The 241,916-nt window shown below is 37.2% G+C and overlaps 2 protein-coding genes across 2 annotated transcripts; both read right to left on the minus strand.

Moving 5' to 3' along the window:
- Window positions 1-44,517: 44,517 nt before the first annotated feature.
- On the minus strand, window positions 44,518-91,920 carry LOC309815975 (transmembrane protease serine 11D-like; the record flags this gene model as incomplete). The annotated part of the gene is made up of 10 exons (XM_082643089.1): window positions 44,518-44,679; window positions 48,476-48,614; window positions 49,734-49,997; window positions 52,354-52,531; window positions 55,165-55,203; window positions 58,498-58,655; window positions 71,874-71,941; window positions 89,393-89,511; window positions 91,395-91,516; window positions 91,910-91,920. The coding sequence occupies 10 exons, from the start codon at window positions 91,918-91,920 to the stop codon at window positions 44,518-44,520; spliced, it is 1,260 nt and encodes a 419-aa protein (XP_082499215.1).
- A 43,688-nt stretch (window positions 91,921-135,608) lies between these two features.
- TMPRSS11A (transmembrane serine protease 11A) lies at window positions 135,609-213,634 on the minus strand. The gene is made up of 10 exons (XM_082629509.1): window positions 213,383-213,634; window positions 186,982-187,100; window positions 184,848-184,966; window positions 160,970-161,037; window positions 158,555-158,715; window positions 154,194-154,232; window positions 151,878-152,049; window positions 148,796-149,055; window positions 144,643-144,785; window positions 135,609-135,782 (listed from the first exon to the last, which is right to left on the minus strand). Exons 1-10 carry the CDS (start codon window positions 213,391-213,393, stop codon window positions 135,621-135,623), a joined length of 1,254 nt encoding a protein of 417 aa, XP_082485635.1. The 5' UTR covers window positions 213,394-213,634; the 3' UTR covers window positions 135,609-135,620.
- Window positions 213,635-241,916: the final 28,282 nt, after the last annotated feature.

Here is a 241,916-nt window from a genome sequence, read left to right on the forward strand (position 1 = left end):
AAACACACCACCAGACATGGACCTGTCCACCAGAAAGACAAGATCCATCCTCATCCACAAGAACACAGGCACTAGTCCCCTCCAACAGGAAGCCTACACAACCCAATTAACAAACACCAAACACTGGGGACAGACACCAAAACAACGGGAAATACGAACCTGCAGCCTGAGAAAAGGAGACTGCAAAAACAGTAAGATAAGCAAAATGAGAAGACAGAAAAACACACAGCAGATGAAGGAGCAAGGTAAAAACCTCCCAGACCTAATAAATGAAGAGGAAATAGGCAGTTTACCTGAAAAATAATTTAGAATAATGATAGTAAAGATGATCCAAAATCTTGGAAATAGAATAGAGAAAATGCAAGAAACATTTAACAAGGACCTAGGAAAACTAAAGAGGAAGCAAGCAATGATGAAAAACAAAATAAATGAAATTAAAAATACTCCAGAAGGGATCAATAGCAGAATAACTGAGGAAGAAGAATGGATAAGTTACCTGGAAGATAAAATAGTGGAAATAACTACTGCAGAGCAGAATAAAGAAAAAAGAATGAAAAGAACTGAGGACAGTCTCAGAGACCTCTGGGACAACATTAAATGCACCAACATCGAATTATAGGGGTCCCAGAAGAAGAAGAGAAAAAGAAAGGGACTGAGAAAATATTTGAAGAGATTATAGTTGGAAACTTCCCTAATATGGGAAAGGAAATACTTAATCAAGCCCAGGAAGCACAGAGAGTCCCATACAGGAGAAATCCAAGGAGAAACACACCAAGACACATATTAATCAAACTATCAAAAATTAAATACAAAGAAAACATATTAAAAGCAGCAAGGGAAAAACAACAAGTAACACAAAAGGGAATCCCTATAAGGTTAACAGCTGATCTTTCAGCAGAAACTCTGCAAGCCAGAAGGGAGTGGCAGGACATATTTAAAGTGATTAAGGAGAAAAACATACAACCAAGATTACTCTACCCAGCAAGGACCTCATTCAGATTTGATGGGGAAATTAAAACGTTTACAGACAAGCAAAAGCTGAGAGAGTTCAGCACCACCAAACCAGCTTTACAACAAATGCTAAAGGAACTTCTCTAGGCAAGAAACACAACAGAAGGAAAAGACCTACAATAATAAACCCAAAACAATTAAGAAAATGGGAATAGGAACATACATATCGATAATTACCTTAAATGCTTCCAGCAAAAGACACAGACTGGCTGAATGGATACAAAAACACGACCCGTATACATGCTGTCTACAAGAGACCCACTTCAGACCTAGGGGCGCATACAGACTGAAAGTGAGGGGATGGAAAAAGATATTCCATGCAAATGGAAATCAAAAGAAAGCTGGAGTAGCAATTCTCATATCAGACAAAATAGACTTTAAAATAAAGACTATTACAAGAAACAAAGAAGGACACTACATAATGATCAAAGGATCGATCCAAGAAGAAGATATAACAATTATAAATATTTATGCACCCAACGTAGGAGCATCTCAATACATAAGGCAAATACTAACAGCCATAAAAGGCGAATTCAACAGTAACACAATCATAGTAGGGGACTTTAACACCCTACATTCACCAATGGACAGATCATCCAAAATGAAAGTGAATAAGGAAACAGAAGCTTTAAATGATACATTAAACAAGATGGACTTAATTGATATTTATAGGACATTCCATCCAAAAACTACAGAATACACTTTTTTCTCAAGTGCTCATGGAACATTCTCCAGGATAGATCATATCTTGGGTCACAAATCAAGCCTTGGTAAATTTAAGGGAATTGAAGTCATATCAAGTACCTTTTCTGACCACTACACTATGAGACTAGAGATCAATTACAGGAAAAGATCTGTGAAAAATACAAACACATGGAGGCTAAACAATACACTACTTAATAACCAAGAGATCACTGAAGAAATCAAAGAGGAAATCAAAAAATATCTAGAAAGGAATGACAATGAAAACACGATGACCCAAAATCTATGGGATGCAGCAAAAGCAGTTCTAAGAGGGAAGATTATAGCAATACAATCCTACCTTAAGAAACAGGAAACATCTAAAATAAATAACCTAAACTTGCAAAGCAATTAGAGAAAGAAGAACAAAAAACCCCCAAAGTTAGCAGAAGGAAAGAAATCATAAACATCAGGTCAGAAATACATGAAAAAGAAATGAAGGAAATGATAACAAAGATCAATAAAACAAAAAGCTGGTTCCTTGAGAAGATAAAGAAAATTGATAAACCATTAGCCAGGCTCATCAAGAAAAAATGGAGAAGACTCACATCAACAGAATTAGAAATGAAAAAGGAGAAGTAACAACTAACAATGCAAAAATACAAAGGATCATGAGAGATTACTACAAGCAACTCTATGCCAATAAAATGGACAACCTGGAAGAAATGGACAAATTCTTAGAAAAGCACAACCTTCCAAGACTGAACCAGGGAGAAATAGAAAATATAAACAGACCAATCACAAGCACTGAAATTGAAACTGTGATTTAAAATCTTCCAACAAACAAAAGCCCAGGATGAGATGGATTCACAGGCAAATTCTATCAAACATTTGGAGAAGAGTTAACACCTATTGTTCTCAAACTCTTCTAAAATATAGCAGAGGGAGGAACAATCCAAAACTTATTCTATGAGGCCACCATCACCCTGAATCCAAAACCAGACAAAGATGTTACAAAAAAAGAAAACTACAGGCCAATATCACTGATGAACATAGATGTAGAAATCCTTAAGAAAATACTAGGAAAGAGAATCCAGCAGCACATTAAATGGATCATACACCATGATCAAGTGGGGTCTATTCCTGGAATGAAAGGATTCTTCAATATATGCAAATCAATCAATGTGATACACCATATTAAATTGAAGGATAAAAATCATATGATCATCTCAATAGGTGCAGAGAAAGCTTTCAACAAATTTCAACACCCATTTATGATAAAAACCCTCCAGAAAGTAGGCATAGAGGGAACTTACCTCAACGTAATAAAGGCCATATATGACAAACCCACAGCCAACATCGTTCTCAATGGTGAAAAACAGAAGCCATTTCCACTAAGATCAGGAACAAGACAAGGTTGCCCACTCTCACCACTATTATTCAACATAGTTTTGGAAGTTTTAGCCACAGCAGTCAAAGAATAAAAAGAAATAAAAGGAATCCAAATCAGAAGAGAAGAAGTAAAACTGTCACTGTTTTCAGATGACCTGATACTATACATAGGGAATCCCAAAGATGCTACCAGAAAACTACTAGAGCTAATCAATGAATTTGTTAAAGTAGCAGGATACAAAATTAATGCACAGAAATCTTTTCCATTCATATATAGTAATGGTGAAAAATCTGAAAGAGAAATTAAGGAAACACTCCCATTTACCACTGCAACCAAAAGAATAAAATACCTTGGAATAAACCTACCTAAGGAAACAAAAGACCTATATGCAGAAAAGTATAAGATGCTGATGAAATAAATTAAGGATGATACATACAGATGGAGAGATATACCATGTTCTTGGATTGGAAGAATCAACATTGTGAAAATGACTATACTACCCAAAGCAATCTACAGATTCAGTGCCATCCTTATGAAACTACCAATGGCATTTTTCACAGAACTGGAACAAAAAATTTCACAATTTGTATGGAAACACAAAAGACCCTGAATAACCAAAGAAATATTGAGAAAGAAAAAGGGAGCTAGAGGAATTCAGCTGCCAGAATTTAGACTATACTACAAAGCTACAGTAGTCAAGACAGTGTGGTACTGGCACCAAAACAGAAAAATAGATCATTGGAGCAGGATAGAAAACCCAGAGATAAACCCATGCACATATGGTCACCTTGTCTTTGATAAAGGAGGCAAGAATATACAATGGAGAAAAGACAGCCTCTTCAATAAGTGGTGCTGGGAAACCTGGATGGCTACATGTAAAAAAATGACATTAGAACACTCCCTAACACCATACACAAAAATAAATTCAAAATGGATTAAAGATCTAAATGTAATGCCAGAAAGTATAAAACTCTTAGAGGAAAATATAGGCAGAACACTCTATGACATAAATCACAGCAAGATCCTTTTTTACCCACCTCCTAGAGAAATGGAAATAAAAACAAAATAAACAAATGGGGTCTAATGAAACTTAAAAGCTTTTGTACAGCAAAGGAAACCATAAACAGGATGAAAAGACAGCCCTCAGAATGGGAGAAAATATTTGCAAATGAAGCAACTGACAAAGGATTAATATTCAAAATATACAAGCAGCTTACGCAGCTCAATTTAAAAACAAACAACCCAATCAAAAAATGGGCAGAAGACTTAAATAGACATTTCTCCAAAGAAGACATACTGATTGCCAACAAACACATGAAAGAATGCTCAACATCACTAATCATTAGAGAAATGCAAATCAAAACTACAATGAGAAAAACAAACAAAGCTACAATGAGGTATCACCTCACACTGGTCAGAATGGCCATCATCAAAATATCTACAAACAATAAATGCTGGACAGGGTGTGGTGAAAAGGGAACCCTCTTGCTCTGTTGCTGGGAATGTAAATTGATACAGCCACTATGGAAAACAGTATGGTGGTTCCTTAAAAAACTAAAAATAGAGCCACCACATGACCCCGCAATCTCACTACTGGGCATATACGCTGAGAAAACCATAATTTGAAAAGTGTCATGTACCACAATGTTCACTGCAGCACTGTTTACAATAGCCAGGACATAGAAGCAATCTGAATGTTCATTGACAGATGAATGGATAAAGAAGATATGGCACATATATACAATGAAATATTACTCAGCCATAAAAAGAAACAAAATTGAGTTATTTGTAGTGAGGTGGATGGACCTAGACTCTGTCACACAGAGTGAAGTTAGTGAGAAAGAGAAAAACAAATACCATATGCTAACACATATATATGGAATTTAAAAAAAAATGGTCTTGAAGAACCTAGGGTTAGGACAGGAATAAAGAAGCAGACATAGAGAATGGACTTGAGGACATGGGGAAGGGTAAGTGTAAGCTGAGATGAAGCGAGAGAGTGGCATGGACATATATACATTACCAAATGTAAAATAGATAGCTAGTGGGAAGCAGCAGCATAGCACAGGGAAAGAGCTCTGTGCTTTGTGCCCACCTAGAGGGGTGGGGATAAGAAGAGTGGGAGGGAGATGCAAGAGGGAGGGCATATGGGGATATATGTGTATGTATAGCTGATTCACTTTGTTATACAGCAGGAACTAACACAACAATGTAAAGCAATTAGACCTCAATAAAGATTAAAAAAATGATAGTAAGAAGAATAGGACAGAGAACTTGGCATATACAGCTCTTTTTAAGAAAAATCAATCTGAGAACCCCAGAATTTTTCTATTGTATGGAAAAAATATATAAAAGTTTTTACTGACCTTTTAAATTTTATTTCTCAATAATAGGGAATATTCTACATTTTAATAAGAATTTTATCAGAAGAAAACTTTGTATAGAGAAAAAATTATAGGCTTTGGAAGAAGAAAGCTTAGAATCCCATATTATAGACTTTTAATATTTGTTAACTCATTGATTATCTCTTCAGATAGTTATAAGTTTATCTAAGGTAGGGAGAATGACTACTTGCTTCACTAATATTTTCCAAGAACCTAAATCTTTACCAGGAATTTAAAAAAGAGCACACTAAATCTTTGGGTTTAGAGTGCCCTAAACCAAAGTTTGCTAAAGAACAATCTTGTTAAATGTTATTAACTGTAAGAAATTTTCTCTGCCTAATAATATTGTCTGACTGCTTCTCTTCCCTCATTCTCAAAATTCCTAATTTTCCCAATAATGGAACCAATATTTCTGTGTGATTAGAAAGACATATTGAGTACTCAGCATAAGTGACAAAATAAACAATGAGTCTGAAGACTACTATGGTGATGACCATCATTAAGATACACAGGGTAATCTTTCCACAACTTGTGATTTTCATTTTTGTGTTTGAATCTTTTCTTTTGAGCAGAAAGGACAGGGAAGCAAGTGTTAATATGACCAAAATATAGGATACTCTCAGAAATACATATGGACTTGATGTTAAGTGTAGAAGTATATTTTGTTTTACATTAATTATGGACTCAGTGGACTGCTTAGCTTGTAGAACAACATGCAGAAGTAGTGAATTAATATTTGACTTGCTTATTTTTCAGCATGTATGAATAATATAATACTAAAATCAAACTTCATTCATTCAGCATATTTTTATAGATGACCTACTAGGCATAGTTGTGGAATAAAAATCTCTTTTGTTATGGAGATTACATTTTACTGAGGGGAGATAGACAACAAATGAAGTATAATTAATAAATAAAATACATAACTGGTAAAAAGGTAATAAGTGCTGTAGGAAAAGTAGAGCTAGGTAAAGAAGATCAGGAATGTGGGGTGTGTGTGAGAGATGGTGGTGGTGGTGGCAGGATGCAATATTAAACAGAGTGGTCAGATTAGACCTATTGAGAAGGTAAAATCTGAGCAGACTTGAAACAGGCAATGGTGTTAGCCATACAGGTATCTGGGATGTTCCAGGCAGAGTGAATGACCCTACGAAGGCCCTGAAGGAGGGGCATATTAGGAGGGCAGTGTGAATGAGGAGTAATGTAGTAAGAGTACTTCTTGGTGGTATGAGGGCCCAGATCATATAGGGACGTGTGGGTCATTGTAATAACTTTGTTTTTTTCCCTCTGAGTTAAATGTGAGCTTTGGAAGTCTTTGAGTGTAAGACTATGATGATTTGGCCTAATTTCTTAATGGGATCCCTCTGACTGCTTTTTGGAAAGTAAATTATACAGTACAAGGGTGGAAGCAGAGTGACAAGATAAGAATTGATTCTAATCATTGAAGCACAAGATGATGTTGGCTTGAACCAGAGTGGTGAAGGTGGAGGAAATGAAAAGTGTTTGAAGTTTGGATATATTTGAATACAGAGTTGATAGGAGTTCCTGATGAATTGGTGGAATGTGAATGGAAATGAGGTGTCAAAGATGGTTTCCAGTTCTTTAGCTTGAGAACTTGAGGGAGGAAGTTGTCTTCATTTGAGATGGGAAGGCTGCTGATACAGCAGGTTTTGAGGGGATGATTATTATTACAGTTTTATGTTTTAGATGTTCACTAGTCATCCAAGTGAAGATGCAGATTGGATATACAAGTCTGGAATTTTGGATAGAGGTCTGGGCTGGTGATGTACATTTGGCATTCTTCAACATAGAGATTATGCTATGGGACTAGATGAGATTACCAAGGGAGTAAGTGTAGCTAGAGAAGAAGACAAAGAGATGATCACTGGAACACTCCCATATTAAGAGATCAGGGAGAAGAGGAAGACCAAGCAACGGACACTGAGAGGAAGCAACCAGTGAGGGCAGGAGGAAAACCAAGAAAAAGTAGTGTCCTGGGAGCCCATAGATGTGTACCAAGATTTGTGAAGGGGATCAGCTGTGTCAGATGTTGCTGATGGCTCATAAACAAGATGAGCAAATGAGCACTGAAAATTGATCATTGGATTAGCATTTTGGAGGTAACTGGTGACCTTGATGCAAGAAATTTTAGGAGTGGAAGGGGCATGAGAATGGTTAGAGATGGTTTGAAAGAGAATGGAAGTAGAGGAGCTAGAGACAGTGACCACTGACCACTCCTTCAAAGATTTTGCTGAAAAGGGGTATAAAGAAATGGGAATATATACATGGTGAAGGAAATGGGATCAAGATAAATTTTATTTTATTATGGAAAGTTTTAAATATACATAAAAGTAGAGAAAATAGCATAATAAACTTTTGTTTATCAATCACATAGATTTAAAAGTTGAACATTTTGCAAGATTTCATCTATTTTTCTGAAGCATTTAAAAATAGTTACAGGAAAATAATTGCCTTATGATATTCACAATGGAAAAATCATTTTAGATTTTTTCCATCTAAAAAATAAGGACATTTAAAAAATGATCATCTCTAATGAAATTAGCAATAATTCTTTAATATACTCTAATACCAAGTTCATATTCAAACATCTCTTTTTGTCCTTAAAATGTCCTCAAAATGTCTTTTACAATTTTTTGTTGTTGTTGTTGAACACAAATCAGATCAAAACCCTCACATTGCATTTGGTTATTATTTCTCTTATGTCTCTTTTAATCTAGAATACCTTTCATACTCTGCTTTCCTTTATAAATTTTTTGTGACATTGACTTATTGAAAGTACTGGGTCAGTTGTGTTATAGAATGTTCTACAAAGAGAAGTTTGTATATTTTTCAAATATTTTAAATTAAAATGTTGTGGACTTCCCTGGTGGCGCAGTGGTTAAGAATCCGCCTGCCATTGCAGGGGACATCGGTTTGATCTCTGGTCTGGGAAGATCCCACATGCTGCAGAGCAACTAAGCCTGTGTGCCACAACTACTGAGCCTGCACGCTAGATCCTGCAAGCCACAACTACTGAAGCCTGCGTGCCTAGAGCCCATGCTCTGCAACAAGAGAGGCCACCGCAACAAGCCCTCACACTGCAATGAAGAGTAGCCCCTGCTTGCTGCACCTAGAGAAAGCCTGTGTGCAGCAGCGAAGACCCAACACAGCCAAAAATAAATTAATTAATTTAAAAAAATAAATTAACATTTTGTGACAATTAGACTCTCATGCAGTTTTAAGAAATAATACAGAGAGATCCCTCATATATTTTACCCAGTTTCCCCCAATGGTAACAAATTGCAAAACTATATACAATATCATAACCAGGATATTTACATTGATACAGCCAAGAAAACTAACCAAGAAACTAAGATACCAAGATTTCCATCACAAGCGTTCTTCATGTTGCCCTTTTTTGTAGTCACACTCACTTGCCTCCAGTACCATTGCCCTCCTTAACCCTGGTAACCACTAATTTATTCTCCTTTTTTATAATTTCATTTCAAGAATGTTATATAAATATGAAACCTTTTTGGATTTTGCTTTTTCACTCAGCAAAATTCTTTGTCAATTCATTCAGGTTGTTGCATGTATCAATAGTTCTTTTTTAAAACAGTTATATTAAGAAGTAAGTCATAGTATAGACGTAATATAGTTTGTTTAATCATTTACTCACTGAAGGACATCTGGACTATCTCCACTTCTTGGCTGTTAGGAATAAAGTTGCTATATACATAGATGTTTTTGCACAAACATGTCATAATTTGTTTGGAATAAATGTCTGGAGGTGTAATTGCTGAGACATATGGTAGTTGTATGTTTGAATTTTAAGAAACTGCCAAACTGTTTTCCAGAGTGGATGCAACATTTTATATTTCCATCAGCAATGCATAAGTGATCCAGTTCCTCTGCATTCATGTCAACATTTATCATGATTTTTTATTTTAACAATTTTGATAGATATAGAGAGGTACCCTGTAGTTTTAATTTGAATTGATTAATGGTGTTGAACATCTTTACATGTGTGCTAATTTGTTATATGTCTGTCCTCTGAAATGTCTGTTTATATCTTTTGTCTGTTTAATAATTGGATTTTCTTTTTAACTGTTGAGTTTTGAGAATTCTTTATATATTCTAGATACTAGTCCTTTGTAGAATTTGTGTTTTGCAAATAATTTTCCCCCAGTGTGTAGCTTGTCTTTTCACCTTCCTAACAGTCTTTTCACAAAGCAAAAGTGTTTAATTTTGATGAAGGTCAATTTCTCAAATTTTTCTCTCATGGACCACACTTTTGGTGTCAAATCTAAGAGCTCTGCCTTGACCTAGATTGTCTTATATTTTTTAATAAAAATTTTGTACATTTTATGCTATGATCCATTTAGAATTAATTTTTCCATGAGGTAAGAAACTTAGGTTGAGGTTAATTTGTTTCTTTGGATTGCTAGTTGCTCCAGCCCCATTAGCTGAAAAGTCTATCTTTCCTCCATTGAATTGCTTTTGTATTCTTGTCAAAAAATCAGTTGGGCATATTTATATGGGGCTATTTCTGAGTTCTCTTCTGTTCCATTGATCTATGTGTCTTTTTTTCCTCCATTACCACACAATCTCCATTACTGTAGTTATATAGTAAGTCAACATCAGGTAGAACTATTCCTCCCACACTATCTTCTTTGTGAATTTTTTTTTAGCTTTCTAGTTTCTTTGCTTTTCCACATAAACTTTAGATAATCTTGTGTATATCTAAATAAAAATCTTGCTTTGATTTTGATAGGCTTTGCTGTAAAACACTACATCAATTTGGAGATAATTAACATCTTTACTATGCTGAGTCTTCTAATCCACGTAGCATGTCTTTCCATTTAATTAGCTCGTCTTTGATTTCTTTCATCAGTGTTGTGCAGTTTTAAGCATACAAATCCTATAAGTATTTTGTTAGATTTACACTTATGTTCTTTCTCTCTCTTTTTTTTTAGCAATTGTAAATAGTATTATGTTTTGATTTAGAAGTCCATTGTTCATTGTTATTATATAGAAATATAATTAATTTTTGCAGTTTATCTTGCATCCTGTGACTTGTTGGGCTCACTTTTTAGTTCTAGGAAGTTGCTTTTTATTTTTTTTTCAGATTCCTTGGGATTTTCTATGTAGACAATCATGACCTATTGGTCCTATTGGCAAATAGGCTCAGTTTTATTTCTTATTATCCAATCTGTAAGCTTTTTATTTTCTTTACTTATCTGATTGCTCTGACCGGAACTTCACCACTATGTTAAATAAGAATCATGGGCTTCCCTGGTGGCGCAGTGGTTGAGAGTCTGCCTGCCGATGCAGGGGACATGGGTTCTTGCCCCGGTCCGGGAAGATCCCACATGCCACGGAGCGTCTGGGCCTGTGAGCCATGGCCGCTGAGGCTGTGCATCCGGAGCCTGTGCTCTGCAATGGGAGACGCCACAGCAGTGAGAGGCCTGTGTACCGCAAAAAAAAAAAAAAAAAAAAAAAGAGTCAGGAGAGTGGACACTTTTGTCTTGTGCCTGATATTAGTGGGATAGCATTTAGTCTTTCATCATTAAGTTTTTTGTAGATTTTTTTTCAAGTTGAGAGTTTCTCTCTATTCCTATTTTCCCTAGAGTTTTTGTCATGAAACAGTGTTGAATCTTGTCAAATACCTTTTTACATCCAATGATATGTAACGTTTCTACTTTAGTTTGTTAATATGGTGGATTATATTGTTTTTTAAAAAAATATTGAACCAGCCTTGCACCTCTGGCATAAACCTCACTGGATTTTTTTTGTGTGTGTGTGTTTAAATTGCAATTGCAATTTCCTTAATAACTATGAGTCTATTCCAAATATTTATTTCATATTGAGTTGGGATAGTTTGTGTTTTTCAAAGAATTGGTCCATTTTGTCTAAATTGTCAAATTTATGTGTGTAGAGTTGTTGGTAGTATTCCCTTATCCTTTTGATGTCTACATGTACCTATATCCCGTTTCATTCCTGATATTGGTCATTTGTGTTTTTTCTCTTTTTTTCCTTTGCTAGTTTTCCAGAGACTTGTTAATTTTATTGATTATTTTCTAAGAACCATTGTTTTTTTTTTTTCTTTTTCTTTTTTCATCTCATTAATTTCTATGCTTATCTTTGTTATTTCCATCTTTCTGCTTGCTTTGGGTTTCTTTACTCTTCTTTTTCTAAGTTCTTGCAGTGGGAGCTTAAATTATTATTATTAAAAAATTATTTATTTTGTTTATTTTTGGCTGCTTTGGGTCTTCATTGCTGCACACGGGCTTTCTCTAGTTGCGCTGTGTGGGCTTCTCATTGTGGTGGCTTCTCTTGTGGAGCATGGGCTCTAGGTGTGCAGGCTTCAGTAGCTGCAGCATGTCCGCTCAGTAGTTGTGGCTCATGGGCTCTAGAGCGCAGGTTCAGTAGTTGTGGTGCATGGGCTTAGTTGCTCCGTGGCATGTGGGATCTTCCTGGACAAGGGCTCAGACCCGTGTCCCCTGCATTGGCAGGTGGATTGTTAAACAATGCATCACCAGGGAAGCTCCCTGGGAGCCTAAATTATTGATTTGAGACTTTTTCTCTTTTCTAATGCATGATTTCAATGCTATAAATTTCCATCTCACCACTGTTTTAGCTGTGTCTTACAAATTTCATGTGTTTTATTTTCATTTTCATTCCATGTATTTTTAAAACACCCTTTGAGAATTTCTCTTTGAGTTCTGGATTACTTAGAAATGTGTTGTTGAGTTTCCAAGTGTTTTGAGATACTCTTTTTCCTTATTGACTTCTAATTGAACTCCACTGTGGTTGAAAGACACACTATATATGAGTCTTTAATTCTTTTAGATTTGTTGAGGTTTGTTTTATGGCACTGAATATATCTTGGCATATGTTCTATGGGTCCTTAAAAAGAATGTGTCCTGCTGTTGTTGGAGTTTTCTATGAACATTGACTAGGTCCTGTTGATGTTGGCATTGTTTATTCTATATCTTGTTTTTCTGCATAGATATTCAACAGTTGAGAGAGAGGTGTTGAAGTCTATAACTGTAATTTTGACTTTTGAATTTCTCCTTTCAGTTTCTTTTCTTCACATATTTTGCTTCTCTGTTTGGTACATACACTTTTAGGGTTGGTATGTCGTCTTGGTTGATTGACTCTTTTATCATTATACAATGTCCCATTCTGGTAATTTTCTTTGCTCTGAAGTCTACTTCTTTATCTGATATTAATTTAGCCACTCCTGCTTTCCTTTGAGTAATGTTTTAAATAATATTATATGATAGGTCTTTTTGCCATTCTTTTACAGTTAATCTGCCTATGTTGTTATATTTGAAGTAAGTTTCTTGTAGACAACATATGACTGGATTATGTTTTTCAATCCATTCTGTTAATATATGTCTTTTACTGGTATATTTAGGCTATTTAGCTTTAAAGTAACTGAGTATTTTAGGACTCATCTGTCTTTTTAATGCCTTAATCAAAACAGCCTTCAGAAGTCATCTGGAGGCTAGAAGTCTGAGATCAAGGTTTCAGCAGGTTTGGTTTCTTCTGAGGTCTCTCTCTTTGGCTTATAGATGAATTTTTCTCCTTGTGTCTACACATAGTCTTCTCTTTATACATATCTGTGTCCTAATTTCCTCTTCTTATAAAGACACCAGTCACATTGGATTAGGGCCCACCTAATGACCTCCTAATAACCTAAGGTCTCTTAGGAGACCCTATATCCAAATACAATCACATTTTGAAGTATTAGGTCAGGACTTCAATATATGAATTTTGAGGGGACACAGTTCAGTCCAGTACATATTTTTGTATTTTATGTTTGCTTTATATATATTAATATAAATATTTCATATTTATATTACTAACATAATATACACATTTTATTTATATTATATATTTTATATAGTATATACCCATACATACAATATTCCAGGTATGCTTGTATGTTTGTGTGTGTGAAAAATGTATCTATCAACATTCATTGAAATGACTATGCTAAATGTTGATTGGTTTAAAAACACTTATGTTTGTTTGATTTTTATTTGCAAACAGAGTGAAATATCTATCAGAAAATTTATTTTTTAGTTAACAGTCATTCCCTGAAAGGTAATATTCCCTGAAGAAATATTTACTAGATCCCCAGAGCAGATACATTTCCAAATCTTAAGCTTTTTAGAAATTTCCTTTTACTTAAAAAGAAAACTGACTTTGACTATTTAAATATTGTTTGTCAAAGTTATATTTTCATCCTGCACATAAAAATTAATATCTCAATATTTCCATAGAAGTATGATGTTCATGAACTCTTTTGATCTATAATAAAATAAAACCCCCTAAAGGACACCTCACTATGTAAAAGTTTAGAGGAAAACAGTTTTCAATTAGACCAATTCACCTACTGAATCTAGAACAATGTATAACATAAAGTTTTTGGAAAAAGAAAAGACTAGATGATATGGTAAGACCTTCATGACTTAAATTCTTGTTGATTAGTATATTATACTAAAGCATCCTCTTCCATATCCAAAGGTATATGTCTCTATGTTTTCTTCAATACAGCTTGCCATGGAATAAGCTTCAATGAAAATGTGATAAATGGGGTGTGAAATTTGATGTGGCAAATACTTGGAGTATATTTTCTATTTATCTAAACTGTGTTTTTCTAACAGATTGAGCTATATAAAGATGCTGCTTTTGTAGATAAAAAAAATTGAATATTGTCAATTTTACAACAGTTTAACCTATAGATTCAGATACATTTAATTTATTGCTTCTCCTTATTTGTCTATAAGGTGACAAAAAAGTGATTCTTGTAAACAACAACTTGTTTACTAGGGAGATTGTTTGACTTCAAACTTCTCTTAAGTGTAAATTTCCTAAAATGAGAGATGCATGGCCTTTTGGAGATGGCAGGTATTTTGCAAATCACCCATTCCTGTTTCCTTATTTTAAAAAAGTGGAAATTGTAGGACAATACTTTCTCTTTAGAACCTTTCAAATCTAGGGAAGACAAACATTCTAGGTAGAGATTTCTCCTTTGGTTATCAGCAGCATATTTAGGGTTAGGGTTTGAATTTGGATTAGGACTCTTTCCTGATCTCCTGAAGGAAAAGTAAATCATATAGGGCACTCTAACTTGCAACTCTTACTTATCTTACAGCCAAAATCTAAGATCACTACAGTGACTTAACTATCTTGATTCACAAATGCAAAATTATGGTTAGTGAATAAAAATTAATTCTAAAGGCAAATGAACTAAGTGTGTATTTCTGTCATTTTCACCTGAGTTTTCAAAGATGCAGATGTTCTTCCTACTTACAAAGGATTTTATTGATTTGGAAAGTAGTTATCCTCTGTGTGAGTGTGGTGTGTGTGTGTGTATGTGTGTGTGTATGTATCCCTAAATTCAAAAGAAAAATTAAACTTTGTAAACATCCAGATTCTTTATTCTTTAAGAACAATGTGAGACATTTAAATTCCACTTTCTCAAAGTGTTATTATGTGAATTGTCAGTTGAAAAATAGACTACTTATTCAACAGAAATTGGGTCTTAGGTGGGAGTTGACATGAGGAATAGAAAAACTTGTTTTGATTTCTGCAACATGCCTTAATTTTCCAAAGTTTTATTTATTCACCAAGTGTATCTTGAAGCCATTCAGGTGTGATAAAGGTAAGATGTAATATTGGTAAGGTGTAATAATGATATTGAGATTGATTTAGCAGTTTTAGAAAGTGTGGCTTGCTGATGAGTTTTACATAAAAATTATTTCCTTGAAAGTATGAAATCAGGGTCTGTCTATACATTATTTCTCATATATCATTTATGAAGCCTAATGAACTGAGCAAGTTGACGTGGAAATAAAACACATTAATTAGAGACAAGGCCAAACATTTTTTACTAGAGTTTTTGTTAATTAAATCATAAGGATTAACAGTCACTATTTAATGGAAAAGATTTCAGGGGTACTCTTATAGTTAAGTTAAATATTTATGTGAATGTATAAAGTGACTGATTATTGAATAAGTTATATTCTGCCCAATATTAAACTGTTCACCTAGAATCTAGATGCTGGCAAGATCAAAACCAGAAAAGTTGTTTAAAAATTGTTAAAAACATGAGTCGGGTCCAATGTGTTTATCAAGGTGTGCATTTTGGAGTGACAGGAAGGACTGTAATTTGTACATGAACATTTATTTTTGTGTGCTAATTTGATTAGCTTAAGAATCAAAAATTATTTGTCCATCTGTGTGCTATGGAACCAGTCAGCACATTTCTTTAACTTTCAGGCAGTTGCTATCTAAGCATGTGGCACTGCTAATGGAAAGAAATAAAATGTTTTTGTTCTTGTTTCCAACTGAAATATTAAATTACACCAGTAAAAATGTATAGCAGTGAAACAGTGTGATGTTTCAATGATTAACATTAAGACCTAAACTTTTATGTACCACTTTCTATAGGTAAAATAGCATATTATAAACATAAATATTAATGTCTCTGTAACAACACACATCAAGAATAGATACATAGGACTTCCGGGTAAGATGGCGGAAGAGTAAGACGCGGAGATCACCTTCCTCCCCACGGATACACCAGAAATACAGCTACACGTGGAACAACTCCTACAGAACACCTACTGAACGCTGGCAGAAGACCCCAGACCTCCCAAAAGGCAAGAAACTCCCCACATACCTGGGTAGGGCAAAGCGGAGAGATCCGCACACAGAGGATCGGTGCCGAGCGGCACTCACCAGCCCGAGAGGCTTGTCTGCTCGCCCGCCGGGGCACGCAGCGCTGGAAGCTGAGGCTCGGGCTTCGGTCAGAGCGCAGGGAGAGGACTGGGGCTGGTGGCGAGAACTCAGCCTGAAGGGGGCTAATGTGCCACAGCTAGCCGGGAGGGAGTCCGGGAAAACTCTGGAGCTGCCGAAGAGGCAAGAGACTTTTTCTTCCCTCTTGGTTACCTGGTGCGCGAGGAGAGGGGATTAAGAGCGCTGCTTAAAGGGGCTCCACAGACGGGCGCGAGTCGCGACTGAAAGCGCGGAGCCCAGTGACAGGAGTGGGACGCTGGGGCTGCTGCTGCCGCCGCCAAGAAGCCTGTGTGCGAGCGCAGGTCACTGCCCACACCGCCCTTCCGGGAGCCTGTGCAGCCCGCCACTGCCGGGGTCCCGGGATCCAGGGGCGGCTTCCCTGGGAGAACGCACGGCGCGCCTCGGGCTGGTGCAACGTCACGCCGACCTCTGCCACTGCAGGCTCGCCCCGCACTCCGTGCCCCTCCCTCCCTCCCGGCCTGAGTGAGCCAGAGTCCCCGAAGAGGCTGCTCCTTTAACCCTGTCCTATCTGAGCGAAGAACAGACGCCCTCCGGCGACCTACACGCAGAGGCGGGGCCAAATCCAAAGCTGAGACCTAGGAGCTGTGAGAACAAAGAAGAGAAAGGGAAACCTCTCCCAGCAGCCTCAGAAGCAGCGGATTAAAGCTCCACAATCAACTTGATGTACCCTGCATCTGCGGAATACATGAATAGACAACACATCATCCCAAACTGAGGAGCCCGGAGTCAGTGCTGTGCCTCTGAGGTGGGAGAGCCAACTTCAGGACACTGGTCCACAAGAGACCTCCCAGCTCCACATAATATCAAACGGCGAAAATCTTCCAGAGATCTCCATCTCAACACCAGCACCCAGCTTCACTCAACGACCAGCAGGCTACAGTGCTGGACACCCTGAGCCAAACAACTAGCAAGACAGGAACACAACGCCACCCATTAGCAGAGAGGTGGCCTAAAATCATAAAAAGTCCACAGACACCCCAAAACACACCACCAGACGTGGACCTGCCCACCAGAAAGACAAGATCCAGCCTCATCCACCAGAACACAGGCACTAGTCCCCTCCACCAGGAAGCCTACACAACCCACTAAACCAACCTTAGCCACTGGGGACAGACACCAAAAACAACAGGAACTACGAACCTGCAGCCTGCAAAAAGGAGACCCCAAACACAGTAACATAAGCAAAATGAGAAGACAGAAAAACACACAGCAGGAGAAGGAGCAAGATAAAAACCCACCAGACCTAACAAATGAAGAGGTAATAGGCAGTCTACCTGAAAAAGAATTCAGAATAATGATGGTAAAGATGATCCAAGATTCTATTTCCCAGATCCAAAATCTTGGAAATAGAATAGACAAAATGCAAGAAACAGTTAACAAGGACCTAGAAGAACTAAAGATGAATCAAACATCGATTAAAAACACAATACATGAAATAAAAAATACTCTAGATGGGATCAATAGCAGAATAACTGAGGCAGAAGAACGGATAAGTGAGGTGGAAGATAAAATAGTGGAAATAACTGCTGCAGAGCAAAATAAAGAAAAAAGAATGAAAAGAACAGAGGACAGTCTCAGAGACCTCTGGGACAACATTAAACGCACCAACATTCGAATTATAGGGGTTCCAGAAGAAGAAGAGAAAAAGAAAGGGACTGAGAAAATATTTGAAGAGATTATAGTTGAAAACTTCCCTAATATGGGAAAAGAAATAGTTAATCAAGTCCAGGAGGCACAGAGAGTCCCATACAGAATAAATCCAAGGAGAAATACGCCAAGACACATATTAATCAAACTGTCAAAAATTAAACACAAAGAAATCATATTAAAAGCAGCAAAGCAAAAACAACAAATAACACACAAGGGAATCCCCATCAGGATAACAGCTGATCTCTCAGCAGAAACTCTACAAGCCAGAAGGGAGTGGCAGGACATACTTAAAGTGATGAAGGAGAAAAACCTGCAACCATGATTACTCTACCCAGCAAGGATCTCATTCAGATTTGATGGAGAAATTAAAACGTTTACAGACAAGCAAAAGCTGAGAGAGTTCAGCACCACCAAACCAGCTTTACAACAAATGCTAAAGGAACTTCTCTAGGCAAGAAACACAACAGAAGTAAAAGACCTACAATAATGAACCCAAAACAATTAAGAAAATGGGAATAGGAACATACATATCGATAATTACCTTAAATGTAAATGGACTAAATGCTCCCACCAAAAGACACAGAGTGGCTGAATGGATACAAAAACAAGACCCATCTATATGCTGTCTACAAGAGACCCACTTCAGACCTAGAGACACATACAGACTGAAAGTAAGGGGATGGAAAAAGATATTCCATGCAAATGGAAACCAAAAGAAAGCTGGAGTAGCAATTCTCATATCAGACAAAATAGACTTTAAAATAAGGATTACTAGAAGAGACAAAGAAGGACACTACATAATGATCAAGGGATCGATCCAAGAAGAAGATATAACAATTGTAAATATTTATGCACCCAACATAGGAGCACCTCAATACATAAGGCAAATACTAACAGCCATAAAAGGAGAAATCGACAGTAACACAATCATAGTAGGGGACTTTAACACCCCACTTTCACCAATGGACAGATCATCCAAAATGAAAATAAATAAGGAAACACAAGCTTTAAATGATACATTAAACAAGATGGACTTAATTGATATTTATAGGACATTCCATCCAAAAACAACAGAATACACATTTTTCTCAAGTGCTCATGGAACATTCTCCAGGATAGATCATATCTTGGGTCACAAATCAAGCCTTGGTAAATTTAAGAAAATTGAAATTGTATCAAGTATCTTTTCCGACCACAATGCTATGAGACTAGATATCAATTACAGGAAAAGAGCTGTAAAAAATACAAACACATGGAGGCTAAACAATACACTACTTAATAACGAAGTGATCACTGAAGAAATCAAAGAGGAAATTAAAAAATACCTAGAAACAAATGACAATGGAGACACGACGACCCAAAACCTATGGGATGCAGCAAAAGCAGTTATAAGAGGGAAGTTTATAGCAATACAATCCCACCTTAAGAAACAGGAAACATCTCGAATAAACAACCTAACCTTGCACCTAAAGCAATTAGAGAAAGAAGAACAAAAACATCCCAAAGTTAGCAGAAGGAAAGAAATCATAAAAATCAGATCAGAAATAAATGAAAAAGAAATGAAGGAAACGATAGCAAAGATCAATAAAACTAAAAGCTGGTTCTTTGAGAAGATAAACAAAATTGATAAACCATTAGCCAGACTCATCAAGAAAAAAAGGGAGAAGACTCAAATCAATAGAATTAGAAATGAAAAAGGAGAAGTAACAACTGACACTACAGAAATACAAAAGATCATGAGAGATTACTATAAGCAACTCTATGCCAATAAAATGGACAACCTGGAAGAAATGGACAAATTCTTAGAAATGCACAACCTGCCGAGACTGAATCAGGAAGAAATAGAAAATATGAACAGACCAATCACAAGCACTGAAATTGAAACTGTGATAAAAAATCTTCCAACAAACAAAAGCCCAGGACCAGATGGCTTCACAGGCGAATTCTATCAAACATTTAGAGAAGAGCTAACACCTATCCTTCTGAAACTCTTCCAAAATATAGCAGAGGGAGGAACACTCCCAAACTCATTCTACGAGGCCACCATCACCTTGATACCAAAACCAGGCAAGGATGTCACAAAGAAAGAAAACTACAGGCCAATATCACTGATGAACATAGATGCAAAAATCCTCAACAAAATACTAGCAAACAGAATCCAACAGCACATTAAAAGGATCATACACCATGATCAAGTGGGGTTTATTCCAGGAATGCAAGGATTCTTCAATATACGCAAATCAATCAACGTGATACACCATATTAACAAATTGAAGGAGAAAAACCATATGATCATCTCAATAGATGCAGAGAAAGCTTTCGACAAAATTCAACACCCATTTATGATAAAAACCCTGCAGAAAGTAGGCATAGAGGGAACTTTCCTCAACATAATAAAGGCCATATATGACAAACCCACAGCCAGCATCGTCCTCAATGGTGAAAAACTGAAACCATTTCCACTAAGATCAGGAACTAGACAAGGTTGCCCACTTTCACCACTCTTATTCAACCTAGTTTTGGAAGTTTTAGCCACAGCAATCAGAGAAGAAAAGGAAATAAAAGGAATCCAAATTGGAAAAGAAGAAGTAAAGCTGTCACTGTTTGCAGATGACATGATACTATACATAGAGAATCCTAAAGATGCTACCAGAAAACTACTAGAGTTAATCAATGAATTTGGTAAAGTTGCAGGATACAAAATTAATGCACAGAAATCTCTGGCATTCCTATATACTGATGATGAAAAATCTGAAAGTGAAATCAAGGAAACACTCCCATTTACCATTGCAACAAAAAGAATAAAATATCTAGGAATAAACCTACCTAAGGAGACAAAAGACCTGTATGCAGAAAATTATAAGACACTGATGAAAGAAATTAAAGATGATACAAATAGATGGAGAGATGTACCATGTTCTTGGATTGGAAGAATCAACATTGTGAAAATGACTCTACTACCCAAAGCAATCTACAGGTTCAATGCAATCCCTATCAAACTACCACTGGCATTTTTCACAGAACTAGAACAAAAAATTTCACAATTTGTATGGAAACACAAAAGACCCCGAATAGCCAAAGCAATCTTGAGAACGAAAAATGGAGCTGGAGGAATCAGGCTCCCTGACTTCAGACTATACTACAAAGCTACAGTAATCAAGACAGTATGGTACTGGCACAAAAACAGAAAGATAGATCAATGGAACAGGATAGAAAGCCCAGAGTTAAACCCACGGACATATGGTCACCTTATCTTTGATAAAGGAGGCAGGAATGTACAGTGGAGAAAGGACAGCCTCTTCAATAAGTGGTGCTGGGAAAACTGGACAGGGACATGTAAAAGTATGAGATTAGATCACTCCCTAACACCATACACAAAAATAAGCTCAAAATGGATTAAAGACCTAAATGTAAGGCCAGACACTATCAAACTCTTAGAGGAAAACATAGGCAGAACACTCTATGACATAAATCACAGCAAGATCCTTTTTGACCCTCCTCCTAGAGAAATGGAAATAAAGACAAAAATAAACACATGGGACCTAATGAAACTTAAAAGCTTTTGCACAGCAAAGGAAACCATAAACAAGACCAAAAGACAACCCTCAGAATGGGAGAAAATATTTGCAAATGAAGCAACTGACAAAGGATTAATCTCCAAAATTTATAAGCAGCTCATGCAGCTCAATAACAAAAAACCAAACAACCCAATCCAAAAATGGGCAGAAGACCTAAATAGACATTTCTCCACAGAAGATATACAGACTGCCAACAAACACATGAAAGGATGCTCAACATCTTTACTCATTAGAGAAATGCAAATCAAAACTACAATGAGATATCATCTCACACCAGTCAGAATGGCCATCATCAAAAAATCTAGAAACAATAAATGCTGGAGAGGGTGTGGAAAAAAGGGAACACTCTTGCACTGCTGGTGGGAATGTGAATTGGTACAGCCGCTATGGAGAACGGTATGGAGGTTCCTTAAAAAACTACAAATAGAACTACCATATGACCCAGCAATCCCAGTACTGGGCATATACCCTGAGAAAACCATAATTCAAAAAGAGACATGTACCAAAATGTTCATAGCAGCTCTATTTACAATAGCCCGGAGATGGAAACAACCTAAGTGTCCATCATCGGATGAATGGATAAAGAAGATGTGGCACATATATACAATGGAATATTACTCAGCCATAAAAAGAAATGAAATTGAGCTATTTGTAATGAGGTGGATAGACCTAGAGTCTGTCATACAGAGTGAAGTAAGTCAGAAAGAGAAAGACAAATACTGTATGCTAACACATATATATGGAATTTAAGAAAAAAAAATGTCATGAAGAACATAGGGGTAAGACAGGAATAAAGACACAGACCTACTAGAGAATGGACTTGAGGATATGGGGAGGGGGAAGGGTAAGCTGTGACAAAGTGAAAGAGCGGCATGGACATATATACACTACCAAACGTGAGGTAGATAGCTAGTGGGAAGCAGCCGCATAGCACAGGGAGATCAGCTCGGTACTTTGTGACCGCCTGGAGGGGTGGGATAGGGAGGGTGGGAGGGAGACGCAAAAGGGAGGGGATATGGAAACATATGTATATGTATAACTGATTAAATTTGTTATAAAGCAAAAAAAAAAAAAATATTAATGAGGATTCAGTAGATATGCTTCTGTCGGGCACTTTCCCAGGGCAGTGCATATCACTACCACTTTGGCTGGGAAGAGTAAGCAATTACATAGTCCTTTGTCACCTGCCATGTTGCAAATCCAATTAGAAATAAACATTTGCCATCAGTGCTCATTCTTCCACATCCAAAGGAGACACAATTCACATTTTTTTTCTTGGATAATCCAAGTTTTAGGTTATCAACACTATACTGGATAGGATATTACATACAGAATTTGCCAATGCCAGATAAACATTTTAGAAAGACTTTAATATTTTTGTTTAGATATAATCTCAGATATTTTCTTCATAACGTTATTGAGAATGACATAGATGGAAATGCTTTTTTTGTTTTAATATGGTTTCATTTTGAAAGTAATAGTCAAGAATAACAGAGCAAACTCTTACTTTACCAGCAAGTGCTTAACACTTAAAAGAGAGGAATACAACAGAAAATGGAAACTTTGAATGTATAAGTACAATGTGAGTTAGAGGTGTATTTATTGAGTCTTGTCCATGGAAAAATTCCACTTTTTGTATATCATGTTCCTTAGCAAGCTGTTCTGTTTACTATGTTGTTTGTTACAGATGTTTGACAAGTTACTACAGAGTTCAGTTTTACAACTTCCATTTTGTCAGATGCTTTTGCCAAAGAATACTATAATGATCAACCATTTAAAAATTCTAGGTTTTAGACATTATTTCCATCAAAGTTTAGCTTTGGGGTATCTTAAATGACTCCAGATTATGAGGGAAAGAAAATAAAAACTACAACTCTTGAATTTTGAGAATCAAAAAAAAAAAAAAAAAAGACAGGAACACAACACCACCCATTAGCAGAGAGGTGGCCTAAAATCATAAAAAGTCCACAGACACCCCAAAACACACCACCAGACGTGGACCTGCCCACCAAAAAGACAAGATCCAGCCTCATCCACCAGAACACAGGGACTAGTCCCCTCCACCAGGAAGCCTACACAACCCACTAAACCAACCTTAGCCACTGGGGACAGACACCAAAAACAACAGGAACTACGAACCTGCAGCCTGCAAAAAGGAGACCCCAAACACAGTAACATAAGCAAAATGAGAAGACAGAAAAACACACAGCAGGAGAAGGAGCAAGATAAAAACCCACCAGACCTAACAAATGAAGAGGTAATAGGCACTCTACCTGAAAAAGAATTCAGAATAATGATGGTAAAGATGATCCAAGATTCTATTTCCCAGATCCAAAATCTTGGAAATAGAATAGACAAAATGCAAGAAACAGTTAACAAGGACCTAGAAGAACTAAAGATGAATCAAGCATCGATTAAAAACACAATACATGAAATAAAAAATACTCTAGATGGGATCAATAGCAGAATAACTGAGGCAGAAGAACGGATAAGTGAGGTGGAAGATAAAATAGTGGAAATAACTGCTGCAGAGCAAAATAAAGAAAAAAGAATGAAAAGAACAGAGGACAGTCTCAGAGACCTCTGGGACAACATTAAACGCACCAACATTCGAATTATAGGGGTTCCAGAAGAAGAAGAGAAAAAGAAAGGGACTGAGAAAATATTTGAAGAGATTATAGTTGAAAACTTCCCTAATATGGGAAAGGAAATAGTTAATCAAGTCCAGGAGGCACAGAGAGTCCCATACAGAATAAATCCAAGGAGAAATACGCCAAGACACATATTAATCAAACTGTCAAAAATTAAACACAAAGAAATCATATTAAAAGCAGCAAGGCAAAAACAACAAATAACACACAAGGGAATCCCCATCAGGATAACAGCTGATCTCTCAGCAGAAACTCTACAAGCCAGAAGGGAGTGGCAGGACATACTTAAAGTGATGAAGGAGAAAAACCTGCAACCATGATTACTCTACCCAGCAAGGATCTCATTCTGATTTGACGGAGAAATTAAAACGTTTACAGACAAGCAAAAGCTGAGAGAGTTCAGCACCACCAAACCAGCTTTACAACAAATGCTAAAGGAACTTCTCTAGGCAAGAAACACAACAGAAGTAAAAGACCTACAATAATGAACCCAAAACAATTAAGAAAATGGGAATAGGAACATACATATCGATAATTACCTTAAATGTAAATGGACTAAATGCTCCCACCAAAAGACACAGAGTGGCTGAATGGATACAAAAACAAGACCCATCTATATGCTGTCTACAAGAGACCCACTTCAGACCTAGAGACACATACAGACTGAAAGTAAGGGGATGGAAAAAGATATTCCATGCAAATGGAAACCAAAAGAAAGCTGGAGTAGCAATTCTCATATCAGACAAAATAGACTTTAAAATAAGGACTACTAGAAGAGACAAAGAAGGACACTACATAATGATCAAGGGATCGATCCAAGAAGAAGATATAACAATTGTAAATATTTATGCACCCAACATAGGAGCACCTCAATACATAAGGCAAATACTAACAGCCATAAAAGGAGAAATCGACAGTAACACACTCATAGTAGGGGACTTTAACACCCCACTTTCACCAATGGACAGATCATCCAAAATGAAAATAAATAAGGAAACACAAGCTTTAAATGATACATTAAACAAGATGGACTTAATTGATATTTATAGGACATTCCATCCAAAAACAACAGAATACACATTTTTCTCAAGTGCTCATGGAACATTCTCCAGGATAGATCATATCTTGGGTCACAAATCAAGCCTTGGTAAATTTAAGAAAATTGAAATTGTATCAAGTATCTTTTCCGACCACAATGCTATGAGACTAGATATCAATTACAGGAAAAGAGCTGTAAAAAATACAAACACATGGAGGCTAAACAATACACTACTTAATAACAAAGTGATCACTGAAGAAATCAAAGAGGAAATTAAAAAATACCTAGAAACAAATGACAATGGAGACACGATGACCCAAAACCTATGGGATGCAGCAAAAGCAGTTCTAAGAGGGAAGTTTATAGCAATACAATCCCACCTTAAGAAACAGGAAACATCTCGAATAAACAACCTAACCTTGCACCTAAAGCAATTAGAGAAAGAAGAACAAAAACATCCCAAAGTTAGCAGAAGGAAAGAAATCATAAAAATCAGATCAGAAATAAATGAAAAAGAAATGAAGGAAACGATAGCAAAGATCAATAAAACTAAAAGCTGGTTCTTTGAGAAGATAAACAAAATTGATAAACCATTAGCCAGACTCATCAAGAAAAAAAGGGAGAAGACTCAAATCAATAGAATTAGAAATGAAAAAGGAGAAGTAACAACTGACACTACAGAAATACAAAAGATCATGAGAGATTACTATAAGCAACTCTATGCCAATAAAATGGACAACCTGGAAGAAATGGACAAATTCTTAGAAATGCACAACCTGCCAAGACTGAATCAGGAAGAAATAGAAAATATGAACAGACCAATCACAAGCACTGAAATTGAAACTGTGATAAAAAATCTTCCAACAAACAAAAGCCCAGGACCAGATGGCTTCACAGGCGAATTCTATCAAGCATTTAGAGAAGAGCTAACACCTATCCTTCTGAAACTCTTCCAAAATATAGCAGAGGGAGGAACACTCCCAAACTCATTCTACGAGGCCACCATCACCTTGATACCAAAACCAGGCAAGGATGTCACAAAGAAAGAAAACTACAGGCCAATATCACTGATGAACATAGATGCAAAAATCCTCAACAAAATACTAGCAAACAGAATCCAACAGCACATTAAAAGGATCATACACCATGATCAAGTGGGGTTTATTCCAGGAATGCAAGGATTCTTCAATATACGCAAATCAATCAACGTGATACACCATATTAACAAATTGAAGGAGAAAAACCATATGATCATCTCAATAGATGCAGAGAAAGCTTTCGACAAAATTCAACACCCATTTATGATAAAAACCCTGCAGAAAGTAGGCATAGAGGGAACTTTCCTCAACATAATAAAGGCCATATATGACAAACCCACAGCCAGCATCGTCCTCAATGGTGAAAAACTGAAACCATTTCCACTAAGATCAGGAACAAGACAAGGTTGCCCACTCTCACCACTCTTAGTCAACCTAGTTTTGGAAGTTTTAGCCACAGCAATCAGAGAAGAAAAGGAAATAAAAGGAATCCAAATTGGAAAAGAAGAAGTAAAGCTGTCACTGTTTGCAGATGACATGATACTATACATAGAGAATCCTAAAGATGCTACCAGAAAACTACTAGAGTTAATCAATGAATTTGGTAAAGTTGCAGGATACAAAATTAATGCACAGAAATCTCTGGCATTCCTATATACTGATGATGAAAAATCTGAAAGTGAAATCAAGGAAACACTCCCATTTACCATTGCAACAAAAAGAATAAAATATCTAGGAATAAACCTACCTAAGGAGACAAAAGACCTGTATGCAGAAAATTATAAGACACTGATGAAAGAAATTAAAGATGATACAAATAGATGGAGAGATGTACCATGTTCTTGGATTGGAAGAATCAACATTGTGAAAATGACTCTACTACCCAAAGCAATCTACAGGTTCAATGCAATCCCTATCAAACTACCACTGGCATTTTTCACAGAACTAGAACAAAAAATTTCACAATTTGTATGGAAACACAAAAGACCCCGAATAGCCAAAGCAATCTTGAGAACGAAAAATGGAGCTGGAGGAATCAGGCTCCCTGACTTCAGACTATACTACAAAGCTACAGTAATCAAGACAGTATGGTACTGGCACAAAAACAGAAAGATAGATCAATGGAACAGGATAGAAAGCCCAGAGTTAAACCCACGGACATATGGTCACCTTATCTTTGATAAAGGAGGCAGGAATGTACAGTGGAGAAAGGACAGTCTCTTCAATAAGTGGTGCTGGGAAAACTGGATAGGGACATGTAAAAGTATGAGATTAGATCATTCCCTAACACCATACACAAAAATAAGCTCAAAATGGATTAAAGACCTAAATATAAGGCCAGACACTATCAAACTCTTAGAGGAAAACATAGGCAGAACACTCTATGACATAAATCACAGCAAGATCCTTTTTGACCCTCCTCCTAGAGAAATGGAAATAAAGACAAAAATAAACACATGGGACCTAATGAAACTTAAAAGCTTTTGTACAGCAAAGGAAACCATAAACAAGACCAAAAGACAACCCTCAGAATGGGAGAAAATATTTGCAAATGAAGCAACTGACAAAGGATTAATCTCCAAAATTTATAAGCAGCTCATGCAGCTCAATAACAAAAAACCAAACAACCCAATCCAAAAATGGGCAGAAGACCTAAATAGACATTTCTCCACAGAAGATATACAGACTGCCAACAAACACATGAAAGGATGCTCAACATCTTTACTCATTAGAGAAATGCAAATCAAAACTACAATGAGATATCATCTCACACCAGTCAGAATGGCCATCATCAAAAAATCTAGAAACAATAAATGCTGGAGAGGGTGTGGAAAAAAGGGAACACTCTTGCACTGCTGGTGGGAATGTGAATTGGTACAGCCGCTATGGAGAACGGTATGGAGGTTCCTTAAAAAACTACAAATAGAACTACCATATGACCCAGCAATCCCACTACTGGGCATATACCCTGAGAAAACCATAATTCAAAAAGAGACATGTACCAAAATGTTCATAGCAGCCCTATTTACAATAGCCCGGAGATGGAAACAACCTAAGTGTCCATCATCGGATGAATGGATAAAGAAGATGTGGCACATATATACAATGGAATATTACTCAGCCATAAAAAGAAATGAAATTGAGCTATTTGTAATGAGGTGGATAGACCTAGAGTCTGTCATACAGAGTGAAGTAAGTCAGAAAGAGAAAGACAAATACTGTATGCTAACACATATATATGGAATTTAAGAAAAAAAAATGTCATGAAGAACATAGGGGTAAGACAGGAATAAAGACACAGACGTACTAGAGAATGGACTTGAGGATATGGGGAGGGGGAAGGGTAAGCTGTGACAAAGTGAAAGAGCGGCATGGACATATATACACTACCAAACGTGAGGTAGATAGCTAGTGGGAAGCAGCCGCATAGCACAGGGAGATCAGCTCGGTACTTTGTGACCGCCTGGAGGGGTGGGATAGTTAGGGTGGGAGGGAGACGCAAAAGGGAGGGGATATGGAAACATATGTATATGTATAACTGATTAAATTTGTTATAAAGCAACAACAAAATAAAAAAATAAAAAAAAAATAAAAAAAAGAATAGATACATATAACTATCTTGTGTTCTTTCAATTTTCAAAGTGAAATTATCTTTTCAAAAATAGAATGCCCCAATTTTACTTCATAAATTTCAGCAATTTATACATATACTTCTCATGAATGTTTTAATTGTGATGGAAATATTTCTCACAAAAACTAATAAGCAAAAAAGACTCTAATGATTAAAATTTATCAATCATTCTTATTTTTCTTTTATTTAGAGTACACATTGTTTCTTCTTCCATATAAAGTTCATTTTGAGACTATAAAATACAAATGAAGCTACTTTAATGAATTTGATCACTTCATAAAATTTCCCTGAGGAGCAAGGGCAAGCCCTCCTGCTGCCCAGCCCATTAAGCCCACCTGTTCTGTGGTGGTGTCCATGCCTGCTCTCTCCACAGAGGTTGTTCCTTTGTCATCATCTCCCCAAGTGCTGTGCAGCACAGTCATTCTCCACCCATTTAGCTTACAAGATACTGTGACTTTTACGTGTTTTATGATAATGGTGTAATGATAATACTTAGCACTCATACAACTTTTCATCTTCAAAGTACTTTCTGAGCATTTCCTATTTGTACATTAGTAAAACATGAACTGTATATATGCTGTTCCATAAATAATAATCATATGACCCAAGTTAAAACTCTCAGTTGTTGCGACTGAGGAAACAATAAGGTCACGTGGTTTGAGAAGGACAGTCAGCCTTTATTTAGTTTTGTATTTTGTGAATCTAAAGAGAGCAGCTGCCCTTCTTATTCCCTAGATTGTGTCAGTTTCTTTATTGCTTTTTGGTGGAAGACCAATGGCTCTCCAAGTTCTCACCCTCCACCAGAATCTGAATGCTTTCCAACTCATAACTCTTGTCTCCTTTGACTCATATCATCCTTTCTGAATTCCTCCCTGAAATTTTTACTGCTACCCTAACACTAGCACTCATTAAAGAATTTTTCATTCCCTGATATCCAAAGGGTGTTGATTTTTTATTAAAAGTATACATGGGTTTAACCAGTAATTTTTCAAATTTTTAGATAGCATTCTTGTTCTTAGCAGCAAATTTAGATAGTGTTATGGAGACTAGATTTGACACATTCTAATGTTTACCCACTTGGAAGAAAATGAATTTGCCAGAGGCCAGGGACCAGCAGTAAGGGAAAATCCAGTTATGCTGGGAGAGAAGGCTTCCTTGGATAACAGTCTTTGTTGAAGAGATTCAAACTTATATGGTCGAGTAGAATCATTGTTCTAACCTGTGCTTCCCCTCTTTTTTTCCTCCCAAACTTGTAAAGGTAAAGGTCATCAGAGTAATGATATTTGTATCAGAAAAACCATAACGGTGGTTCTCGTATCAATTATTAATAGGACCTGGATCAGAAACATTTGCATTCTTTAACAATTTCTACTTTAATTGTATTTATTTGAGTATTCTAGGCTAGGCTTTTGTACTTTTCTTCAAAATATCTAGTATGCTCTTCTCACTCACTTGTCTATGTAAATCTATTCATCCTTTAAGATTAGGTCAGTCCCTACTTTTTCCATGTGAGCTTCTCAAAATATACTGCTTAATCATTTGAAGTTCATAAAGTCATGGGATCTTGCACCTTCCTGAGTTCTTTGTGCCATCATGGTGTTTAAGCCCTTGAATAGAGAGACTTCACAGTGTATTGAGGCAGTGAGATTCTGAGGTAGGCTTGATGAGTGTGATGGTGACTGAGAAGAGTGGGGGATAATAGTCTATTTATTCTATGCTTCTAAGCACTGTGTAGAAATGAACGTGTGAGAAAGCTGACTGACCTGTAGATTGTGCCAGTGAGGTGACAGTCTGGACAGATTATGACTGTAGATCAGCCCCCTCAACCCAGTGCTTTGACACTATGTAAGCTGGGTCACCTGGAACTTAGAGAACAGGGAGGAGTATGGTAACTTGCTTGAGAAAACCCCAGACTGCCTAAGAAAAGCCTGAATTGGCTAAATCTACCAAAAATAGAGTGTACAGCTGCAGTCATTAGGCAGAATGGGAGTTTGAAAGAGAAATAATTAAGAAAATTACTTTTCTGGGGAGTATACTTGAGTTTATGGCAAGAAAATATCATACCAGCTAAAGAAGCACGTTTGAGTATGAGCTTTAAAAGGCAGATTTTAAGTTATACAAAAAGGGGTTTTCACACTAATTTGAAAAGATTCATGCACCCCAATGTTCATAGCAGCATTATTTACAATTGTCAAGATATGGAAGCAACCTAAGTGTCCATCAGCAGATGAATGGATAAAGAAGATGTGGTATGTATATACAATGGAACAGTACTCAGCCATAAAAAAGAATGAAATTTTGCCATTTGCAACAACATGGATGGATTTGGAGGGTATTATGCTAAGTGAAATAAGTCAGACAGGGAAAGATAAATACTGTATGATATCACCTACATGTGGAATATAAAAAATACAACAAACTAGTGGATATAACAAAAAAGAATTAGACTCACAGATTAGAGAACAAACTAGTGGTTACCAACGAGGAGAGGAAAGGGGGGGGGAATTCAGGGGTAGGGGATTAAGAGGTACAAACTATTATGTGTAAAATAAGCTGCAAGGATATATTGTACAACACAGAAAATATAGCCAATATTTTATAATAACTATAAATGGAGTATAACCTTTTTAAAAATTGTGACTATGTAAAGCAACCATACTACAATAAAAATTAATTTAAAAATTGTGAATCACTATATTGTACACCTGTAACTTATATAATATTGTACAGCAACTATACTTCAATAAATTTTTTTTAAAAGCAAAAAAAGGGGGTTTTCATAAAAGTATTAGTTTTTAAGCAATGAGTATCAAGGAAAAACACAGGGTCATAGCTTTAAAAAATTATATAGAAGAAAGATTCCAGAGAAAGGGGCTATATGGAAGTTACAACTCCAAGTTTCTTTTTAAATGCCATAATTTTATGTGTTTGAAAGTGTCTTCTCTATATATCTAACATTTGTGATGATGTACACTAGAACACTTTCAAAAACTCTTTTTTTCTTATTTTCTTATTATAAATCTAAGTGTCCACTTCAAAAGCTATCATTAAAAATCAACCAATCAATCATTGGATTGAGATGAGAATCATTTAAAAACGATTTTTTAAGTAAATATTAATGGATGCATTGACATATAAAGTAAGTGAAAACCTAAAACCTTTTGATCATTATCATGAAACAGCATAAACTAATGTCAAAGATAAAATATAAAGTGAATAAGGCAGAATACAAAATTGTTCTGTATTGTTGGAGGAGGTCATGGAAAGGACATGACTGCCAGCTGACTCACAACCTGGACCTGGGCAACTGGAGGCTCCTTGCCCCTCTCCTGTCCTTGGGATGTATGTTCTTCCCACTGTTCCCATAGTGGGAGCCATTTTCAAGGACGCAGCCTTGAGAGAGCAATGTGTTGCTGAGATCATCCAGACTGTATATGTGACTGAGCTCAGTTAAGGCCTCTAAATACTGTAAACTTTAAAGATTTTGGTGGACAGGTGTGGAGATCTGCTCTTCTTGCGGCCATCCAAGACAAGCCTTGAGTGTAAGTTCTCTTGTTTACTAAAATTGCCACCTACCAGTCTGAGGTGGTCTGCCTCTTTCTTCAGTCTGTCCTTTCCTTCTGTGTACAGGGGCTAGTTTGGTAACCAAAATTATGATTACAAACTAAGTAAAATTATAAATATATTTGGATGAGAACTGGAAGAGAATATGAGAAAGTGAAAATTGATATTATTAGCAGTCACTGTTTTTTAAAGCTTTTCATTCTTTTCCATTATTATAACATTGTTTACATAATACATTCCTTTAAAGTATATATTTTTAAAAATTATGACTTATTCATGTATAGCCTTTTTTTTTTTTTTTTTTTTTTTTTTTTTTTGCGGTACACAGGCCTCTAACTGCCGTGGCCTCTCCCATTACAGAGCACAGGCTCCGGACACGCAGGCTCAGTGGCCACGGCCCAAGGGCCTAGCCACTCCATGGCATGTGGGATCTTCCTGTACTGGGGCACGAACCCGTATCCCCTGCATCGGCAGGCGGACTCTCAACCACTGCGTCACCAGGGAAGCCTTCATGTACAGCCATTTTTAACATTTCCAGTGAAATTTTAAAATGGATCTCTCTTTTTTTAAAAAAAAAAAATCTGTATTGGATTATAATTGCTTTACAATGGTGTGTTAGTTTCTGCTTTATAAAATGGATCTCTTTTAAAAATAAGTATAAAATACATGTTATGCACTTTTCTGTCTAGTTTTCAAATAGAAGACATTTAATGAAGGGAAAGTTTGAAAAATCACAAAGGATAAAACATAAAGATATTTCCATCTTTAAAAAGTACTTGGGGCTTCCCTGGTGGCACAGTGGTTGAGAGTCCAGCTGCTGATGCAGGGGACGCGGGTTTGTGCCCCGGTCCAGGGGGATCCCACGTGCTGCGGAGTGGCTGGGCCCGTGGGCCGTGGCCACTGGGCCTGCGCATCCGGAGCCTGTGCTCTGCAACGGGAGAGGCCACGGCAGTGAGAGGCCCGCGTACCGCAAAAAAAAAAAAAAAAAAAAAAAAAACTTGGGAAAGAATAAATTTTATTGGTTTTTAAATTTAATAAATAAGCCATTTCAAAGATACTGTTCTATGCAAAAATTTTTATTTAGAACACCTTAGATGAGGGCTAGTCTAAGAGGTAATCCTGGAATACATGCAATTCATGATTTGAGAAACAGTATTTTTTTTGTTTTTTTTTGTGGTACGTGGGTCTCTCACTATTGTGGCCTTTCCCGTTGCGGAGCACAGACTCTGGACGTGCAGGTTCCACAGCCTTCATTTTCTTAATGAATATATATTGTGTATACTCACTGTTGATAATTCTTATTTTAACTATTTTTGTAAAAATTGTTTAACTCATAAAAACTAATTATTCAGGGCTTCCCTGGTGGCACAGTGGTTGAGAGTCCACCTGCTGATGCGGGGGACATGGGTTCATGCCCCGGTCCGGGAAGATCCCACATGCCGTGGAGCGGCTAGGCCTTTGAGCCATGGCCACTGAGCCTGCGCGTCCAGAGCCTGTGCTCCACAATGGGAGAGGCCACAACAGTGAGAGGCCTGCGTACCACAAAAACAAAAAACAAAAAACAAAAAAACTAAGTCAAATTCTCTATTCTTATCTGAGAATACTTTCTTTGAACTTTTTGTTAATGTTCATATGATTGTGTTGCTATGAATATATATAATTCCTTTAAGTTCCATAATTGTATATGTTTGAAAGTATCTATGTCTCTGTGTCTGTATCTCTGTATGTACTTGTCTCATCCATTAGCTCTGTAACCTTTAGTAACTCAGGCTATACACTTGGGAAATTTTTGACAGAATGTTTATTAAAATTTAGAACAAATGTATTCTAGATTTTTTTTTCGAAATGTACTTTGATTTTGGAGGCCATAATAAAAAAAATGACTGCATGTAAGATAAGGTTTTTTTGTGGCTACAGTCTCCATCCACTTTGAGAAAAAAAATTAATTTTTCCTTCAATGCCATTGAATTTGAATTTTCATTCATTCATGTATACAAACATTCACTGAATGTCTATTTTCTGTTATGCATCATGATGGGATTTCTGAGATGAAAGGCAACTATGTCTTAATTTATTGAAAATTTAAATGCTGTAAGAATTTTGTGGAAAGTCTGTGTACATCTTCTGTGTGATTGTGTAAATCTCATGAGAAACCTGTGACATAAACTGGTCATAAGGTTAATTGCTATATATTTTTGTTTCCTCAGTCCCAATGATTATATCATTCACTATTATTGAGTTCCATAAGAAACCTAACCTGTAAATATACATACACACATCTTGCTTTCTTAAATGTTAAAAATTTACTTGAACAATTAAAATCCAATATGTCAAAATGTAGGATCCTATTAAACTTCTCCATATGTATGTAATTTGAAATATATACTCACATATTAGTAAATATTTTCTCTTAAGTGTTGGATATCAAGTCTGCTTGAGGCAAACATTATCCTGGAGAATATTCTCATAGACTATAGGCCCTCTAGTTCTTATTCCTCCTTTTTCTTTGTCTCATTTATGAGCCTGTTTATTTGGTCCAATTTTAAATTATTTAAAAATTTTCAATTTTAGTTTTAAAATTTAAGAGCGTATTTTATAGGAGTCTAATTAAAAAAATCTTATTTTTGAGTCAGGGTAGAAGAATCCCTTTAATTAGAGGGGTCCTTCTCTTAGAGTTATTCTAATTTTCTTAATGTTTGCCTTGAGTTGAGTCCTACAATTATATCTCTAAGCTGGCATTTATCTAACAGATTATATGAACCTACAGAGAAATGAAAGTCACACTTACATCTGGGTATCTAGAAAGGAAGTCTTCATTTCAATCTCATGCCATTGCTACTGACCCTTTGGAGTCGGGCCCCAACAAGGGTCCTCCTGACCGATGTTTTAGTCACTAATATAATGAGACCGAGTTTGGTTCAGAAGCAAAGGAAAGCGTTGTTCTAGGATCCAAGAACGGAGAGTTTCGAGCTCCAGCTGTAGCGTACACCGTTCTCCCTGACAGGCCGGCATCAGGGCTGCTTTATAAGATTCTCATAGGCTGGCAGAGTTCTCTCAGGTGGACGCAGTTCTCGCGAGGTGGGCGCAGCTGTGCTGCTCACGCCCAGATCACAGTGCCCGGCGGGCGCAGCCTCTCTGCACACGGACCTCCGCCGCCATCTTGGACTGGGGTGGTGTGTGTGGTGCTTCTGAATACAGCCGCCGAAGTGTTCGGCACAGCGTTTTTATTCTGGGAGTGCTAACCCAACGTGTTAGGTGCAAGACTTCTGCACGCAGCTTCTATAGACAAGTGAAACTAGACTAAGCACAAAAGAAGGTAAACCTTATCACCTAGGTTCCATCGAATTTTTCCCAGGGGTCCCAGAGGGCTTTGCCGGCGACACCATGGGTAAGTGTTGCCCTAAAGTTAAGGGCATTTCATTTTGCAATTGATGTTTCCTGAGCCAGGTTTGGAAAAATAATGAAGTTACAGTAGATTTATATAAGACATGCTTGACAAGTCTTCTATAGAGAAAAGTTTTAGAGAAGGGATTGTAAAAATCTTCAGAGTTTTAGAAGAAAAAAGTTTTCTTGTTCTGATAAGTGCTACAAACCAAATGGAGATTTCTTTTTTTTTAACCAGAATAATATAATTATATAGACCTTAACATCTGTAGGATAATTTTAAAGTTTTTTTTTTTTTAAATTCGTCCAAGTATGTGGTATAAACATCTTTGGAGCTAGTGTTGATGAGTTCTTTATAATCCTATTTTTATTGCTTATGATTTTGACAGTTCATTCAAATTTATATCTTTCTCATAAAATTGCTCTGTGAAAAGTAGAGAGAAGGTGATATATTTAAGGTTGAAAAGAAACAAGGTTGCATCCTAAGCCTGTTCAGGACGACAAAATGTCAGTGAAATTACCCTGCGAGGATGCATAAAATCATCACAAAAGGAGCAAAAAGCAGGTTTTTTTTCAAGTGGCCCATACGAGTATGAGAGGTATTGAGTTAGGACAGCATTAGAACTAGAAAGGAAGTTTAAAAACTCAGAAAAAGCTACAGTAGTTTAAAAACTGTAATAGAACAAACACTACTTATGGCTGACTCACTTGAAATCCAGAAGATTTTACCAGTACCTATTGTACCTTCCCTCTCAACATCTGCTTTCATTGCATTGATATGTATGGAAGCTTTAGTTTTCTTTCCTTCCATCAAGGGAGTTTTATTGGAGGCAGTGGCTAGGGGGAGTTCAGAGGATGTATCAAGTCGCTGGGGTTGTCCACTCTTATAAGAGTTAAGGCCCAAAACAGAAGCACATTTTTAGTATAATAAGGAGTTCGGTGAGATTTTAAGGAAGGGGTGTATTAGTACAAGCTGAATGAAATGTTCAAGAAATATTCTGTTTACAAACAAACAAAACACACAACCTTTTATTAAACCATTTTTATTATTTCAAGTACAGTTATTTAACCTGAATCATTTAACATGAATAATTTAACTCTGAATCATTTGATCTGGCCTCTTGTTACAAAATGGGATTTTATGTATCTTTTTATTTTACCCTCAAAAACTTACAGTTTAGGAAAATTAACTAATTGTGGAAGAAATAGAATCAGATGTTTGAATAATACCATGCACATTAGAAATGTTTAAGTATAGTAACAATGTTAACACTAATAGGCGATCCTGCTAGATGTTTAAAATTCAAATAAAAACAGGTTTTAAAAGATTAGTGTGGATCATGAACAGAAAGAAAATGCTTTTTTTCTGCTGTCATGATATATACCTTAAAAAAAGTTTTATATATTTCCTTCAAAGATTCTTTCCTGAATGACCTGAGAATTATAGATTGCTTCCCCTCACCATGTTTGGAATGCCCACAGATGTTCTGCATCAGAGATGTGAGAAACAATACACATATAGGAAAGCATGTAAAACATAAACGTACAACTTAATGGCTTGCTATAAAGTATATATCCATTGAAGTTTACTAACAAACCAGCCTTTCCCTTCGTGATTACAATTCTACCCTTCTTCTCTAAAGATAAATATTGTCTTGTATTTTTTGGTAATAAATTACTTGCTTTTTAAAAAAAAAAAGCTTTTAATGAGTAAGAATGAATCCTAAACAATGTAGACCTTTAAACAAATAGTATAGTATGCATTCTTTAGTGACTGACTTCTTTTGTTTAACTTTGTGTTTTTTTAAAGTTCAGCCTTGTTGTTAGGTATGACTCTAGTCCATTCATTTTTGTTGCTGTATTGTATTCCATTGTATGAATATAACAAGATTTATTTATCCATTTTACTGTTGATGGGCATTTGGTTGTCCCACTGTTTGGCTATGAAGAATAATGCTGCTTTGAATATTCCTGCACATGTGCACCCATTTCTAGAGTATTCACTTTGGAGTAGAATTGCTAGCTCATAGGATATGCATATGATGTCCATTATTTGATAATGCCAATTTTTTTTCCAAGTTAAAGCAATTTACACTCCTCCATCCTTACCAGTGCTTGATATCCTCAGACTTTCCATTTTTATCCATTGGTAAGTGTGTAGTTGTGATACATTACAGTGGCTTTATTTTACATTTCCTTATTTCTAATAAGCTTGAGCCCCTTGTCTTACATTTATTAGCCATTTAAATTTCTCTGTTGTTCTGATATGCCTGTTGCAATCATTTGTCCATTTTTCTATTGAGTTATCTTTTTCCTTTTGATCTGTGGTCATTCTCTACACATTCTAGATACAAGGTATTTGTCATGTGTATTGCAAATATCTTCTCACTCTGTCATTTTACCTTTTCATTCCTTAATAGTGTCTTTTGAATAGAAAGTTCTTAATTTTAATAAAATCAAATTTAACTTTCCTTTAAATCCCATTTCGTTCTGATACTAAAATCACTCTTTCATCTTCTTTAGATATCAAAATATTTCTTGATCATTAAGATATTTCCTTATATTTTCTAAAAGCTACATTTCCCACTCCCTCTTCTAGTCATCCAATATGGCTTTTGTCTTCTACTTCCCTGAAATTGTAAATGCCATCAGATAGATATTTCAGGTCTCAGTCCCTCCCCTGAGCTAAAGATGTGTGTTCATAGTTGTTTACCTCACCTTATTGCTTGCAAATTTCAAACGTAACAGATTCAGAAAGAAACTGTTATAGTTTCCCCACACCCCAAACTTGCTCCTCCCAAATTTCCTATCTCAGTGGTTCAGGCCCCAAATTTGAGTCAACCTAGATCTCTTCCTTTCCCTCAGTCCCTAAATCTAGTCTATTAGAAATTCCTATTGTTTCTCCCTACAAATATTTTCTGAATTCCACTATTTGTCACCATCTTCACTGTTAACTCCTTAATCCAAGTCAGTCCCATCTTTTCCCTGGATTACTGCATTAGTCTTCTGACTCATCTCCCTTCTTTTGTACTCTTGTAGCTCTTTCTCTTTAGGGTAGCCAGTGTTACCACACCAAGTTCATTTGCCTGATGCACAGCAAGTCAAATATCAAGACTGCAGAGGGTTGCAGCAGAGAAAGGGTGTATTTGTTGCTGAACTCAAGTTTGTGTGCCTGATGCACAGTGAGACCAAACAAGCTGACACATTGGAATTTGAGGCAGAGAAAGGTTTATTGCAAGGGCCAAGCAAGGAGTATGGGAGGCTCATGCTCAAAACACCCAAATTCCCCAATAGTCTTCTGGGAAGAATTTTTTTTTTAATTTATTTATTTTTGCTGTGTTGCGTCTTTGTTTCTGTGCGAGGGCTTTCTCTAGTTGTGGCAAGCGGGGGCCACTCTTCATCGCGGTGCGCGGGCCTCTCACTGTTGCGGCCTCTCTTGTTGTGGAACACAGGCTCCAGACACGCAGGCTCAGTAGTTGTGGCTAACGGGCCTAGTTGCTCCGCGGCATGTGGTATCCTCCCAGACCAGGGCTCGAACCTGTGTCCCCTGCATTAGTAGGCAGATTCTCAACCACTGCGCCACCAGGGGAGCCCTGGGAAGAATTTTTAAAGACAAATTTAGGGGGAGGGCTGCAGGATGCATGATTGGTTGGTGGTGAGGTAACAGGGTGGTGGTCCAGGAATCTCAGTCATCAGCCTCCTGGTTCTAACTGGTCTGGGGTCAATGTGCTTATGCTCAGCCTGAAGTTACCACCCTCCACCTGGGTGAGGGCTTTAGTTCCTGTCAAAGAACTCAAAGAAAAGTATCAGACTGTTGTGTATATACTTTGAGGAGGAACTAGTATTCTACTTTATCACTGCACAGTTTTCTCTTCACTGCTTTTCTTTGTTTCTGTATTCCCTCACCTCCCTAATTAGTAACTGTTTGAATCTGCTCTTTGGAAATCAGGGAAGGCCTATGAGCAAGAAACAGAGGGGACATGGTAAGACTTTTGTGCCTAGGAGGACCCCATAGGGTCTTTCTCAGTGTCAATCCCCCATTTTCTTTGATACTTCTCAATCTTGAGGGGGAATAGGTATGGGGCAAAAAAGGGAACAAGTTTTGGATAGAAAGGTTAATCATAAACTCAGCAGAGGAACTCAGCTTTACAGGGACTGTTTCATATTCATGAGACAGCCAAGTGAGGAGATGGGAGAACAAAATCTCAAATCGGCCTCCCCAAAGGGAGGAGGGAGAGGCTTGGGATATTTATGGGATAAAGAAGCAGGGTGGTGTGAGGTGTGGGGAGCATGGGGAAAGATGATTGGAAATAAGAAAAAGGTGAGGTAATCGTGGTGCTGCACAAGTGTAACTAAGCTACAGGCTTCTTCACAGTACTCATGGTCAGAAACTGGTGGTGTTGGCATGTTCTGAGGGTGCCAGAACACCTAGCCCTCTGACATTAAGAGGTCACCAAGTGGTCATTCAGGCATGTGCAGTTGGAGGGTCAGTGGTCCCAACCAGTCTTAATTGGCTGGAGCTTGAACTGGACACAACTTGGGCAAACATCTTATTGTTTAGGTTACATGCCACTTGGAGGGCATGCATGTTTTTGTAGTAACAATTAAAGGGAGCTTGATTAGTGAAGGCAGGTTACAGGTTTAACAGATCTAACTGATGATTAACCTTGGTTTCACCAGTTTAATCTTTAGAAAATAGATCATATAATTTCCCTTCAGAATTTTGCCTTCACATTTAGAATAAAATAAAAAGTTCTTTAGATGGCCCCCACACCTATTTCTTCAACCTCTTCTAACACTAGTCTCATATTAGTTTTGCTCTAGTCACATTGACTTCTTACTGTTCCTCAAACCCACAAACTTGTAGTCACCTCAGGACTTTTACACTTGCTTCTTCCTCTGCCTTTCTTGTTCTTTCCTTGAAGTTGACTTGGCTAGCCTACAGTAGTGCCTGGCAAATTGTCAGTGCTCAAAAGCTATTGATAAACAAATAAATGGGTTAAAAAATGAATGGTTAGATGGATGAATTTTGCAGGGAAAAAACTTTTATTAATACTATATCAACAGATTTTTATTGCATAAGTAATTTCAGTCTAAGTTGTATGATTGGAGGTAGGAAAATGCCTGAGCTCTGTCTGCTTTTTGAATTAATTTCTCATTTCATTCAGTTCTCTTTTTCTCCAGAATGGTTTTCTACTTAATTTGAATTTTGATCAGTTTGATTTCTTTGCTCTGGATGATTTGTTTCATGGTTGTGAACCAGATTAAACAAACATATCCTAATATGCTGAAATTCTTCTTTTTCTCAGATGTTATGCTCCCTCAAAACTATTTGCTTATCATGGGTAGAATCTTAGTCTGGAAATCACCATGGAAATAATCTGCTTTTAAGCCTGACCCATTGCAGAAATCTTCTAAAACATTTCTTCAGGTTATTATCCAGCTTCTGCTTAATTATCTCTCATGATAAGAAAACTGTTCCTTCAAAAGACAGCTGATTCTTACAGAAATGAATCACTGGAAATGTGGGGGAGTGGGGATGATCTGTTTCCCCCAAAGGAGATTAATTAAACTGATTAGAAGCAGAATGGACTGGATTTTGAGATTTGGATTATGTGGACATAAAAAATATAAAAAATTGTATTTTGGCTCTGTTTGAAGATTAATGTTTAGCAAATAGGAAAATAGGAATTGAATTGTATAAATTAGAGCTTGTGACATATTTAAATAAATAACCTGAGGAGTTCTTAGCTCCCTTCTCTCTGACCACACAGTAATTAGTATCATTCATGGCAAATTGATGGTCTGGAAGACTCACTTTTGATATTATTATAAGATATTTTCCCTGAGTCTTATAGAACTACCCCTTTTTTTGTTATCCTATAATAAATATCCTACTCTTTATCATTGCCTCCATTATATTATATTTCTGTTTGTCATTACAGTATATTGAGTGTCTTAAAGACAGGGACTATGTCTTGTTTATCTTACTTTCATTAGTGTATAGTAGAGAGTAGTGTAGTAGAGAGCCTGAAATATATAGGGCTCAATAAATTTGCCAAAAGAATGATCTACACTCTGTAATTAACACTTCCCAGGAGTGAAACAGTCAATTGCTGGCTATAAACTTTCTTGAATAATTCCCTTTTTATTAGTTCTGTTGACTATTTTAAACTCAGGAGTATTCAGTTTGAACATCAAATATTCACTTTGCCATTTTAAAAAATTGGTTCATCTGTGTGTTTTCTCTATGATGAAAAGGATTCTCCCTGGTATTAATAACTCTTCCTGGCACTGAATTAAGGTTCTAGAATGTTTCTTTCAGAGTTTCCAGAGTGATTTTTTAAGAACTGAAAAGATTTATGAATCACCATGCCTTCCATAAATATTCAAAATTGCTTTCATGGAGTTACTTAGCTATCAAGAAGATAGATCTCATCAGAACATTAAAAAAATCTCTTAAAATAGGTGTTCTTCTGGTGTTCAAATATCTTTTCATAAAACTATGAATATTTACTATTTTATTTTCAATAAATAATTGAATTTGCTCTATTTTCTGCTAAATAAGTACTTTCCTTTATATAGCTTTCAATGTCTAGAAATAAACGAGTATGTTTATGATTATGTGAAGGCATATGCACACACATACAAACACACCAACACACCCATGCACAAACACGCTCCCCTGAGGCTTACTGTAAATGGCCAGTTTAATATTGTCCTCACAGGGAGCAGCCAGGGAGTTTCAAGCTGGACGCTTGCCTTAGTTACAGAGCTTGATTATAAGACAGCAGAGAGTGCCAAGCCTTCAGAATCTAGTTGGCCATTCTATTTGAGAACCAGTTAAATTGTTTTGGATTGTCCTTCATAAGCCATAACTTCCGTAAATACTTAGGCAGAGAAATGATTTTAAAATAGTTTATTTGAAGTAAGGTATACCAATGATTTATTTGTACATTTCACAGAGTTGGTTAAATTTTCAACTTCTGTAAGTAAGTGACTTCAGTGTAGGTCTCTTCACAATTTTACATGAAGAAATACAAGACATTTTCATCACAATGCATGTAGTTGTTCTGATACCCAGGTGTCATAAGTTAGCTTTTAGAATGAGGAAGCTCTGACACATAGATGATCATGCGTAAGCGAACTTTAACTCTGCTAGAATTCCGTAAAAATTCAGTAACAGTCATAATTCAGACGGTATAAATTGCTGTGCCATTAAATGTTAATAAATTTTACTTGTGTTCTTTTGGTGTGTGTGTGCATGTGTGTGTGTGTGTGTGTGTTTGTGTGTTTAAGGGAGGGAGGGCAGGAGAGAGGGAGAAAGAGAAAGAAAGAAGGAGAGAGAAAAGTTTCTTCATTAAGATAATTTTATTGAAATTAAGCTATTTAACTTTTTGGGTTTTTTTTGCAAACCAACTCTTGCCATTCCCCCCGCCCCCCCCCATGGAGGTGATAAATTCTCTCATTCACATAGATAAAGAATATTTTAAATAAAAGTTATCATGAAAATTATAATTCTTTGGGTCTCTGGTGAGGAGTGAATATTCTAGCTTTGATCGTAAATGCCTGAAATTCATTGGTTAGTTCCTATGGGAGCATGTTCCTACAGGGTAATTAAGATTGCTGTAGGACTGTACAATGACTTCGTACTTGTACTTTTAGGATGTAACACTTCCTATAAAATATTAAGTAACCAAAAATGTTAAAAAATAGTATTTTTCTTTTCTTTTTACATCTTTATTGGAGTATAATTGCTTTTTACATTGTTGTGTTAGTTGCTGCTGTATAACAAAGTAAATCAGCTATACGTATACATATATCCCCATATCCCCTCACTCTTGAGTCTCCCTCCCACCCTCTCTACCTCTTCTAGGTAGACACAAGGTAACGAGCTGATCTCCCTGTGCTTTGCGGCTGCTTCCCACTAGCTATCTATTTTACATTTGATAGTGTATATATGTCCATGCCACTCTCTCACTTCTTCCCAGCTTACCATTCACCCTCCCTGTGTCCTCAAGTCCATTCTCTATGTCTGCATCTTTATTCCTGTCCTACCCCTAGTTTCTTCAGAACCATTTTTTTTTAAGATTCCCTGTATATGTGTTAGCATACAGTATTTGTTTTTCTCTTTCTGACTTACTTCACTCTGTATGACAGACTCTAGGTCCATCCACCTCACTACAAATAACTCAATTTCGTTTCTCAAAATATAGTATTTTTCTTGTCTCATACTGTTCTGTCTTAAACGTTATCTACAACTTCTTCCTTTGCAAGTTTGTATACTTTGCCCATTTATCAGCTTTGATGAGACTTCCACAGAGGAACCTCCTCTGACCTTGCAGACTTGTGCAGTTTCCTTTAGTTTCCACCCTCAGGATATCTGTTTCTCTCACTACTAGTATTTATGTTATCACAAGTATAGTATAATTGTTACCTCTGTAACTAGTTTACAGTGTTCCCCCTGGCACATTACTATGCAACATTCATATAATTTTCTTGAGAAAATATAAAACCCATAGTAACAGCTAAAAGTTAAATAGTATTTAATCTTTAGTATTTATGTAACAGAATGTTAAAATAGGACACCTTGTTTCTTTTTGCAGCTGAAAAGTTTTAGAATTTTAGACAGGCACATCTGCATTCAGACTCTGCAACAGAGATGTTGTTTATTGCACTAGATCTCAGCGTGTTGGCGTATCCAGTCACGGTAGGCTGTCACTAGAGTATACACTCCTGGCTTATCTGGCAGAGCACACTGATACCCCCAGCTTACTATCCCCACGAGGAACCAGAGCTGCCGTGCGTCTTCTTGTACGAGTGGGCCACCAGAGTCCCCCTGAAGGAAACAGAATGATTGATTATTTAAGTGTGAAAACAATGCCAAAGTATTCAGTTTACTTCTATGGCAGTAGAAGTCACATCCAGTATGACAATAAAGTTAGTCTGACATTTCCTGTTGAAATACTAAATACCAAGTCATGCGAAAATTAACAGAATCTTCCAAGTACACGTGTTGTTCCTTCAGCAACTGTGAGAAGATGAGAAGCATATTTTCCAGACTCCACCAGTCTGCTACCCATCCGAGGCTCACCTCCTTCAGGGGGCCATCCCTCACCAGCACCTTTCCTCCCCACTGTCACCGCTTCCAGCTTTGGGCTAGATTAGTTTTTCACTGCCTGCATTCCCACATCCTGTGGGTACTTTCACTGCTGCTTCATTATTTTGTACATGCACATTTGTGTGCCTGTTTGAACTTACTCCCACTGGATCAGCTCCCTTCGTTGTAGCAGCTGCACATCTCTGCAACTCTCATTGCATTTATGATACTTGTTCAGTGTCTGTTTTTCAGGCTCTACTGTAAGGTCCATAAGGGAAGGGGGCATACATATCTGGACACTGCTATATGCTAAGCCTCTAGCCCAAAGGAAATGCTAAGAAAATGTCTGTTGAATGAATAAGTTTTTAGAAATCTCACTTATCTTCCTATTCATAGCACAATGCATGGTGTTTGATATACAGTGTATCAAAAAGTATTCTTTTGGTGAATAATAGAAATTTAAATGGCAATGAGTAAAACACTCCTTATGAAATATTTACCAGCAAATTATAATAATAAGCCAACCAACTAAATATTTGTGCATGTAATAATCTATTTGGGGAGAAAAATTAGGATATCTTACATGCTGTATAATGGGTTAAGTCTGTGGGTTCTGGAGTTAGCGTAGGTTTGAATCCTCTAGTTACTAGCTATATGATTTTCAGTAAGCTACTTAATAGCCCTTTGTACCTCAGCTTCCTCATCTGTAAATAATATTTTTATTTGTTTAAATGAGTTTAACATGCGTAGCAATCTGAGTATAGCCTGGTAAATAGTACTAATAAAACTCAGCTGTTATTACCAAGTGTGCTTCTAGAATAGTTTGCTATTCATTTAATTGCTCTTAATAGTAGCTAGTTCTTCCATGCCTACTTAATTACTGGTTTAGATGGGGAGAAGGGTTAGTGTCTGAATTACCAGCTTGATGGCAAGCACTGCATGGAGGTGATTGGCATCTGCCTCCTTTAGATCTTGCACGTGTGCTCCAGTTTACCAGTTCTCAGCACTCTCCCATCATTGTGTTTTTCTTCTACTTCTTCTATAGTAAGATATTTCTTTGCATTATGTCTTACCAAGAGTGGGCAAGCAAATATTAAACTAAGTGGGACATGTAATTTTTCCTATATCTGGGCAGCTTCACTGCCTGATTGGGCAGATATCTGAGCCTGTGGTCTCTCTTCTAGACCATAGACTTGCTGAGTTCAGGTGATACTGTGTAAGCACAGAGTCTGGCACATAAAAAGTAAATAATGCAATATAAAAAAATGAATGAACAAAAACAAATAGGATCTCATAAGCTCTTATGTAAAGTGCTATTTTTTTGAGGCATAAACTCTATGCATTATATATAGTATTTCAGCTGAAAATCAGTGAGACCCAGAGTGGAACACACAGGAAAGTTTCATGGTGAGTTATGGCCTGAACTGAGCTTGGAGGAAGAGCAGAATCTGTATATGCAGAAGGTAAAGTGTATCATGAGTAAAGCATGAATAAACACCCTTTTATATCTCATGTATATCCTTAAGTCAGTTCTAATTAATGCTCTTAGTAGATCTGAAATTATCGTGTAGAGGTTTGTTGCTTACTTGATTGGTGAATTCTTTGTAAAACTACTATGAAAGTTGAGAAGTTGTTGTTACAGGGCTAACAATAGAAAATAATAAAATGGGAAGTGGAACAAGAAGCATTCCCTACCATCAAGACATCTCCACTTAAAGTGAATAAAAACCAGTGGGTAATTAACAGTGTCTTGAAAATTGATAAACAACTTCCCTCCACCCCCACACAGCTTGTAGTCAAGAAAAATGTTTCATTTTGGGGAAAGTGCTCATGGATTGGGGTCTTTGCCAAAACTATGTAAGAACTACTACTTATCCTCTTTTTCAAGAGTGTAAACACTAAATATAAAAGTGAGCAATGTTTGAGAAAAGAATAAACCTCATTTTTCTGCTTATGTAGTCAGGAAAGCAGTAGCAGATTCATCAAGAAAACAGATTGATTTTTCTTAATTCCAAAAATGTAATTTTGGATACTAAGTAGTTGTTGCTGTTACTGTATGGGGTTGGGTTTCAGACATAGGAATAAAATCTAGTAAAAAATAAAACCACATCAGTTTAGTTTAATTAAAAATTTAGTATTAAAATCTCATTCTAAGAGAAAAACAAATACCGTATGCTAACGCATATATATGGAATCTAAAAAAAAAAAAAAAAAGGTACCGGTGAACCTAGTTGCAGGGCAGGAATAAAGAGGCATATAGAATGGACTTGATGACATGGGGTGGGAGGGTGAAGCTGGGCTGAAGTGAGAGTAACATTGACATATGTACACTACCAGATGTAAAATAGTTGGCTGGTGGGAAGCAGCAGCATAGCACAGGGAGATCGGCTCGGTGTTTTGCAATGACCTAGAAGGGAGGGATAGGGAAGATGGGAGGGAGGCTGAAGAGGGAGGGGATATGGTGACATGTGTATGCATATGGCTGATTCGCTTTGTTGTGCAACAGAAACTAACATGGTATTGTGAAGCAATTATACTACAGTAAAGGTCTATTCAAAGTAAATAAATAAATAGCAACATACCTTCCAAAAATCTTATTCTAATTACATTAGAGTAAGAATTCATATTTATTGTTAGTGTTTTTATATTTGGTTGAAAAGTACAAAGTAGATCTAAATAGTTTTTTTTTTTCCTTCATTAGTGCTATTTTACAATTGTGGGAGCTATGGTGACTCAAGTAACTAAGCTCTTTGTATAAATTTTTTATCTTCAAGGTGCTGATATTCAGGTGTTATTTATACTTTTAAAATCAATTTTCTACAACTCTTAGATGAGTGATTTATTTAAGTCTTCATAGTAGAAGGTTGAGGTGAAAGTTATTGATGTCAGTGATCATGGTCTAGTAGAAATACAACAGTAGAAATAGCTGAGATAGCTGAGCTTTCTTGCTTAGTGTGTGCCTGACATATTTAATCTCCATCTAATCTTTAGTGGTACCTAAAAAGTTAGATACTATACTTATCCTGATTTTTTTTTTTTTTTTTTTTTTTTTTTGCTGTACGCGGGCCTCTCACTGCTGCGGCCTCTCCCGTTGCGGAGCACAGGCTCCGGACACACAGGCTCCGCGGCCATGGCTCGCGGGCCCAGCCGCTCCGCGGCATGTGGGATCCTCCAGGATCGGGGCACGAACCCGTGTCCCCTGCATCGGCAGGCGGACTCTCAACCACTGCGCCACCAGGGAAGCCCTTATCCTGATTTTATAGATAAAAGGATTGGTAATAGAGGTTAAGGAATTCAAACCCGAGTCTGTCTGGTTCTTGAGCTTGATAGTTAACCACTTTGCAACTTGGCTTCTCAGAATCAGTGTTTCATGATAGATCAACTTCATATAAGAATCTGTAAAATCTAGACCATACATTTTTAGAGGATCAGGGCTGTGTATTATAATGATACCTCTATGTCTATCACAATATGACATGCTAGTAAGTGCTTATAAACTTGGCTGATGACATGGATAACACTGTCTTGAACTTACCTGGCATGCATCCACTCCACCTTGAAGTAGTCCAGCACATAGCATTCCAGGCAGGATGGCTCCATTATAACTAGATGGTGCATTACATACTTTAGTACTTATTATTTTGACCCGTGCTTGTTCTAGATCTGGAACTGTGCTGCCTGTTAAGTATAAAAGCAGAATGAAAATGGACTTCAGGGTAGATACATTAATGATTCTATGGTGAATATAGGAAGGAATAATTGTACTCCAAACATTATCTCTTATTCAGCAAAGAAGGCTATTGAAATGTACTAGTAGTTTTTTCTCAGCAAAGATTTCCATAGTAGAGATGGATTACCCCTTTACATAGATCAGTGTTTTTCTTTTTTTGCTTTAGGTCTGTGATACAGTGCCCCTTAGACCTTAAGAAGGGGAAAAAATCTGCTTACTTAAAATTGACTAGTAGATTTTGAAATATCCACTGATTAACTTTGAATTAGAAAATTAAATATTGATTAACCTTTAATATAGTAACAAAAGAGAAACAAATCTTGTTTCATGGCTAAAGACTGAATTTATTTTATATTGATATTCCTTCAATATGGCACTGCCGTTTTTGTGATTGGCACAAATTTTATTTACTACACCAGATAACTTTGGGCCATGAAAACACAATGAAATATTTTCTAGGACAATTCAGCCTTTGTTTTGTTTCTTGGAGACATGATCTACAACATAGTTAGAAACCCATGGGTATTGTTAATGCTATCCTTCCACTCCCTAGCTGATACTCATTTTCCCCTTGGCTATATTTGCTCTTTCATGTCACCCTTATTTCTTTTTCTCATTTTATTTGCTTCATAAATAAGTGTGAACAATACTTATGTACACACAGAGTTTCTTGTTCTGAGGGAAGGATTTCTTTCACTTCAGAATACCTTAAAACCCTTAGAGAATACCTATCTAAACCCTCTCATAAATTTTTAAAATTTTCTTTATAGGTGAGCTATTCAAGTCTGTAGAGTCTCTGGATTATGGAAGAACTCATGTTTCTGTATCACTTGCTTTTACATTTTCCTATTACTGTGTGTGAGAATTCTGTATAGTTTCTAGGGACATTGCTTTGATTTGCTGAAGGAACTCTAGTTAGATCTTAGGATGACCAGACTGTAGCATGGTTCTGTATAGAACCATAGAACCTACCCTTCAGGTGTTCCTTAATTTAAAAAAAAATGCGTACTAGCAAGTACCAGGAGATATTGCTGTTGTTTTTGTTTTATTTTTCCTGAGATACTCACCGGTGTATCTTTGAGATCCCCATCCTGTTACATAAGCAGTGGTACCAGGTGGAATATTCTGGCTAGCGTCTGGGAGGCACACCATACGGATATTTCTGGTAAAGGTGACTTCTCTATCAAGTTGTAAAAGTGCAATATCATTTTCTTGAGTTTCAGGTTTATAATTGTAATGGATTAAAATAGTCTTTATTCCTCTTCTCTCTTTAGGAAATGTTGTGGAAATACCAAAGGTGACAGTCCATTGAAGAGTATCAGAGCGGCTAAAAATATGAAAACATGTTATTTGAATACAGAACTTGTGAGAATTTCAAATATTTGGTTTTTGTGTTTGTCCCCTCCACCCCCAATCTAGGAAGTATTCGACCAACATTTCTTTGTGATCTATTTCTGTAATTCTTTACTGGCACAATGAGTGATCATTTGTCTAAAGAAACATAGAAATATTTTAGAAGACATATCTTGGGGTGATGAACGTCCTGGTGTTCCATTATTCCAATAAGGATATACTGACACTTTGATGAACACTAGTATAACACAAAACTTTTCTTTGATTTCTCCCTTTTCTACATCCTTCCATTCAAGCAACTGAGAAGTCTGAAATAATGTTCACTTTAGTTTTAACTCTTTCCTTCCAACTGTTATTTTTTTCCTTTCCTTTAGCCAGAAGTTCCATTTAAATAGTAGTGATGATAAGGGGCTCCTTGTCTTATTAATTGATGAATGATTTTTCTGTACTAAGTGTGATGCTTCTTGAAGATTTTGGTGTGTGTGTGTGTGTATGTATTCATACACACACACACACACACACACACACACAGAGAGAGAGAGAGAGCACTAATATAAAAAAATATAAGGCATTATCTTGCTGACCTAGGAATAGGGACTTTTTAGCCAAACTCCCAAAATACAAACCATACTGTTAAGAATGGATGAATTTCATGAGATCAAAATTAAGTGTATCATATATAGAGAACAAACTAATGGTTACTAGGGGGAGAGAGAGGGGGTAGGGGCAAGATAGGTATAGGGGATTAAGAGGTACAAACTATTATATATAAAATAAATAAGCTACAAGGATATGGTACAATGCAGGGAATATAGCCAACATTTTATAATAAATGGAGTATAACCTTTATAAATTGTAAATTACTATACCGTACACTTATAATATATAATATTGTGTATCAACTATACTTCAATAAAAAGTATGTAGCATAAAAAAGAAAATCAATTAAAAGACATAAAAAACTGAAAACAAAATTAACTGTACCATAGACATATTTATCAGATGAATGAGAAAAGACTTGCAATGTTTAATATCTAAAATTTTTGTAGAATATACAGAAGTCTGTAAACCAGCAATAAATGGAGGGAAAAACCATTATACAATGAGCAAAAAATATTAATAGGTATTTCATGGGAGAAGCCCAGACAGCCTGTAGACATATGAAAAGATACTCAAACTCACTAATAAGCAGAGAAATGGAAATTATAACAATAATGAGCATCTAATGTATATTCATAAGAATGACAAAAAATTGAAAAAGAATAGTATTGTGTTGGTGAGAAAGAAGTTCGAACTCTTTTGCATTACATGTGAAGATGTAACATTCTGGAAAGCATTGTAGTGTATTTAACACACTGTATATATACTTCTGGGTATGTATGTCAGAGAAATTCTTGAAGGTTTATAGAGAGGCACATATGAAGGCATGAGAGAAAGTGTATATGTGTTGCTCTTTGTGGCAGTGGGAAGTTGTAGCAACCTAGCTGGATGAAGGGATATGGTGGATGCAGTGGTGAACCAGATTAAAATTCCCAGGATTGAGAAAAAACAGTAAGGAAATATGAGACTTATACACAATGCTACTCATATAAATTAAAGACACACACACCCACACCCCCCAAAGTTTTGCAGGTAACTGCATATTTAAAGACATGTCAAATATTTGTGTGAGGCCTATGGGGGCAGGGAAGGTAACAAGTGGAATACAGGTATGACAGGAGAAAAATAAAAGGAGAGCAAGGTCTTGTACAAACTGATGAAAATAAGGATCTATGAATTGGAAGGTTGATTAATGCAACATGCTTTTAAGGTTGAATAAAAGCAAAATGTAACCAAATAATCTGAGGGTTTTGTGGAGTTTAGATAGTGGAGTTATACAGAAAATAGAAATTATATATCCAGGAGATACTTTCATGAGGTACAGTAGCTTGCAAAAGAGTAAATGCTAGTTAAAAATTCTAAAGAAAAAATATTTGACAACAAGAAAATACATGAATTTTTTATATTAAACTTCTTTTGCCTCAGGGTCTTTATAGTGAAGATTTTAAAAGCTACTCTTCTTTCTTTCTTCCCTGTCTGCCTCCCTCCCTCCCTTCCTTTCCTTTCTTTCAGCAAATGAATAAGAGCATGGTTTTGGAACCAGTTGAATTTAGATTTGAATCTTGGCTGTGTCGCATATTGGCAGTGTTATTCAGGGCAAGTTATTTGATATCGCTAATGATCAATTTTTTATGCATAAAATGTGATGGATTGATACCCTCTAACACAGATGTAAGTATTAATTGAGACAACTAAGGTATGCCAAGATGGGTAGGTAACTGTGGTCTTACCTTGTGAAGCAGTGAGCTGCTGACAGGATCCACTTTTTACTGATCAAGACACCTCCGCAGTGGTGAAGATTACTCCACTGTAAACTGACTTGCCATGGCCAGTCTCCTTCCTTAGCTTTAGTGCCTCCTATGATTCTCTCATCAGACAATGTTGTTAGGTCTGGACGGAGCCCACATTCTAATGGGAAAAGGGAATTAATGTACTGAGAAGATCATGATTCTTACACTTGGCAGATGCTTTAAGAATTTCACCATCATTTATGACTTTTATGTCTTTTATGTATTCTTTCCCAGGACATGCTAGGCTTTCCAAAAGCATGATCAATATGTTATATTTTTAGAGTACTTATGTGACTGTTGCCTATAGACTGCATTTTAGAGAACATTGCTGAACTTAATTGGCATGGAGGTTTCAAATTCTGGAGCAGCTTCAGAGTTCTCTGGAATTCCTCATGAGTGGGGGTTAAGATAGGTCAGTGCTGGAGACACCAGTTCAGGCTACAGGTTCCCTGGGAAATTTCCATCTTCTCAGTAGCCTCGCTACTCAAAGTGTGGTCTGTGGATCTGCAGCACGGGCCTCCCCTAGGAACTTGTTAGAAATGTTGGCTCTGTGTAGAAACAACCTAAGTGTCTGTCAGTGGATAAGTGGATCAAGAAATAGTGGTATATATGTGCACATAAGCATGCACACACACACAGGAATGTTATTCAGCCTTAAAAGAGAAGGAAATCCTGTCACTTGAAACAACGTCGATGAAACTGTAGGGTATTGTGCTAAGGGAATTTGCCAGACAAAGACAAATACTGCATGGTCTCACCTATATGTGGAAATTAAAGTTGAACTCCTAGAAACAGTAGAAAGTGGTGGCCAGCGGGTCGGAGAAATAGGGAGAGTTTGGTAAAAGGGTATAAACTTTCAGCTGTAAGATGAATAAGGTCTGAGAATCTAATGTATAACATAGTGACTATAGTTGACAACAGTGTATTGTATAATTGAAATTTGCTGAGAGAGTAGCAAATTTGCTGAGTTCTCGCTAAAAAAAAAAATGAGAGGTGATAAATACGTGAGGTGATGAATGTGTTAATTAGCTGGATGAGGGGAATCTTTTCATAATGTATACATGTATAAAATCATGACATTGTACACTTTAAATATCTTGTAATTTTATTTGTCAGTTGTCCCACAGGAAAGATGAACAACAATGACAAAAAAAAATGTTGACTCTCAGAGCCACATCAGGGAACAAATCAAAAGCTGCATTTTTTTTTCCTCCAACTTTATTAAGGAATAATTGACAAATATTGATACAATGTATATATATTTAAAGCATACAGTGCGATGATTTGATATACATATACATTGTTGAATGATTACCAAGTTCAAGATAATTAACACATCTAACACCTCACATAGTTCTCTTTTGTGTGTGTGTGTGTAAGTGTGACGGGAATACTTATGATCTACTCTCAGCAACTTTCAAGTGTACAATACCATATTACTAACTCTAGTCACCAAGCTGGGCATTAGGTTCTCAGAACTTACTAGAAGCTGCATTTTAACAAGTGATTCATGTGCACAATGAAGTTGGAGGGAAACTGCTCTCATCATGAAGACTCTATAGAGGTAATTCAGGTTCACTGTGGACAGTTCAGTCCACATCTGTAACTTACTCTATCTTACCAAGTGTGCCCTGGAAAGGGAGTTACTTTAGGTCCACAGAATATTCTCGAGGGTAACTGAAGATTTCTAAGTATCTAGATGAGGTTTATTTAAATATTTTAAGAGAGTCCATGACTCTCTAATGGTCAAAGCTGAAATGGGCTGGAGTGGGCTGGATCACTCAACTCCTCTTAACTTCCACTCCCATGGTTTATTTCCTCTTGTTTAGTCTATTACTGAGAAATTAGAGATAAATCACCACCAACAGTTTCTATTGCTGGACCAGCTCTGAAGTAGTGACATTGCTTCAATAGGACACCATCCAAAGGCATTTTTTCTAACAGATCTCCCAGATAGATGAGGACTAGACTTCCATTAATATACATGGAATATAGGTTCCTTTGCTACATTCTCCAACCAAATTCTCTAGTAAATTATTTAAGCACATTTTAATGAAAAAGAAGCATGAATTAAATATATAATGAAGTTGAAAAACACCCACAGAGGAAGCATTAACTTTAACATCACTTAAGTATGTGAGATAGGCCAGCTATCAAGATATATTGAACTAATTTCTAACTACCTTTTATTAGCCAGAGAAGTAAACTGCTGTTTTCTAGGGGCTATATTTCTGCTATCCTAGCCTGAGAGTATACGTAAGGACATTGGAAAGCAGTGACTTTTCTAATATGTTATAGACATAAAACTGATACTGCTTTTTGTAATTTTTTTTTTATTATACTTTATGATTAACTTAAATCCACAACAAAGCAAGCTATTCTGGTGGTTAGGAGAAGGCATATAAATGATGCAACTAAACATAATTTGCAAGTCTACTGAAATGCTGCCATGGAACCAGAACAGGAAAAACTTCCTAAAGCTGCCAAGAAACCCTTAATGAGACCAAACTTGATACAGAGTGGTGGAATGGCATTGCTACTTCTTCCTTCTAAAAGGAGGGGAAAACTTAAACATCACTTCATAGGCCAACAGAATCAGCAATATCTTATCTCAACAACAACCCACATGAGTGAACTAAGAATAAAGATACCATCTCAATAAACACTGCCTTGGCAAAGACTACAAATCACTTGAACATTTACTCTTTTTATTTTGGTAAACCACGTTTACAAAGTAATTTAAAAGCTTACCTTGAGTTAAAATATTTTCTGTATCCTGGTCAGTCATTTCTGGTGTTAAAAAAGAGAGAGAGAGTAGGATCAATACAAAAAGGACTGTATACCATTTGACCTTAATTTCTTAACGTGTAGTCCTCAGACAACCATAATCAGAATCATTTAGAGGACTGCTAAAGTACAGACTCCTTGGCTCCATCCCAGACCTGCTGAAAGAATCTAAGTCATGGGCTTCAGAAAACTGTTTATAATATTCCCTCAATTTATTGTTTGCACACTAAAGTTTGTGCTTTAATTTCTCATCAAACACTTAAAAGATAGTTAAAAGTTATTTAAAAGATATTTCTGCTCTCAAGTCACTCAGTTTACTTGGGAAAACAGCAACATAGTCATGGAGATACAATGTAGTAAATGCTGTAAGAGAAGTTAACTTTTCATTTTTTTCTAATATATATTTATGTACATATAACTATATCTGTATTACTTTTCTGATACTATTTGTAGTACTGCAGGTATAACAAAATATAGGGGGTCTGCCATCACATAATTTATAGGTAGAAATTGATCAAGAAATCATTCAAATAAATTTAAGTGCAAAGTAGAGAGGATAAAGGAGAGAGTTACTAATGATTCTGGTTCACAGATGTTATCATGATGAAAATAACATTTGAGTTGTATTTTGAATACCTAAAAGGAGTTTTTCAGGCAGGAAAGAGGTGAAAAGGCATTCCAGATGAGAGATATAGTGGGCACAAATGCATGGAGGTGTAAGATGTTTGTGGAGCAATAAAGTCAGTAGAGCTAATACAAGTGTTGCATGTAGGGAAGTGGTGGGAGAGCACAGAAAGGAAAATATGTTGGTGCCAGATGGTGATAATTTGTATATTCCAGTTTAATGTCTGCTTATAGAACAGTTTTCTCTGCATGTCCTACAGCCATCGCAAACTCAATGTCACCAAATTTTACTCCAAATTTGCTACTTATATTTCCTCCTTTAGTAAATGACACCACTTCCACCAATAGCTAGAAATCTGAAATGGTCTCTAACTCCTTGTTTCTCATCATTTCCCACATCTTATTGCTTTCCAGATTTTGTACCTTCTACCCTCTAACCATCCTTTGCATTAGCACCATCTTCCCCCTCCCTTTGGCTGCTACTTTAGTTCATGCTTTCATCATTTGACACCTATTCCCTGCCTCCACTTTTGCCCTTTTTAATGCATCCACCTCTACTTTACCAGACTGACATTTCTAAAAATGTAGATCATGTCAGAGTATATTCTCTGCTTGAAATCTTTTAATGAGAAATCAGCTTCTTATTTCCTATAAGATAAATCTAAACCTCTCAGACAGGTGTTCACATTCTCTAAAGTCAACTTAAACAAACTTTTTTGCTGCCAGAAGTTTCACAGGGCTTGGGTATCACACCTGCTTTGTAAGTGTTAGAGGAGGCAAAACATCCTTTTGGAGAAAGGAAATAAAAAGAGCTGACCATTCCTTTTCATTCTTTGAGCAAGAAAGACTTTATTTCAATACTGGCTCCCCTACATGCTGCCTGTATGCCCTGGGCAATTATCTATCTTTTCTGAGTGTGGACGATAGAAGGATCTATAACATGTGGTTGTTGTGAGGGTTAAACAAACTGTAGTGCATGAGCATCAGCTAGTCAGGAAGGACACAGCCACCCGTGGAGCTGGATCAGTGTCTTGGAGGTCCTTGCTGTGCTAAGCATTAATGCTGTAGTTGCAAGGGGAGAAGCTGGGAGTCCAAGATAGGGATGGGAGAATTTGGAGGGGTTGGGAAGGCACCTTTGTAGGCCTGGTGCAGTGGTTATTTACCAACAGATAGGAAAGAATTTCAATATTTTAACAACTAGTAAAACTATAACAGGTATTTGCTTATTAACTACCAGTCCAATGTGGGAGCCACCAAAATCCCTTAATTGTGAGCTTATTATGAGGGGAATCATGGTTTCTTAAGCTAGCAGTACATGACAAAGTTGAAGGAGTGTCCTTAAATTGTATGCATATATTAAGTAATTCCTTCTTTTTAAAAGTCATGCAAAAATATTAATGGAGTACTTATTATGTGCTAGACACTGGGCAGCAGAAGGACAGTAGGATGAACAAGGCAGACTGGTCCTTGCCTTTAGAAAACTAACAGAGTAGGATGAAGACACAGAAATAATATTGTAGTTTCAATTGTGATAAACTCTGTGAAGGAAAATGAAGGTGTGTATGACAGAGGTAAATAATTTAGTACAGGAAGTTAGAAAAGACTTACATTAGAAAGAAATGATTCAGATGATACTTGACAGATTCAAGAGGGTGATCTAACCTGTGTTATAAGAAACTGGAATAATGTATGCAAAGGCCCTGAGGCACGGAGAGAATTTTTGCAAGCAGAGAAAGTGAAGGTGTGGCCAGATTGTGGTGAATGAGGAGGAGAATGGTATAATAAATGGCTAGAGGGGTAAGTATGAACCAGATCATACAGTGCTTTAGATGAGATCACCATATCATTTATTGTCCAAACCAGAAAACATAAAGGCTAATATTAATAATGGTGCTTGGACAATTGGCATGAACCCAGGACTGTCCTGGGTAAACCAGGAAATATGGTATTCTTCTTACATGTGGTGTTTATGTTTTGTTTTTATTTTTGTTTTGTGGGAAGCCATGGGAGCTTTTAAGCAAGATTGTATTTATATTTTAAAATATTTCCTTGATCAGTATGTGTACAATACATTGGAAAGGGCCAAGAAAGTATAGAAGCAGAGTAGCTTGAAGGCTAGTGCTGTAGTTCAAGTAAGAAATGATGTTGGCTTAGACCAGAGTGATAGCAATAGGGATGAAAAACAATGGAAAGAGATTCCATTCTAGGCAGAAGTAGAGAGGATTTTCAGACAGGAGGTAGGAATATTGTTAAATCTAATTTCCTTCTTTATTCTACAAGTATTTACCAGACACCTTCCAATTGCATGCTCTGTTCTCAGATAGATAGATCCTTAATTAAATTGTTCTCTGACCTCAAACAGCTATTTACCATTCTTATAGCATACCTACAAATTGAACATCTGACAGCAACATCCCTTACAAGGAGGGTTGAGAGGGAAAAATAATAAATAATTTTTAGCAAGTAAAACTTACTCAATGAATGCTAAATGATTCTTTAAAACTTTAGAATATTTTATATTGGAGAGCTATATATTATAGTTAGCTTCATAATACATTGTTTTCATAGTTTAATTCCAAGGGAAAAAAGTCAGTCTCTCATTAAACTGAAGCATGAATTAGGACTGGTAGAGAGATATATTGAAATGAAATGGCTAAAGAAAATGATACTTGCGTGTTAACTCCCCTGAAGTGTTCATTTCCAAGTTTTCAGAGTTATTCATAATTTGTTGTAAAACAGACTCAATTCTCCTTTTCACTGATGGTTCATTGTTATCCTTCGTGAATTTAAATTTCATGACAATATCTGCTATCACATCGCTACCACTTTGCCTGAAAAACCATAAAGATATTTTTTAAAATGTATAATTATGATAATTTTCTGTCGTTCTCTTTATATACTTTTCTTGATTAAGCATTAAAAACATTACTTAAGAAATTTAACGTTAGGACAGATTCACAAAACAGTGTTTCTGTATGTAATGATATATCACAATGCTACCCCACAAACACTAGATTTCAGTGCATAGTACACTGTACCCACCATTCAGGATAGCTTGTTTTAAAGTCAGAATGGCAGAGTTTGAACACCAGCTCTGCCATTTACTGTTGGAATTTAGGTAAGTTTTTTGTTTCTTAATCGTTCTGTACCTGTATCCTCACATTGAAATGGGTTATTATGAAGATTATATGAATTAACATATGTAAGACTTTTGGGAAGAGTACATAGCATACAGTAAGTATGCTGTAAGTATTAGCTATGGTTAGACTTCACAAATCTTCAAAAAACCCCACTCATCTCATTAAACAAACTTATAAAGAGATGAACTTCCAAGTTTATGTGACTTATAGTCTCAAGTTAATTTTCTGGTACCTACACCCCCTTATCTGGCTACAAAAGCAAATTTTAACTTCTGTAGTCATATGTTAAGATTTTTATCTCTGTTTTGATTAACTGTTGATACTTCTCACAAGAACCTTGATAATTTGGCTAAAGGTTATAATTCTCTAAAATCAAGATAATATCCATTTCCTCCCATGTAAATTACCATGTAAATCACTTCCTCCACCTAATATTGGCACTCTCCTTTTCTGAAAATGAATGTGCATTAGGCACATTTGGTTTTGATGCTCTCATACACTAGGCTGCCTCCTCTCATCTCAATTGCTAATTTTGCCATAATATTCACCCCAGATATTATAATATTTACTAGGTAAATACTAAATAAGCACCTTTTTTGTGCTGGGCATTATTCTTAGTTTCAGAAATTAGCTATGACCAAGATTCACAGTTGCCATTCTCATGAATAGGGCAGTTTAGATGAAGAAGCAGACACTGAATAAATAATTACATCTTACATTTCTAGCAACATGAAAACCTAAATAATTTTAAAAAGCTTTTCATATAAAACAACCAGAAATGCTAGCTAAAATATAATAAATTCTATTTGAAATGCAAAGTTGGGCTCCTGTGAAAATAAGGGAAATCTTAGAAGACTAAAAATAAAGAAGAATATGAATATTACATGGTAAGCATCAGAATTGCAATTGTTTTGTGTTTCAGCATTAATAGATACTGGAGATGAGGTCTTGGGCTAGTACAAAATAGGGAGACGGTTATGAGGTTTCAGAATAAGGTTAGGTTTCTCAAAGAACTAGGCATTCAGTGAAAGCATAGATTAGAAAGAAGAAGAACTCACATCATAAAAGAAAAAGAAGTTTAGTTGTCTCAGAGGTCCAGGTCTGGATGGAAAAAAGGTTCTCCTGAGAATTCATAATCATGAACCTGACTTCATGAAAGTTTTGGATTTACATTAATACCACCTGCATGGTCCCAGACACTTTAATCTAAGAAATTAACCAAAAAATGGTCCATGTGATGCCAATCCTCCTAGAGTATCTGATAGAAGCAAATGCTTTGGAGGTATGTATGTTAAATCCAGACTGCATAGGATCCCAATCACAAAGTGGGATTAAAGATAAGCATACAACCTCAGTGGTAAACAATACCTCATGAGCTAAAATCAGAATAAGAAGAGCATCCTCAAAAAGTCCACATAATAAAATTAACAGATATTCAGGTAAGTAAATTTGAAATGACAAGTGACATAAAAGGGGAATTATAAATATGAGAAAAGTATAGTACTTTTTCAAAACAGACAGGTAAACATAGTCAAACATACTTTTTAATTGAAATGAAAACTTGATGGATGAGTTACACAGAATAGTAGACAAAGCTGAAGAGAAACTGGTTAACTGAAAGAGATGAAATCACACAGAATGTAACATAGATAAAGGTGTGAAAAAGATCAAATAGAGGCTAAGAGACAGGAGACATCTCAAAGTTTACCTAGTGAAATGTTAAAGAAGAGCACAGAAAAGTAAAGGAGCAGCAGTATTACAAGAGTTAATGAGAATTATCTGGAATTAATAAAGACACTAAGCCTCAGATCGAGATGAGTCTGAAGCATACTCAGTAAAACAAAACACACACACAGATACATCATAATAAAACTCTGAACTCCAAAGGCAAATGGAAGATTTTCAAACAATAGAGAAAAAACTAGCTACCAAAGAAAGTTTTGACTGAAGGACAATTTCTTAATAACAGTGATAAAAGGCAGTATATAATTGTATTTTCAAAATGCTGAGAGAAAATTGCTATCAACTTGGAATTTTATATCCACACTAAAGTGTTATTCAAGAATGAGGCTAAAATAAGGACCTTTCACGCATCACAACAAAAACAAAGCTAAACAAAAGCGTAGTTTATTGTTCATGTACTCTTGTTAAAGAATTTATGAAGGAAGTACTTCAGTAAGAAGGAAATTGAACCCAGAAGAAAGGTGTTTGTTAGGTACAGAAAGACATAGGAAACAAAGAAAATGGTAAACTGGTAATCTAAAAAGACATTGACGGGGGTGGAGTCAAGATGGCGTACTAGGAGGACGTGGAATTTGCGTCTCGTACAACTGGGGCACCTACCAGGCACTGGTGGGGCACTGTGGACACCTAAGGGGATGGTAGGAACCCCCAGGCACTGGGTAGGACATGGGGCCTGGGGGGAGTGAAGGGGGAGGAGAAGTGGAGGCAGGGCGAAACTGGCGCCCCTGAGGGGTGGCTGGGGAAGGGGAAGGGATCCTACACCCGAAGCGGGAAATTGGGGAACCATTGGAAGGGCAGAGGATCAAAAGGGAGCATGGCCAGGTTTCCCGTGCCCACTTGGACCCCCGGGAACCTGCTGAGATCCCAAGCCTGATCCTCTGCCCACGGAGGCCCCCTTTAGCCATGTCGTCCTGAGGGAGTGGGAGGGAGGGAAGGGGGAGCAAAAGTAAAGGCCAGACCTATGGGACTGGAAGCCCTGAGGGGTGGCTGGGGGAGGGGAGGAGTTCCTACACCCAGGAGGACCCACCCATGGTTAGGGGTCCAGTGTCAATGGGGGAGACCCTGGGGGAGGGGTGTGAAGGAAGAGAAGGGAACACAGCCAGTGCTTCCCCTGTCTGCTTAGCAGCTAGGGAGCCTGTTGGGCTCCCGGGCCTAATCCTCTGCCCTCGGAGCCTCCCTCCTGCTGCACAGAGCCCAAGCCCTGCTCCTACACGCCCACCCAGGGCCCCACCTCTACACTCAGAGACCCCCTCTGAGACCCCCTCCAACGCACTGGGCCTAAACCCCACCCACACACCCTCACCCAGGGGCCTACCTCTAAACTCTGGAACCCCACACTGTGGAGGCCCTCCTTTCCACGTGCTGCTTCTCCCCTTCCACACAGGTCCTAAGCAGAGACCCCCTGTGCCCCCATGCTTGAATTTTGCCCTGCCTAGGCCCCGCCCCCAGGACTTTTTCCAGCTACGTGGGTCCTGAGCCTAGGCCCCGGCCCACTCACAAACGTCACCCCCCCACCCACCTAGGTCCTGCCCCACACTGAACCCTGCCCTTGCCTAAGTTCCACCACACCTAAACTCCGCCCCCATAGCCAAGGCTTTTTTCTTTTTTTTTCTTTATTCCTCTTTTAGATTTGGGTTCTGTTTTACCTTGTTGATTCGTTGTTGTTGATTCTTTCATATTTTTATTATTCCTAATAAATATTTTATTTTTCAAACTTTATTTTATTCTTTATATTTTGCTACTGTTCTCTCCTTCTGGCTTGTATCCCCCGCCCACTTTTTGTTTCCTTTTTTCTGTTGTGGTCTTATTTTACCTTGTTTCAGTTGTTTCCATTATAGTTTTATTTTTCCTAATATATTTTTTATCTTTCTAATTTTATTTTTTATTCTTTGATATTGTACTGCTTTTTCTCGTTTTTTTTTTTTTTTTTTACTGTGCCACAAAGCTTGTGGGAACTTGGTTCCCAGGCCAGAGGTCAGGCCCAAGCTCCTGTGGTGGTAGCACCGAGTCCAAACCGCTGGACTAACAGAGAACCTCAGACCACAGGGAATATTAATCGGAGTGAGATCTCCCAGCGTTCCTCATCTTAGCACCAACTCCGGCTGTATCCAACTGTCTGCAAACTCCAGTTCTGGAGGTCTGAGGCCAAACAACTAGAAAAACAGGAAAACAGCAACACCCATCAAAAAAAAAAAAAAAAGACAAAAAAACATGTTACAGATTAAGGAACAAGGTAAAAACCTATAGAACAAATAAATGAAGATGAAATAGGCAACCTACCTGAAAAAGGATTCAGAATAATGATAGTAAACATGATTCAAAATCTTGGAAACAGAACGGAGAAAATACAAGAAACATTTAATAAGGATCTAAAAGAACTAAGGGGCAAACAAGCAGTGATTAACAACACAATTACTGAAATTAAAAATTCTCTAGAAGGAATCAATAGCACAATAACTGAAGCAGAAGAATGGATAAGTGACCTGTAAGATAAAAGAGTGGAAATAACTGCTGCAGAGCAAAATAAAAAAAAAAAAAAAAAAGAATTGAGGACAGTCTCAGAGACCTCTGGGACAACATTAAACACACTAACATTCAAATTATAGGGGTCGCAGAAGAAGAGAAAAAGGGTCTGAGAAAATATTTGAAGAGATTATAGATAAAAACTTCCCTAACATGGGAAAGGAAATAGTCAAGTCCAGGAAGTGCAGAGTTCCCATACAGGCTAAATCCAAGGAGAAACACCCTGAAAGACATTAATCAAACTTTCAAAAATTAAATACAAAGAAAAAATATTAAGGGCAGCAAGGTTAACAGCTTATCTTTCAGAAACTCTGCAAACCAAAAGGGAGTGGCAGGACATATTTAAAGTGATGAAAGGGAAAAACAACCAAGATTACTCTCCCCAGCAAGGATCTCATTCATATCCAATGGAGAAATTAAAAACTTTACAGAGAAGCAAAAGCTAAGAGAATTCAGCACCACCAAACCAGCTTTACAACAAATGCTGAAGGAACTTCTCTAGGCAGGAAACACAAGAGAAGGAAAAGACCTACAAAAACACACCCCAAACAATTAAGAAAATGGTAATAGGAACATACATATCAATAATTACCTTAAATGCAAATGGATTAAATGCTCCAACCAAAAGAAATAGACTGGCTGAATGGATACAAAAACAAGACCCATATATATGCTGTCTACAAGAGACCCACTTAACCTACGGACACATACAGACTGAGTGTGAGGGGATGGAAAAAGATATTACATGGAAATGGAAATGAAAAGAAAGCTGGAGTAGCAATTCTCATATCAGACAAAATAGACTTTAAAATAAAGACTATTACAAGAGACAAAAAGGAACACTACATAATGATCAAGGGATCAATCCAAGAAGAAGATATAACAATTGTAAATATTTATGCACCCAACATAGGAGCAGCTCTATACATAATGTAAATGCTAACAGCCATAAAAGGGGAAATCAACAGTAACAATCATAATGGGGACTTTAACACCCCCCACTTTCACCAATGGAAAGATCATCCAAAATGAAAATAAAAACACAAGCTTTAAATGATACATTAAACAAGATGGACTTAATTGACATTTAGAGGACATTCCATCCAAAAACAACAGAATACACTTTTTTCTCAAGTACTCATGGAACATTTTCCAGGATCATATCTTGGGTCACAAATCAAGCCTTGATAAATTTAAGAAAATTGAAATTGTATCAAGTATCTTTCCCGACCACAATGCTATGAGACTAGATATCAATTACAGGAAAAAAACTATAAAAAATGCAAACACATGGAGGCTAAACAATACACTACTAAATAACCTAGAGATCACTAAGAAATTAAAGAGGAAATCAAAAAATACCTAGAAACAAATGACAATGAAAACACGACTTCCCAAAACCTATGGGATGCAGCAAAGTAGTTCAAAGATAGAAGTTTAGAGCAATACAATTGTACCTCAAGAAACAAACATCTCAAATAAACAACCTAAACTTACACTTAAAGCAGTTAGAGAAAGAAGAACAAAAAAACCCCAAAGTTAGCAGAAGGAAACAAATCATAAAGATCAAATTGGAAAAAAAATGAAAAAGAAATGAAGGAAACAGTAGCAAAGATCAGTCAAAAAGCTGGTTCTTTGAGAAGATAAAGAGTATTGGTAAACCATTAGCCAGACTCATCAAGAAAAAAAGGAAGAAGACTCAAATCAACAGAATTAGAAATGAAAAAGGAGAAGTAACAACTGACACTGCAGAAATACAAAGGATCATGAGAGATTACTACAAGCAACTGTATGCCAATAAAATGGACAACCAGGAAGAAATGGACAAATTCTTAGAAAAGCACAACCTTCCAAGACTGAACCAGGTAGAAATAGAAAATATAAACAGACCAATCACAAGCACTGAAATTGAAATTCTGATTAAAAATCTTCCAAGAAACAAAAGCCCAGTACCAGATGGCTTCACAGGCAAATTCTATCAAACATTTAGAGAAGAGCTAACACCTATCCTTCTCAAACTCTTCAAAATATAGCAGAAGGAGGAACACTACCAAACTCATTCTACGAGGCCATTACCCTGATACCAAAACCAGACAAAGATGTCACAAAAAAAGAAAATTCCAGGCCAGTATCTCTGATGAACATTATATGCAAAAATCCTCAACAAAATACTAGCAAAAAGAATCCAACAGCACATTAAATGGATCATACACCATGATCAAGTGGGGTTTATCCCCGGAATGCAAGGATTCTTCAATATATGCAAATCAATGTGATACACCATCTTAACAAATTGAAGTATATAAACCATATGATAATCTCAATATATGCAGATAAAGCTTTTCGCAAAATTCAACACCTATTTATGATAAAAACTCTCCAGAAAGTGGGCATAGAGGGAACTTACCTCAACATAATAAAGGCCATATAGGACAAACCCACATCAACATCATTATCAAAGGTGAAAAACTGAAACCATTTCTTCAAAGATCAGGAACAAGACAAGGTTGCCCACTCTCACTACTGTTATTCAACATAGTTTTGGAAGTTTTAGCCACAGCAATCAGAGAAGAAAAAGAAAAGGAATCCAAATCGGAAAAGAAGAAGTAAAATCGTCACTGTTTGCAGATGACATGATACTATGCATAGAGAATCCTAAAGATGCTACCAGAAAACTACTAGAGCTAATCAATGAATTTGGTAGAGTAGCAGGATATAAAAGTAATGCACAGAAATTTCTTGCATTCCTATACACTAATGATGAAATATCTGAAAGAGAAATTAAGGAAACACTCCCATTTACCATTGCAACAAAAAGAATAAAATACCTAGGAATAAACCTACCCAAGGAGACAAAAGATCTGTATGCAGAAAACTGTAAGACACTGATGAAAAAAGGATGATACAAACAGATGGAGAGATATACCATGTTCTTGGATTGGAAGAATCAACATTGTGAAAATGACTATGCTACCAAAAGCAATCTACAGATTCAATGCAATCCCTATCAAACTACCAATGGCATTCTTCACAGAACTACAACAAAAAATTTCACAATTTGTATGGAAACACAAAAGACCCCGAAAAGCCAAAGCAATCTTTAGAAAGAAAAAAGGAGCTGGAGGAATAAGGCTCCTGGACTGCATACTATACTACAAAGCTACAGTAATCAATCATACAATACTACAGTATGGTACTGGAACAAAAACAGAAATATAGATCAGTGGAGCAGGATAGAAAGCCCAGAGATAAACCCACGCACATATGCTCACCTTATTTTTGATAAAGGAGGCAAAAATATGCAATGGAGAAAAGACAGCCTCTTCAATAAGTGGTGCTGGGAAAACTGGACAGCTACATGTAAAGGAATGAAATTAGAACACTTCCTAACACCGTACACAAAAATAAACTCAAAATGGATTAAAGACCTAAATGTAAGGCCAGACTCTATTAAACTCTTAGAGGAAAACATAGGGAGAACACTCTTTGTCATAAATCATAGCAAGATCCTTTTTGACCCCACTGCTAGAGAAATGGAAATAAAAACAAAAATAAACAAGTGGGACCTAATGAAACTTAAAAGCTTTTACACAGCAAAGGAAACAATAAAGGAGATGAAAAGACAGCCCTCAGAATGGGAGAAGATACTTGAAAATGAAGCAACTGACAAAGGATTAATCTCCAAAATATACAAGCAGCTCATGCAGCTCAATGTCAAAAAAAGACAACCCAATCCAAAAATGGGCAGAAGACCTAAATAGAAATTTCTCCAAAGAAGATATATAGATTACCAGCAAAGACATGAAAAGATGTTCAACGCCACTAATCATTAGAGAAATGCAAATCAAAACTACAATGAGGTATCACCTCACACTGGTCAGAATGGTATCATCAAAAAGTTTGTAAACAATATATGGTGGAGAGGGTGTGGAGAAAAAGGAACACTCTTGCTCTGTTCGTGGTAATGTAAATTGATACAGCCTCTGTGGAGAACAGTATGGAAGTTCCTTAAAAAAGTAAAAACAGAACTACCATGTGACCCAGTAATCCCACTACTGGGCATATACCCTGAGAAAAACATAATTCAAACAGTGTCATGTACCACAGTGTTCATTGCAGCACGACTTACAATAGCCAGGACATGGAAGCAACCTAGGTGTCTATCGACAGATGAATGGATAAAGAAGATGTGGCACATATGTACAATGGAATATTACTCAGCCATAAAAAGAAACAAAATTGGGTTATTTGTAGTGAGATGGATGGACCCAGTCTGTCATACAGAGTGAAGTAAGTCAGAAAGAGGAAAACAAATACCGTATGCTAATACATATATATGGAATCTAAAAAAAAAAAAAAAAAAAAAAAAACGCAAAAGTTCTGAAGAACCTAGGGGCAGGACAGGAATAAAGACACAGACATAGAAAATGGACTTGAGGACATGGGGAGGGGGAAGGGTAAGCTGAGACGAAGTGAGAGAGTAACATTGACCTATATACACTACCAAATGTAAAATAGATAGCTAGTGGGAAGCAGCTGCATAACACAGGGAGATCAGGTTTGTGCTTTGTGACCAGCTACAGGGTTGGGATAGGGAGGGTGGTATGGAGATGCAAGAGGGAGGAGATATGGGGATATATGTATGCCTATAGCTGATTCGCTTTGTTATGCAGCAGAAACTAACACACCAGTGTAAAGCAATTATACTGCAATAAAAATGTTAAAAAAAAAACACCCTAAATGTAATGTGGTATATATATTGAGTTGGATCCTGAAATGGAAAAAAAGGACATTAGTGGAAGAACTGGTGAAAACGAAATAAATCAGAGTCTAATAATGTATCAATGTTAATCTCTTAGTTTTGACAAAAGTACCATAGTTATGTGAGATGTTAACATTAGGGGAAGCTAGGTGAAGTGTATGTAGAAACGTTCTGTACTGTCTTTGGAACCTTTTTGTAAACTTAACATTATTCCAAAATAAAATGTTTACTTAAAAAATTAATAAAATGAGATTGACAGTATAATTACAGTGATTTATTTGCAGGTGTTACAAATAAGGTGGAACTAATACATCAGTAATACGTGAATAACAGTTCCAAGTTTCCTGTATTATTTGGAAGAAGGGTAGTGGGTTAAACCAGCTCTCCTTGTTTGTAATAATTTTTAAGAATAATCACTAAAATAAGATAAATGTAATGTAGAACTTGTAAATTAGTAAACGGAAAAAAGAAAATGAAGAAAATACAATCATACAAGAGAAGGCAAGATAGTAGAAAAAAGCATTAGAAAAACCAGGATGAAGAACATAAGATAATATGGAGGAAATAAAGCCAAATGTAACTGTCATCACAATAAATTGAAACTGACAACTCTCTAGTTAAAAGCAAAGATGGTCAGAATGCATTTGAAAATGTAATCTAGCTGTCTTCTTGTTTTAGGAGAAAAATTTAACCTGTAAGGATATATGAATGTTGAAAATGAAGATAAGGTCTGTTGAAAAAAGAACCATAAGATAGTCAGTGTAGCATAATAGTATCAGATATAAGAGATTTTAAGATTGAAAGACATTAATTAGTGATAAAAAGGATTAATACCTTGTTAAAAGAAATAGTTCATGAGGCAGATATAAGAATTCTAAACATATAGGTGCTTGATAATATGTACTCAAAATATATTGAACAAGGAGAAATAGGCAAATCCATAGTGCTAGGTTTTATTTGAATGACATAATTACTGAGCTTAATTGGAAGGAACAGAATTCCTATAATTAAGTCTAATAGGAATCCAGAAACAGACTCATAGACATATGTAAACAATATACTATAGAAGTGGTATCACAAATCTGAAGGAAAATAACTCATGTAAAAAATTAAAAATCTTCCTCATGTCACACACAAACAAAACACTTGAATAGGAACAGCAAAAATTTAAAATTTATAGTCAAATACAGGAGATTTTCTTTATATACAAGAGGAGAAAGGATTTCTTAAGAGACATTTTGCAACTGATTTTCTACAACAAAAGATGCACATACAAAGTGTTAAGCTAATGCTATAGACAGGGAGAACATATTTGCAACTCAAAGTAACAAATGTTTGGTACCTCCTATAGACACAGAACTACAGATCAATAAGAAAAAGACAAATCATAGAAAAAAAACAGAAAAGATGAATATGCAATTCAAAGAAGAGGTATCTTTAGTGAAAGATAAACATGTAAATAGATACTCAAACAGGACTGTGTTTTATACTTCATTTATTTGATCTTCATAACAACTCTATCAAAGAGCCATGTACCTTCCTCTTGGGAACTGTGAGTAACAAACTCTCTTTCCAAAAGTCATCATCTCCTGATTTGTTGGCTTTACTGTACCTCAAATTTTCTATTGTTGCAGTATATTTTAAAACAGAAGGGGAAGGGAAAAAAGTGGTGTGTGTGTGTGTGTGTGGATGTGTATTTCAGACAGAGGGAATAGCTTATATAAGAAGATCTTGAGGTTAGAGACAGTGAAGAACTGAAAACAGGCTAATGGGACTTGTGAGTAAAGAACCAAGTAGAGAGTAGTAAAAGACTACCCCAGAAATAGAAATGGTAGGAGAAAACCCTATATAGGAAGGTTTAGTCAACTTTGTTTTATATATATATATATATATATATATATATATATATATATATATATATACACACATATATATATATATATATACATATATATATATATATATATATAGAGAGAGAGAGAGAGAGAGAGGGAGGGAGGGAGAGAGAGATATCAAGAATACATATATCTGATGCACATATACATGTTTATATATGATATTTGACATAAGGGTAAGGAATGGCAGTTAGAACTTTAAGCAAATACTATGTTTAGCATTTCATTTCAAAAAATCTTTCTGGTTGCTGTGTAGAATGTGGAGTGGAGCAAGACTGCAGGAAAGGAGACTCATTAGGAGGCTGTTCATAGACAAGGAGAGAGATGGTTGAGGGCAGTGTGTTTGAAGTTATGGATCTTAAACATAATTAAGAAATAGAATTGTGAAGGTTAGATGGATGGATGTGTGGGTTGAGGGAGAGATAGGAATTTAGAGAGATAACTGATATTTCTTTCTTGAGCATCTGGGTTGAAGGTGACACCATTGACAGAGGTAGGCAATACTAGAAGAGTAACATATTTGGTGGGGGAGAAATGATAGATTCTGGTCTGGACTTATTAAAGTTGAGTTGTCCAAGATAGCCATATGATGATATCAAGTACATGGCTGTGTATATTCACATCTCAAGATGAGAAGAGAGGACTGGCCCAGAGATACAACTTTAATAATAATTAGCATATAGGGGCAATGTAGCCCCTAAAAGGAGTTTCTGTGTGAACTGAGAAGATGAGAGGCTTACAGCACAGTCTGACAACATTTGAGGAAGAGAAGGAATAAGAACTAACAAAGAAAATTGAGAAGGAATAACTTGAGAGATAAAAGGAAAATCAGGGGTGTATAGGGTCATAGAAACCAAGGGATGGTACTATTTCAAAATGGATTGAAAGATCCAAGAAGAGGACTGATATAATTTCTTTGGAGTTTGTGATTCAGATGTCATTTTTGAACGTGGCAAGAACAACTACTATTTTGTGGTGAGGTCAGAAGCCAGACAGCAGTGAAATGAGTAGTAAGTGGGAAGTGAACAAAAGGAGAAAAAAATGCAGATTCAGTCCTACAAGTATTGCAAGCTAGTGGCTGGTACAGAGAATTTCTCAAGAAAGTACTAAGGTGAATGTGCACTGAACTGACTGAAATGCATTTTGGAAAATGCTCTTCCTATGGATTCTTCTTACTTTTTGAACTCCTCAGCAAAACTTAACTGACCAGAGCTCTATGCTTCTGAGTACTTAACTAGGTGACTCTTCCGAGAATAAGAAAAATTAATTTTCTTGTGGTATTAGTATTTGAGAAAGACTTGGTATAATTTCTCACCCTTCTGAAGAGCTTTTGTATATTATTTGAAGGATTGAGCAATATGGACATTTGAGACATTTATGGTAGGGTCAGTAAGGGTGACTATTTTAGTTGATAGGGATATCACATCACATCACAAGGTTAAGTCCATATTCAACTAAGGTAAGAATGGCAAATAACTAGCTTGTGTGCTTCTACTTCTCCTATTATTAATTTATAGCAGACACGTCTGTATTTGGCCACAACATCCTTTATATTATAGCATTCCAGGCAGACAAAACCCAAAAAGCCACTTTTGGTGTTGGTTTAGTGTTCCAATCGTGCCCAGGACCACAGCATTGCACACCTCCACAAGACATTGTTTGCTACATAGACTGAATTGTGAATAGTATCCCCTGGAGTTATATAATAGAATAACCCTGTTGCTGTACCTTTACCCAACTCTCTCTCTACCCTTTCTTCCTTTTCTCACCAAGAACTGAAGTAATATGGTTATTTACATTAGTAAGTAGATCGTATGTGACATGTTTTGTTTTTTGGCATTGGTTTTTAAACTGCCCATGATACTGTTTTCATAATATTGCAACACATTGTGTGAACGTCTCATTCATTATCTATGCTGTGAACAAAATCAAATGCACCAAGTTGTATCTATGCTTATAGATATGTTTTGTTGTAGTTCCACTCACCTCAGGCTGATAACATGAGCTCTGATGAACTGTTTTCTTAAATTTGACTCTTTGAATCCTCTAGTAATCTGTAGAAAGAAAGGAAAAAACAACCTCTCTGTAATTACCGTTCTTTCTCTGTTTCCTCTTTCTGCCCAAACTTGCAACATGGTTGTTAATGGGGAGTTGACTATGTTAATGAGGAATAGAGAGTTCAGTTTAGTTTAGTTCCATCTCAGAACACATGGGAACGATTTAGGCAGGTTAATAACCTTCTGATGCAGTGCCTGTTTCTTCATCTATTACACAAAGATGATAATCGACAGGATGCATCTTCACTAGAAGCCATTCTAAACATAGCAGATGTTTTGCTCAATGAGAGCCCACGTTACGTGATTTGGTGGCTATTGCAAAAGAGGTGGGCGCATGAGCCAACCCAGCACTAGGTGAGTCCACTGATAGAATTTACAGTGTGTGATCCTGCAACGACTGTTCTTAAATGGGTAAAACCAGATTAAAATGAGTAGCAATGGAGAGCTTGATGAGAAAGAGGAAAAGAAATAAAGGGCAGTCTTTTCCTTATTGTTTCTGATTAATGCCTAAGCAACATAAGTTATTTTTAGCATCAGTTGGTATTTCCTGACCTAACTTTAACTTTCCCCCTGAATCATTGCTCATTGCCAGCAAGGATGGTCCTCTTGAGGTATAAGGTTTAGCTTCACAGTAAACTAGTAGTGATTCTGTGACTGGAACAGTTCTGCCAAGATGCAGGGTGAGATGTATTGAGCTTTCATAATGGGGAGTGGATTCTATTGGCTTGTACTGTGAGGTTGGACCAAGGTGGGGATGAACATGAAAAGGTGAAGATGGGGCAATTAAGTAGCATGTTGAACATTACATTAAGCCAGGATTTGAAGCCAATTCTTCTTCAGACTAAAGTTTATGCAATCTCTATTACACTGTATTATATCTTATTTTTTCAGTATCCATTCTTTAGGCTTATATCAGACCAACCAGTTGTGAGACAAAATAACTTTTTTTTCTTTCTAGAGGCCTTGAACATTTTTAAGAGTTATGAGGCTGTTAGTTTTTCAAAATAATTTCCTTTTTAAAAAATTCAAGAAGTACTAGTAAGTGTTAAGAAGAAAGCAAAAATCACTCAAAATTCTATGATCTAGAATGACAATGCAATCATTTGGTGAGTATTCTAGTTAACTATGTAGAAGGATAGATTTTAGTGTGTTTATTAATATGGTATATTGTAGAAGGGAGTTTAATAAACTGATTTGTGTTTAATATTACTTGACTTTAACAGAAGTAAAAGGAACTGACCTAAAACTGAAGGAATTGCTAAAATTTAGATGTTTCTTTTAATTATATTTTAATTCATGATTTGGTATTGCATCAGCATGGGCTACACTGGACCAAAATGTTAAAAATATAATTTAATTATGACATTTTTGTTATGTGGAAAATATTGATGTAATTTAGTGAGGACTAAGGTAATAAGCAACATAAAGAAAGCAAGTTGATTAATTGGTTGATATCCATGTACAAGGATAAAAGAAGAGATCTATGGATAAGAATCCGTATTTCATAGAGTGGGTGAAAATTTTATAGTCTCTTTCATTAGAACTTATCAAATACTTGGTAGAAAATCAGTGAGCAGATGCCTGAAGAGGAAGCCAATAGGAGAGTGGAAAGTGTAGTAGATAGGGGACACAGAGAAAAGTTAGCTTGCTATGAGAACTTGAACGAATCTTTTAAACTTTCTTCCTCTCAGTTTCTTCATCTGTAAAAGGAAAACAGTCCAAAGTGTTTTTAAAAAATTGTTCTGTACACAGTTGACTACTGCAACTCCCAGAGGCTATGCATCTACTTTCAGTGACCTTTACATGTAACCTTTGGGCTTTTTCACTCCCTTCAAACTTATTATTGATTCTTGTTTAATGGGTCGGATGAGTTTGCTTTCATACTTCTTTGATTTTGTAACCTGTATTATTGACCCTTTTATTACAATGGACACAAAATCAAGTAAACAATGAAAAAAGAACTATTTTATATTTCCCTCCTGATAGAGGGTGACAGTACTATCTTTGTGGTTTTTTTTTAACGTCTTTATTGGAGTATAATTGCTTTACAGTGTTGTGTTAGTTTCTTCTGTGAATCAGCTATACATATACGTATATCCCCATATCTCCTCCCTCTTGTGTCTCCATCCCACCCTCCTTATCCCACCCCTCTAGGTGGTCACAAACACGGAGCTGATCTCCCTGTGTTATGCAGCTGCTTCCCACTAGCTACCTATTTTACATTTGGTAGTGTATATATGTCCATGCCACTCTCTCACTTCATCCCAGCTTACCCTTCCCCCTTCCCATGTCCTCAAGTCCATTCTCTACATCTGCGTCTTTATTCCTGTCCTGCCCCTAGGTTCTTCTGAACCTTTTTTTTTTTTTTTTTTTTTTTTTTTTAGATTCCATGTATATGTGTTAGCATACAGTAATTGTTTTTCTCTTTCTGACTTACTTCACTCTGTGTAACAGACTCTGGGTCCATCCAACTCACTACAAATAACTCAATTTCATTTCTTTTTATGGCTGAGTAATATTCTACTATACATATGTGCCACATCTTCTTTATCCATTCATCTGTTGATGGACACTTAGGTTGCTTCCGTGTCCTGGCTATTGTAAGTAGTGCTGCAATGAACATTGTGGTACATGACTCTTTTTGAATTATGGTTTTCTCAGGGTATATGCCCAGTAGTGGGATTGCTGGGTCATAAGGTAGTTCTATTTTTAGCTTTTTAAGGAACCTCCATACTGTTCTCCATGGTGGCTGTATCCATTTACATTCCCACCAACGGTGCAAGAGGGTTCCCTTTTCTCCACACCTTCTCCAACATTTACTGTGTGTAGAGTTTTCAATGATGGCCATTCTGACTGGTGTGAGGTGATACCTCATTGTAGTTTTTTTTGTTATTTTTTTTTAAGAAGATGTTGGGGGTAGGAGTTTATTGATTAATTTATTATTTTTGCTGTGTTGGGTCTTCGTTTCTGTGTGAGGGCTTTCTCTAGTTGTGGCAAGTGGGGGACACTCTTCATCGCGGTGCACAGGCCTCTCACTATCACGGCCTCTTTGTTGCAGAGCACAGGCTCCAGACGCGCAGGCTCAGTAGTTGTGGCTCACTGGCCTAGTTGCTCCACGGCATGTGGTATCCTCCCAGACCAGGGCTTGAACCCATGTCCCCTGCATTAGCAGGCAGATTCTCAACCACTGTGCCACCAGGGAAGCCCCTCATTGTAGTTTTGATTTGCATTTCTCTAATGATTAATGATGTTGAGCATCTTTTCATGTGTTTGTTGGCAATCTGTTTATCTTCTTTGGAGAAATGTCCATTTAGGTCTTCTGCCCATTTTTGTATTGGGTTGTTTTTTTCATATTGAGATGCATGAGCTGCTTGTATATTTTGGATATTAATCCTTTCTCATCTGCTTCGTTTGAAAATATTTTCTCCCATTCTGAGGGTTGTCTTTTCATCTTCTTTATGGTTTCCTTTGCTGTACAATAGCTTTTAAGTTTCACTAGGTCTTATTTGTTTATTTTTGTTTTTATTTCCATTTCTCTAGGAAGTGGGTCAAAAAGGATCTTGCTGGATTTATGTCAAAGAGTGTTCTGCCTATGTTTTCCTCAAAGAGTTTAATAGAGTCTGGCCTTACATTTAGGTCTTTAATCCATTTTGAGTTTATTTTTGGGTGTGCTGTTAGGAAGTGTTCTAATTTTATTATTTTACATGTAGCTGTCCAGTTTTCCCAGCACCACTCACTGAAGAGACTGTCTTCTCTGTTGTATATTCTTGCCTCTTCTCTCAAAGATAAGGTGACCATATGTGCATGTGCATAAAGGTTCCCTCTATGCCTACTTTCTGGGGAGCTTTTATCATAAATAGGCATTGAATTTTGTGGAAAGGTTTTTCTGCATCCATTGAGATTATCATATGGTTTATATCCTTTCATTTGTTCATGTGGCATATCACATTGATTTGCGTATTTTGAAGAATCCTTGCATTCTGGGGATAAACCCCACTTGATCATGGTGTATGATCCTTTTAATGTGCTGTTGGATTCTGTTTGCTAGTATTTTGTTAAGGATTTTTGCATCTATGTTCATCAGAGATATTAGCCTGGAGTTTTCTTTTTCTGTGAAATCTTTGTCTGGTTTTGGTATCAGGGTGATGGTGGCCTTGTAGAATGAGTTTGATAGTGTTCCTCCTTCTGCTATATTTTGGAAGAGTTTGAGAAGGTTAGGTGTTAGCTCTTTTTTAAATGTTTGATAAAATTCACCTGTGAAGCCATCCATTCCTGGGCTTTTGTTTGCTGGAAGATTTTTAATACAGTTTCAAATTCAGTGCTTGTGATTGATTTATTTATATTTTCTATTTTTCCTAGTTCAGTCTTGGATGGTTGTGCTTTTCTAAGAATTTGTCCATTTCTTCCAGGTTGTCCATTTTATTGGCATATAGTTGCTTGTATTAATCTCTCATGATCCTTTGTATTTCTGCAGTGTCAGTTGTTACTTCTCCTTTTACATTTCTAATTCTGTTGTTTGAGTCTTCTTCCTTTTTTTCTTGATGAGTCTGGCTAATGGTTTACCAATTTTCTTTATCTTCTCAAAGAACCAGCTTTTTGTTTTATTGATCTTTGCTATCGTTTCCTTCATTTCTTTTTCATTTATTTCTGATCTGATGTTTATTATTTCTTCCCTTCTGCTAATTTTGGGTTATTTTGTTCTTCTTTCCCTAATTGCTTTAGGTGTAAGTTTAGGTTGTTCTTTTGAGATTTTTCTTGTTTCTCGAGGTAGGATTTTATTGCTATAAACTTCCCTCTTAGAACTGCTTTTGCGGCGTCCCATAGGTTTTGGGCCTTTGTGTTTTCATTGTCATTTGTTTCTAGGTATTTTTTTATTTCCTCTTTGATTTCTTTAGTGATCTCTTGGTTATTTAGTAGTGTATTGTTTAGCCTCCATGTGTTTGTATTTTTTACAGCTTTTTTTCCTGTAATTGATATCTAGTCTCATAGTGTTGTGGTCAGAAAAGATACTTGATACGATTTCAATTTTCTTAAATTTACCAAGGTTTGATTTGTGACCCAAGATATGATCTATCCTGGAGAATGTTTCATGAGCACTTGAGAAAAAAGTGTATTCTGTTGTTTTTGGATGGAATGTCCTCTAAATGTCAATTAAGTCCATCTTGTTTAATGTATCATTTAAAGCTTGTGTTTCCTTATTTATTTCATTTTGGATGATCTGTCTATTGGTGAACATGGGGTGTTAAAGTCTCCTACTATGATTGTGTTACTGTCGATTTCCCCTTTTATGGCTGTTAGCATTTGCCTTATGTATTGAGGTGCCCCTATGTTGGATGCATAAATATTTACAATTGTTATATCTTCTTCTTGGATTGATCCCTTGATAATTATGTAGTGTTCTTCTTTGTCTCTTGTAATAGTCTTTATTTTAAAGTCTATTTTGTCTGATGTGAGAATTGCTGCTCCAGCTTTTTTTTTTTTTGATTTCCATTTGCATGGAATATCTTTTTCCATCCCCTCACTTTCAGTTTGTATGTGTCTCTAGGTCTGAAGTGGGTGTCTTGTAGACAGCGTATATATGGGTCTTGTTTTTGTTTCCATTCAGCCAGTCTATATCTTTTGGTTGGAGCATTTAATCCATTTCCATTTAAGGTAATTATCGATATGTACCTATTCCCATTTTCTTAATTGTTTTGGGTTTGTTATTGTAGGTCTTTTCCTTCTCTTGTGTTTCCTGCCTAGAGAAGATCCTTCAGCATTTGTTGTAAAGCTGGTTTGGTTGTGCTGAATTCTCTTAGCTTTTGCTTCTCTGTAAATGTTTTAATTTCTCCATCAAAACTGAATGAGATCCTTGCTGGGGAGAGTAATCTTGATTGTAGGTTTTTCCCTTTCATCACTTTCAATATGTCTTGCCACTCCTTCCTGTCTTGCAGAGTTTCTGCTGAAAGATCAGCTATTAACCTTATGGGGATTTCCTTGTATGGTATTTGTTGCTTTTCTCTTGCTGCTTTTAATATTTTTTCTTTGTATTTAATGTTTGAAAGTTTGATTAATATGTGTCTCAGTGTGTTTCTCCTTGGATTTATCCTGTATGGGACTCTCTGCACTTCTTGGACTTGACTGACTATTTCTTTTCCTATATTAGGGAAGTTTTCAACTCTAATTTCTTAAGATATTTTCTCAGTCCCTTTCTTTTTCTCTTCTTTTGGGACCCTTATAATTCGAATGTTGGTGCATTTGATGTTGTCCCAGAAGTCTCTGAGACTATCCTCGATTCTTTTCACTCTTTTTACTTTATTCTTCTCTGCCATAATTATTCCCACTATTTTATCTTCTGGGTCACTTATCCATTATTCTGCCTCAGTTATTCTATTGATTCCTTCCAGAGAATTTTTAGTTTCATTTTTTGTGTTGTTCATCATTGTTTGTTTGCTCTTTAGTTCTTCTAGGTCCTTGTTAAACATTTCTTGTATTTTCTCCATTCTATTTCCAAGATTTTGGATCATCTTTACTATCATTATTCTGAATTCTTTTTCAGGTAGACTGCCTATTTCCCTTTCATTCATTTGTTTAGGTCGGTTTTTACTTTGCTCCTTCATCTGCTGCATATTTCTCTGTCTTCTCATTTTGCTTAACTTACTGTGTTTGTGGTCTCCTTTTCACAGCCTGCATGTTAGTAGTCCCTTTTGTTTTTGGTGTCTGCCCCCAGTGGGTAAGGTTGGTTCAGTTGGTTTTGTAGTCTTCCTGGTGGAGGGGACTGGTGCCTGTGTTCTGGTGGATGAGGCTGGATCTTGTTTTCTGGTGGTCAGGACCTCATCCGGTGGTGTGTTTTTGGTTGTCTGTGAACTGATTATGATTTTAGGCAGCCTCTCTGCTAATGGGTGTAGTTGTGTTCCTGTCTTCCTAGTTGTTTGGCATGGGGTGTCCAACACTGGAGCTTGGTGGTCATTGAGTGAAGCTGGGTCTTAGCTTTGAGGCAGAGATATCTGGGAGAACTCTCACTGGTTGATATTATATGGGGCTGGAAGGTCTCTGGTGGTCCAATGTACTGAGCTCGGGTCTCCCACCTCAGAGGCTCAGGCCTGACACCCAGCTGAAGCACCAAGACCGTGTCAGCCATGGGGCTCAGAAAATGAGGGAGAAAAAAAAGAAATAAAGAAAAATAAAATAAAATAATATAATAAAGTTATTAAAATAAAAATTTTTTAAATTATTAAAGTAAAAAAAAAGTAATTTAAAAATAAAGAAGAGAGCAACCAAACCAATAAACAAATCCACCAGTGATAAAAAGTGCTAGAAACTATACTAAGATAAACATAAAAATTAAAGTAGTCAGTCTCATGCAGCAAACTCCAAGTCTACAGGTGCTCCCAAAATCCACCACCTCAATCTTGGGATGATCTGGTTTCTATTCCAGTGTTCCACAGATGCAGGGTACATTGAGTTGATTGTGGAGATTTAATCCACTGCTTCTGAGGCTGCACAGCGAAATTTCCCTTTCTCTTTGTTTGCACAACTCCTGGGATTCATGTTTGGATTTGGCCCTGCCTCTGCATGTAGGTTACCCTCTGGCATCTGTTCTTCGCCCAGATAAGAGTGGGTTAAAGAGCGGCTGATTAGAGGGCTCTGCCTCATTCAGGCTGGGGGGAGGGAGGGGTACAGAATGCAGGGCGGGCCTGCGGCTGCAGAGGCCCACATGACGTTGTAACAGCCTGTGGCCTGCTATGTGTTCTACCAGGGAAGTTGCCCCTGGATTACGGGGCCCTGGCAGTGGCGAGCTGCACAGGCTTCCGGGAGGGGAAGTGTGGACTGTGCTTGCACACAGGCTTCTTGGTAGCTGCAGCAGCAGCCTTAGCATCTCATGCCCATCTCTGGGGTCCGCGCTGATAGCCGCAGCTCGTGCCCGTCTCTGAAGCTCGTTTATGCAGTGTTGTGAATCTCCTCTCCTCGCACGCCCCAAAACAATGGTCTGTTGAGTCTTAGGCAGTTCCAGACTTTTTCCTGGACTCCCTCCCAGTTAGTTGTGTCACACTTGCCCCCTTCAGGCTATGTTCACGCATCCAACTCCCGTCCTCTCCCTGGGATCTGAACTTCGAAGCTTGAGCCTCAGCTCTCAGCTCTCACCCATCCCGGTGGGTGAGCAGACAAGCCTCTCAGAATGGTGAGTGCTGGTTGACACCAATCTTCTGTGCGGGAATCTGTCTGCTTTGCCCTCTGCATCCCTATTGCTGCACTCTTCTCTGTAGCTCTGAAGCTTCGCCCCCTGCCCACCCCCCTTTTCTACCAGTGAAGGGCCTTCCTAGTGTGTGGAAACTTTTCCTCCTTCACAGCTCCCTCCCACTGGTGCAGGTCCCATCCCTATTCTTTTGTCTCTGTTTTTTATTTTTTCTTTTGCCCTACCCAGGTACATGGGGAGTTTCTTGCCTTTTGGGAAGTCTGAGGGCTTCTGCCTGCGTTCAGTAGGTGTGCTGTAGGAGTTGTTCCACATGGACACGTATTTTTGATGTATTTGTGAGGAGGAAGGCGATCTCTATGTCTTACTCCTCTGCCATCTTGAAGGCCTCTTGACAATACTATCTTTGAATTCTAGAATAGTCTAGAATCCTCAAACCTCAATAATATTCCTAATTGATAAGAATTGAAGTGAGATATAGATTATTTAGGTAAATTCTAACAAAGTAACCATCATTAAACTGGTTAATAGGTGAGGTCATACAAAGGGTAAGACATTACACATAGAATGTCTATAATTTTCACATATTTTTCATCTTGAGGGAGAAAAGATCTTATTAGCTACCCCATGAAAGTAAATCACCTTCTTATTTTCAGTACCTTCTTACTTGGTAGGTATATTTTTTGTTTTGTCTTGTATTTTAGTATTTAATGATGAAATTACATGAACAACTGATGAGGTGGAAGCATCTCTCACATACCTACCTCATAACATTTATCAATAGGTACAGTTTTGTGCATAATATTCATGAGCTGAATAATAGTAATAATGCTGTTTTTGTTATTTCAGTCACCCTTCAGTTACAAACTTTCTTTTCTGTTTAATCAGAAGATCTGGAAACTCAGTTTTCAAGAAAAAGATAAAATACATGGCAATATAATCTACCTATTACGACAATACTCTTCAAATATATATATATATAGATTTTTTTTTTTGCGGTACGCAGGCCTCTCACTGTTGTGACCTCTCCCGTTGCGGAGCACAGGTTCTAGATGCGCAGGCTCAGCGGCCATGGCTCATGGGCCCAGCCGATCCACAGCATGTGAGATCTTCCCAGACTGGGACATGAACCTGTGTCCCCTGCATCAGCAGGCGGACTCTCAACCACCGCACCACCAGGGAAGCCCAGAATTTATAATTTTTGAAACACTGTGATAAAATGACCCAAAGGTATGATTCTAAGTTTAATCTAAATACTTGGTCTGAAGCACTGAAGAAGTTTCCACACAATTATGTGGCTCCAGATGCATGAAGTTCATTGGCAGAACTTAACAAATCATGACACTAAGTTGTCAGTCCCACCAATCATGCGAAGGTTTTGTTGAAGTTCAGCAAGTGACTTTCCATCTTCCCTGATTTCAATTGACTACCCTTTCAGATCAAATCAAAGGAGCTTCATTATATTTATATACATATTTTAAGAAATGTGTTCAAAATCAAATATGGTAGGTAATTTTTGTCTCCCAAATTTTTATGTGTGCATGTCTAAGCCCTTGATTTTCAGTAAAACAAAACAACTGAACTCAGTCATCTAATGCTGGACACATTGTTAAACATGTATTTCCAAAGTTATCTCTTATTTATTTAAAAAGCAGTTAATTTCTCACACTTATACCTTGAAGGTACAGGATGTGTGTGTGTGTGTGTTTAAACATCTTCTAAGAAGCATTGCTTAAACCTGGCAGTATGGCTCTAGCCAGGAATAGAAGATTGTCGGTTCTTATGTTACCTAACTGTTCATTTACTTATTCATTATTGTATATTGCATATTCATTACTGCATATGAGGGTTATCTTCAAATTGCAGGTTTTTAAATTTATTTGTGTTTTGCAGGATTCTTCTTAGTCCTCATATTAATTTTGGGGGAGGTTTAGTTTACTTTTAGAGCTAGATAATATAATTTTAAAATCTAGTGGAAACTGTGTATCATTTAAATCTATTGAAAGCCGGTAAAAGTGTACTGATGCCCAGTCAGTTCTACTGTGTTACTGCCCACCCCATCCCTCAAGATATTTTCACACACATTGTGTGGAACTACTTGACATAAAACCAAACAAAGTTGCCAGTGTCAATCCATTTGTTAAATAGTAACAAAGCTAAGTTTGTTCATTTGTTCCTTCACTCCTTCTCTTCCTATTTTCTTTTTCTTCTTGTTTAAAAATTTTTTCATAAAAGAGAAAAACACATGTAGAGTGACATTTGAGTATTTTCTTCCATGACTCCAATAAAATTATTGTGAATCCCTCCCTGGTATGACAACTCCATCTTGGAGACCATTGTGGGCTTCATCCTGACTGCAATGACATCTTTATTTTGTGTCCCTAGCACTTAGCACAGGAACCAACAGATAGAATGTGTCATTTATTCATTCATTCAACAAATATTTGAATGCCAACTATGTACCAAATTCTCTTTTAGGCATCAGGCAACAATCAGTGCTTATTAAATGGCTGTACTAAAAGCCCTGATGGTATAAGGGACATGATAAGATTAATTGCAAATTGATACTGATGTCTTTCTCTTCCTGTGCCCTAGTTTTTTTTTCATGGTAGAGTCATTAGGTATATTTTGGAAAAAATGGCAATTGTCGTTTGCAGAATCTGTTGCAATACCACCCCTGATGCCAAAGGGGAGTTTCAATGGTTCAGTTGATCCCAGGTATGAATCCTGATTGAAGTCCCTTGTTTTATTTGGAGAGGCCCATTCAGTCAGAATGCACTCATAGTTTTGATACACGTATTTTGCAAACAGTTGCTCTCATTATTTTGAAATCACCTTGTTCATTTTTTCATTCATTTAACAGTTTTTGAGCACCTCTTATGCTTCACGCTCCCTCTATCAAGCACTGGGTTACACTGGTGGAGAAAATAAGACAGTCCTTGCCATCATGGAGCTTACATCTAATGGGGGAGATAGGCACTAATCAGATTATCATCCACATTTAAGCAGAATTATAACTGTGATAAGTGCAGCAATATAGTAGAGGGATTTGATCCAGTCAGTGAGATTAGAGAGGCTTCTCAGAGGAATGCTTATGAAACTGAGATCTTCAGGAAGAATCAGAGTTAGCTGGTTGAAGAGAAAGGAAAAGCCTCACAGGTGGAGTGAATGGCACATACAAAGTCCTGAGGTAGGAACAAGCAGATTGTGTTTAAGGAATCAAAGGCCAGAACAGTTGTAGCCTAGAAAGCAAGGAGGCTAGAGTTATATAGAAAGGCCAGACCATGAAAGTCTTGTTAGTGTGTAAAGCATTTGGTCTTTACCATAATAATGGGAAGACACTGAAGTGTTTTAAATGAGAGGATAATAAAATCAGATTTGCAATTTGAGAACAATCTCTCTGGTTGCATGTGGATAAACAATTTTAGGTACAAAATAACGTAAATTAGTTATGTTACTATTTTGGCACTTCAGTGTAGAGGTCATGGCTTGGATGGTTATGGTGGTAGCAGATATGGAGAGAAATGAATGGATCTGAGAGAAATACAGGGGATAAAACCTACAGGAGTTGGTAATAGATTGGATATTTGGAATGATAGAGAGCAATATGTCAAGGATGAATTCCAGGTTTCTGGTTTGGAAAACTGAATAAATGGTATTATCATCAGTGGGGTTAGGATTATGGGAAGAAGGCTAGTATGGCATGGAGGGATCATGAGTTTGATTTAGGGACATAATATATTTGAGATGTTTTTACAACAGCCAAGTAGAGATATTAAGCTGGCAGTTGGGGGAAAAGGTCTGAAGTACAGAAGAAAAGTCGGGGCTGACGACAGCATGAGTCATTAGTATATAAGTGTTGGTAGAAGTAATGGTCATGGATGAGATCATCTAGAGATAGAAAATAATGTGAGAGGAGAGGAGTGCATAGGTCAAAGAGTTGGGGAATTTCAACATTTAATGTCAGTTTAGAGGAGGGTGAATCTATAAAAGATACAGAGGAGAAGGAGTGACCAGAGAGGCAGTATGAGAAAAACAGGTGGTTCAGTGGCATGGATATCTTGTGTGAAAATCACATAATCATAGACTTTTTGAGGTAGAATGTACTATAAAAATCATCTAGTTCAATGATTTTATTTTACTAATGAATAAACTGTGAACCAGAAAAGTGAATTGCTTAATATAATAGAAATTCTGGGATTATTCCACTGCTCATTAAGTATTAATTAACACTGCTGACTATGGAACAAGGATAATGATAGTACTCATGTTACCACTGGTAAGTGGTATGATTCTTGAACTTGAAATCAGGAGACCTTGGTTTGAATTTTTGTTCTATCACTTTCCAGTTGAATGGCCTTTGTCATGTTTCTTAATCTCTCACAGTATTCACTTACCCATCTATAAAAATTACATGCCCATTGTGAGTTGAAGGTTAGATGATATATGTAAAAGTGCTTTATGAACTATAAAGTACTATATTAGAGTATTATTCAAAGTGTTTCTACAGAAGTATGAATAAATGAGATTAACTGTAGACATCATACATCAGATGGATTTCAAGGGGAATCTTTCTCTGTCAGATGTTTAATTATAAAGCCACAGTAAATAGCTGGATACTGGTACAGGCAAAGACTAGTCAGTGAAAGAGAGGGGAGTACAGAAAAAAGAAAAGGAGGAATTTAGCATATGATAAAGATGGCACAACAAATAAATCCATTGCACTATTTAATATACTGTTTTGCTACCACCACCTAGCTCTTTTAGGGGAAAAAAGCTGGATCTCTATCTTATTAAAAAATAAATTACAGGTGAATCAAAGATAAAATTGATAATTTTGGCTACCTAAAAAATCTATATGGCAGTAAAAAAAAAACCCTAGATTATAAACAAGGTTGAAAGTGAAATCTTATTAGATAAATATATGCAAATGAATGAGAGGCACATTTTAATATTTTAACAAGGAAAGAATTTTTTCCCCCAGATTTATATAAAAACGCAAAGACTCCGGTAAGAAAATGGGCAAGGTCATGACCAGGCAATTCATAAATGAAATTATAAAAATGACCTATTACTATAGGGAGACAGATTAAATCTTACTAGTAATCAAAGAAATGCCAACCAAAATAATAGTGAGATATCACTTCTTACCTATTGAATTAGCAACAATTAATAAGATTTACAATGCATAGTGTTAATACTGTGGGGGAAATAAGCATACCTATGCATACTTATATACTGGTGGTAAGAATGTAAACTGGGGCACTTCTGGAGTGCAATCTAGAAATTAAAATAAATGTTAAAAATGCATAGATCACTATATTGATATAAACAAATGGTTGAATTAGTACATGGAGAAACTAGACAAACAGAAGAATTTCAAATATTCTTTAAATATTCAAAGCATAACTCGTTACTCCTCCACTTCTTATGTGTGGCCTGTACATAGTGTCTTTCTTCCAAAGAGTATAATATGGAAAAGGGAGGGAGTAACTTTACAGTATAGAAATCTGGCCAACACTACTTCAGCTAGGTGATCAAGGTCAACAGTGATAAGTCATGTTGGTATTATGTACCCCACTTCATATGATGTAATGAAAATGACCCTTTTCCTCTATAGTCTTCCTCCTTAAAACCCCAAACCCCAGTCTAACTGTAGGAAAAATCATCAGAAGGCCTCCAATTGTGGGACATTTCTACAAAATACCTGACTAGTATTCCTCAAAACTGTCAAGGTTATCAAAAACAAGGAAAATCTGAGCAACTCTCATAGTCTACAAGAGCCTAAGGAGACATGACAACTCTGTAATTTTCTATCCTGAATGGGATCAGGAAACGGAAAAGAACATTAAGTAAAAACAAAGAAAATCTGAATAAAATACAGAATTTGGTTAATAGCAATGTATTAATATTGGATCATTAATTGCAATAAATATACTATTGTAATATAAAACGTTAATCATAGAGGAAACTGGGTGTGATGTATATGAGAACTCTATATTATCTTTGCAACTTTTCTATAAATCTAAAATGCTTCTAAAATAAAATCTTTATAAAAATTGAAGAAGAAATTTAAAAATCTCTAGAGAGAAATAAAAGCATAAACCCTATATTCTCATAATTCTACTTCTGGGAATATGTCCCAAGAATATAATCACTCAGGTGTGCAGGGATGTATCAACAAGACTGGTCATCAGAATATTGGATATAATAGTGAAAAACTGGAAGCAATTTGAACATCTCTCAACAGAGGACTGGTTAAATAAAATATTGTCCCTTTATGCACTATAATACTATTTAGTTATTTAAAATGGTGTATTTCTTCATTGATATTTAAATGCCTCTATGACATATTTTTTGAGAAAAAGGTAGTAGTAAACAAGCATGTATAGTCTTATTCCATTGACAGAAAATTGTATGTGTTTGTGCATGGATGATTATGCAGTTTTCATGAAAAGTACTTGGAACATCAAAATATTAATAGTGGATATATGAGTATTGAGATTTTGTGTATATTTCTTTCTCTTTATATTTCTTGAATGCCTTGACTTTTCTACTCTTTTATTATCTTTACAACAAAAGACAATACTAAAATTATTTTCATTTTGATAACACTTTATACATTACAATTTACTTTATAGACCACTTTTGAGAGTAATTTAAGAATAACAAATTAGATTGTATAATTTTTTTGTCATTGGGATTGGGTTTTAAAGACTTACTGAATATCTTCCAAATGTGCTGGTAGTACTTTTGAAAAGAAACTTAGTTTATGTTTTTCACATTGCTGAATATGTACGTTGTGCTTTATGCCTTATGCCGTTTCTCTCCATATCAGTCTTCTGCAGTTTTACATATGCTCTATGAAGGATGTGCTGACCTAACATATCTGATCTGTCTGGCAGGAACTGAGTGACCTCCTTAGGGCTGAGGATGTCTCTGGCATCTTGCTTTAATGACAAATAGTTGGGTTCTAATTCCCTATAATGAAGCTGGGATTCTCAATATACACACTTACAGTTTTCTCCCTTTTATTAGACTGGGTAAATAGCTAAAACATTACATGATGTCTTTGTGTGGATGTGAGGACTTCATTATGAATAACTGTCCTCAGACTGGCCTCCTGATATGTTTGTCTCTAGTATCTTCTTCAAGAAATTTAAGAATGTCTCTTGCACTGTTAATCACAAGAAAATCTGTTCATATTTGCAGGTTGCCCTCTGCCTCAGACAAAGGTACTCACAGGCTCTTTGTATTTGTCTGTGTAGTTTGTATTTGTATTTGTGGGGTCCAGCCTCAGAGTAGTATTACTAACCCAAGCACCGATTATTGCATAAATCAGCACCTTTCAACATCTAAACTGTGTGGGCAGTCAGTCGTGAAGTAATTCATTACTAATGACAAAGTACCAAAGTTTTTAAAAACTGACATTTTTAAATAAATGTGAATAAATTTAAGGATATTCTTTAAATACTAAAAAAAAAAGTCTCTTGATTTGAAGTCTAAACAATGGGCTCTCATGATACAAATGATGTAACTAAATATTCCTATTGATTTTTTTAAGAGCAGGTTGGGAAGAGAAATTAGGAAGTTGGGAAGGTGGATTGCTTTGGTAAGCCTAAAATGGAAGTTTTATCTGCATTTCCACATTTTCTGGAATATGCCCTAATTCAAGTTTTAACCCCTTGGCTTTCTTCTGGACCACCGTAATGAGCTTCTAACTAGCCTTACTGTGTGCAGGCTCTTCTCTTTATAGTCTAATTTTTACATTCGGAACATGAATCTATCAGATCCTGTTTGTATCATTCTGCCTCTAGCTCAAGACTTTCTCTCTACAAGATAAAGCCCAAACTTTTTAGCTAAGCACATTCTCCTCTCTATGCCTTGACTCATATTTTAGCTGTGGTGTGCCCTACTCATTCTAAAAGCTAACCTGAAAAGTCATCTTTTATAAGATGCTGTCTCTGATCTCCATAATTGGATATCATTTATCCTCTTACCACAAACTTACATCTGCGTTGCTCTCATGTCACATACTCACTGCATACCTTATATTATAAATATTTGTAAGCTTGTTTAATCTCCCATGTTAGACTAACCTCCATGAGGGCAGATCCAATATCTACTCCACTTTTTGTATGCCCACAGCATTTGACAGGATTGATGTTTAATAAAATTTATTGAAGGAACAGGAGGCTCCCACTTCTGACATAATAAACTGATGTTCCCCAATATTAACCCCACCTCTGCCTCCTGGACTAGATTCTGTTCCCAGATTATTCTGATTCAGCTGTTTATTCTGATTATACATTTAAATAATATACTAACTTCCCTTGCTCTAATTTAATGCTCACCAAGCACTTTTCTCAATACTTGGCTCCCAGTGTAGTTTGCCCCTAGGGGAAAAAGGTGTTAGACAAGTAGATGATTCAGTCCCCCAGCCATGATAATTCTCATTATAGATTAACTCAGTGGTTCCCAAAGTGTGGTCCCTGGACCATAGCATCAGCATCACCTGGGAACTTGTTAGAAATGCAAATTCTAACTACTGAGTCAGAAACTCTGACACTGGGGCCTAGAACTCTATTTTTAATAAGCCTTCCAGGTGATTTTGCTAAAGTTTTAGAACGATTGGATTAATTTATAACCTTAGGAATCTTAGAAAACATAAGGGTAAGTGAGCAACCCTGAGATTGTTCAGCTCTGACTCTGCAGGGCTGAAGGCCGAACCCTGGTCTGTGATGATAAACCAGTGCTAAGGGTCTGCTTGTGAGGTTTCCTGGTAAGCAGCCTGGGGGCCTTTTCAAGTGAGAGCCCAGGCTTTCTTTGCATATTTTCTATGTCGATCATTGAACCAAAGTATGACGTTCTCCAAACTATGTTAATATGTATTTTAACACCTACTACCTGTATGTTTAGTTGGATAAGAAAAAAGGAAAGAAGGCAAAATGAAAAGGATTTAAAAAGAAAATGTCAAGGGTAGGAAAAATGCTCAAATTGCATAAACAATAGACTTCCAATCTTTGAAGTCATAATCATAAAAAAATATGTTTACTCATGACCTAAAACTTTTCACTCATGATGTAAGAAAATATGAATAAGAGCAAGTGTACAAGCAAATTGACTTGGAAAAAGCACAATGAAACACATCTTTCACCATTCGGGGAGGAGAATATGCAGAGCATCTAGGAGTTGCAAATATATCACAAAATATTAGGCTTATTATCATAATTGTTTTATGATATAATAAAGAGGAAATGCAAATATTAACTTACCGTAGACTCAACTCTTCCACTCAAAGTCCTATATTCCTGTGTAACTGTTGAACTTAGCTCATCAGTATATTGAACATTTAGGATTTGAAAGCTGCTACGGTAAAAGTAATATTTTTGCCCTGTAAAACAAAGAAAAGGCAGAATCAATCTCACATTACTAAGTACTTTAATCTGTATTTTATACAGGATTATGGGAGGCTATGTTATACAATTAAAAAAAATTTGATTTCCTTGAAAGAAAACTCTAAACTTAATATAATGTAACTCTAATAAAATTATTTTTCTTTCAGTTTTTAAAAAGATTGGCAATGCTGGAAATGTTAAAAATGCATGAAAATCAGAGCAGCATTATTTGAGAAATTGTTCAGTAGTATCATAATTTTCATTCTTACTATATTTTAGGGAGATTTGTGATTACAGATTTATTCATTCATGAAATATTAATGTCTATAATGCACTATTATTCATTTATCATTAAGGAATAAAGTAATTCTGAATAGTTTTAAAAATTATTTCAAATACTATTCTTTTTAGAGGAATTAGTGACTTATTGGTTCTCTGGATTAAGCTAGAAAATAACTGTTCTGATAAGAAAGCTAATCTGGTTGTTCAGTGTGAACTATTTCCATCAAAAAGTGTCTTCCAATGGATATGTTAAGCTATGTGAAGGAAATAAAAATTCCTAAAACATACTTGTCCTTACCTTAGAAACATTATGAACATGGACATAACCTAACCTGTCTCAGGAAAAAATTCCCTGATTCCATTTGATCATTCATATACATAATTTATGAAGAGAAATACCTCAATCAGGGAAAGCATTTGAGATCCTGGGGATAGGGTTGTGTGGTCCTTTGTGGCAGAAGGACAAGTCTTTCTAGGGCCATAAGTGGTCACTGGTATACACTTTGAAGAGGACTTATTTAAGGCCTCGCCCTTTGTGTTTAAGTGTGACAATACAGTGCTGTTAAGAGCGAAAATTCATTAGTTTAATCTGAAACTTGATGTTTGTTTTTCCTTCTTCCATAATTCACCTTGGACATATTTGTCTCTAGGTGATTTGATAGCAAAACGTAGTCAAAAGCAAAATTTAGCCACAACTTTATAATTAGATTGACTGAAAAGATTATTCCTAGTTACTGGAATAAATAAATTTGTTCTTGCTCAGTCTGCACACTCACACCTACCCATATGCCTTCACACACTGCCCCACCCTGCCCCAATTATTTAAATAATTTAACAGGATTATAGCAAAATTAAAAAAAAAACAAACTCAAAGTGTTTTTTCAGGTGAAGAAAACAGATTATAACATATATTATCTAGTGAAATTTGACACATTTTATCTACATTAAAACATCTGAAAGAATATTCACTGAAATATTAAGTTGTTTGTGAATGAGCAGGGTATATGCATTCTTTATATTATTTCTTTGTTTCCTATTTTTATGATGTAATGAAAAATTAAAGAAACTAAGAGAAACAAAAAGGAACAGAATCCTTTTTAAAGTTTGTTTTAACCTCTTTCTACTTCTTAACTTCAAATTCATCTCCTATCATAATTGTTCTGCTCCTAAGATTATTTTCGGGAGACAGGTCGTGAATTAACAAATATTTAGCTAATCCAACTTTTAGATGTTGAAACTTAAGGTCCTTTGCAAATTTTAAATGAAGAAGGAAATCATGGTATTAATGAAAAAACAAAACAAGTGAACTCTAGCATCAGAAAAATACTGAGTTTTTTCCCTTGGCTAGAATAATTCTTGTCTGGGTTTAATGTTGTTTAGTATACTAAAAGAGGCCAAAAGAAAAAGAAGAGAAAAAATACTGAATTAGAGAAAATATAGACATGAACATATATTCAGGGGTATATGAATAAAATATATAATTATGTTGTATTAAGAAATAGAAGTGGCAATAAAAGTGAGAATGCCAACTTTTAATCTGAAAGTATATTTAGTTAATTCATCTGAAAAGTGCTATATCCAATCTTCTGGTACTTACCAAAAGCTAAAAAGTAGACAAGTAGAGATGTGGTCACTGCCAGGATCACCACAACTGCGATGACAACAAAACATACTATGTATGGATTCACAGATCTTGAGGCCGATGGCACCCGTGATGGCCTTAGAACAAGGGAAAAGATCAAAGACCACTCATTTCACTCAGAGAAGCAATCATTTCAGCTCTCATGATCATTTGCTGCCTTCCAAAGTCTCTTAGCTTGCACATGGCTCTATTATAGAAAACCGATTGTTTCTTGATAGGAATAGAGTTCTGGAAATGAAATCTAACTGAACAACACTCTCCTTAATGGTTTTTCTTTCATTTTTTTTTTCAGCACTAAAATGTTGACATTTTGAGTTTGATAGAAGAATAAGGAAATCTGACCTCTGGTTTGCTATTGCTTTTCCTTCTTCTGCCAGTTGATGTAGTTCTCAAGAATAACAACTATTTCTGTTTTACTACAACTCCTTCTAAGACCCTATGTTGGACACTACTGTAGTAAGCTCCCTTACCTGGGCACCATCCTCAGGGATGTGCTGAAGAGAGATCATTTTGGGTGGGGAGAGGAGTGGAGGGAGTCAGAACAGTAGCATTTCTCACTGTAATATTCTCTGGGTTATTAAAATGGGGATATGTCTAGAGGCTGAGAGCTGAGATCCAGGAGAGGAATAAGCACCTGTAATTAATTAGAACTGTACCAGCAGCAGAGGATTTGCATAATTTTTTTCACCCATGAAATCATCAACAGCAGTGTAAGCCAATAGATTTGTACTAACAGTATCTGGTATTATATTAGGCATATAATCCAAGTACTTCCTCACGGCCTCTCTCCCTACCACACACACACTCACACTGGGGAGGTCAGCAGAAGAGCTGAATGTGAATTCCTGTTTTATCCCTTGTTTGCTTGGAGATCATATTGTCATTTATCTGAGATTTTCTTCATCTGAAAAAATGGGAATAATACTGCCTCACAAGGCTAATTTGAAGATCAGTGAGGTTATGTTCAGTGTATAAAGTATATATTTCTATTAAATAGGTTATCCACTAGACTGTGAGAACCTTGAGGATAAAGATGGTATTCATGCATATGTTTCTGACAGTTTGTAGGGTACCTGGCATATATAGGTGGTCCATAGATTTATGATATTTATAAGTATTTGTTGTATGTGTTAACTCCTAGGTGTGTTTTAGATTTAAAAGCCTTAACAGAACTGAAAAGCACTTACATTTAGCTAGAATATAGTCAGATTTCCATTTTTTCTATTTGTTTTGCTAACATTCTGGTGTAAGTGGGAAGGGAATGCTCTGAGAGTCAGTGATTCCCAGACTTTAGTTTTCACAGCAGGGTTGCCTGATATTGTTTGGGCTCTACCCAATTCACATACTGATGAAAGGACATCTCCTGGTATTTTACATTGTACCACCTGCACATTGTATGCTATGGCTATGGGACCAGTATCATTTCAGAAGATTATTGGAGGTGGACATAGACTTGCCAACTTTCAATTTTGTTGAATAAACACATTAAACATTACAAAAATTGACCACGCTCAAATATTATTTTTTAATAAAAGGGCATTTAAACTGATAAAAGTAGGAAGGACATAATCTCATAATAACAAATAAGATGAATAATTTAGCTCTAGCTTAATGATGTCTTTTTACTACATTGCTCTTATTTGTTCATTTTGCTATGGTAATCAAAACTGACTTTCAGCGACACTGGTCCACAGTCCAACATTTGGGAATGACTAACTGTAGTAATTTTCTAGTAGGATAAAGTTGGCCCATTGACATTTGCTGACTTTTTGAGCCTCAGTTTACTCTCCTGTTTCCTACTGGGTTTGTTGTGCCAGTGACATGTGGTCACAGTTACACAGTGTTTGGCATTTGTAAGTTCAGTAAATATCAGTGGGTACTCAGCAGGGGAGAGTCAAAAGAAGAGCTGGAAGCAAGCCAACCCAAATAAGTTTCATACTGATTGACCCCCTACCTCAACAACAAGGGACTGTTTCAATTTACATTCCCACCAATAGTGCAAGAGGGTTCCCTTTTCTCCACACTCTCTCCAGCATTTATTGTTTGTAGATTTTTTGATGATGGCCATTCTGACCTGTGTGAGGTGATACCTCACTGTAGTTTTTATTTTCATTTCCCTAATGATTAGTGATACTGAGCATTCTTTCATGTGTTCGTTGACTATCTGTATATCTTCTTTGGAGAAATGTCTATTTAGGTTTTCTGCCCATTTCTGGATTGGGTTGTTTGTTTTTTTTTTTTTGATATTGACCTGCATGAGCTGCTTGTAGATTTTGGACATTAATCCTTTGTCAGATGCTTCATTTGCAAATATTTTCTCCCATTCTGAGGGTTGTCTTTTTGTCTTGTTTATGTTTTCCTTTGCTGTGCAAAAGCTTTTAAGTTTCATTAGGTCCCATTTGTTTATTTTTGTTTTTATTTCCATTTCTCTAGGAGGTGGTTCAAAAAGGATCTTGCTGTGATTTATGTCATAGAGTGTTCTGTGTTTTCCTCTAAGAGTTTTATAGTGTCTGGTCTTACATTTAGGTCTTTAATCCATTTTGAGTTTATTTTTGTGTATGGTGTTAGGGAGTTTTCTAATTTCATTCTTTTACATGTAGCTGTCCAGTTTTCCCAGCACCACTTATTGAAGAGGCTGTCTTTTCTTCATTGTATATTCTTGCCTCCTTTATCAAAAATAAGGTGACAGAGTGAAGTAAGTCAGAAAGAGAAAAACAAATACCGTATGCTAACACATATATATGGAGTCTAAAAAAAATAAATAAATAAAGTGGTTCTGAAGAACCTAGGGGCAGTACAGGAATAAAGACGCAGATGTAGAGAATGGACTTGAGAACATGGGGTGGGGGGAAGGGTAGGCTGGGACGAAGTGAGAGAGTGGCATGGACTAATATATACTACCAAATGTAAAATAGATAGCTAGTGGCAAGTAGCTGCATAGCACAGGGAGACCAGCTTGGTGCTTTGTGACCACCTAGAGGGATGGGAGAGGGAGGGTGAGAGGGAGACCCAAGAGGAAGGAGATATGGGGATATATGTATATGTATAGCTGATTCACTTTGTTATAAAGCAACAACTAACACACCATTATAAAGCAATTATACTCCAATAAAGATGTTTAAAAAAACCCAAAAAAAACAAAAAACAAGGGACTGACTGTATTTCCAGAGGTGAATAGAAGTATCAAGATTTATGAGTGTAGAATGAGAAGTTACTAAAAAACAAGGCTTAAGTTGGAAGCCAAAATACCAAAAACCAAAAACCATAGGCTAGAGTCAGCATATGCTTTAGCTTGGATGAGCCTCCCATGGGAATGGCTTTAGAACTAACTTTACTTCAGTTCATGGAAAATATATTAAACCCAATGGCTAAAAAGCACCATGAGACATGTGACTCAATAAACAAAGGGTGTGGAACTCAAATTACCTTAATCTCACAAGCCAAAATTAATTACATAAGAATAGGTTGTTCTACCTTGTAGAAACTGCTGAAGAAATATCTGCTCTCTTGTTAGCAGTGCAACTTGTCATTGAACCTCTGTATGTGGCTGATTATAAAGCTTATGCCAACACACACTAAATTGTGTACAATATTTGCTTTGCAAACTATTAGAGAAAATATATTTGCAAACACTGTCTGAATTTTGACTCATATTCAGTGGAAATCTTCAAGCAAATACTTTGCTTTTAAAGCATGATCCTGATCAGTAAAATTTTTAGTGGTTGTGTTTAAACAGCAAAACAAATATGCAGTTGTGAAATATTTAACCAGCTTCCACCTCCTTCTTTCTCTCTCTCATTGACTTGGAAAATTACATGAATTTAGAAAACTTATTCTATGCTCTTATTATGAGAACCTAAGTGTAAGACTTTATACATGCTTATTGCCTATCTTCATAATAGTCTTGTAAGAAGGGTATTATGATCCCTATTTGGAAGATAGGAAAACTGAGGTTCAGAAAGTAACTAACTCAGGAATGACAGAGCTGGAAATGGAATCCAGGGTGGTTAGAATAAAAGAACATTGACTTCCTCTGATGTAGACTTCCTCCCTCACACTAAAAGAGAACGGAAAAAATTTTGGGACTCCTATCTCTTGTGACATCACTTGGAGGAAGCAAAGGGAATCAACATCTATTGAGTGCTTATTAAATTGAGTGCTAGGATTTTGTTCTTACACATAGTAAATGTGCAATAAAATAATTGTTGATTTAATTTTAATTTGAAAGTGCACCTTACATTAATATATCAGATTTATGTAGGAATACTAGTTAACTTCTGCCATTGACACATAGTTAGAAGCAATATATGGTTGTGGATTAATAGAATCACTTGGCAATAACTTTCCATTATTTGTAAGAATAGAGGAAAACAGCGACAGGGTAATTGCAAATTCAGATATACATAGTATGTCTGTAGAGGACTTTTATACAATTCTGTGTCCATTTAAATAAGATTTCAGGTATGATAGTAACAAAGATTTGGTCCACGGTTGTTTTCTCCTGATGTGTATTCTTCCTCAGTGATCCCATCCTATGCCTTGGTTTCAGCAAACATATAATCAGGTAATATTTTCTAAGATAGATCTTCAGCCCAGACTTCTGTCTTTGAGCTCTACATCATTATTTTCAATTAGGCATTGGACATCTTATGGGTGTTTTAGAACCTCCTTAAATATAACAGTTCAGTTCAAAACTGAACTTGTTATCTTTTTCTCCAGCCTGCACTCACGTCCCACTATTTCTAATATTTGTGAATGTCACTACCATCTATCTGGTACCGTTAAAGATCCAGGAATTAGCTGTACCTGTTCCCTCTTGGTAAGTTCCCACATTCGAGAGGTCATTGGTGCTTATACTTACTGCCTAAATCTTTCTGTCCATCACCTCTATCTCTTTCTTAATTCTGGCTGCTATTATTTTGTATTATGTGAAATACCTCTTAAATGTTCTCCCTTCTTCCATTATCAAGAGACATTTGGTGAGTGCCTGCAATGTTCTAGGCAAAATGTAATTTCTGGGAATACAATGAAAAGAATCATAGCACTCCTAATAATGGGGGGAGAGAAATGAGTAAGATAAATAAATAAAATAAAGGGGAAAAAAAGCAAAGGAGTAGGAAGAAGTATAAGTACGGGGTGCTTAAAATTTAGATAGAGTGGCCAGGAAAGACTTTGCTGAGGAGTTGACATTTGAGTAAAGATCAGAAGGAGGTGAGTGAGCAAGCCATGAAGATACCAGGGGGAGAATTATCTAGGCGGATAAACAGCAGTTTGAAGGCCCTGAGCAAGGAGCTCATGTGGTAAATTTGAGGACCAGCAAGAGAGACAGCTGAACTGGAGTGGAGTGAGAAAGTTAGGGGTGGCGGATACTAGAGGAAAATAAAGTCAGAAAGATAATGATCAGGCAGTCAGTGGTTTGGGGAAGATCACTTAAGGCTTTGAAAATAAGGACTTTGGTCTTTATTCTCAGTGAGACAAAGTCTTTGCGGGTTTTGAGCAAAGACTGACCTCAGATCTATTTCTTCAGTAGGATCACTCTGGGTACTTTATGGGGAATAGTGGGCCTGGATGGTGTGGGAGACCACTTAGGAGGTCATTAAATAATCGAAGTGAGAGACGATGGTAGTTTAGACAAGGGTGGTAGCAGTGGAGGTGGTAAGAGGTAGTCAGAGTGTGGATATACTTCGAATTTAGATCCTAGAGGATTTGCTGATGATTCACTTATGAGATGTGGGAAAAAGAGAAATCCAGATCGAATTCAAGATTTTTGCCTCTTTCCAATGAATTCAAGACTTCTGCCTCTTTCCAATCAACACTTTAAAATCCTTCAAGGGATTTTAAAAAATGTAGATCTTAGGGTCTGACATCCTCCCCTTCCAATACCTCATTTGAAATTTTTCTATAGCTCATGAAAATCCTCAGATGGCATTCAGATCTTCCATGGCATTTAAGGCCAATCATACCACCCCTGCAGCTTCATCATCTGCCACATCCTCACCTGCCCACTTGACCCCAGCCAGATCAAATGTCACAGCCCCTTCTTTATGTGATGTATTTTGTGTGGAAAATGTCATACCTGGTTAATTCTCATTTTATCCTTAAAATAATTTAAACGTCTTTCATTTCCCTACAGGTAGTTACCTTTTTCTCCTCATCTGATCTCATAATGCTCAATGAATTTCTCTGTTGCAGTCCCTTATCCCCTCATGTGCCTGCATCCATATCTAGGCTGTAACTCATGAAAGGTAGTGATGCATCTTGTCTGCCAGGATATGCCCCATTCCTACATAATACCCATTACAGAGTCCACACAGGCATTGCTATGGAAAAATTTATGAATAACTGTGCAAAGAGGGTTTTAAAAAATAATTTTATTGTAGTTTGGAGGGACTTTATGTAAGATTGTATGCTGTGCATTCTTATTTTAAATACTGACAAAAACATAGATCAGAGAATAATCTCTGCCATCTATTGAGTGCTTACCATGTACTGGCTGAACTTTTCTACATCACTTAATTTAATCCCTATTAAAAACCCTTGTTTACAGGTAAGAAACATAAGCTTGCTCAGCTAGTAAGAGAGCTAGAATGCAAATACAGGTCTGTCAGGCTCAAACTACAAATGGCCACTTCAGATGGGAGGAAGTTTTCTGTTAATCATCACATTGTTGTTATTAATTTCTGTCACACTTACTACCTTATTGTTGATACTAAGAAATGGAAAGTTCAAAAATATTTCTATAGCCCTTATATTACAGGATATACAAACATATATTTGAGTGTGTGTATTTACATTTTATGTTGGGGTTATGAAGAATATGAGAAATTGTTCCAAAGTAGAAGAACTTACTCTATTTTAGTCCCTTTCATTAACTTTGGATGGTGTCACGAGGCAGGCAATAGAGACTATCCAATTCAATGATTTAATTTTTTAAGTTGAGACATACTTTGTTCAAACAAGGTCTTGAAAGGCTTGGAAGCTTAATGATTAAAACAGATGAAAATGGAGTAGCTTCTCTGTTTGATTTTGAGTTATGGGAAAAGGACCCCTTCCTATTTCCAGCAAATCACTGATCTAGTACAACACTTTTATTTATTTATTTCTTAACTTTTTTTTTTTGATTAATCTTGATAACCTTAGGTGTGCTCCGAAAGAAGAGACACAGGATTATTCAGGATTGCACAACTGGATGATGGTATTATTCAGGATTGCACAACTGGATGATGGTAGAGTAAGTGCCATAGTTTTAAGACTTCTTGAATATGTTTGTTTTATTAAAACATGATGCATTCTGAAAACTCTGGGTTCATATGGAAGATAAGTTTCCTGTCCTTGAATCACAAATCCGCAACATTTTATGTGCATGTACCTTTGGAATGCACTACATTACTTTCATTTAATTCAAAGGTTTACCTTCCAACTTAACTTTATCTTGGGTAACGTTTAAATAAGTTTATATTCCTTGAGGATATACAGCACTTTATACCAGTTGAGGATACAGAGACTGTGCAAGTGGTAACGGACCTGAGCAAGCCTATACAATGCTTTTGTGAGAATTTGGAAAAGGCAACTTCTCTGGGAAACAGAGACGGTGGTGTTTCTTGGTCTGCATGCAGCTCTACTCTGGGGTAGACAGCTTGTCAGGGAGCATAGGCACCATCTAGGCTTCCAGTCTCTCCCTGAACCAGCATTTCTGTGCATTGCACAAACTGCACAGCTGTGTACAAAAGACCTGAAATGATGTGTCAAAGCTTTGGAATCTGCTGCTAGTGGGAAAAGCCAATCTAGGATTCATTTTTTTCTCATAAAGTTTGCAAATTGATATGGAAAAATGACTAATAGGTATTATGTAAGCATATGCCTATGTTTGCATGTATGTAGTAGTTGAGTTAGGGGGTTGATGATGGTTCAGGGAAACCTGCTGCCAATGAAGCTAAGAGTGTGGGCTCAATAGCTTCACAGGCTAGTTAAGTTCTTTCTTTCTTAGGACTCAGGCTGTATCCTGGAACTCAGGCTCTTTTTAACAGATCCAGGCCACAGAATCACCCCCATGAGAGAGTGTGGCTATAATAAGACAAATCCATCCTTATTGCTGGGGGAAAAATTAATTCCTTCCCTATGATGCTCTATTCATACTTTGTCTAATTGGTTCTAAACTTGAAGGAATCAATTTTTCATATACTCAAAGTTCATGGACATTCCTTTTTCTTGGAGCAGGAAAAGGTTTATTTCAGGGCCAAGCAAGGAAAATGGGCAGCTCATGTTCAAAAGCCCAGAACTCCCATGGACATTCTTTCTCCAGTTCATTATTATTATATCATTGGAATATATTTTAAGATGTTTTATAGCAATTGTTACTTGATTAAAAAAATTCACTGAGTTCTAGTGTTTGAGGATAGATCTTGGGCTGCATTAAACAATTATGGGAGAAGGGAAAAATTATAGATTATACTTCAGCGTAGTATATCAAGTTTTAATTTACTTGGACCCAGCTACATTGAAAAATAGTTCCAGTTTTGTAATACATTCTTTGTTAATAACGTTCACTTTACGTTTCTGCAATAAGTAATGAAATTAAAAATTATTTCTTTTTGAGATTTCCTTCATTCTAATATCAGTCATGTTTTTGAAATGAAAGACCTGAGATATAAAAGATTCCTTTCATTGACTTTAAACTTCTGAGCATAGTGTTTAATTCCTGCATTGTAAAAGACTTCTAAGGTGATGTAGAAAGAGAACTGGAGTTAGGAGATGTGGATTCAGGTTCTCTTTCTGTCAAATCTAAGCTATAAGGTCTCATGTAAATCATAATTTTTTCAAACTTCAGCTGTCTTATTTTAAAAATTGATAAAACAATACCTTCCCTAACCAAAGAGAACAAAATAAAATGTATGTGACAATTATTTGTAAAATTCTGAAAAAGTTTTTCAGAATATAAGGCATTATTATAGGGACAACTGAAGTATACTAGAAAGATCTCAAGAACTGAAGATTGTTATTCCAGTAACTGTTGAGTGATCTTGAATGAGTTCTTCTAACATGGTGGAGTCTCAGTTGCCCCAGCTGTACCATGGTGATAACAATACCCACCGCACAGTATTTTGTGAGAATTAAAGCAGATAATATGCATGCTATATAAACTATAAAGTGCTAAAGAAGCACAGGCACCTTTGGAGTAAGAAGAAATTGTTTTCATTAATCAATTTAATCTTATTTATTACCCTCTGTTCATATTTACTTTATACTATCAAGAGAAGAAAATGTATTTCATTTAAAATATTCAGTTTTACCTATTTACCTATTCTACTCTATCTCCACTTTTTTCAAGCTTACTTTATACACATTCTTTTTCAGAGATGACTTCTAATTTATATCTTTAGTTGTAATGTTTTTCATGAGCTCCAATTTCTTCCAACTGACACCTGGGTGTTATCACATATATACCTTAGACCAAAGGAAAAGAACATGTCCACAGCTGCCTCTACTGAAGTCCTTTTTGTAGTAGAAGAAATTTAATATTAGTTTTCTACTCTTCTTATATAGTCATTAATTCCTTTATTCAGAAATATTTATTGGTTTTACATGCCTGTTATTTTGCCAGGCATGTAAAAATGAATAAAATTCCTTAAATAACTAGAGTGATAGGTAAAAAGTGGTACATAAGCACTCCAAATGCTATAGAAATTGAGAGGTCAGAGAAGTAACTTTTGGTTAAAGGAAAGATAAATTGTTTCCAGTCTTCATGGAAGATATGGCATGTGAGCTATGCTTTGCAAGATGGGCAGGACTTCTGAGTAGATGAAGAAACAAGAACAAAAGAGATAGAAAGTGCAAAGTGTGCTTGGGGAATAGTAATTGGCCCTGTATTGTACTTATAGATTAGTAAATGGAAAATAATCTGGAAAACTAAGTCAGTCAAGATTATAGAAGACACTAAGTGTGATGGATTTGGAGTCTTTGCTTGCTTTAGGACATCACTGAGGTTTATGAAATGAGTAGTTACAGAAAAACAGTAGTGTTGTAGAAATGCTAATCTGGTGGCCTGATTGGGCCACAATGGGAGGGAGTTGGGAGGCAGGAGGTCTTACTGGGGAGACTAACTCATTAGTCTGTGAACAGGATAGGATGGGCCTAGGGCCTTGCAGAGACTGTGGGATGGAAAGGGAGGGATGGAGGGAAATATGGAAGATGGAAAACTAGGATCAGTCCCTGCTAGAGAATTCAGTGCCAGAGGCAAGAGGAGCAGCCCAAGATGAGGCTGAAGGCTCAGCCTGAGTAACTTAGGAATTAGTTATACTAGTTATATGAATAGACAATTTGAGTTTTTTCAGGTATTTTAATAATATTTAATTTTAGTAACTAGCAGTACTTGTATGATATTTCCCAGCAGTTAGCTGGAAAGGTATGTCTAACCTAAGAAAAGATCTTGGGACTGGAGGTATCCTTTCTGAAGCCATTATCTGAGAGAGAGTAATTTAAAGCTCTGAAAAAGAGAACGTGAAACAACTCATTTCACTAAATTTGGATTAAAAAAATACAATGTAAATGTCTAGGCAGATATGAATTTGATTTCATAAAGAACTTCCCAGTACTACAGCCTTAGGTATGCAGTAATAAGTGAAAGCACTTGGCATTATGAAAATCAGTATGTGTATATAATTTAGGCAGCCATCACTTAATATTTACTAAATACATATAACTACACCATTGTCCAAAGTGAAATAATTTTTACATATGAGACTAAAAATACAATGAACCATGACCCAGGGAAAATGAACTTTTATTGTGGCTTAAAAATAGAAAAGAAAGAAATACAAAATTTTGTCTGTACTTCTTTAACTAGCCTACACTTTATTTATTTAGATTTTTTGTTTTTGGCTGCACCGCATGGCATATGGGCTCTTAGTTCCCCAACCAGGGATCGAACCCACACCCCGTGCAGTGGAAGCATGGAGTCTTAACCACTGGACTGCCAGGGAAGTCCTAGCTAGTCTAAAGAGGCACGAATAGTCAAATGAATGAAACAACATAAATGACTACTCATGCTGGGTGCTTGGGTGTATGGTTATTTAAACAGTTGATTGATGGTTTAATGAAGTCGGAATTGTCCTTCAGTAGCTGATTATTTTGTGTACTTATGGCATGATATAATGAGACCAAGGTCAAAGGTTTCATCGCAGATAGATTTTCCCAACCAGTTCAGAGCTATAGGTTGAGCTTTTGTTCCTATTTGCTATTTTGCTGGTGTGTTCCTTTTGTAGTACAGAGCTGGCCCCCTCACCCCTTAAAGAGTAAGGAATTGGAGCATCTAATTAAACAAAATGGTCTTGGCACAAGCTATACCACCAAGGTGGCACATTGATCACCCCAATAAGGGCTTCATGCTGAATGCTATGTGCTTTTCTTGAGTGGGCAATACTGTTTTTGTATTTTTTAATACTTTCTTACATCTTCAAGATTAAGAATGCTGATGCTGAAATGTTTATCAGACATCCAAGATAACCCTGGATATTTATCTTGTAATATTTTGTCTCAATTTCTTGGTGCTGCATGGTGATGCTACTTCCATGTATTTCTAATGTGATTCTATGTTTCTTTATATTTTTGACCTTATCTCTTACTTCTTTCTACCTCCGTGTTGTGCTCCAAACATCCTGGCACTCTCCATCTCAAGGATTTTGTGCTTGCTGTTCCCTCTCCTTGGAACACTTTTCTTAGGTTTCCCCAGGGCTCCCTCCCTCCCTCCCTTCCTTCCTTCAAGTCTTTGCTAAATTGACACCTTCTCAGTGAGGCTTCCCTACTTAAAATTGCTCCTCCTCCCCTAGTAATCTCTACCCTCTTTTCCTGCCTTATTATTTTGCAGAGCACTTAGAGTCTTCTGATATACCATATTACTTATTTAGTTTGTTGTCTGTCTCCCCTCATTGATTTAGAAGCTCCAGGAGGGTGGGGATTTTCCCTTCCTTCCTTCCTTCCCTCCTTCCTTCTCATTAGTAATGTATTTATTTTAAGAAGGCTGGTCCCATTACTCTGGTTTCTCTATATTCAACATATTCAAGAACTGTTCCAAGAAAGACATTTACTAGAAGCAGGAATTAATTCTGATATTGAAAAGACTGTAAAGGAATGTGACATATACCAAAAACAAGAGTCTTTGTTCATGAGTCAGGCTGATTTCATAGGCCTTTTCAGGGGAAGAAATTCTTGACTGTGGAAGACTTATCCAAAGAAAATCAAAGTTCTTCCTTTTCAAATCATAGCCCTAATACAGCCTTGCGCCCATTGTTTTAAAGTAAGCATTTCCAGATACTTGTTTCTGATCTTTCTTTGATATTTATCTTATTTTAGACTAAGGCAGGAGATGGTACATCTGAATTGTCCCACTCATGCTCATTTTCCTCAAGCAGATGGTCTGGTTAAGAGAATAGAATGTACTGCTGAGGAGGGTTTGAGGAATGCTGCTGGACATAGATCAGTAAAGCTTGCCAGGTTTCGTTTACTCAGTATATACCTCCAAATTCAATAAAAGGGTTAGCCTTGCATAATTATTAATAGAGGATATTTGAAGACTCCTAACTGACATAGAGTCAGTTAAAGACTTAAAGGTATATTCTGGTTACTGCTCTGCTAAACTTAACATACACTTGCTTTTATAAGGAAGGCCAACTTTGCTGGAACTATATAGCTGCCTAAAGGTGGATCCTGATTCTGTAACTGAGATTATGGAGTCTTTTCCATGTGCAAATAGGCACAGTGGCACTATGGTACATGGTGGCACTGTCTGCAAAGGTGAACCTGCTTGGGTGATCTGAAAACTACAGAACAGTTGAAATACTTCTGGAACTTGACAATGCTGATATTTTAAGAATATTTCTTAGGAATCACCAAGTCCACAAAGTCATGGGAGCAATGCTGTCTTGACTCTACCACTGTCAAAAAATGTGTACCTGGTGTTTCAATACCAACAACTGTAACAGAGAAAGTCCTGACAGAGGTTACCTATCTCCTTGCTGATTAATGTTAGGGAGAGCTTAGCATGTACTCTAGAACAGGGGTCCCCAACCTCTCGGCTGCAGACCAGTACCGGTCTGAGGCCTGTTGGGAACTGGGCCACACAGCAGGAGGTGAGCAGTGGGCAAGCGAAGCTTCATCTGCTGCTCTCCATTGCTCTCCATTGCTTGCATTACCACCTGAACCTTCCCCTCCCCTCCACAATGTTCATGGAAAAATTGTCTTCCACAAAACCAGTCCCTGGTGCAAAAAAGGTTGGGGACTGCTGTTCTAGAGGGCACTGCTCTTCTATGTTAGTTTTCCACCTGAGTTCTAGAAAGTGTAGCTAGCTATTGACAGAACCATTGAACCCAGACTAATTTCAGAGCAAGAAATAACTATTTAGTTGAACATTTTCTTCCTTGTCTGTTTTCCTCCAAATAGTATGTTTTTCCTATATAGATTTAGTTTTCAAAAACTAAATTTTTGGGTTTTTTTTTTCAAAAACTAAAGAGATTTTTTTCCTCTTTCCTTAAAAAAATTTTTTTTAAACTAAAGATAGTATTTAACCTTTATCGGCACCAACATTATTTTGCCATCTTTCTGCACATTACAAAGGCATATTCTTGACACTATAAACATGTGATAGTTTATTGTCAAAACACTCTTTTAAAAATGTGTATTTGAAATTAATTTTTAAAATTAAATATATCTATTGGGATGATGAAAATGTTCTGAAATTAGGTTTTGGTGATGTAGAAATCTATAAAAATACTAGAAACCACTGAACTGTACACTTAAACAGGTAAACTTTATGATATATAGTTACATTTCAATAAAGCTGTTAAAATTGTTTATCTTTTAATGATTCTTAACTTACTGCAATAACAAAATTACCAAACTTTCAAAGAGTAATTGACAGTGAGGGTGGACTTGAACTCACAGAGACAGAAAAGGATTCAATAACCCATTCAGTTCAAGTTTCAGTGTCATTTCCTTAAAGCAATTCTCATCTAGGTATTGGAATACAGCGGTGTGTTATTGTTAATAACAACAACAATAGCAAACACCTTGTTACAAATAATAGTTAAAGCATCAGAGTTTTGAAATGATTTACTTCTTACACAATTTAGAGCAGATAATTCTAGCATAACATTCCTCTCACTCATTTGTATTTTCTTCCTTCCTTTTTTTTTTTTTTTTTTTTTGAGTGGAGTTACAAGGAGTGCATTAGGTATTGCTTATAAGCCTGGTTAGATCCAGGGGGGTGTGTCATACATATTACTGTTACTTGTCAGGGTGGAAAAAAATAACAAGAAGTCCTAGAGAAAGATTTATATTTAAATTTCAGCTGCTAAATGACAAGCGATTCATTTTCTGTGCATTCCTCAATTCTCTTAGGGAATTCTCAATTCCCCAATTTCTTCCTTTCTTAAGCGGCCTGACCTGCCTAGATAGCAGTGTCTCCCAAACTTATTTGAGCTCAGAAACATTTATTTCCAAAATACCTAACATTTTGAGGAGCACAGTGTTCCTGGAACTCAGGTAGGAAAATGCTCCTCTGTGAGTTGTGACTTGCCCAAGGCACTAAAGTGTTTCTGCAGGAGAGGAATGGGAAATCTATTGCACACGCAGGTTAGAGGGCATGCTCATTCATATTTAAACACACAAAGATACTTCTTGCTGTACCTCTCTCTCCATTTTGAATACTTGGGAGACTACCTTGTAGCTGTTTAGTTTAGTTGAAGTTGTTTTGTTTAGTACTTCTTATATTTTAATGTATGTATCAGTTGCCTATTATGTAAACTTAAACTTAGTGAATCTGGGGTTGGGCCCAAGATTCTGAATTTCCAACAAGCTCCCAGGTGATGCTGATGCTATTGGTCGCAGTACCACACTTTGTGGAACAAAGGTTTTGGATACATTTAAATCAGAGTAGCTCCAAGACAGAACAGAGTGATTTCTACTGAAGACATCCTAGTTTCTTCTCTGTTTCCTAAAGTCCAAGTACCGAGACAATCCTTTTCTGCTATAAGATCATTATGAAATGTCCAAAACCTTAACTTACTGCTTTGTCAAAATAAAACTAGATACATATTTGCTTTCTATAGAAAATAAATGGGTGAAATATTTGGGGGCCCTTACTCCTAGCTCATTGTGACCTGATTTGTAATACTAAATTGAAAATATCAGGATATTCCCTGTTGTACTGTTTCTACAAAGTGTGTCCCAATGAGGTGAGAAATTTGGTACATCACACTCTGGAGAAGCACAAGGCAGCATTTTTTGCCCCAAATGTGTTCATCTTCTAATATTTGATTTGATTGTTATATATAGACCCAAATATTAAAAAATTCTAACAATTACCAAGGAGACAATCCTATTTAATTTGTATAGAGAGATATATACCAGATTTTTAACATTGTTTACTTGGGGTGGGTGGGGCAGGGAAACAAGAAAGGAGGTACAATGAAAAATGGGGTTGAAGAAAGAAAAAAGAAATGTACAAGTTAAGTAAAAATGTATTAGTTAAGGGTCTAAAGCAAGAAAGACATTTCAGCACAAACTAGATGAAATGTTAGTAGGAATGATAGAATAGAGAATCTAGAAATTTACTGAACTATTCTCTCAGAGCTACTAGTTAAGGGTTATTACCAGTAACTGGGAAGAAGTGGAGACTGAAACCAGAACCCCATATGTATTTATCATGGTTAGTTCTATTTAACTATATCCAGTAAATGATGATTGTTCTCATAGAAAAAAAGTAGCTTCTAATGAATCACGGACCAAACCCAAGATTAGTTGTTTCAAATGCTCTTGAGTAACATTTAGTTGTATCAGTATATTTTTAAAAACAACATCTTGTACTCAAACCCATCTGAACTTAATCCTAGTGGCTTCTTGCCCAGATTTTCTAAAGAAGCACGGGAAAGAATTGAGATTCTCAGTATCATTTTCCCAGGATGATTTTGTGTCATAATGAAATTAGCAGAGTTCCAAGGTCTATGACACTAGTATTTTTGGAGCCTACATAATAAAATATATTCCTCAGAACTTAGTAAAAATGCTGCAGATACATCTCTCACCTTGGGAAGCAGTATACAGAATGGGGTGAAAACACTGTTGAAGAGATCAGAAAAGCTACTTGACATTAGGCAAGTCCCTTCTCTGGACTTCAGTTTTCTCCTTTTTCACTGAATGAAGAATCACTGAGTTTCCTTATCACCTTCACAGTGTTCTTTCCTTTTCCCTGCTTCACATGGATGGTTCCTTCCCTCTCCATGACCACTCTATTAGGTAGATTCTCTCATGTCTACTACACACTCTCAATTTTTGCAAACACTTTATTCCCTTAAGAATGTCTGCTTACATGTTCCTTATCTATCTCCCCATCCCCACATCACCTCTCTCCCCTCCCCAGTAGACTAAGCTCTGTGAAAGAGGCTGCGGTCGAGAACACAGATTCTAAAGTGGACTCCATGGGTTCAAGTTCCACTTTTTCCATCTACTTGCTGTGCGAACCTGGGAAGTTACCTTACTTCTCCTCATTTCCTTATCTGCAAAATAGATGTGACAATAGTACCTACCTCAAGGTTGCTGTGAGGATAAATAAATTAAAAATTTGACATTTGACCCTATATCGGTGTGTGGTCAATCAAATAAATGAAGGGAGGGACTGATTGTGATTAGTTCTCCATTGTATCTCCTGAAGTTTTTGATGGTCTGTGTGTAAGTGTATCTGCACAGAGAGAGGGTGGATTAGGTGATGGAAGTGAGACCCTGTCTACTCTGTGAGCATTGCCATGACTTCTAACATGGGCATGAAGAGCCATACATATAAGAGATTCCTTTCTGTCTCGTGAACAAATGTATCTATTTATTCAGGTTTTTTAAAAAAAATTTTTACAAGTAATATAGAAAGATAATATAGTACAATAATGACAATCACAAGTTTTGTATTCAGACAGACACAATGTGACCATGCAAGCAACAAAAGCCGTACTTTCCTTATTCATAAAATGGGGATAATCACATGCTTCAGTGGATTGTGAGAATTAAATGGGGTCCTGTTTGTAAAGTATTTAGAACTCTGGCCTGTATTCAGTAAGTGGTAAATTCTACATTCCTCTTTTAGGTAGAACCCAGCTTTGGCTGCAAATAATATCATTTTTTGTAATGGTATTTTATAAGAGTAATAACATTCTTCAGAATCACAGAATGTTAGCAGTAGAAGGGAACTTCAGGAATATCCACTCCATCTTATCCATTATCTAGATGAATCGACTGATCTAAAGAGAGATTAAGTGGTGGTACAGAGATGCCTCTTCATTTTTTTAATCTGTGGTTTTTTTCTGAAGTCTTATTTATTTATTTTTCAACCCAGGACATGGTGGGCACTGTATTAACACAGTGTTTATTGAATGAGTGGTGGAAAAATCAATAGATATTGAGTACTTATTATGCCATTCTGCTAGGCACTGGGGACTTTAAAACAATGGCCAATTGTCCTTGCTTTAAGACACTCATGACTTTCTGAGGGAAGATAAGATATAGCCTATTAACAGGATTTCACACCCTTGACCACTCCTTTTTATTGAAACACTCTCTTTCTATTAATTTCCATGATTCTACACTCTTTTTATCCTTTTGACTCTTCTTTTAAATGTCTTCTGCTGGTTGCTTCTCCTCTATTCCACCTTAAGAGTCTAGTGTTACTCCATGCTCTATCTTTGGGTGTTCACTTTTCTCTGTAGTTGATCTCATTCAGTCAACTTCAATTACCATCTAAGCTAACAGTTCTCAAGTTTTTGTGTGTGTAAAAATGAGAAGTTTGTAAAAACCATGGAACTGGATGGAATCACACAGAAAGTAAGCAGAGCTACAGAAGAAAAGAAGTTATACCTCAAATTACTTAGAATTTGGACAACAGTAAAATGAGAAGGATCCAGTAACATAAACTCAGAAAGTTTGACCAGTGGGATAGGAGAAAAATCAAGAGAGAATGATGTTTTGGAAGCTTTGTGAAGACTGTGCTTCAAGGAGGGAATGATCTGTTGTGAAGCTGTTAAGTAAAATGAACTCTGAGATCTGACCACTGGATTTTGCATGATCACTGGAGAGCTAGACAAGAGCAATTTGAGAGCTGTGGAGATGAGAATCTGTTTGTAATGGGAAAAGAGAGAATAGGTAAAGATAAACATGCATACACTCTATGGTCCAGAAAATTCATTTGCAGGAACATACACAAGAGAAACTCTTGCACATTTGTACCATTGGACCCATTCAAGAATGTTCAGAGCTGTGTTATTTGTAATGGTAAAATCCCCAAACAGTGGATATGTAGGTTATATTATACTCCTACAATGGGATATCATATAGCTGTGAACATGAATAAGTTATTACCATACATCTTATAAAACCTAATTTTGATCCCATGTAATGAATTTAAAATATAGGTAGAACTAAGCAGTATGTTCTTTAGGGAGATACACACACACACACACACATATATATATATATACACACATATATGTATACATATGTTTTTATATATATATATATATATATATATGTATCATAAAGATAATCAAGGAAATTTAGATACCACAACAGATAACAGTTACAAGGGCAGTGTTGGGAGAGGGCAGTTAGTGAACAAGATGTAATTGGGGAGGGGCCCAGAGGGTCTTCTAAAGTACAGTGATACTGTTTTTCTTAATAACTGCTGAGTACTCAGAGGTTCATTTTTAAATAAGGCTTTGTGTGTGATATATTTCATAATTAAAAAAATTTAAGTAAAAAAAGTGAATGGGAGAAGAAAACATAAATGGTGGCAGTGGGTCTAAACAAACTTTTACAAGAGTTTTGCTGTTAAGGGGAGAAGATGAGAAATGAGGCAATAGCTAGAGAAGAGTTGTGGATCAGGGAGGAATTTTTTTTTTAAACTGAAGATAGCATGGTATGTCTTTATACTGATAGGAATATTCCAGCAGAGAAGGAAACTATATGTTTTAATTTGTTTAATTCAGAATAAAAAAATATCCAGGTTAGAAAAATGTTCGATGGATCTATTTATCCACTGACTTGAAATTTGAGATCACATATCCTTTTATTAATCATTGATACACTTTTTTATACTTCTGGCACATAGATATTGAAAATATTATATTGAATCTGCCATTTCTTTCTGCTAAGTTATTCATCAGTGTAAACTTTTCCAAAGTCAGTTTTATTTTCAATGATCTTAGTTACCCAGTGAATGGTTTTAGACTTGGGATGGTACTTTAATTTTATATATCATGAGCACATGCTAAATTTAGACTTAAAGAATACTATGAAAAACTGAAATTATGGCAAGTTTTCTTTGCTCAGGAGAATGAGATCCTTCAAGCTGGAGCAATACCTTTTAAGGAATTGGATTGGGTATCTTTAGGTTCCCGTACAACAACAGATACAGATTATTGTCCTCATGACTTATTTTAGGGGTGTCAACCGTAGCAAACCCTATGGTGGCATGCAGTGGCATAAGTCAGATAAGTAACAAATTTCTGAGGAAGTAACTTGAGTTCCTTCTGGAGGACAAATTGGCAGTGGATATAAGAGAATTTGCTAGAAAATACATGATTCTAGGGGACTGATTGCAGTCACCATGTATTATAATGCCATCACCACTCCCCAGCCTGTACCAACATTAGAAAAACAGTCTGGCCAAATGGGCAACTGGTTTAGCATGTGGCTTGAGGCTTTTATGGGTAATACCTTATGCTTTAAATGTACCATTTTGGGCTCCATGACTGTAAAGGTAAGTTGGTATCCACTTGTCTAATTTCTATTAAGAAATATGTCCTTTGCCTACTGATTTACAATTTTAAGCATTTTTTTTTTTCTTTTTTGCGGTACGCGGGCCTCTCACTGTTGTGGCCTCTCCCGTTGCGGAGCATAGGCTCCGGACGCGCAGGCTCAGCGGCCATGGCTCACGGGCCCAGCCGCTCCGCGGCATGTGGGACCCTCCCGGACCGGGGCACGAACCCCCGTCCCCTGCATCGGCAGGCGGACTCTCAACCACTGCGCCACCAGGGAAGCCCGCTAAGCATGGTTTTTGAAAATTAAAATAGCAATTCATAACCCAGAATTGAAGCAACAAGAAGAATTTGGAATACATTTTTGACAGTTACATCCTTTTTTTTTTCCCATGGCATTTGATTGGCTTTGGCATGTCTCTCTGGTCAGTTAATCATATCAAGAGCACAAACAAAAAGGAAGAAAATGGAAATAAGATTTGTTATGGTGGGAGGAGTCCTGCTAAGACCTGTCTGTTCCTGAGCTGAGATATGCTCATTTGCCTTAAATCTTTCCTTAAACTACATTCTGAATTCCAGCTTTTAATCTTCATCCTGTTTTCCAAACTTCATCTCATACTTTTTATGTAATCCAGTGCAAAAGGCACTCTCTTAGAGGACCTAAGAACATCTGGAATACTTAAGGATTTGAAATGAATAATAATTATATCACGATAACAGAGCTACCCGGGTTCCTGGGTCCTCTGATAGGATTTCCCTCTTCAGAGAGGGGTGAACAGATAGGTAAAGAAAGAAACACACCATCTTTGCAAGCTTCAGGAGAAGACAACCTAAAAAAGGTCTGGAAGTTTAATTTATACATAAAAGTAATTAAACCATTCAAGAGACCCGATTCTCAACAAAAGGTATCACAGAATTACCTGGAGATTTACCTAAAATTACCTAAAAATGACATAGAATTACCTAAAAACATATTACTTTCATTTCCCTTCCCCTACCCAATTTGGATACCCTGCTCCCTCAGAGCATATGGAGGAACTGGAAAACAGTGACATTTGAGTTTTTTTCTTTTAAATTGAAGATAGTGAGGTGTGTCTTTATGCTGATGGGAATATTCAAGTAGAGTAGGAAACTATGTTTTAATTCATTTCTTGCACTATTAAACTCAGGCATGTGTCCTGTCAAAATAAAAATTTGGGACTTCCCTGGCGGTCCAGTGGTTAAGACTCTGCGCTTCCAGTGCAGGGGGCGCGGGTTTGATCCCTGGACAGGGAACTAAGATCCCACGTGCCTCGAAGTGCGGCCAAAAAATAAAAAATAAAATAAAATAAAAATTTGTCTATTTTTAAATTACGCAAGCCATTTGAGTATACTCTCCTCTTCCCACTAAAAATTCTACTCTTTACTCATGTTGACAGAAGGCATTGTTTTCTAGTCATGCGTCCTCAAATTGATGAACAAGGTCCATAAGTTATTTTCAAAATTTCACCAATTTGGCACAGTGACTCTGATTATCTTGTTCCGATAAAAATCAACCAACCAACCAACCAATGAACAAACCTAATTGTGAGTTATATATTTTTAGGTTAATAAAAAAGGAAAAACTGATTATATGTAGATGCAGCTTATTTTTAAGAGATAAAATATTTCAAAGTGTGATCCATAGAAACCAAATTGCAAAGAAGAGTTCTTTGTAATTATAAAATTTGGTTCTGATTGAGTGTAAGGATGGATCAATTTAGAAATTAGATTGATTCAAGGCATTCTGAAATTGTACATCACTTTCATTATTTCCATTATTTCCATGTTTCCCTTTATTGTCCTTTGAATGACATTTAGCTATTTATGAGATTCAATTTCTTTAAAAAAATCAGAGAAATTTCTTTGCAAAATTAAAAATGTTTCAGCAAAATACATTTCAAACTCTATTGTGTTTACTGAAACAATACCAGATTGTTATAGGAGGTTTAGGAATAATGGGAAAAGTATAATTCATAAGCTCACCACTATAATACAACAATCACGATTAGTGTTTTATATTTCTCATAGACTTTTTCACATGTATAGTTTTACAAAGTGTTAATCAATGAGTGAATAAAATTTTGTGATTTATTTTCACGTAAAATGAGAATACATAATATATAAATTATTTCATAGATTTTAACCTATTTTAATGGGTTATTAAACCTATCCTTTCTATGAATATGAAATAATTTATTTTTATTATTTTCTTATATTATTACTTGTTAATTATCATTTATTTTTGGAAAAATAGATTGCTATCCATTTTTTATTCTTTTTTTTTTATCTCATATGGGTGGAATCATACAGTATTTGTCCTTTTGTGTTTGGCTTATAGTATGTTTGTCCATTTGTGTCTGACTTATTTCACTCCTCATAATGTCTTCAGGGTTCATTCATGTGGCGTGTGTCAGAATTTCCTTCCTTTTTTTTTTTTTTTTTTTTAGTGAAATCTTTTTTTTTTTTTTTTAAGAAGATGTTGGGGGTAGGAGTTTATTAATTAATTAATTTATTTTTGCTGTGTTGGGTCTTTGTTTCTGTGCGAGGGCTTCCCCTAGTTGTGGCAAGCGGGGACCACTCTTCATCACGGTGCGCGGGCCTCTCACTCTTGTGGCCTCTCTTGTTGCGTAGCACAAGCTCCAGATGCGCAGGCTCAGTAGTTGTGGCTCACGGGCCTAGTTGCTCTGCGGCATGTGGGATCTTCCCAGACCAGGGCTCGAACCCGTGTCCCCTGCATTGGCAGGCAGATTCTCAACCACTGCGCCACCAGGGAAGCCCCATTTTTTATTCTTTTATATATATTCAAATGCACATAATTGTACATATATTTTATTAAAATTATTTGAATTTTGATTGAGTTTTCTAAAGTTCAGGAGATTTAAAATAAACACAACTACACTTAACATGGCCAATAGATTGTCCATATTTTATTTATTCCTCTTTTAAAATGACTTACCAATATCATACTTTTCTTTGTTCATGGGAAAACAAAATGAACAATATACTCATAGATGCAGACACAAACACATCAAATTATGTAATTTTGAGATTGTACCATCTAACTCTATATTGTGCTACAATTTGTTGCTTTTTTATATTAAAGTGTATGATCATAAGTAGCTATTAATTGAAAAGAAAACTAGGCAAATACTATTTTTTTCTTAAGTATCAACAAGAACTTGAAATTAATGATATCATAGTATATAATAGGTAGACAAATATAGTCTTTGCTTTCCTAAAGAGGACTTCAGGATTCACTGCATATTTACTAGCTAGTAATAATATTGCAACAGGAGTAAAAATAGAAAATCCTTAAAAAACTTTAAACAACAGAGGAATTTTTTACTGATTACATTTTAAAAGCCACACATCAGTTTTTTGAAAAATTAAATATGAGAAAACAAAAACACTTACTTATTCAAACGTTTTCATAACGCTAAGCCATCTTTTTAGGTTTATTCATTTTGTTAAAAATTCAGTCAAGCAGTCAAGCACCTTATTTAAACAATATCAAGCATGTTATCTAAACAATATCTAAGAGTTTCAATGAAGTTTTGAGAAAAGTAACTAGAAGATTGCTAGACACAGCCAAAATTTCTTAAGCTTCTGTACATTTTTCAAATGCTTTATGATCTAGTCAAAATTTCAGAACTACAGTGGCAAAAATAGGACTTACCTAAACATTTTAATCCTGAGTAATAAAGAGGTCCTTTTTTCTGCCTGTCCAACTGCTCTGAGATTTCCACTCAAATGAATGACTCTTGTGTGTTATATGTGATCTATGAAAGAACTGAAGACAAAGGAGGAAATCCCACACAATTAAAACCTAACTTGTTAAACAAGTCTGAAGGAGTCAACTTGAACCAATCATGTGACTTGTGGAATGGAATCAGAAGTAGACAGGAAATTTTACAAATCAGTAAAAATTTTATTTATACTGGTAAATTGTGATTACACATCATAACAGGTGATAGGTATTTTGTGAAAGCTTGAAACTACTCCACAGGCTGTAGTATCATAGTTTTTCATTTAAAAAGGATGTGACACTCGCCCATATTATCATGTTGTCATACAACTTGTTCTTTGCCACAGCAAGCCAAAGACTATCAGAAAATACTTTCCAGATATTAATTGGTAGTACTACCTTTGAATTCTCCCTTCTCTGTAATAAAATTCTGTTTTTCTCATAGCACTTGAAACAGAGATTCAGAGAAGTAATTGATTACATATACAAAATTGTGGGATAAGCAAGTAGAACAGTTGGAACTAAAATTCACTTTGTCTTTTTCACTATGCCTTTTTAAAAAAAATATTCTAACTCAATACTGCTAGTGGATGAGTGGACAGCAGAGTGTAGTACGAATATTCCATGTAGAATAGCATGGAAGTGAGAAAGGACATTCCTGTTTATTGTGTTGGGAAGGACAGGAGATAAATTTGGAAGGTTATGCTGAGGTTACTTTGGGAGAAATAATGAATGCTAAATAATTGGAATGTGTAACAGAATTAGGAAATTTGAATTTTGGTCTCAACTTTTTCATCAACTAGTTGCAAAGCCTAAGCAAAAAATCACTTATTACTCTATGAGTCTCATTTACTTACTGAGACAATGAGAAGGTGAATCACGAGGTTTTAGAGGACATTTTTATTTCTAAAATTCTATGACTTTATCTTGTAAATCAGTGATAGCTAATGTCTAATGGATTCACTCCAGTACTTCAACTCCAGAAGTGTTCAATTACTTATGCATTTTTTATATAATGTGCATACCATACAACAGGAAAAGGAATGCATGGGCTTCTCCCTGCCCTTCCCCCCTATATATTTTCATCATATCCTGTATCTCATGCCTGATATTCTGACCTTTTTTTTTTTTTAGTAAAAAGAATAAAACAATATATTAAAAACATTTGAACAAAGTTACCTAAACAAACCATTTTCATTTTATATGTTAACCTTTAAGTACTTTTCACATGTACAGCTCTTTTTCACACGTTATATCATAATATATAGCTTTGTATTGTGCTTTTTATTATGCTCAATGTTATTTGATAAGCATATTCTTGTGTTACTAATTTTTATTTCTAGTAGCTGTATATATTATTTCTGGTAGCTGTGTATCTGTCTAATGGCTGCATAAAAAGTATAACTTTTTATTTTGATATAATTTCAAACTTACAGAAAACTTGCAAATATAGTACCTAGATTCATCAATTATTAAGAATTTTAACAGCTGCATTTTAAAGGGTGAATCCTATCACACTGAACAGATTCATCATAAAATACTGAAACCACCTCCTAATGTGAAGTATTTTGACCACCTTCACGAATGTAGTCTTTTTTTTTTTTTAACCTGCTGCTGAATTTTTCCTTGAAATAAATGAAAAAGAAAAAATAGCGTACTGGGGCAAATTATTTAAATATTTAATGACCTGTAAAAATTTGCTTTTATTTTAATAATTTTTTTAAAGATGAGAAGTATATTGTCTTCTGGTTTTTGTTGACAGTACTTTCCCCCAACTATGTGTGCTCTTTCTTCTCCATCTTTGTATTTCCTGGAGCAATCAGCAAAGCCCTTTTTAATGAGAAGGTACTTAGCACACATTATTTGAATGTCCAGTAACTGAATGAATTAATGCAGTTCCTGGTTTTGCAACACTGTTCACAGCAGAACTTGGGAATGAGTCAGGGGAGAGGCATGGGGTAAACTGCATTCAGTCTGAAAGCAACTTCCTGCTCTCCTGTGTTGAGCTCAACACAGGAAGAGAGGTGGGGCATGAAATTATGGTTTGTGAAAGCAGAAATAGAGTCACAGATGTAGAGAACAAACTTATGGTTACCAAAGGGGAAAAGGGGGCGGGTAGGATGAATTGGGAGATTGGGATTGACATATATACACTACTATGTATAAAATAGGTAACTAATGAGAACCTGCTCTATAGCACAGGGAATCTACTCAATGCTCTGTGGTGACCTAGATGGGGAGGAAATCCAAAAAAGAGGGGATATATGTATATATGTATAGCTGCTTCAGTTTTCTGCACAGCAGAAGTTAACACATTTTAAAGCAACTATATTCCAATAAAAATTAATAAAAAACAAAAAAAAATATGGTTTGTGAGGCAAAGGAATTGCTCTTAACAAGGACTTATTCAGAAGATGTTGACTCTTAATTTTCAGATCCTCAGGGAGTGGCAGGATAGGCCTTGACCTTTTCTATTCTATAGGGGAAGCCATTGCAAGAATAAGGAATGTAGAATGACATTGTACAAAAAATATCAGAATCCTCTTCTTCCCTGCCATAGGCTTGATTTTATTCCTCCAGCTGTACATTCACAAACCAAGACAATGTGACCTAAGACTGACAGGAACAAGCTTCAGGGAAATATCAATAGAAGAGATCATTTGTTTTGATGGAGGATAAATCATGTAGTGTAAACATTATCAAGATTGGTTCTTTTGCCTGCCTAGGCTGAGTGGGGAGATCATGGTAAAGACAGTATCTCCAAATACACAAATGTCTGAAAATAGACCTAGCTTTAAAAGAAGTATGAGTCATTCAGTGGAACCCGTCACAACAATATGAGCAGAAGAAAACAACCAAAAGGCAGATGATGTAAGAAGGCGTGGGCCAGAGTGTTTTCTTTGAATTTGGAGATTGTTTAGTCATCATGTCCAGGGCAGCACTGTCGTATGGCTATGGCTGGTAATGAATTTGTCATGACCTCCTTCACAGAGTTATTATATAGATAGAAAAAGAAAGATAATGGATGTGCCCACCATTTGAAAGTTGTAAATGTTGTTTAAATAGAAATGTTTACATTTAGTATAAGTGTAAATTTAAAAGTGGGGTAGTAATTGGATTTCCTAAGTGTGGCCAAGTCTATTTTATTTTATTTCTTACTATGTGCAGGTTATTTTTTTTAAATTAATTTTTATTGGAGTATAGTTGCTTTACAATGTTGTGTTTCTGCTGTGCAGAAAAGTGAATCAGCTATACATATATACATATATCCCCTCTTTTTGGATTTCCTCCCCATTTATGTCACCACAGAGCATTGAGTAGAGTTCCCTGTGCTATACAGTAGGTTCTCATTAGTTATCTATTTTATATATGGTAGTGTATATATGTCAATCCCAATCTCCCAATTCACCCCATCCTTCTTTCCCCGCCTGGTATCCGTACACTTGTTCTCTATATCTGTGTCCCTATTTCTGGTTTGCAAATAAGTTAATCATTTTTCTAGATTCCACATATAAGCAATATTATATGATATTTGCTTTTCTCTTTCTGACTTACTTCACTCTGTATGACAGTCTCTAGTTCCATCCATGTCTCTGCAAATGGCACAGGTTCATTCCTTTTTATGCTGAATCGTATTCCATTGCATATAGGTACCACATCTTCTTTATCCATTCTTCTGTTGATGGACATTTAGGTTGCTTCCATGTCCTGGCTATTGTAAATAGTGCTGCAATGAACATTTCAAGTGTCCTTTTGCATTATGGTTTTCCCAGGGTATATGCCCAGGACTGGGATTGCTGGGTCATATGGTAGTTCTATTTTTAGTTTTTTAAGGAATCTCCATACTGTTCTCCATAGTGGCTGTATCAATTTACATTCCCACCAACAGTGCAAGAGAGTTCCCTTTTCTCCACACCCTCTCCAGCATTTATTGTTTCTAGATTTTTTGATGATGACCATTCTCACCGGTGTGAGTTGATACCTCATTGTAGTTGTGATTTGCATTTCTCTAATGGTTAGTGATGTTGAGCATTCTTTCATGTGTTTGTTGCCAATCTGTACGTCTTCTTTGGAGAAATGCCTATTTAAGTCTTCTGCCCATTTTTGGATTGGGTTGTTTGGTTTTTTGATATTGAGCTGCATGAGCTGTTTGTACAGTTTAGAGATTAATCACTTGTCAGTTGCATGATTTGCAAATATTTTCTCCCATTCTGAGTGTTGTCTTTGGTCTTGTTTATGGTTTCCTTTGCTGTCCAAAAGCTTTTAAGTTTCATTAGATCCCATTTGTTTATTTTTGTTTTTATTTTCATTATTCTAGGAGGTGGGTCAAAAAATATCTTGCTGTGATATATGTCAAAGAATGTTCTGCCTATGTTTTCCTTTAAGAGCTTAATAGTGTCCGGCCTTACATTTAGGTCTTTAATCCATTTTGAGTTTATTTTTGTGTACGGTGTTAAGGAGTGTCCTAATTTCATTATTTTACATGGAGCTGTCCAGTTTTCCCAGCACCACTTATTGAAGAGACTGTCTTTTCTCCATTGTATATTGTTGCCTCCTTTGTCATAGATTAGGTAACCAGAGGTGCGTGGGCTTATTTCTGGGCTTTCTATCCTGTTCCATTGATCTATATTTCTGTTTTTGTGCCAGTACCATATTGTCTTGATTACTGTAGCTTTGTAGTATAGTGTGAAGTCAGGGAGCCTGATCACTCCAGCTCTATTTTTCTTTCTAAAGATTAGTTTGGCTATTCAGGGTCTTTTGTGTTTCCATACAAATTGTAAAATTTTTAGTTCTAGTTCTGTGAAAAAGGCCATTGGTAGTTTGATAAGGATTGCATTGAATCTGTAGATTGCTTTGGGTAGTGTAGTCATTTTCACAATATTGATTCTTCCAATCCAAGAACATGTTATATTTCTCCATCTGTGAATGTCATCTTTGATTTCTTCTGTCAGTATCTTATAATTTTCTGCATACAGGTCTTTTGCCTCCTTAGGTAGGTTAATCCCTGGTATTTTATTCTTTTTGTTGCAGTGGCAAGTGGGATTGTTTCTTTAATTTCTCTTTCTGATCTTCATTGTTATTGTATAGGAATGTAAGAGATTTCTGTGTATTAATTTTGTATCTTGCAACTTTACCAAATTCACTGATTAGCACTAGTAGTTTCTGGTGGCATCTTTAGGATTTTCTATATATAGTATCATGTCATCTGCAAACAGTGACAGTTTTACTTCTTTTCCAATTTGGATTCCTTTTATTTATTTTTCTTCTTTGATTGCTGTGGCTAGGACTTCCAAAACTGTTGAATAATAGTGTTGAGAGTGGACATCCTTGTCTTGTTCCTGATCTTAGAGGAAATGCTTTCAGTTTTTCACCGTTGAGAATGATGTTGGCTGTGGGCTTGTCATATATGGCCTTTATCATGTTGAAGTAGGTTCCCTCTATGCCCACTTTCTGGAGAGTGTTTATCATAAATGGGTGTTGAATTTTGTCAAAAGCTTTTTCTGCATCTATTAAGATGATCATACAGTTTTTATTCTTCAGTTTGTTAATGTGGTGTATCACATTGATTGATTTGTATATATTGAAGAATCCTTGCATCCCTAGGATAAATCGCACTTGATCATGGGGTATGATCCTTTTAATGTGCTGTTGGATTCTGTTTGCTAGTATTTTGTTGAGGATTTTTGCCTCTCTGTTCATCAGTGATATTGGTCTGTAATTTTCTTTTTTTTTTTTTTTGCTATCTTTGTCTGTTTTGGTAGAATCTTTGAGCATCTTTTTATGTGTTTGTTGGCCATCTGTATATCTTCTTTGGAGAGATGTCTATTTAGGTCTTCTGCACATTTTTTTGATTGGGGTGTTCGGTTTTTTTTTATTTTGAGGTGCATGAGCTGTTTGTATATTTTGTGGATTATGACTTGTAGGCAGCGGGAGGTAAGGGAATAAGTATGTCCTACTATGTTTCAAAGGCTTTTATCTATTCAGAAGGCATGTAGTAGAAACAGTACACTCTTTGGAATTAGAATACACCTGGAATCAAATCTTGGTTCTTCTATTGGGTGCGCCAAAACGTTCATTTTTTTTTTCCATAAGATGGCTCTAGTAGCACTTAGTGTGTTTAATGTCATTCGAAACAATTTTGTTAGGTTGTATGTGACAGCTGTCATATCAACGTGCATTAAAAAAAAGACATCAAAATTGGTGAATTTTTGTGTAGCCATTTTAATATTGAAGATGAAAAAAAAACAACATTCTTGGCATATTACTCTATATTATTTCAAGAAAGGTAAAAATGCAACTGAAATGCAAAAAAAGATTTGTACAGTGTATGGATAAGGTGCTGTGACTGATAAAATGTGTCAAAAGTGGTTTGCGAAGTTTTGTGCTGGAGATTTCTCGCTGGACAGTGTTCCACGGTCAGGTAGACCAGTTGAAGTTGATAGCAATCAAATCAAAATATTAATTCAGAACAATCAATGTTATACCATGAGGGAGATAGCCTACATACTCAAAATATCCAGATCAAGCATTGAAAATCATTTGCACCAGCGGTTATGTGAATTGCTTTGATGTTTGTGTTCCACATAAGTTAAGTGAAAAAAACCTTCTTGACCTTATTTCCACATGCAATTCTCTACTGCAACGTAATGAAAACGTTCCGTTTTTAAAACAAATTGTGACGGGTGATGAAAAGTGGATACTGTACAACAATGTGGAATGGAAGAGATTGTGGGGCAAGGGAAATGAACTACCACCAACCACACCAAATGCCGGTCTTCATCCAAAGAAGGTGATGTTGTATATATGGTAGGATTGGAAGGGAGTCCTGTATTATGAGCTCCTTCCAGGAAACCAAACAATTAATTCCAACAAGTACTGCTCCCACTGAGACCACTGAAAGCAGCACCCAACGAAAAGCATCTAGAATTAGTCAACAGAATACGTATAATCTTCCATCAGGATAACGCAAGACCGCATGTTTCTTTGATGACCAGGGAAAAACTGTTAACAGCTTGGGTCAGAAGTTCTGATTCATCTGCTGTATTCACCAGACATTGCACCTTCGGATTTTCATTTATTTTGGCCTTTACAAAATTCTCTTAATGGAAAAAATTTCAATTCCCTGGAAGACTGTAAAAGGCACCTGGAACAGTTCTTTGCTCAGAAAGATAAAAAGTTTTGGGAAGATGGAATTATGAAGTTGCCTGAAAAATGGCAGAAGGTAGTGGAACAAAAGGGTGAATATGTTGTTCAATAAAGTTCTTGGTGAAAATGAAAAATGTGTCTTTTATTTTTACTTAAAAAGCCAAAGGCACTTTTTGGCCCACCCAATATTTACTACCAAGTGGGGTCCAACAAAATTGTTTATCTGTGTATGCCTCAGTTTTCTTATACATATAAATGAAGTTAAAACACTATTCTCATGGAAAAATGAAAATTCAGTCAAATCCAATCAAATGAACTAACAAATGTAAAGCACCTGGCAATGCAACAATTTATAATGTGGTCACTCTTTCAACACTGATTCTCGAGGCAGTGTGTGTGTACATGTGTAGAAGTCACAATTGCTGAGAGGTGGAAAGCACATAGAGTTTGAAAATGGCCCTGGGTGTTTCTAAAATACCCCCTCCCTAGATTCACATATGTGACCATGCTTCTCCAAAGTAATCTTATTCCTACAGCATTCCTTCAAACATGGTTTAAGAAATCCAAAGAAGGGCTTCCCTGGTGGCGCAGTGGTTGAGAGTCTGCCTGCCGATGCAGGGAGCATGGGTTCGTGCCCCGGTCTGGGAGGATCCCGCGTGCCGCGGAGCGGCTGGGCCCGTGGGCCGTGGCCACCGGGCCTGCGTGTCCGGGGCCTGTGCTCCGCAGCGGGAGGGGCCGCAGCGGTGAGAGGCCCGCGTACGGCAAAAAAAAAAAAAAAAAAAAGAAATCCAAAGAAGCTTATTACAATCTGTGATGGCTTTTATGTTGAGAGCCAACTATTTTCTTGTGCTTTCCACGTGTAAAGTTTTTTAAGCCAGTTTCTAATACTAAGAGGTCAAAGAAGCATCTTGGTTATAGATACCTTTTTATCTTGTTAGAGGAGGAAGCATGTATCCTTTACCCCTCTCCTAAGTTCTCCACATCAGTCTCCCTTGAGCTGCGTAGAGTCATTTTCTCCTATAAAGGGTAATTCCTATATACATATGAAAGTTTGACTCTTGCTCTTTTCCCTCCACATTCAGAGAGGCAATCAGGGCAAATAAATATAGTACATATTAATATACAACATAAGTCATCTGATCAATTGAAAGGTCTGGCTGGTAAACTCAAATTAAAGTTACCCAATATATCCACAAAAGGCTTTAAGTGATCTTTTATTTGGTCGATAATGAGAACAGTATGAATATACATAACTGTTGTAAGTATCTGTTTTAAGATTGATCCCATTATCAATTTATAACTGCTGGTCTTATCTGGCTCTTCACTACTGCCCAGCAATATAGTTAGGTTTCCATGGTCGGTGTTTAGTGTTTACAAAAACCGTTTCATATCTTATCTATTCTTCCCCAAATGTTTATTTTCTATCCCTTACTCTCTGCATTTGCTTTCAACAGATGACTTACAGTTCTACTGTTGGAGAAAAAGATAGAACTTTTTCTATCAACAGGTGAAGATAGAACCACCTTCAGATGGACACTCCCTCAACTACTTGTTATTGTATCTGTAAATTTTATGCATCTGCCTATATCCTTCTTATTATAGTGGAAGATGTTTTTATCCTCCCTTGGGAGGCTAATCTTTTTACTTGTTCTTTACATGCACATCTTTATGCTTCCTCTTCCTAATATGCTTCTCCAGTATTTCCTATCTCTATAAGTCACCTTCCATTCACCCAGTTTCTCACACCAGAAATCTGAGTGTCATCCTTGACTCCATCTCTTTTCTTAATGTTTTATGTGCATAAATATTTATTGAACCCATTTCCCCCTTGTCCTAATACCCACTGCCACTATATGACTCCAGGCCACTCTGAACTTCTAGCTGGATTACTGTCCCAGTCTTCTGATTAGCTTTTCTGCCCATATTTTTTTTTCCACTCTAGTCTTTTTTTCATACAACAAGAGTGATCATTACACATTGAGTTATGTCACTACCCTCTTAAAAACTCTTCAGTAGCTTCCCTTGCATTTAAGAGAGTTCACTCTCCTTAACATGGGTGGCAGAGCCCTGCAGCATCTAGACTTTGCCTACCTTTTCACCCTCCTTTCCCACCCTGCTTCTAGAACTCTACACTATACACTGAATTTCCTTTAGTTACTTGAATATACTGCCCTCTCTGTCTCCTCCAGCTCTGTTCCCTCAGCTTTCCTATTGTTTCATACCTCTTTCAACAAATTTCTCTTTAGTGTCCCAATCTGAATAGTCTTTCAGGAATGCTTATATGCTTTTCCATCCATGAGGGCTTCTTCACACTTAGGAGAGGTTGGTTCCTCTTCATTGTGATCCCACATCTGTTTGCTTCCCCTCTCATACTCATTACAGTGTTCAGCACACCTTTTGAAATTATTCTACAGTAGACCATAGGGCCCATGGGGGAAAGGACTGCTATGTTTTCAGAGCCAGTCATCCCTAACTGGTATGTGGTTAATTTAAAAAAGTAGTGAATGAAATAGTGAATAAAAATTCACTGCTTTCTGAAGTATTACAGCTATGATTGATCCACTTTAAAAAAATCGCTCCTGTAGGACACATGGAGGTAGCCTTCAGATCATCCTTCAAGACAAACTGCTCAACTTCAAAGAGTATGAGTACCTATATTTTAAAACATAGATTTCATTTTTATTTAGGTAAGGTGAGACTAGCAGATCAGGAGATGATTGCCATTGATTGAAAAGATAGTTTATTATTTACTGTTCCCAAGAAGGGGACATGTCACACCATGCAGGGTCACATGGGGAAGCAGAGTCAGGAGGCAGAGGGAAAGAGAAGGAACTATGTGCAAGAGCCTTTATTGTGATTTCCATCAGAAGGACAGATGAGTCAGGGTAAGCAGGCTGATTATTGGCTAGTTGAAATAATTTCAGTGGGCTCTGTGGCATAGGGGCTGTCGCCAGTTGTCTGGTACCTGGCCCTGGTGTGGGTACACTATAATACTGCATACACTATTCCCTGGCAGAGGAATGATGGCCCAAAGTATAAGAGCTCAAAAAAAGGAGATGGGGTGCAGGCGCCCGGTCGCTCCGGGCCTGAGCCGAGCAGCCGGCGGCCGCTTCCTTCCCCCGCATCCTCTCCCCGCGCCCCCTCCTCTCGGGACTGGATCTGCCTTCGGCCGCCCTTTAGACAATGGTCTCCTTAATCTCTGACTTGGATCCACTCAAAGACTGGAAAGTTTTAAGGCAGGAAACCCTTTTGAGTGCCGGCCCTGCCCGGGATCGAATCAGGCTCCCTCCCAGCACGTTGGCTTTGTCTTTCCTCCTCCCCGCCTCCCAACTGTCCCCTCCTGGAGCAGGAGGCAGATTTTACCTGTGGGCACCTGGCATTGGTGATGACAGACAGAAAGTGGCAGGAAGGAACAAGCGCTACGCAAGGCATCATTTGCTCAATTAATATTTCCGAAGGAAAGGAAGGGAGGGTCGTTATTTTCATTTTTGAAAGAGGGGTCACCATTCAGTAAATCAGCAGAATCACCAGTCCTCTCAATGAGCCCATTAGTTAGATGGGGATCAGAGAGAAATATTTTGCATATAAACTTCAAACACCATAAAGTAGAGAAAGAGAGAGAAAGAAGATTTGGAGCCCTTGACTCCAAGTTTCATAGCATGGGTATTTCGTCCTGGTAATTAGTTGAAGTCCCTTTTGATCATCATTTCTAATTTTTTGGCAATGTTTTTTCTTTATAAAGACTGTGAATGTTTTTTTAACTTGTCCTAACACCCTTCTCCCATGTAGATCTTTTACTTTCATTGACCCCTGCAACTGAATTTGATCTGAACTTTAACCTCCAAACTGTAAAATAAAAGTTTGAACCTAAAATTAAAAAAAAAAAAAAAAAAAAAAAAAAAAAAAAAAAAAAGGAGATGGTTGGGTTATAAATTCTGGGTTGGTTGGTTCGCATATCGAGGACATGCTCACAGTGGAGTCATTTGCCATCTCTGGGAATTAGCTGGCCCTGGAAGAGGCATTCCCTCCAGGGTCAGCAAGGCCTCAGATATCAAAGTGTCAGAGTAAAAATATATGCTTAATACAACCTGACAGACTCTAACTGTTAGCTTTGTCAAGGTTTGCCTCAGTTTTCAAGCTCAGGGCATTTTCTTCTCTGGGTAGCCCTCAGCCAATGACTGAGCAAGGTGGTGGTATAAAGGTTTAGTCATTTCCACCCAGTGTGGGTTTCTCTAACACATTATTTACTCCATAGTTCCTAGTTGGTCTGGAAGAGACTTTTGTCAGATTGGCGTTGCTGTCTGATAGCTTTCCCTGCCAGATCCTGCTTCCTCTCTTTTCCTTTAACAAGTGTTACTTCTCAATAAACCTTTGCACATTTACTTTGTTTAAGTGTCTGACACCCAGAAAGCCCAATTTGTAGTAGGTAGTAGGTAGTACTGAAAGAGCTCCAAGAAAACTGATGTCAAGATGAGATTTGGGGGCTGGATCAGTCACCACTCAGCTGGTGCTGGTAATGAGAACTTGGTGGTAGGTGGTATGCTGACAGCTTCTAGCTCAGGCAGTGGTGTGATTGTTAAAACTTTCACCACTGGCACTGGTAGTAGAGGTGAATGCACAGGTCAGTGCCAATTCATACATTTTAGGGTTAGCGGTGATAAACATAAGGACAGTGGAATTGCATGGTTGCTACTAGTTTGCAATTATGTGCAAGAGGTGGATAATGAAAAGTGGAGGGCAATTAACATAATTGAAAGCTGAGTTTGAGATCCGGAGATTATCTTTGGTAGATTATTAAAAAGCTCTCATCTCATGCAGTGGGTGAGCAGGAAAAGCTGAATACCAAACACAGGACTGGATAGAGTGGTTGAACTGCATTGATGGTTGGATGCTTAACATAGATCTGGTGATACAAAGTCAGAGCCCTAGTTGATAAAACTTGGGACCTGACACATGGGATGTGGCTATTGGGCTAGATAACTTGAAATTTTTGACTCTGCAAACTTTTTTTGTTTGAGCCTTCTGAGTTTGCAGAAGTGGGTTCTCTCTCTCCGTTGAGCTAGCATTGTGCAGGGATATTGCAGAAGCTTCTTCCCCACAAGGCAATAGCTGTCCTCTCCAGGAGCTGCATGCCTTTTCTCTCCTGGCTGCCAAGCCTATTAACAAAGTTAAATCACAATAGGGGGGAATTCACTGGAGAGCTAGGACAAGTAGGGGTGTTTTGGGAGATAAAATTACATAAAGTATTAGTATAAAACATTTTTTTCATTTTTGTTTTTAGATGCTTTAAAGGAAACAAAGCATATTTGTCTAAAACAGAATGATTAGACTATTATGAATAAGATGTAGAAAATCTCCCACCAAGGGAGGGAAGTACCTAGAAGTATTTACTGAGGTCTTTATTGCTCTGGGGATGGGTGTGTGTTTGGGGAATAAAATAAAGATAATGAAGAAATTAGTCATAAGAAACATAAGAAATAAATGGTAGAAAGAAAGGTGACAGAGTTATACCAAACATAAAACTTATGCTAATATACATGAGTAGTTTTAACAGATGGAGTAAAAGGCAAAGACTCTTTGATGGTTTTAAAAAGAAAATCCAGTTTTCAGAAGCCTGTACATTGTCAGATATACAACTAAAACAAAAAGTTAAAGAGAAGGAACAAAGATAGCAAGCAAATATACGGAGATAGTAAGGATAGAGGTCCAAAGCAATAACAGTAACCAGGATAAAGAGGGTTATTTATATTGATTAAAACACACAAATATATAATACAGCAATTTAAAAACAATAATAAGGTAACAGCTGATGTAGAAGAGATAAGAATATGTGAAACTCTACCAAAAATATTTAGTCTCAAGAAAATAAATTTCTGAAAAAAATAAAAATTATTGAAATTGACTCAAGAACTAGGAAACTTGGACAGAAAGATAACTAACTGTGGAATAAATAGAAAAGATTATATAAATTTTTTTTCCTAAAAGCATCAGGACTCATAATGTTTTCAAGAAACTGTTATTTCCTATGCTCTCTTAACTGCTCCCAAGGACAGAACATGCTGAAAACTTTTCCGTGAATTTTACACTGCTGACATTATCTTGGTTAATAAAATTCTTGATAAGACACTAAGAAATGTATCAGTCTACCCCTGAAGAATTATTAACATATTTGAATTAATAAACCCCTGGCTCTATCTTTTCTAGATAAGCTACATAGGGTTGCCTATGTAGACTACAAACCAAACACGTGTAATTTAGAGTGTTTGCCCTTATGATCTTCGATTTAGGGTGGGTATTTGAAAATCCCGTATACATTTTTGGTTTTACTTGCAATATACATGACATGTCCTACTAGATCTTCAGTTACATAGACCTTTTTTTTTTTGTAACATGTATCCGTAATAGACTTATTTATTCTATTTTATTTTTTAACATCTTTATTGGAGTATAATTGCTTTACAATGGTGTGTTAGTTTCTGCTTTATAACAAAGTGAATGAGTTATACATATACATATATCCCCATATCTCTTCCCTCTTGCATCTCCCTCCCTCCCACCCTCCCTATCCAACCCCTCTAGGTGGTCACAAAGCACCAAGCTGAACTCCCTGTGCTATGCGGCTGCTTCCCATTAGTATTTTACATCTGGTAATGTATATATGTCCATGCCACTCTCTCACTTTGTCCCAGCTTACCCTTCCCCCTCCCCGTATCCTCAAGTCCATTCTCTAGTAGGTCTGGGTCATTTTTTTTTTTACATCTTTTTTGGAGTATAATTGCTTTACAATGGTGTGTTAGTTTCTGCTTTATAACAAAGTGAATCAGTTATACATAAACATATGTTCCCATATCTCTTCCCTCTTGCATCTCCCTCCCTCCCACCCTCCCTATCCCATCCCTCTAGGTGGTCACAAAGCACCAAGCTGATCTCCCTGTGCTATGCGGCTACTTCCCACTAGCTATCTATTTTACGTTTGGTAGTGTATATATGTCCATGCCACTCTCTCACTTTTTCACAGCTTACCCTTCCCCCTCCCCATATCCTCAAGTCCATTCTCTAGTAGGTGTCTTTATTCCTGTCTTACCCCTGGGTTCTTCATGACTTTTTTTTTTTTTTTGGCGGTACATGGGCCTCTCACTGTTGTGGCCTCTTCCATTGCGGAGCACAGGCTCCGGACGCGCAGGCTCAGCAACCATGGCTCACGGGCCTAGCCGCTCCGCGGCATGTGGGATCTTCCCGGACCGGGGCACGAACCCGCCTCCCCTGCATCGGCAGGCGGACTCTCAATGACTGCGCCACCAGGGAAACCCCATGACTTTTTTTTTTCCTTAAATTCCATATATATGTGTTAGCATACGGTATTTGTCTTTCTCTTTCTGACTTACTTCACTCTGTATGACAGACTCTAGGTCCATCCACCTCATTACAAATAGCTCAATTTTGTATTTTTTATGGCTGAGTAACATTCCATTGTATATATGTGCCACATCTTCTTTATCCATTCATCCAATGATGGACACTTAGGTTGTTTCCATCTCCTGGCTATTGTAAATAGAGCTGGAATGAATATTTTGGTACATGGCTCTTTTTGAATTATGGTTTTCTCAGGGTATATGCCCAGTAGTGGGATTGCTGGGTCATATGGTAGTTCTATTTGTATTTTTAAGGAACCTTCATACTGTTCTCCATAGTGGCTGTACCAATTCAGATTCCTGCCAGCAGTGCAAGAGTGTTCCCTTTTCTCCACACCCTCTCCAGCATTTATTGTTTGTAGATTTTTTGATGATGGCCATTCTGACCGGTGTGAGATGATATCTCATTGTAGTTTTGATTTGCATTTCTCTAATGATTAATGATGTTGAGCATTCTTTCATGTGTCTGTTGGCAGTCTGTATATCTTCTTTGGAGAAATGTCTGTTTAGGTCTTCTGCCCATTTTTGGATTGGGTTATTTGTTTTTTTGTTATTGAGCAGCATGAGCTGCTTGTAAATTTTGGAGATTAATCCTTTGTCAGTTGCTTCATTTGCAAATATTTTTTTCCCATTCTGAGGGTTGTCTTTTAGTCTTGTTTAGGTTTCCTTTGCTGTGCAAAAGCTTTTAAGTTTCATTAGGTCCCATTTGTTTATTTTTGTTTTTATTTCCATTTTTCTAGGAGATGGATCAAAAAGGATCCTGCTGTGATTTATGTCATAGAGTGTTCTGCCTATGTTTTCCTCTAAGAGTTTGATAGTTTCTGGCCTTACATTTAGGTCTTTAATCCATTTTGAGCTTATTTTTTTGTATGGAGTTAGGGAGTGTTCTAATCTCATACTTTTACATGTACCTGTCCAGTTTTCCCAGCACCACTTCTTGAAGAGGCTGTCCTTTCTTCTCTGTACATTCTTGCCTCCTTTATCAAAGATAAGGTGACCATATGTGCCTGGGTTTATCTCTGGGCTTTCTATCCTGTTCCATTGATCTATATTTCTGTTTTTGTGTCAGTACCATACTGTCTTGATTACTGTAGCTTTGTAGTATAGTCTGAAGTCAGGGAGCCTGATTCCTCCAGATCTATTTTTCGTTCTCAAGATTGCTTTGGCTATTTGGGGTCTTTTTTGTTTCCATATAAATTGTGAAATTTTTTGTCCTAGTTCTGTGAAAAATGCCTGTGGTAGTTTGATAGGGATTGCATTGAATCTGTAGGTTGCTTTGGATAGTAGAGTCATTTTCACAATGTTGATTCTTCCAATCCAAGAACATGGTATATCTCTCCATCTATTTGTATCATCTGTAATTTCTTTCATCAGTGTCTTATAATTTTCTGCATACAGGTCTTTTATTTCCTTAGGTAGGTGTATTCCTAGATATCTTATTCTTTTTGTTGTAATGATAATAAATAGGAGTGTTTTCTTGATTTCACTTTCAGATTTTTCATCATTAATGTATAGGAATGCAAGGGATTTCTGTACATTAATTTTGTATCCTGCTACTTTACCAAATTCATTGATTAACTCTAGTAGTTTTCTGGTAGCATCTTTAAGATTCTCTATGTATAGTATCATGTCATCTGCAAACAGTGACAGCTTTACTTCTTTTCCTATTTGGATTCCTTTTATTTCCTTTTCTTCTCTGATTGCTGTGGCTAAAACTTCCAAAACTAGGTTGAATAAGAGTGGTGAGAGTGGGCAACTTTGTCTTGTTCCTGATCTTAGTGGAAATGCTTTCAGTTTTTCACCATTGAGGACGATGTTGGCTGTGGGTTTGTCATATATGGCCTTTATGATGTTGAGGAAAGTTCCCTCTATGCCTACTTTCTTCAGGGTTTTTATCATAAGTGGGTGTCGAATTTTGTTGAAAGCTTTCTCTGCATCTATTGAGATGACCATATGGTTTTTCTCCTCCAATTTTTTAATATGGTGTATCACATTGATTGATTTGCATATATTGAAGAATCCTTGCATTCCTGGAATAAACCCCACTTGATCATGGTGTATGATCCTTTTATTGTGCTGTTGGATTCTGTTTGCTAGTATTTTGTTGAGGATTTTTGCATCTACATTCATCAGTGATATTGGACTGTAGTTTTCTTTCAGAAAAGGGCTTTGATCAGAAAAATATAACTATGGATATCTAACAAGGCTTTTTGGAAGTACCCAGACCTATTTTGTGAGGTCCATAAAAGAAAAAGGAGGAAAGTCTTTGTAGATCAAATAAAAACAAACAAAAAAAAGGAAATGGGAGATTTGCTTTTTGGCCTTATTTCCAAATATACCTATGGGTTTGGAATGTGCTCATTTAAGGGATATAGGGAAAAGTTTTTTATTTAGAGGGGGTCCTGAAATGTCAGAGACTTGCCTTACTGTATTTTGATTGCTTCTGGTGTAGGCAGACAGCAGGAGATCTTTAGGAACATTCAAGAATGTGCGAAGCAGGACCAGCACAGATTGTAAGGCAGTGTAAAAGAAGGTGACCTTGTGGAAGGAGTTAACAACTGAGAACTGAGGTGTCTTACCTTCATCGAAATCATAATTAACCTCTATTAATTTATTCTTTCACTAAACAGAATATATACAGCATATTGTCCTAAATACTGTAGGGAATACAAAAATGAGCAAAGCAGTCTTTAATGGAACTTAAAATGTTTGCAGACATAATAAATTTACATATAAGCTGTAATACAGAGTAAAGTATGAGAAATGCTCTAGGGGAAGAACAAACACATTCAAAAAGTGTAATTTTGTCTGGGATAATAAACGTATTCTCAGTAGAGGTGATATTTGAGCTAGATCTTGTAGAGTGAAGAGAACATTGCATGCCCCACTATATATGTGTTCAGGAAATAAAGAGTAACATTCACTGTTATAAGAGCACTGAGTACAAGTGAAACAGAAATTTTATTGGTTGTTGACAGATTGTAAAGGACCTTACAAGTTATGGTGATGTGGATTTAGACTCTATTTGTCAGGCAAAGGGGAAATCAGTGAAGATTTGAGTGCATGAGAATAGCATTATTGAATAGCATTATAATCTAGCTACAATTTGCTAAATGTAGTAGAGAGAGGTTGAAGGTGGGGAACGCAGTGGGAAGAGGTGAGATCATAACAATATGGTGTTAATAATAGTGAATGATCATTCCAGAATGTGTTATAGGAACTGCAGATTCACAATCTAACTGACTTGTTATATTGTGAAATCAATTTAGTTGGTGGGGCAAGCATTTAAAAAAATGAAATAGAATAGAATAGAAATATTAGATTTTATTGTATTTCATAAGGTAGGTATTGTTTTATGAAACTTGTTTCATTTTTTCATACATAGAATTTTGTTACATATTTATGGAGCTGTGATGTAAAATATATTTCTTGCTGTGGATTGTGGTCAAGATAGAGAAACTCTACTAGAGGGTATATTCATAGAAAACCTATCTTCACAGCAGTGGTTGATGGTTCTCTATGAATATACTGTAGGCAGGAGTATGAGAGAAACGCTAGGCACATTGTGTGTGGGAAGATCACTCTGTATTTGAAATAGCCACTGACTAAAGCATCAGTCACTTATTCTGCTGTTTCTTTTAGGAACATGATAGTTAACATACAGTTTGACCAGGAGACTATAGTTTTTGAATGCTCAGTGTCATAATTTTGAGATATCGCTGGCATTTCTGAAAATAATCAAATGTCTTTGGAACAGTAGTTCTCAAAAAGGAACAAGTTCACCCCTTAGGAGACATTTGCCAATGTCTGGAGACATTTTTGGTTATCATAATTTGGGGGGAAGGAGTGTATTTCAGGCATCTAGAAGGCAGAGGTCAGGGGTGCTGCTAAAATTCTACAATGCATGGAGTAACCTCTTAAAACAAAGAACTATCCAGACCAGAAGGTCAAAAGTGCCAAAGTTGAGAAATTCTGCTTCAGAGTGACCCAAACTAGTTATTTAAAAGAAATGTAATTTTTAACAGAAGTTGAAAGAAAGACTCATGTTATTGGCCTAACACAGATTCAATGATATTATTTGTAGAATGCTCTGATCACCAACTTTATTATTAGATTTTAAACAATATATCAGTATTTGTTTACATGTGACTCAGGATTAAGTGCTTCACAAAACAGTTTAGAAATATAAAGTTATAACTCTAAGATCATTTCTTGAACCTTAACACTAGAAATCAGAATTATATCTTGCCACCATAATATTGAATAATTTATATGCCTATGTATATTTTTATATAAGAAAAAGCAGCTTTATCTTGAAGTGAGTTCAGAGAATTGGCAGCCAGCCACCTAAGTGAATCACATGGTTTAAAATTGAATTTAAAACAGATTCAATAGAACTCACTGAAATTTTTATACAGCTGATGATTCAATAAATATAGACAATCATAAAGATATTTTGTAAGAAAAGGGCCTGTGAAATTTGTACCTGGGTTTTAGTCCCCCTGGGGATACAAATTACCTACAGCTTTACAAAGTTATTTACTTTTCCTGGCTTCACTTCTCTGAACCCTAAGTGTACTGGCCCACATGACATGTAGTCTCTCCTAAGCTTTAAAATTCTGTGAGTCTAAGTTATGGATCAATTTTTATGGTGAATAAATTTTAAATCTCTTTTAGATTATTTTAGGATTTTTTTTAAAAAAATTATTTACTTTATTTATTTTTGGCTGCGTTGGGTCTTCGTTGCTTTTAGGATCATTTTTATGCCTTATTAATAGCACATGGGGGAGATTGTTATAAAATCACTCAATTTTCTAACAGTTTGGCTTATATCTGGACTGCATGAGTAAACGACGCCCCACCTATAAACCCTGATGTTTAGTCAGCATTGTCACACAGAGTAAATTTACACAAAATCTTCACTTAATTGTATCATGGAATACATGAGCCTGACTCACCTAATGTCTTCATGAGACACTTAGGGGGTTCATTTAATCACTTTGTTCGTGTGTTCTGTATGGTTGGTCCTCAAATTTTATATTAAATTAAAACAAAAACTATTGTTTCATGGTTGCAATAGTCAGGCTGTTGATGCAAGCCTTAGGAGATAATTGGCTGCAGCAATACACAGGAATAAACTTTTTCTTTCTGTGTGGAAGGATAATGCTCATTAATTCTTCAACATATTAACAAATTCTCATTTTTTCTAGGCATTTAAGCTTACAACAGTAATGTACAAAGCTGCCTCCTGGTGGTCCAAGCATGTAAACGCATCTATAAAATATCCAATTTTTGTGCCATTTTTTTCGGACTGCTCATGAAGTTACTATCACCTTCCCCCCAATTTTTGTAACAAAAATACATCTTTGATTAGCTAATTACTGTATATATTCATTAAGCAGGCTTTTTCTGGGTATATCTGAAGGTAGGGATATTCTGTGTGTGTGTGTGTGTGTGTGTGTGCATGTGTGTGTGTGTGTGTGTGTGTGTATGTTAAAGAATCACTGAAAAATTAGGGAGATTTTGCAGCAGACAAAGCTTATAAGATCTCTGGCTTGATTTATCACCATACTTTGTTTCCTAGATATAACTTTTTAAAAAATTAGGATCCCTCCAATGGATTTATAAATTGAAAGTATGGAAAATTTCTTTGGAAAATCTGTAAGAACTAGAAAAATGTATTTGTGACCTCTGGAGAAATGATAGAAATTATGTAAGGGTTTCCTAAACTCAGAGTTCAAAAAGTTTCTCACTTGAGGGAAAAAGACATTCTAAAAATCTTACAGATTATCCTCAAAAATTTGCATTGCTCCTCTTTTATACTCTAGCTTGCTGATTTAAAGAGCTCAGTATCTCTGCTGTATTTTTCAAGCCAGGCTAAACTGACCCACTACCTTATAAATTTAAATCCTTTACAAATTGGCTATGGGATTTTGATTGATTAAAGTGATTCTGAAATAAATCATATCATTTAATCTCACTTCATTGTACTACAACCACAGAATATATGGATTCTCATACATGTATGACCTGCATACAGCTCTCAATGTTTAACTTGTATAGTGAATTAGAGGCCTGTTCTTGAAGTAATCCAGTTTCGGTAATAAGCCACTTTTGTGTAGACTCCAGGTTTGTTCTTTTGCCCACAGTTATCTCCCCAGCTCACAATTCCAATGAGATACCAGGTATCTTTAAGATCCTTTCCAACTAAAGGTCCCCCAGAATCACCCTGAAAATAAAAAAAGAAAAAAGAGAAAGAAAATTAGCTAAATGTAAAACTTATTACTTAAGATATTTTGATGAACCACATATTTTATTATTAGACAGTATATGTATAGATTACCAATTCTAGGATAATTAGTTGAAACATGGGTTTCAAAAGTTATAAAAGCCTTAAAGTTCAATTTCCACATTTTATTTTTTTATTTTTTCAACTTTATAGATGTATAATTCACAAATAAACATATATATTTAAAGTGTACATCATGATAATTTGACATATATACTTTGTGAAATGATTACCACAGTCAGGTTAATTAACACATCCATCACCTCACAATACTTTGTGTGTGGGTGGATGTATGTGTGTAGTAAGAATGCTTAAGGTCTACTCTTAGCAAATTTCAAGTACACAACACAGAAAGTCAATCTGATGTTAGTTTTTTCTGACTTCAACTAAGGTGCCTGGGCTTCTGTTTTATCAGACAGATGAAGCACCTCCCAATGTACCCCAGTAGCAATCCCTGTATTCCTGCTTAGACCCCTATGCCTGAGTCACTTCCTCGATAACTTCCCCAATTTTTCTATGACTAGAGCTTTGCCTTATTATGCACTGAACAGTCATGGGGAAGGAATCTTACCTCTGCTCCCCAGTCCATGAAAGCTCTTTATGACCACCAATCTTTCCAGAGGCGTATCATTCCAGAGGCGTATCACTGATCTCACTGTTCGTCTAGATTCCCATTTTCAGTGTGTTCCTGTCACCACCTCCCACTTGCCTGTCATGGCATGAACCTCTCTTTGGCTTCCCTGAATTCTAGATGCCTCCTCCACATTCTCAGCAACCAGGGCTAGATTCTGCTCTTGCCCAGCGTATATGCTGCAAAACTCTCTGCTATTTTTCTGACAGAGGTTGTCTATGTTGTGTAATTTGTGGGACTCTGGGCAGGGCTTTCTGCCACCTGATAACAATACAATTCCCATCATTTTAGTATGTGGAATCACCTCCTTGGAGTTTTCAAGAATCTCACATTATAAAGCAACTGCCTCCAGGAAGAAACACACTTTACTCCTTTGTCCAAAAATATACATGCAGGATAGATGCTAGACAACAGAGTAGGCCACTGGAAAGGGGACTAGATATTCACACCATGGCCTAATCCACCTTCTCAGCATCAACAGCTTCTCACCTCTCATCCTCCTTAGGCTGAGACCCAACAGATTACTTGGAGTTGACTCAAATATGAATTATAATTTCACACCTTCAGAATTTTAGCTATGCTTTTTCTCTTTTCTATAATATTCTCCTCTTATTCTGTAGAGTAAGTGCTTTTATCCTTCAGGCCTCATTGAAGTATCATCTCTCTAATACTTGTTCCAGAAATGTTCCTTCAAGCTAAAAATGTTTGTTCTCCACATTTGAAACTAACACAATATTGTAAATCAACTATACTTTAATAAAAAATTTTGTTCTCTGTTATATAATTTATAACATTACATCATAGTTCATTGTTCATAATTGTTTCCTTTCTAAATGTGAGCTTTTTAAGGAAAGAGACTCTGCTTTATGAACCGGTGGATTTCTGGTATTAGAAAATTTAATTTTGTTGGTTGTTTGATAGCATCAAAGAAACTCTTTGCTTATTTTGTTTTGCTTAATAAAACATTTAAAAATATGTTTGTGGGACTTCCGGGTAAGATGGCGGAAGAGTAAGACGCGGAGATCACCTTCCTCCCCACGGATACACCAGAAATACAGCTACACGTGGAACAACTCCTACAGAACACCTACTGAACGCTGGCAGAAGACCCCAGACCTCCCAAAAGGCAAGAAACTCCCCACATACCTGGGTAGGGCAAAGCGGAGAGATCCCCACACAGAGGATCAGTGCCGAGCGGCACTCACCAGCCTGAGAGGCTTGTCTGCTCGCCCGCCGGGGCGCGCAGCGCTGGAAGCTGAGGCTCGGGCTTCGGTCAGAGCGCAGGGAGAGGACTGTGGCTGGCGGCGAGAACTCAGCCTGAAGGGGGCTAATGTGCCACAGCTAGCCGGGAGGGAGTCCGGGAAAACTCTGGAGCTGCCGAAGAGGCAAGAGACTTTTTCTTCCCTCTTGGTTTCCTGGTGCGCGAGGAGAGGGGATTAAGAGCGCTGCTTAAAAGGGCTCCACAGACGGGCGCGAGTCGCGACTGAAAGCGCAGAGCCCAGAGACGGGCGTGGGACGCTGGGGCTGCTGCTGCCGCCGCCAAGAAGCCTGTGTGCGAGCGCAGGTCACTGCCCACACCGCCCTTCCGGGAGCCTGTGCAGCCCGCCACTGCCGGGGTCCCGGGATCCAGGGGCGGCTTCCCTGGGAGAACGCACGGCGCGCCTCGGGCTGGTGCAACGTCACGCCGGCCTCTGCCGCTGCAGGCTCGCCCTGCACTCCGTGCCCCTCCCTCCTGCCCGGCCTGAGTGAGCCAGAGTCCCCGAAGAGGCTGCTCCTTTAACCCTGTCCTGCCTGAGCGAAGAACAGATGCCCTCCGGCGACCTACATGCAGAGGCGGGGCCAAATCCAAAGCTGAGACCCAGGAGCTGTGAGAACAAAGAAGAGAAAGGGAAACCTCTCCCAGCAGCCTCAGAAGCAGCGGATTAAAGCTCCACAATCAACTTGATGTACCCTGCATCTGTGGAATACATGAATAGACAACACATCATCCCAAATTGAGGAGCCCGGAGTCAGTGCTGTGCCTCTGAGGTGGGAGAGGCAACTTCAGGACACTGGTCCACAAGAGACCTCCCAGCTCCACATAATATCAAACGGCAAAAATCTTCCAGAGATCTCCATCTCAACACCAGCACCCAGCTTCACTCAACGACCAACAAGCTACAGTGCTGGACACCCTAAGCCAAACAACTAGCAAGACAGGAACACAACGCCACCCATTAGCAGAGAGGTGGCCTAAACTCATAAAAAGTCTGCAGACACCCCAAAACACACCACCAGACGTGGACCTGCCCACCAGAAAGACAAGATCCAGCCTCATCCACCAGAACACAGGCACTAATCCCCTCCACCAGGAAGCCTACACAACCCACTAAACCAACCTTAGCCACTGGGGACAGACACCAAAAACAACGGGAACTACGAACCTGCAGCCTGCAAAAAGGAGACCCCAAACACAGTAACATAAGCAAAATGAGAAGACAGAAAAACACACAGCAGGAGAAGGAGCAAGATAAAAACCCACCAGATCTAACAAATGAAGAGGTAATAGGCAGTCTACCTGAAAAAGAATTCAGAATAATGATGGTAAAGATGATCCAAGATTCTATTTCCCAGATCCAAAATCTTGGAAATAGAATAGACAAAATGCAAGAAACAGTTAACAAGGACCTAGAAGAACTAAAGATGAATCAAGCATCGATTAAAAACACAATACATGGGGCCTCCCTGGTGGCGCAGTGGTTGAGAGTCCGCCTGCCGATGCAGGGGATACGGGTTCGTGCCCCGGTCTGGGAGGATCCCATATGCCGCGGAGCGGCTGGGCCCGTGAGCCATGGCCGCTGGGCCTGCGCATCCGGAGCCTGTGCTCCGCAACGGGGGAGGCCACAACAGTGAGAGGCCCGCATACCGCAAAAAAAAAAAAAAAAAAAAAAAAAAAAAAAAAAAAACACAATACATGAAATAAAAAATACTCTAGATGGGATCAATAGCAGAATAACTGAGGCAGAAGAACGGATAAGTGAGGTGGAAGATAAAATAGTGGAAATAACTGCTGCAGAGCAAAATAAAGAAAAAAGAATGAAAAGAACAGAGGACAGTCTCAGAGACCTCTGGGACAACATTAAACGCACCAACATTCGAATTATAGGGGTTCCAGAAGAAGAAGAGAAAAAGAAAGGGACTGAGAAAATATTTGAAGAGATTATAGTTGAAAACTTCCCTAATATGGGAAAGGAAATAGTTAATCAAGTCCAGGAGGCACAGAGAGTCCCATACAGAATAAATCCAAGGAGAAATACGCCAAGACACATATTAATCAAACTGTCAAAAATTAAACACAAAGAAATCATATGAAAAGCAGCAAGGCAAAAACAACAAATAACACACAAGGGAATCCCCATCAGGATAACAGCTGACCTCTCAGCAGAAACTCTACAAGCCAGAAGGGAGTGGCAGGACATAATTAAAGTGATGAAGGAGAAAAACCTGCAACCAAGATTACTCTACCCAGCAAGGATCTCATTCAGATTTGATGGAGAAATTAAAACCTTTACAGACAAGCAAAAGCTGAGAGAGTTCAGCACCACCAAACCAGCTTTACAACAAATGCTAAAGGAACTTCTCTAGGCAAGAAACACAACAGAAGTAAAAGACCTACAATAGGGCTTCCCTGGGGGCGCAGTGGTTGAGAGTCCGCCTGCCGATGCAGGGGAAACGGGTTCGTGCCCCGGTCTGGGAAGATCCCACATGCCGCGGAGCGGCTGGACCCGTGAGCCATGGCCACTGGGCCTGTGCATCCGGAGCCTGTGCTCCGCAACGGGAGAGGCCACAACAGTGAGAGGCCCACATACCGCAAAAAAAAAAAAAAAAAAAAAAAAAAAAAGACCTACAATAATGAACCCAAAACAATTAAGAAAATGGGAACAGGAACATACATATCAATAATTACCTTAAATGTAAATGGACTAAATGCTCCCACCAAAAGACACAGATTGGCTGAATGGATACAAAAACAAGACCCATATATATGCTGTCTACAAGAGACCCACTTCAGACCTAGAGACACATACAGACTGAAAGTAAGGGGATGGAAAAACATATTCCATGCAAATGGAAACCAAAAGAAAGCTGGAGTAGCAATTCTCATATCAGACAAAATAGACTTTAAAATAAAGACTACTAGAAGAGACAAAGAAGGACACTACATAATGATCAAGGGATCGATCCAAGAAGAAGATATAACAATTGTAAATATTTATGCACCCAACATAGGAGCACCTCAATACATAAGGCAAATACTAACAGCCATAAAAGGAGAAATCGACAGTAACACACTCATAGTAGGGGACTTTAACACCCCACTTTCACCAATGGACAGATCATCCAAAATGAAAATAAATAAGGAAACACAAGCTTTAAATGATACATTAAACAAGATGGACTTAATTGATATTTATAGGACATTCCATCCAAAAACAACAGAATACACATTTTTCTCAAGTGCTCATGGAACATTCTCCAGGATAGATCATATCTTGGGTCACAAATCAAGCCTTGGTAAATTTAAGAAAATTGAAATTGTATCAAGTATCTTTTCCGACCACAGTGCTATGAGACTAGATATCAATTACAGGAAAAGAGCTGTAAAAAATACAAACACATGGAGGCTAAACAATACACTACTTAATAACGAAGTGATCACTGAAGAAATCAAAGAGGAAATTAAAAAATACCTAGAAACAAATGACAATGGAGACACGACGACCCAAAACCTATGGGATGCAGCAAAAGCAGTTCTAAGAGGGAAGTTTATAGCAATACAATCCCACCTTAAGAAACAGGAAACATCTCGAATAAACAACCTAACCTTGCACCTAAAGCAATTAGAGAAAGAAGAACAAAAACATCCCAAAGTTAGCAGAAGGAAAGAAATCATAAAAATCAGATCAGAAATAAATGAAAAAGAAATGAAGGAAACGATAGCAAAGATCAATAAAACTAAAAGCTGGTTCTTTGAGAAGATAAACAAAATTGATAAACCATTAGCCAGACTCATCAAGAAAAAAAGGGAGAAGACTCAAATCAATAGAATTAGAAATGTAAAAGGAGAAGTAACAACTGACACTGCAGAAATACAAAAGATCATGAGAGATTACTATAAGCAACTCTATGCCAATAAAATGGACAACCTGGAAGAAATGGACAAATTCTTAGAAATGCACAACCTGCCAAGACTGAATCAGGAAGAAATAGAAAATATGAACAGACCAATCACAAGCACTGAAATTGAAACTGTGATAAAAAATCTTCCAACAAACAAAAGCCCAGGACCAGATGGCTTCACAGGCGAATTCTATCAAGCATTTAGAGAAGAGCTAACACCTATCCTTCTGAAACTCTTCCAAAACATAGCAGAGGGAGGAACACTCCCAAACTCATTCTACGAGGCCACCATCACCTTGATACCAAAACCAGACAAGGATGTCACAAAGAAAGAAAACTACAGGCCAATATCACTGATGAACATAGATGCAAAAATCCTCAACAAAGTACTAGCAAACAGAATCCAACAGCACATTAAAAGGATCATACACCATGATCAAGTGGGGTTTATTCCAGGAATGCAAGGATTCTTCAATATACGCAAATCAATCAACGTGATACACCATATTAACAAATTGAAGGAGAAAAACCATATGATCATCTCAATAGATGCAGAGAAAGCTTTCGACAAAATTCAACACCCATTTATGCTAAAAACCCTGCAGAAAGTAGGCATAGAGGGAACTTTCCTCAACATAATAAAGGCCATATATGACAAACCCACAGCAAGCATCGTCCTCAATGGTGAAAAACTGAAACCATTTCCACTAAGATCAGGAACAAGACAAGGTTGCCCACTCTCACCACTCTTAGTCAACCTAGTTTTGGAAGTTTTAGCCACAGCAATCAGAGAAGAAAAGGAAATAAAAGGAATCCAAATCGGAAAAGAAGAAGTAAAGCTGTCACTGTTTGCAGATGACATGATACTATACATAGAGAATCCTAAAGATGCTACCAGAAAACTACTAGACTTAATCAATGAATTTGGTCAAGTTGCAGGATACAAAATTAATGCACAGAAATCTCTGGCATTCCTATATACTAATGATGAAAAATCTGAAAGTGAAATCAAGGAAACACTCCCATTTACCATTGCAACAAAAAGAATAAAATATCTAGGGATAAACCTACCTAAGGAGACAAAAGACCTGTATGCAGAAAATTATAAGACACTGATGAAAGAAATTAAAGATGATACAAATAGATGGAGAGATGTACCATGTTCTTGGATTGGAAGAATCAACATTGTGAAAATGACTCTACTACCCAAAGCAATCTACAGATTCAATGCAATCCCTATCAAACTACCACTGGCATTTTTCACAGAACTAGAGCAAAAAAATTCACAATTTGTATGGAAACACAAAAGACCCCGAATAGCCAAAGCAATCTTGAGAACGAAAAATGGAGCTGGAGGAATCAGGCTCCCTGACTTCAGACTATACTACAAAGCTACAGTAATCAAGACAGTATGGTACTGGCACAAAAACAGAAAGATAGATCAATGGAACAGGATAGAAAGCCCAGAGTTAAACCCACGGACATATGGTCACCTTATCTTTGATAAAGGAGGCAGGAATGTACAGTGGAGAAAGGACAGTCTCTTCAATAAGTGGTGCTGGGAAAACTGGATAGGGACATGTAAAAGTATGAGATTAGATCACTCCCTAACATCATACACAAAAATAAGCTCAAAATGGATTAAAGACCTAAATGTAAGGCCAGACACTATCAAACTCTTAGAGGAAAACATAGGCAGAACACTCTATGACATAAATCACAGCAAGATCCTTTTTGACCCACGTCCTAGAGAAATGGAAATAAAGACAAAAATAAACACATGGGACCTAATGAAACTTAAAAGCTTTTGCACAGCAAAGGAAACCATAAACAAGACCAAAAGACAACCCTCAGAATGGGAGAAAATATTTGCAAATGAAGCAACTGACAAAGGATTAATCTCCAAAATTTATAAGCAGCTCATGCAGCTCAATGACAAAAAAACAAACAACCCAATCCAAAAATGAGCAGAAGACCTAAATAGACATTTCTCCACAGAAGATATACAGACTGCCAACAAACACATGAAAGGATGCTCAACATCTTTACTCATTAGAGAAATGCAAATCAAAACTACAATGAGATATCATCTCACACCAGTCAGAATGGCCATCATCAAAAAATCTAGAAACAATAAATGCTGGAGAGGGTGTGGAAAAAAGGGAACACTCTTGCACTGCTTGTGGGAATGTGAATTGGTACAGCTGCTACGGAGAACGGTATGGAGGTTCCTTAAAAAACTACAAATAGAACTACCATATGACCCAGCAATCCCACTACTGGGCATATACCCTGAGAAAACCATAATTCAAAAAGAGACATGTACCAAAATGTTCATAGCAGCCCTATTTACAATAGCCCGGAGATGGAAACAACCTAAGTGTCCATCATCGGATGAATGGATAAAGAAGATGTGGCACATATATACAATGGAATATTACTCAGCCATAAAAAGAAATGAAATTGAGCTATTTGTAATGAGGTGGATAGACCTAGAGTCTGTCATACAGAGTGAGGTAAGTCAGAAAGAGAAAGACAAATACTGTATGCTAACACATATATATGGAATTTAAGAAAAAAAAATGTCATGAAGAACATAGGGGTAAGACAGGAATAAAGACACAGACCTACTAGAGAATGGACTTGAGGATATGGGGAGGGGGAAGGGTAAGCTGTGACAAAGTGAAAGAGCGGCATGGACATATATACACTACCAAACGTAAGGTAGATAGCTAGTGGGAAGCAGCCGCATAGCACAGGGAGATCAGCTTGGTGCTTTGTAACCGCCTGGAGGGTTGGGATAGGGAGGGTGGGAGGGAGACGCAAAAGGGAGGGGATAAAAAAAAATCAATCAATAAATAAATAAATAAAAAAATATGTTTGTGTTTGAGATTTGCATTTATAAAGTTTTGAACAGACAAGATCTCTGTATTTTACTAAAATAAAGAGCATTTTGAGCCAGATAAATTTTTTGAGTTCATGATATCAAAATAATCTCTCTCCACCTACCATACAGGCATCATAAATTCCTTCCAGATAGCCAGCACAAAGCATTCCAAATTTTATATCTCTGCCATACATATGTGGCTGCTTGCACACATCATCACTTATGATTTTCAGTCTGGCTTCTTGAAGATCATTTTGGGATTCCCCTTAAGGAAAAACAAAGTACTTTTAGTGTTTACAATAAACATCCTTAGCTAGAATGTAGTATGGACATTTTCCCGATATTTTTTTCATACTAAAATTGTTGATACAGAATGAGGTTAATGTAAGCAGTTCCTAAAGAAAAAAATTCTGTTTAATATCTGGCATATGTAAATGATAATCATCCTTATCTCATTTTTATAAATACCTATACTAGCAAGGAAAACATTTTGTTTCTTTTTCTGGAAAACCTTTGTACCTTAAAAAACAATCAGTTAATGTATTTAGAAAGACATTAAAAAAAAATAAAGTTTGTATTTGTAGATTCCAGATTGTTCCCAGAAACTTTTTAGGCCCAGTTTGCTCCCCTGGCTTGATAAAATAACTATATGCATTTATTTTATCCTTTACATTTTATGAAGAACTTTCACATACATAATGACATTTAAAGGCAATGATTTCATTACCTCTTACAATTTTGGGACTCCAGATCATAAACTAGATGCTGAGTTATAGAAACCAGTATTAATGCAGAAGACAACTATTTATGATGGAAAACAATAATATCACAAGCATTCAGGATTTCGTTATATCAACCATATGCTGATTGGGAAACTGACCATGTAGTAGACAGAATTCTACTATGATCCCCAAGATTCCTATGTGATCTCCTTTCTCTGAGGTATGGGTGGGATCTGTGAATATTATGGATGTCATTCTTATGATTAGGTTATGTTCTGTGGCACAGGAGAGGGAATTTTGAAGCTTAATTAAGATGTAGTCAGCCTGACAGTGAGTTCACACAAAGGGAGATTTTCCAAGGTGGGCCTGACCTAATCCTGTAAGCCCTTTTAAAAAGGGCTTAGGCCTTCCCTAAGTTCAGAGAGTTTTCCCTAATGGTTTTGGAGAAGCAAGATGCCATGAGCTGTGCAGCTGCAAAAATCAGTTCCATCAGCAACCAGCTTGGAAGAGAACTCAGAGCTGTAGATGAGACCACAACCCCAGCCAGCACTTTGATTGCTGTTTTGTGAGACCCTGAGAAGAGAACCCAACTAAGCTATGTCTGAACTTCTGACCCATGGAAACTGTGAGATAATAAATGTGTGCTCTTTTAAGTTGTTAAATTTGTGGTAATTTGTTACACAGCAGTAGAAAACTAATATAGACACTAATTTCTGTAGAATGCCAATTCAGGATTCATTTCTGTACAGGTGTGTTTGCTAAAATGTTTAAAAAATGCTCAAATTATTCTGTTCTTTGAATATAAATGGTGTAATTTTTTTTGCCTACTACATTATCAATTAAAAGTAATTCATGTCGGGCTTCCCTGGTGGCGCAGTGGTTGAGAGTCCGCCTGCCGATGCAGGGGACACGGGTTCGTGCCCTGGTCCAGAAAGATCCCACATGCCGTGGAGCAGCTAGGCCCGTGAGCCACGGCCACTGAGCCTGGGCGTCTGGAGCCTGTGCTCTGCAACAGGAGAGGCCACAACAGTGAGAGGCCCGAGTACCGCAAAAAATAATTAATTAATTAATTAATTAATTAATTCATGTCCAGTGCCGGGAAGGGTAAGATGAAATGCATATTGTAGGTGACAGTGTAAATTCATAAATCTTTCATAAAACTAGTTGGCAAAAACTTATAAAAAGTATAGTCTAACACAACATTGTAAATCAACTATACACCAATAAAAATTAATTAAATTAAAAAAAAACCCATAAGAAACAAACAAAAAGTATAGTCTATAAGTCCTATACATCCCTGAACTGTTTCTCAACTATTGTGGGAATGCTTAATGACATTTCTCAGAAAGTATTGATTTTTTTCAAAGAATCAGCTTTTTATTTCATTAATTTTCTCTATTTTTTGCTTTTGATTGAATTCACTTTCACTCATCTTTATTATTTCCTTCTTCCTGTTTATTTTAGGTTTATTTTGCTCTTCTAGTTTCTTGAAATGAGAACTTATGTTATTGATTTGAGACCTTTCTTGTTTTCTAATGTATGCATTTGCTATGTTTCCCTCTCTCTTTACTGTCTTAGATGCATCCTGCATGTATTGATATTTTTTCATTTTCATTTTATTCTATGTATACTTACAATTTTCTTCAAGATTTTCTCTTTGACCTATGAATTATTTAGAAGTGTATTGCTTAATTTTTAAGCATTTAGAGATTTTCCTGTTATCTGTTACTGGTATCTAGTTTGATTCCATTATCATCAGAGAACATACTATGTGTGATTTCCATTCTTTTAAGTTTGTTGAAGATTGTTTTATGGACCTAGATATAGTCTATCTTGGCGAATGTTCCATGGGTGCTTAAAAAAAGTAGGTATTCTGTTGCTCATTATAGTGTTCTACACAAGTTAGATTCTGTTGCTACTCAAAAACTATTATGGCAGGTATATTTCTACGCCAACCTCAAACTCCAGGCCAGAAGTGATTCTTTCCATCAAGCCAAAGGGAATCTGAGGTGCCCTTCCCATCAAGCAAAGAATGCAACTCTATCTTAGGAGAAAATCCATCAGAGAGAGTGAACACATGGTGGTGTCAGGCTCACAGCTCTACTAAGTTAACCCTAGGATTATTAAGCTATGGATAATAATTTCTGTGGTTGGTAATATGACCTTAAAGAAAGCAATACATATCTCAGCTTGTATAATATGGAGTGAAACCAAATGGGACATCTGGAGAAAATCTAGAGACCATCAAGCCCATTCTCAGCCACATTAGTGAAAGGTATTCCTGGTTCCTTAGTGGAGAATGTGAATTAAAGGCTTATTCTTTAGAGTTTATTGTATATAAATTGTATAGAGCTCTGTGAATGAATTTTTTCATTCTCAAAAAGTCCTTTCTTACCTTCTCAAGCCCAGAGTTAAAGAAACCCTCTCGCTGTTGTTATATGTATGCCCCTGGACCAGATTTTAGAATCCAGAGTATATCTGACTAAATATGCCCCTAAAACATTAAAACATGAAGTAATTTTTATTTCTTAGGAGATTAAGTTAGTATATCAAGTTAAATCATCTTAGAGAGGTCAATGGAAGCTTTATTATGAGAGACGACTTATCTCTATACAGTATTCTTATCCCTGATAACACCTAATTAGCCGCTTTAGTTCTGAAGCAGATTTTGCTGCAACTGAAGATCGTAGCTGAGCAAAGAAAACATTTTTGAGGTGATTGAGGAAACTGAAAAAGTGATGGAGAAAACTAAGGGGAAGAGGAGATGAAAAAAGGGAGAGGAGGCTGACAGAGGTGGGGCTCAAAGTGAAAGAGTCTTGGAGTGAAGGTGGGCATGAGGGTTATAGCATATCTAGTATATACCTGGCATTGCATAGAGAATGGTACATAGAGATAGATTTTAGTGTTGCTGAAGGAACCTTCTTTTCCTTTATCTTCCTTGAAGCTTTCCCTTTTGGAGCTGTCTTTCCCTTGTTCCATGTGATTCTGACTAGGCTGCCAATCACACACCTACCTTTCTTGCTATAGGCGTAGGAGTGAGTATTTGAGTCAGCCAGTCAATCTGGTACTCCTGGACACAAGCTGGGCCAAAAGAGACCTTTTCAGGGATTAATATAGTTCTGACAAAGAGAAGGCACATGCTCTTTCCTGGCATCGACTAGGTGAAGACGTACACCCTGAGCTGCTGTTGGCTACCTTTACCACTAGGGAGCTAGAATCCCTCTATATGAAGGTGACCTGGGGAAAACAGAACCAAGTAATGGAAAGACTCAGAGATTCAGAGCCTGATGACATCATACAAACTCCTGAATCCAACTGTATCTGAAGCCAGACTCATCTCTTGACTTCCAAATGACAAGGGCCAAATTTACCATTTTATTATTATTTTTTACTTTAGTTAATTTGAGTTGAGTGTCTGTCACTTGCAAAATAAGAGCCCTAACGAATCCAACCAAACTGTGTGGAAAAGTCTGACAGAATAGTATTGATGGACATTAAATCACACTGCCATAAATAGGGCTTAGTGCTCCATGATTCATTTTGGGATACCCACCACCATGAAAAAGTGCTCCAAATCCTGTGACATAGACAGTTGAATTTGGTTGGAGGGACACAGAGGCTTCTGGCAAACAAACTCTTCGGATCTCATCAGTAAAAGTGACACTGGATGATAATTGCACAACAGCAATGTCATATTCTCTTGCTGGGAAGTGGTACCCCTCATGGACAATAATTCTTTTGATATTTCTTTTCATTAATGGAGGGTTGATTGTTGTTCCAAAGCTAACAGTCCATTGATGTGGATTTGCTTTACTGGAAAAGGTTAGAAATGAACAGAATATATGAACTGTATTACAATAATTGCATGCAGGCTAATAAAGGAGAAAATTCCACCCTAAAACACTTGGTTGCAATGATAGTTTTATTTGGCCATATAGTCTTTTGCTACTGTTTTGAAAGATAAAATATATACAAATGGCATCTTTGAGCTGAAATTCAGTATAGAATTATTGAATTTTAGAACTGTAAAGCACATTAAATATTATTCATTTATTTCTTCAGCAAATATTTATTAAACATCTACGTGTTGAACCTTATTTGAAATGCCGGGGATAAAGTGGCAAACAAGATAGAAAGGTCCCTGCTGGTGGGTGTATTTGATTTCAGTGGAGGAAAAAGAGCAAAACAAATTAATGAATAGATAAATAATTTCCCACAGTGATAAGGACTATGAATAAAATAGGGCAATGGAATAGAGTACAAGGGGGTAGTTAGATAAGTCTCTTGAGATCATGGCATTTGGGTTGAGACATGGTTGATGAGGAGTCAGCTGTGAGAAGATGGGGTGACAAGTTTTCAGGCAAACATCTCAAGGGCTTAGACAGGCTGCAGTTCAGGACACAAGGGAATTAGGATGAGGTCGGCGAGGTAGGCAGGGGCCAGATTTTAGAGTGTCTTATAGGTCATGAATAAAGTGATTAGATTTTATTCAAGTGATATGGCAATTCACTGGATGATTTTAAGCCAAGCATAATGTAGTCTCATGTTAAAAAAAAAAAATCACGTTGGTTCTTTCCAGAGAATAGATTGTTAGAGGGCAAGAGTGAATGAGGCAAAGCTGTCGTAAGTCCTATGAGAGATGACCAAGTGTGGGTGACTTCTAGCTTATGGGCTTGAGCAGCTGGTAGATCATGGCACATACAGGGACTGGGAAGGTCATCTAGTAATGAAAGGTCCTCTAGTAAAGGCTTTGTTTTATACTTAAGGAAAAGAGGGCCTAGATGGCTTAAATTATATGCCTAGTATCACATGGCTGCTTGTCTCTCTTTGTTCTTTATAGGATACCATCTCCTACCAAAATGTATTGTTAATAATGAGATTAATGTTCCTTAACTAATTAATTGAACTAACATCATCCAAGAGGGGTAAGCAAAGAGACAGGTACTGCCGATATAGATACTTGTTTCTGAACCCAATTCTTTCTTTTTTTTTAAAAATTGAGGTATAGTTGATTTATAATGTTTCAGGTATACAGCAAAGTGATTCATTATATATATATATATATATATATATATATATATATTCTTTTTCAGATTCTTTTCCATTAGCGTTAATTACAAGATATTGATTATAGTTCCCTGTGCTATACATAGGTTCTTGTTGTTTATCTATTTTACATATAGTAGTGTGTATCTGTTAATACCAAATTCCTAGTTTATCCCTCCTCCCTTTCCCCTTTGGTAACAATAAGTTTGTTTTCTATGTCTGTGAGTCCATTTCTGTTTTGTAAATAAGTTCATTTGTTTCTTTTTTTTTAGATTCCACATATTAGTGATATAATATGATACTTGTCTTTCACTGTCTGACTTACTTAGTATGATAATCTCTAGGTCCATCCATGTTGCTGCATATGACATTATTTCATTCTTTTTTATGGCTGAGTAATAGTCCATTGTACATATATACCACATCTTCTTTATCCATTCACCTGTTGATGGACATTTAGGTTGTTTCCATGTCTTGGCTACTGTAAATAGTGCTGCTATGAACATTGGGGTGCATCTTTCCGAATTAGAGTTTTCTCTGGATATATGCCCAGGAGTGGGATTGCTGGATCATATGGTAGCTCTATTTTTAGTTTTTTAAGGAACCTCCATACTGTTTTCCATAGTGGCTGCACCAATTTACATTCCCACCAACAGTGTAGGAGGGTTCCCTTTTCTCCACACTCTGTTCAGCCACAGTTTCTTTATTTAAAACCTTAAGGACCTGATACTAGGATAATGACTACTACCCCTACTGACTTTCCAAATAAGTGTAAGTGTAACACAATTTTAGAAAAGAAACTGACTTTTTTTTCTTAAATTCCATATATATGTGTCAGCATACAGTATTTGTCTTTCTCTTTCTGACTTACTTCACTCTGTATGACAGACTCTAGGTCCATCCACCTCATTACAAATAGCTCAATTTCATTTCTTTTTATGGCTGAGTAACATTCCATTGTATATATGTGCCACATCTTCTTTACCCATTCATCTAATGATGGACACTTAGGTTGTTTCCATCTCCGGGCTATTGTAAATAGGGCTGCTATGAACATTTTGGTACATGAAAAAAAAATGTCATGAAGAACATAGGGGTAAGACAGGAATAAAGACACAGACCTACTAGAGAATGGACTTGAGGATATGGGGAGGGGGAAGGGTAAGCTGTGACAAAGTGAAAGAGCGGCATGGACATATATACGCTACCAAACGTAAGGTAGATAGCTAGTGGGAAGCAGCCACATAGCACAGGGAGATCAGCTCGGTGCTTTGTGACCGCCTGGAGGGGTGGGATAGGGAGGGTGGGAGGGAGACGCAAAAGGGAGGGAATATGGGAACATATGTATATGTATAACTGATTAAATTTGTTATAAAGCAAAAAAAATAAAAATAATAAACATCTTAAATAAAAAAAAAAGGTAAAAAAAAAAGAAAAAAGAAAGAAAAAAAAACTGAAAGAAGTTTTTCTCATTTTACCTCAGTAATATTTGGGGACATTGATTATTACTCAGAAGATAATAAAACTCAGAGGTTTTTTTTTTAAGCAGTAGTAGTAGCAGTAGTCGTAAGTTAACGTCAATCACTTACTTCCTAAAGCAGTGCGCTGCGGTAACAAGCCACGTATTACTAATCAAGGTGGCCCCACATTGATGTATGTTATTATGCTGAAGGGAAGCTTGCCAAGGCCAGTCAGACTTGCCCACAGTCTCTCCGGACATTATCCTGTTCACTATTAATGGAACAACTCGTTTACCACAACCTGAAAAAGATGAGATCATTAAGTTGTAATAAACATCTCTATAATCCCTGATACAGAGAAACAAGTAGAGTACTGCAGTGCAATATTTGCATGTCATTATATAAACATGTACAATATTAATATCCATCCTCTGTATTTCCTGATAGTTGATGTTTTGCTCACTCCCTCCCTTTATAGATGTGGATATATATTGCCTACTGAAGCTATGTAAGGCTGTAAAGTGTTGACACACCACAAAGTGTATGTCCTGAGGACCTGCAGTGTCAATTATCCAGATGTTCTGGGAGCTCCTACTAAGATTATTGTTTCCCAGTTTTAGATGTTCCCACCATGTTACTTTGACATGAAGCCCTCACCAAAAGAACTAGTCAGAGAAGTAATTGCTAATTCCTTGGAACTCCTACCCCCATACATTTTTCTGAGTGACTAATTCCTAAAGTGAGCACGGATTAATGTATCATGACCAGTCTCTTACTCTTTGGGATGGAGGGTTCTGTGTTTCCACATAAACATCACATTCACTATTGGTAGGAATAAATATGTACTTTATTATGTGCATCAGATCAGAGATTAGTTTGATGCTTAGGGTTCCTGCTAAGAATTAAGCCTGTTTAAAGCATGGTGCTCATAAAGAAAACATGGTAGGCTCAATTCTTGTTCCAACAAATTATGTATCAAAAAGGAAATTCACTTTACTGGTACTGATTACACTCCTTCTGCGGCCAGTCATTTTAGAAATCCCCATCACTCTGCCATCTCTAGTTTAGACTACCATTTTTCTCACCTGAAGGACTGCAATAGCTTGCCTGTTCATCTCCCTGCCTCCAGCTTTGCTCTTCCAGTCCGTTCTCCACACTGAAAACTGAGTGACCTTTCTGATGTGTGTAAAACCCTTCAGTGACTTCTCGTTGCCCTCCAAATAAAGTCGAAATGTTTCAGCATGGTTCTGGTCCTTGATCATTATTAATCACACCCCTTTCCCATGCCCACCCCATTCTATATTACAGCCACACTGACATTCTTCAATGACAAGAAATGACCGTGTTCTTGCTTTTCTGAAGACATTTTTACATTCTGCTCCCCCTGCCCGAGACACTCATTCCACCTGTCACTTGATTTTCTATCCTTCCTTTCTTGTCAAGGATCACTTTCTGACCCCACAAGACCAGGTTAGCTGGCTCTGATTGACTCTCATAGCACTGTGCTCTGTCTCTGTCATAGCGTTTATCACACTGTTTTAACATTTCCTGACTTATTTATGTCTTCTCCTACCTTCAAACTCCTAACTTTAGAGGAGGATCATGTCTTTTTGACACTTGTATTCACTTTCTGGCACTTGGTAGATGTTAAAAAATTATTTATTGAATGAATGAATAAAATGTATAGTGTGTTTGCAAGAAACAGATGAAAATGAAAGAACAACTTTCCTAAAATTCATCACTGCTATTATAAAATCTTTCAAAATTTAGGTCACAGTGATATAAAGTGAGTGAGTGGAGCTGCTGTCAACCATCAGGATGGGTATAATAAGTAAATTTTATAGGTCAGTCACAAATTATGGGGTCTATCTCTTTCCCATTTATCACTTTCTCATTTTATTTCTCAGTAGAAAGTGGTTTGCGAAGTTTTGTGCTGGAGATTTCATAGCAGTCAAAAAATTAGCTAGGCAAGTTCATTTACTCCAAACCAGAAATATATAATTTCTTCAAACTGCCCCCAAATTCCCACCATGTAAAATGTTTTTCTTGAACATTACAAAAAGATCGGTCTTAGGGAAAAAAAATGTTTTCATCTCTTACTCAATTGTTATTCTCTCCCAAAGAAAATGTGGGACATGGGTGGGAGATTATGAGCTAATATTTGAAGATATTATCCTCCCTGATATGGAACTTGAACTTGTTTTTATTATTATTATTTTTTTGCGATACGCGGGCCTCTCACTGCTGTGGCCTCCCCCATTGCGGAGCACAGGCTCCGGACGCGCAGGCTCAGCGGCCATGGCTCACGGGCCCAGCCGCTCCGCGGCATGTGGGACCCTCCCAGACCGGGGCACGAACCCGCGTCCCCTGCATCGGCAGGCAGACCCTCAACCACTGCGCTACCAGAGAAGCCCGAACTTGTTTTTATAAGCTAACTAGACTTACATGATTGGACAGTTAGTTTCCCTGTCGATGAGCTCATTGCTGAAAAACAAAATAGAGCAAAGAATGATAATTTGATATTCTTCTGGTTGGTCTTAATGACCAGAAATTATCAGAGGATACTGACCGCATATGGATTCTAGAAACTTGAGCATATAGATCAGTCAGGAAAATGGTTATCCGATATAACAGAATATGTGTACAGTTCTTGTAGAGATTTATAGGCAACCACTAATTAGCTGGGTAATACAAGCAGTAGGTGATTAAGGCACAAATATTGGATGATCAAAACCCACAAATCATTTGTATTAATACAGAACAGTGGTTTTCCAATGGTGCAGGATAAAGCTTCTTTGGATTTTATTTAAGGAAATAGAGAAAGTGGGGAAAGAGGGAGCAACTAGATGGTGTCTTCAGGTCAAACCCAGGCTCAACCAGAACAGGTCTGCTTTTATCTCTTCTCTTTATTTAAGATTTCACATAAGCCTTTCTTTGGTCAAAGGGTTTGGGAATGGAAAAAAAAAAACTTTGAAAACTACCACATAAACTATATTTAAAATATTTCTAAAACACGGTTCCTAAATTATTAAAATGATTTTTTTCTGAGGAATAAACTACTGTATATTCTTATCAAACACCAGCTGGATATTGGTAAAGGCCAATTATTGGACAGAATCTAAGATTAAATTCTGTCATTTCCAACAAAGTTAGGGATCTGATAAAGGAAATACAAACATTTAAACTTAAGCTGATGGATGGTTGCATGAAAACTGTGATGGTTTTCAAAATAAAAGGGCTTAATGAGTAGAATGAGGGTAGATTGGTTTTACTTATTTCTACCAATGCCATGTTTCTCAGACTCATATTCTTTGTATCTAATTTCTCATTATACACAATAAGAATGTTTCTTTCTACTTACCTTCTATAAATTTCACTTGGGAAACTAGTGATGATGAACTCTACAAAGTGGGATCTCTTGAGAATATCCAATTCAGGGATACCCTTAAAGGCATACCTAAATCATTATATGGTGAAGAATAAATTTCTCAGGTCAGATTCTCAGTATTTACTTATGAAAGGAACTCAATTTTCAGTCAAATATAGTTTTAAGGTAATAAATTTCTTATTTTATGTTTGTAAATGTAGGCATACCTTGGAGATATTGTGGGTTCGGTTCCAGACCACTGCAATAAGGTGAATATTTCAATAAAGCAAGTCACAAATTTTTTGATTTCCCAGTGCATATAAATGTTTACTTTTACACTATACTGTAGTCCATTAAGTGTGCAATACCATTATGTCTTGATAAAAACTATATATATATATACATATATATATATATATATATATATATATATATATATATAATTAAAAAATACTTCATTGCTAAAACATGCTAAAGATTATCAGACACTACATGGTTGCCACAAACCTTCAATTTATAAAAACACAACATCTCTGAAGTGCAATAAAGGGAAGTGAAATAAAAAGAGGTATTTTAATATGCCACATGTTAGTAATAAATTAAAATGGAAAATAGTATAATGTTAGACTTCTTCAGTTAAAACTTCTTCAGCTTAGTTTGAGCAAGATGCAAATCACCCCTTTCCAGGAATGATACCAGGGTGAGTATAATAGTTGGGAGTGTAATTGGATTTTTAAGGAAAGAGTTTTAGAGAGAATGATTACACCTGAAACTAAACTACCCATACACAAGTAACTAGCTGTTTCACATTTCCAGTTTTGACCAAACACTTTTACTTTCCACGTCTAGAAGTGAAAAGAAACATTAACACCTTAGTTTTGAAAGTGACCCTCTAACACACTTCTGAGTTGGGAGTAATCATATTCAGGTCAGTACATGCTACAAGTAACATGATGATAACTGGAACCCACATCAACAACATGTAGGCGGTGAGCCGCTCTTCCACAGCCACGGTGTTTGCAATTCAAAGGAGCTGATTTTAATTTTGCTGTGACACATTACATCACGTGAAAGACCCACACCACACACTTATTTGTCAAGCCAAAACACAGATTCTTGACAAATTATGGATAAATCTTGGGCTGCAGGGCTGTTTCTAGACTTGGTCTAGAATTTCTGCAGTTCTCCATTCATTTGAAGCCCACCAAATTAAGTTTTGCTGGAGAGCATTGTTTTTGTCTGTAAGAATTGCCTTGAGGATTCTACTGAGCTTTCTACTAAATGGGCCTTTGCTAAGTGCTAGTAAACACTGCTCTTTTTATATTTGGAAATTTGGAAAACTTCAAGGTTATAGCTTTTTCTACCACCAGTTACTCACATTAATGCTTTCAGGTTTCCAACATATATGCACAATTTTCTAGCTTTCTAAGAGGTAATGACCTATATGTTCCATATTCTATTTTATATTTTCTTGTGTATCTTCATGGTATTTCTGTGACTTCAGGAATAAAAAACATTATCATTGCAAGTTTATAGTTGAGAAGATGGAGGCAAAGGCATGGGCCAATTACTTGGGTGTTCCTGCAGTGACTCAGTGGAGTTAGAATTAGGTAACTCTCAAATCAGGTTCTCCAGCAGCACATCCTGCCCTTTAATCTACTATAGTCATTAAAATAAGCTGCAGGTCACAAACTGAACCTATAAGAAACAAAGAGCCCAGAAAACTGATGACCATTTCATACTTCATTTCTGGTTTCAGATAGCTCAGGCTTTTAAGTTCCTGGCAAATTAACTGGCTGTTGGAAATTACATAGAACACATCATGTAATTTATCAGAGCTTCCCCTATTTCACAACCTCGATTCATTTGTTTCCCCACAAACAAGAAAACAATGAAGGTGGATTAAGCCCTTGACAGGTTCTTCCCTCCTGGGTTGGGAGAGGTCCCCAGGTTTATTCCCTGACTAGCTGACTCTTTGTCTCATCAGCAAACTCCTGCCCATCCCATTCCTGCAGATTTTCACTTCCTGGTCAGGTTTCCTCTTAAAGGGTCAACCAGACCCTTGCAAGGGCAGGGCCTTCTGTTTCACATCTGATATTAATCACACTTACTCTGAATCTCTTCTGTGACTCTGGTGTCCCCTGGAATTTGTATGGGAAATCTGCACTTGTCTTCCAGAAATAGATGCCTGTGGAAGCAGCTTAATGTACAGGGTTAAACAGGTTTCTGTCTAGCTGGTCTCCTCAGAGTCTTTAGTATGCTAATATAAGGGATGAATTTCCAAGAGGTGAATATCATAGACTGAATTTCTGAAATGCGTTTGACCAGACCTTTTTCACAAGCTTCTCAAGAAAGTAGTAATCTAGATTTGAATGTTTGCTCCTTTGTAAAAAAAAAGTTATTTATTTATTTTTGGTTGCACTGGGTCTTCGTTGCTACACCTGGGCTTTCTCTAGTTGCAGCGAGTGGGGGTTACTCTTCGTTGTGGTGCACGGGCTTCTCATTACAGTGGCTTCTCGTTGCTGAACACGGGCTCTAGGTGCACGGGCTTCAGTAGTTGTGGCATGCGGGCTCAGTAGTTGTGGCTCGAGAGCTCTAGAGAACAGGCTCAGTAGTTTGTGGTGCACAAGCTTAGTTGCTCTGCGGCATGTGGGGCCTTCCCGGACAAGGGCTCAAACCCATGTTCCTTGCATTGGCAGGCGGATTCTTAACCACTGCACCACCACGGAAGTCCCGAATGTTTGCTCCTTTTAATTATTGGAATCCTTAGCCTTTTTTGCCCCTCTTTCACATCTATAAAGGTGAGTTTGCCTAATTCATAAGAATATAGAAATTAGATACTGCATGTAAATGATATAGAGAAGGGCCTTGATAAAGATTACTTCTCTTTTTAGAGAAGCAATAATGGTATAATTATTCCTATGATTTCTTTTCTAGTTTAGTGATTTTTAAAGCATTACTTACAAGAAGGCTTTAGTGGCTCCAAAATTGATTTACCATTTTCTCAAATGCCCATAGGAAAAAAAAGTTAACATAAACTTCATAATTTCACTGTTTACAGAAATGATTCATATTTTAAAAAGGCAACAAATGAGTTTATGTTTTAGAAACAGAAAAACTGTTTTTGCTAAACACTTGGTATTTTCACTTGCTTAGACATGGAGGAAGTGGCTGGCTCAGATTGACTATGTTAGTGGTAAAGGTTTGATTTTATTTCTGGCAGTCAATTACTACAGAAAAAATCACTTGACAACTAACTTCAGACATGCTTTCATCAGAGAATAATAACACCTTTAAAAGTCACTTTTTTAACTTGAAATTTTTTCCATCTGAATTCTTGCTATTATTTGGAATGGAAATAATGGTAAATAAGTTTATGATTAGACATAAAATGAACTTAATAGAGAACTTCACATCACATAGAAAGATACCTACTTACCATTAACTTCAACTGATGAGGCATTTATTGACAAAGCTCTGGTGTTACTTATCTTCTCATTTAAGATGCTACGGATTTTCCTTTTTCTTACTGCCCTTGACTCAGCAGAGTGGAACTGGAACACCATAATGACATGTACTGTTACACCATCTTCCTCTGGACTGCAAGAGAAAGGTACTTGTTCAAAGAATACATCCAGTATTATCTAACTCTCTTTTCTGTATTGTCTTCTTCGGAATTATGCCTCAGTTGTTGAAAGTGTCAAGAGCTAATCATCTCACATTGATAACTCATATATGTCACTTTCTGACTCAAGATCATTTCATATGTTCCCTCTTCAAGTTTTCATTATGTTCTGGGTGAATTTTCCCCATTAATTTGAAGGCTTGTTATAACATTTGAGTTAGACACCAAAATTTTATCATCAAAATTATAAACCCTGAGGATTGGAAAAAACTTTAATGGTGTCTTTGGCCAGTCCCTTGTGTGATACCTTCATCAGCTCTACAGCCTCCATGATACATGGTCATCTAACTCCAGCACAGTAATTTAAAAGATTTACTTCTCTAAAGAGGGTATTCCTCTTTGGTCGGCTCTGACTTTAAGAGAGCTCTTCACTTGGAGTTGAAATATGTCTCCCTAAAGCTTACATTCCATAGGCTTAGGTCTACCATTTGGGACATACATAAAACATCAGTTCCCTCTTCCACATAAAATATTTGAAGACAGTGATATTCTTGGTGTCTGAGTCTTCTCCAGATTACACATGTCCAGTTCCTTGAACTTTTTTTATATACACAAGTTCAAGCCCCTTCACTTGTGGGGTTGAATTTTTCCATACTCTTTAAGTAGGAAAACCAAACAATTAAAGGGCTTTAAGAAAAATGGAAACCTATGTGTTGATCTGCCATGTGTTTTATTTTTACATTTCAAAAGATCCAAGCTCTGGGCTTCCCTGGTGGCACAGTGGTTGAGAATCTGCCTGCCAATGCAGGGGACACGGGTTCGAGCCCTGGTCTGGGAGGATCCCACATGCCACGGAGCAACTAGGCCCGTGAGCCACAATTGCTGAGCCTGCGCATCTGGAGCCTGTGCTCCGCAACAAGAGAGGCCGTGATAGTGAGAGGCCCGTGCACCGCGATGAAGAGTGGCCCCCACTTGCCGCAGCTAGAGAAAGCCCTCGCACAGAAACGAAGACCAAAACACAGCCATAAATAAATAAATAAATACATTTTTAAAAAGATCCAAGCTCTAAAAAGCACTGAAGCCCTATTTTCCTGAATTCTTCGATTTAAAAAAAGAGGGAATCATATCAGTTTGAAGGCATTTTATATATTGTGGTTCATTTAGGCTTTGGAATGTGAAGATATAAATAAATAGAATTTTATGTCAAATTGGTAAATATACAATCTAGTAATTTTCCCTCTTTTTAAATCAGAGGGAAAACATTGTTTACCAAGTGGGATTTCTCTGGACCCACACAAAAGCTTACAAAATGATAGTGGCTACAAATTCAAAGGAGTTCATAAGACTATGATAATTTTGCTAGGATGCTATGGCAAGTCAGAATTTAAAAATGGAGGGCATGAAATCTAGAAAGTTTCAGCAAATACATGCTTTTTGTCTCCTAAATATTATAAAATTTATCTAATATATATTGTAAAATCCTTCTGGAGGTCACTAGTTACTTGATAAAGGTATAAGGAAATTGGGGTAAGTCTGCCAATAAAGCATGAGCCTATTGATGAGAAAACCGATTATTATTTCCTTCAGATAGATCTGACTATATTCATTTTCTTTAAGAAGATGAGTCACACAGGCCCATATGTTTGTATCTGTTATGTATATGTTCTGCTATGAGCTTTCCAAATAACACAATTGAAACCTCTGAGCAATTTCTGCAAATGACAGGAGTCTTCCCTCTCCACCACAACAAGCAGAAATTCATTAAAACAGTAACATCTTTTTGTTTGGGTATGGCTCCTGTAACTAGCTAGGCTTCATTACAGGTAAGACTTATGATCCCATTTTGTAGTCAACTTTGCCTTCTTAATACTTTTGAAATGACATGTGTATTGAAAGAATACAACTTGGTGCATGCAGTGGCATGCTGCTGGGTTTTCCCAAAGCTATAGTTTCTGGTAGTCCCAGGCCTTATAATCAGTTGATGGGATTTGAATCCTGGTTCTGTCACTTGCAGAATTTTGAACGTATCACTTAACCTCCCAGAGCCTTAGTTTTTGTGTTTACAAACTGGTGGTCAGCCCTGTATCTCGAGACTGTTGTCGAAATAATATTTATAAGAAATCCTAACCAAAAGCCAAGCTCATAGAGGCAATAGTATATGAGGGTTCCTATCTCTTTTGCCCTTTGTCACTCCAGGATGTGAATCCACCTTTGCCCAAACATACATACGTCAGTCTGACTACTTGGTTCTTGATATAATGCTTGTTCAAGGCCGAATCTATAAATATATCATCCACCTGTTATTACAATAAGAGAGAAACTATGTGTTAATATTTTATAAGAAGAATATACCCCTGATTAAATGTTAAAGCGATAGAAAAATGTTTTAACATGAGTAATATCATGATTTAAACCAGTGGTTCTCAATTCCAACTGTGCAACAGAATCATTTGCAGAATTAAAAAAAAAAAAAAAAAGACTTAAGATGCTGGGGCCCCTCTCCCAGAATTTTGTTTATAAATCGTCTGGACGGAACCTAAGCATTTGTATTTGTAAAAATCTCCCCAGGTGACTCTAATGTGCTGACATAGGTATCTGGGGTAAAGGTTATCTTCCTAAAACTCCACAGAAGGTGAAGCAGAAAGTTGCAGAGCAGAGATGGGACATGGAGGGAGGCCTTGAGAAGTGGTGGAGAGAACCACTCAGTGCTGGATTTGAAGCCTGCTTATCCTGCTGCTCATGAACTGGGTGACCTTGGAAAAGTTGCTGAACCAAGCTGAGCCTCAGTATCCTAACCTCTAAAACAAAGATATTGCTATGCTACTCATAGGGTGGTAAGGATTAAACACATATAAAATGCTGGGTATATTTTGGTAGTAGACTGCTGGTGGATCAGGTTAGCCCCCATCCTGGCATCACAGGTCTCAGATTTCTCTGCAGGTCTTTGGCTGTAAGTACAGGGAAGAGGCATTAGAGATTTAGGAATGAGCTAACAATTTTCTAATTGTTGTTGATTCTGAGCCCTAGGGTAGGCCAGGAAGGAAGACAGAGTAAGGTGGTCTTACAGGTTTAGGTCAAAGTTGTGTTCCTCAGTTTATGTCAACAGGGGAGGAGAACAAAAACTACTGTTTGGGGTCCATTTGCACAGAATTTTAATTGCCTGCCAAGACATGATGCTGTGACTTATCACACCTAGATTTTTGCTTGCAGTATCCCCCAGTGACCACTTGGTGGCAACAGTGTCATCTGAATGCAGGTACTGCATTTCATATTTGATAGTAGATGAGCCAAATGTGCTCATCTATTTAGCACAAAAATTATGTCCTAAATCCTTAAGAAAGAGACAAGAAAACCACCTCTCATTTTGAAAAACCCAAAGAATGGAAATAAAAAAGAAGACTTTCAGAGATCAAGGAACAAGTTGTGACTTCCTTAGCAGTATCAGGCATTCGTAAAAAGCTTAATTGGGAAACAAAATATATATCCCCCTTACTCCTTATAATAACTGTATGAAATAAGAATTATTTTGATTATTTCATTTGAAAAGGAAACTGACACTCGGAGACATCATGTGAATTTCCCTAGCATCATGTGGATTAATAAACTGGGACTTAAATCTAGGTCTTCTGTCTCTAGGTCCATCTCTTATCAATCACACAACCTCCTTGTTAAATATGATGTACATTTTACTTCAATTTCTTTCATAGAACATACGACAATAAGTTATAACATAAACAGTCGATTGACTTAAAGTATAAAAGTTTTAAACATATATTTGCTAATATATTTTTAAACTTTAGATCAAAGACAGTATTTAGAAAATAGAGAAATTGCTTGTATCCAGAATATACACTTACTTGTATTTAAATAAGAAAAGCTTAAATGGACTGAAGAAATGTGGGGTTTATATGTTAGAAATGAAATTATTTTGTAAGATATTTTTTTGCAAGACCAATAATTGTTTTAATCATTTCTCTTCCGACATACACAGCCAGTCCTATTACTCAGTATCTGGGGGAAATCCAAAAGAAAAGAAAAGACTAATCAAAACAAAGGGAAGAAAAATGACCAGTATTAAAAGGAAAAAGGTAAATAGTGTTTGGGTATCTAAAGAAGTTTGGTTTGTAATTATCCTCTGAAATTCTACCCGCAATAGATCCCTTGGCTGTTTGTGACTTGTTGGTGAAGGTACTGGATTAAGTTTTTGACTCTGGATGACATCATTCATAAGGCAAAATGCCTGCTGAGAAGAATATCTAGCCCCAGCATCCATGCCATCTTTGAATAGTTCAGGTGTCTGGGAAGATAGGAGCTAAAAAAATAACATAAGAAGAATCTAGGTAGAAGAAACTTTGGTAATCACAGAAATATAGAAGTCTCTTCTCTATAATTCAAATTCCAGGACCGTGTCCCTATAAAGCCTCATTGGTTGGGTCTGGGGTGAAGCCCAGGATCTTTATGTTATCCTAAAAAATGCTGGGGCACAGAAACTAGCTAACAGGGTTCCTACACTAAAGGAATTTAAAACGGGAAATCAGAGAAAACATGAACGTAAACTTTATTGCTGAATGGAGTTTATGTAAGAACTAGCTTTCTAGAGACCCCCCAAAAATGTTTCCTTTACAGATTAAGGCCTATTTCATCAGAAACATTCTGCCAGCACTTTGGCATTCTAATTCTAAATTCTCAGAAGTTTCAAAGGACACTTTTTTTAAGCTGTGTGCCAGCTTGTTCTAAGTTTATTATTTACATATCTTTTTTTTGTTGTTGTTGCTTTATAACAAATTTAATCAGTTATACATATACATATGTTTCCATATCCCTTCCCTTTTGCATCTCCCTCCCAACCTCCCTATCCCACCCCTCCAGGCGGTCACAAAGCAGCGAGCTGATCTCCCTGTGCTATGCGGCTACTTCCCACTAGCTATCTACCTTACGTTTGGTAGTGTATATATGTCCATGCCGCTCTTTCACTTTGTCACAGCTTACCCTTCCCCCTCCCCATATCCTCAAGTCCATTCTCTAGTAGGTCTGTGTCTTTATTCCTGTCTTACCCCTATGTTCTTCATGACATTTTTTTTCTTAAATTCCATATATATGTGTTAGCATACAGTATTTGTCTTTCTCTTTCTGACTTACCTCACTCTGTATGACAGACTCTAGGTCTATCCACCTCATTACAAATAGCTCAATTTCATTTCTTTTTATGGCTGAGTAATATTCCATTGTATATATGTGCCACATCTTCTTTATCCATTCATCCGATGATGGACACTTAGGTTGTTTCCATCTCCGGGCTATTGTAAATAGAGCTGCTATGAACATTTTGGTACATGTCTCTTTTTGAATTATGGTTTTCTCAGGGTATATGCCCAGTAGTGGGATTGCTGGGTCATATGGTAGTTCTATTTGTAGTTTTTTAAGGAACCTCCATACCGTTCTCCATAGCAGCTGTACCAATTCACATTCCCACCAGCAGTGCAAGAGTGTTCCCTTTTCTCCACACCCTCTCCAGCATTTATTGTTTCTAGATTTTTTCATGATGGCCATTCTGACTGGTGTGAGATGATATCTCATTGTAGTTTTGATTTGCATTTCTCTAATGAGTAAAGATGTTGAGCATCCTTTCATGTGTTTGTTGGCAGTCTGTATATCTTCTGTGGAGAAATGTCTATTTAGGTCTTCTGCCCATTTTTGGATTGGGTTGTTTGGTTTTTTGTTATTGAGCTGCATGAGCTGCTTATAAATTTTGGAGATTAATCCTTTGTCAGTTGCTTCATTTGCAAATATTTTCTCCCATTCTGAGGGTTGTCTTTTGGTCTTGTTTATGGTTTCCTTTGCTGTGCAAAAGCTTTTAAGTTTCATTAGGTCCCATGTGTTTATTTTTGTCTTTATTTCCATTTCTCTAGGACGTGGGTCAAAAAGGATCTTGCTGTGATTTATGTCATAGAGTGTTCTGCCTATGTTTTCCTCTAAGAGTTTGATAGTGTCTGGCCTTACATTTAGGTCTTTAATCCATTTTGAGCTTATTTTTGTATATGGTGTTAGGGAGTGATCTAATCTCATACTTTTACATGTCCCTATCCAGTTTTCCCAGCACCACTTATTGAAGAGACTGTCCTTTCTCCACTGTACATTCCTGCCTCCTTTATCAAAGATAAGGTGACCATATGTCCGTGGGTTTATCTCTGGGCTTTCTATCCTGTTCCATTGATCTATCTTTCTGTTTTTGTGCCAGTACCATACTGTCTTGATTACTGTAGCTTTGTAGTATAGTCTGAAGTCAGGGAGCCTGATTCCTCCAGCTCCATTTTTCGTTCTCAAGATTGCTTTGGCTATTCGGGGTCTTTTGTGTTTCCATACAAATTGTGAATTTTTTTGCTCTAGTTCTGTGAAAAATGCCAGTGGTAGTTTGATAGGGATTGCATTGAATCTGTAGATTGCTTTGGGTAGTAGAGTCATTTTCACAATGTTGATTCTTCCAATCCAAGAACATGGTACATCTCTCCATCTATTTGTATCATCTTTAATTTCTTTCATCAGTGTCTTATAATTTTCTGCATACAGGTCTTTTGTCTCCTTAGGTAGGTTTATTCCTAGATATTTTATTCTTTTTGTTGCAATGGTAAATGGGAGTGTTTCCTTGATTTCACTTTCAGATTTTTCATCATTAGTATATAGGAATGCCAGAGATTTCTGTGCATTAATTTTGTATCCTGCAACTTGACCAAATTCATTGATTAAGTCTAGTAGTTTTCTGGTAGCATCTTTAGGATTCTCTATGTATAGTATCATGTCATCTGCAAACAGTGACAGCTTTACTTCTTCTTTTCCCATTTGGATTCCTTTTATTTCCTTTTCTTCTCTGATTGCTGTGGCTAAAACTTCCAAAACTAGGTTGACTAAGAGTGGTGAGAGTGGGCAACCTTGTCTTGTTCCTGATCTTAGTGGAAATGGTTTCAGTTTTTCACCATTGAGGACGATGCTGGCTGTGGGTTTGTCATATATGGCCTTTATTATGTTGAGGAAAGTTCCCTCTATGCCTACTTTCTGCAGGGTTTTTAGCATAAATGGGTGTTGAATTTTGTCGAAAGCTTTCTCTGCATCTATTGAGATGATCATATGGTTTTTCTCCTTCAATTTGTTAATATGGTGTATCACGTTGATTGATTTGCGTATATTGAAGAATCCTTGCATTCCTGGAATAAACCCCACTTGATCATGGTGTATGATCCTTTTAATGTGCTGTTGGATTCTGTTTGCTAGTATTTTGTTGAGGATTTTTGCATCTATGTTCATCAGTGATATTGGCCTGTAGTTTTCTTTCTTTGTGACATCCTTGTTTGGTTTTGGTATCAAGGTGATGGTGGCCTCGTAGAATGAGTTTGGGAGTGTTCCTCCCTCTGCTATATTTTGGAAGAGTTTCAGAAGGATAGGTGTTAGCTCTTCTCTAAATGCTTGATAGAATTCGCCTGTGAAGCCATCTGGTCCTGGGCTTTTGTTTGTTGGAAGATTTTTTATCACAGTTTCAATTTCAGTGCTTGTGATTGGTCTATTCATATTTTCTATTTCTTCCTGATTCAGTCTTGGCAGGTTGTGCATTTCTAAGAATTTGTCCATTTCTTCCAGGTTGTCCATTTTATTGGCATAGAGTTGCTTATAGTAATCTCTCATGATCTTTTGTATTTCTGCAGTGTCAGTTGTTACTTCTCCTTTTTCATTTCTAATTCTATTGATTTGAGTCTTCTCCCTTTTTTTCTTGATGAGTCTGGCTAATGGTTTATCAATTTTGTTTATCTTCTCAAAGAACCAGCTTTTAGTTTTATTGATCTTTGCTATCGTTTCCTTCATTTCTTTTTCATTTATTTCTGATCTGATTTTTATGATTTCTTTCCTTCTGCTAACTTTGGGATGTTTTTGTTCTTCTTTCTCTAATTGCTTTAGGTGCAAGGTTAGGTTGTTTATTCGAGATGTTTCCTGTTTCTTAAGGTGGGATTGTATTGCTATAAACTTCCCTCTTAGAACTGCTTTTGCTGCATCCCATAGGTTTTGGGTCGTCGTGTCTCCATTGTCATTTGTTTCTAGGTATTTTTTAATTTCCTCTTTGATTTCTTCAGTGATCACTTCGTTATTAAGTAGTGTATTGTTTAGCCTCCATGTGTTTGTATTTTTTACAGCTCTTTTCCTGTAATTGATATCTAGTCTCATAGCATTGTGGTCGGAAAAGATACTTGATACAATTTCAATTTTCTTAAATTTACCAAGGCTTGATTTGTGACCCAAGATATGATCTATCCTGGAGAATGTTCCATGAGCACTTGAGAAAAATGTGTATTCTGTTGTTTTTGGATGGAATGTCCTATAAATATCAATTAAGTCCATCTTGTTTAATGTATCATTTAAAGCTTGTGTTTCCTTATTTATTTTCATTTTGGATGATCTGTCCATTGGTGAAAGTGGGGTGTTAAAGTCCCCTACTATGAGTGTGTTACTGTCGATTTCTCCTTTTATGGCTGTTAGTATTTGCCTTATGTATTGAGGTGCTCCTATGTTGGGTGCATAAATATTTACAATTGTTATATCTTCTTCTTGGATCGATCCCTTGATCATTATGTAGTGTTCTTCTTTGTCTCTTCTAGTAGTCTTTATTTTAAAGTCTATTTTGTCTGATATGAGAATTGCTACTCCAGCTTTCTTTTGGTTTCCATTTGCATGGAATATGTTTTTCCATCCCCTTACTTTCAGTCTGTATGTGTCTCTAGGTCTGAAGTGGGTCTCTTGTAGACAGCATATATATGGGTCTTGTTTTTGTATCCATTCAGCCAATCTGTGTCTTTTGGTGGGAGCATTTAGTCCATTTACATTTAAGGTAATTATTGATATGTATGTTCCTATTCCCATTTCCTTAATTGTTTTGGGTTCATTATTGTAGGTATTTTCCTTCTGTTGTGTTTCTTGCCTAGAGAAGTTCCTTTAGCATTTGTTGTAAAGCTGGTTTGGTGGTGCTGAACTCTCTCAGCTTTTGCTTGTCTGTAAACGTTTTAATTTCTCCATCAAATCTGAATGAGATCCTTGCTGGGTAGAGTAATCTTGGTTGCAGGTTTTTCTCCTTCATCACTTTAATTATGTCCTGTCACTCCCTTCTGGCTTGTAGAGTTTCTGCTGAGAGATCAGCTGTTATCCTGATGGGGATTCCCTTGTGTGTTATTTGTTGTTTTTGCCTTGCTGCTTTTCATATGATTTCTTTGTGTTTAATTTTTGACAGTTTGATTAATATGTGTCTTGGCGTATTTCTCCTTGGATTTATTCTGTATGGGACTCTCTCTGCCTCCTGGACTTGATTAACTATTTCCTTTCCCATATTAGGGAAGTTTTCAACTATAATCTCTTCAAATATTTTCTCAGTCCCTTTCTTTTTCTCTTCTTCTTCTGGAACCCCTATAATTCGAATGTTGGTGCGTTTAATGTTGTCCCAGAGGTCTCTGAGACTGTCCTCTGTTCTTTTCATTCTTTTTTCTTTATTTTGCTCTGCAGCAGTTATTTCCACTATTTTATCTTCCACCTCACTTATCCGTTCTTCTGCCTCAGTTATTCTGCTATTGATCCCATCTAGAGTATTTTTTATTTCTATTTACATATCTTAATAGAGTTAGTGATTTATAAATCTATCTTGCTCCCATTTGGAGCCAGTTGTAGAGTTTTGTAGTTGGAGTTAGTCCCTCATATTGAACAAAAGACCTTCTTTCAAGGTAGTACCTCTATGTTTGATGACTTTGAAATGCTGGAAGTTGCACTGAGACTAAGTTCTAAGAGGGCAATTGAAGGTTAGTTGGGTGTTTAATGGAAGAGTTAGGGAGAAGCCTTCAATTCAAACAAACAGACGGGCCCAGCCATTTAGCTCTCATTCCCAGACTACCTCTGTTCACACATGTAGCCCGCCTTTCAGTTTAGATGCTTCCCAGCTTGCTCCTCTCACAGCAGTCTTTGTACTCACATAGGGGCGTTTCAGAGCTGAGACCACTAACTTCAGAGAGATATGCCACTGAAGACTAGCCAATGGAATATGAAGGCAGTTTCTACCAACATCACACCAGATGAGTGCCTGAGAACTAAAAGTTTAGAGCCAAAACATGCCAAGAAAAAAATTCAGATCCTGTTGCTTTCTCCTAGTTATAATACGAGTGGCACACAAAGGAGGGTATAAGAGATGCTTTTTAAAAAACACACCTTTAACCTTAAATAAGGTTTAATTGAAGTTGCTCTACTCCAGGGCTGAACTCAAGGTAGAAATAGAGATTAGAGCACAATTGCATTTGAGTCTCTGGTCACAGAGTCATATGTTCAAGGGCCTCACCATCTGTCATTCATCCCCATACCCACAACCCCCATCAACAACACCATTACCTTTCATGCTTGGTAGTGCTGTTTTCAGGCATGTCCTGTTTCCCTGTGTACTTGCCCTTCTCAGGCTATTCTTTTGGTCTGTAGTCCTCTCTCTGATTCTGCTGACTCTGCTTTTCTGAATCACAACTCTCCTTCAAAGTCTATTTCAGATAAGACCTACTTTGGGTTTATTCCTTGAACCTCAGAGTAATCTTTCCTCTTCCTGTCCTAATTGTTCTTATTCCTCTTATATCTTCTACTCCTTAATATAGTTATTTATGAAAATATATTATCTCCTCTACTAAACTGCAAACCTTTTATGGACAGGGACAATCATTCTTCTTTTCATACTCTACAATATGTAAGAATTCAGCATGCTTTTTTGAATGAATTAATAAAAGGAAGTGAAAATTTATTTATCAGAAAGACTTGCATTTATCAGGAAGATTTTTATTAGTGTTTTTAATGAGATTTACATCAGATTGAGATCAGTGCTCCTAGAGAAAAAAGAAAACTGCACATGAAGTATTTGAGGGGAATTTTTTCTCCTTGTTGACATTTTCAGTAATTTGATTCCTATGGACTAAGAGCTCCTACCCACTGATACGTACAAGCAACATGTAATGGTTACCCCTCTCCAAAGGCAGCCTATATTCTTTGCCCTCTAAAACTAAAGACCATAATCTTGATCGTTCTTATTGCAATCCTTTAAAGTTGTTATTCTATCTATTTAAAATCCAGATTTTTGGCAAAACCCAAGACTTAAGAAGTCAGCTGTGGGCTTCCCTGGTGGCGCAGTGGTTGAGAGTCCGCCTGCCGATGCATGGGACACGGGTTCGTGCCCCGGTCCGGGAAGATCCCACATGCCGCCAAGCGGCTGGGCCCGTTAGCCATGGCCACTGAGCCTGCGTGTCCGGAGCCCGTGCTCCGCAATGGGAGAGGCCACAACACTGAGAGGCCCACGTACTGCAAAAAAAAAAAAAAAAAAAAAAAAAAAGAAGTCAGCTGTGAATCATTATCCTAAGCCTATGTAGAACATGACCAACCTGAGCACTGATGGTGCTCACAGGATTTTGAGGCTTACTGGACTTTTGATCTCTTTACTCCTCAAGGAACCAGAAAAAGAACAAACTAAGACCAAGGCTGGCAGAAGGAAAGAGGTAACAGAGATAAGAACAGAAATAAATGAAATAAAGATCAGAAAAACAATAGAAAAGATCAACAAAACTAAGAGCTGTGTTTTTGAAAAGATTAACAAAGTTGACAAAACTTTAGTGAGACTATCTAAAAGAAAAAGAGAGAGAAGACTCAAACAAAATCAGAAATGAAACAATAGACATTATAACACAAAAATACAAAGGATCATAAGAAACTATGAACAATTATAAACCAACAAATTGGATAATCTAGAAGAAATGGATAAATTCCTAGAAAAATACAACCTACCAAGACTGAATCATGAAGAAATAGAAAATCTGAGACCAATAATGAATAAGGAGATTAAATCAGTAATCAAAACCCTCCTCAAAAGGAAAAGCCCAGGACAAGATGGTTTCACTGGTGAATGTTACCAAACATTTAAATAAGAATTAATGCCAATCCTTCTCGAACTCTTCCAAAAAATCAAAGAAGGAATACACCCAAACTTATTTTGTGAGGCCAGCATTACCTTTATACCAAAGCCAGATAAGAACACTACAAGAAAATAAAACTTCAGACCAATATTCCTGAAGCAAAAATTCTCAACAGTGTATTAGCAAACTAAATTCAACAGCACATTAAAAGGATCATATACCATGATCAAGTGAGATTCATCTCTGGGATGCAAGGATGGTTCAACATATGCAAATCAATAAATGTGACACAACACATCAATAGGATGAAAGCTAAAAATCATATGACCATCTCAATAGATGCAGAAAAAGCATTTGACAGAATACAAGCTTCTTTCATGATAAAAACACTCAACAAATCACGTGTAGTAGGAACATACCTCAACATAATAAACTCCATATAAGACAAATGCACAGCTTACACCAAAATTCAACAGTAAAAGATTGAAATCTTTCCCTCTAAGATCAGGAACAAGATAAGAAGGGTGTCCACTCTCACCACTCCTATTCATCATGTTACTGGGAGTTCTACCTAGAGCAATCAGGCAAGAAAAAGAATAAACGGCATCAAAATCAGACAGGAAGAAGTAAAATTGGCTTTTTTTGCAGATGATATAATTTTATATATAGAAAATCTTAAATATGCCACCAAAACACTGTTAGAACTGGCCAATGAATGCAGTAAAGTTGCATACATATCAACAGAGAAATCAAACATATAGAATCAACATTCATAGTGTATAGAAATTAGTTGTGTTTCTATACAATAACAACAATATATCTGAAGAAGAAATAAAGAAAACAACCCGATTCATAATAGCATCAAAAACAATAAAATACTTTGGGATAAATTTAACTAAGGATGTGAAAGATCCTAACAATGAAACTTCAAGACTTTGGTGAAAGGAGCCCTTGTGCATGGTTGATGGGAATGTAAATTGGCATAGCCACTGTGGAGAAAGTATGGGGAGTCCTTGAAAAACTAAAACTACCATCTGAGCCAGCAATCCCACTTCTGGGTATAGGTCCACAGGAAATTAAAACAGGAGCTCAGAGAGATATCTGCACTCTCATGTTCATCACAGTATTATCTACAATAGGCAAGATACGGAAACAACCTAAGTGTCTGTCAAAAAATAAATGGATAAAGAAGATGTATATACATATATATACAGTTGACCCTTGAACAACGTCGTGGCTAGAGGTGCTGCCCCCTGTGCTGTTGAAAATCCCCATATAGCATAACATCCCTCTGTATCCACAGTTCCCATATGGTTCTCTGTATTCATGGTTCTGCATCTGTGGATTCAATCAACCATGGATCAAATCATATAATCCTACTGTATTTACTAATGAAAAAAAATCTGCATATAAGTTAACCCTTGTAATTCAAGCCCATAGTGTTCAAAGTTCAGCTGTATATTCCTCAGCCAGGAGAAAGAATGAAATTCTGCCAACATGGATGGATTTTGAGGGCATTACGCTAAGTGAAATAAGTCAGACAAAGACAAGTACTTTATTCCAGTTTTATGTGGAATCTAAAAAGTGGAATCCATAGAAACAGATAGTAGAATGGTACTTACTAAGGCTAGGGGATGGAAAAAAATGGAGAAATATTGATCAAAGAGTACAAACTTCTGGTTACAAATTAATAAGTTCCGGTATCCCATGTACATTGTAATGATTATACTTAATGACACTGTGTTATATACTTGAAAGTTGCTAAGAGAGTAGATCTTGTGTTCTCACCACACAAAAAAATAGTAATTATGTGACATGATGGAGGTGTTATAGTGGTAATCATTTTGCAACATAAGTGTATCATATCATCACATTTTACACCTTAAAATTACACAATGTTATATGTCAATTATATTTTAATAAAGCTGAAAAATTGATACAAGGAAATGTAGAAACTAAGGATGAAGACATCTTTATATAATTAGTAATGTAATCCCAATGTATTGGCTAAGTAAAAGTGGTCTGACAGAGCATATAAATTTATAATCTTTATGGATTTAAAAATTAAATGGGAGAAGAATTGATGTAGAACTGAACTTCCTATTATAGCTTAGTCCCTTCCTGACAAATAGAATAATTTAGTGGAGATAGCACCTGTTGGAGTTAACCTATATGGCTTCAAATCTCCCCTCCTTGATTTACAAACTGTGGACCTTAACTTCAGAGGCTTAGTTCTCTTATCTATTTATAAAGTGTGAATAACAATGCCTCCTTTGCAGTGTTATATTGAAGATTAGACATGAAATATACAACAGTTAGCTTTTTCTTTCAGTATTCAAATTTAACACATTGAAGGCAGAGGTTGTGATACACATTTTCCTCTTTTAGTCATACCTAATCTTCAGTTATGAAATGAATGTGAGTTTGAGCTCCCAAGTAAGAACTCAGTCACATTCTACACACAATTTTTGTAACCTCTGAACACAAAGTTTTTTGTTTGTTTGTTTTTTTAGTAATTGCTGCTTATTTTCTTCTCTAAGCTTCCAAATAAGCTTTCAAATTCATCTCTTTTCTAGGCATAGGACCATAGGCCTACACCAGGCATTGGGCCTCTTACTTCTCTTACATTATGCAACTCCAAACTTTAGGTAGTCTAATAGCTTTGCTAAGTTGTTTACCTTGACCCAGTTGCCTTTTCTCAAGAGAAGAGCTGCCTGCTTCAGAGAGCCACGTCTCTCACTGGTGTCTTCAAGGTCCTTTAGAGAGTGTTCCTAAACTACATTATCTCCTTACATCACTTCTGTTTCCAAGTCCTCTGTCTCTACAACTCTAGACATATAGTCCAAAGGATAGTTTGAGGATCATTTCAGGCACTGTTTCTGGTGTTCCTGGCACAAAGAAGATAAAATTTAGGAGTGCTTTGGGCACAGGAGAATTGGGTTTTTTTGGAGACAACACTAAGAAAATTCCTAACTGGTGCCATTGTTAATTCAGATGGTGGTCACTGGCACATGCTAATACTATACAGTATTCAATGACCATTGAACCATGTGGGGGGTTGGGTCAAAAATCTGGATATAACTTCATAGTTGGCCCTCTGTATCCCTGGTTCTGCATCTGTAAATTCAACCAACCACCAATCATGTAGTACTGTAGCACATATTTATTTATTTATAGCATGTATTTATTGAAAAGACTGCATGTAAGTGAACCTGTGCAGTTCAAACCCATGTTGTTCAATGGTCAACTGTAACTGAAAGGGAATAATGTACCAGGGATAACTACTTGATTTCTGGTGTTTTGTGGGATGGTAGATGGGAAGTAAAATCACACAGAAGATTCTTATGGATGACAAAAATGTATTAAGAAAATGTAATCTAAAACCCTAACTATATCGTTTACTAGCTGAATGATCTTGGGTAAATTACCTTGATTTTTCAATTTGTAAAATTGTGGTAATAATTATACTTACCTCATAAGTTTGTTTTTGAGGATTAACTAAAATAATACAGATACAGTGCTTAATGTGCTAAGCTAATTGAGTGCTTGGCATTCAGTATATGTTAACTAGTGTTATTGCCATAGTGTTACAAGTTTTTAACTTTCACATTTGTAATGATCCTATACTTTAAAAATATTTCTGAAATATATTTCTTCAAATAAAGTGCTCGCTCAGTCAGTGATCCTACTCAAACTTATAATAATAATAAAAATGACCTACCTATTTAGGAACATCATGGTGTCTGGTTACTGGAATATTCTCTGAAGAATGGTATGAAAGATGAGATATGTCTGTGCTACTATCTCAAGGAACTGGAATGGGTTTTAGCAGTATCTGAGCATGAACTCATTTTATTTTTGCATCTCCGTTTCCATTCAAATCAGTAAATCCCCAATTATGAGGAAGAACAGGACCTACAACTTGTATTTCTTGGCTGTCTAATTAGCACACACATAGGTCAGAGAGAAGAATCTGGTTTCACTCATTGGCATTTAGCAACAATAAAAAGGAGTGGCTCAGGATGAGGCATGAACACTTCCTGTAATTCTCCTGAAGGTAAATTGGTGGGGATTGGAGGGAAAGGGACATTGTCTCACTTAAACAGGGCTAAAATAATACACAGCCTTTCCTGACCATGTGAACCCTAGTTGATCTTCCTTTTCTTTGAAGTTCTTCTGCACTTATAGTCCTCAACATACAATTTAGTCCTTAATCATATCATGTCATGCTGTTCAGTTTCATGTGTGTTACTATCATCTCTCCAAGGAGATGGGAAACAGTTTGAAGAGATGGATCATGTTTTTTTTCTGTAAGACTCAGGGGCTAAGAAGTGTCTTAAGCTGAATAATCATACCATATATTGGTGAGACAGATTGTTTAGTTAGTTACATTGGGAAAACTGGATCATTACCTGGGTTGCTACTTAATATCACATACAAAGGTGGACTTCAGATGCATTAAAAACCTTCTGTAGAAGGTAGAAGTATAGTTTAATAGAAGAAAATACAGTAAAATAATTTTATAACTTAAAAGAGGAAATAACTTTTTTAAAAAAACTTTAAAAACACAACCATAAGGCTGAGAAAACTGATAAATATGATTACTTTAAAATTATGGATTTTTGTTTTATGAAGGACAATTTGGTCCAAATTAATAAAAGATGGAATGGATAAGTGCAATGTCTACTACCAACAAACTGTTCCTATCTAGAAATCATAAAAGTCAGAGCAGAAATAAATGAAATAGAGATGAAGAAAACAGAAAAGATCAATGAAACTAAAAACTGGTTCTTTGAAAAGATAAACAAAATTGATAAACCTTCAGCTAGACTCATCAAGAAAAAGAGGAAGAGGGCTCAAATCAATAAAATTAGAAATGGAAAAGGAGAAAATTATTATACAATGGACACCACAGAAATACAAAAGATCTTAAGAGACTACTACAAGCAACTATATACCGATAAAATAAACACCTAGAAGAAATGGACAAATTCTTAGAAAGGTATAATCGCCCAAGACTGAACTAGGAAGAAATAGAACATATGAACAGACCAATCACCAGTACTAAAATAGAAACTGATTAAAAAACTCCCAACAGACAAAAGTCCAGGACTAGATGGCTTCACAGGCAAATTCTATCAAACATTTATAGAAGAGTTAACACCTATTTTTCTGAAACTCTTCCAAAAGAATTGCAGAGGAAGGAACACTCCCAAAGTCATTCTATGAGGCCAGCGTCACCCAGGTACCAAAACCAGACAAAGATACCACAAAAAAAGAAAATTATAGGTCAATATCACTGATAAATATAGATGCAAAGATCCTCAACAAAATACTAGCAAACTGAATCCAATAATACATTGAAGGGGTCATACCCCAAGATCAAGTGGGATTTTTCCCAGGGATGCAAGAATTTTTCAGTATCTGCAAATCAGTCAGTGTGATACCCCACATTAACAAACTGAAGAATAAAAACCATATGATCATCTCAATAGATTCAGAGAAAGCTTTTCACAAAATCCAACACTGATTTATGTTACAAACCCTCCAGAAAGTGGGCATTGAGGGAACCTGCTTTAACATAATGAAGGCCATATATGAAGAGGTGCGGCCTTTGGGAGGTGATTAGGTCATGAATGGGATTAGTACCTTATAAAAAAGACCCCAGAGAGCTCTTTAGCTCCCTGCTCTCCACCATGTAAGGATACACAAAGAAGTCTGAAGTCTGCAACATGAAAGAAGGTTCTTGCCAGAACCTGACCATGGTAGTGTCATGATTTCAGACTTCCAGCCTCCATTACTATGAGAAGTAAATTTCTGTTGTTTATAAGCCACTCAAGCTATGATACATTTTTATAGCAGCCCAAACTGACTAAAACAAGGGATTTAAAACACAACGAATAAATTAAAACCATGTGCTCTGCACAAAACAAGAAAGTGCATTTTTGCAAGAATGTATACTAATAAAAGAATATATGTGAAATACAGTATGGTTGTCTGCAGGGGGAGGAGAATGAGAGCGTGGTATGAAAATAAAAGAGAAGAAATAAATAATGACAACTAGAGAAAGGCCTTATAGGACCTTATGATGATAATGTTTCATCACGTAACTCAGCCTTTGTACCTGAGGTTCTTTCACACCTAAAAACGTGTGCTTTAGTGAAGCATCAAAGTCCACCTTCAAACACATAATGTTATAGACGTACCTCTATAAGTGAATTTCTTTCACTTTTTTTTTTTAAAGACCTACTTCATTCCTGTCCATTTACTTCAGTAGAAACAATGTCTTAGTTAACCTAAAACAATGCCAACAATGTTGGCTGTAAAGAAAACAAATTTTGACTTCCGGGTAAGATGGCGGAAGAGTAAGACGCGGAGGTCACCGTCCTCCCCACGGATACACCAGAAATACAGCTACACGTGGAGCAACTCCTACAGGACACCTGCTGGACGCTGGCAGAGGACCCCGGACTTCCCAAAAGGCAAGAAACTCCCCACATACCTGGGTAGGGCAAAGCGGAGAGATTCCCGCACAGAGGATCGGTGCCGAGCGGCACTCACCAGCCCGAGAGGCTTGTCTGCTCGCCCCGGCGGCGCTGGAAGCTGAGGCTCGGGCTTCGGTCAGAGCGCAGGGAGAGGACTGGGGCTGGCGGCGAGAACTCAGCCTGAAGGGGGCTAATGTGCCACAGCTAGCCGGGAGGGAGTCCGGGAAAACTCTGGAGCTGCCGAAGAGGCAAGAGACTTTTTCTTCCCTCTTGGTTTCCTGGTGCGCGAGGAGAGGGGATTAAGAGCGCTGCTTAAAGGGGCTCCACAGACGGGCGCGAGTCGCGACTGAAGGCGCGGAGCCCGGTGAAGGGCGTGGGACGCTGGGGCTGCTGCTGCCGCCGCCAAAAAGCCTGTGTGCGAGCGCAGGTCACTGTCCACACCGCCCTTCCGGGAGCCTGTGCAGCCCGCCACTGCCGGGGTCCCGGGATCCAGGGGCGGCTTCCCTGGGAGAACGCACGGCGCGCCTCGGGCTGGTGCAACGTCACGCCGACCTCTGCCGCTGCAGGCTCGCCCCGCACTCCGTGCCCCTCCCTCCCGCCCAGCCTGAGTGAGCCAGAGTCCCCGAAGAGGCTGCTCCTTTAACCCTGTCCTGTCTGAGCGAAGAACAGACGCCCTCCGGCGACCTACACGCAGAGGCGGGGCCAAATCCAAAGCTGAGACCCAGGAGCTGTGAGAACAAAGAAGAGAAAGGGAAACCTCTCCCAGCAGCCTCAGAAGCAGCAGATTAAAGCTCCACAATCAACTTGATGTACCCTGCATCTGTGGAATACATGAATGGACAACAAATCATCCCAAATTGAGGAGCCAGGAGTCAGTGCTGTGCCTCTGAGGTGGGAGAGCCAACTTCAGGACACTGGTCCAAAAGAGACCTCCCAGCTCCACATAATATCAAACGGCGAAAATCTTCCAGAGATCTCCATCTCAACACCAGCACCCAGCTTCACTCAACGACCAGCAAGCTACAGTGCTGGACACCCTATGCCAAACAACTAGCAAGACAGGAACACAACGCCACCCATTAGCAGAGAGGCTGCCTAAAATCATAAAAAGTCTGCAGACACCCCAAAACACACCACCAGACGTGGAACTGCCCACCAGAAAGACAAGATCCAGCCTCACCCACCAGAACACAGGCACTAGTCACCTCCACCAGGAAGCCTACACAACCCACTAAACCAACCTTAGCCACTGGGGACAGACACCAAAAACAACAGGAACTACGAACCTGCAGCCTGCAAAAAGGAGACCCCAAACACAGTAACATAAGCAAAATGAGAAGACAGAAAAACACACAGCAGGAGAAGGAGCAAGATAAAAACCCACCAGACCTAACAAATGAAGAGGTAATAGGCAGTCTACCTGAAAAAGAATTCAGAATAATGATGGTAAAGATGATCCAAGATTTTATTTCCCAGATCCAAAATCTTGGAAATAGAATAGACAAAATGCAAGAAACAGTTAACAAGGACCTAGAAGAACTAAAGATGAATCAAGCATTGATTAAAAACACAATAAATGAAATGAAAAATACTCTAGATGGGATCAATAGCAGAATAACTGAGGCAGAAGAACGGATAAGTGAGGTGGAAGATAAAATAGTGGAAATAACTGCTGCAGAGCAAAATAAAGAAAAAAGAATGAAAAGAACAGAGGACAGTCTCAGAGACCTCTGGGACAACATTAAACGCACCAACATTCGAATTATAGGGGTTCCAGAAGAAGAAGAGAAAAAGAAAGGGACTGAGAAAATATTTGAAGAGATTATAGTTGAAAACTTCCCTAATATGGGAAAGGAAATAGTTAATCAAGTCCAGGAGGCAGAGAGAGTCCCATACAGAATAAATCCAAGGAGAAATACGCCAAGACACATATTAATCAAACTGTCAAAAATTAAACACAAAGAAATCATATGAAAAGCAGCAAGGCAAAAACAACAAATAACACACAAGGGAATCCCCATCAGGATAACAGCTGACCTCTCAGCAGAAACTCTACAAGCCAGAAGGGAGTGGCAGGACATAATTAAAGTGATGAAGGAGAAAAACCTGCAACCAAGATTACTCTAGCCAGCAAGGATCTCATTCAGATTTGATGGAGAAATTAAAACGTTTACAGACAAGCAAAAGCTGAGAGAGTTCAGCACCACCAAACCAGCTTTACAACAAATGCTAAAGGAACTTCTCTAGGCAAGAAACACAACAGAAGGAAAAGACCTACAATAACGAACCCAAAACAATTAAGGAAATGGGAATAGGAACATACATATCAATAATTACCTTAAATGTAAATGGACTAAATGCTCCCACCAAAAGACACAGATTGGCTGAATGGATACAAAAACAAGACCCATCTATATGCTGTCTACAAGAGACCCACTTCAGACCTAGAGACACATACAGACTGAAAGTAAGGGGATGGAAAAACATATTCCATGCAAATGGAAACCAAAAGAAAGCTGGAGTAGCAATTCTCATATCAGACAAAATAGACTTTAAAATAAAGACGACTAGAAGAGACAAAGAAGGACACTACATAATGATCAAGGGATCGATCCAAGAAGAAGATATAACAATTGTAAATATTTATGCACCCAACATAGGAGCACCTCAATACATAAGGCAAATACTAACAGCCATAAAAGGAGAAATCGACAGTAACACACTCATAGTAGGGGACTTTAACACCCCACTTTCACCAATGGACAGATCATCCAAAATGAAAATAAATAAGGAAACACAAGCTTTAAATGATACATTAAACAAGATGGACTTAATTGATATTTATAGGACATTCCATCCAAAAACAACAGAATACACATTTTTCTCAAGTGCTCATGGAACATTCTCCAGGATAGATCATATCTTGGGTCACAAATCAAGCCTTGGTAAATTTAAGAAAATTGAAATTGTATCAAGTATCTTTTCCGACCACAATGCTATGAGACTAGATATCAATTACAGGAAAAGAGCTGTAAAGAATACAAACACATAGAGGCTAAACAATACACTACTTAATAACAAAGTGATCACTGAAGAAATCAAAGAGGAAATTAAAAGATACCTAGAAACAAATGACAATGGAGACACGACGACCCAAAACCTATGGGACGCAGCAAAAGCAGTTCTAAGGGGGAAGTTTATAGCAATACAATCCGACCTTAAGAAACAGGAAACATTTCGAGTAAACAACCTGACCCTGCACCTAAAGCAATTAGAGAAAGAAGAACAAAAAACCCCCAAAGTTAGCAGAAGGAAAGAAATCATAAAAATCAGATCAGAAATAAATGAAAAAGAAATGAAGGAAATGATAGCAAAGATCAATAAAACTAAAAGCTGGTTCTTTGAGAAGATAAACAAAATTGATAAACCATTAGCCAGACTCATCAAGAAAAAAAGGGAGAAGACTCAAATCAATAGAATTCGAAATGAAAAAGGAGAAGTAACAACTGACACTGCAGAAATACAAAAGATCATGAGAGATTACTACAAGCAACTCTATGCCAATAAAATGGACAACCTGGAAGAAATGGACAAATTCTTAGAAATGCACAACCTGCCAAGACTGAATCAGGAAGAAATAGAAAATATGAACAGACCAATCACAAGCACTGAAATTGAAACTGTGATTAAAAATCTTCCAACAAACTAAAGCCAAGGACCAGATGGCTTCACAGGTGAATTCTATCAAGCATTTAGAGAAGAGCTAACACCTATCCTTCTGAAACTCTTCCAAAATATAGCAGAGGGAGGAACACTCCCAAACACATTCTACGAGGCCACCATCACCCTGATACCAAAACCAGACAAGGATGTCACAAAGAAAGAAAACTACAGGCCAATATCACTGATGAACATAGATGCAAAAATCCTCAACAAAATACTAGCAAACAGAATCCAACAGCACATTAAAAGGATCATACACCATGATCAAGTGGGGTTTATTCCAGGAATGCAAGGATTCTTCAATATACGCAAATCAATCAACGTGATACACCACATTAACAAATTGAAGGAGAAAAACCATATGATCATCTCAATAGATGCAGAGAAAGCTTTCGACAAAATTCAACACCCATTTATGCTAAAAACCCTGCAGAAAGTAGGCATAGAGGGAACTTTCCTCAACATAATAAAGGCCATATATGACAAACCCACAGCCAGCATCGTCCTCAATGGTGAAAAACTGAAACCATTTCCACTAAGATCAGGAACAAGACAAGGTTGCCCACTCTCACCACTCTTAGTCAACCTAGTTTTGGAAGTTTTAGCCACAGCAATCAGAGAAGAAAAGGAAATAAAAGGAATCCAAATCGGAAAAGAAGAAGTAAAGCTGTCACTGTTTGCAGATGACATGATACTATACATAGAGAATCCTAAAGATGCTACCAGAAAACTACTAGAGCTAATCAATGAATTTGGTCAAGTTGCAGGATACAAAATTAATGCACAGAAATCTCTGGCATTCCTGTACACTAATGATGAAAAATCTGAAAGTGAAATCAAGAAAACACTCCCATTTACCATTGCAACAAAAAGAATAAAATATCTAGGAATAAACCTACCTAAGGAGACCAAACACCTGTATGCAGAAAATTATAAGACACTGATGAAAGAAATTAAAGATGATGCAAATAGATGGAGAGATGTACCATGTTCTTGGATTGGAAGAATCAACATTGTGAAAATGACTCTACTACCCAAAGCAATCTACAGATTCACTGCAATCCCTATCAAACTACCACTGGCATTTTTCACAGAACTAGAGCAAAAAATTTCACAATTTGTATGGAAACACAAAAGACCCCGAATAGCCAAAGCAATCTTGAGAACGAAAAATGGAGCTGGAGGAATCAGGCTCCCTGACTTCAGACTATACTACAAAGCTACAGTAATCAAGACAGTATGGTACTGGCACAAAAACAGAAAGATAGATCAATGGAACAGGATAGAAAGCCCAGAGGTAAACCCACGGACATATGGTCACCTTATCTTTGATAAAGGAGGCAGGAATGTACAGTGGAGAAAGGACAGTCTCTTCAATAAGTGGTGCTGGGAAACCTGGATAGGGACATGTAAAAGTATGAGATTAGATCACTCCCTAACACCATACACAAAAATAAGCTCAAAATGGATTAAAGACCTAAATGTAAGGCCAGACACTATCAAACTCTTAGAGGAAAACATAGGCAGAACACTCTATGACATAAATCACAGCAAGATCCTTTTTGACCCACGTCCTAGAGAAATGGAAATAAAGACAAAAATAAACACATGGGACCTAATGAAACTTAAAAGCTTTTGCACAGCAAAGGAAACCATAAACAAGACCAAAAGACAACCCTCAGAATGGGAGAAAATATTTGTAGATGAAGTAACTGACAAAGGATTAATCTCCAAAATTTATAAGCAGCTCATGCAGCTCAATAGCAAAAAACCAAACAACCCAATCCAAAAATGGGCAGAAGACCTAAATAGACATTTCTCCACAGAAGATATACAGACTGCCAACAAACACATGAAAGGATGCTCAACATCTTTGCTCATTAGAGAAATGCAAATCAAAACTACAATGAGATATCATCTCACACCAGTCAGAATGGCCATCATGAAAAAATCTAGAAACAATAAATGCTGGAGAGGGTCTGGAAAAAAAGGAACACTCTTGCACTGCTGGTGGGAATGTGAATTGGTACAGCCACTATGGAGAACGGTATGGAGGTTCCTTAAAAAACTACAAATAGAACTACCATATGACCCAGCAATCCCACTACTGGGCATATACCCTGACAAAACCATAATTCAAAAAGAGACATGTACCAAAATGTTTATAGCAGCCCTATTTACAATAGCCCAGAGATGGAAACAACCTAAGTGTCCATCATCAGATGAATGGGTAAAGAAGATGTGGCACATATATACAATGGAATATTACTCAGCCATAAAAAGAAATGAAATTGAGCTATTTGTAATGAGGTGGATGGACCTAGAGTCTGTCATACAGAGTGAAGTAGGTCAGAAAGAGAAAGACAAATACTGTATGCTGACACATATATATGGAATTTAAGATAAAAAATGTCATGAAGAACATAGGGGTAAGACAGGAATAAAGACACAGACCTACTAGAGAATGGACTTGAGGATATGGGGAGCGGGAAGGGTAAGCTGTGACAAAGTGAAAGAGCAGCATGGACATATATACACTACCAAACGTAAGGTAGGTAGCTAGTGGGAAGCAGCCACATAGCACAGGGAGATCAGCTCGGTGCTTTGTGACCACCTGGAGGGGTGGGATAGGGAGGGTGGGAGGGAGACGCAAAAGGGAGGGGATATGGGAACATATGTATATGTATAACTGATTAAATTTGTTATAAAGCAAAAAATAAAAAAATTAATTAATTAAATAAAAAAAAGAAAACAAATTTTAAACTTTCCTGTTAAATTATAAATATTTTTTCAAAGTTCAAAAAATTGTATATCTTTTTAACTAAGATTAATTTATTATTAATATTTTTACACTGAGGAAGTTTTGTGGAGTCACTCAGGGTCAGAGGAATAAAAGAAGTACTAGGGTATGTATCCAAGTTTTTTCTGGCATTCCTCAAGTAATGATCACAAATGCTATTTTCTAAGGTGCTCTGAATATAAAAGAATGGAGGATATATATCAATCTATAAATGTAATTATTGATTTGAGGGGATGAGACTGCAAAATAAAAAACATTGCATAATTTAATGAGAATTGAAAATATAGATTAAAAACTCCATTTGTGATGTGGCTGTGAATATGTTGCAACTGGGTATGCATGTGGACAAGATCAAATAGTGGCATGAAAAAATTAAAATGGTTTGAGAAAGAAAGGAAATGTTTTGAGTAAAAATGATTCTTTGACTAAAACAAACCAACACCTGACATTTCCACCCTTTTAAAATAATTTTATGCTCTGTGCTTCTTTGTCAAGGAAGTTAACTTGACCTTAGTTTTTGAGTGATGGTTCACACACATCGTGAGCAGAGCTGTTATGCAACTGAGTTTACTTTTTTTTTGGGGGGGGGACAGTCTTGTATTTCAGTTTTAACAAAATCGGTAGCAGTTCATTTGAATATTGCACAATAGGTCTGGGTATTTTATCTTAATTAGTGTGTTTTTGAGATAAAATGAACATTTATAATCCTCTTTCCTTTTTTCATGTATTTAAAAAATATTTTAAGTCTTAAAATGTGGTCTAAAAAAAAAGCATGTGGTTTTACAAATAACCACTTCTGGTATGTTTAAGCTTTTCAGTTGGGTAGTATTGTGGTGGAATGGGGGAGCAAAGGGCTGGGATACCTTGGCTTCCATTCTCTCACTTTTAAATCAGGTGGTTTAAAAAGTGGTTTATCAAAATCACCAATTTGCTAGAATGCAGATTCCCTTACTCCCCTCTCCCTACCCACCCACTCCATCAGACACTGATTCAGAAGATTTGGAGTGGGACCTGGGAATCTGCAAGATGATTCTGATGCAAATTGTCTGAAAATCATGTTTTAAGAAATAGTGGGGAAAATGATTCACAAAATCCCTTCCTCCTGCAATATTTTATGATAGAAACCATCTTATCTGACTTACCAAGTTTTCAGTCATCTCCTGTAAGTCCTTAAGCTGGTAAGGGCTGCTTTGTCCAGAATTACTTTTGACTCGTAGATCTGAAATTTTAAAGGTGCCATGATAATACTCCATTTTCTGGCCTGTGATGAAAAGAAAAAGTAGGAAATTAAGTGGTTTGAGGGTAGATTTTGGGATCTAAGGCCCAACTATAATGGGACTAATATGAAGTCTTGAATATATCTCTGAGACTTTAGTTTAATAATATAATAAAAATAGGGCTTCCCTGGTGGCGCAGTGGTTGAGAGTCCGCCTGCCAATGCAGGGGACACAGGTTCATGCCCCGGTCCGGGAGGACCCCACATGCTGCGGAGTGGATGGGCCCATGACCCACGGCCGCTGAGCCTGGGTGTCTGGAGCCTGTGCTCCGCAACGGGAGAGGCCACAACAGTGAGAGGCCCGTGTACCGCAAAAATAAATAAATAAAAAATAAAAAATAAAAATAATGATTAATGTATGTTAATAATAGTAGCTGGTATTTATTCAGTGCCTACTATGTGCCAAGCTCTGTTCTGGGCACTTTATATGTATTAATTCATTTGACTCTCACTAAGCTCTCTAAGACTGGCATCACCTTCATTTTACAGATGAAGAAAATGAGGCAGGAGGCATTAAGTAACTTGCTCTGTGCTATAAAACTAGTTAATGGCCTCTCCAAGTTTAAACCCAGACAAGCGTGGCTCTAGAGCTGGAAATATTTAATTACTGTATTGCTTCTTGCTGTGGTGAAATGTATACCACCTTGTACTCTACTGGAAGTAGAGGTAAATAAGTGTTCTTGTAAATTTTGGTTTTTAATGGGAGAGCCAGGCACACTAAGAAAAGTGTGAAAAGAAAGGCAGGGAAAAAACTGCCTGAGATTGGAGGTGAGAACAGTGTGTAAAAGGGATGAATCAATCAGATTTCTGCTCATCTCTCAGGAAAGGTTATAAAAAACAGAACAGTGGAGGAATGTGGTAATCTTAGGAGTATGGCCCTGGTGGGGCAAGAAATCTACAAAGAGTTAAAGATAGAAAATGGAGCAACCACAGAAGCACATCTCTCCTTGGGAAGCTGTGGATCTAGGGAAGAAAGAGGACCTCAGGATGGTCTATCTCCCAGGGACATCTCGGGACTCTGTGGTGCTTTTTTGGTCTCCCCAATTACTAATCTATATAGTCCATTTGTAATTGAACCCTCTACTCGTAGTAAAGGGGCTTCTATACATTAAATTAGTCGACCTGAGAATCTTTTGCCATTGGTGTAAGCTACAGATGGGGTCGTTATATGGGCCCCAGAACTATGTTCTTAAGACCTTTAAAGCTCCTAAAAGAATCTTCACTCCCCCATCAAGTCTGAGGAAAGAGACAACAGATAAGTCCATTCAAGTAAGTCCCCTGAACTAGTTGTCTTATCACATACATCTCTGTGAGATTGACATTGTGGACGTTTGTCAAAAATGTAAATGGTTTGCACTCTGCAGAGTGATGCAATATAAAAAGAGAATTCTGCAGTGAATTTTTGTGGGATTATAAATATATCAGGCAATAGAAAAATAATCTCTCAATATTGTTTTGGAAAGAGTAAAATTTTTTCTCTAAAAATAAGTAATAATATTGTATCATATTTATACTTTACCAATAATTTTAAAATTCATTATTTCATTGGACATGTGCTTTTCTTTCTTCCCTAGAAATGTTAGTGGGCAGAAAATGCTGAGTAAAAGAGCCAATTTTAATAACTAATTCATCATAATTTTTCACTTACATATACATGAGTGATTAGAGTTTATTGTGATTACTAGTAAATTTTAGACAATTACTATTTTGGTCTTTTTTATAGATTCTGAAAAGAATACTAGATTGTGAGCTTCAAGGAGGTGGGAAATATATCTGCTTTGCTTAATGCTGTTTCTTGAGTGCCCTGAAAAGTACTTGGACATACTAAACATTCAGTAGTTATTTGTTGATGAAATGACTGAATAAATTTAAAAATTCAAAATGTAGACATTTACTGGTGAAAGTACATTATTTTTGGATGGAAATAAATTTACATTTATTCAAATGAAGCTTTACAGAAAACTGAAATCAAACCAAGCAAAATCCACAATTTTACCTACCAGAGACTAAGAAGTGAGCCAGAAGACCAGTGGCCACAGTTACCACTGTCAGTAATAACACAATAAGGGCAATCATCCATGGTTTCAAACCTCTGCTTTGGGTGCCAAATCCTACCGATCTGCAAAAAGGAAAAGTTACTCTCATGTTGTAATGGTTACAGGCTTTCTGCTTCTTCTTGGATGAGTGCACGTTGCTTTAGCCCACCTTTCCCAGCAAGAAGACATTTGTCTTCAATTTTGGTCAAGGTCATCTCGGCATGAAGGGAGGTATTAAAAAGATCAGTATCTGGGAATCCATGCTATTGCTCCTGGTTTCTATTTCTAGAGGCATTGGGTGGATCTCTGTGGTGGTCAGTCCTGACTTCTCTTAGCAGTGTGGTCCAAAGTAGCACATATGCTTGAAAAAGAACCATTCTTTCTTTCTCCAACAATTTCTTAAAAAAAAAAAAATCTCTTTTATCTCTCCTTTTAAAGTTTACAAAGTGATTTCAAATATATTGTCTCATTTATTCCTATCTTTCACTTTTAACTATTATGAAATTTTTCAGACACAGAAATTGAGAAAGAATGGTATAGTAGAACACCTCTATATTCATCACATCATTTTGTCAGTTGTAAACATTTTTGCTATAATGGCTTCATTCATTATTTTCTGCTGTATTTTAATGTAAAATAGGACTTCATGAGTTTTTACCAAATCATTATTATAAGCAATTAGGATATTTACAATATAACCACAATACCATAACACTCTTAAAAAATTAACAGTATTTCTCTAATCTTTTTATCTTCTAATATAAAATCCATCTTCAGATTTCCTTTATTGTCCCTATTTACAGATGGATTGTACAAATCAAGGACCTCATAGTACCTTGGTTGTTATGTCTTTTAAGTCTTTTTTAATATAAAAGAGTCCAGCTTGCTTTTTATTTTATTTTATTATTATTATTTTTTTTTTGTGGTACATGGGCCTCTCACTGCTGTGGCCTCTCCCGTTGCAAAGCACAGGCTCCGGACGCACAGGCTCAGAGGCCATGGCTCACGGGCCCAGCCGCTCCGCGGCATGTGGGATCCTCCTGGACCGGGGCACGAACCCACATCCCCTGCATCAGCAGGAGGACTCAACCACTGCGCCACCAGGGAAGCCCTGCTTTTTAATTTTTAATGGCATTGACTTGTTGAAGAGATCAAGCCAGTTTTTCTTTAGAATGTCCACCTCCTGGACTTGTCTGAATGCTTTCTTTTGATCTCATTTAAGTTGTTCTATCCCCCTCATTTCTTATAAGCTTAAATTCAGATCTAAAGATTTGATTAGATTTAAATTCATTTGGCAAAAATACTTCAAAAGTGATGCTATATACTTTATATTGCATCACCTCTGGATTAGAGGAAATTTCCACAGTTTAGGAGAAAAAAAGTAACTCTTTGCTCTTCCTCTAGTTATGCTCAACAATAGTGATAATCACATTGTAGTAACTGTTTATTTTCAAGTATATTAACCTGTACTTAACAGTGAACTCAATGGGTTAAACTAGTCATGTTCATCTTTTTATCATTAAGACCTAATAAGGTGCCTGGTACAGAGTAGGAATTTTATAAATCCATGAGAATCAGGTATTACACCAACCTTACATATGAAACAACAGAGGCTGAGAGAGAAGATGCCTTATTTGTTAGAGCCAGGAGACTTAAAAGGACCCAGGTCATCTAACTCATTTTCTAGTGCTCCTTCTCTGCAACTTGCCATTGTAGTCAACTTAATTTATCCCTTTCAATAGAATTTATCTTTTTGTGTGTCTATTGAAAAGCTAATTCTTTGGGGTCAGAGGTATTTTTCATGTTTCACAATATTTAGTGCATTGATTTACTCTAAGTAGACTTTTAATAAATATTGATTGATTTACAGGAATTTTTTTAATATAAAATACTTTTATACATAAATGCCAGCATGAAAGGTATAAATTGTTTGGACCTAAATAGTTAAGAAGGTAATAGTTTTGGCATAAGTAATACATTTAGCCAATAAATTACTTAATCCTATATGAATAAACTTTCAACTTAATATCAACTTTTATGAATGTGAACAAGCAATGCATGAAAGCAAATATGCATCATCAACCTCCCATTCTGGAGAGGTCCTATTAGTGATTTGCATAATATCACTTCAGATTTGATAGGAAATATACTTAGTAAAGCCTTTGGAATCTAGCCTGTTTGTAGGTAGAGATGCTCAAGTATTCTTTTCCTGTTTTACCTGCACCCATAAAACAAACACTGGTCTATTAATCTTCTGTTGCTTGCTGTGTAAAAATTACCAGTAGTGAAACTTGAGAGACCTGAATTCTGTTGTGTATGGAAAATACTGACAATGCACATTGACTGATTTAAAAGAATCTAGACAACTGGCTGTCGAAAGGCAGTTTTTGATGGACAAGACCAAAGGTTACAGAACATAAAAACAACAAACAGGAGGAGCTTCAAGATGGCAGAAGAGTAAGACACGGAGATCACATTCCTCCCCACAAATACATCAGAAATACATCTACATGTGGAACAACTCCTACAGAACACCTACTGAATGCTGGCAGAGGACCTCAGATCTCCCAAAAGGCAAGAAACTCCCCCACGTACCTGGGTAGGGCAAAAGAAAAAAGAATAAACAGAGACAAAAGAATAGGGAAGGGACCTGAAAGAGTGGGAGGGAGCTGTGAAGGAGGAAAGGTTTCCACACACTAGGAAGCCCCTTCGCGGGCAGAGACTGCGGGTGGTGGAGGGGGGAAGCTGCAAAGCCAGGGAGGAGAGTGCAGCAACAGGGGTGCGGAGGGCAAAGTGGAGAGATTCCCGCACAGAGGACCGGTGCCGACCAGCACTCACCAGCCCGAGAGGCTTGTCTGCTCAGCCACCAGGGTGGGGCGGGCGGGGGCTGGAGCTGAGACTCGGGCTTCGGTCGGAGCGCAGGGAGAGGACTGGAGTTGGCGGCGTGAACACAGCCTAAAAAGGTTAGTGTGCCACGGCTAGCCGGGAGGGAATCCGGGAAAAAGTCTAGAGCAGCCGAAGAGGCAAGGGACTTTTTCTTACCCCTTTGTTTCCTGGTGCGTGAGGAGAGGGGATTAAGAGCGCAGCTTAAAGGAGCTCCAGAGACAGGGGTGAGCCGTGGCTATCAGTGCGGACCCCAGAGACGGGAGTGAGATGGTAAGGCTGCTGCTGTAGCCACCAAGAAGCCTGTGTGCAAGCACAGGTCACTATCCACACCTCCCCTCCCGGGAGCCTGTGCAGCCCACCACTGCCAGGGTCCCGTGATCCAGGGACAACTTCCCCGGGAGAACGCATGGCGCGCCTCAGGCTGGTGCAACGTTAGCCAGCCTCTGCCGCTGCAGGCTTGCCCCGCACTCCATGCCCCTCCCTCCCCCCGGCCTGAGTGAGGCAGAGACCCTGAACCAGCTACTCCTTTAACCCCATCCTGTGGGAACGAAGAACAGACGCACTCAGGCGACCTACATGCAGAGGCGGGGCCAAATCCAAAGCTGAACCCCGGGAGCTGTGCGAACAAAGAAAAGGAAATTTCTCCCAGCAGCCGCAGGAGCAGCAGATTAAAGCTCCACAATAAACTTGATGTACCCTGCATCTGTGGAATACCTGAATAGACAACAAATCATCCCAAATTGAGGAGGTGGACTTTGGGAGCAACGATATATATACTTTTTCCCCTTTTTCTCTTTTTGTGAGTGTGTATGTGTATGCTTCTGTGTGTGATTTTGTCTGTATAGCTTTGCTTTTACCATTTATCCTAGGGTTCTGTCTGTCCGTTTTTTTTTTTTTTTTTAATTACTTAAAAAAGTTTTGTCCTAATTATTTTTTATTTTAATAATTTTATTTTATTTTACTTTATCTTCTTCTTTCTTTCTTTCTTTCTTCCCCCCCCCCCTTTTATTCTGAGCCCTGTGGAGGACAGATTCTTGGTGCTCCAGCCAGGAGTCAGTGCTGTGCCACTGAGGTGGGAGAGCCAACTTCAGGACACTGGTCCCAGCTTCACGTAATATCGAACGTCAAAAATCTCCCAGAGATCTCCATCTCAATGCCAAGACCCAGCTCCACTCAACGACCATGAAGGAGGAAAGGTTTCCACACACTAGAAGCCCCTTCGCGGGCGGAGACTGCAGGTGGCGGAGGGGGAAAGCTTCGGAGTAGCGGAGGAGAGCACAGCAACAGGGGTGTGGAGGGCAAAGCGGAGAGATTCCGGCACAGAGGATCAGTGCCCTCAGGCACACACCAGCCCGAGAGGCTTGTCTGCTTGGCCTCCGGGGCGGGCGGGGCTGGGAGCTGAGGCTCCGGTATCGGCTTTCAGTCGGAGCGCAGGGAGAGGACTGGGGCTGGCGGCAGGAAGAGAGCCTAAGGGGGTTAGTGCACCACGGCTAGCCTGGAGGGAGTCCGGGGAAAGGGTCTGGAGCTGCCGAAGAGGCAAGAGACTTTTTTCCCTTTTGTTTCCTGGTGCGCGAGGAGAGGGCATTAAGAGGGCTGCTTGGGAAAGCGCCGGAGACAGGCGCGGACCTCGGAGACGGGCGTGGGACGCTGGGGCTGCTGCTGCCGCCGCCGCCGCGGGGCCTGTGTGCGAGCGCGGGTCACTGTCAACCCCGCCTTCCGGGGGGCCTGTGCACCCCGCCACTGCCGGGGTCCCGGGACCTGGGGACAGCTTTCCCAGGAAAGCGCACGGAGCGCCTCGGGCTGCTGCAACGTCACGCCGGCCTCTGCCGCCGCAGGCCCGCCCCACACTGCGCGCCCCTCCCTCCCCTCTGCCTGAGTGAGCCAGAGCCCCCGAATCAGTGGCTCCTTTAAACCCGTCCTGTCTGAGCGAAGAACGGACGCCCTCCGGCGACCTACGCGCAGAGGCGGGGCCAGGTCCAAGGCTGAGACCCGGGAGCTGTGAGAGCAGAGACAGGGAAATCTCTCTGTGCAGCCTCGGAGGCAGCGGATTAAAGCTCCACGGTCCATTTGATGTGCGCTGCGTCTGTGGAGTGCATAAATGGACAGCGAATCATCGCAAATTGAGGAAGTGGACTTTGAGGACAAGATTTAAGACTTTCCCCCCTTTTCCTCTTTTTACAACGAATTATCCCAAATTAAGGAGGTGGACTTAGAGAGCAAGATTTCAGACTTCTTGCCCTTTTCCTCTTTTTACAACGAATTATCCCAAATTGAGGAGGTGGACTTGGACAGCAAGATTTTTGATTTTTTCCCCTGCTCTATTTTGTGAATGTGTATGTGTAATCTTCTGTGTAAGATTCTCTCTGTATAGCTTTGCTTCCACCATATGTCCCAGGGTTCTATCTGTCCGGTTTTTTTTTCAATAATTACTTTTTAATTTTAATAACGCTACTATATTTCATACTTTATTCTATTTTACTTTACCTGCTCTTTCTTTTTTTCCTACCTTCCCTTCCTCCCTCCCTCCCTCCCTCCGCTCCTCCTTTCCTTCTTTCTTTTTCTTTCCTTCCTCCCTCCCTCCCTCCCTCCTGTCTTTCTTTCTTTCTTTCCTCCCTCCCTCCCTCCCTCCCTTCTTCCATTCACTCTTCCTTTTGCTTTCATTCCTCCCTCCATCTCTCCTTTCTTTCTTTCTTTCTTTCCATCCTTCCTCCCTCCCTCCCTCCTTTCTTTCTTTCTTTCTTCCTTCCTTCCTTTCTTCCCTTCCTCCTTTCTTTCCCCCTCTCTTTCTTTCTTCTACTAATTCTTTCTTTCTACTTTTTCTCCCTGTTATTATGAGCCGGGTAGATGAAAGGCTCTTGGTGCTGCAGCCAGGAGTCAGTGCTGTGCCTCTGAAGTGGGAGAGCCAACTTCAGGGCACGGGTCCACAAGAGACCTCTCAGCTCCACATAATAGCAAGCAGCGAAAATCTCCCAGAGATCTCCATCTCAACACCAGCACCCAGCTTCACTCAACGACCAGCAAGCTACAGTGCTGGTCACCCTATGCCAAGCAACTAGCAAGGCAGGAACACAACCCCACCCATTAGCAGAGAGGCTACCTAAAAACATAATAAGGCCACAGGCACCCAAAAACACACCACCAGACGTGGACCTGTCCACCAGAAAGACAAGATCGAGCCTCAACCACCAGAACACAGGCATTAGTCCCCCCAACCAGGAAACCTACACAACCTACTGAAACAACCTTAGCCACTGGGGACAGACACCAAAAACAACGGGAACTACGAATCTGTAGCCTGCAAAAAGGAGACCCCAAACACAGGAAGATAAGCAAAATGAGAAGACAGAAAAACACACAGCAGGTGAAGGAGCAAGATAAAAACCTACCAGACCTAACAAATGAAGAGGTAATAGGCAGTCTACCTGAAAAAGAATTCAGAATAATGATAGTAAAGCTGATCCAAGATTCTATTTCCAAGATCCAAAATCTTGGAAATAGAATAGACAAAATGCAAGAAAGAGTTAACAAGGACCTAGAAGAACTAAAGATGAAACAAGCATCGATTAAAAACAAAATAAATGAAATGAAAAATACTCTAGATGGGACCAATAGCAGAATAACTGAGGCAGAAGAACGGATAAGTGAGGTGGAAGATAAAATAGTGGAAATAACTGCTGCAGAGCAAAATAAAGAAAAAAGAATGAAAAGAACAGAGGACAGTCTCAGAGACCTCTGGGACAACATTAAATGCACCAACATTCGAATTATAGGGGTTCCAGAAGAAGAAGAGAAAAAGAAAGGGACTGAGAAAATATTTGAAGAGATTATAGTTGAAAACTTCCCTAATATGGGAAAGGAAATAGTTAATCAAGTCCAGGAGACACAGAGAGTCCCATACAGAATAAATCCAAGGAGAAATACGCCAAGACACATATTAATCAAACTGTCAAAAATTAAACACAAAGAAATCATATTAAAAGCAGCAAGGGAAAAAAAATAACACACAAGGGAATCCCCATCAGGATAACAGTTGATCTCTCAGCAGAAACTCTACAAGCCAGAAGTGAGTGGCAGGACATAATTAAAATGATGAAGGAGAGAAACCTGCAACCAAGATTACTCTACCCAGCAAGGATCTCATTCAGATTTGATGGAGAAATTAAAACGTTTACAGACAAGCAAAAGCTGAGAGAGTTCAGCACCACCAAACCAGCTTTACAACAAATGCTAAAGGAACTTCTCTAGGCAAGAAACACAACAGAAGGAATATACCTACAATAACGAACCCAAAACAATTAAGGAAATGGGAATAGGAACATACATATCAATAATTACCTTAAATGTAAATGGACTAAATGCTCCCACCAAAAGACACAGAGTGGCTGAATCGATACAAAAACAAGACCCATATATATGCTGTCTACAAGAGACCCACTTCAGACCTAGAGACACATACAGACTGAGTGTGAGGGGATGGAAAAAGATATTCCATGCAAATGGAAATCAAAAGAAAGCTGGAGTAGCAATTCTTATATCAGACTAAATAGACTTTAAAATAAAGACTACTAGAAGAGACAAAGAAGGACACTACATAATGATAAAGGGATCGATCCAAGAAGAAGATATAACAATTGTAAATATTTATGCACCCAACATAGGAGCACCTCAATACATAAGGCAAATACTAACAGCCATAAAAGGGGAAATTGACAGTAATACAATCATAGTAGGGGACTTTAACACCCCACTTTCACCAATGGACAGATCATCCAAAATGAAAATAAATAAGGAAACACAAGCTTTAAATGATACATTAAACAAGATGGACTTAGTTGATATTTATAGGACATTCCATCCAAAAACAACAGAATACACATTTTTCTCAAGTGCTCATGGAACATTCTCCAGGATAGATCATATCTTGGGTCACAAATCAAGCCTTGGTAAATTTAAGAAAATTGAAATTGTATCAAGTATCTTTTCCGACCACAATGCTATGAGACTAGACATCAATTACAGGAAAAGAGCTGTAAAAAATACAAACACAGGGAGGCTAAACAATACACTACTCAATAACGAAGTGATCACTGAAGAAATCAAAGAGGAAATTAAAAGATACCTAGAAACAAATGACAATGGAGACACGACGACCCAAAACCTATGGGACGCAGCAAAAGCAGTTCTAAGGGGGAAGTTTATAGCAATACAATCCCACCTTAAGAAACAGGAAACATCTCGAGTAAACAACATGACCTGCACCTAAAGCAATTAGAGAAAGAAGAACAAAAAAACCCCAAAGTTAGCAGAATGAAAGAAATCATAAAGATCAGATCAGAAATAAATGAAAAAGAAATGAAGGAAACGATAGCAAAGTTCAACCAAACTAAAAGCTGGTTCTTTGACAAGATAAACAAAATTGACAAACCATTAGCCAGACTCATCAAGAAAAGAAGGGAGAAGACTCAAATCAATAGAATTCGAAATGAAAAAGGAGAAGTAACAACTGACACTGCAGAAATACAAAAGATCATGAGAGATTACTACAAGCAACTCTATGCCAATAAAATGGACAACCTGGAAGAAATGGACAAATTCTTAGAAATGCACAACCTGCCAAGACTGAATCAGGAAGAAATAGAAAATATGAATAGACCAATCACAAGCACTGAAATTGAAACTGTGATTAAAAATCTTCCAACAAACAAAAGCCCAGGACCAGATGGCTTCACAGGCGAATTCTATCAAACATTTAGAGAAGAGTTAATACCTATCCTTCTCAAACTCTTCCAAACAATATCAGAGGAAGGAATACTCCCAAACTCATTCTACGAGGCCACCATCACCTTGATACCAAAACCAGGCAAGGATGTCACAAAGAAAGAAAACTACAGGCCAATATCACTGATGAACATAGATGCAAAAATCCTCAACAAAATACTAGCAAACAGAATCCAACAGCACATTAAAAGGATCATACACCATGATCAAGTGGGGTTTATTCCAGGAATGCAAGGATTCTTCAATATACGCAAATGAATCAACGTGATACACCATATTAACAAGTTGAAGGAGAAAAACCATATGATCATCTCAATAGATGCAGAGAAAGCTTTCGACAAAATTCAACACCCATTTATGATAAAAACCCTGCAGAAAGTAGGCATAGAGGGAACTTTCCTCAACATAATAAAGGCCATATATGACAAACCCACAGCCAACATTGTCCTCAATGGTGAAAACTGAAACCATTTCCACTAAGATCAGGAACAAGACAAGGTTGCCCACTCTCACCACTCTTATTCAACCTAGTTTTGGAAGTTTTAGCCGCAGCAATCAGAGAAGAAAAGGAAATAAAAGGAATCCAAATTGGAAAAGAAGAAGTAAAGTTGTCACTGTTTGCAAATGACATGATACTATACATCTAGAATCCTAAAGATGCTACCAGAAGACTACTAGAGCTAATCAATGAATTTGGTAAAGTAGCAGGATACAAAATTATTGCACAGAAATCTCTGGCATTCCTGTACACTAATGATGAAAAATCTGAAAATTAAATCAAGAAAACACTCCCATTTACCATTGCAACAAAAATAATAAAATATCTAGGAATCAACCTACCCAAGGAGACAAAAGACCTGTATGCAGAAAATTATAAGTCACTGATGAAAGAAATTAAAGATGATACAAATAGATGGAGAGATATACCATGTTCCTGGATTGGAAGAATCAATTTTGTGAAAATGACTCTACTACCCAAAGCAACCTACAGATTCAGTGCAATCCCTTTCAAACTACCACTGGCATTTTTCAAAGAACTAGAACAAAAAATTTCAAAATTTGTTTGGAAAAACAAAAGACCCTGAATCGCCAAAGCAATCTTCAGAACGAAAAATGGACCTGGAGGAATCAGGCTCCCTGACTTCAGACTATACTACAAAGTTACAGTAATCAAGACAGTGTAGTACTGGCATAAAAACAGAAAGATAGATCAATGGAACAGGATAGAAAGTCCAGAGATAAACCCATGCACATATGGTCAACTTATCTTTGATAAAGGGGGCAGGAATGTACAGTGGAGAAAGGACAGCCTCTTCAATAAGTGGTGCTGGGAAAACTGGACAGGGACATGTAAAAGTATGAGATTAGATCATTCCCTAACACCATACACAAAAATAAGCTCAAAAAGGATTAAAGACCTAAATTTAGGGCCAGAAACTATCAAACTCTTAGAGGAAAACATAGGCAGAACACTCTATGACATAAATCACAGCAAGATCCTTTTGGACACACCTCCTAGAGAAATGGAAATAAAAACAAAGACAAAAAAATGGGACCCAATGAAACTTCAAAGCTTTTGCACAGCAAAGGAAACCATAAACAAGATCAAAAGACAACCCTCAGAATGGGAGAAAATATTTGCAAATGAAGCAACTGACAAAGGATTAATGTCCAAAATTTACAAGCAGCTCATGCTGCTCAATAACAAAAAAACAAATAACCCAATCCAAAAATGGGCAGAAGACTTAAATAGGCATTTCTCCAAAGAAGATATACAGACTGCCAACAAACACATGAAAGAATGCTCAACATCATTAATCATTAGAGAAATGCAAATCAAAACTACAATGAGATATCATCTCACACCAGTCAGAATGGCCATCATCAAGAAATCTAGAAACAATAAATGCTGGAGAGGATGTGGAGAAAAGGGTACACCCTTGCACTGCTGGTGGGAATGTGAATTGGTACATCCAGTATGGAGAACAGTATGGAGGTTCCTTAAAAAACTAAAAATAGAACTACCATATGACCCAGCAATCCCACTACTAGGTATATACCCTGAGAAAACCATAATTCAAAAAGAGACATGTACCAAAATGTTCATTGCAGCTCTATTCACAATAGCCCGGAGATGGAAACAACCTAAGTGTCCATCCTCGGATGAATGGATAAAGAAGATGTGGCACATATATACAATGGAATATTACTCAGCCATAAAAAGAAACGAAACTGAGCTATTTGTAATGAGGTGGATAGACCTAGAGTCTGTCATACAGATTGAAGTAAGTCAGAAAGAGAAAGACAAATACCGTATGCTAACACATATATATGGAATTGAAAAAAATGTCATGAAGAACCTAGGGGTAAAACGGGAATAAAGACACAGACCTACTTGAGAATGGACTTGAGGATATGGGGAGGGGGAAGGGTAAGCTGTGACAAAGCGAAAGAGAGGCATGGACATATATACACTACCAAACGTAAGGTAAATAGATAGTGGGAAGCAGCTGCAGAGTACAGGGAGATCAGCTCAGTGCTTTGTGACCGCCTGGAGGGGTGGGATGGGGAGGTTTGGAGGGAGGGAGATGCATGAGGGAAGGGATGTGGGAACAGATGTATATGTATGACTGATTCACTTTGTTATAAATCAGAAACTAATAAAAAAAAAGAAATACAAACACATGGGGGCTATACAACACACTACCTAATAACCAAGAGTTCACTGAAGAAATCAAAGAGGAAATCAAAAATACCTAGAAACAAATGACAATGAAAACACAATGGCCCAAAAGCTATGGGATGCAGCAAAAGCAGTTCTTAGAGGGAAGTTTACAGCAATACAAGCCTACCTTAAGAAGCAAGAAACATCTCAAATAAACAACTTAATCTTACACCTAAAGGAATTTGAGAGACAAGAACAAAAAAAACCCAAAGTTAGCAGAAGGAAGAAATCATCAAGATCAGATCAGAAATAAATGAAAAAGAAATGAAGGAAATGATAGCAATGATCAATAAAACTAAAAGTTGGTTCTTTCAGAAGATAAACATAATTGATAAACCATTAGCCAGGCTTATCAAGAAAAAAAGGGAGAAGACCCAAATCAATAGAATTAGAAATGAAAAAGGAGAAGTAACCACTGACACTGCAGAAATAGAAAGGATCATGAGAGATTACTACAAGCAACTCTATGCCAATAAAATGGACAACCTGGAAGAAATGGACAAATTCTTAGAAATGCACAACCTGCCAAGACTGAATCAGGAAGAAATAGAAAATATGAACAGACCAATCACAAGCACTGAAATTGAAACTGTGATTAAAAATCTTCCAACAAACAAAAGCCAAGGACCAGATGGCTTCACAGGTGAATTCTATCAAGCATTTAGAGAAGAGCTAACACCTATCCTTCTCAAACTCTTCCAAAATATAGCAGAGGGAGGAACACTCCCAAACTCATTCTACGAGGCCACCATCACCCTGATACCAAAACCAGACAAGGATGTCACAAAGAAAGAAAACTACAGGCCAATATCACTGATGAACATAGATGCAAAAATCCTCAACGAAATGCTAGCACACAGAATCCAACAGCACAGTAAAAGGATCATACATCATGAGCAAGATGGGTTTATACCAGGAATACAAGGATTCTTCAATATATGCAAATCAATCAATGTGATACACCATATTAGCAAATTGAAGGAGAAAAACCGTATGATCATCTCAATAGATGCAGAGAGAGCTTTCAACAAAATTCAACACCCATTTATGTTAAACACCCTCCAGAAAGTAGGCATAGAGGGAACTTTCCTCAACATCATAAAGGCCATTTATAGCCTTTATATGGCCATAAAACCCACAGCCGACATCGTCCTCAATGGTGAAAAACTGAAACCATTTCCACTAAGGTCAGGAACAAGACAAGGTTGCCCACTCTCACCACTCTTACTCATCATAGTTTTGGAAGTTTTAGCTACAGCAATCAGAGAAGAAAAAGAAATAAAAGGAATACAAATAGGAAAAGAAGTATAGCTGTCACTGTTTGCAGATGACATGATACTATTCATAGAGAATCCTAAGGATGCTACCAGAAAAGTACTAGAGCTAATCAATGCATTTGGTAAAGTAGCAGGATACAAAATTATTGCACAGAAATCTCTGGCATTCCTGTACACTAATGATGAAAAATCTGAAAATGAAATCAAGAAAACACTCCCATTTACCATTGCAACACAAAGAATAAAATATCTAGGAATACACCTACCTAAGGAGACAAAAGACCTGTATGCAGAAAATTATAAGACACTGATGAAAGAAATGAAAGATGATACAAATAGTTGGAAAGATATACCATGTTCTTGGATTGGAAGAATCAATCTTGTGAAAATGACTCTACTACCCAAAGCAATCTACAGATTCAATGCAATTCCTATCAAACTACCACTGGCATTTTTCACAGAACTAGAACAAAAATTTTCACAATTTGTATGGAAACACAAAAGATCCTGAATAGCCAAAGCAATCTTGAGAAAGAAAAACAGAGCTGGAGGAATCAGGCTCCCTGACTGCACACTATACGACAAAGCTACAGTAAGCAAGACAGTATGGCACCTGCAGAAAAACAGAAATATAGATCAATGGAACAGGATAGAAAACCCAGAGATAAACCCACGCACATAGGGTCACCTTATCTTTGATAAAGGAGGCAAGAATATACAGTGGATTAAAGACAGCCTTTACAATAAGTGGTGCTGGGAATACTGGACAGCTACATGTAAAAGAATGAAATTAGAACACTCCCTGACACCATACACAAAAATAAACTCAAAATGGATTAAAGACCTAATGTAAGGCCAGACACAATCAAATCTTAGAGGAAAACATAGGCAGAACACTCTATGACTTAAATCACCGCAAGATCCTTTTTGACCTACCTTCCTGAGAAATGGAAAGAAAAACAAAAATAAACAAATGGGACCTAATGAGACTTAAAAGCTTTTGCACAGCAAAGGAAACCATAAACAAGATGAAAAGAGGACCCTCAGAATGGGAGAAAATATTTGCAAATGAAGCAACTGGCAAAGGATTAATCTCCAAAACATACAAGCAACTCATGCAGCCCAATAGCAAAATAACAAACAACCCAATCCAAAAATGGGCAGAAGACCTAAATAGACATTTCTCCAAAGAAGGTATACAGATTGCCAGCAAACATATGAAAGAATGGTCAACATCATTAATCATTAGAGAAATGCATATCAAAACTACAATGAGATATCATCTCACACCAGTCAGAATGGCCATCATTAAAGAATCTAGAAACAATAAATGCTGGAGAGGGTGTGGAGAAAAGGGGATCCTCTTGCACTGTTAGTGGGAATGTAAATTGATACAGCCCCTATGGAGAACAGTATGGAGGTTCCTTAAAAAACTAAAAATAGAACTATCATACGACCCAGCAATCCCACTACTGGGCATACACACTGAGAAAACCATAATTCAAAAAGAGTCATGTACCAAAATGTTCATTGCAGCTCTATTTACAATAGCCAGGACATGGAAGCAACCTAAGTGTCCATCAACAGATGAATGGTAAAGAAGATGTGGCACATATATACAATGGAATATTACTCAGCCATAAAAAGGTATGAAACCTAATTATTTGTAGTGAGGTGGATGGACCCAGAGACTATCATACAGAGTGAAATAAGTCACAAAGAGAAAAACAAATACTGTATGCTAACACATATATATGGAATCTAAAAAAAAAATGATAATGATCAGAAGATCCTAGGGGCAAGATGGTAACATAGATGTGGATGTACTAGAGAATGGACTTGAGGATATGGGGAGGGGGAAGGGTAAGCTGGGACAAAGTGAGAGAGTTGCATGGACATATATACAGTACCAAACGTAAAATAGATAGCTAGTGGGAAGCAGCCGCATAGCACAGGGAGATTAGCTCGGTGCTTTGTGACCACCTAGAGGGCTGAGATAGGGAGGGTGGGAGGGAGGGAGATGCAAGAAGGAAGAGACCTGGGGACATATGTATATGTATAACTGATTCACTTTGTTATAAAGCAGAAACTGACAGACCGTTGTAAAGCAATTCTACTCTAATAAAGATGTTAAAAAAAAAAAGAAGCTTCATAGGATATGACATTATTTATCCTCTTAACTGGCTTAAAACCTAGATTCAGAAGTGAAGCATAATATACAGACTATTTAGTACAATGTAACACATTTTCCAGTTGAGGAAGTTGAGGCCTAGAGATGATTAAGTGCCTTCTCCAGTATAATAAAGCTAGTAGTCATCTCAAACTCATATCTTCTAACTTCTAGTATGCTATTTTTTCTCAGTGCCAGAGTACCTCCCCATTGATTGTATTTTAATTCTTAACTAGATTTATTATTTATATATTCATCTCTTCACTTATTCATTCTTCATTTATTTGACCATTTATTTTCTTAGAGAATCTTATCAGTGTGTCTTCAAGTCATTCAAGACCAACAATGGACCAAAGGAGAAAGGCTAGACCTTAAGCAGGTTTACAAGCTTTTAAATCTATCTTCCCATGATAACATAGTTCCTCTTTGTAGGACAAATGGAGAAAGTAGATGCAAGAAGATCACATCCCCGCCACCAAGATGCACACAAACTCACACTATTACAGGCTGTGAGACACTAGGCAGAAGAGTAGTTCAACACTCACTGATAAACTGCTTCAAGTGCCATGGCAGTCATGTCCACAAATGCAATACAAGGAGCTGTTAACATCTTGCAGGAAATGGTGGCCAACAAACGGGTGATCAGCTGTCAGCGTCTTTCTCCTTTTGAGAAAACTTTTGGGGAATGTAACAGGTGTGCAAGGCCAAACTACAAAAGCTGCAGGAGCCATGGGTTAAAGCTGTAACTACTTAATCCTATATGAATAAACTTGCAACTTAATATCAACTTTTATGACTATGAACAAGCAAGGCATGAAAACAAATATTCATCATCAACCTCCAATTCTGGAGAGGTCCTATTAGTGATTTGCATAATATCACTACAGATTTGAAAGGAAATATACTCAGTAAAGCCCTTGGAATCTAGCCTGTATGTAGGTAGAGATGCTCAAGCATTTTTTTCCTGCTTTACCTGCACCCATAAAACAAACACTGGTATATTAATTTTCTGTTGCTGTGTAACAATTACCACAAAGTTAGCAGCTTAAAACAACAGTCACTTCTTCACTCACAGTTCTGTATGTGGCATGGTTGAGTTCTCTGCTCAGGATCTCAGGAGGGTGAAATCAAGGGGTTGGTTGAGGCTGCAATCTCATCTGACATATGTGACCCTCTTCCAGGCTCACTTAGGTTTGAGGCAGAGCTCAGTTCCTTGAAGCTGAATTGGGGTTCCTGTTCCCTTGCTGGCTGTCAGTCAGAGGGCTCTCAGCTCCTAAATGTCACCCACATTCTTTGCCATGTAGCTCACTCCATCTTCAAAGCCAGAAATGGGGAATCTCCCTCCCATCAAATTTCTTTCACATTCTAAATCTCTTTCTCCAGGTAGAGCCTTGTTCTATTTTAAGGTGTCACCTGATTAGGTTAGGCCTACAAATTAGAATCTCTCCATTTAAAAGTCAACTGACTTGAGACCTTCATTATATCTGCAGAATCCCCTCACAGCAGCGCCTACGTTAGTGTTTGAATAACTGGGTGAAGGAGTGTATACCCCAAGGGTTGGGAATCTTGGAGGATCTTAGAAGTTTCTCACAACTGAAAATATTATGACTTTCATAAAAAGGGACAGAAATCTATAGCTTTCAAAGAAAAACATGTGAGATTTAAAATCTTCTCTAATTTTTATGGAGTTGGGGCAGAACTATTTCATTAAAAGGGAATTCTGTTTTAAGCATAAAATTAGAAGACGACTGTTTTATTCAAGTAACAACTTGGGAATACAAAGTGAACTCTTCTAAATTAAAGTAGGAAAAAAGCTAAAAGTAATCCCTGATCATGACCTAATTAGCACTTTGCATTCCTTTAAGGAGAGGGCAAGTACAGAAGATATTTATTCAGAGTAACATAACCTATAATCTGCATGAAATCCAATTTATCATATCCATTACACCTTCATTAACTATGATTATTCAGTCATTAGAAGGATGTATTTATGGCATGATTTTTCCAAAGATGTTATCAATAAAAACATATGATAATATGAATAATTTGCTTTCTGCAATCTTGAAGACTGAAAGATATACACCTTGAAGAAAATATAGAGCAGTATGAATTGTTAATGATCAGAGTTGGGATATTCATTTCCTTAGTAACAAAACTCTAAGCTGGGGACTTCCCTGGTGGTCCAGTGATTAAGACTCTGCGCTCCCAATGCAAGGGGATTGGGTTTGATCCCTGGTCAGGGAACTAGATCCCGCATGCCACAACTAAAGAGCCCACACGTGGCAATGAAGATTCCACGTGCCGCAACTAAGACTTGGCACAGCCCAATGAATAAATAAATATTTTAAAAAAGAAACAAAAAAAACCCCTCTGAGCTGATGACTTCTATATATGTGAGTTCAAAGATGACTTGAGTTAGCAGAAGACATCATGGACCCCCTATTCCACATGGATCTTCCTTTTCCTACAAAGACCTCCCTTGAAGGCAGTAACTTTGGCTCACTCCACAGTCAACTACATGCCCTTTATCATTTTTGCTCTAAGCTCCAAATCTTTCCTTTTCAGGATTATTTTTCTGCTTTCTTGTAGTTACATGTTACAATCATACAAATGTAGATACATGTGATTATTATAAAAATGCCAATTTACAGACAGGTTATGTTCCCATAAATCTTCATAGAGTTTTCTGGTGTTTAAGATGTACTATCTGATTTAAAAAGAAAGTATTGGTTAGTTTCCCAGGCCAACCTACAAGTCTACTGAACTAATATAAACTGTCAAAGGTGCTAAATGAATTGAATTCCTGGGAGACGGTGCAGAAAATTTGCTCCTCTTTTCCTAGCCTGGCTCCCATCCCTGGAGGAAAGTTCTTATAGAACTAAATTGCCAGACTCTCCTTCCACCAATGAAAATTATCATTCCCTTTGAGTGGCTGAACTCAGTCATTTGTTACAGAAAAGCAACTTTTTGTGGTGACCTAATATGCTCTGATATTCCTGTGACTATTTTCGAATGACCATTTAGTACTAAAAGTGATAAGAACAAGAGCTACTATTTAGTAAGTGCTGACTTCGTAGGATATGTTGATTTTATCCTTTAAATGCTCTTCTCAGTAGAATGATTTATCTTCATTTTACGGGTGAACAACTTGCTCAATTCATGCAGCCAAAAGCAGAGGCAGAACCTAGCTCTGGCCACTGTGACTCAGAAGCCCTTTTCTTCTGTAGTATCATATTTTCTTTTGAGAGTGATTTTTTTCCCTTTTACAGAACAGGCTTCCTATTAATCCAAATGAATAATGTGTGGAATATCAAGAACCATAAGAGGCAGGTGAGGAGTTTTATGAAGTGAAAGCAGAGGTTGGTTTACTGACCAGAGGGACCACCCATGTCCATTGTGGTCAAGTCTTGAATTTGTTTTTGCTTTCACTTCTTCTTCCTTTCTACTGGCTTTAAATTCTTGTGAACTCTCAAGAAGTTAGTATTCCCTTATCCCTCTCCAGACAGTAGCAGAGGTCATCTAGAAGGAAGGAGGAGGAAGGAAAGAGAGCTGTGAAAGCAGGCATGTACAAGGAGAATTAATTACCATATTTGGGCTTGTCTGTAAACTTTGGAGGCTTTTATTTAATTTGACACTTTTTCCATGCTGCCACATGTTCCCTATAAGTTTTTATTTCTTGAGATATTATGTGTACACCTATCTTCTTGCCCCAAAGTGCAGAAGATCTTGAAAACAGTGAGTAAGTCATATACAGCATTGAGGCATTTCTCAAGAGGTGTTCCCAGGTAGTGGAGTAAAGGGAGGTTTCCCATATTTAAATATGTTTGGGAAAAAAATGGGTTAAAGAAAGTTAAATAGGATTCTCACTTCTAGAAGTATTAGAGCCTTTAATGGTTTTAAACGGGAGTAAGGGTGAGGCAGCATTTCTGCTTTGGTTTTTGCATATATCCTGTTCACTGACACAACCCCAGTACCAAATACATTATCTGACTCTTGGTAAATACTTGAATACTATTTAATGAATTGGACTGAAATAAAAGTTTTCCAAATGTGCTCATTAAAAATCATCCTATCTAGTGGTATCTCATGGGAGTCTGATGTTCCACAGAACACAGTTTTGAAAACATGGCTCTAGATGTATTTACACCAGTGTGCTGCTCCATGGAATGCTTTATTGTCAGGAGGTTAAAAAAAAAAAAGACAAGAAGAAACAAAGAAAACTGCTGGTATTCCTTCTATATTTAACTCCCAGATATGAATGGCGTGAGGGCTGGGACAAAGAGAGAGGGGCAAAATTGAATAAAATACCACGGTGAGTCTAGACCAAAGAACATCTTCTGTAGAAAATACTGAAGAGTTTCAGGCTGAGCTGAATTCAGGGGACTCAGAAAAAGAAAATGAGGATGCCAGAAAAGACAAGGCTCAACTTCTTCACGTATCTAGGGAAATGCCTTCACCCTGGTCCCAGGGGTGGAAATTAGGCACACTGGCAAAAAGGGAGCAAAACTGAGAATTTTGAGCTGGAAGAAGAAAACGTGACCTAAAGGGGATTGAGAATACCTCTCCTGGATTCCGCATAGATGTACTTCTTCCTCTTCGAGGGATACTCCCACCCCTGACAGTTCCTGACAGGAACACAATTACTCACTGCTTATCACATCTGACCTGCTGGGCTGGATTTACTACAAATCCTGGCAGCTCTGTCTTTCCTCTAGCATCTACCCAGCCCTAGTGAGTTAAATTAATTTCAGATTCTTATCCCTTCTAGGTTTCCCTGTCCTGGTTCAGTAAGGAGGCATTCTCTAGCCTTATTCTAAGAAGTGACTGGCATTTAATTCTCTCACCTTCATATATAAGCAAAATAGGGAGTTTTATTGTGCTAGTTTAGCACAAAGTCTTTCATTTTATTTTATATTTTAATTTTTTTTGGCTGCGTTGGGTCTTAATTGCAGCATGTGGGCTCCTCTTTGCAGCATGTGGGATCTTTTCGTTGCGGGGCAGTGTCTTTATGTGGCACACGGGCTTCTCTCTAGTTGTGACGTGTGGGTTTTCTCTCTCTAGTTGTGGCGTGCGGGCTCCAGAGCGCATGGGCTCTGTAGTTTGCGGCACGTGGGCTCTCTCGTTAAGGCGTACGAGCTCAGTAGTTGTGGCACGCGGGCTTATTTGCCCCCGCGGCATGTGGGATCTTAGTTCTCTGACCAGGGATGGAACCCGCGTCCCCTGCATTGGAAGGCTGATTCTTTACCACTAGACCACCAGGGAGGTCCCACAAAGTCTTTCTTAAATGGTGTTTGTAAGGCCAACTGACCCGAGGCAGGAGAACACAATCAGATTCACAGGTTGCATCAGACCGAAACTCTCCGGACCACCCAGTTCCAGGAACTGACCTGGGGGAGCTTTCCACCCGGCCCAGCCTTCCCGCCTTTCGAGGGGCGGGACTAGCGGTCCCAAGACTGATGTAACTGGCACCAGATATCGCCACGATACCCGAAGAGGCCACCAAATAAGGAATACCCTGCACCCTCCCAGATTCACCACACCCCTTTCTCTTCTTCCCCTATAAAATCTCGCCCAACCCTTGCCCGGGTGCGACTTCTCTGGCCCTTTTCTCTCGGACCAGTGAACCTCGCCCGGGAGCGCCCCCTAACAAAGCTCACTTGAAGCTTTCCTCTGTTTCGCGGTGCCATCTGTTAAGATCCGACCTTACAGTGTTGAACTTAGATTTTGCATTAGAGGTAGAGCATAGTCACATGTTAGTTTAAATTAATGCAACATGATTGAACTCACTTCTACTGGGGGTGGTATAGTATTAAGGATAAGAGCCCAATCTCTGGAGTTGAACTACCAGAATTCAAATCCTAGCCCTGCCACTTGCTAGCTCTGTAATAGATGGCAACATATTTGACCCTTTTTTTGTTTTAGTTCGCCCATTTGTAAAATGGAGATGAAATTAATACCTACCTCACAGGATTTCCATGAAAATTAAGTGCATTAATTCATGTGAAATGACCAGCACATAGTAAATGCTATGTAAATATGAGCTATTATCAGCATTTTTGTTCTTCTTAATATTGCACACTTGTTAGAAATTCGCCATGCTGAGAAAGTGGGCATTTCACCCTGATAATATTCATGGTAGATAATTTTTATACCAGTAGCATTTTGGAATTTAGGATCATCTTGGAGTGGCCCCACAAGAGAAAGCTTAGATAGGTAGTATATTAGGAAATCCCCCAAATATTTTAAATGCAATGTTAATCAACAAAAAATGTGTCCTGGGTGGCCCTGAGTGACACAATGAAATGGAAATCCTGTTTTACAAGTACACTATTAATAAGGGAAAAAGAGATTCACTAACAAAACAAATTTATTACAGAATGTTCTAATTTACTAGAAAAGGTAGACAGCACCAGATGTTATGGAGTTGTGTGATGTGTGTGTTTGGTTTAGTCTAGCATGTTTTTGACACAAAGTGCAGTCCCACCTATTAAGGTTTGTAAAATATGTCTCAGATTAGAGGTTAAGGTCTAGGCTAGGAGTCTATGCATGTGTGCAAAATGAGTTGTTTGTAGAGCCTTATATACCATAAATATGTCCTAGCAAACTACTGAGAATTAATCATATATTGCAATATTTCTTATTCCTCCTTTGTCATTTAATTTGTCCTTTTATGTATCCATTCAACTATTCATCCATCTGTCCATTTACCCAACTATTTTTCTTTTCCACAACGTTTCATTGAGACTTTATTATGTTTTAAGGAATCATGCAGGGCTTAGGGAGGCAAGGATGAATAAAATATGGTTTCTACCCTCATGTAATTCATGATACAACATATAATGCTTTTGTCTCAATCTCTGCCATATGGATGATAACAAGTATTGTAAACTTCTTTTCTATAAATATTTAAAATATCACAAATAATGAATTTCCATTAAGGTAACAAAAATGAGAGTTAAAGATTATGAAATAATAGAATATATATATATATATATATATATATTGGTCTCTGCCCCCAGTTCCTTCTAAAACCCTTGTAATTTCCCAAGTGATGAAGAGCACTAGGAACATCTTTTGTTCTAATATTTGGTCTTTGGCCCCAGTTCCTGAGATAGCGGTCTTAAAGCCCTTGGAGTTTCCTGGGTGATAGCAGTGTCTTTTATTCCAGTTAGATACTCTTGATGGGCTCCTAGATGGCTTCAAGATGGGGGCTAGTCTTTCTGAGGACCAGAAAGACAAAGCCATGATTAGAAGCTTGGAAATTTAAGCTCCACCACCCCCTTCTATTCTCTGGGAAGAGAAGGGGGCTGGAGATCGAGTTAATAATCATTCATACCTATGTGATGAAGCCTCCACAAAAATTCCAGTTGTATATGATGAAAGAGCTTCTGGGTTTGTGTACACAACTACGTGCTGGGAGGAGGGAGCATCTCAACTCTTTGAGGACAGAATCTCCTGCATTGTGGACCCTTCTAGACGTCACCATATATATTGCCTCATCTGGCTGTTTATACATATCCTTTAATAACCTTTGTAATAAACTGGTAATCTAGTAGATAAATTGTTTTCCTGAGTTCTGCAGTCACTCTAGCAAATTAATCAAATCAGAGGAGGGGATTGTAGGAAGCTCCATTTTATAGCCCGCCAGTCAGGAACACAGGTAACAACTGGGACTTGGGATTGACATCTGAAGTGGCGGCACGGGCAGTCTTATGGGACTGATCCCTTAACCTGTGGGGCCTGCACTAACTCTGGTTAGTGTCATAATTGAATTGAATTGTAAGATTCCCAGCTGGTGTTGGAGAATTGCTTGGGGGAAAACCCTACCCAGCTGATGTCAGAAGTATTGTGTGTGGTAGTAGTGTGATAGTAAAGAAAAACACAGTTTTTCCAAGACAAAGATTTTTTTTTAACTTCCTTTAAGTTTTTACCTGTCTGGACAAACCTTCTCTAGGCCTATTTGTATTGCAGATCTGCCCTACCTTTTAGAGTCAAAGGACTTTGGCTTCAGTCCATGCTTATAACTCTTTAACATGTATCTTGAGAAGTTAATGAAACCTCTCTGAATTTCAGTTTTCTCACTTGTACAATGGTGATAATAAATACTACCCAAGGATGTGAGGCAGTGAAATGAGTATATGAAGGACTCTAGCACATATCAGATTCCTACTCTGGGTCAGGAGTTTTCATAGGAGCTATCTTATGTATTTGTTGCCACAGCTTGGTGAGGTGTGTCTTATCACCATTCACTAATGAGGAACTGAGGATCAGAGAGGAAAATCAACACAGGTTACAAAGCTAAGGGGAGGCCTTATCCTTCTGACTTCAAGTCTATCAGTACCATCATAACCAGGTCACTCTGATAATGAATGTGAAAGCCTTTAGTAGTATGCTAATACTACAGTAATAATACTACAGTTGTTGCTTATATTATTTTTGTATCCGTAGTGGGTCAATTTCCTGTCATTGCCCAGATGTTTCAGAGGCACAGTTATGAATGTACTGGGGGTAAGATAGTGTGTATAGCTTGGGTTTAAAGCTCAATAACTCTATGATCTAAGGCTGCTTTCTTTTTATGTAAAATGGGATAATAATAGTTAACTTATATGAGGATTGTAAATAAATGAGATAATATATGGAAAATGATGAATATTTTGTAAATAGGTAATAAATGGTAGATGCTATTACAGTAATTACAAATAAACTACCACCTACTATAGATTCATATATGCTTATCTGAACATAAATTTCTATTATCTTGGTTTCCAAGTATTTTGTATACATATTTGCCAGCCTCCCTATTTTATCTACAAATACATTATTCTTTGTATGACAGACAATTGGAAAGAAGAAAAGCAAAAGAAAGAAAAGGATACTATAAACTAGCCTTTAAATTTCAATGATATGAATACATATATAGATAAAGCTTTACTGCATAACTAACATTATGAATCTCTTACTCAAATGTTAAATTAAAATGGAAAAATTGATTTTTTTCTCTTGAGAAAGAAAAAAACAGGATATCCTAATAGTTAAGCTCAGGCTTGAGTTCTAGACTGCCTCAAATCCCAGCTTCCACTCATTAGCCTGTGATGTAGGGCTAGTTACTTTTTGATCTATAAAATGGAGATAATAATAGTACCTAATCATAGAATTGTTGTGAGAATTAAATGAGGTAATATAATATGCATATGTGGCACCCAGCAAGCACTATGTGTTTGCCAAAAACTAACAAAACAGTAACATTTAATTGATAATTTACACAAAGTTTAGTGATCAGTAAGTAACATGGAGGTTTTACCTTGTTATTTTGGCTTTAAGTCTGAAGATATAGTTTTTGAGTATATTAGAGAATGAACTTGGCAAATTAGCAAGTTGATTTAAATGAGTATTCAAAATGAAATTAAAATGTACAACATGAGTGCTTGCGAAGCATTTTCTCTAAATGAGGATAATGACAAGGAGAAATCTACTTTTTGCATTTATTAAGCAATGCTGAAAATAATGGCAATAGGAAGAGAGAGATGCCAGTCATCTGAGAACAGGACAGCAATCTCAGATGAAGAAGTCATTTGATATTTTATCTTTTAAAAGAGAAATAGTTGAGATTTTCAGTGATTATATCACCCAACTAATCAATTTATAGGAAAGAGTAGGGGTATGGATATTGCTAAAGGCAAATGCAAATGGATATTCACAGCAAAGTTGGAACACTAAATACTATCTCTGAAAGGTAGAGAGGAGAGTCAAAAACCCATAGAAAACAGATCCAAGTTTCAACAGACCAGAAACAGCAAAGATATGAATCAAGTACACTTTGACACAGCTTCCACACTGAGTTTCTTGTTAGTGGAAAAGTAAGGATGGCCGACACGACTATAGAATGTACTGTCAAATTAGTGTAGGTGAGACATAGGGTGTCATAGTAATTATTAAGCATTTGCTTTCCCTCAATCCTTAAGACTGCCTGGCCATCTCCTGCAAATCCTTCAAATCCTGGATTAATGTTCCATTAGTTTATCTTAAAGAAACCATAAACGTTCAGTGTTTCTCACTGTCCCCTTTCTTTGTCATGGATGTCCTGAAGAATTGCACTGACCCCCAATATTACTCCTATAATTTACTTCCCTTAAACTGAAAACATTCCTCTAAACACATAAATGTGCATTAGAAAAGAAGGCTTTTGGTGTCCATAATGATGAGACTTGATTTTTTAAAAGAATAATTTGGGGAATATGAAATACGAAAGGTTGGAACTACTGCTCTATAATATCATGATTTCCATAGACATGGAATATGCATTTTCAAATTCAATGAATTTTAATAAGCAAAACACTAATGCTAGATATTTACATTTGTTTATTCATTAATTTGTACAACAAATATGTGGAGTGCCAATTATGTGTGAAGCACTGTAGACCCTGCCTAAGGATGTCAGAGACCCTCTGGCAATTACTATTTGCTCACTAAAGGACTGATCCAAATGTGCATTTTGTTAGTGGGGAAGGAAGCCCAGTGAAGTTCACTAATTTAGGGACTAACCTAGTTTCAAGTTCTCATCTCTGAAAGGCCTCAGATGGAATCCTTGCCACCTAGAGAGGCTGCAAGAGTCCAGGAAGACTGGATTTAAGGAGTTGTGGGTTGCAGTGCTCTGATCTTGACATCACAGCTCTGTCGTTACAGAGAAGCCCCTTAAGATCTGTTTCTCTTAGATTCATCACTTTAAAATGGTAGTTGGTAACTGTTCTGCTGATCTTACAGGGGTGTCCTGACTATTAAATGAAATAAAATGTGTAAAAATGTTTTGAAAATGGCATACATCTAAACAATCTTGAAATATTATTGTCATTGATGTTTAAAATCACTATTTTAATTGTATCAAAGGTTATGCCAAGAAATCTTATTTTTTTCCTCTCCTTTGCATGTGGCAAACCTTACTTTGAAAAAAAAAGAACTTGAAATAATTTATAGTTTTCTTTTCTCTTTAATATTTAACAGGAAAAATTTTAGAGAGTAAACAGTTTCCCTAATCAGGATCTCGTCTCCTTTCTCCCCTCAAGAAGTCCTGAAATATCTATGAAAGCAGGTGTCTCGGCAGATTTTGACCTCCCAATCTGCATTAGTTCCCAATGACTGACTATAAGGTATGAGGAAAAGGAGCTGAAGAAAAGTGTTACAGAAGCTAAGTTTAGTCAGATTACTGAAAGGAGGCTTTTCTTAAAACAAATTAACACCTTTCTCCCCCACCCCCCTCCAAAATCAGAAGCAGTCAAAACAACAATATGATGTAGTTTTTCATTAACTTCCTTTAAAATCCCAACTATTGAACTTGGCGACATGAAATAATGTTAATAATGATTTTTAATACAAAAATATTGATTTTAACTACAGAGATTAATTAATCCAGCTGCTATAATAATTCCACAAATTTCATAACATCCAATGTAGGCAGTCCTCCGACATTCCGGGGATCTAGCCACTGACAGACAATAGAGCAAACAAGCCATTACTAAACAAAACTGAACTTACCGATACATCATCTGTGAGAGGAAGAATATGATCTTAGAGGTCTGTGCCCTCTCAACCTGACTTTCTAATCATTATATTACATCTCGATATATTAGAGGTCTATGGCTGGAAGACATAAGGAAACAAATTACAAGTACTTGAAATGAAACTAGTTTGACAAGTCTGAACAGAGAAGCCTCAACCCATAGAATAGCTCCAGAGGCAGCATAGTCCCAACAAGAAAGCAATATTTCTTTTTTTGGTATTGACTAATTTTGTTAAAGGAGAAGGAACTGGTTTCAGGGATTTGAATGAGAAATACTTTAGGAATGCACTAGGATTAAGAGTTTAAAGAAGATTATTGGCAGGTATACAAATATCTTAAAGAAACCTTCACATAAAAAGCTCTCAATAAAAACAATCAGATATTCTTAAAACCAAGATTCATAATATGACTCAGGAAATACTCCTTAAATTTTTGTTGAAAAACAGCTATCTCCATGTATCAGGGGTACAGTGAATTTATTAATACATAATCATTTTACTTTTAAAAAATACCTATTTCTCAGAGTACATACAAATAAATTCATATCAAACCAGATTTTTTCCCTTAATGACTTAATGTAATAAGTGTAATTTAATTTATATTTATGTAATATATATTTATACATATATATCTCTATATTTATATACATATATGTGTATGTGTGTATATATATATACACACACACACACACAGAGGGGGAGAGGGAGAGAGAGGGAGAGAGAGATTTATTATAATGAAGAAAATAAAAAGAGAAGATAAGGGAAACAAATAATATTTTCAATTAGACAACATGAATACCAACTCTTTGTGAATATTAAAACATTAGAAATGAGGCTGAAACTCTGTTTGACCATGTCCTAATCATGATTTATTTCCTTCTCCTCAGAAGCAACCATTGTTATTAGGGTCCATCTTTTCATGGAACATACTAAGCATTTACAGACACAGACACATACACACATATATTCATAGAAAAACATATATGAGTGTTAATTAAACAATGTCATGATGCAAACACCCTTGGGCAACTTGCTTTTTCTTTACTTAATATTTAGAAGATGTTTCTGTGTTTGGAGACACAGATCTACCTACCTTATTCTTTTTAACAGCTACATGAATTATGAATATACTTAGTGTTTAGCCTTGTTTATGATCTTACAACCCAGTGATACCCATTTAAAGGGAAACACTACTTTAAATAAAGGTTTTCAGCAGTCATTGCTTCTAACACTTAAGGAAATTGCTTCTAACACTATTGAAATAATCTTAGTACCACATAGTGCTTTAAGTGCATAGACTCTAGAATCAGAATGCCAGGGTTCAAATCTTAGCAGTTTCCATGTCTGTAAAATAGGAATAATGCTAGTGAGTACCTTGTAGGGTTTTTTGAAATGTAAATGTGTTAATAAATGTAAAAGGCTTAGAATAGTGCTTTGTGCAATTGCAGCACCACAGAAATATTAAGCATTATTATTATTAGGCCTGTAGTTTATATGCGTATATTTTCCTACTATTTAAGAGAGAAACAGTTAATGAAGCATATCCTATTGAACTATACAAGGAGTACACATAGTTTCATTCATCCCTTTCTTTTATTTTCCTTTCTTTCCCTTCCTTCTTTTCCCTCCTTTGTTCTTGACAGAGTGCTTCATGGAATAATGAAATGGGTCCTGACTTTGAATGGAATTCTGACACTCTGAAAGTTATGTGAACCTGGACAGGCTACTTAGATCTTTTGAGCATCAGTTTCCTTCTATATGAAATGAGCTGATACCATTAATGTGCAATACTTTTATGAGAATTAAACAACATAATGTGTGTGGAACTGCCTAGCACGATATCTGGTAATAAATCACAGCTTCCATTGTTGGTGGAAGAAGCCCTGGTAGACAGAGCCCAGACTTGGAGGGAGATACATCTGACTGTAAATCCTGGCTCCCCACATAGCTGCTGCTTGGCTCTTCTGCATCTTAGCTTCCTCGTCTGTACATGAAATTAAAAACAGCTTTCCAGGCTATTGTAGGAATGAATGTAACAGTACATGTAATATGCCACCCACACTAACTGGCATATATAAGAACTGAACAGAGAACTGTACTGAGATCAAAAGATGACTACCCTGAATGTCAGCATGGCAGAACATGGCAAGAAGTTTGCTTGGAACTTTTCTATAGGCCCTGACATCATCTGGCTTCTTAGCTTTCCGAGTCTTTGTTTACTGGAGGGTAGAGGACTAACCGGTTGAATATGAAATACTGAAATATGAATACTAAAATCTATTATACTGCATAAGGATTATATCATGAGACAATAGCAATATGCCTTTCTTGAGTGAGATGTAAGATATTTCTCTGAATGATATTTTTTTTTCAACTGATATTTTTGTCCTCTCTCTGCTAAGGGGAAATTACAGGACTGATACCAGGTGACAAACAAGTGTTGTCATGTTGGAAATGAACAGATGGAAAGCATCACATAGCTTAGGAGTCATTGTACATAGTAGCTCAAACTCCATTGTGTGATGGTTATTTCAGAGAAGCCTAACACGGTAACATCATGGCATTCAGTAATTCATTAAATCGATATTTTCCCAGTTTCTATGATGTGCCAAGGTACATTTTGGGTACTTGGAGATTAGAGCAGTTAAAAAAATTTATTAAAATTACTTCCTTACATACATCATCAACTCCTTTACTTCTCTTTTACTTTGTACTCTCTTGATGAAAAGATAACCTTGGATAAAGCCAACTTTTTATGATTCCTCACCTGTACCCTTGTGCAGATAAACCGGCCTCTAGAAAAACACAAACTGATTGATCTATTTTTAAATTCCTGTCCGTGATCCTAAAGTGGGCCCTTAGTGCTGCAGACAGTCATTTTATAGTTCGTAGGCTGTTCCCTTTCCCACACTCCTGGTCAACAATTTCTCACCTCTCCTCTTTTCTCAAACCCCTTCACTTCTCACTCTTAGCTGATGACCTTGCTTCCTACATCATTGTGTTAGGCTCCAGAGGCTGCTGTAACAAATGACCACAAACACAGAAATGTAATACTTCACAGTTCAGGAGACCAGAAGTCTGAAATTAAGGTGTCATCAGGACTGCACTCCCTCCAAAGGCTCAAGGGAGCCAGGGAGCCCTTCCTTGCCTCTTCTAGTTCTGGTGGCTCCAGGAGTTCCTTGGCTTGTATTTAAAAACCCCAATTTCTGTCTCAGTCTTGACATGGATATCTTCTTTGTTCTCTCTTTGTTCCCTCCTTTTCTGTCTCTCTTTTTTAATGTGATAAAATATACAAAGAACAAAATTTACCATCTTAACCATTTCTAAATGTACAGTTCTGTGCCATTAAGAACATTCACATTGCTCTGCAACCATCACCACCATCCATCTCTAGAACTTTTTCATCTTCCCAAACTGAAACTCTGTACACATTACACATTAACTTCCCATTTCCCCCTTCCCCCAACCTCTGGTAACCACTATTCTACGTTCTGTCTCTATTAATTTGATGACCCTATGTACTTTATAGGTACTTCATGTAAGTGTAATCATATAGTATGTCTTTTTGTGACTGGCTTATTTCACTTAGCATAATGTCCTCAAAGTTCATCCATGTTGTAGCATGTGTCAGGATTTCTTCTTTTTAAAGGTGGAATTATATCCCATTTTATGACATACATATGACATTTTGTTTATCCATCTGTGAACAAACTCTTGAGTTTCTTCCACATTTTGGTTATTGAGAATAATGCTGCTATGAACATAGGTACAAATATCTGTCCCTTTTTTGAGATAGAAGGTGAAATCATTCATGATTCTAAGGTAGAAATTAGTGATGTAGTTGTTTATTGCCCTAAACACTGATATGTGAGCTATTACTACATTTTAGATAAGAGAAATCTCTACTCCATCACTACTGGAGGTATTACATTGCCTATTCTGTACATTTTCTGTATGAAAATTTTCATGAGAAAGGTTATGTAACTGGTCACTCCTTTTGTTTTCCCTTGCTATAAAGGAATGAAAAGAGACTTTGTTAATTTCTTGGCAATATTGCATCATTAGTCCTAGCAATGTATGGTTTTATGGTTTTCTTACCTTGCTTTCCTCCATTATTTTAGTGACTTCATTAATGATTTACTATAAGAAGACAACATGCTTTAATGGCAAAATCAAGAGAAAAGAAGTCAGGATACTAAATTGCAACTTGATTTCACTGCAGAATGAAGCAAATCCTTTCCTTGTTCCAGCTATCAATTCTCTTCTAGAGGCTATAAGTTCAGTGGTACCAAACTCATCCCCTGCTCAGTTATTCAACCAGCTGTTCTGGATCACAGCGGAGAGCCAGGCATCTACTTGCTCATTCTGAATCCAAAACAGAGTTTGCAAAATCCACGCACTGAAGTGTTGTTGTTTTACTAATCAATGATTCCTTACTCAATGGGTGTGTCTCATGCTTTAAACCCTAGTCTAACCAGCTGGGATGTCAGCTCTTCAAGCCTAGAGCAGGTTCACAGCCACATATTAGGTGCTTAATAAATAGCTATTGATTCAATAAGCTGAACTGAGAAGAGAGGAAGGGAGAAGGCTGCTGGTTGTAGTAATAGCAATGGTAATAACGAGTAAGAGAAGAGAGAAAAGAAGGTGTAACGGGAAAAAAGTACAGCTACCGGTTTCAAACTCAATAAAGGAAAAGAGTCCTAAACAACCTCCTAACCCTTGAAGGGTCAACGTTTTAGAGAATATATAATAATCTGGACACCACAATGAACTTCCTCCATCTTTTATCATAAAGATTTTCTTCAGGGAATATTACTCAGCCATAAAAAAAGAATGAAATAATGCTATTTGCAGCAACATGGATGGACCTAGAGATTATCATACTAAGTGAAGTCAGTCAGAAAGAGAAAGACAAATATCATATGATACCACTTATATGTGGAATCTAAAATATAACACAAATGAACTTATCTACAAAACAAAAACAGACTCACAGACATAGAGAACAGACTTGTGGTTGCCAAGGGCGGGTGGAGGAGGAATGGGTTGGGAGTTTGGGGTTAGCAGATGCAAACTGTTATATATAGAATGGATAAATAGCAAGGTCCTACTGTATAGTACAGGGAACTATATTCAATATCCTGATATAAACCATAATGGAAAATAATATGAAAAAGAATATATATGTATAAGTGATTCACGTTACTGTACAGCAGAAATTAGCACAACATTGTAAATCAGCTATACTTCAATAAAATAGATTTTAAAAAAATGAAAAACAAAAAAAACCCCAAAACAAATATCTGTCCCTGCTTTCAGTTCTTTTGGATATGTACCCAGAAGTAAAATCATTGGTCATATGGTAATTCTATGTTTCATTTTTTTTGAGGAACAACTTGTTTTGGAATGAATGTTTGTGTTTTCTCAAAATTCATATGTAGAAATACTAACCCCTAATGTGATGGTATTAAGAGGTAGGGCCTTTGGCAGGTGATGAGGTCATGAGGGTAGAACCATCATGAATGGGATTAGTACCCTAATAAAAGAGACCCCAGAGAACTCTCTTGCCTCTTCTGCATGTCAGATCACAGCAAGAAGATGGCCATCTAAGAATCAGGAAGCAGACTTTCACCAGTCATGGATTTGCCTGCACTTTGACCTTGAACTTCCCAGCCTCCATACTGTGAGAATTAAATGTTTATTGGTAAGCTACCCAGTCTATGATGTTTTTGTTATAGTAACAATAATGGACTAAGACACTGCCATACCATTTTCCATTACAGTTATATAATTTCATATTCCACCAACAGTGCAGAAGTGTTCCAAATTATTCACATCTTTGCCAACACTTGTTATTTTCTGTTTTTTGTTTTTTCATATCCTGATGGCTGTGAAGTGGTATCTCACTGTGGTTTTGATTTGCATTTCCCTAATGATTAGTGATGTTGAGCAACATATCACATGTCTATTGCCATTTGTGTATCTTCTTTGGAGAAATAGCTGTTTAAGTACTTTGCCCATTTTTGAATTTGAATTTAGTTGTTGAGTTGTAGAGGTTCTTTATATATTTCTGGCTACTAATCCCTTACAGATATATGATTTTCAAATATTTACTTTCATTCTGTGGGTTGTCTTTTCACTCTGTCAATAGTGTTCACTGATACACAAATTTTTAAATTTTGATGGAGTCCATTTTATCTGTTTTTTCTTTTGTCACCTGTTCTTTTGGTGTCATGTTCAAGAAGTCACTTCCAAATTCATATCATGAAGTTTATCTTCTGTGCTTTCTAATCCACTGTGACAGATTTAAATATCATATGTGTGCATTTGACCCACAAGTCTTTTTAAATATTTGTTATAATTCTTCTGACTTAAAGTTCTGCCTCCTGGAATAGTCCTATGTGTATCTGTTTCTGATATCTCAAATTCAATATGCCCAAACAAGATATTGTTCTCTAATTCCCCTCCATCCATTCCTGGGTCTCCCACATCCATTGAATTGTCATGACTTGCATTTATTCTCTTCAAAATCACCTTCTCATTATATAAGATTCTATACTCCAACTCTACTAAGTCACAAAATATAACAAATGTCCTCCTAAAACAAGGAATTACAATGGTTATTGGGGGTGGGGGGAGACAAAGCAGTGGAACTATTTGCTCTAAATGAATTTTATGCTGAAGCTAAATACATGAAACAAATCACACTGAAGCAGTTCTGGTTGAGGTGAGCAGGGCATAACTGGAATCCTACTTACTTAGAATCTCCATCTCCTGAGAGATGGTCCCCATGAAAGCTATTGCCCTAGAGGTTTCAGGAGACTGTTTACCCTGTTCTGTGGAAAGGAATGGACATGGCTTAGATTATAATCTAGGAGTATCATAGGCATAGATATCATACTGTCTATACTTTGCATTAAGTAGAACAAAAAGAAGAAAATATGTTAATGTATTTATTTCAATCAAAATTGCCAATTAGTGCAGTTAGTTACAGGTATTAGTTATAAATATGAGAATCTATTTAAATTAAAAGAGTGATGTACAAAACCTTTCTCCTTCTACTCCCTGCACCTCTGAGAGATGTGATATATGTCATTTGTTTTGCACAGAATGCTAGGGTCATCCTTTACTGCCTACTCTAACAACCTAGGGAAGTTTATTCTGAGAAAACACTCTCCGTCCTTCAACAATTACATAGAGATGGGTCATCAATTCTGAAGACTGTGAAGGTTGATAGCGTCACTTGAGAATGTGTGTTTTTCCTTCTGCTGTAAGTCTCTTATTCTCATAGCTAAACTATTATTAAATGAAAACTTCCTGTGTTCTTGATTTCTGGCTTGCACTTGAAATTATACAGGAAATTAAAACCTTTCCAGCTAATCTGATCTGAAGAAGATGTAGAAGGAAACAATTCGAAATTCACTTTGTGCATGATATGATAGATTATAGAATTTGGGGGTCATAGGACATGTGTATACATAATTTAACTAAAATTGACTGATAATATCCGTAGTCATGAACGGTGTACATCCTTGTTTGCACTTTGCCATTATTCTACTTGCTTATTAGGTATAAAGTGATGCCTTACTTTTGTTTTCATTGTATTTCTCTGAACACTAATTCTTTGAGCATTTGTTTTATATGCTTACTTCTTTTTTAAAAATTGCCCTTTTGTATTATTTTCCCAAACTTCTAATGTGGTTGTTCCTTTCCTTGTTGATTTGCAAGAGTATTTTGTATATTTTGATAAGGTTATCACTACCTTTTCAGTTTTAAATATTTTAAATATCTACTTCCATTCTATCCATACTGTTATTTACCTAACAGAAGCAGTGAGCAGTCACATTTTTTTTTATTTTTTGCCTTATAGTTAATATTCCCTGTGTTTTACTTTAACAATCTATTCCTTTCCTAGGTTGCAAAGACATTCTTCCTTTTTTTTTTTTTTTTTTTTGTATTCGTCATTCTTTTTTCCCTCTCACTTATGTTTCTACTCCATTTCTGGAGTCTACCTTTGTGCGTAGTTTTAGGCAGGGATCCATGGTTATGGTGATAGTGGAAGTGTGCTTCTTCTGAGATCTCCCATCTAGGAGAATGTAACTGACAGATGGCCCCAGCTTCTGTGCTCTGAGCCCTCCACAGCACTCATACTGAGACCATGCTTCCTACAGGCTTCTCCTGGCCTTGGACCAACACAGCAGGCTTGTTAAGGCAGGAATATTCCTAGGAAATGTGGGGCTTCTCTGATGGGTGACTTTAACTTGAGGACTCCCCATAGACTTGGCCAAATTTTCTTGGACCTGCACTGCCATGTGAAACTGTTTCTAACTCTTCTCCCTTTCTCCTCTCCTGCACAAGTGTTGGACTTGAACTGCATCCTGAGGGGTCTCTTTGCCTCCTCCAACATGTATCTCATTTTCTTCACAGAAATTTTCCCCAATAAATCTCTTGTACCTCAAATCCAACTTTGGGGTCTGATTGAGTGATTTCAGAAAATTGAGGACCAACAAACTCATTTCCCTGCCTATTGGGTAAAGAGGACATTTCTGAGTGGCATGCAGGGCACAGATAATCCCTAGCATAAGGTGACAACTGAATTGCTAAAGACTTCACCAATGGTGATCTGGGAAAACTTCCTGGTGGAGGGGATCCTGTTGCAGGGTGATGGTTCAGGCAATTAAAAGAGATGAGAAGGAAGAATGACTACAAAAATAGTGGAATTGGCTGGTTACTGCTAAATTGTATTGTTGCCCTGCAGAGAGATAAGGAGAAAAGAGGGTTGTTTAAAATCAGTTAAAGGCTAAGCATGAGAGCCAGTTACAGAGAGATGCTTACCTCCTGCAGAGGAAGAGTAGACTACAGATTTAATAGTTAGTTTCCCAGAGTTTGAATGCTTAGTCAAAGCAGATCTGCTCTGCTTAGGTTGGGACCTGGTAGAGAAAAACCTGGGACCTTGAAATGTAAAATGGAGACAGGTGGATAGATATTGGTATTGGTCCTGCAGATTCCTTGAACCTCAGAGTTTGTAGAAGTAGTCCCTTGTTCTTTAGTAAGAGCTAGCCCTTCTCCCATGGTGAAAGATGCTGCAGAGCCCTCTCCCCCACAAGGCAACAGGTGCCTCCTCAAGAGATATTCTCTCCTCCTCAATTGACAATCAGGCCAGTAACTCAGCTAGGAATGTGCTGAGCCTGAGAAGGGAAGAAGGAGACTACGCACTGAAGAAATTGTAAGAATTAGTGAGTATGTGCTGACAGAGGAGTACTCCTGGTCCTGGCATTGGGTTTTGAGGGTGCAATGACGAAGGAGGGCTGAATTGAATATGGAATAAGTAAGAATTTATTGACCTTCTTGAGGTAGAGAATTTAATATCCTTGGAAGAACCAAGGAGATTGGGCACACTTGCTGCAAGAGTTGATCTTAACAGCCTGGAAGAAGCAATAGTCAGGACTGAGTGAAGCAGAAATTCTCTAGTTGACCAGGCAGACACTGGAGGAAAAAATAGAGGCTGAGGGAAATGGGAATTCTGGAATGGATATGTTATGTGAAGCCAGAGGACCTACCTGTGGATATGTACCAGGGACAGGCCCATGTTGTTTACCAAAGCCACTAGAAATGAGCTGGTGGGAGGGACTCGAGCATGACTGAGAAGCTCAGTGTTGTCTCTCCACTGCAGGTGAAAGCTGACTGTGAGACTAACAGCGACAGAGTTGGGCTTTCAAAGTGAAGAAGCACTGGGGGGAAACCATGTTCTTAAACTTGAATTCACTGGCCCTGGAGGTTTGGAGGAGTGAGGGTGAGGTAAAGAATACCTTAAAGCGGCCGCTTATTTTGCTACCTTTTCTAGGAACTCTTCTCCTTTGTATGAATTTACCCTGATGCTTCCAAAATTGGTGGTCTGGATTGCTGAGTCTAGTCTGTTATGAAAAGCAGGTGAATGTTGTCTCAAGGTAATACAGGGCAAGTCAGGGTGCTGGGGGACAGAGTAAAACTTAAAAAGCTTTTCCTTCAACTATTCTTTCATTAAATTCTAGGCTTCAGCCACCCACCCTTCCTACACATTCCCATTCAAGATGGCCCCATCTCCCAGTATCTCACTTTTGTTATGATTTCCTGACCTAGAATCCATGTTTACTTCTTTATTCTTAGTTTATCTGATTTGATTGATTTGGAGAAGGGAGTAAGTATCCTATGCTAGTTTACCATTTTGGCAGAAACAAAAGCCCAGATATACTCGTGTGATTGTGTGTGTGTGTGTGTGTGTATGCACACTATGTGAGTGTAAAAAAATGCCATTTTTGAAAAATAAAAATTGGGTAAGCCCTTTATAAGCGAACAGATATATCTGTTTATGTTTGTATACAGAAGGACTGATATGAAGGGATATATGAAATTTTAAACTGGTTATTTTAAGAGGAAATTGGAGAGAGGTCGTCAGAGTTTTCTTTACACTACTCTATGTTTAGAAAACAGCTCATGTAACTTCATCTCTTGAAATGAAATTACAATAAAATATATTTTAAAAATAACATGGACCAGGAGGTGGCAGCATATTAACACCTTTGGCCTAAGTTTCTTAGTGCCTTGCAGCATTTAAATGAACATAGGTGTGGGTCACAGTGATCTGTTGTTTCTGTATTTCCTAGATTCATCTATAATAAATCAACATTAACTGATTGCACAATCCAATCCTTGTTTTATTTGGGTTGGCTTCTTGCTTAAATTATCATTTGATATTTTTTACCTTTGTGACTAAGTCACTCAGATACTCCTTCACTATTTGCTACTCTTGTGTTTGGTTTTCATTAACATACCTTTTGGGGTTACAGGAAATTCCCTGTTGATTTAAAAACCAACCAGAAACACTCATTGATTCTTTAATATATCATTACTTCGGGAAGTTCTGGGATCTTTGTCTGAGGGAGATAGAAAAAAACAATTTCTACCTGTGGGTCCCTGGTGGGCCTTCTGTAGCTCATAGAGATCCCCTCTCCACTAGTAGACTAGCACCCCCAGAGGAAGGAGAGTTGAGAAGTGGTCATGCTATGCCTGGCTAACCACACTCTCCAGAGGGTCTGCTACTTTTAACAGCTGTTATCAAAAACACTTCTGGCTCTTTATGTAGTCTTGAGAAAGGACTCACTTTTATACAAAACTGTATACTCATTGTCTAGAATACCCAATGTCTGACACATAGAGGTTTAAGAAATGTTTGTTAGATGAATAACTGATTATGCAAGTACTTGCATAGAATCCTCTGGGTCAGTGATGTCCAATAAAACTTTCTGCGATGATGAAAATGATGTATATCTGTGCTACTCAATATGGTAGCCACTAGCCACATGTAGTTATTTTGTGTTTAAAATGTGATTTGTATGACTGAAAAATAAATTTTTAATTGTATTTAATTTAAATTAATTTATATCTAAATAATGCCGTCTAGCTAGTGGCTACCATATTGGACAGTACAGGTTTTAGTATACAGTAATGCTACATGATTTTCTGTTCTCCACTCTGAAATGTTAGTGAATGATGGACTGAGCCATTCTGCCTCAGCTGATTATGTAATACTCTTTCAAATAGTATCTGGTTATGCATTTTGAGGATACTGAATAGATAAACATGAGGCAATTATGCAGGATTTATGTACTTGACATTTATTTCACTAGCTACATATTTATATAGATATCTCTCTCTACATAATCTCTCTGTATCTCTATATAGATAGATCTCTCTATCTACATCTATATCTATCCATCCATACATCCATACACACATACATACATTTATCCATCTAGAGATGAATTATTTGCTTGTAGCAACTCAGTCTTCAAACTGCCTCCTTTCTCCAACAAGGTTCAGTTTCCAAATGATCTTAATTTGGCTAGGATTTTTTAGATAAGAGTGTGAACATGATAGATGGTCTTTTAGAGTTCTCAGTGCATCAGCATTACATAAAAGGGGAGAAGACATTTTCAAACTCATGTAAAGAAATTGTGGGTGCAAGATTTTTAAGAGTGACTTTTTTCCTCTGACTACTGACCCTATGGCAGTGGTTCCCAACTTGGGGCGACTTTGCCCCTCAGATGACATTTGGCAATGTCTGGATACATTTTTGTTTTCTTTTTTGATAGCTGTAGGTTTTTATTGATGCCCTGTATGAGGGTGAAGAAGTTCCTTCCTGTTTCTTTGTTTGCTGTGGAGGTTTTATCCTGAATGTTTTGTTTTTTTCCTGAGTTGATTACATTTATTGATATAATAAAACTATGTAGGTATGCATAAAATCATTTATTATAATCTGAATCAGAAAAGGTATGCCATCAATTCTAAATTTGTTGACTATGTTATGTTTTTTTGTTTGTTATTTTTAAATTTTAATTAATTTATTTTTTTCTACAGCAGGTTCTTATTATTTATCCATTTTATACATATTAGTGTATACATGTCAATCCCAATCTCCAAATTCACCACACCACCACCCCCACATTTCCCCCTTGGTGTCCATACATTTGTTCTCTACATCTGTGTCAATTTCTGCCCTGCAAAATGGTTCATCTATACCATTTTTCAAGGTTCCACATATGTGCCTTAATAAGAGATACTTGTTTTTCTTTTTCTTTTCTTTTTTTTTTTTTTTGTGGTACGCGGGCCTCTCACTGTTTTGACCTCTCACACTGCGGAACACAGGCTCCGGACACACAGGCTCAGCAGCCATGGCTCACGGGCCCAGCCGCTCCGCGGCATGTGAGATCCTCCCAGACCGGGGCATGAACCTGCGTCCCCTGCATTGGCAGGTGGACTCCCAACCACTGCACCACCAGGGAAGCCCTGTTTTTCTCTTTCTGATTTATTTCACTCTTTATGACAGTCTCTAGATCCATCCACGTCTCTACAAATGACCCAATTTCATTCCTTTTTATGGCTGAGTAATATTCCGTTGTATATATGTACCACATCTTCTCTATCCATTCATCTGTCGATGGACATTTAGGTTGTTTCCAGGTCCTGGCTATTGTAAATAGTGTTGCAATGAACATTGGGATACATCTGTCTTTTTGAATTATAGATTTCTCTAGGTATATGTCAAGTAGTGGGATTGCTGGGTCATATGGTAATTCTATTTTTAATTTTTTAAGGAACTTCCATACTGTTCTCCAGAGTGGCTGTATCAATTTACATACCCACAAACAGGGCAAGAGGGTTCCCTTTTCTCCACACCCTCTCCAGCATTTGTTGTTTGCAGAATTTCTGTTGATGCCCATTCTAACTGGTGTGAGGTGATACCTCACTGTAGTTTTGATTTGCATTTCTCTAATAATTAGTGATGTTGAGCAGCTCTTCATGTGCTTCTTGGCCATCTGTATGTCTTCTTTGGAGAAATGTCTATTTAGGTCTTCTGCCCATTTTTGGATTGGGTTGGTTGTTTTTTTTAATATTGAGTTGCATGAGCTGTTTATATATTTTGGAGATTAATCCTTCGTCCGTTGATTCATTTGCAAATATTTCCTCCCATTCTCAGGGTGGCCTTTTTGTCTCGTTTGTAGTTTCTTTGCTGTGCAAAAACTTTTAAGTTTCATTAGGTCCCATTTGTTTATTTTTGTTTTAATATCCATTACTCTAGGAGGTGGATCCAGAAAGATCTTGCTGTGATTTATGTCAAAGAGTGTTCCTCCTAGTTCTTCCTAGTTTCCTATAGTGTCTGGTCTTACATTTAGTTCTCTTATCCATTTTGAGTTTATTTTTGTGTATGGTATTAGGGTGTGTTCTAATTTCATTCTTTTACATGTAGCCATCCAGTTCTCCCAGCACCACTTAGTGAAGAGACTGTCTTTTCTCCATTGTATATCCTTGCCTCCTTTGTCATAGATTAGTTGACCATAGGTGCGTGGGTTTATCTCTGGGCTTTCTATCCTGTTCCATTGATCTATCTTTCTGTTTTTGTGCCAGTACCATATTGTCTTGATTACTGTAACTTTGTAGTATAGTCTGAAGTCTGGGAGCCTGATTCCTCCAGCTCCATTCTTTCCCCTCAAGACTGCTTTGGCTATTCGGGGTGTTTTGTTTCTCCATACAGATTTTAAGATTTTTTGTTCTAGTTCTGTAAGAAATGCCATTAGTCATTTGATAGGGATTGCATTGAATCTGTAGATTTCTCTGGGTAGTATAGTCATTTTCACAATATAGATTCTTCCAATTCAAGAACATGGTATATCTCTCCATTTGTTGGTATCATCTTCAATTTCTTTCATCAGTGTCTTATAGTTTTCTGCATACAGGTCTTTTGTCTCCCTAGGTAGGTTTATTCCTAGGTATTTTATTCTTTTTGTTGCAATGGTAAATGGGAGTGTTTCCTTAATTTCTCTTTCAGATTTTTCATCATTAGTGTATAGGAATGCAAGAGATTTCTGTGCGTTAATTTTGTATACTGCAACTTTACCAAATTCATTGATTAGCTCTAGTAGTTTTCTGGTGGCATCTTCAGGATTCTCTATGTATAGTATCATGTCATCTGCAAACAGTGAGAGTTTTACTTCTTCTTTTCCAATTTGGATTCCTTTTATTACTTTTTCTTCTCTGATTGCCTTGGCTAGGACTTCCAAAACTGTGTTGAATAATATTGGTGAGGGTGGACTTCCTTGTCTCCTTCCTGATCTTAGAGGAAATGCATTCAGTTTTTCACCATTGAGAATGGCGTTTGCAGTGGGTTTGTCATATATGGCCTTTATTATGTTGAGGTAGTTTCCCTCTATGCCTACTTTCTGGAGAGTTTTTATCATAAATGGGTGTTGAATTTTGTTGAAAGTTCTTTCTGCATCTATTGAGATGATCATATGGTTTTTCTTCTTCAATTTTTTAATGTGGTGTATCACATTGATTGATTTGCAGTTATTGAAGAATCCTTGCATCCCTGGGATAAATCCCACTTGATCATGGTGTATGATCATTTTAATGTGTTGTTGGGTTCTGTTTGCTTGTATTTTGTTGAGGATTGTTGTATCTATATTCATCAGGGATATTGGTCTGTAATTTTCTTTTTTTGTAGTATCTTTGTCTGGTTTTGGTATCAGGGTGATGGTGGCCTCATAGAATGAGTTTGGGAGTGTTCCTTCCCCTGCACATTTTTGGAGGAGTTTGAGAAGTATGGGTGTTAGCTCTTCTTTAAATGTTTGATAGAATTCACCTGTGAAGCCATCAGGTCCTGTAGTTTTGTTTGTTGGAAGATTTTTAATCACAATTTCAATTTCATTACTTGTGATTGGTCTGTTCATATTTTCTATTTCTTCCTGGTTCAGTCTTGGAATGTTATACTTTTCTAAGAATTTGTCCATTTCTTCCAGGTTGTCCATTTTATTGGCATAGAGTTGTTTGTAGTAGTCTCTTAGGATGCTTTGTATTTCTGTGGTGCCTGTTGTCACTTCTTTTTCATTTCTAATATTATTGATTTTTGTCCTCTCCCTCTTTTTCTTGATAAGCCTGGCTAATGGTTTATCAATTTTATTTATCTTCTCAAAGAACCAGCTTTCAGTTTTATTGAGCTTTGCTACTGTTTTCTTTGCTTCTATTTCATTTACTTCTGCTCTGATCTTTATAATTTCTTTCCTTCTGCTAACTTTGGGTGTTGTTTGTTCTTCTTTCTCTAGTTCTTTTAGGTGTAAGGTTAGGTTGTTTATTTGAGATGTTTGTTGTTTCTTGAGGTAGGATTTTATTGCTATAAGCTTCCCTCTTAGAACTGCTTTTGCTGCATCCCATAGCTTTGGATCGTCATGTTTTCATTGTCATTTGTTTCTAGGTATCTTTTCATTTCCTCTTTGATTTCTTCCATGATCTCTTGGTTATTTAGTAACATATTTTTTAGCCTCCATGTGTTTGTGTTTTTTACGTTTTTTTCCATGTAATTGATTTCTAATCTCATAGCATTGTGGTTCAGAAAAGATGTTTGATATGATTTCAGTTTTCTTAAATTTACTGAGGCTTGATTTGTGACCCAAGATGTGATCTATCCTGGAGAATGTTCTGTTCACACTTGAGAAGAAAGTGTAATCTGCTGTTTTTGGATGGAATGTCCTATAAATATCAATTAAATCTATCTGGTCTATTGTGTCATTTAAAGCTTGTGTTTCCTTATTAATTTTCTCTTTGGATGATCTGTCTATTGGTGTAAGTGAGGTGTTAACATCCCCCACTATTATTATGTTACTGTCAATTTACTCTTTTATAACTGTTAGCATTTGCCTTATGTATTGAGGTGCTCCTATGTTAGGTGCATATATATGTATAATTGTTATATCTTCTTCTTGGATTGATTCCTTGATCATTATGTAGTGTCCTTCCTTGTCTCTTGTAATATTCTTTATTTTAAAGTCTTTTTATCTGATATGAGTATTGCTACTCCAGCTTTCTTTTGATTTCCATTTGCATGGCATATCTTTTTCCATTCCCTCACTTTCCATCTGTATGTGTCCCTAGGTCTGAAGTGGGTCTCTTGTAGACAGCGTATATATGGGTCTTGTTTTTGTATCCATTCAGAGAGCTTGTGTCTTTTGGTTGGAGCATTTAGTCCATTCACTTTTAAGGTAATTATTGATATGTATGTTCCTATTACCATTTTCTTAATTGTTTTGGGTTTGTTTTTGTAGGTCTTTTTCTTCTCTTGTGTTTTCCACTTAGAGAAGTTCCTTTAGCATTTCTTGTAGAGCTTGTTTGGTGGTGCTGAATTCTCTTAGCTTTTGCTTCTCTAAAGCTTTTGATTTCTCCATCAAATCTGAATGACATCCTTGCCGGGTAGAGTAATCTTGGTTGTAGGTTCTTCCCTTTCATCACTTTAAATATACCGTGCTACTCCCTTCTGACTTGTAGATTTTCTGCTGAGAAATCAGCTGTTAACCTTATGGGAGTTCCCTTGTATGTTATTTGTCATTTTTTCCTTCTTGCTTTTAATAATTTTTCTTTGTCTTTAATTTTTGTCAATTTGATTATTGTGTGTCCTGGCGTGTCTCTCCTTGGATTACCCTGCCTGGGACTCTCTGCCCTTCCTGGACTTGGGTGGCTATTTTCTTTCCCAAGTTAGGAAGTTTTCAACTATAATCTCTTCAAATATTTTCTTGGCTCCTTTCTCTCTCTCGTCTCCTTCTTGGACCCCTATAGTGCGAATGTTGGTACGTTTAATTTTGTCCCAGAGGTCTCTTAGGCTGTCTTCATTTCTTTTCATTCTTTTTTCTTTATTCTGTTCTGCAGCAATGACTTCTACCATTCTGTCTTTCAGGTCACTTATCCGTTCTTCTGCCTCAGTTATTCTTCTATTGATTCCTTCTAGTGTACTGTTCATTTCAGTTATTGTATTGTTCATCTCTGTTTGTTTGTTCTTTAATTCTTCTAGGTCTTTGTTAAACATTTCTTGCATCTTCTCGATCTTTGCCTCTATTGTTTTTCCGAGGTCCTGGATCATCTTCACTGCAATTACTCTGAATTTCTTTTCTGGAAACGTGCCTGTCTCCACTGCATTTAGTTGTTTTTCTGGAGTTTTATCTTGTTCCTTCATCTGGTACATAGTCCTCTGCCTTTTCATTTTGTCTATCTTTCTGTGAATGTGGTTTTCATTCCACAGGCTGCAGTGTTGTAGTTCTTCTTGCTTCTGCTGTCTGCCCTCTGGTGGATTAGGCTATCTAAGAGGCTTGTGTAAGCTTCCTGATGGGAGGTACTGGTGGTGGATAGAACTGGGTGTTGCTCTGGTGGGCAGAGCTCAATAGAACTTTAATCCACTTGTCTACTGTTGGGTGGAGCTGAATCCCATCCCTGTTGGTTGTTTGGCCTGAGGTGACCCAGCACAGGTGGGGCTAATGGTGGACTCCGGGAGGGCTTAGGTCAAGGAGTACTTCCCAGATCTTCTGCTGCCAGTGTCCTTGTCCCTGTGGTGAGCCACAGCCGCACCCACCCCCGCCTCTGCAGGAGACTCTCCAACACTAGCAAGTAGGTCTGGATGAGTCTTCTATGGGCTCACTGCTCCTTCCCCCTGGGTCCTGATGTGCACACTAGTTTGTGTGTGCCCTTCAACAGTGGAGCCTCTGTTTCTCCCAGTCCTGTCAAAGTCCTGCAATCAAATCCCACTAGCCTTCAAAGACTGATTCTCTGGGAATTCCTTCTCCCATTGCTGCATCCCCAGGTTGGGAAGCCTGACCTGGGTCTCACAACCTTCACTCCAGTGGTTGGACTTCTGTGGTGTAATCATTCTCCAGTTTTTGAGTCACTCATCCAGCAGTTATGGGATTTGGTTTTATTGTGATCATGCCCCTCCTACTGTCTCATTGTGGCTTCTCTTTTGTCCTTGAATGTGGGGTATCTTTCTTAGTGAGTTCCAGTGTCTTCCTGTCGATGATTGTTTAGCAGCTAGTTGTGATTCCAGTGCTCTCACAAGAGGGAGTGAGTCTGCCATATTGAACCAATATCTTTAATATTGTTCTTTAATTTTTTATTTTAAAAGGCAAGAATTTCTCAAAGGACATTAAAATCTTATTATTTTTTGACATTTTAATTATATTTGTGAATTTCAGAAGGGGATTAAAATGTAATACTTCTTATACAACTTATATGTTTCTTCTATTTTCAGTGTATCAACTAAATGCATAATTTAGAAAGATCACAAACAGCATTATATATTCTAAACTGGGATGAGCGTAAGAAAACACTTTCTTACTTGCTCCATCTTTCCATGCCTGCAAACTTACACAATTTTACCTCAGGCTCTATGTTTTTCCTCCCTTTCTCTGTAATTATGTCATTTTCACATTAAATTTTCCAATTAAAATCCAACATGTTAAACTTTTCAAATCTTAAATAAAAAATTGTTAACATGGTTTCCTGAAATAAAGAATATTAACATTACCAAGTTAATATTTTCTCCAGTGGTAGAGAAAAAAAACTCTTAAATTCACAACTCAGAATAATTTCTGGAATTGGAAACCACAAATCTGAAACAAATGTTTTAAACATGAAATAAAATTAAATTTACTGATACATCATCCACTGTTGAGAATGCACACTCTTCCACCTCTATGCTTCTTTTTGATTTCTCATCAAATGAGTAGCATCTGGACATTCTTTCAGACTTGTAAGGTGACTATCGAAAGAATATACTTAAGGATTTAAAATAAACTAGTTTATCAAGTTTGGATGGTAAACTTTAACCAATAGTATGCTTTGAGGTGAAGAATCACTTGATAATCTTTGTTTTAGGAAGTAAATATTTCCTGATTCTGGTTAATTAAATGAGAAACAATATAATGTTCAAAACCTAAGCAAAACCCTTGAATACTTGGAGCAGTTTTGTGTTTGTCTTTCAAGAGATGGCATTCTTTGGGCTTCCCTGGTGGCACAGTGGTTGAGAGTCCGCCTGCTGATGCAGGGGACACGGGTTCGTGCCCCGGTCCGGGAGGATCCCACATGCCATGGAGTGACTGGGCCCATGAGCCATGGCTAATGAGCCTGCACATCCGGAGCCTGTGCTCCGCAACGGGAGAGGCCACAACAGTGAGAGGCCCACATACCGCAAAAAAAAAAAAAAAGAGAGGGCACTCTTGTTCTGAGTCAGTATGTTCTGGTCTTCAGACCCTGGCTTTTTTCCTTTTAGAGGCAAGTGTGAAACAAGATCAGAGATTTTCATAAAAGGTTTGATAGCCCTTGACTTGCTTTTCTTAGTGTAATGGTACATGTCTGGCTCTGGCCCAGTAATTCTTTTGTATCTGCTTAAAGGGGAATCCAGCTTTAAGGTGGGAAGGTGAACATGTATTTGTACCAACTGCCATTTTCAAGGACTTCCCCAACTCTCCTTGTGATTTCTTTTGTAGCTACAGCAGTGCCTGCTTTTATTGACTTTGAGTTTTCTTTTCTGTCCATCAGATCTTTTTTTTTCCCCACTGTGTCTTTGCCCACATGCCTAGAATATTTTTTTCCTTCTTTGTAATACAGTTCTCAATTAAAAATCCACCTCACTGTAAGATTCAAGACATTTAGTTAGAATCTTATTACACAGGGTCCCTAGACTCCAAAAGCCTATGCTCTAAGATAACTCCTCCTGGATGTTTTCCTGTAATTTCCCTACTGTCCAAATAGCCCTTGACCCATGCTTTCCCTTCAAGCAGGAACCTAGTTTTAGTTTTCTTTATTTTCAAAATATTCCTCCTTTTAGACAGTGGAAGATTTGAGGCCAGAAACTGTGACGTCTTTGAATGAATACACTTATTAGCACCTCTGTAAACACTTTGACATTCAATGTTTACTGAATCTTTCTTTTAGTCAATTTAACATTCAACATTTAAATTCATATTTCAATTCCTCTTTTGTTTTGAGAAGAAGTTTTTGGCAAAACAGGCACATAAAATTACAATGAATAAATGAACATATGGGAAAATGTTCAAATTGGCTAATAAATAAAAATTCTATACCTTTGTCAACTTTTTATTAATGTATAACAAGTTACTACAATCTTAACCACTTAAAATGACAGCCATTTATTATTTGTTTTTATTCTGTTTGTCAGAAGTCCAAGTGGGCCCAACTTTGTTCTCTGCTTAGTGTTTAAAGGCTAAAAGCAAGATGTGGGCTCAGTTGGGTTTCTATCTGGAGGCTGTGGTAAAGAATCGCTTGCTAGCATATTTAGTCTCTTGGTAGAATTAAGTTCATTTCAGAAGGACTAAGGTCCCTGTTTTTTTGCTCCCTATCATCTTGGGCTTCCCTCAATTTCTGGAGGCTAACTGAATTCCTTGGTAAATGGTCCCCTCCATTTTCAAGCCAACAGTGGTGCATCTTCTCACACTTGGAATCTCTTTGGTTTTTCTGCTACCAAGAAGAGAAAATTCTCTGCTTCTAAGGGACTCTACTTCTAAAGGATTAGACTTAAACCCACCTGGAAAAATCTCCTTTTTTATTAACTCAAAGTCAAGTGATTAGTAACCTTAATCATATCTACAAAACTCCTTTTGCCATGTAATGTAACATAAGCATGGGTATGATTTCTCATTATATTCACAGTAAGATTAGGGCAGAAGATCTTGGAGGACCCTTTAAAAAAAAAAAGAATTCTGTCTACCACAATACTAAAAAAAAAAAAAAAAAAAAAGATTGTTTTCCCCCTTTTAAACTCTATATTTAATAATGTTAGATATTTAATAAAAATTCAACATTCACATACTCTGGGGGTATAGTCAGTTGGTACAACTCTTTCAAGAATGCAAATTTATTAAAGTGGTAAGGAGGGAAGAACTTTTATGTGAAGGGATTCATGTGTACATGCAACATTATAGTGTGTTTAGAGCACTAGAATACCTCTTTAAAAAATGAAAATTAAGAAGAATAGCAAAAGGAAAGAAATCAAGATGAGAGATTAAAATGGAAAATAGGAAAGGGATAATTATGGAAGTTTTGTACATCTAGAAACTATGTTTTGTCTTTACCCTATAGGTTAAGGTCTCATAATTTCTTTTTATGCCATGTCCATGGTCACCTTTGGCTGTCTGGTGAAGACTATGGACTCCTTCTCATAATAATGTTTTTAGATGCATAAAATAAAATACATAGAATTATACTAAAACCAGTATATGGTGATGTAGTTATCAAAATAGTTTTGAAATTTTTGAACAGAAATAAATATGCTTCTCTTTTAACATATTAAATAACAGGATTTAGCAATGAGTCTAGTAACATAATTTCAAAGTTGCAATGAGAATAAATATATTTTGATACATATGCAACAACTATTAAATGAAATTAAATAATCTATGATTTCTCTTGGTGACAAAGTCACTGATACAACTTATGTTACTGGGTTGTTGGGGTTCTTTTTTTTTGCCTATTTTATAATGGAAAGAAATTGTAAGTTTCTGTTAAAAGTTAGTGAAGATAAAGAAGATTTTTTTTTCCTATCCAAGTTGTGCTCTAGATTAAGTACATCTTCTGTAGGAGTTGAAGAAATTAGAGGTATTTGAAATTAGAAATGCAGGGACATGGACTATAGGACTTCAAGGTTAGAGAAAGAAGATCATTTTGAGGTTCTTCCAACAGTTTAGAAGGAGATGATGGAAGTGGAAAAGAAGTTAAGATCATTTAGATTTATGAGTTCAAAGAATTGAAGCTAGGTGTGGATTATCTACTTGGATGTTGAAACTGACAACAATGAAGAAAGGAGTCAGATATATAGGTCCATTCTGAGCAGGTGCCTAGTACCTCAGTTAATGTGGGGGGTGTCCAGAGCTTGGAAGTGATTAGGAGGGGCAATATGTGGTACGGTTAGAGGCATGAGCCTATATACTAAAACTAGTTTATATTTTTATACTATTGTGCAGCAGTAATTGTTGGAAGACTACACGAATATTTGGAAGCTTTTAAATGGGTGTTGGAAGAATTTTGACTTAGTATTAGAGCCAGGGAGAAAGAGCAATCACTTGAGAGGGTTACAATGAAAGGGTGTGTTAGATAGGGACATCCAGACTTGAGTAAGAGGTTGAGGGAGCGTTCTGTGAAAGGTTGAAGGTATAGGAACATTTTGATAAAAAATACAAAGGAAGAAAGATTAAGTGGAATCAGCTGAGAAAAAGGGTAGTAATGAGGTGTTAAACCAGTGGGAAAGACAATGAGAAGTGTAGTGAGAGGGAGAAGAAACCACAGGAATTATGAGAAAGAAGCAAAGCAGAGGTAAGGATAGATGATCACAGTGGTCTTCATTTGGTGCAGTGTGAGAGGGTTCATGGAGTGAGGAAGGGTAGGACACCATATTTTATGATTCATGACCCTGGTGTAAAATTTAGTTGCTAGCAGGCTATCCTAATGTTCTGGGCAAGGTCTATGTGGTGTAACTATTTAATGTATCAACTCAAAGATAGCCATTAAAAATGATAATAATACCAAACATGTGGTCATTGGAAAATATATAGTGTCAGATGGAGAAATACATAATTTTATATATGCTATTATGTCAATTTTGTCAAATATATGTAGGTATATATACAAGAATAGGAAGGTAAAAAATAAAAATAGTTGTAAATTGATACAATTGTGTGCCCTCTCCCTCTAAAAAGTATTAGTTATAATGTTCCCACAGGGTTTTTTTTTTTTTTTTGTAGTGAGATAAGTAAATCCCATTCATTTCCTTTACTTAAAAAAAAAAAAAACTTCTGTAATGCAACTATTTTTTTTTCCTATGAAACTTTTATAAAGTGGCTGCGGCTTAATATTTGTCTTTCCAATGGCTTTAACTTTCAGGTTCTATTTATTTCTCCTCTCCGCTTTTAAATTCTTCTTTTCTTCAAAGTGCCTTTCAGCCTATTCATTCAACTTCCTAATCCTCTTTCCCTAAGGATTATTACTTGTAGGACAAACACTAGAGGATTTAAAAAATTATCCCAAGAATTCAGTAATCTCCACCTAGATCTAAACAGGAAAATATGGGTTTGAGGTTCATCAGAAAGTACTAGTTTTTAACACAGATGAAGGGTAGCTGAAACCATTAGGAAGGTAATCCTATGCATTTCTGAAATTTCTCCTCCTGAAAACATTTCTTAGGGGGACATCTGAACATCTTTCATGGAGAGCACTGACATTTGGGAATGGAAAGAGAAGAAAAATCTAACAGGGTGATCTCCTCATCTCCAAAACTAAATTTTAAATAAAAGTTGGGACATAGATTCTGACAATGGAACAAAATGTAAAAAAATAGAACTTCACAGGAAACTTATGACATCTGGTTAGCATACTCACAATTACATAGCTCTGTGACTTAAGTTAAAGAATCTTTAATAATTCAGGATGTAGACTAAGATATTAATAAGCAGAGTCTTTAAAATATACTTTGTTAAATTCTGACTTTGGAATGATTTTGGTATTTTCCATTGTCAGCTATGTAATAGCTTTAACAATGTTCCCAGTTGATTTTTTCTTTTTTTAATTTTTATTGGAGTATAGTTGATTTACAGTGTTGTGTTAGTTTCAGGTGTACAGCAAAGCAAATCAGTTATACATATATATAATATATTACATATATTATATATAAATATCTCTACTCATTTTTAGATTCTTTTCCCATATAGGTCATTACAGAGTATTGAGTAGTGTTCCCTATGCTATACAGTGATTGATTATAGAGTTCTCCAACAAGTTGTCGTAAAATATGCTGTAAATAAAATGGAGTGGGACTATATTCAGTCTTAAAGCTATCAAGTGAACAACAATTAATTTGATTTGCTTGGTACTTTTCTTTTTGTGATAAATTAATATTAACCATATGAGCTGTATTATATATTATTTCTCTTCAAGAAAATGCTAAATATAATTTCAACAAAACAGTGGTATTTGCAAAATACATAAGGCAATAATAATGATAATGAAAATGCTGACATTGTATAAAAACAATGACAATCTTAGTGCATGTGCAGCATCAGCTGTGCTGATACCAATTTATAATAATATACTTTGCACTTTTCAAACAGTTTGAAACATTCTCTGAATTTGGACTTTAATTTATTATTCAAGAGGAAAGCCTTACAACATTGTGAGGAAATAGATTAAGTTTCATTTAACAGGATAAGGGCAGTTGGGAGTAAAGATGTATTTCTCTTCTTAATTGCATGACAAGATTACATTTTTCTCATTTCTTATTAGCCATAGTTAAAACTTTCAGGCAAGAAAAATACTGAAACCTGTAAAAGAATGTTTATTGTAAGTATTTACAAAATCATCTTAATCAAAACATTTTAGTTTGCTGCATTTTAGTGTGCTTCCTGTAGTTCTGTTTATAAAACAGATTTTCTAATAAGGCATTAAAAAGAGCAAAGTTCAAAACAAACTTTTGTTGTTTCAGCAGGGTTTGAACTATTTTGCTGCTCCTTATTTTAAAATATGGTATATAATTTATACCACGTCAAGTCTTTAAGTTACTTCATAATTATAAAGCTTAGTGTGGAGGGTGAGAAAGGGATAGGGTAAGATATAGATTTGGAGGGTAAACTTTCCATGGAGTGTTCTGACCTGCCGATTTAATTGGCTCTGCAGCTTTGCCTATGTTAAAATCGTCCTTCATTTCCTTAGGTATAGTTGGATATAGTTTTAAGCGGTATTGTTTGTCTTAACCATAAAACTGGTTTGGTTAAATGATATACTTTGCTAAACACCATGTGAGTTTAACTTACATTTTTTCCAAGGAGAAACATCTGTTTGGCAACAATCATTTAATCCCAGTGACTTCTAGAACTGCAATATCCCTGGCTAGTGAATGTGCATAACACAGAGTAGTGGAGAGAAGACTGAATTGGATGAAAGAGCTCCTGGATTCTGTTCCTCTACTGGCTATCACCTACTGTATTCTTTGGGGAAATTCTCTTGGCTTTGATTTCACATGAGTCAAAAAAGGAGGTTGATATAGACAGTCTTTTAGGTCTCTCCCAACTCTAACAGCTATAATTCTAACATTAACTTCAACAATTTGTAACAAGTTTATTTTTCATTTCCATGATGGCACGAAGGAATGCCTTGCACGCATCCCCTCTCTGTCAAATAAATATATGAACAAAGCAATAAGTCACTGGGCGATTGCTATTAAAATATTTTTGTTCTTATAGTTATTGAATCATGAAGATTTAACTGAGAGGTGGTTAAGCATTGCAAAAAGTTTTGTTCAATTCTTACTCCAGTATTAAAAACTAACCCTTTAGTTCTCATGACATTCCACAGAGATTATGTTCTGTATCATTTACTGTCAACCTAATGGATTTGACCTGTCTTTTTTTTTTTTTTTTTTTTTTTTTGCGGTGCATGGGCCTCTCATCATTGTGGCCTCTCCTGTTGCAGAGCACAGGCTCCGAACACACAGGCTCAGCGGCCATGGCCCACGGGCCCAGCCGCTCCACGGCATGTGGGATCTTCCCAGACCGGGGCACGAACCCGTGCCGCCTGCATCGGCAGGTGGACTGTCAACCACTGCGCACCAGGGAAGCCCTGACCTGTCTTTTAAAACGAGTCAAATTGTAGAGTTTTTTCACTATGAAAAGATATATCATTATAGCATTCACAGCATAAGGGACAAAACCTAGGGGTTTTTTTAACCACAATATATATGTAAAATTCACCAAGCAATAATACTGATAAATAAAAATGCTAACACTAAAAAAAAGAAAAGCCACCTTCTTTATAATCTTAATGCATTTGCAGCATCATCTGTACTGATATCAGTTTGCAATAATATACTTTGCATTTTTTGAGCAGGTTTTAAATATTTGACTTTTCAACTTTATTATTCAACAGGAAAGCCTCACAACAATACCATGGGGTAAATAGCTTAATGTCCCTTATGGTAGATGGAAAATATGAGTCAAAAGTTATCACATGATTCCCATAACACCACTCAATAAGTCAGGATCAAACTAGAAATAGGATACATAAATCCTATTTAAAATCTACTTTTCCATTTCTTAGATTTTCCTGTAGAGTTTTGCATTTCTCATTTGTGTTAAAATGTCAATGAGTTGAATTAAACTAATCATATAATTATTTAAATAAGTATATAGTTTCACAGACATTTGCAAAAAGTTATCACAGTCTTCTGAAATATAAATAGAGGTACACAAAAGCACATATCCATTCTTATAGAAATTAATTAGTAGAAAATAATTTTTTTGTAGACAGATGTTTTCTTGTTTTTACCAAATGATGCATTAGACTTTAACATAAAAAAAGATATATCATCAGTGAAACACATCTTGAATATGCTAAATATTCTCCAGAAAGCTTTGGCTGTTTCTCTATGTACAAAAGGAAGCATAAGAATTTAAATGTTTACTCTGTTTTTCCTATTGATATTTAATTGTTAGTAGTCATCAACTCAGAAATTTGGTGACCTTTTCTTTTCGAAAGTGTGTATGATGACCCTTTCATGTTTATTATATCTTAATATTGATATTAGATAAGAACTAGGAGTTTTTTAGTTATATTTATCTTGTTTGCATATACTACATATAACACATATACATGTAAATTAAAAGTTTTAGTTATTAAAGAAACTAAGAGGCTAAATTTTTCTCCGATAAATCAGAGCAACAAGTCTAGTGTTTGAGGTCTTACATTTGAGACCTGGATGTGAAAACAGCTGCATCTGTAGTCACAACCATGGTGACAGATGACCTTGTATCCTATGACTACTTGTGTATAAGAAGCCTTGGTTCAACATACATTAATGAGACATAAAAAGTGATTTTGAAAACCTAGTAATTCACCTAATTTTTTTTACAATGTAATTTTAAGTATTCTGAAATCAAGTACATGATTTTAAAGAAGAAATATACAGTTTTTAAAAAGTATATTGTTTTACTGAGTCCTAAACAAATGAATAATAGTTGATAGCAGCTAGTCTATATTGAGAGCCTGCTGTGTACAGACACTGTTCCAAGTAATTTACTTGTAAGCATGCATTTAATCCTCATGATGATCTGAGGTAGGTACTATTTTTATTCTCACTGCAGAAATGGAAGAACTAATGCACAGAGATGTTAAGGACACAACTTATACGTGGCAAAGCCAATGTTCAAGCTCAGGCAGCCTGGTGCCAAAGCCTGTGCTTTCCACCCCCTGGGGCTGGTTTAAGCCCCATCATCATTCACTCGTTTGACAAATTAAGTTTATTTACCTTAAAACTCATAGAGACATTCATTTCCATTATAACAAACCTTTATATGATGTATAATATATGCTAGGCACTATCCTAAGTGCTTTGTACAAATCAACTCTCCTAACCTGACATTCTGGTAGGTATCTGAATTGTCAGAGAACTGAAGACTTATAAAAGCACCATATGCTAATGTAGGTATATCTAAATAAATAATTGGATGTCTCATTCCAACAAAAATCTAGAGTGCTTGTTTTGTTATTAATCATTTGAAACTCAACTCTTCTAGCCTTGGTCCCTTTGGTTCCTTTTATCTTCTACCCATGGAAGCATGTTCCCAAGAGTTGTCTTTATTCTCCTTTTTGGTCTAACTCCAAATGATGCATGGATGGCAAGATGCTGTTAAAGAATAAATCAGAAATTCTTAGTAACAATACAACATGCATCCTGAAGCTAGTGCTTATGTGTATAACCCAATGTTAACAGCAAGTTCAGATACATTTAAACATCTTTTAAATGGCGACTCTTGTGGTTAATGATAATGATCTGTATTACTATTTATAAACCCAGGTTAGAGTTCAAATTATATTACAAATCCCACACTTCTCCATTCTAGCCATTGCATGTCCAATCATCAGTCCTAGAATGTTGAAGCCCTGAATCCTCAGGGATGATTGCTGTCTGATATTTTGCTATATGAATCCCAAGTGCTCCAAATACTGTATGAGGTAAGACTTTGACAGCCCCGGCAGCTCTTCATATCCTGTGGAAAATGATGCTCCCCATCTTCACTTGGGGGAAACCATTTATAAATATTCATCTGATTAATAAGATCACAGTTTCTCTTGTGAGTGAGGAGTTGGTGCTACTTGT

Source organism: Mesoplodon mirus, assembly GCF_964341445.2.
Source record: "Mesoplodon mirus genome assembly, chromosome: 2".
In the NCBI taxonomy this organism is placed as follows: Eukaryota; Metazoa; Chordata; class Mammalia; order Artiodactyla; family Ziphiidae; genus Mesoplodon; species Mesoplodon mirus.

Bases quoted from the DNA above. Each gene is read 5' to 3' on its own strand.
- TMPRSS11A (XM_082629509.1), bottom strand. The intron at 152,050-154,193 runs GTAAGTCTAGTT...CATCTTTTTCAG, and splicing joins GAAACTAACTGTCCAATCAT to GTTGTGGTAAACGAGTTGTT. The intron at 144,786-148,795 runs GTGGGTATCCCA...TTTTTCCTTAAG, and splicing joins TGGAGCACTTTTTCATGGTG to GGGAATCCCAAAATGATCTT.